Here is a 215,522-nt window from a genome sequence, read left to right as displayed (position 1 = left end):
ATCATGAATCATACAGCTGAGGCTTAGATCAGTTTTAATATTATTCCACACTCTATCACCTTGTCTTCTCTCACCGCTACAATTGTTGTTGAGAGCCTTTTTCTCAGACATCAAGAAGAAATCGTTATTTAAGATTGTTTGGGATACTGCCTGAATGTGTGTATTGTGTGTGTGCTGGCTCCTTTGTGGATGGGGAGTGGCAGGATAATCACATTGATGCAATACTAGAAAGTTCTACTCACCATGACACAGACTACCAACATTACAGAGACAATAATTATTTGCACTTTTGTAGTATCTTTCATCCCCAACTATTACTGTGCTGTGTAACTGACAGCTCATTAATGAAGCCACAGGGAATAGAGAAGGCCCAGTATACACTTTGTACAGGGGAACAACCAGAACACCTGGCAGTGATTCATGGCAGTGCTGCTTTACTCGCAGATGACACCTCCTGCTGACAGTGGCTCTGTTCAGTTCCCTCCAGGACACAGTGTCTACAATACTGAGGTCAAAAGGAACCTTCTGTCCTTAACAATAATGGAAAAACCGGTTTAGGGTGAAAAGCTGTAACTGGAATTCACAATCACTGGAAACCAGGCCTTGGACTGAAATGCAAAAGCCAATTTTACATGAAGCAAAGGTGTGAAGTGTCAGAGGGTGGAATAAGGTCTTCAGCGTATTGCACTCTTCTCTCTTTAGATAATTTCTATTAAAATCAGAAGCAAAAAAACCCCAAGCCTCACACAAAACAGAGAGACTTACCTTACTGGAGAAAACAGGGTTTCCAGTTGCTTTTTCATCTTAAAATAGCTGACATAATTGTCTTTAAGAATTGTAATTAAGGCTTGACCCTAATTTGAGTTGGTGGCAAAAGTCAGGTATTTAATGATGTAGTATTAGGTACATAGTAACTAGTAGAAAGAAGACAATGTCAGACAGCAGTGGGCATCCAAAATTCCTTCCTGGACTCCAGTTCCACCTGTGCTATTATCCACCTTTCTGGCTTGTCACTCTCTGAGCCCCCCTGTTTTTAAATCCAGACAGTAGTACTTATTCCAGCTGTTTGGACAGTTAAAACTTCTCACCTAACAGTTGCCTGAGATGCTAAGATTTTTGCTTAATGATGTTTGAATTCTTTAGTTGATATATCCTTGTAAAGCTAATGGATCACAGTTTTTTAATTGGGGAAAGTGACACTATTGCTGAGGAGGAAATTCAGAGTATCTTCACTGAACTTGGGGAGGTACCATGACGTAAAATTAATGTTAGAAAATATTCTAATCCATAAGTAATGGATAGATATTCCAGGCAAACAGTTTTGGCATGATTAGCTTCCTGAGTGTTGAAAAAACCCTGTACTTGCATGTGATATGTATGCTGTTCAAATATAGCAGTCAGTCTGCTCTAGAGAAACCAAAGCCAGCAATAAAAAAGGAACCACAACTTTTAAATGTCAGCATTTGCTGCATCAGAGAGAACAGATTAAAGCAGCATGAAAATAAAATGTTAGTATGTAAATCTTTACATTAATAATAAAGCATTGTAAAATAAATGCATCCCATTCATGTGATTCTAGCATAGATGATTTATCTGGTATATGTATAAAACAGAAACAAGTCCTGTATTTTCTTCAGGGAGCTTCTGATAAATCTCTCCTCTGTCAGGAATTTCAGTTACAAAAACCACATAAGGCTTTGCATTCACTGATGTCTACCCTCAGGTTTAGCAAGCAGCAACAGACAGTGCTTCAACTGTTGTTGAAGGCCATGGGACTACACAACAGTAATCCCTGTATATGACTCTGAGCTTTCTGGAATAGAGGCATCATTATATATTTATAAACAAGGACCTGAGACTTCTCTCTGTGTCTCTTCAGTTCTTTATTGCTGTAACTCCCTCAGCAGAAATATGGGACTAAACCTTTTATAAGCATCACATCATGCCCTGAGGTGAGGCACTGCTGAAATACACAGACATGTAAGCTGCAAGTGCCCCTCAACTTCTGCCTATCTTGACATCAAGCATTTCACATAAATGAGCATTAAAATATCAAGAAAAAGGATATAAAGGTTTAACCATGACATAAGCCCATTTGGTATTACTAGTTTTGCTGCCTTCCATTGTCCAGTCATTTTTCACATGAATAAAACCAAAAGTTGTGATCTGGCCCCTGGTTTCCTTAGAAAGATTTAGTGTTTGTTTTGCTCCAGACTTGCAGACAAGCTAGGACCTAAAAAAGCACCAAACCTTCTGTGGTCGGTTTGTCTGAGAACAGATGGAATGGGAAGAAGCCTACTTCCCTGTCATGCTGCACAGCTGGGACTCACATCCCAACTGAACAGCTTCTCTTGCAGTGGAAAGCAAGACAAAAACCAGACAGCTTCAAATGACGCATTAGATCAAAGCCAGAAATTAAACTCAGGGCTTCATCATATAGCATGGTCAACATTTGAAACAGAAATGTACATTTATTACAGAAATAAGACAATTGTCAAAAAGTGATGATATATTCTAGTATCTATTACTCACTGAGACCATTTGTGGAAATTCTGAAGAACTTTTAAGAGTAATAGATATAATAAGCAAATACAAAATAGCTTATTTTAGCGTAAATTGAATGTACAAATTGTATTAAAACAGTCAGTGTATTTTTTCCCCAGTGATTTTATACTGATAAACTGCTAAATTACAATTTTGGTGAAGAGGAAAACTTCTCAAAATAAGATATCTGATTTATTCCTCACTTCCTAAATATAAAAATTACAAAATTGTTCTGTTTGTAAAACATTCCAGTGACATATATCAACCACCTTCTTTGTGTTTTACCAAGAGATGCAGCTGGGTATTTTTGGGTATTTCTGCTTATTGCTGGCACTTGGGTATTTTGTATTATTGTGAGATTCAGCCTTTAATAAACTGATTAAAAATACCTGTGTTGTGCCTTTTAAATGTCGCTGTGTTTCTGTGCACAGCCCTGTTATAACCCTGCAGCTGTGTGGGAGCTGTCCCTGTCGCCAGTGGCCTCCCGGGTATGTGACTGTAACTCGCACACGTCCTGCTGTGCAAATCCAGTGTGTTGTGCTGGTCGGCTTCTCAGAGGTTTTGGAGAGGGAGGGCTCTCTGCTCGATGTCATCACAAACTCAGTGCTTTTGTCACCAGGGATAATGAACTCTGAGGGGTGCCTGGGATTCTGAAGTGTCCTGGCAGGTCACTGCTGGGGAAGGAAGGCACTGTGGCAGCAGACAGGACATCACAGCTGATGACAAATTTCCTTTCACTCCTAAAAATCCCACTCACAAGAAGGGGTTTGTTGGAAGTATTTGGCTTTTTTTTTTTTTTTAACTGAACTTCCATTCTATTCAATCTAAAATATTTGACTTTTCCCTTCTTCCAAGTGCCTTTTTGGACTCAGTCTTTTGCAATCAGTTAATGTAATTTTTGCTTACATAGCAGTGGACATAAAAGGCACCAGAAAGAAAGAACTGTAAGCATAAATAACCCTAAACTCTGTCTCATTTGCACACTCACTGTTCACAGTTTATCTGTGTCATTATTAGTTCTTGGAGAGAGGCCTGGAGACCTGATCTCAAGGACAAGGATTGTTCTGTGTCATGCTACAGAGCCAAGAAAAGGAATTTTTTCATAAACCTATGAGGAACTACTAAATATTATGGATATACATTGAGAAAGCTTAAGGAGACGTTTTGAAAATGCAACAACTCAGAAATGTTGACTCACAACATTTTTTTCTTTGAATAGAGGAATATCTGAATACCTGAGAAGAAATTTTAGGTAAAATGAAGTAAAACATGAACATTTTAGAAAAAATAAAGATGTTCTCTGATGCAATGGAAAAACACAAGTCAGGCTTGAGAAGCAAAAGTGAGATGATGGCATCGAAGTGATGGAAAATGATCTCTACAGGCATCAGCTGCAAATTGCATGTCAGTAGTTTTAGACTTCTGCATACTAAAGTAATCAGTGTTTTAGTTAAATTGAAAATGATTTTACCACCATGACAGAGCTGAAATCAAAAGTGGAAGTGGAGGATGCCTCTGAAGTTTAGTTTCACTATCAAAATAATTAGCTAATTTCCAAATCTTCACATGACAAAATCGTAAATCTCTTCAATTGGTATTCAATTGCATTATCTGCTAATTTCTTTGTTGGAAAGCTAAAGAGTGTTTTATCAATCTCACTATTTAATGAAATAATTAGATCCAAATAAATACTGATGCTAACTCGTTATTATGACCTAATTTAGTAATTATATTGCCTATTTTAGTGTAGAAAGTAATTTACTCTTCATCAAGATTTTAAAATTGATACTGTGTCACATCTGTTGCAATGTGCAACACAAGCCAGAACTAATGAGACTGGCAGACATCTACTGGTAAATACAAAGTTAATCAGCTTCCTGATTTAACCTTTGTGTATCCTACATGGTTTTCCAATTAATAATGGAAAGCTGCTAAATATCCCGCTCTGGAATTTCCTTTCTCTATACATCAGGTTGATTCTGTGTCAATAAATTAGTATTTTATAAGAAGTTTAGATCAATGTATTGGTTTTTCTGTTTCATTTCAGTTATTGAAAGCTGATTGAATAGAAACTGTAAAGAACAGTTCTAGGGGAAAAATAATGGGGCCACATCCAAAAATTATATTGGTCAACTGTTCATCTTTTGAGACATTTTTGCCTACTTGAAAAGTGTCATGATGGTAATTTATCTCGAAGACCTTCCTAGAAAACGTTTGCAAAATGTTTTTTAAATCTTGTGTGTAACCCGGACCTGAACAGTGTATTTTTAATTCATTATGTAACTCAAGAATTGGTTTGAAAGGCAAAACAAAGCGTGTCCTTGTGACAGTAGCTGGCTCACAGAATTCATCACATGGCTGTGTAAACAACAAAATTACAATAAAAAGCACGCAAACCCAGAAACCATTATTGACATTTCACAATGAGAGTGGGTTTAGATGTTAGGAGAAAATTCCTCCATGTGAGCGAGGTGAGGCCCTGGCACAGGTTGCCCAGAGAAGCCGTGGCTGCCTCAGCCCCTGGCAGTGTCCAAGGCCAGGTTGGATCAGCCTGTGACAGTGGAAGGTGACCCTGCCCATGGCAGGGGGTGGAACTGGGTGGCCTGAAAGGTCCTTCCAACCCAAACCATTCCGTGATTCCACGACATGCATGCCCCGTGCAGGTGTCACTGAGCAGGCTGGAGAGCACACCTGGGTCACGCCCTCACAAAATGGTTGAATCACGGTAACCCAGGGGAGGTTAAAGCCAGGTATCAGTAGAAGGCTCTTCCCCAAGAGAGTGGGGCTGGAACAGACTCCCCAGGGGAGTGGTGACAGCAGCAAACCTGACAAGAGTTCCAGCAGTGTCCGGACAACGCCCTTAGGCACATAGCGAGACTCGGGGAATGCCCTATGCCCGGCCAGGAGCGGGACTCGCAGATCGCTGCGGTAACCCCGGAACTTCCCCGTACGCTCCCCACACGAGGCCCGGGGCCGGGCCGAGGGGCGGGGCGGCGGCGCGTGAGGGCGGTCCGGGAGGGCGGGGCCGGTACCGGCCTTACGTCAACGGCCCGCGCGCCCCGCCCCGCCCTCCTCTCGCGCATGCGCAGCGAGAAGAGCCGCGCGCTGCGGCAGCCCGGCCCGCGCACGCGCAGTGCTGACGCCCGGCCGCGCGCCCCGCCCGGCGGGCACGCGCAGCGCGGGGAGGCGGCGGCGGCGCCCGGGCGCGGCGCGGCCGCGGGAGCGGGGGCGGGTTTATGGCGGCGGCTCTGTCCGCTCTCGCTGCCAGGCTCTCCCAGTCGGCCGCGGCCAGGTCCTACGGTGTGTTCTGCAAGGGGCTCACTAGGACCCTCCTCATCTTCTTCGACCTGGCCTGGAAGCTCCGCATCAACTTCCCCTACCTCTACATCGTCGCCTCCATGATGCTCAACGTGCGGCTGCAGGTGGGCGGGGGCGGCGGGGTTGGGGCGGGCTCGTGTCCCGGTGTCACCGGCCGGGCCCGGGGCGGTTCGCAACCGCTGCCCCGAATAACGGCAGAGCGCGCCCGGACGAGTGCCGGGCGGGGGCCGTCCCCTGCCCTGTGTCACCCGGGCAGTGTCCCTGGGGTTGTGCACGGATGCAGCCCCGGAGCCTTGCCCTTGCCGGTGCCAGCTGCGAGTGTCCCGCTGTGCTGCTTGTTCTGCGTGTTACCAGCAAACGTGACACTTTCCTGTTCCTTTTCCTAAGCCATTTTTGACTTAAATGCTGGGAGTAAATTGTGAATATGTGCACTTTGATAGCACAGTCCTGACATCTTGTAAGAAGCGAAAAAACAATTTCCTTCATCATTTTATTGGGTTTTTTTGAAATCAAGAACAGTTGCAGCATGGAAAATGCAGACAGTTTTAAATAGGAATGTTATTGCATGAAAAAGATGGTTCAGATTTGATTTGTATCTCTCCTGTTTTGAGCCTGTTTCTACAAAACGTGGAACTCTGTAACACATCTTTGACCTGTTGTGGGGTTGAAGTTTCGTTGTTTTTGTGATGAAATGAAAGATTTACTTTTAACTTGCAACAGAAGCAGGCTGTGCACTGTCACTACAAACATCTGTTCTAGCCAAGAATTAGACACTTTCTCCTTGTAAACATAGCTGTAATGGAAGTTTTGACATCTGGCCAGTGGCCAAGGGTTGAAAAACAAGTCTGGTGGGAGTTTGTTACTTGTAAAAGATAATTTTAAATGGGAAGAGATCAAAATGTGGCGTCTCCTATTTTTGTTTTTGGGATTTGCCCTACAATTCCGAAGCTTGAAAATGAGCCAGATGGCCAGGAGTTGCACACGTAGCCTAGTAACCCTGGTAGCTGAAAAAGCCTTGTCTTTGCTCGTTATCGGTGTTGGTACAGAATGGTTCTCCTGGAACACCACCAGCTTGTTCTTTGTGCTACAGCTGATACCTAACTGTGCTGGGGCAGCCAGTCTGACCAGTTCCCTCCGGGAAGCTGTTCGTCCTACATTGTTGATTTCCAGTGCTGTGTGTCTGATTTCAGTTTGCACTTCTGTTTACAGGAGGATTACTTTAATATTAACTTTCATGTTAAGCCTCTAATCAGTCCCAGCCTGTGTTTTTATTGGTTAAGGGAAACGCTGCTGTTACACAGCAGATCTCTCTGGCTGCTCATTTGCTGACTCACTTTCATGCCTGTCACCAAAAGAGAACTTGTAGCAGATTAAACTGAAACTACAGAAGGGCAGCTGGTGTTTGAGCATACTTCCTACCCCTCTGGATGTGCTCAAGCAGCCTGTAGGAAGACTTGTCTGTTGGGACAACTATTACTTTCTATAGCTGGGTTATTCTTAATGTGAAAGATTTTAAATTATTTTTTGTTCAATACACTGGGAATCAGGAAGCTGGGGTATCAGTGTAGTAACTTCCTGCATTTTTTTCTCTTTAGGTCCATATTGAGATCCATTGACTTGTGACTGGCTGTGCTGCTTCTGCTGTATGCTGCAACTAGAGTCAGTCACACTTCAAATCCAGCCTGTTGTGAAGCAGCAAAGCTGTGCTCGTGTGCTCTAGGACTATGAAGAAAGAAGATTTTACCCAGAAACGAGTATGTGACAATGGCCCAGATCATAACAATCCAGCAGCTCATCTGACACACGTGCATTCCATGTTGGACAGTTCTCAAAATCATAATAGCAGTTTACAAGAATTATATAACACCAGGAATTGTTCTCTCTTTAATACTATACCTCCGTCTTCTTCTGTTGGCAAGGAAATGCCTCTGAGTTTCAGTGAATCAGCAGGGACGAACTCAAGTGCAGCTGCTCCTTGGAAGGATTCATTTCATCCATATTTTTCTTCTGGGAAAGACAGTCTCGATAGGGCTTCTCACTGCATTGGTGGCATTTCAGTAACAGGATGGCTGGAAGAAGCTTGTAGCATTTCTGGAGACTTCAGCTCGTGCTGCCCAGGAGACAACAACTTTGTATGTTTTGCACAATTCTGGCTGGGAAATTTGCGGTATAATAAAAACCTGTGGCTTCCGGGATTAGAAATGAGCAGTAGTAAAGAGAATGAATTGCAGTTTGTATTTTTTAAAGCATTGGAGCTTGGTGGACTCCCTGATCCCTGTTCTAATCCAGTTGCCTCTCTGAACAACTCTGCTATGGGACTCTCAAACAAGCAGAAACCATGGTTTTTTCTTTGTTGCTTAAACCTTGTATCTTCAGAGCAAACACCTGGATATGAGCAAATGCTTTTGAATATACAATATGTGACTAATAATTTTCACATCACACAGCTAGTAATCTCTGTGCTAGCTTTTGCACTAGCAGATCTCTGGTATGCAGTGAAGGTAAAAAAAGTGCTCAGATTTTAATAACTACTATTTTTAATATTAGCAGAAAATAAGAGAGACAAGGTTACAGTTGAGGTTTTAGTGAGCATTAGATAGCTGAAGTAAAAACAATAGTTATATAATTGCTAGTTAAACTGGCTGTTGGAAGAATAGGGACTTTTGTTTTTGGTAAGGAATAGCTGCATCTGACTGTGAAGAACTTAATAATCTTCAGACTCTGGGACTTCTGCAGGTCTGCTGTTAACACTAAACTACAACCCAATTTGATTAGCACAGATCCTTTGTTTTCTATAGAATTTGTATTAGTGGAGTGTTCTGGCTACTACTATTTATACTCATTTCCAATGAAACTTGTTTCTTGTAGAATTGAATTCCTGCTCTGAATCCAACAGCAACTAATGTATCAGTCCTTAGAACACTTTGAACTGGAAAGCTGTTGGGAGGTGATCTTCAACACAGGATCATTCTCAGCAGCATTCTTTTCCAAGGATGGTACTGCTTGAATTTAACAATACCTTGTGAGCTTTATTGTGCTACAATAGACACTGTAAACAACTTTCTAAACCAGTTTTTTTTTTTTCCTTTGAAAATTGCTGAAATACAGTAATAACTTCTGGGCCTATTGACTTTGGCTTTGGGACAGGCTTCTGACAATGAAGTTTGTCAAAGAATGGGGCAAGAATGCTGAAATCCCTAGAGCTGCTGGTGAATAGAATTTTGAGGAATAGGCTCCTGTTGACACTTCAGTGGAGGAACTCATTGTGTAGTAGGTCAAACTTTGAACTCAATGTCTAAAATTCTCAGAAGGGGCATTGTTGCAGGTCAGCTTAATATGCTATAACGGCTCACATAAAGAAACAGGTATTGGTGTGTGGGTTAGGATGCATTTTCAGCTTCCCCTTGACTCTGACTTAAAAGTGAGGACTTAATGTGGAGTAAAGCCATGGCAGTGATTCACACACTAGGTGGTATCCTTTTTGCCAGCTGGTCTTGCTTTATCTTGGAAAGAGGAAATTATGTTGTATTTAGTTTGAACTGAACTTACCTGGAAAGCCAGTAGAGTTTCCAGTGTGGTGGTTATTGGACTGTTAACACACGAGTAGAGAAGTCCTTGATTATGAAGATAAGATGCTGGTTATCAGTCTTAGGGAGAGAAGTGTTGAAATTTTTAATCTTGAGTGCTGAGAATAAGATATATTAGTTTTTAAATGATATGTTGTGTTTTCATGATCCCTATTGGCTGATTCTTTCTTTTGGATGGTAAACGAGATGAAAAGCCACTTACTTTAATTTAGAAAATAACTTTTCCCTGGTGTGCATTTAAATGATTAACTTTTAGACTTTTGACCATGCAATTACCTGTTACAAAGTAACCAAAAGCCCCAAAATAATACTGGATTATGTATTTTAAGTAATTACTGTGACAGCAACAGTTCCCTCTTAGTCAAGCTATTCACTCTCATCTCCACTGCTGGAACTTACCAGCCTTGTGTGAGTGGTATTAACATAATTTAACATGTGGTGTTGCAGAGGTTCAAGATTCCTGAAGCGATGTGGATCTGACATCCCAGAACACCAGAAACAAAGACACTTCTCCAAATGTCTGTGGCTTGGAGTTACGGTGTTAAGCTGCTGTCTGCCTGTATCTTGACCCAAAAAAACACTTGGCAGAGCTGAAAGCAGAGGAATGAAGGCAGGGAGGGGTTGGAGCCTGTTGGAGACTTGATTGCTAAAGACAACGTTGTGCAACTTCATCTTAATCTCTCTATGCAGCTCCATAGGTACAGCCATACCCTGTATGGTGAGCCTTACCTTAAGATGTGCATGAACACAGTCCTGCACCCAAAACTTGAGTGCTTGGACCTCATGTACAAAGGATTAATTGGCACAGCTGTACCTGCAGTTGTTACTTGAGACTTTGTTTGTGCAGCTGACTGATTTGGCCTGGAACATTCTCTGCTGTATGTCATTTGGGAACTACATGTTTTGGGAACCATAGTTCTATACAAGATTGTCAGGTTAATAGGCAAGAGGAGTAACTAAAGGCATAAAAACATCAATTCATTTTTACTGCACCCTTTTTTCATGGTGATTTCAAAGAAGGGGGGAAATGAAACATGAGAGACACCACCAATAAACTAGAACTTAAATGTGTGTACAGCAGAGTGCCAAGGGTTTTCTAATTGACAAGCCAATGGAGGAGGAGATCTTGAAATACTGAATTGTGTTACATATCACAGTCCAGCTAATTCAGTCCTGTTTTAAGCAAAGTCTTGTTTGAGTGTGTGGCCTTTCATCACTTAGTGCAGGATCACTTTAAATACAATATATCTAAGTGAAATGATGGATGTTTGTTGTGTATTACATGTATATTGAATATAAGATACAAAGAATACTTAAATAAGTGGATTTAATCGATTTTAAGATAGTTTATGTACCTTGCCTTGAATTTTATTGCTTGAAACTTAAAAGGGTAATTTTAACTTGAACATTCCTTCTGAAATTCAAATAAAGGATAGTTTGGTATGTTAAAATCTCATGTAATATACTGCACTTTAAGCCTGGGGAGGCCATGGATTGAAAGTGCTGTTCTTGCACTAACAGAACTGCCTGCCCTGACAGACAATTTTTAAATGGCTTTTCCTGTCTAGAGGGAGAATAGGGAACCTGAAGGATGGCATCCATCCTTTGAAAATATAGATAAATCTAACACTACATGGTTTAGGTTGTTGTTCTCCTCTTACAGATGTTTTGATATTAACTCATCTCAAAAGCTGGAAGGTGTCTTGGCCAAGAGCCAGTTTGTGTGGAGTTCCATGGCTTCACTATGTCCAATGTAGAAACTTTCCTGAGTTTATGTGCTATTAGGGCTGTCTCAGATGATTATTGTAGTACAGAAAAATAACAGTCTTAGTAGGGGTAAGGGACCTTTATACTCAACCAGGAGTTGCCTTTGTATTTCTGTATTTTTGTCTTTCATCCTTCTCTAGAAAGAAGTTACTTCTAAGCAAAATGTCAGGGTTTTACTAAACAATTTGTGCTATCTAAAATTGCATTGATTAGCGTCTGGATCCTTCCTGCACTACATAGCAAAGTTTTATTTCTGCCATTAGAAAAGAAATAAGAAAATGCTCAATATTTAGACAATTTCCTAGTAGTTACACTTGAGTGAAAATTTACTATATGGTGTACTGCTTTGAAAAGAAAATATACTTTTAAATGTGTGTGCACAGAGCTCTGCATGCAGATGAAGTGTTTTACCACAGTATGACGTTGGGATGCTTATTTACTTTCTGACATTGCAGTGCTAAATGCAGTAGAGATGGTGGTGTTACTTCTCCGTGTGGTTTTAGCCAGTGCAATCTTGGCAATTGTGTGTCTGCATCATCCTGCACAGGGGACAGTTCTAGCTGTAGACATTTTTTAGCCTTTTGCTTTTTCAGTGTTGAGTTTGGTTTTGCTGTTGTTTGAGGTTGGGTGGTTTGTTGTTTGTGGTTTATTTCTCTCTTTTAAAAAAATTCTTATTAGGGCTAAAAGACAGCACTTTCTTAAACTTGCCAAAGTTTGCTTCCTTTCTTCTTCTCTCCACCTTTGCCCCTTATAGGTATACACATTTAATTTTTGGAAGAAGCAAGCCTGTATGTACTCTTCTAATATCTAGTCTTATTTTCAGGCTGCTCCTTTTGTTTTTATGGTCATGCACATATTTCTCTCCCTGTAATTTCTCAGCATAAGCATATGCTGATATTTTGTTCCACCTCAGAAACACTGTCCTGTAATTAATTATACACACCAAATTGACAGAAACCATGTAGAGATGTAAGAGTCCATAGTCTCTCATTAGGGTGTATGACAGGTGGTTTAACTGACAGAGCAATATGTAGTCAATGTGACATATTTCTGCTTTTTTCTTCTTCAAAACAGCTGCTTTAATTAACATCCAATATTTAATTTGATTATGTGGTATCTCTGACAGCTGAGAATTGCAGCTGCAATTTGGGGCTTACAAAATACATTAAGATTAGAACTTAGAGTAACTTTTCAAAAAAATTAAAGAGCGCATTCACATGAATATTTTAAAACCTTTTTCTCCCCCCTAAGAGTGCACAGAATAAAATGTGTTCTGCCACTTGTTTCTGTGATGCACAGCCAGTAATTAGGGGTGGGAGGAGAACCCTTTTTAGACTGCAGAGCCTCTAATACTCAAGGAAGAGCTGCACTTGATAGAACTTTAAAATAAACCAAATGTTGCCTATTAAAATACTGATATTTATGATCAACTTTCATACTTAAATTACAAGGTCATAGATATCAATCTCCTGACAGTGTGAAAATGAGAATAATAAACACAGAAGTGCTAGAATAATGCTATCCTTTACCAGCCTGCACTGGTAAAAGCAAATCCTATTGTATTTTGAAATTAATCCTCTACTGCATCCCAAAATCTCCATTATCTTAATCTTTTTGGAAATAGCGATACAAGTTTCAGACTAAGATGGATATTTCATTATTAATGACGAAATAAATTTAAAAGCTAAAACATCTTAGAAAAAGACCAGAGGGACTTTCCACAAAGAAAATCTGCCTTGAAAAGGTCCATTTTATTTGTGTGATCTCTATATATGTATAGTCTGTTTTGCAAATTCCTTCTTTATGGAAGATTGCTATAAACTTGATAACAAAAGTGGTCAAAACCCAAACTTGCAAAAAGTATCAGTGTTTAATTTTATGTTTGTAGTCAATTTTAGCTATTATAAAACATAATTCCTAAATGTAATTTAAGATTTTGTTCTTAAAAGTAGGGAAATTGAATATTTAGTGCCTGATTCATCACTTGAAGTTGAGTGAAACCATTTATTGAAAATGGGTTCTCCTGCCTGATGGTGACTAATTTTCAATGCTGATACTCAATACTTCCTGTAAACTGTGATGTCATCTCTGCACACTTTTAGTCTATGGCCTTGGTCTTTGGCCCTATTTTTTTTAAATTCTTGTTATTTTTTTATTGCAATGTGGGAGGTGAAGAAGGCTGGCACAAACCATTTATTTTTTTTGTTCCAGAGAAATATGTTTACAACTTTGTATGTATTTTAAAAATGTATTGTGACACTTTTAACTTGGGAGAGAAGTTTTCCATAGCAGACTTGAAATCTGAACTTTGGAATATCGGGAGTGCTCCCCAGGCTGCCAGAAGCTGTTGACTGTGGAGCTGCTCACTCACACCACAGGAGGGAGTTCCACATCAGTCTTTGGAGTGTTTTCAGTTATGGCATTGTTAGTACATCTTAGTACAGTGCATTTCAGTTTGCCTTGTCTTATGGTTTGTCACTTGCAAGTAGGTTAATGTACAAAATCAATACACAGCGGTAATGTATTGTAACTGTTTACAATTGAACTCAGAGTACCAATGGATGGGTTTTGTCAAGCTATTTAAAAAGAGAAATAAAAATCTTTTTTAAAAGACAAGAGGTCGTTTTGGTGCTTCTCATTCAAATTTTTCACTGTATAAATTGCATAGATGTACTTGAAGAGACTGTGTTTCTGACAATGTGAAGTCAGGCGTGTTTTTTTCAGAGGTACAATTTGAGAGATGTGTTTACAGAAACCAACCAAATGAGAATAAAAGGACTTAATGCTTATACCTGATCTTGGGAACCTGGTATTTGAACTCAAGGCTAGTTTAGTGATTTTAGCCACCAGTATTCAGTAATGAGCATTCTTTTTACACACATTTTTTTAGTGAGAAGCCTTAACAAGCCAGTTATTTTCAATGTAGTTCCAAAGTATTTCCTAACTAACTTGCTCCAGTCTTACAGCACAGCTTCATTTTAAAAGGGAAAGCAAACCATGGTGAATACATGTAATGGCCACAGCAATTCTTGCATCATCCAGGATAAACATTGCTGGGTGCTTCTCTGCACAATCACCATGATATTAACAGATAATGCTAGACCTTTTGTTTTTTGCTGAATGAAATATTCCCATTAAAGGAGTAGAATAAACATCCTCTGCTTAATGTTGAGCACTAAAAAACATATTAAAACAGAAGCCACTCACCCTTCAGAGATCTCTCTTCTGAAAGCTATCAGGTGACTTTTTGATTCTAGACTTAAAAAATTTAGATCTTCTTTGGTCTGGAGAGTCCCTTGCTGCCACAAGTGGTAGTTTTGAGGAAGAATGTCATTACTATGGGCTGTATTCTGAAAAGAACTGGTATTGGTAACCCTGAAGAAAAGGCTGATACTCTGACCACAAAATTAATGGGTACAATTTTTTGTAATGATGAATGCTGAGATCATATTGTCCTTCAAAGCGAGCATTTAAACAGAAAAGAGAGAGGACAAAACTGAATATAATAAATCTAATAAAGTTCTGCAAAGTTTTGGCATCTGGTTAGACCTCCATGGCTGAGAAAGTGCTATCAGTGCTCCCTGCACATCACTGTAGGTTCCTCATGGCTTTTTGTATGGACCATCCTGAAATAGTAAATTGTAACCTTTGTCCACCAATATTCCAGCCACCCGCTGTGACAGTGATGTGATGCAGTCTTAATTGCTCATGTTGTCATCACTTTCAGATGGTTTATCAGTAGTTTTACATACATTTATATAATTGGGAATGATACCTGCAATGGGAAATATTAAGGAATTCTGAATACGTTTGCAAATAAATTCAGAAATAGACGTGCTACTCTGTGCATATCCAGATCTCTTCCTACTAGGATCTGAAATGCTTTGAAGCCGGATTTAAGTTGGTGGCCTATGACTCTGTGGTAGTCTCTTTGTTCATCTCATACTGTAAAATTCTCTAAGAGTAACTCATCTCTACAGGAGCCCAAATTTCCTCTCTGCAAATCTGAGATTGCCAGAGGAACCTCTTACCAATTTACACTCATCACATTTATCTCTTCAGTATGTTTCTTGGCTCTTGCTTTTTCTGGCAGATATTACAGCAACTTAGAATTTAAAACCCCCAAAACTTTAAACCAAACACAAGTATCAAAGATTCTGCTGAGGATATTCACATTTCTTAGAGAGATGATTTTTAAAAAGAGGATGGAGTGCTTTATCTGACATTTAAAAAAAAAAGTACTGGATGGGGTTGTTGTTATCAAGAACTGTGGCATGTTTGTAAAGTGCAATTGCAGTCTTGAACGTTAGGAAGTGCTTTGTCTATTTGTTATCACAAGTATTTTTTAGACATATCAAAATACTCCTTTATTTATCTTTAACCTCGTAGTTCAAAGAAAAGAAAAAAAGAAACACATTTTGGAATTCTTTCAAGTATTATGTTTTGTTAAAAGTGCCCCCAAGGGCAAAGGACCAAAACCAACACAGACCTCTTGCTCATTGAACAAAAAGCCAGCAGCAATGACAAGCAGGATGTTTCTGATGCTCTTTGTTGGTTGGTTTTTTTTTTTCTGGGGCTAGTGGCTGAAGCCCTTAATCACTTTAGCTGGAAGTTATTCACAAATAACCCTTCTGAGCTCAGTAATCCTGTCTTGCTTTTTATCATAAAAAAATCTTTTCTGCAGCAGGGATTCCTAAATTGCCTCTCAGATCTTAGCCTTGCATTCCAGGTACTGCATGCTGACTGCAAGCACGTATGACCTGCTCCAGAGCTACAATTGTTACAGCATTTCCAATTTCTGCCTCCTTCCATAGAAAAGCATTTAAGACTAAAACAACAACAAAAAAATTTCATGATGTTGTATAGCACCTTCTTAAGGGTTTGCTTGTACCCCTTCAGGTGTTTCTCACTTTAGGTCAGGTTTGTAGATGCTCAATTTTCTATCTGAAAATCAGAGACTAGCACAAAAACTTGTCAAAACAGAATGAAAATTCAAACCTTTTTTGAAGTTGGACAGCCTTCTTTTATCTTCTGTTCCCTCTAGCTGCTTTCTGAGTGAGAACATCTGTACAGACTACAGCAGGTTTCAAGTCCTTCACTTTGATATACGGTGTATGTTCCCAACAATCTGTTGCTTAAAATAAAAGCTGTCTGGTCTGTGTTGTCACTGCCAATCATAATTTTCAGAGCTCTTCCTCACATTTTCTTTCTGGTTTATAATCATTCGTTTGCAGTTGATAGCTGTATCTTCTGCTTTCCTTCTATTTAGCTACACTATTTACTTGCCAGAGCTGGCAAGCAGAAGCCTGCAGATCTTTTCATCACTGGGTATTTTGTTACAGTCAGCTCATCAAGCTTTTTTTGCTACTCAATTTACAGTTAATTCTAATATATTTCCATGAGATATCCATAAGGAATTCTAGGTATTCCTGAGTGGATTTTTGAACAGTTTCTCGTTCAACACATAGGAATTGTTTTTTCTAAAGGCCCCTATTGAAACAGCACTGTCTGAAGGTTTGATTCCATTTTGTATATGGCTATTGTTACTGTAGTTAGTATAAAATAATGCTTTTATAAGTGAAAATATTTCTGGTCAATCTTTTTTATTCACAGGTGCTTGTTAAATTCACAGATGATGTGCCTGGGAGGGCTCTTCTGCCTCCAAGCAGATACTCCAGCCATGGTAAGACAGTGTGATACACAAGATGACTCCTCTCAACCTAACACACAAACCTGAGAGGCAAGGAATAAACTCATGGAGAAAAAAACAGAAAGACCAACCAACTAAAAAAAAAGTGTTTTGAATGTATTCTTGGTTTAATTTGATAGGGTATTTTGCCAGAAACATGGGATGAGAAATATGAATTTAAACTTGAGACAGGAAGCAACCTAGACATGATTTTCCTTTATAACAGAAATTGTCAAGTAGTTCAGATCACACAGGGAGGGTGGGGTTAATAAGGACTGGACATGAGCTAAGAGGAAATAAAAAAAGCAAAAATATTTTACAACTTTTTGTGGAAAAAGAAAATCACACTTTTACTAGTATTCCACTTGAGGTATTTCTGTTGTCCTTCCACCCCTACATGCACCTTATCATAATGCTACGTGGAGAAAGCAAGGTTGGGATTTTTTGTTGTTGTTGTTTTGCTTTCTATTTTTTTTGCATTTCAGAAAGTGTAATCAATAAGAAAAGAAATCTGATAGTAGGATTTTTCTGTTTAAGTACCTTAGAGTGGTTTCAGTAGGACAAACGACAGCTCCAAGCCTGTAATCCAATCACACAAGATCAGTACTGATGTCTAGCCCTGTTGATTTAATCAGAGCTCTGGAACTGAGGATCTGCCTGTGTGAGCTGAGCTACAATGCCTGGACTTGGTGATTTATGGGAACATCATTAAATTTAGCCTCAGTTAAAAGTGCACAGCAGAGTCAATGTGAAACTTCCCAGCCATTCAAATTGAGACAATATCATGTTCCTGAAGGGCCTTGAAATTCATTGCATACATTCCAAATACTGTACTCTCCATAGAACAGCCATCTTTAAGTGTACATCTATGTGTGTATATATACACACGTATATATGTATATAATACATCATGTCTGAAGTTATTGCTCTTCTAAGATAAATCTCCTCAGAATTCCAGTTTATAAAATGGTAAAATTTGCTACTTTGTTTGAATGATTAAATTGGTAACAGCTTTTGACAGGACTTTTTAACATAGCTTTAAACTCACTACTGCTTTTTAATCTTAGACATTCTCACATGGACTGCTCAAAGTAATGGTTAACAAGGTTATTAAAGTTTTTTATGAAAAGGATGTGTGACTTTTTTATTTCCTGGAGTATTAAATTCTAATTTTTTCATTTCTCAGCTACACATTGTTCATTTATGATACGCTGGGTTTTGTATTACTTTGCTTGATGTTGTAGTTAAACATAATTTTAATATTTTTATCTACTACTATTGATCAAGAAAATATATTGGAGTATCTTCTTGAAATGACAACTTAATGAAGTCACACCAAAATTAATTAGAAAGTACTTAAAAGAAATTAGGCTATTAGAAGAAATGGGTATATTTTCAGAGCACGTTTTCTTATCACAGTTTAAATAACAAAAAATTATTTTTTCAAATTAATCTGACAAACACTGTTACTTTATATTATTTCTTATCACTGTAAGGAAGAATCCACAGTTATTTTGCCCAGTTATTCTAAACAGTGTTATGTCTGACACATTTACTGGCAGAGCAGTAATAGTGTCTTCTTGCAATTTCCACTTAGAACAGGAGACAGCCCCATCAAGAGTAAATTCAATTAATCAGGAAGAATGTTAAATGGCATCTCAAAAATTTGCTGTTGTTATCATGGTAAAGAAGTACTACAGAAGTGTTAAACAATTGTTGATTGTTAGCAGAAGGGGAGGAAACATTGTTTTAATGAGGCAGACTCCAAACTCAAAGGTGGAGTTTGTGTTTAAACTGGTACTAAGGGGCTCTATAAGGAAATGAACGAGTTCCCGTTATCCAAGTGACTGCTGGAATATCAGTGGACAAACCTCTGTTCAATACCAGCCTGGAACCAAGGCAGAATGTCCAACCAGCTTTGCAGCAGCACTCAGGGAATCTTTTGCTCACCATGCTCCCAGCACACCTCTGATATTGTGATCTAGAGATAAAAGACCATTTCATTAACATAAAATATGAAATTGTAGCTTTCCTGACTGCATGTAATAACTACATATAAACACATATATAAACATACACATGCATTAATATCTGCTTATTTAGATCAAGGACAAATTTCTGCTTAAGTACTTTCCATAAATGATTAAAAGTGCAGCAGAAAGAATGGAAACACACCCCAAGTGTGTAGCCATAGCTGCTGCATGAAGCATGGTAGAAGCACACTTTTCTTTGCTGTTGTGTTATTCTGGAGTTAATACAGATCTTCCAAAATCCCACTGTGATAAAGATATTGCTTTACTCATTGCTGTTGCCTATGGTCAGCATTCTGGAGGAACACCTTTTATTGATTAGCACTTTAGATTTCCAAGAATACTGATTTATCTGTATTAGAAGTTTCATAATCTAATAAAAATAACATTATTTCTAATAGGTTCAAGGCAGCATTTCATTATTTTAGCTGAAGAATATGAAGAACTTATCTCTTTTTAACTCGTATCAGAATATTCCAACTTTACTAAAACAAAATTAAAATGACATGTATAGAAGGGAAAACTTTGTACAAATTGTGTACAGGAAGTCCAAACCATTTCAACAAAAAGCAGCAGCTAGGAAAAGAACTGCCAGGCAACTGTACTTTGTTGAGAGTAAATATGGAAATTCCACAGAAACAATCAGGACACTGGAGATTCAAATATAAGAAACACATAAAAATACTCCATGGAATGATTTAATGTATGGAGGAGATAATCACTCTTGTCAACAAGATGACAAGGTTTTAACTGTGAATGAGACAATATTTAAGAACATAACTAGTACTTGGCAGTGTATTTATCTTGCAAATGTGATTATGATGTTGAAAAAATTATCTGTTTGTTTTAATTGTAGTTACCTGCCATCTTGTTTTTCAGGTTTGGAGTCTTTCTTAACTGCTAAGCTCTGGAAAAGCCTTTCAGAATAAAGAGCAAGGGCAGGATTTTGTTAGTCATGAGAATTTACCTGTGCTCATTATCCATGTCCTGCTGGATACCACTTCCAGCAGGAGCACCAGAATGCAGGCCTTAGCAAGCCAGGGAAGAACATTCCTGCAGAACAGAATTCATTTGTTCTCAGCTGTACAATAACTGAACTAAGTATCCCAGATTCTCCTGCTTTCCAAGTGTCCTCCATCAACAGCAGATTTCAAAGGCTGTGATGTCAAAGTCTTTCAGGCATAACTGTACTGTTATTCCCTAATGCTTTCAAATTTTCCCCCACAAACTTAAAAAGAATTGGAGAACATAGTCTATTTAAAAAATGTACTCTTTATCCAGTGTGAAAACATTGAGCAGTCCACATTTACTCGAGCAGCTTTGTGCATTAAAACTGCAGTGAAGTAACTTATTATAAAATATGCTTTAATGGTTCCACGATTTTGAAATAAAATTATTTGCTTTCAAAATATAGCTCCACCATAATTGTTTAATTTTGGATATTTGGGAATTTCTTATATCCTGCTGAATATCACACCTGATTGATGCAGACATCCTTAAGAGAGCTTCCATCTGTGCAAATGAGATTTCTGCTATTTGAAAATATAACGAAACTTTTAAAGATCCACATTAAAAGTAAACAAAAAATGTTTAATTACTTTGTAGGACATTATTGTTTCTATTGTGTTTTGTACACTAAGTCAAATTTTTTGAATGTTACATTCCTTGTTTAGTCCAAAGCATGGCAATCTGCCAGCCGGAGCTTTTAGTGATAAATTCTGCTATACAAAGCAAAAGTTTTTATATGTGAGGCCACTTCCTTCTGCTATTTTATCATCTTCCTGGTTTTGTCTGTTTTCAATAAATGCCTTTGTATTTTCACATCTTTTATATGCTTGTATACACAGACACTTTCCTCTGTATTAAACCTGAGAGTTGCGAGTTGGTAAGGATAAAAAAGACAGACTATTGACTTAAATTTCATTGCACTAATACACTGTATGAATGCTTTAATGTTACAGTATTAAAAGATCTTAAAACTGATATCAAAAGTATTTCCTGAATTTGGCAGTGGGGTGGAGAGGCAAGGATGATGTTTCATAATAAGGTTTTAAAATGGAAATAATCTCTGGGTACAGCTACACTTTAGTACTATAGATTGGCACGTGTAGGCTGGGCTCTCACAGTGAATTTGCATTATTTTAAAGCATCTCAAATTTAAGCATATTGAAATTTAAAATCTAAAAAGAAATTGTTGTGGAGGCCAAACATCTCTCCTTTATCTGTCCCAAGGGGCTGAATATTCCTGCCCGAGGAGAAAAATCTAAAAAACTCATCAGTAAAGAGAAGCCACAAAGACCCCTGCACACACTGTGGAACCCCAACAATCTTGAGGGAAAGGAGAATTTGAATTGGGGTGAATTAGGAGAAGGATGAGATTGAGGGGAAAAAAATGAAGTTGCAATGCAGCAAACTGGAGAAAAGCTTCTGGAATCTACAAGAAGGAGAAGCTGTCTCTGCTGTCCCTGCCCATTTCAGCAGCCTGTCATGAATTCCTCTTTCCCACAAAAAAATGTTACCAAGGCTGTAAGCTACAAATCATCATGTACTAATCTTTTTATGAAGACCTTTTTTTCTTGTTCTGCAGACCTATTGTTCTTTTACAATTATATTAATAGAGTAAAAATAACAAGGGCAGTTCTACCAGACTTAAATTACAATTCTGTTTCCTAAGAATTATTATTTTATACTGTGCTGACTGAGATCACAGAAATCTTTTTCTGACCACAGAGGTATAAGGTACCAAATTCATCCTTCCTGTAACTGTACTGAGGTAAATGGAGTTACATAAGGAATTAATTTGACCTGTCTCCTCCATTTCCTTGGAAAAATTATTTGTTTTAGCTCTTGCCAAGTTTTAACTTTGACTTTTCCTTGCTTAACATCTTCTTGTGCCTAGAGACAGTTTTTCTTTAAGACTATAAAGAGAAATACAGCAGGGGAAAGACAATTAAGGTGTGAATCTGCTTTTTAAATTGAAAGTACACTTCAATAATGGTAAGAAAATGTCAAAACTTTCTATTTGGTATAGATGTATATGGAATAATTCTTACATCTCTGAGGATATGAAAGGTATAAAACAGTACATATAACTATGAGAGGGTAAGGATTTAAGTTATGTTTTCTGCCTAAGACCCATGTGTTTATTTCTCACTGCAACAGCTGTAATAAACGGGGACCTTTCTTGACTAGAGACCATAAGAATTTTAAATATTACACATCACCTTTTAACAAAGAATCATCCCCTTTACCCTAGACTCAACAGGTATATTCAAAAATAACCTATGAGAGAAAGTGAAAGCCTACTCTCAGCAGTATATAACTGCAATTTCATCATGCAATAAATTTAATTTTTGGACAGCAATGTGGCATGAAATTTGTACAAATTCAACCTGGCAGTACAAAGTTATTTAAAACCCAACACCCTTAAAAACAAGGACTGGTGAGTGGTTTTCCTCCTGATGGTTTTATGTTAGAGTTGATATCATCTGTCTTCCTGCTGCCAGTAAAAAGCCAGGAAAAAGCTTGGTCTAAAGACTGTAACTCATAGCTCACTAACCTTGAGAGAAATGCAATTACATGGTCATATTTAATCTTCATCCATTTATTACCAATAGATGATCTAGGACTGCACAGAGGAGATGTAACAAGCATGTAAGCCTGAGTCTAGGCTCAGTTTGACCTAGGCTGAGCAGGAGGGATGAGAAAGTGAAATTAATAGAGTCTGTGGTTCAGAGTAAGGTTATAATTGTGCAGGGATATTGTCCCCACAGACAAACTTACAATCCAGCAGCCTTCCCTTCCTTCTTTCCACACCATCTGTGTGTCACAGTCTACCAGTGCTGCAATTGTGCCAATGCAACTGTCTGTGGGTCCAGAGCATGAATTAAAGCAATGGAGCAATTCTGGTTAAAAATGATTAGACTAAACAGAACTTTAAAAATCTGGTTTGAGTGGTTTGATGTACAGCGTGGCTTCACAAACAGCTGCACAAACAGCTCAGAGGCCACAAGAAGTCAAAATCATTAGTTGCCAGTTCCTGCTCCTGTCTGAATTTATGGTTCCATATTTATTAAACCCAGATTTGTGCACTGCTGACAAGCCAGCAGCAAGATCTGAGCCAGCTCATGTAGAGATGTGCCATTGCATTTCACTCACTGGTGAATCAACAAGAGCACCTGGTGTGACACTTCCAGCACTGTGTGTCACGAGCATGTACAGCTTGTCACTTGGCTGCCACCTGTGCCAGGGGATGCCAACCCTGGGACACTGGGACCTGGCTGAGGAGGCTTCTCAGGCAGGGAGAAGGAACCGTGGGGGCTCCCATCCATCAGCTGCTGCCATGTGCATGCAGCCAGAGCAGGACTCATGCACGGTTTGCATGCTGCAGCTCCCACTGTAGGATGAATTAGGAATTTTAAATTCCCAGGCCTCGGTGAGACTGGAGAGAGGTATGTGAGATTACATCTAACCATGCCAAGCCAGAGTTAGGCAGCAGAGGGGAATTCAGACTGTGGCTACTTCTCAGGGTGGGAACAGTCTGGCCTTAATCAGCACATATTCCTTTGAGGGTTAATTTACATCAAGTTCTTTCACTTTCCTGAGATAGAAAAACTCTCTCAAGCTTCATGCAAAATTCCATTCATGATCTGTTTCAGCCCATATTCTTTGAATCCAAGACCATTTTTTCTGTTATTTTAGGCCCAGCTTTCAGGCTAGAAAGCATCCTGCTTGTGTCTAGTACTGTGCATAATTAATACAGGTAGAACGAGTTCTAATGCAAAGTGTATTTCAGATCAGAAGCATTACAGAGGTGGTGGACTGCTGGTCCCAAGGCTTGTGGAGGTCTGACCTGCCACCACCTCGGGACCACGTCAGCCGAGGGGAATGTTAAAAGGATGGGCTTGATGGAATAACTCAAAAACCAAAAGGGTTTAATGACAAAAATAACAAACAGGACAATCCCAACAGCAGTACAGGAGTGCTCCAAAAAGCAAACTCCAGGGTGGATACAGAGCATATCAAAGATAGGCTGGGGCAGAGTCTGATGGTCCAATGGGGAAAAATGATTAGGAATATGTAAAACACTACACCAAATGAAACCAATCAGGGGGAAGAACTGGGGAACCTTCTAGAAACACAACCTTATATGAACAGAGCTATCACCATATAATTTCCCAGGAGTCAAAGCTGCTTTGAATCATGCTCACCCTAACTTAACATCAGTTAGGTTAACTATAGACCAGATGCCCACAATCTCAAGTCGATGCCTTCAGGCAACCTGACTTCCACAGTGAACCTCAGCAATTTTTGATGCATTTTGTTTTCCTCACTGGGACATTCTTGTGTTTTTTCCTCAATGACTCACAAGTGGCCCTATCGGTGTTACACAATGGAAACAAGCACTGCCTTCTAAAAACCAGTCATATTTGATGCTAGGAGTAGATAAAGCTCATTTAGAAGTCTTAAAAAACCACAAACCCTGAAATGTGTTAAGAATAGGAATTTAATTGCAAATAAAGTTCAGGATATGATTTCAAAGTTAATCTGAGAGAAATCCCTGCAAAATTCCTAGAAGAGAAGTATCTTTATTCTTGGAGGTTTTGACTATTTTAATGGAACTAGCTTCCTATCCATACAAAAAAGCACCATTCATAAAAGATGTTTGACTTGCTAAGCTTAGCTTTGATGTTCCCCAAAGCAACATAAAATACCTGCATGTAAATTTTTTTGGCCTAAGTGAAAGGTACAAGCACTTTTGAAATGGTTGAGACAACCAGCAAACAGGATTTTCTACAAAAATGTTTTTCCAGCTGAGAAAAATATGATAAGTGTGACAACATAAACATTTTAAGAAACAATACATGGCTAAAACCCATCTGCCAAGCAGAGGAAGTCAAAGAGTTTGCCTGAGGGGTTTAAGAATACCAGATTATTCAAGTACTGATAAATAAAAAAATTTTTTAAATAGGGGAGAAAATGACATGCTAATGGACTAAGACTTTCGTGCATGGAAACTATTAAGCAATACTTCTTAAAAAATAAAACCTGTTTGTCTAGATTTGAAACAAAAGTATTCTTTAATTCAATGGCTAGGTATCAATGACAGTGATTCTATCAACAAGATGTTGTTTTAGGAAATGTAATGCTTCCACCATTTTTCTAAAAATGTTAGAGCATCTATGTGAGCAAGTTGGAAAATGAACCCATCAATTCTAGATTATGAAACACTGCACAACATGTTCATGTCTCTAAGATTAACTGTCTCCCTTCAGGGTACCTATCCATCTTACCAAATCTAACAGAAATCACACTAAGCCAGACTTGCAAATTAGTGATGCTTTGCTGTCCTAGGGTGTCTATATGATGTTTGTATCCTCAGTTGCCTCTTCTGTTTATGCTGGATATTAAGTTCTGCAGCTTTACAACTGGTTCTGAGAGTGAAGGGGGAGAGAAGAAGCACAGAGTTTGTTATCAGAGACTGCACTTGCTCCCCCACATCCTTCTCACACAGTATTACTGTCTGTAGTGGACAGCAGCAGAGAGTTCTCCTTTGCTTTTTAGTTAGTTCGTTTTTAGCTAGCTGAGGCAGAGAAGTTCCCTGGACTGTGGATTTTTTTTCCTTTTTCTTGGAATTGTTCAAATCGGCTCTGCACTGGGGATCCAGAGGAGCATGAGAGCTCACACCTGTGGCACACCAGGCCTGGCCTGGCCCACAAAATTCCCAGTGCTGGAGGGACTGAGAACAGACTGAGTGAGCTGGGCTACAACCCACGACAGGGACTCTCTGGAATTTGTCATCTCTTCAGAGTCGTGAGAGGTTGTGTTGCTTAGTACTGTTCATTTTTGTTCTGGGGAGTGTTTTGCCTGTTAAATAAGCAGGGTTTTTTTCACTTCTCTCTGAAGAAATCTTTTCCTGAACCAGATGGGAAAGAGGCTGCTTAATTCTGTTTTCTAGAGGGACCCCATTGAGAGGTTTACTCCCAAATTTGCCCTAAACCAGGACACTTGCCTACACAAGAAACAGGAATACCTGTGTGGAGGTAACTACCTCCTCAAGTAAGATTTCAAAGCCTTCCAACACTAAGGAGCATTATTCCATGTCCCTGTGGCTGATACTGACATCCAGTCTGATGGCCCAACTGTTACTTTATTTCTTTCTGAATTGAGAAAATCCAGAATTTTATTTCTTATACTTGAATACAATGCTACTATCCATGTATGAACATCCTCATAGCTTATCCTTTTGATCAGAAATAAAAACTTTACCAAATCTATAATCGTAAAATTTTTTATTTTCATTCACTGCTCTTGGAATCTGGTTCAAACTGAAACCCACAGAAATGGCTTAATACTTAATGAGCTTTATAGACCACAAAAATGTGATGTAAGGGTTTCAGTTGTCTTCACTGATTCTCTGTATAGGGACAAATGCCATAACAGATGTGCTCCTCAGCCCTTAAAATGAAAAATTACATGATAAATTACTTCTTAATGGAAACTGAATCAGAACAGTTACTGAACTATCCAAAAAGGGACAAAAAAATAAAAAGACAAAGTATATTACCTGAAAATTCAGCAAGTAACCACATTTATCATTGAGGAATCAACCCTGCCAACAGCAGGTTTTGGAGAATGCCCAATTTTCCACTAAAAATAATTTCAACAGACCTGCTATTAGACTATTATTTACATGAATGACAGACTACGAAGTTCTTCCAACACAGAAGGTTAGACTTGTGGATATGAAACTGGCAAAACAGACCGGTGGTAAAAATAGACCTAAGACTATAAAAGATACTGCAAGAAGTAAAAAAAAATAAATCAAGCAATCCTGAGAAAACTGTTGATTGAAAGTCTCAATAATATGAAGGAAAAATTAAAATTCATATGTACTTCAAAACAGAAGAATGATCAAAATTCCAGAAAACAAAGTAGATGTGACAAAATTATTCACGTGAGCAGGAAATAATTTATTGGAGTTTGTCTTGGAATCTTCTGAGATTGTAGCCTGTGCTGCTTCCTGGCATCTTTGTTGGTAAGGAACTACCCTATGTTCAATGATAGTAGTGTTGGTACTGCTGAATTGCCAAAAACCAGGGAGGAGTTCTGCTATGGTACAACTGCTATAGCTGTGATGTAGAACTGTGACTGTAATTCTTTACTTGATTTTACACATTCTCAAGAAATCTACTCCTGACCTACTTTGGGTTACAGCCAGACATGAGCTTTACTTTATACACAGGAAAATGAGGCAACAGGGTGAAAGGTTTGATTTTAGAAATTTCTGTGACACCTCTCACCTACAGATTGAACAGCTCTGTCCACTAAAGCACCTTCTACACAGAATTAGCAGTTTTATGCTTACAACACTTGCAGGATCAGGCCCATGCAAAAGTATGATCCACAGAGCATGAACAAAAACGTGTGAAGGAATATCTGCCATTCTGTCAAAGACACATGGTGTTGGAGAGAACACTATAATTTTAGTACTCTTTTATACTATGTATCATTAATAAGTCATTCTACTAAAGCAGGACTGGAAAGAATAGATTCTTCCTGAGAGAGTATTAAGTGATATATATTCCAGAGTTTCAACACAGTAAGCTATATATTCAGCAAAATACTGAAAATTTCCCTATTCAAGTTAATAATGAAGGTATAATAAAGAACCTTTTCCATATCTCATGAGATTCAAATTGGATTTCACCAAGAAGTTTCTATAAAATATCACAACTGGTGACTTGAACTAGGACAGACATTTTTCATATCTTCCTTGCATCACAAAATAATTTTTCTCTTTGCTATTAATTTGGAGAGTTTTAAAACTATTATTGCTTCCATGAAGTCCACAGGAATTCTGCACTGAATGGGTGGGAGGAGGACTGTTCTCCACACTTCAGTCTCCCCTGCCATAAGAATTCGTGATTAGGCTTTTTTATTTTAGATTAGAATTTTCCTTGTAACAGGAGAGGAAGGAAGGAAGGAAGGAAGGAAGGAAGGAAGGAAGGAAGGAAGGAAGGAAGGAAGGAAGGAAGGAAGGAAGGAAGGAAGGAAGGAAGGAAGGAAGGAAGGAAGGAAGGAAGGAAGGAAGGAAGGAAGGAAGGAAGGAAGGAAGGAAGGAAGGAAGGAAGGAAGGAAGGAAGGAAGGCTGACAAACAGAAACAAGAACATAAAAGCATACACTTTATACAAGGTGTAAAACAACATGAATGCTATGAATGCATTCATGCAATGAAATGAAACCAAAAATCTGTGATTGATTATAAAATTAGAATTTTTCTCATGAATCCTATTCCCCACTAATGTAAATGAACAGTTAGCTCAGTGTGCAAAAATATTCAGAGCCCACTGTCAGTTCATCTTGCATTAAGACTTATTTTAAACCATCCTGTAATGGCACTTTACAGACATAATTTCAAAATAAATCTCTTACCAAGGTGATGCTTCTGTTTTATGTAATCATATCCATTTATAACTAGCTTACTAAACTTGTAACAATATTTAATTTCAAATATGAAAGACAAAGAGGAGTATTTTAAAGGTTTATGATTTTCAGATGAGGTAAAACACTTTATCACCAGAGCAGCTGTCAGAGCCAAACCTCAGCTCTCAGCAAAATGGGCTGTAATAACCACCTATTAACAGCAGTGTCAAGAGGTGAGTGCTCCTGACACAGCTTCCTAGACGGTTTTCTGTCCCATGCCAACCTACAAAAGGAAAATGAAAAACTCGATATTTTCCTGTTGGCTGACCCTTTCCTCCCACTGCTTCCTTTCTGAGTAAAATTTTGACACGAACGGTTTTTAAAAAATAATAAGGGGCGGTGCAAAGGAAGGAAGGAAGGAAGGAAGGAAGGAAGGAAGGAAGGAAGGAAGGAAGGAAGGAAGGAAGGAAGGAAGGAAGGAAGGAAGGAAGGAAGGAAGGAAGGAAGGGGGATGTGCGCTAGAACACTTCTGCTTACCTTTACAGACTTTGGTGGCTGTTGATATCCCGACTCTCATGGTAGGTAACTCATTGAAGATCTTTACAGAAGACTAAACAAGTCCCACAGATGCTCTGGCTCCTAGGGCAGTAAGCAGGAGAATCCTTTTTGTTATCCACACAGACGATGCCCACCAACACCAACCCCTGCACAGCCCATGAGGCGCAGTCCCATTTCTACACCAGGCTCTCCATGGCCCTTGTGGCAAGGGGGGCACCCAGCACCGGACCCAAAAACAAGGAGGAAGCAAGAACCAGCAGAAAACATACAGAAACGTCAAATGTCTCGGGCTCTTTTCCAGAGACTTCAACTCACCTCGTCCCCCTGCACTACGCTGCTTCAGGCCAGCTCAGCCCTCACCTTTCAGTCTCCTCCCGCTCTCCCCCGCTTCCCTTTATAATCCCCACAGGAGCCTTCAGACCTCCACAAAGAGTCAGGGGCTCCGGAGACATTTTCTGGCTCCTGCAGACCCCAAAACACGACCCCAGCCCAAGTGACTCGGCCCAGGCTCCTCTCGCTCCCGACCGCCCGGGCGACCCCCGACAGCCTCCGGACAAGTCTCTTTAGGGGCCTCGGCGCTGCGGGGCCGCGCCGTGAGGGACCTGCCGGGGAGGGAACACCGGCAAAGGGCAGGCGGGAGGGAGGGAGGGAAGGAGGCTCCGCTCCGCAGCAGGGCTCGGCCGGGGCACTGGGAGAGACGAGCAGAGCAGCGCCGGCCGCGACCCTGCGGCGCGGGGGTGGCGGCGGAGGGGCCGGGCGGGGCCGCCTCCCCTCCGCGGGTCACATGAGAGGGGCGGGCGGCTGGGCCGAGGCGGTGGTGGCTGCCGGGGCTGAGGTTGGGTTGGGCTGGGAGGGACGGGGTTGTGGAGCGTAGGAGCGGCGGCGGTAGTAGCAGCAGCGGAGAAGGAAGAAGACGAGAAGAAGGAGAAAGAGAAGAAGCAGGAGCGGCCGCGAGGCGCCGAGCGAGTGGAAGGAGCCCCGGGCCTCCCTGAGCCGCGGCCGCCGCGGAGCGCTCTGCCCGCGGTCCCAACATGGACGAAGAGGGTGGCGGAGGTGGCGGCGGTGAGTGCGGGGTTCGTGCGGGGGGACGCGGCCCCTCAGCCGGCACTGCGGGCGGCAGGAGCTCCTGAGAGCTGCTGCGGCCGCGGCCCCTGCCCGTGCTGCCCCGTCCTGCCCGGCTCCCCCGAGCCGAGCCGTTGTATCGGCGCTACCGAGCAGTGCCCGGGTGGGCGGGCGGGGGCCGGGCCACAAAGGGGGCTCTGTGTCCCGCGGCCGGGCAGGTCTGGCGGGGGCGCGGCGGGTCCGGGAGCTCCCGGGGGCGGCAGGGCAAGGCAGGGCAGGCGGGTCCCGGCCCCGCCGCCTTGACAGCCCGGTGCTCCCTGCTGCAGCTGCTCCTCTGCTGCGAGAGGGGAAGGGGCAAAATATAAAAAAGTAGGCGTCTGGCGGTGCAGGAGCACAGAAAAGAGTAATTAAGCTCTGCGAGGGCTCTGTTTGTGTGTGTCATCTTAATGGAGGCTCGGTGATAATCACGGGGTGGTTGAGCCAGTTTAAACAAGGTGAACTGTTTCCAAAGGCAGCCGCGTTAACCTTGCCAGATACTACTTTTAGAAAATCCGGACTCGCATGTTGGAGTAGCTTTTATTTGTATTTTTTTATCTTTCGGAGACCGGCTTGCGCGCTGCCCTAGTTTAAGGCACTGCAGACGTGCCACACGCTTCACTCCTTTAATTTATAATGTGTTTGTGAGTGCGTGTGTAAAGCTGCTGCCTGAAATAACCAGTTCTTGTGTATCATCAGCGATAATGGTGGCTGAGCAGGGGCTGATCCTGCCCTGAGGCAGAGGGATCGACTGCATGGCCTGCCCTGTGTTCAGTGTGTCTGTGACCGTCTGTGCCGGGGCGTGCAGAATGCAGCGACGAGGGTATCTCTTAAACCATGCTAAACAGGCGGCCTTTGAATGCATTGGCTGATCTCTAAATAGGTAAAGTGAGGGCTAAGCATTGTATGATTAATAGTTGCGCGGTACTTGCTAATTCTAAATATAATTACCCAGAACTCGGAAATCAAGAGGGTGTGGTGTTTGTTTTGACAACTTGAAAAAATAATGCTATGATGAATCAGAAAAATAATTCTTCAAGCAGTGGGCTGGAATTGTGGCCATTTCTCAGCAGGCATTTCAGCTTGTTTTGACAGTGATAGACTTAACTCTAAAAAAAAAAAAAAATCTGAAAAAGGAAAGCAAAAGACAAAGCAAGCCAGTCCTGAAAAGTTATTATTCAAAGCAGTTGAACACTGTAATTGTAAGGAGCAGAAAGCTCAATTAACTCAAAATATGTTATTTTCACAGTATTATGGACTTGCATCTATAGTTATGGGAAATTAACATGCTTGTTATTTGCAGTAATCCTGTATAATACAATACTCAATCACGTGCAAAATATATACTAGAAAGTGGACATGTTGCTGAATTAATCTTTCATAAGATGTTAAGCATTTCAAAGTTGGATTTTCATGGGAGGACAAATACTGTATTTTGTGTCTGTATTTTGCTAAATGCTGGTTCTATATGTGAAGCCAGATTTGTACCTCTGGCATGCAAGTGAAACTAATGTCACTTTAATAAACACATTGCTTTTTTGGGGCAAACTACAGTATGGTGTATGTTCAGCTTTGTTGTAAAACTATTGCAGACAAGTAAGACAGGAGCTTTGTTTTGCAGTTGGTGTATATGACATTTTACTCTAACTTTTTGTAAGTATTGCACTTTATTCTCGCATAGAGACACAGTCTCGCTTTTTCTTACGTATTGCTGTCGGTTTGGAACACCAGCATTAGTTAGGTCATTTCTAGCTAATGAGTTGGAAAGTTGTTACTTTGTTTGGGATTTTTTCCCCCTTTTTTCTTTAATGACAGGAAACGTGTGGATTTGACAGCCTGTTTTAAAAACTCTTTATTGCTGTTGAGTAATGAGACTTGTGATACCTGAGCGATGAGACTCCCTTTGGAGCCTGACCAGGGCAGCCCAGTGTTTTGAACTTCTGCAGGACATTCTAAATCCTCATAAAATTGCCATTATTGAGTGGGGAAACTCTTGCAGCCAAGCTTATCACTGTGCACAAGTACTTTAGGAAGTATGCAAAATTATTTAAGGGCTGCACAGAGTCACCCTAATTAGAGACTTGAACTAGATATGTATGTAAATATCTAGGGCATTGAAGTGTGATTCAGAAGGTAAGCTGCTATTCCCAGTTCAGCTCTGCCTGCTGCGCTGCTCTTCAGTTTGATTTGCATCCTATGCTTCAGTTCTCTTATTTGTCAAATGAGGTCAGTTGTTTCACCACCTCTGATAAAAACTGTGAATGAAAACAACTGTGTAAAGTTAAAATTTATAGTTTTAGAATCACTCGATGGAAGAGAAATGCTAATTAAGGGAATTGTTCTCAGTACCTCCTTTTCTTTTTTTATGTGAGCCCAAAACAGGGCTGTGCATTTATGTTATACAATCCACTTCCACACAAGCCTCCCATTGATTCCAGCAGAGGCTCTGTGCATGGATTATTGATGTGATATGATCCGAGTCAGTTGGTGTTTGGCTCAACTTTCTTTTGTGTCCTGATTAAAATATCTCTGTGGTTTGCGTGGTCCAGGAAATTTCTCCTCCTCCCTCTCCCCACTTGGTTTAAAACCACATCTTGTGTGGTTTGAGTGGCTTTTCTCACAGGCTCACAGTTAGGTGGTGGTGCCAGTGGCTGACACCCTCGTGTTCAATCGTGCTCTTGGTGTGGTCACACAGTGAGTGAGTGATCTCTGTGAAAGGTCAAAATATAGAAACAGTCAATGCTCCAGGCACAGGATAGAGCTCCCGTTTGTTTTCTGAATCTGACTCTAGTCATTCAGCAGCTTTTCAGTTCCCCCAGTTTAATTCTGTGCCATTCCTCTAGAAAAAGACTGCAAGATTGGGTACTTACCAGCTTCTGTATGTTTGTTTTATGCTGTCTCTACAAAGGGCTCTAAACAGACATGCCAGAAGGTTAAAGTCCTGCTTCTACTTGATAAATAGACCAAATTATAGCGCTAATTATGGCATTGAGGTTTCACTATTGTTTCCCAAACTCTGTGCTTTATTACTGAATGTTGAAGCTTTTCTGGGATAGAGCAGTTGGGTTGCCAGGCTCTGTTAGCTGCTGGCTGTACTTGCCAGCGCTGGTGCCAGGTCGCCCGTTGGGTCTGTGATGAGGACAGAATGGAGACACTGCTTCGTTAGGACAGACACCAAGACACCAGATCGTCACACAGAGGACTCGGGAGAGTGGATTTGCTGCCAAACCAGACTTAGCAGGATGACTTCTATTCTTCTGCAGGGCAAAGCAGTTACCTACTCAGAGGTGAAGGCTGTTAAATGTAATAAATGACTCAGATTTTTCTTAGAAAAGAGGTTTTAAATTGATTAAAAATATATATTCATATTTTAGACGTGAGCATCCTCATCTCTTCTTTCCACATTGAAATATCTTTCAAAGATAAACCTTAAAGATATCAGAGTCCATGAAACGTCCTTATGGTTATAGACATTTGCTTTGCATTTAGGACTAACTCTACATGTTTTCTTATTTTCAGAGTTTCTTTTATTATGAACAAATGTGTTTTAGCGCAGAAGAACGTTAAATATATTTCACTCCCTACTCATCAAAGTGGATAACTTGTACCAGTAGTTAAGTTGTCCCAAAAGTCCCTCAGAGGAGGGCTTGTAGTTTTAAATAGCACTTTGATGAAATCGCAAGAATATAAAAATGCACCTGAGTGTTGGACTGACCACTGAGCTTGGTTCTAGGGTGTGAAAAAGAGCAGATACAGAAATAGTCTATTTATGTTCTTTTGCCAGCTAGCAGAGCTGCATGCTAAGTCTCTTTTTTGCTAAATAGATATTTCTTCATGCTAAACTAATCTCATATTTCTTTGGATTACCTGTTAGCTCAGTAGGATCTTAATTTTTAGCCCAAAGCCATTTAATCTGTTATCATGGCAATAAAAAAAGTCATAATAAAGTATTATCAATTATGTTGTACATATTAGTTATTTTGGGTGTTACCAGAAAATGTGCTTTTAACTGCTGTTAATTGCAGTAACTTGTTAAGTTTTTCTTAGCCTAATGTTTGATATTTTTAGCTGTGACTTGGAAGAAAATGTGAATTTTTTGCTGATAGAGTTCCCAGAGGTGGTTGGTTGCCAAACTTGATGTATTGTTATATAATGGTATTTGGTGACATGCTCAGTAATGCAAGCACACTGTGGATTTAGGGGAGCAGTGTGCCTGTAACAGCATCTGTCTGTACTGTTGCAGCTGGGAAGGAGAGCTGTAGGATTTACAGGCAGGAACAGAGTGTATTTTGCAGAACAACAGCTGGGAATCCTGTAATAGCCACATGAAAGTGGGCTTCCTGTGGGCCACTGTTACCAAATGGATATTGCAATCTTTTATTTTATCAGTGGAGTTCCAAGAGCTTTCACCAATTGAAGGGCTGCAGGAGGTGAGACTACACAGTGATTTTCAAGATGTATTCTGCAGTTCACCTCAAATTTTTGAATCCATCATATTTATTGCTTCCCCTTCTTTCTTTTTATGATTTTGAATGCTTTTTCAAGGGAAAGTGAAAAAATGGCTTTCCTCCTTTTTCTTTCCTTTACAAGGGTGTGTGGTGATAGAATGAGGGGTAATGGCTTTAAACTGAAAGAGGGTGGATTTAGATTAGATTTTAGGAAGAGATTTTTCAATGTGAGTGTGGTTAGGCACTGGCACAGATTTCCTAGAGAAGCTGTGGCTGCCTCATCCCTGGCAGTGTCCAAGGCCAAGTTGGACAGGACTTGGAGCAACCTGGGATAGTGGAAGGTGTCCCTGCCCATGGCAGGGGGGGAGAATGAAAAGAGCTTTGAGGTCCCTTTCAACCCAAACCATTCTGTGATTCTGCTTGCCATCTTTGTGTCCTATGAGTCTCTCTTTTCCTGGTCCAATAAAGGTTTGATAAGCTTTAAAATATTTCTCTTAAACTGTAGCTCCATCCTAGCTGCTGCAATCTTTTGCCCTGTTCTTTTCCCTCCCAATGCAAAAATGGATTAGTCTGATTCCTTTATACACCCCTTCTTTGACTCCAAGGCCAACATTTGAGCTACCACTGGTCTCTTCCTTGTTGGAAGTATTGAACAAGCTGTTTGCAGTCACTCTCTGAATTCAGAGTATCTCCTCGAGGTTTATCCTAGGTCTTTTCCACAGTATGCTTGTACTGACCCCTTGTACTCATTACATTCTCTTCCTCTTTGTACTGCCAGCTGCTTCTAGTACTGTTTACTATCTTTTTCTTTTTGATATCTTGCCTTTTTTTTTTCCTTTGACTGTTCTCTCCTCCTCTTCCTGTCTTACTTGCTTTTTCATTTGGAAGATTATCTTTCTACTTCCAACTTTTTAAGGGAAGATTTGCAGGACCCTGTACTTGCTTTAATGCTCTCTTCCTCTCTACATCTTGTTTCTGGATAACCAAATTTGCAAATAAGAGTGGAAGTATCGTATTTAAACTGGTGACTCACAGCACATTCTCTGTGTGCTCTGGATCCAGTACCATCTGTCCCAGCTAAAATGTTGTCTTGGTTAACATCTTAAGATTGCGTAATTGTCGTCTTAAGCTTAATGAGTCTGAAACAGAACTCTTAATGTTGTTTCCACCCACTTCCTCTTTTTGATGTCTTTGGACACATGCTGGCATCCTCAGTGGTTATTGACAAGTAAATAGTGAGATGTTGTAATTTATTGCTTCTTAAAAAATAGTCTGTAGAGGAGTTGTAATAAAAATGGCAGTGAAAGGGCAATGGAAGAGTATTGACATACTTAAGCAATAAATTATGTTCTCATATACAATGTTAATTTTCCTGTTTGAATGCACAAATAGATTTAATCTGGTGATGGGATCACAATTTCTGTAGACTTCTGCATGGGACCAGCCAGCACACAGGTTAGCATTTTGTGGTGATTGAGTGAATCTATATGGATTTTTCCTTCTTTTTAAAATAATATGATACTTAATGATTTCTACTTCACTTTGTCTCCCTGTAATTCGCAAGTACTTAAGCATGTACAGAAAATTTTAGTGAGGAGCTCGAATGTAATGACCGTGTGCTTCATTCACAGAGGATAAAAATAAATCCTTAGCAGCTGGATTGGTTAGGAAAACCTGTCAATGAATAGACTTGTGAGGCAGGGATCCCAGGGAAGTGAAGAACATGTGGTGTTTTACTTTGTTTTATGGAAGCAAAAGAGAAGTTGTGTGAACAGATGTGCTGCTGGCATTTCTGACTTCTTCACCGTGCATTCTTTTAGAGCAATAAACTGTACAGGAAAGGTGTATGTGTCAGGTAGTAAGAGTCTATTTATTTATGTCATTTGTATTAACATCTAGCAAATGGTTTTTAATTGCCTATGACTTCCTTGTTTTAATTTCAACAATTTCATGGGAAAACTTAGTATTGCAAATTTTTTTGGACAGCAGTGTTTCCTCTTAGTGGGATAGACATACAAAATCTGCTAGAAAACCATGTGTTTTGTGGTCCTCTGAGATTTGCCTGAAGAAGGAAATGGCTTGACCTATTTGGTTGCTATGAAGTAAAAACATTCTTGTTCTCTCTTTTTTTTTTTTTTTTTTTGTGAACATCTGTGTCACATTTATTTCATTAATTTCTGAGGTTCTTTAAGCACAGTATTTGCTAATATGAAGTTTTATTTAAGGAAAGTGATACATAGCTGCTTCCAAAATTTCATTGAATTTCTGATATCTGCTTTTAAATAGGTATGATATAAGTGGATAGGCTTTCCAGTCAAAGCTGACATGTTGAAAGGCAAACACGAAAGTTATCTAGTATTTCCTAGGAAAAAAATGTGTTTAACAAATTCAGTAGGATCTTATGGAGGGAACAGGAAGTGTTGCATGCTGGAACCTTGGGAAATCTAAATCATAATCTCATCTAGGATTTGAAGGTGTTTTGATTTAATTTTTCAACAGCTTGGCCTTCTTAGTGTGGTTTTAGTGATTAGCCTCATTTTCAGGTGTTTATAATAAGAAGAATACTTTTTATAATAAAAAGAAATAGTTATCTTATGCCAGGCATATGGAAGAATTGAAACTGATTCTGTTATTTAGTAGCATAATAGAAATTGTCCCAATGAGGATAGATTTTATTGATTTTTACTAACAATTCTTCTGAATTCCATAAGAAAACGCTTCAAGAAGAATCTAAGATCAGTCCATTTGTGAAAGTTGAATCTGAATTCAGATCTAGCTTTTGTTATCATGCCCAAGGGCTTGGTTGGATTTTTTGATGTAAGTCCTTAATAAAAAAGGAGAAACCAGTGTTGATTTATAGATTAAATACATTGAGTGTCGTAAGAAAAAAGCTGTGTGAAAATGAGGAACCATGAGTCTCTGATCTCAGGGTATGGAAGAGGCTAACAGTAACTGTGGGAATTAGTTTTGGTGGTTCTTCTATCCAGCTGGTAATTCTCACACAGCTTGTAGGAACATCATCTGCTCAGTCAAATTAGATGGAAATTGAGTGCTGTACAAGGTGTACTTTGGCAGAAGGAGCTGATGGGTAGGAAAACAAATGTGGCCAATGTCTCTTGTGCTCACTCTTGTTTTCACACACATGCATGCACCAAAAAAGGCTGAAAAAATTAGCATATGCAAGTAAGGGAACTGCCTCACACTGTTTTCTCTAAGAGGAGCTGTGAGATGTAATCTCTTAATGAGTCACCTCTAAGGTTTTTATACAACTGCCTCATTAGTGTAACTTCTGGAATGCAGATTTTAATTTTTTGTTTTAATATCTGATTCATATTGCAAAATACCATTGATGCTGTTTTCTTGTTAAATTCCAAGTATTCAAGAGTCTATTTGCTGTTCCATTTTTGCTTTCATGTACTCTAGATATCATGTTCCTTAATAAGGTCCTTGTTTAGCTCACAATCAGTGTTGTCTGTAGAGTCAAATTCTGACATAAACAGATCCCATTGCCTTACTTTCAAGAGAGGGGAATTCTCAAAAGGAGTATTTGTAGTTGCTTTAGTTACTATAAAATAAGGAATTATGGTTGCTTGAGGCAGTGTTTCTTATATTCGGCAGTCAGATTCCAAGTAAGTTTTTTTTTCTTTTTTGTCTTTCTTACTCAAGTTTGTCCTAATGAACTTCCTGCCCAGTCATTCTGTTGCACCGAGGAGGAATTTTCCCACCAGGCCATGTACTCTGAGTACAAATTTGACCACTTGCAAATGAAATTTTTGAATTTGTAAAGCTGCTGCATGCTTTTGTTCCACTGTTGTAGCTGCCCAGCCAGGGAATGTGGGGGAAAGTTTTTTTTCCCAGGAAGTTGAGGTTAAACCACAGTGGCCATAAGAAGAGATGGTGTCTCTGTTAAGGAGAAACTCCGTTCCTGGAGAAGAACTTTGCAAGTTAAATACATTCTGTGACCATGAAACTCTTCCTACATACAGGACAGGGGCTGGGTCCTGCACAGGACCATGCTCAGCCTTTCCTGAGAGACCAGAAGGACCTGACTCCTGTCCTGTGCATGTGCCGTGCTCCTCTGGCTCTGCTCCAGGCAGGAGCTGCTGTGTGCTGATGATCCATTGTAGCAGATCTGTGAATAGATCCCTGGACTTCACTGCATCTCACTACTGCTTTGTGGTTCTCCCTTTGCGTTTTTCGTATTTTTGGTTCAATTTTTAAAATGTTTTTTTCTCTTCTTTTAGCTGAGGGAGTTCTGCTCAGTACCCACCCGAACAAGCACTTCATGTTTACCTTCAATCGCCTTTATGAGGCTGAAATAATCCTTGCTATAGTCTTGTATTTTGTAAACCTGGTGTATACTAATGGGGGAAAACTCATTTAGTATCTGTCATGTGAATGCATAAATGAGTAGTCCTTATTATGGAAGTATATATTCATAGACTCAAAAGTAACTGTTACTTTACAGAACTCTTTTGCTATTCAGTTTTGACCTACTATACCCTTCTAGTCATTAAAATTATCATATAATGTGGTAGGGGCATTTTAAAGCAGCATCCAACATTCATCTGGGGACAGGGAGAGTATCTGTGCTTGTGTTCCCACCATCTCTTATCAGTTGTGCTGCTATCCCTGATTTGCAGTTTGCAGAGTAACCATTTCGTAACTGGAAGCTGAAACTGGTAGCCAAGGCTAGTCAAAGTTTAGGGAATTGGAATTCCAGGTCCATGTGAGTAGTGTATTCTTTGTGTAGATATTGCTGATTAATTCTGTAATCTCAGAATTCTGGGAATTTCAGGCTGAATCTTAGACCTGTATTCTGTGTATTATATGTGATCAGCCTTTCTAGGCAGCTGACATTTCAGTTTGCTGTACATGTTTTAGCAAGGATAGATGAATGGAGCATATGGAGTTGATTATTTTTTTGGCTATAGGAAGTGGATTTTTGTGCATTAAATATAGTAACTTTCTTTTTTAAATATCTGAGCGGAAGCTTCCCCACTCCCAGTGATTTTTTTAAAAAATAAGAATACATGCAACTTTCTTCACTCTCATTTTGTGCAATGTAAGCTGGAAAGACTCAAAGTTTAGTCTTGGTCTTGTACCAAAAAATGACATAGTATCACATGAATGTTTTAAAAGATTAGGTGATAAGAGCAAACATAAAAAAAGAGACTGGTTTAAGTCCTTCGGCTGTGAATTCACTGATATTCAAAGTAAAGAGAGTATGCATTATGTTAGTGTTCTTATTCTACTGAAAACTTATTTATTTTCCTTTTGTATCTTCTACCTGTGTAGTAAGCCTGGAAAAGTAACATGTGTTATAAAGGGGAAAGGTTAGGTGAAATTGGTAATCCAAATTAAATACAAATAATGCTCTCAAGTTTATAGAGCCTGTGGGTGGGTGGACTTGGCAGATCAATCCGTTGTGGTATGTTAGACTTGAAAGAGCATATGGAGATGATTATTTTCTGGCATTTTGTAGTAAAAGTTTTTGAAGAAGGAAGTTTTAATTTTTTCTAATTTAATTTTTTGGTTTTTTTAGAAATTAGGTGAAAAATAGGAATAATAACATCTTTTGCACTGAGTAGTAAAATAGTTTGTTGTAGTAGCATATGAAAAAACCGATTTATTTGAAGGTAAGCTGCTAAAAGAAATTCTACTGTTTTCCTATTGGCTGTCTTGTTTTCTGAAGATCCTGTGCAGCTGGGACTAATACAGGATCCAGCTGTAATTTTTTTTTTATTGTTGTTCAGATGTCCGGTGATGGTCAGATCTAAGTTATTGTGTGGAAATTCAGTAAAGGAAAAGGGTAGGGTGGGAAAAAAGTGACTCTCCATAAAAGTATTCCAGTAAAAGCAACAGGAACTAGGAGTATCCATTTCAGAACTCTGCCATAAATCCCATCCTGAAATACTTAAACGCCTTCGGATTTTGCTGTAGACTTTAAGTCATCTCAGAGATTTTGGTTAATTTTTTAAACAGAAATGAAGTTGAAATGGGAGGGTGCCGGTTCTTTCAAATTGCTTAATGGAAGAAGATGCTGTTCTCCCATCCACAGTGCAAGGTTTTAGTCTCTTTACTCTCTTTGCAGTATTGGTGCAGTATGTAATGCTGCAACATGGACTAGAGCAACAGGTTTGGGTTTACTCATTTCACTTATGCTGTGTTTTGCTAATCTTTGTTTTACAGAACCTAAGGATGTAAGAAGGGGAGAAGCCTAATATTTTTCTATAGAATTTGATTTACCTTTGATATATTTGGTGCTTCCAATTCTGTCTTTTAGGTACCTACTTCCTTTCCAAATCTTCATTCCAAACTTAACTTGCCCAGGGAGTCTATCAAATAGCTGCCTGAATTTCAGAGTTCTCTTACTGTTGCTCCAAGCCTTTAATTTAAATGTCATTACTCGATCAGTTTGTAATTACACTAGTCTAATTTCAGAAGTTTAGTAACAATAGGATACCAATTGTAAGTCCTGGTTGACTGAAAGATACTTCAAATACTGTAAGTTATATCCATCAATACTGACAGTGACATGAATTTTAAAACATAATTACTCTCTCAAACATAACCTGGACTCTGCATTTCTTTCCATGTGCCTTAATTGGTTGTTGACAATATTTTTTTTTTTGGAGGAAAAAGAAAAAAGAAAGATGAAGATTTACGGTGGGACTGTTGGCTGTGGGATAGCCTGGCACTTAGCCTCTCAGTGCTACAGCAGAAGTGCTTTGAAGGCAGAGCACTTCTAACACAAACCAATTGCAGTGCAAAAACATCTGTGATGTCCTTTTACATACACTATTTCAAATTAATACCATGCAAATAATTAGCTTCTTTTTTTTTTTTTTACATTTGCAGGGATTAAATAACCAGTACCACATTTTGTTCTTGTTTAGTAAGAATGGTAGTCAGAGTTCTTTTCTCCCAATTTTTAAAGGATGTGATCTTTATGTGAATTGTGAAGAGCCTGAAGGAATCTTTCAGTTAATTGTTTTCTTGAATTGCAGGTCAACTTCCAGTGCATTTTGCAAAATTGGTTTTATGTAGACTCTGCCAGTGTCAAAGACCATTAAAATACAGCAACTAGAATTAGAAACTTGGCTTACAGATTTGCTTTAGGATGTTTTGGCTGTATTCATGACACATTATAAGGAAAATTAAGAAAATATTTGTGGCTTAAGAATAAAATTTGCCAGCTAAGTTGAAGAAAGTAGTATGATAATGTCTTGCATTTTGGAAAGGGAGGGAACACTGCACTGTAACTATTACTGTATTGTGTTTTTCTCTGGAGCTCATACGGACTTAGGAGATGATTTTCTAATGTGATGGGAGAACATTAAAAGGTCCTTCTCACATTGGAAAAATAATAGTACAACAATTCTAGCGAAGTTTTGGCTTTTCACTACCTCATTTTACATTTTGAAGAAAGGGTTTCCTGCTGAACAAACACATGTTAGTCTGATAGCATTTTCCTGTATTTGAATTGTGAACAGTCAAATGACTCAAAAAAATGTATGTTGAAGTAGATACAGGGTTTTAGCATAGAATATGTGCATACAATAAATCTATTCAAGTAATCAGTCTGCTTCCTTTCTCTCCCACCCCCTTACAGCTGGAAGTTCATCAGCTTCTGCTACTATATCTAGCTTCCTCTTGAGACTTTCTGGTTTAGAGTTAACAGTGGTGGCAGGCATTAGTGAACAATGTCGTGATTATATTCTGTGGGTCTGTATAAGTTGTCATTTTCCATTGCTGCTGTTTCTAATGGAAAATATGTCATCTATTTAGTAGGAGCATATTATGTGTGCCGTGCAGAGTTGCATTCTGCAGGGTTTAGTGAAAGCATGTACATCATCATTAAATCAGTATAAAATATTCCTAGATTTCATTAGTGACCAATTTGGCATTTAAAATGGAAAATTTATGATATTTTTGTAAGTTCTTAGCTATGATAACACAGGACAGCTAGACTTTCATTTTTAGTTCATAATTAATTATGCTCTGAGGTTCTTTAGTATATGTTAAGACATTGCTTTGAGGTACAAAGAATGTGGAATAATTCAAAAAAAGAAAAATTAGATTCTTCCCGTTGTCTTATCAGTTGTGACCTTTATAACAAAATACTTTCAGTCAGATCTACTGGAATCTAATAGCCTGATTAAAAATTGTTATAACTTACTTTTGGTGACCTTTCTTCTTTAAAGGATCACAATGGAAGCTTTCAGAAACAGCTTCTAGAGAAGCTGGATTTGGAGATCCTGGTTAAACATCTGCAGGGTCAGTTGAGTTTGGCACTTGGGTGTTCTGGTTGAGCTTCAAGTGCTTCAACGAAGTTTCAAGGTCCACTTTAAGACATTTAGAAAAGGTAGAATAGATGCTATGACTGAAGAATGTAGTTTTTGTATGATTTTCAAGTGGACTGTAGACAGCTGCCTGTGCAGGTGTATGTCAGAATTATGGGAGACAAAAGTATAGGTTTAATAGTGCCACTGCTTTTATTACCAACCACTTCTTTCAGTGTTCAAGAAATTGTGAAAACAATAAAGGTGTTTTGTACTTGCTGCTGCATTGTCCATGTCTGTGATACATTGAAGAATTTCTGAACTGCACTAATAAGTTTTCCCACTGTTCAGTATGTGAGCTGTGTTGGTGGAGCTGCAGACATTGATGCTACAGACTGCTTAACAGAAGTTACAGCTTGGTATTTCTGGTTGCCCTAAGGCAAATTTAGGATAATTGCAAGTATGTTAATAGGAGTCAGATTTTTTCAGTCTTACACAAAGTTTGTCTTTGTATAATGAAAGCTTGTGCCAGGTAGAGCACTGCTCTGAAGGCACCACCTCTTTGGAAAGTTGTTTTGCAGAGGCTACATCTGACCACACTGTCAATGGAACTGGTATCTGCAGGTGAAAATATCAGGATTTACTGTAGATTTTACCTGTTTAGGAAGTGATATCTTTTGTTGTTACCTTTTGTGCCATTTTGAGGGGTAGCAGAACTAAAACATATAGTCCTACTTAATTGTTTCCTAGTCAACAAAAGCGTTTCATATTTGAGCATGACAGGATGAAGTGGAAATCTTAGAAAAAATGTTTATTAATAGGAGCAGTGGGAGCTGGCGGACTTAAAAATGAGATTGAGGCTTGAATCTCAGTTGCTTACATTTTCAGGGAAAATGCTGAATCTCAGATATTGAGAGTAACAAAACTAAATTGCTTCGATCTTTGAAGTTATATGGATATGATTTTTTTCTTGTTAGGTACTTAGCTGAGAAAAATGACTAAGTTACTTGAAAATAAAGTACAAAAGATTATGTGTTCAGATTATTTTTCACTGATCTCTGGAAGGAATGCAGTGATTTTGCCAGTAAGGGGCAGAGAAAACAGCTTAGAAAGGGCAATGTAATATTTCAGCAGATTTAGTTGAAACAGTTGGGGAAAGTTTAAATAGGAAGAATGTATTTATTCAAATGAGTTTTGATCAGAATGCCAGGAAGTCCGCCTGGAGTATGAAAAATCTTTCTTTTTGTAACATTTAACTTATGTCTGTACTTAGAAATGTTTCAGCAGATGTTGAATGTGCTCTATTTTGGAAGTATGGTGAAGCAGACTTGGTAAGACTGCTGATGGTCTTTTGCCAAGCAAAGAATGAGAGACCAGGGGTTTGACCTTATGGTAAGTGGATCCATCCAGCAGACTTGTTTTCAGTGGGCCAGAGAGAAAGCTCTTTTATATCTGAATTAGTGACCTGTCAAGCTAATTGTTTCATGGTGTGATGGCAACCAACAATTCACTAGAGCTGTGTATACTCTTTTCTGAGGAATCTGAAAATGCTTCACAGTCTTAAACAGAGCTTTGCTATTCCTTCACCAACAAATCTATGAGTAAATTCCTGACTCTCTGTGTGCCCTCTCAGACTTAAGGCAATGTGACCAATGGGCCTGTTGTTGTAATATTAAGAAACTGGAGCAATTGAAGCCTTAGATAGCCAAGCAGCAACATGCTGTATTAGCTGTAGGGCATTTGTCTCCAAGTACTGCAGCTCAGTGGTTTCCATAGCAGGTATCACAGTTTCTTTTTTTGGAGGAGACTGCAGGAATTTAAAAGGCTTACACAACGTCGGACATAATATTGTGCACAGAGTTGTGCATCCTGGAATCTGTCTTATTTGGGGTGAATATAAATGCTGCCCAAGCAGTTACTTGATAGATGAGCAGTCCTGTATGGCATCCATAGCTGTCTGTGGAGACATTCCTCAGGGATGGAAGATTGCTTTCAAATCCGGCCGTTGCTCCACCTCCTTCAGTGCACAACTCATCTTGGAAAAAGAATAAATAGAAAGCTTCTGTAATAAATATTGTTCTGAAATCTAACTCCAGAACTGTGTCAGGCAGGGATGGAGGAAGGGGAAATATCAACTTTGCCTTGCTTTTCCTGAAATTTGGATTGTGTGCTTTAGAAACAGCCGGCAATCCTAAGTAACAGCTAATGCTCCTCACTAATGAGTGCAGTGCTGTGAGCAGATCCCTCATTGCCAAGAGTAGATGTTACTGGAAATTTGTGACAGAAAGCCTGTCTGAGCCCCAGCTGTTTTGCTGGGAACACAGTGGGTCTGATGAGCTGTGCCTGAATATTGAGCAGGATTTGGGGGTATTGCTGGTGGCTGACCAGCTCCAGGACCCCCCTGCAGCTGCTCAGTGATATTCCTGTCAATTTTCCGTGCTGCTTCTCCAAATGGATCTAACAGGAATGTCTGCTACTGCTCTGGTGTGTTTGCTTTTCAAGTCTATTTTCCAAGGTCTATACTAGGAAAAAATGTAGGTACCTGCCAGCCAACCACTTCCTCTTCCCGGTAACTCAGGGTGGCTGGGGAAACACAGCCCTTCTTGTAAGGGTAAAGCTGAAACACATTGCTACAGTCTTATTCTTTTTTCTTTCTCATACTATTTCAAAAGCTGAAGGAATCAGTATTTTTGCTTGCCTCTTCATCACAGATGTGATTAAATGATCTCTGCTTTCAGGAGGAGTTGTTCCATCCTTGGTCTGAGTTGCTTGGATCCTGGAGCTGAAAGAATTCTAGATTGGCAGCAGGACATGTGTGGTTAGTCCAGGTGTTCACAGGGACTACTGGGAGCCATGTACCAATGGGAGATGAAGTGTTCCTGCTTTCCTTTTCATCCACACATACTCCTTGGGATGGTTGGGAGGAAGAGTCCTGTCCTGATTGACAAGGAAAAGAAGTTGTCAGAGGAGTATTTGCTCTTCTCCTGTCAGTAGTTTAATCTTTGCCTCACACTCTACAGAGCTGCTGGGAGTCATCCCAAACACGTTGAAGTGACCACGGAACCAAATCCTGAGCAGTGGCTGCAGTACTTCAGGCAGTCCAGCTTCCCAATCTCTATGGGCTCCTGCTTGTTCCACCCATTTTCCATCAGCAGTCTGAGCAGGTCACTCTCCCGTGCTGATCATCCAAAGAATTGCTTAAAGTGTTTTCTAATTCCTGTCAGTTTTGTCTGTATGCTTGGCTCAATCAGAAGTGAGCTGTGCTGTCGTAGAAGTTAGTCATGGGACCATCCAGTCCTTTTCCATCCAATTTTTTTGTACAATTCTGTCTAGTAATATGCTACAGTTGTATTGGGCAAAACCATAAATGCCCCAAGTTAAAAGATACATCCTGCTTCTATTGTGTGGTTTGAAAGATCTTACTTGTGGAAAGCTATTGCTTCTACACATTTTAATTTCAGAATTTTCTTTTTTTGCTGCAGGCAAGCAAAATCCACTGCTCTTTTGCTGCCCTTTCTTTGCTCTGTAGTGAATGAAGGGTTTCAGCTAAAGACATGATATCTCTAATGTGCCACTTAGCTATGCTGTGCATAGTTGGCATGGTGATCTGTTCCTTTCACCTCCTAGACAGTGTTGAGGGGGAGTCCTGATTTCCTTCCCAAGACTCCCACTTGAAAAGTGGTTGTTATTCTGCATTGCAAGTGGATACATAATGTGCTATCAGCTGTTATCCGTGGTCTCCCCATGTGTTATTGCTGGATCATTCTCTTCCTCAGGGGGTGCTAAATTTTTTTGACCTGAATCTTGCCATGAAAGTGTACAAAAGAAATTCAGAATTTGCAGACTTCCACTCTCTAAAGACTAAATTTGTGTTAATGCATACTATAAATATAATGTACTCTAGGCAAAGGCTTTCAAATGCAAACATCAGAGAAAATTTGTTTGATTTCAGCTGTGGCACTACATAAGTTCTCCATTTGTTTCTCCAGTTTTGCACATACAAGTGCTCCACAGAGAGAAAATTATTACTGAGCTTTCCCAAAATTATTTATCTGTGAGATTCTGCCTTGCAGCATACATAATGAGGAGGGGGAAAAAAAAAATTCTGTTTGACAGTATTTTGTTGGTCTCATGCAGTGTCAAGAAAAGGCTTGAGGCCACTTCCTTTTGGAAGAGTGATGTGTGTATTTATAATGGTGGAACTACTACACACAGCTAATTCTGATCACCCTTCGTCATTATTTGCTGTGCAGAAAAGAAAATAGATGCAATCATTTTGTTAAAAAGCTGAAAGCAGAATAAGAAAAGTTGAAGGCAGTATAAATGCCCCACTGTTTCTAAGGCAGCAGGACAGTACAAGACTGTGCATTTTTACTGACAGTGCTTGGCACTGCACAGCATTGCATTTGTCCCACATTAGTTCCATGTTACTGTTTCCCATGTTGGAAGAGGACTGTGATGTTGAGATGTGATAGTGTTGACAGTGTGTAGCTGTAACGCTGAAATCAGAACAGTGATTCACCAGAATTCCTGAATAGTAATTGGTAATAATGCTGATGAAGGCACATATTATGTTGGATAGTATTTCCTGTATCTGTGCTAATCTGTTCATAGCCCTCTCTGAAACACACACCACTACAGTGTGGCCAACATCTTCCTTTTTAATTTCCACATTAGCTGGCATAAAATTTTTCTGCACTTCTTAAATATGCATGGATGTGCATATTTTAACACTTTATATTATTAATGCAAGTATTAATGTATTTGGGTAAGAGACTTAGAATGCTGAGTTAAACTCAGCTTTCTTTTCATATTCAGTAATTTGTATTTACATATTTTAGAAAGAAAAGTTGACCTAGAAGCATCTTCTGATCTTGAAGCACGAGTAGAGTGACTTCAAAAGAAAAATGCTTCTGAAAGGAAATCCACGCTTATCTATTATTAATATCAGGTTGAACTACTTTTAGTATTTAGAGAATACAGCCTGTAAGGGTGGGCTTTTGGGACTGAGCTAAGCGGGTTTTAGGGCTGGCTGACCTCAAGAGGGTTGCTGTCCCCTGTACCTTTGTGCTGCCCGGGGTTTCTGCTGTGCCTGTTTCGTTGTCTTGGGCAATTCTGTGGTCCCTTGGTGAAACCATTTGTCCTCCTAAATTGGGAAAAGAAAAAAAACAACTCAGGAAAACAGGGTCCAGACATCGAATGGCAAAGCAGTGCAGGAGCATAGAGGAGCAGGGACCAACTCATTACCTGTGAAATCTTGCTCAGACCTGTTCTCTGTGGGTTTTTTCTTCTCTCCCCAGGTGATGCTCCTTTATGTGATTGAAAGTGGTTCTTTTATTTAGTTGCTGCAAAACACTTGGTTTCCTAATGGAAATACATAAAAACATTGAAATAAGACACACTATTGAGTTAAAGGAGGTAAGTATAATATAACCATGACCTTCAAATGCCTGCTCATGAAAATAAAGAGCATGGACAGTAAAAAAAAAACAACAAAAAACACTCATTAACTTAAACACACCCTGCTTTCTAATGGCCAGTATCTGTGTCAGAGGCTTAATTAGGAGCTAAAAAGCAAGGGAGATGCCTCTCCAATTTCTGTAGTCTATCTGTATAGGAAGGTGAAGATGTGGAGTTGCTGTAAAGCACCTCTTTGTGCTTTGATGCCGTTAAGAAGGGCAGCTCATCGCTCCCAGGCAGGATTAGCAGCTCATGCGAGAGCTCTGGGAAGCCTTTACACTCCTGTTCCCTGCACAGCTGTTGGTGCTCGTGTTCTGTGCACACAGTTTGTAAAGACACATCTGCTGCTGCTGCTGTCTCCTCTTCCTGTTGTACTCCATGGGCAGAAACATTTGCAGGTATCATGGCAGGGCATGTCGGTTGTGACATCTGAAATAAGATGGATTTTGGGAGGCAGGTAAAATTTTCCTTCCCTCCAAATCAATGTTATCTGGACCCTGATTTTGCACAGTTTTGCAACTGCCTGCTTTCTGCTTGACTGGAGAGACTAACACATTAACAAATTATTTAGGGCTATTTCTGGCCAGAACAAAAACATAATCTTGCCTTATTTGAAGTAATTCATACGGATTTTAAGAAATACTGTTTGTTTTTTGCAAGAGATGATTTCACGCTTGATGGTACTGTGACCCTGCTGGATCTTTTCTGTAGAAAACAATGTATTTCATATTTCCAATTTTTTTATGCTTTTGTCTGTTTTAAAAAAAACTACAGAAATGTATACCACTGATATGATAAAACTGCTTTGCAGCAGGAGTAAAAGGAAGAAATCTCGAAGGTGTAGCAGATCAGAGGGAAAAGATTTCCTCTAAATTTCTGAAAATGTATTTTTTGTGGTAATAGTGTTAATGCTTTTAGGGTTTTGCCTCCCCACCCCCATTACTAGAAACACACAATGATAATATCTTTGCTCTAACTTTCTTGCAAAGTATGGCCTTATCCTAAAGAAAAAATTGTTTTCAGGAACATCTTGTAATTGTATGATTTCCAGCAGCTAAACAATGAGAATGATGGATGTGCGTTGGAGGTTCTTTGCTGGGTTTGGCCACTAATGTGATTTCTGGCCACAGAGTCCCTTGTGATTGGAAACTCAAAATAACTCTGCAAGCCATGGATTCTGTCCTAGATTCCTCATACCACCAACTGGTGATTTTTTTGTGTGTGAAAGGATATTGTGTACAGGATTATTTCCCCCCCTTGATGGAAGTGTCATTGCTCCTAGGCTGGAACATGCTCAGATTCACACAGTAAGGTAGTTAAGGAAGCAGCCAAATCCAGCTGGTTTTACTGATGGAATTTAATGTAGATACAGTTTGTTTCTGCACTGTGAAGTGAATCTATTCAGAAGGATGTCCTCCTACGAAAACTTCTATGGAATTTTTAATAGCCACAAGTGGTTGGAGCATTGTTTATACATCTTGTCTGAAAGCTGGAAAATGTTCCTGTAAATCATGTTTTTAAAAAAGGGAGCATGTAGGGGGAAAGGAAGAGAGAATAGCCTGAGAATGTCCGTTGAGGCAAATGTTCTGAGACAATCAGATTTGTTCTCAGAGATGAATGTATATTATTTTAAAGGCCAGAAGAAACATGTCTACCCATTTTGTGTATGGGTGAGGAAAGGTTTGTTTAGTTTTAAGCCTTGCATTGTGTAAATATCTTTACACTTGCAAGATGTTTCAAATGCAGCAAAATTAAATTCCATCTAATTGTTCTTTGCTTGGAATGCAAATACTGAAGACCACTAATTTGGGACTGACACAGAAGAAGGAAAATGTTTATCTTTATGAAACCAAGAAGTTAGCTGAGCAAAGAGAGTCAGAGTTTTTATTGCTTTGTAAGTGAGGTTACAGAATTAATGTTTTGTCTGTGTTAGATATTGTTAGATGTTTGCTTTCTGCTGGTTGTGGATATTTTACTGTGTCCTCTTGAGAGACTGAACTCTGAAGTCAGTTGAAGGGGTCAGGTGAGATTGCTTTAGACTTTGGCTGGTGACTGGCAATCGAAAGGCCAAAGTTAAACACAGGACTTTTGCTTCTTATGATACCATTGGAGAGCTGGAAAAGATTTAAATGTTACCACTGAAAAGGAGGAAGGTATCATGATTATGGACTTGGGAAGTACTAGATTTCTGTTTCCTATTATGGGATTTGCTCCTGGTTTTCACTAACCCATGGGAACTTTCTTTGCAACCTGATCTGCAGTTCTTTCTCAGTCTCTAAAAGTTTTGGGTTTTTTGGTACTTGCTAGCTTAAAAATGCTTCATAGTGAGAGTTGTGTGATAATACTGTTCTTTGGATATTGTACTTGGGCTGTCCATAGTGGAGAATTACTTAACCAAGCGACATCAGAACTGATGCACAATACACTGATTTCTGTGCTGAGGTGCAATTGGTTTGTCTTCCCTAACATGGTGTAGTAAACAGAACTGTATTAAAAATGTGTTCCATTCCATGTTGCATTACAGGATGTTCATTTAAGTACATATAGTTCAATTACAAGAATTTAATTCTGTAGGCCAAGTTGGAATATATTAAGTATTTTTCTATTTTTTTCTATTGGTAGTAGGAGTAGTATTGCAACATATATGGTATTGTGTGTTTCTTTCTGTTTGGCCAAGAATATAATTTGTATTTTCAACAACTGTGTTCCTCATAAATAAAATATCAGTAGTATATTGACTTTCTCTTTAGTAGTACATGAAGCTCTGAAGTTCAAGAAAAAAGAAATGCTCTCCCTGTAAGGTAAAAGATTTCACAGAAATTACTTATATTAGAACACTGTCTTTATTTAAAGATTAGAAGATAGCATGAAAGAATGCTGCAGCTGTAGCTTGTTCACTGTACTTGAAATGCTTTTGTTATTTTTCATTATTTAAATGTTCATGCTAACTCCTCCCATCCTGTCTACTTTGTGTTTAGATTGGTGAAAGAAAAAAACACAGAAGTGACTCGGAGAGGACAGCTAGAAAATATGTTTTACCGAACAAATGCATGATATATGCTCCATGAGTAGTTTTGTGTGGAGGATTATGTGAACACAGGGTTGAAAAATAAGTGTTTGCTGGAGGCAAAAGGGTGGCCTTGGGAGGGGTCTGCCAGAGCAAATCATCTCTTACCATGTACCTGCAATGTTTGCTTAGATCTGTAAAGATGTTTTAATCCACCAGTGTGTGTTGCCCTCCTATGCTAATATTTCAAAAGCCTTAATTGAAATACAGAAATATTAGCTTTTGTTTTAAGACAGAGTTGAAAGAGCAGGGAGAGTGGCCATAAAGTCACAGCCTCCTGGAGCAGACACCTTCCAGGCTGTAATGCCACATGAAATCTCTTCAGAAACCTTTTTTGCTAGACAATCAGCAGAAGGATGATAATGAGGCAAACATCTTCAGTATCACACAGAGGCCAATTCATGTGACTCCAGGACAGTGCACTTGGGAGTGATCCTGGCGAGTCAATCGTCCCTTTCTGTGCTGGTGGTGTGAGGGAAAGGAAGATACTGTCTATACCAAGAGTTTCCAGAAGTTGAGCAGTACTGTAACTCCCACTCAGTTATATCCTTACTCTTCTATTCTTATCTAAAGATACTGAAATATTTTGGCTCTGATATTTAAATATCGTTATTTAAAGATGTTGCATTAATGTCCGGTTTTATCTAAGTGCTCTCCAAGTGCAGAATCTTCTTTTTCAGCAGACTGCTTGTCTTGTATCTGGCAGATAAATACTTGATGTTATTTTCTAATGCAAAATGTAGTCTGACTCCATTTAGCTTTTTTCCTTTCTGTCTAACAGCATCATTAATTATACCGTGAGTCTTGTCTCTACTGTGGCTGTGATCAGAGGAGAGGAAAATACAGCAGACAGTATTTGGGTGCTGTAGGAAGACACTGAGGTGTTTGATTTCTGTTTTTTTGTGGGTTGCTTGAGCATAGAAAACTGTTACAATTCATGTTGATTCCAAAAAAGCAATTTCACTTGTTCCAGATATTCCAAATCTGTCCCAAGGAGCCTTCACTGTGTAGTAGAGTAAGGGAGAAGAAACTGCAGTAGCACTCAGTGTTGTGTGGATTTGGGAAGGGGTTGTGGTAGTGACTTATCCAGAAGATTTGTAACTCTTCTTGAAGAAAAAGAAACGCCATCTATGAATTCTAAATATTGCTTCAAGATGATTTTCTGTTTGAGGTTTGATTACTTTTTCTATCTCCAGCGAAGGTGGGAGTTACCAAAATGTCTTGCTGCAGCAGAGTTAAAAATTTAGCATCTCTTACTAATACTGCAACTGTAAAGCTGCAGTGTAATTTCATCTACAGTACTGCAGAAATGCTTTAAAGATATCAGAATGTGCTTCCTAACTAAGAGAGTGATTATATGTGGTTTGCCTTTTTTATAATCAACATTGGGTAGCAGTATTAATTTTTTTTGTCAGTGCTCAGCTAGTTGGAATATTTGTGGTGTGTTTATGTACATAGTGTGTGTATAGTCATTAATTCTCTGTGGTTTAGGATCTTGGAGTAAACATATAATGCAAAGATGTGATGTAGGGATGTATATTTATAAGGTTTGATGTGGAAAGAATCCTACCGCTATTTGCATGCAAGAAATTTTTGGGAGAGGGTGGCTTTCTGATGAGATGAAGAGAATAAGCAGGTAAACATATTGAAGTCTGGTATTTGTTCTACAGAAGACTGTCATTTCCTAAACTGAAAGTAATTTAATCATGTTTGTATCTGGAGTAGTTAAATGAAATCATTTGCCATAATTACTTCATGTCTAACAAGGTCTGTCGCCATTTGGATTTTGTAATGATTCAGATCCTAAAAGGAAAGGAGCTTAACCACTGGATGTTGAAATAATCAATATATTTCATTATTAGGATTTAAATAGATGCTCTGTTCCAAATGTGTGTTTAAAACTCTCCTCTCAAGCTGACTTTTCTCTGTAATCCTGTAGCTATAGTCTGTTATGTGTGTATAGGACATAAAGCAGTGGCCTTGACCATCCCAAATGACTGCATTTGTTGTCTCTTACATACCTCATTCATTATTTTTGTTGTTCCATTTTACTGAGCTGGAAGGAAAAGCTGTTTTATAATTAAGGAACGATTTCCAAGGAATTGAGTAGGATTAGAACTGTTAATATAGAATTGTTGCACTGGAGGTGAATATTTGTAGTTGGTGTCTAGTGCTGTACAAATGAGCAGAAGTAATCTCTGTCCAAAGAAGTTTCTTGCTGGGGAACATCTGGTTGTTCAAGAGAAGCAGTGGTTTTATGCTAATGATTTTTGGAGTTTGCTGATTGTCAGACACAGACTCAGGGTGAGGCTGGGATGAGTGACAGACACACATTTGCATCCTCAGTAGCAACCAATTTTTATCAGCACCAGGGTGCACATCTTGTGTATAGCATTGGCTATTCTTGGGCTTTTTTCCTCTGGAAGATAGTAATATCTTCTGAATCATAATTAATTTACATGAAGAATTTTGATATGATATTATAGAATTATATCTCACTTGAATTTGGCAATTAAGCTGTAGAACCAAATCTTGCCTCATCATGTGGTAACAAGATTCCTTTGACTGCGTGTTTTTCTTTTGGAAGATAATTCTGCCCATAGTCATTCATTCAGTTACCTTACTTAGGATTTTTATAAAGCAGATAACAAATATATTAGATTTAGGTTTCGTTTGTGTTGCTTGTATTTATTTGTTTTGGGTTTATTTCCTGAAAATTATGTAAAAGAAATGTCCTGATGTTTCATATAAGCTTATTTTTCCTAATCAGTTTATTAAGTTTTCTGTGATGATGAGGTATGTTTGCAAATGCTAAAAAATTGTACATTTTGCTCCATTCCAGTGCCTGATGACCTCTCCATGGAAGAAAGAGAAGAGCTTTTAAATATTCGTCGCAGGAAAAAAGAACTGATTGATGATATTGAGGTAATTGATTTACTGTAAAGATCCTTAGAAGACTCCTTCAGTAGATTAAGTTACAGAGTTAAGCTGCAGACCTAAATATGAATTTCAGGTAATGGTTTGGAAAGCATAGAAACTACTTAAACTAAATATTCCTGATAGTGAACAGGACTTATGCATTATATGTGTGCTTTTAAAAATATTAACATCTGAATTTATGCAATGCAATATATGCAGATGTCCACATTTGATTTGTGTAATCAAAAACTCATTAAATAGCAGATTCACATCCAGGATAGGAGTGAGTGAGAAATGTGGGTAAAGAAATCCTATTGAGTGATAATGGCAGTTTGGTCCTGGTGCTGTGGCATGAGCACACACTGAGAGTGCAGGTTCATGTGCTTAACAGTCATTCATTATAATAAAATCTTTAAATATCTAAGGAAGCCCTAAGATTGTTCACTTTTCTTCAGGTAAATAACAAATATTAGGAAATAAAATCTATTTGATCATATTATTATATGATAGATGATTTCAAAAGATGTTCTAATGTAGATTAATGTATTGTCCTTCCTTCCTTCTTTTGACAGAGATTAAAATTTGAAATTGCTGAGGTTATGACTGAAATTGATAATCTAACTAGTGTGGAAGAAAGGTAAGTAATGCCAACATATGGACATGATTCAATGAGACCTTGGAACAGCAAGTGAAAATACCTTTCCCATGCAAAACAAATAGTGGATTACCTTTATTTAGTCTGTTCTAAAGCCTGACTTTATCCATGCAGGCGTGTCATTTGTTTGGATAGAGAATATGTTGGATAGAGTGTAATATTTTACTGTCCAGTTGATAAGGATATGGGTCTCTGAAGCTGCAATTTGTAATGATTAGCATCATAAATAAAATAGCATCAAAATTTCCTCCATTATAAAAAGCAGATGTCTTGATTTTGTAGTAGAAAATACAAAGTAGCAAAACACAAATTGAAAGTTCATGTAGAAGTCTTTTTGTAAAAGAGTGACTGGTAAGTGCTTGTTGTTTCTTCTTTGTCTCCGTATGTAGCAAAACTACACAAAGAAATAAGCAAATAGCCATGGGAAGGAAGAAATTCAACATGGACCCTAAGAAGGTAGAGAATTTTCTTTCACTTGTCAGGAATCAAGTTTGTGCTTGTAGTACAGTCTATGGCAAATACATCTGTGGATTTTTAAAGAAATATTTCTGATAATGTTAAGTTCCTAGGCCTTACTTGCATGTCCTGTAACACACTGAGCAGAGGGTTAAACTGGAAGCAGCCATCAGCTCAGGTGCCCGTTGCATGCTTCTTTCACTTAAACAAAGCCTTGATAGTGGAGGTCACTTATCAACAACCAAATATGCCAGGTATTGATTGACCTGGTTTGCTCTGTACCTGATAGAGGTCTTCTCTGTTGATATGTCAAATATAATTAAATTCTTTTTTTTATATGTGGTTGTTAGTGAGGTCATACTTCTTATTCTTTAATGCTCTCCTATTTTTATCTTTCAAAATACCTTTGCCATGTTTTTTAATTTGTTCTCATGCAGATATATTTGGATAATGGATATATAATCCATTCTATTTGGATTATATTGTATATTATATTTAGGTATCTAAAGCCTGTTTCTGAAAAAGGCATATGTGAATATCTGTATTTTTGTATATACACATATACTTGTAGATGTGTTCCTATCTGACTTTCATAAGCTTGGTTACCAGTTTCAAGAAATGTGCTCTACGTGTAGCCAGGAAGTAATGCAGTTCTTTCTGAAGTGTTTCTCTGTTTCTTAAATAGTTGTTAATTTTCTGGAAAATTTGGGGACCTGCACATTATCTTACAGACCTCCCCTGCAATATTTTAAGAGAGCTTCTTTGACATGTTTGACCTTTAGCTTCTGCTTTTCATATTTCATCTTCCTTGCTGTGTTTTATTGTCTTCTATTGTTTGTAATTGAGATTCCATTTTGAATTTGCGAAGAGTGTTCTTTAAGATCTTTTTGGAAATCATTTAACATTTGTTTTTCTGTGTTCTTGACATATTTTCTTTCCTATTGTGTTGAGTTCAGTTACATTTTGGTGGCTTTTCTGAAATGTTTCAAGTACAGTGATGGCTTCTGTTCTTCAAAATGTTTCCAGTTTGCCAGAAATTCTCAAGTTCAAGGACTCTTTCTAAACCACTGCCCATATCTTTTATATTTATTTTCCATTTTGGTGACTGCTTAAACTTCTGTTCTGTTGAGGGCAGAATACCCCCAAATATCCTGGTAGTTTCCTGTGGTCCTCTAGCTCTTTCAAGTCCTGGAAGTTTGTGGCAAAGTCACAGGATGATGCCAGACGCTTTCATTCCAGCATTAACTATTTTTCATTATGGTCCTTGCTGGATGAAATTATTTCTATAAATAAATGCTGTGGCCACATTGCTACTGTAACATCATTTAAATGTGGTGAGCAGACTTAGAGTAGTAATTTGTTAATAATGCCTGTGATCAGTGGTGGCTGTCTGCTCTGAAGCTGGGCCGTGGTGTTGTTGGCAGCTGCCGTGTTCAGTTACAGACAGCTGCAGTTCACATCCTTCTGGTGCTGGGAAAAGCTGCCTGGGACTCACTGGGAAAAGGATGGTTTTCATTCAGAAACAGGAGGGAAGATGGTCTCTGGATTTAGGAATGCCAAAGAACTGGGGTAAAAATACTTGAATTGAACCCACTAAGTCTCCTCCTTTAAAACCAGATAACAGAGGTCTCATGTTTTCATATTAGCAGGAACACAATGAGATCATTTTCTTTCATCACTTCTATTTGAATACACACCTATGTGTACGTAGAGCAATTTCCCCTTGCCCCCTCTGAAAATAGGTGTGTTTTCTGTACTTCCATGATGTTCTACCTGGGGGTTTGGATTTGGTGAGCTCGTGTGGGAAGGGCTGTAATGGTAAAGTTTGTAAAACACTTCAAGAATCTGTGTGCAGAGACAAAGTTGTGCTGGAAATTTGCTGTGCTGAAGTTGGTACTGCTTGTGTTGGGCCCAGGAAATGAATGCTCTGTGACAAAGGCAGGGTTTAAATAACTTAAAAATTTATAATTGAGTTACCATAAAAGTGATGCAATTCAAAGCAGATTTCATTGCAGTGATGTAATAAAAAAATATAAATCCATGCAATATTTGTAGTGAATATGGAAATGTCTGTAGCCATGAGTTTTGTGTGAGTAAGTTAAACTGGTACAGCTGTCATCTGTCTCCTGTCAGTCTACAGAAAGAAAATTTGCATCAAGACAAAAGATAGTGTAGGAGGTGATGGGGGTTTGCTTGGCCTATTTTGCCTTTTATTCCAGACGCTGGAGTTGTTGTCCCAGACAAATTACTTTTCCTGTAGGTTTGACTTCTGGTTCTTTAGCATCTTAGGAAAATTAAAAAGAAAAAATCCAGGAAAAGGAAAATTAAATTGATTTTTGCAGTATGGTAAAGTGTCTGCTTCTGTGCACAGAAATTTGTTTTCCATACTTCAAGTCATGTCCGTTATCAGTAACTTGTACAACTTCAAAAAAACTATTCAGATCAGTCTGTTTATACTAAGCATAAATAATATGGTCCAGGTGTTGAACCAAAGGAATGTGCTATTTCTGATACCAGATGAAAAATTCTCTTTTTGATTGTCAGAGAGGAGAGCTTTGTGTATAACTTGGGATGGGAAAAAGAGCTATATTTTGTAGCCAAATATTGTACAAATAAGCTTTGAAGTGATCAGTTTTGAGGAAAGCTCAGCAATTTTTGGTTAAAGGTGTAATGGATATATTCTTTGCAAAGAAATCACATCTGTTGTGAGATGACTTATCAAAATATTAAGTTGTCAGAGTACCAGCCTGGTATCGAAAATTTTCAGATGATGGTGAAATTGTTCTGAGAGAATTGCATTCCAGACTTTCTAAAGAAAGCATAAAGCTTTGTAACATCACCATTTACTTTCCCTGTTAAATTAGGTCAGAAAATTGACCTTTTATTTGTCAGGTAACCATTTTATTATTAAAAACTAGAATTAATCTAACAGAAGGATAATAATTTTTTTTAATATTTATAGAGGGCCATCTATGCTATAAAAAAAGAATTTTTTCAGTTGTAATGCAATAAATAATACTCCACTTGCAGAAATTGAAAAACTAGTATTCTTGAAATTCTGAGATAGTCTAGTATAGGATACTAGTAATAATTTATTAGCCTCTTCTGTACATATCTGGAATCCAAGACATTAAGGCTGCTTAAAGTTTCCATTTCTGCTTTTCACCAGCCATGTTATTAGAGTTTGAAGAACTCAGCAGGAGTAGCAGCATCTGTGTTGGGGTCTGTGGGCTGTACAGAGGATGGTTATCCCTGCATGACCTGCTCAGAGTCACAACAACATCCCTTCCATCCTTTCCATAATCTCTGTATAACTCTTAGTCTCCTTTCTTTGCCACTTTCCAGAGAAATCTCTGGGCTTCCCTGGCGTGTGCCAGTTGTAGGGCAGTAATTTATGGAGGATAGGACTCCTGGGTCTCCATCAAGTACCCTCTGAGGACAGGGTAAGACTCCACCTGCCTTGGGTAGCAGCTGACTGAGCAGCCCTTTGTGAGTAGTGTAGCTCCAGTCCTTTGTGAGTAGTTTAGTTCCAGCACAGCCAGAATTCACTGATAATCCCAATGTCAGCATAAACTCTTTAAAACTGGTTTCAGTATCTTCAGCTGTGACTTCCTACTGCAAGTAGTGGCTTGATGTATTGGGTTGCAGTTTGTAGATTGTACCAGATGCTTTATTTTGTGTCATGGTGGTAATTAAGTTGTTTCTACGTACCTCTTCATTATATGATTTTGCAGATTATGGCTCTGCAGACATTGATGCAATGTTGGGAACAGGCCAGCTCACACATTAGCTCCAAAGATCAACATGAAATCATTATTCAATTAATATTTGATCTTTCAAATCAAATATTTAGGGTTGAGGGATTCAAACTGCCACCTTGTACTTCTAGCCTTAAAAATGTGTTCTCATTTTCATCTTAAAACCAGTACTAAATATTGCTCATCTAACTGAAAAACATTTGTTTACCATTTTATTAAAAGGAATAAAAAATCTGTTGGTAATGTAACTCTTAATACGCCATGTATATGTCTGTGTCAGTATATTAATACTAAATGTTACCTGATATTTACTTAAATGCTTGTGGAAGAAGACATTACATTCCTTTTCCTCTGGAATTTCTTTTCCTAGGGAATACAGTTCCTGATAGAAAATGACCTCCTGCACAACACTGCAGAAGACATTGCACAGTTCCTTTATAAAGGAGAAGGATTAAATAAAACGGTAATTGGAGATTACCTCGGTGAAAGGTAAAGTAGAAATGTTGGAACTTTGCTCTTGAGCTTACAAAGCACTTTTACAGGTTTTGGGTAGTTCCCTTCACAGGCTGCAGGTGAGAGCTGCTCGAGTACTCTGAGATCCTTAAAAGCTACAGGGGAGATGTAAAACTGCTACAGTATTGTGATAGGTTTTTTTCCTGTTAGGTTGTTATTTTTTAAATGGGTACATTATGGAATGTTATTTAATTAACTATAATTTAGTATAATGAGTAAACCGAAACATTTGTCTGTAGTGCAGAATTCAATACCGTGAGCTTTTGGAATGCCTGAGAGTTGTGTTGCAACACTCCTGGTAACTCTTAGTACTGTGTCCAGAGGAGGAGTGATTTACAGTCAGTAATAATTGGACAGTAAAGGAATTAGTTATTAAAGCAGCTACTTCCTGGGACAGTGGCTGCAAGCAGGTTTTGGTGTTGTCACTTCCCTGCATGCACACATCCCATTGCTAAGCAGGTGCCTCCAAGGGCAGCTACACCCTGTCCTTATCAATCCTGCTACAATAAACCTGCAGTGTGCATATTTATGCACAGTGTTGCAAAACACAGTCAGAATGCAAATGACTTCCATTGCTGTGTAAGCCAAGAATTGATTTTAAAAGGCAGCTGAGAGAGGCAGCAGTGCAGTGGGTTGGAGTGTGTGTATGTACATGCTGGCACATGTTCCAGTGGCACTTAGGGAGCTCTCAGAGGTGACTCATTTAGGATGTGCTCCTGTGGTGATGGGTTGTGGCAGGTCTCTTTTGAGACACTTTTCAGGCTGGTTCCAGCAGCAATGGCATGGTTTTTGCTTAGCAGTTTCCTCTTGGCTTTCATAGGTTCAGTGAAAGTTTTTACTGTAATATGAGTATTTTAAAAATAGATCTTTGTTTTGAAGTCCCTATGCAGAATATGTAGACATGTCAACAGTTTTTATACAACAGAATTATGTCTGAGGCCATTCTCTTGTGCTTTGCCACCCCCTCCCACAGGCCCATCATAAATTACTTCTGTATTCTAGCTAAATATAGCTGGAGACAAGACCAGGTTAGTCAACTAACTGAAATATTTATATAACATTCTGTCATAAAGAGACAGATTCTATATTACTTACTGTTACAGTCTTACAGCACTCAGCAAACTGAAAAAGTGAATGGTGAAATGGAATAAGATAACACTTAAAAATATAGCAGAAATTAAAATAAATAAGGGATGAATTGCATTCCAAAAAAAGAGTTATGGGTTTTTTTCTATGCGGGTAGGTCTTCAGTTCTTTTTTTAAGTGGCTTCCTGGAGCATTTGTGTTATTTATCTTGTGTCTTTGGAGGTGCACCCAGCACAAGTACTCTATAAACAAAATAAATAATTTGCTTAACGTAGAAACATACCCCTCTATTATACTCTTTTATTGCACTCTCATGCCACTTAATTGAAAAGCAGTTGCCCAGTTAAATTGTACATTGCTAAATTTGATGAGAATTGCTTGGATTTGCTGACAGGACTGGTGTGTTTTTCTGTAAACAATGTGGGAACATGCTAATGAATGAACAGTTGGTTTTAAGGTATTTACTCCTGAGTTGCAGGTTAGTCTGACTATGCAGTTAGTCAGCAAAGCAACAGATAATTCCTGGTGGGTGCACACCTTTCTATTTTTGGGTGGAGGCTGATACACAGCATTCTGTGTTGGTGAGGTATTTAAAGCACACCCTGAGGTTTATAAACCTTTATTCTTCTGGCACAGCAACTCAGTGATGGCGTAGGCCAAGTTCTGTCCATCCACATAGTTTTTTGTTCGTTAATGTTTAAATGTTACTTTTGAATTTAAACACCCTTGCATCAAACAAAGCATGAATTGGCTCATGATCTGCATACCAATACAGGAGAAGGGTGAGAGGAAGCCCATTCAAAACCTCTTCTGATTTTAGTTAACTTTGCTGTACCAACTCTTGGGAATGGAGTAAGAGTACAGTACATGCCAAGTAGCTCTTTTCAAAAGCTGCTCTTTTTCTTGGATGCAATCAATAGAAGCATTTTGGTTTCTTATCTCTGTACATAAATTAAGATACTGCTTCAATATTTTCTGTTCTTAGAGTGGAAAAAAGATAGTTTGTTCATTGTGTGTTTTATGGCTAAAGAAATTACTCTTGAATTAACCATTATTTTAAGAATTCATGACAATTTCTGCAAAAGGCTTTTTACTGAATGAATTTCTCAGACATCCTCCTATGTCAAGGCAGGTACAGGAATAATAAATGTCAAGCAAAGAAGGCACGGTTATTATTAGGGCATTTAAAAAAGCAGTTCTAAAATAAGTTGAAATGTTCTGGCTTTTGCTGACCTACCAGCGAAAATTGGCAAAGTACTACTGTTAAATATGAAAATACCTCTCAATGTGTAGATTATTTCTGATGGCTTTATTTGATCAGTAGGATTGTTTATTTCCTTATTTATTTTCGGAAGCAAATCGAGATAATTAACAAGTCTTTAAAGGTCAGAATTGTAATTGTCTATTTCTATTTTTGTCTTTCACAGAGATGAATTTAATATTAAAGTTCTTCAGGCTTTTGTTGAACTCCATGAGTTCGCTGATCTCAATCTTGTACAAGCCTTAAGGTGAGTAAATTCTTTCTGTTTTTTGACCTGAGCTTCCTCTATCAAATTGCATGTTTATATGAGTCACTGTGTTGATTTATTTGTCAGAAAGCTGCTCTACAGCTCAGCACAACTGTACAAATTACTGTGCAAGTGAGCAGAGACAGCTCTGTTAAACCCTTCTGATGGCTTGTGTGTGTGCTGCCTTGAGGGTGAAAACTCCTGGGAATTTCAGACAAATACAAACAACTAAAACAGCTCTTACTCCTTGGTGTGCCTGCCCTATGTGGACATTTGAAGACCTGTTTTGTATCTTAGCACAGACATAGGTTAAAAAAGAAAGAAACTCTTTACTTAAATAAGTAATTTTCTTCCTCCTTTTATTCCACCCCGACTTGTCCTTCTGGGCAAGGAGGGGGAGAAATTCTCTGACTGTAGTCACGGATTATGTTCAGTCACAGAGAGGTAAACTTTGAAACAAGCGATTTCCTTCTGCTTGCCTCAGTTTCCTACTTGTCATGTGAAAGAAAGTGTAATAGCTTAGTTTATTTTTTCCCTTGCTACATGAACAGTTCTCTCGATTTATCTGGGATGCTTGCATACCCTGACCTTGTGAGATCCCTTCTCATCTTGATGAAAATCCGTAACAGATTGATCAAATTAAGTTGACTTGGACAGTTCTGCCTGGGTTTTTTTTTCTGAAGTGACTCCCTCCTGACACCAGATAAATGGAAATGTCCGTGTGATCTTTGTTTCTGGTGCAGTGCCTTGTGATGTGGAGTCAGAACAGCTTTGCTATGGTTGAGTGATGTGGTGATGATAACTTGAGCTGCCTGAGGCTTGGGCCAAAGAAGCCTTTTCTGTGGCTGCTGAAGCTTGTCTGGGAAGCTTCCTATTCCTGTCTCTTTTACCTAATTTGATGTTAGGTTTAACTTTATTCTTCCTTAGCAGCTGCTACTATTAAATGTTTGTATTTTGGTAGCTTACAAAATTCGTGATCTGGGTTGGAACCTTGCACGAGGTGAGTAAAGACAGTACATAGAGCTGACAAACTAAGGTGGCCTGTGACACTTGAATATAATGTCCTAAAATGAAAACCGATGAAGATAGGAATAAATGGTTGTTATATTGGCATCCACTGTACAGGGAGTAGTGAGAACTTGTTTTGCATGGCAGAGCATGTAACTTTGCTGGTTTAGATCCTGGTTTAATTCAGATAATTCTTTTGTTAAGAGATAAAAGAATAAATTATGAAATTCATTGGAACATTTTAGTGCCACAGTGTGCCAAAATAAATTTGTGAAGACTTCTGTCCTGTATGCATTCCAGTGTACTCTATGTAGAAATAATAAGTTACAAAAGTGAACTCTGTATTTCAGTTTATGCTGCTAAGCAGCAGCAAGATCTGCTGCATATATTGCAAAATTACTGAAATGATGACATGAGTTGTTCTTTTTAAGGCCTAGGTCTGATTCTTGTAGGGTGAGCTTACAGTAGACAGGCAGCACCTCTCTAAGCAGTGGGCTTTTCTTCTGGTTGTTACAATTTTTTTGAAAGGTTTTGTATGAATTGAAGTAAATATGTTAAGTCCTTTTGTATTCCTTGTTTCTCTCTCCTTACACCAGAAATGTTTTGCATAATGTGTCTTATTACATTGAGAATAAAGTCTAGCTGACTGTTCATTGCTTTTTGTAGCCAGGAAACCCAGGGAGGATTGAACTCATTTTTTTCCTGCATAGCATTCTCATGGCAAAAATGGGATGCATACAGAAAATTGTTTACTAGTCTGGAAAAAAGAGAGAGCCTCAGAATATGAACTGCCATATTATCTTGCCTGATAGCATGCAGTGTTGCTGGCTGAGTTACTGGGCTAGCCATCTGTGCATGTTGCTTTATAATAGCTCCTGACTTGTGTGTTGAGAGATTGAGAACATATTTCTAGGACATTCTATATAGACAATGCTGAGTTTTTTTCTGTTTGTTTCGGGTTATTTGTAATAAATATTAAATATATAAATACTGGAATGAGTCCAACACTATTCTTCCCTTCTGTAGGCAGTTTCTGTGGAGCTTCAGACTCCCAGGAGAGGCTCAGAAAATTGACCGTATGATGGAAGCTTTTGCTTCACGCTATTGCCTTTGTAACCCAGGAGTCTTCCAGTCTACAGGTCAGTCACAGGAAACCACAGGAGTTCTGAAGTACTTGTATAATCCAAATACATATTTTATATATAGAGAGAGAGAGTGAGAGAGGTATATGTATATATATGTATGTGTGTGAATGTTCTGCTACATCTGATGACAGGACATAATGGCCAGTTAGGAGTAAAATAATGTGTGAAATGAGAAATACCTGAGAACTGAGAAAGTGTGATTGTCTAATCCAGGAGATGCAAACTTAATGGTCAGAATGCATTTTCATTTATAAAACATCACAGAACTGCACAGAATGCCCTGGCATTGCTGTTCTGTTTGGTTATATACACAAATAGATTGCTCTTGATCACTTAATTTAAGGAACAGATAGGATGGGAAGAGGTTGGTGTAAAGTGGGTCTGTGACAGCTAGAGAGGAAAATAGCTACTGAAAACAAAGTGCTGAAGATGCAGGCACATTCTTCCTCTCTGTAGCAGATTTTCATCCTGCTTTTTCTTACACATAATTTTGTACTTGAATTCCAGGAGAATTTACTATAATCATAACCGTGTCAAGAGGCATAAAATCTACTTTGTCATCTTCTGATATTATCCAGTAGTGCTAGCTACCTCCTGTATGCCAAGGAATTGAGTCAATGTCATTTTCAGTCTTTTTAAATGTAGTCAAAATATTATTTTGAAGAGTTCATTCTTTCTCTTTGGAGAGAGCTTTGGAAGTACTTTGAGTAGGAGGAGGCTGATGGACCAAGTTTATTATAGCATCCACCACTATGATTTAGGCAAAATCTGTGCAGAGAACATTTTGCCCAACACTTCAACATTTCAAGTGAAATGTTAATTTAGGGTGATAGCAATGATTTCATAAGAATTTAAAATTTTTGGATTCTCATGCAGTTTTTCTTATACTTGTTTTTTGTTTGAACTGTAACATTTTTTTTCTTCTTGGACTTACTTCAACAGCTTAAGGATTTTAGACTTTTATATACAGTGTTCAGGATTTTTTTACTGTTTCTTTTTCTTTATCAGTCAGGATGAGCTTTATACTAATTTTACAGGTTTGTACACACAACACATGGGAAGATAAAGCATTTTTCAAATGTGATTTCAGATACATGTTACGTGCTTTCATTTGCCATCATTATGTTGAATACCAGCCTGCACAACCACAACGTGCGAGATAAACCCACAGTGGAGAGATTTATCTCCATGAATCGAGGAATTAATGAAGGTGGAGACCTTCCAGAGGAATTGCTAAGGGTAAGTTGGGCTGGGTAAGACAAAGCCTGGATTTGTGTTTTTAATAGCAGACTTGAAAGTGTGTACAGGAGTTCTCAAGCAAATTTGTAAAGAGGAGGCAAAAGAACAAAGCATGTAACCGTGTGTAACCATTGGAGTAGCTGAAAGAAGCATTTTTTGTTATTCACAGCTACTTTGAGCTAGTTCTCCCTATATCCAACCTTTTGTTGAGAACATGTTTCAGAGAAGGTGCTCTGTGTATCTCTCCATAGTTTGCTTATGGCAAAATTCTTGCAGAATTGGCTTCTTATGAAAAAAAATAGTATTTCTAACAGAAAAAAATAGTAAAAATTTTCTTCATATTTGCCTTTCATTTTTCCTTCATGTCTTGTGGAGCTCCCTCCTTGAGAAATCAGTAAAAATAACTGCTGTAAGATGGTGTTATGGGCTACACTGTTTACTGAAAATCCAGATTCAATGGCAAAACTTGTACTAAATGAAACTGATCTTGAAATCTTTGAAATACTAAATGCTGAAGTTAAAATTGTCATTGCTAGGAATGCATAATAAATTTTACTGAAGAGAGACTTGATTATGGATGAAGTAGTTTGATTTTAAACTTGATCAAAGTAATAAATGAAGATTGACAGGGGGTGGTTCAGAATTTTATGGACAGTATTTCCATAATATGTGCTATATCTAATAGTCTGAGAAGCAGTAAGATTATCCTGGTTGCATTTTCTGTTAAGACATTTATTAATGAGGTCTTTTTCCTCTTTTATTTTTCTAGAATTTATATGAAAGTATTAAGAATGAGCCATTTAAAATTCCAGAGGATGATGGAAATGATCTAACGCATACATTTTTTAATCCAGATAGAGAAGGTTGGCTGCTGAAATTAGGTTAGTCACAAGGGCAGTTCTGCTGCTGTGTGTTTGTTCATTGTTAGCATGTTTGCTGCTCCGTGTCTTCCTGCTTTCTTGTGAAGGTAACAGGTTTAACTTTGTATTTTAAAATGTATGTACCAAAATAAGTAGCTCCTTTACATCTGAAGGCTGTTGCTTCTTATTTTGCATACCCAAATTAGCAATCTTGCTTCAAACTTCAGAGTTTTATTTCTGAGATCTGAGAAATAAAAACTCGTCGACAAAAAGGAAACACCACATGGTATTTACCACATGCTGTGACTGATAAATAACAACTAAGTCTCCATAAGGTCATTTTAGAAAACTGTGTGATGTTTCAACACAGTTTTCTATGTACAAAAAAAGGATTTCTCTTCAAATAGTTATTTTTGTATGTCTTTATTTTTCCATATTATTTGTGAGTTTCTCTTGGTTTGGTTTTGGCTATGATTTTTTAATGAGTGGTTTAAATGTGCCTTCTTGTTTTCCTTATGGCCTATGACCTATCACCTTTCTGTTCTGTGACTGGCTGTCTCTGCTTATTCTGCATTAGGAGGTACGTATCTGATTGCTTTCCAGTCCCCTCTTCTTCAGTTGCTCATTCTTTTATTTTCTTCCTCCTTCCTCCTGGATTTTTCTTTTTTCTTTCTTTTTTTTTTTTTTTCAATCAGATTCGTTGTAGCATTTTGCTTTTTCACTCAGTGTCACTAACAGTGTCATCAGTGGTGCTCTGAGGGACTGGCATGTCAGTGTCTGACTCACATGCAAGTGTATTCTGCAAAAGAAGAAAGTGCTTACATGCAAAGCAGAAAAATAAGGATGACTTCAGCACACTTTTCCCATTCATGGAAGAACATAACAAGGGAAGAATAATCTCTACTGAGAGTAAACAACATATCTTATTCTGTCATGAAGTTTCAGAGTGTTTTTGACATTTGCTAATCAATGATAATAGATTCTTGAAACATTGATTACATTTGAGCTACGTATTTGTAAAAGCTCTTTTTCCTTTTTAAAAGCTTGTTTTCCTTTTAAGATAATATATTTAGCTTATTTAACAGGGTCTTAAATGAGCTTCAAATTTAGGGTTGCAGAAGCCTCAGATAGTTCAGTCTCCTGGTACTAGAAGATGCCTTTGTTTTTACAGGCTCTTGTAAAGTTGAGTTTACTTTTTTGCTTGGCCTTAGAGAATTATTTTCCTACATAAAGGACACAGATACTCTGTTTCAAGAGTTATTTTTCAAAACAATAATTTAAAAAAATTTAAACACCGGCACACACTTCACTAGAGCCAGGTGTTGGCCACTTTAACGTGTAAAGTGGAAGGAACTTTGGTAACTAAAGTTTGGAAAGGGATGTGTGCTGGGGTGCACATAGGGAGGATGGTGACAGTAGAGCCTGGATAGAGCCATGAGCCCACTCTGCTGATTGCACCTGGAGCTCAGTGGTCATGCTTGTGCTGGAAGGAAATGGATGTGAAAAGGAAACATTTGGAATTCATTCACATGCTCCCCAGTGTTGAATTCTGACCTCTCTGCTACAGATGCTGTGGAGCTCCTTGTCTAACTACAAAGAAGCAAAGCTCTTGCTTTTTTTGACCTGTATTGGCTCAGCTGGCAGAATTTCAGACATGACTTTGCAGCTTTTCTCCATTTGGTAGTGTGAGATGATGGTTAACAGAAAAGCCTTTCAGGCTGCTCTGGGTGGAATGTGCTTCTTGCAGACGAGGTTGAGTGTGAGGCCATCCTGTGCCTGTTGCTGTTGCCAATGCTCCCTCGTGGGCTTCCACTCGTCATGAGAGTGCAGGCAAGTGTGAGTGTGTGTAGAGGAGTGACAACATCCTCTGTGGAAGAAACTGCCCGTAAAAGAGATCTCATAAAAAATAGAGGAACAAAGAAATTGAGGAAGTGATGACTGAAAGTAAGTGAAAGCTGCCAGGAACTTCTGCACAGTCTGTCTCTGGCTCTGGTGCAAAGTCAATAAACCACAGGACTGAAAACTCTGCCTGAGTCTTCGGTGTGTAGGATGCAGATGAGGCACAATGCACAGAAAACCCAGTAGTAAAAGGGTGTGTGAAGCAGAAGGGTGTTACACATAACACTCCCACGATATGAGGGTTATTTGAATAAAGAAATGAAATGTGTCCAGAAGCCTCTGGTGAATCAGCCTGGGAATGCCTGGAGCTGTGCTTCCATGTAAGACTGCATTTTTCAACAGACACAGACTGGTACAGACTAATACACTGCTGGTTTAGATGCAATGACCAGAAATAAACCTGGCAGTCTTTTTTTTTTTTCTTCCCCTTCCTTTTATTTCTTTCCTCTCCTTTGAGTTTCCTATTTGCTAGGAGTATTTAACTGTATGTTGAGAATGCTGTCTCAATCCACATAGTTTGCATTTTTACAGTACTTTCTCTTGGGAATTACTTCTTGTGAAATGGGTAGGGTTTCCTTCAGTTCTAGAAGCTTCTGATATTAAAAATTTGTGTATTGTTGAAATGCTAAAGAGACAAACTTCTGTATGAGGATTTAAATGCTCAGTTGTGATAAAACATAAAAGTTGTAATAGAAAGCTTTTATATAAAACTATAAACATGACTAAGACTACTTACAGACTATAAGTATATCAAGATACAGTATTTTGTATCTGGTGTTTCTTGTAGTCAGCTCTTCCCATTTATGTAGTTGTGCCCCTTTTTTAGTATTCCATCCCTCACTATATTGATTTTTCTCTGGGCAGAAGATAGATATTGTGAAACTTTAATATATTGTAAAATTCATCTGTCTAAAAGACCAGTCTGGGTTTTAGAAGGCTGCAGGGGTGCAGAAGGCTTTTGGAGAGTTTGCTACTCTGAATTGTTCAGAGGTTGCTGCGTTAAATCCAAGTGCTAAACCTGGCAGCCAGACAGCAATTCTGGTTTTATCTATCTAGATTAGCCAGTGCCTTAAAATAGACATCTTTATCTTGGTAGGCCTGAATTATCATTCAGTTCTGCATTGTTTGAAGCATGGTGTAGTGAAAATAAATGCAGCAAGTTAAAAACTGAAAGCTGCTGAGTGCTAGTGAGTCTTCCTTGGAGCAGCTTGACACAGTATGAGCCTTCAGATTTTCCTGCATAATGAGTGGTGTCGATACCATGAAATTTTCTGCCATCCACTCTAAGTTATTTTGAAATTGTTGCCTGTGCTGTCTTTGGGAATGGCCAAGTTAGAACTGTTTTGCCAGGAAGGTGTGTCCTTGCCTTAAACAGCTTCTCTTGGCAAATCTCTTGGTTTGTGTAATAATTTCTTCTAGTTAGAGGGAAACTATGACATTACTCCCCCAAGCTGGAGAGGAAATGATTCTAGCCAGACACACGAGTGTGTGAATTCTTTCTGCCAGTCAGGCGGTTACCGAGTGCTTGGAGATGATCCAAAAGCTTCACATCCGGCCTGTCCCGCCAGCGGTGCTCGTTCCAGCACATCTGTCCTTGGGAGGATGTTGTTCCTCTTCCCTGAGCTGGGTGGGAGAGCAGTGCTGCTTCATCAGGAAACCGGTGCCTTCCTCTGCCTGCTCGGCTCCTGTGGGGACTGGGGCTCTTCCAGGTTGAGGCAGTCAGTGCTGTGGTCAAGGGAAAATGCTTTCTAACAGAAAGCCAAACCTTGATCCAGCCGTGTCATTGCTGAGTCTCTTCTGTCTGGTGCTATCTAGATGAACTCAGGAGAAAAAAAACATTCTTGGTGTGTGCATCCGTCTCCCTCAGCTCTAAAACTTTTATATAAATGAGCTGAAGATTTGAGTAGAACTTTCTAACTTTAGATACCTTGCTGCCTTTAGCCTTAAGGCATTTTTTGCTTTGGAGATTTATGTTTCCTAAGTAATTGCCAGTTATTTTTCCCTTTATTATAGATGGTTTCTTTTACCTTGTTGCCTAGTTTGTACTTAGCCCAGAGTTAAAAAAAGATAATCCTATATTAAGTTACAAAGGTGAAGAGGGTTTCTGTTCCTGTTTTTATACGTTTTACATTATAGCCTTTTCTTGTAGTTTACTTACATTTCGACCTACCGTGGAAGATACTGTGCTTCTGTGTTTCATTATTTGAGATGTCTGTATTTTTGTCTGTATTTTTGTAATCATCTTGATCTTTCAGAAGTGTGTCACTTATCTCTCCATTTCTGTAAATGTTTATGGATTCCTACTCCAGTTTTCTTGATCCTCTTCTGCTAACTTAATTCCTTCTAGTCTTAATCTTTAAAAGGCTGGGAGCTGGAATAAGAGATGAAATACTAAACCCTCTGTTGTTGTTTTGTGAGCCTACAGCAATCTCGGCTGAGGACAAGAATGTTTTGTTATCACATGTTTTTACTATTAATCTCGTGTGCAGTTTACAGGCCATAGCACCTTATCAGCCAACTGCTTGGGCTGCAGCCCATTGTAAAGGCATATTAAACATGTGTGATGTGCTGACCCTTGCAAAATTGATTAGTACAGATTAGATTTTGAGCTTTATTAGAGTTTCTGTGCTGTTGACAGCTGAAACTCAGTAATGGGGATGGGGAAACAGAGTAGTTCCTTATCCCACCAAAAAAAAAATCCTGCTTAACTGCTTTATTGTTTGGGGTTTTTTTTCTTTCTTTCTTTCTTTCTTTTTTTTTTTTTTTTTTTTTTTTTTCTTTTGGAAGAGTAACTGATAGCTTGGTGGAGCAAGGACTTAAGGTCTATTTCTATGACTCCCATGACTGCTGTAAGCCAGTGGACTACTGGCTGTTGAAGGGAGCAAGAGGGATGTTGTTGGACATACTTTATCTTCTTTGTGGCTTCCCTGAAGCTGGGAGATGTTTCATGACAAAAGCTTCCTCAGAACTGCAGCATGATTACAAAAGGTTTCAGGTTTGAAATATCTGTCTTTTCCTGAGAGAGGGGATGTTGTCAGGAAAACATTCAGCAAACTCAGCTGCTGTTCACTGCTTGGCAATTCATATTGTTCTGAGTGTGTGTGTTTTAGGTCTGTTGTTTCTTTCTTAAATTATAAACAGGTCTTCTTTTAAATATGTAGTTATTACTGATTTTTTTTTTTATTATTATTATGTTTTGACATATCCTAGTTTATAAGAAACACCTTTGTTCACTTCAGTCTGCTCTGTGGTAGTAACCTCTTTCCCTGTTCAATCCATTCTCTCTCCTCCTGAACTATTTTCCTACTAGAATTGGGCAAGCCATGACCTCTGATAGCTGATGTTACCTGTTAGCCTGAGAAACATGGTTGGTTTAGGGCCATAAGAATGTGATGTTTATCTGCTAACCTTGGAGAGCAGAACGTGACTTAAAGCCATGGCAGTTGATGCTGGGTTATGTGAAAAGCAGTCACGTTGTGGTGGTGGCAGGGAGTGCCCTGGCAGTCACTGTGACTCGGCAGCTTCCCCTCCCATTGGTCTGGAAATGAGTCAAGCTTGAGTTCATCATTCCAAGCCCAAATACTTCCTGATACTTGAGCCAGCTCTCGGTCAAGGTGATGGGGAATTTTTCTAGTGACTTACGTGCCAGTTTGAACATCTCTGCAATGCTTTATTTAAGGATCTCTCACTGTGGTTGTACTAAAATGCCACCAGTTCTTCCCTCACTGTCTCCAGTTCACTCAACCATTCATTGTGTCACAGCTTCTGCATCTTGCACTATTTTGCCTTCGCTTATTTCACCACACCTGCTTGCGGATTCAATTTTTCTTAAGATATGAGTGCATCCGGTGGAAACAAAGTTTGAGTACAGTGAATGTTGCAGTGTGTTGGCACCAGGTTGTTGTGGAGGTTGTGAAACCCAGCAAAAGGAAGGGTGCAACATGCAACATTTGCAATAATGTAAATATGCAGTAGATTGGTATCAGGAAATGTCATGATATTCCTAGAATTGTTCTTTAATTTAAATATGATTTGGATTTCTGTATTAAACAAAAACCCAGCTGTCTTAAGCAGAACAAAAAGATTAAAAAGTTATGCTTATGTCTTAAATTTGATTGTATGACTTGGATTAAACTGGGTGTCTTATGTGTATTGATGGTGCTCTTCTATGCACAGGTGTTCAATAGCAAGATCAACTCTTTTGAAATGTTGGTTTAATGAAATTAAATCACTGCTGAATGGATGATGCACAGGTGGTGACATAATCCTGAAGTCAGATAACTATGGTGGATCTAAACCTTTAAACTAATAACATATGCATGCTCTATCTACAATTGTTTTTCTTGGAAATAAGTTTAAAAATAATGTAATGTGGGAAGCCAGGTGTGTTCTGAAGCAGCCAATGGCAGAAAAACAACTGAAAGGGCCAGAACAATACAGTTGTTTCTAAAAAGCAGCTGTAAGGAAGAACTCAGTGATTGCTGTTGTCTAAACTGTTAATGAAGGAAAAATTGGCATTTTTGGAGCAGTAGCTATTTCTTCTGCCAAGTGTACTCAAGGATATATTAACCCATGAAGAAAAGATGTTTTTAAAATATTGAAAGATGACAAATAGTAAATATGGTAAATTTTGGCATAGAATTTGCTCCTCATTGATGACACATCATATTTGTTCTGTTAATGTTTATGAGTAATTTACACACTTGATGTTAAATCTGGAAGTAAAGACAGGTTCTTAATCATGTTTGCTCATGGGTGGAATGACAGGAAGGTGATAAAATGCCCTTAATTTTATTGCTGGGACCCTTTCCTTGCTCAGGCTGTGGAGGAGGTTGTTCCTGTTGCAGGGACACAGTTGCTGGTTCTGCAGCCAGTGCTGGATGTCAGGCAGCCCAGGGCTGGCCTCACCCACACCCTGGCAGCCCTGGCTGTGTCCAGCTCTGGGCAGAGCTGCTGGTTTTAGTGCAGTGGACACATGTGAGGGCCAGGACAGAGGGGGCAGGCCTGGCCACTCACTGTTGCCCACAGCTCTCATGGCTGATGGCACCTCCATAGTTGATGCTGCCTCAGGACAAGTTGCAGTAACATGTACCTTTAACCTCACTCATCTGTGCCTGATCCATTTATCATGAAGCAATTAAACCATACTTCGAAGAATAAGGAAAACTTAATTGTTTCCTTGCCCGTTGTTGAAGCCCTGACAGCAGCACATGTTTAATTCTGGAATATTTTTTGTTTGTAGGGGGAAGAGTAAAAACATGGAAACGGAGATGGTTTATTCTGACTGATAATTGCCTGTATTACTTTGAGTACACAACAGTGAGTATATATCTTCATGAATTGTCTTTGTAATCAAGATTTATAAGTAGCTGATAATGTGATATTTTCCTAATTTTTTAGGACAAAGAACCCAGAGGAATTATTCCACTAGAAAATCTTAGCATAAGAGAAGTCGAAGACCCTAGAAAACCAGTAAGACAGTTTCATATTTATTTTTTAAATGAAGATGAGTAAGCCATATGGAACTTAATTGTACTGTTAAATGAACTTATTTGTCAGTTTTGTTCTGTTCTTTTAAATTTACTACTTCATTTCTACCCTCCAGAACTGCTTTGAGCTCTACAACCCCAGTCATAAAGGTCAAGTAATTAAAGCATGTAAAACTGAAGCTGATGGTAGAGTGGTGGAAGGCAACCATGTAGTGTACAGAATATCTGCTCCCACTCCAGAAGAAAAGGAAGAGTGGATTAAATCTATCAAGTGAGTTTCAAGTCTTAAATACCTTTCAGAAATGAAGTGTAAGCTCTTTCCAGAGTATGATACGAAGAGAATTTGTTTTAACTTGTTTGAAGAACTCTGTTGTGGCAATGTCCTTGAGGACTAACAATGAGCTCTGTGGGGTTGCTGGATCAAGATACAAATCTGTTTCTGTGTGGTCCTAAGGAAACAGTGCTGCTAACTCAAATGAGGAGAATATGCATTTATTGTTCTATGCAAGTGTAAAACCTTGTTGGAATCGTCTTTAAACCTAATTCTATTGGATTCTTAGTTCACCCAATAATTAACTTTAGTGCCATGTGTCTTAAGCGTGTTCACAAGCAGCTTTGAACTTCTGCAACTTGACTTTATGTTGGAAGGTTTCTAAGCAGACCCACACTTAAAGAAATAAATAATAGTCAAGGTGTGAAGGTGTGAATTCTGTTTAAATCACAGTAGAATAGCACCTAGTGCTGAAGCAATACCTGTGGTGCTTAGAAGTCAGCCATCCGTCTTAAGAGTGTGGAGTCATCCACAAGGAAGAGAGAACAAAAGTTTTAGTTTTCAAAACCAGGTATTTGTTAACCAAACCGATGATTCTTTTTTTCTCTTCCAGAGCAAGTATCAGCAGGGATCCCTTCTATGATATGCTGGCAACAAGGAAAAGAAGAATTGCAAATAAGAAATAGAACATGATCAGCAACTTGTAGACCTGCATCAACCTATAACTGAGCATACTGTGGAGTGATAAATTGGACAAACTAAATGAAGACAACTGTAAATTTTATATATATACATATATATATATATATATATATATACATTTTACTATGGCATAAAAACTTGGCAAAACTTTTCAGGGTAAATAGTTACTGGTGTATCATTTGAAGTAAGCTTCAAATCCCAGAGAATGATTGATTGATTATATTGGAACTTAATTCAGCTGAACACATGGAAGCCTTGTTTTCATTTACATTAGTGACAACTCCAGTTTACTTGTGTTGGGAGGGAAGGAGCTCAGGGCTAACACTAAAATGTCCTCTACCTGTTACCTGAGCACATTTCCCATAAAAGGAGTGATTATAAGACTTTGAGTTCTCACTAAAGTGCAACACCAACAGTGGAGCACAGCATGGTCTGGCACTGCATTTTCTTGTAAGCAGAAACCTCACAATCCCAAAGTCACTTTTCAGTCATGTGTGTTTCCCAGCGACATCTGAGTGCAGCCTTCATTCAGGATTCCTCTCCTACCTTTATGGAAATAGCTTTTCTTCAGAAACACAGTGACTGGCAGCTCAAAGGTACCTCGTGGTGCCAGGGGGTTTGTCAGTGTGCACTGAATTATGGGCAGGGCCCAGCAGCAGAGGTTTGAGACTGTGGCCATGACATGAAGTACCAGGTGTTGTCTGGTGTTTGCCAGTTGGCTAAAACTCATTCCTGTCTGTCATACACTCCCAACAAACACTAAGGTTTAATGACTGGTTGAATCTGCTTTTTATATAGCAATGTCCTTCTTATGTTTGAGATGCTGTAGTTTGATTAACACTAAGTTACTACTAAAGGAGAGAGATGACAGGGCTTGTGTGATTTTAGGCCTTGCATATGAAAACCCCCCAAATATTTTCACATGTATTGAATATTTTTAAAGGGAAAAGCCAAGGAGGTGAACTGTTTCTGTAAGATGCAGCCCTAGAGTTTTATCAAGCAAAGGAATCAATCCTGCTTGCGTAAAACTTTGGACATACGGAGTTTGTGCAAGTTCATACAAGTTCAGTGGTTTTATTGCATTCTTAAAGGCAGTTTTCAGATTTGTGCTGCAGCAGTTGAAATTGAAAAAATAGACCTTTTTTCTAAAAAAATAAAGTATCGATTACCTGGTGCAGCTAGACTTCCCCACAGGTATGTGTCTGTTTTTGAAACCTGTGAAGATCTTTCTGTGGTCCTACTGATGGGTCTTTCAGGAACACATCAGTGCTTTTCTGTTGATAGCACACATATTGTTCTTAAGGTAAAGCCCCTAATTCCATAGTGGGGGCAAAAAGTGGGAGGTTTTGACTCTACTGCTTCTGTTACTACTCAGTTTTTCCCAAACTTGTTGAACCTGAGCCCTGCCTACTGTGCCAGTGAATGTGTTGGAGACCCAAAATGTTAAAGCAGCTTTGCTTGTTGGTTATGGGAGCACCTCTGGGTCTGTTGTAGGGAGATGTGCTGCACTGGCAAATCCACAGACTTACCAAGCTGATGTGTTTGAAATATCCTTTGAACTGTAAGGGAGAGTTTGTTTCACTGTTCTGTCTTACTGATTTGCCTTGTTTTGCATGGGGTGTCAGCCTTGTGAGTGTTTTGCTTTATTGCATGTTTGCAAAAGAGGCTGAGATGAAAAGAACAAAGTAAGCCTTCCTACGTTTTAGATTTTCCCCAGGGTGTGTGGAATTGCTTGGGTGAGTGTTTATATCTTAGTGCTTCCAAAGGAGTAAAACTCAGCCAGAGGAGGTAGAATCCTTGAATAAGTGTCAGTGTGGGGATATCTTTTCTTAATGGAACACATTTAAACTCTCTATAGAAATGAATTAAGTTGTGTGTCCTGTGTTTGCAAAGCAGCACAATGATGGAGCTGCTGCCAGCACTTACTTTGAGTCTTCTGTTCTGCAGTGACATTTTGTTTTCAAGCACCTGCCTACATCAGTCTTAGCTTTGGACAAGTAGATTTGTAATGCAAATAATGACAAGCCAAATCAGTGGTACTAGTGAGCATAAAGGTGAAAGGCAGCAAATACAGTATTTCTGGAGAAATGTGAGATTACAAAAGCATTAATAAGCCATGAAGCACTTTTGTATCAATTCTTATCTTCTGAAATACCACCTTTGAGGAAATCTATTTATTTTACCAGGTGAGGATGTCTGCCTATAGACATGAAGGAAAGGCCTTCACAGTTAATTTGCTGTATTTAGTTTAAAGTTCTTATATCCAGCAGAAATAATTATTTAGAGTAACATGTAACTGAGGATATTATAGCAGGAAATATATTATTTCTTAGCATTGAAATGCAACATCTTAAACAGCTACTTGTGGTGCTCAGTGTATCTATCTAATTTACCAAAGCTAATGGAATAGCATTTTTGTGTGTATTAATATTTGATTTCAAATGTTCTTTGTAACAGTATTAACAGGGAGTGAAACTGGCCCAAAATTTCCACTGGCCACGAGGCCAGTAAAACAAAGTGGCTTGTGAAAATTTTGGCCATATCAGGTACTATCCACGAGGGTGAAGAAAACTCTCTCAACCTTTCCCTTTTTTATTGGGCTTCAAGTCCAGGGGTGGCTACTGAAAGTGGCTGCTCTGTGGCCTAAAGCAGGATCTGTTACAGTTTGGCCATGCTGAGGAAGAGTCCTCTGGGGACAGCAGGTTCTCCCTTCCTGTGGCACTGAAACTGGAGTAATTCTTGAGCTCTTTGCTTTTGACCCTGCCCTCTACAACTGCAGGGGCAGTGAGAGCTGTGGTGCCAGTGCAGCTGGGAGGGAACTGTACAAAAAAACTTAAGCTCAGCTGGACTGACTTAAATTTTACAATATTCTGACAAAATAAGCTCTGCGTCACTTAGCATTTTGAACCATTTTAAACTGGTACAAAACTGAACCTTTATAAAGTGAGCAGCATTTATAATGCTTCATATATAAAAGAAAACCTGCATATTTTTAAGATTTATTACATATCTATGTAGATATGCTTGCTGGAAAAGCTAGGTCTGTTGTAGACCAGATACTACAAATTAAGACTTGTGGCTTACCAGTTTCATTTCTATATTTTCTTGGAAAATGTTTCTAGCTAGAGTTTAAATATAAAATGTAAATACTGTACAGGTATGTATTGATGAGAGTATTACTTGGTGTATACAAGTGATTTGCATGACAAATATTCTGTATCAATCATTGTTATAACGGTGATGTTCTTATGTAAAGCCACTGCAATATTAATGTTTTCATTTATCATTAAGACAATGTTGCTTAAATCTGTCAGTTTTCTCAAAAATAAAGTGTGAAACTCTACTGTCTCCTCCTTTACCAGGAATACATAGGAGGCAATTGCTGACTCTTAAGAGGTTAAGGTTTAATTTTACCACTGCTCTTCTAAGTAAAAAGCCTCTTTTCCCTACCCTTAGGCACAGTAATTTAAATTACCGGTTTAATTTTTCAGAGAAAAAAAAACACTTCAGCTGCAAAATGTTTCAGTAAAGTGTGTTACCACGTGAGTGTGACTCCAGTAAAAGCTGGCTTCCCTTGAGAGCCACCCTAAATTGAGGGATTTTATCCATTCCCTGCCAGGAGTTTCAGTCAGATGGTGGTGGGGGAAGCGGATCTCTGCTCCTGGAGTATTAATTAGTTTCCTCAATTAGCAATTAGAAGCAGGTGCTGCTGCTCCACAGCTCTGGGGCAGTGGCACCGAGTGCCAGTTGTTGGCTGTGGGGCTCTGAAGGGAGGCACAGCAACAACACAAACTCCTTTCAGCCACTTGTGCTGGAGTTACTCATCAGACAAAGGACAAGACAACAAATCTTGAAGCCAGAGGACAAAAGAGGAAAAAAAAGGCAGATACAGGACAGGAGTGTTGGTTACTTTGCCATGTTACTTTATGTAACGTCACATAACTGTTGCCATAGGAACATTATGCAGGTACATTATGGTTTGGCTTAGTGCTGTTCTCCATGTACCAAAATATGACTTTTTAATTATCTACTGAGACATTAACCTTGCTCTTTTTTTGCTTTTTTTTTTTTTTTTTTTTTTTTTGTCACACACAACACCAAGCTCCCAGCTGGGTGCCTGCCTGTGGAAGCTGTAAGTTGAAAGGAGAAGCCTTCTGCATCCTTGTCTAGGCAGCTGCAGTCCCAGGTTACTGATCTTCTGTGGCTCACACCAGCAGCATCTTCTGCCCTGCACTGAGAGGAAGCTGTGACTTCTCGAGTGTCAAACACGCTCTGACAGCTGTCAGCTCCCATCTCACAGTGCACGTTAAATAACTCAAGTAAAACTCCAGTAAAAATCCATTTTAACTTTGCTGTATTTATATACTATATAAATTTTACATGCTATATATTTACAGTGGGGCAAGTGCTTTTTTATCTTTAAAAAAACAAAGATCAAACTTTAGACATCTCTGAACAACACAGCTTGTATAAACCAGACAGATTATTCAGATGAACTGTATTTAATACAGGTTCCCCACTCATCTCCTGATGCAGGACCAGTGAATAATAAGTGCATCACAGTTTGATAGCATTTAATAATAAAAATAAAAATCACAGTATGAATTTGTCTGTAACTAGACACTTTAGAGAGACAAAACAGACAACTGAGACTTAAGACAAATGACAGTATATTAAGAAAATGTAATAAAAACATATGGAACAATATACAAATATTCTTGAGAGATACATTCAGAACTGCATATTCGTTGTTTCACAATGTTGAAAACCAGAAGATTTTCTTCAGATCTTGAATATAACTCAAATGTGAAGTAAATTAGTTTCTAGTGTCAGACCACAGAAAAAAAAAATGAAGCTCTTGCAAAACTCGTGAAGTTTTAAATAAGTCTTTAAATTAAATATACAGACTGTCAGTTGCAACTTTCGTAATTCCTGGTCGCTCTTGCACCAGATGTCTTAACTTGGAGTAACATTACATGAATAACATAAAGTCAACCTGAGTCTGTAATTAAGCAGCATTTGAGATGGTCTATTCCAGGGCATTATCTCAGCTCAGTGAGATATTCATGTGGTAATTTACAATGTTCAGCAGTTGTAAAAAGTTTTCACCCTTTTGGATTAGAAGTATATTTTAAAAAAGAAAGTCTCAAGTTAAAAACTAAAAAAAAGTTCTTATATGGTAAAATTCTGTACAGAAATGTTAAGCACCACTTATGACTGGATTTTGTCTTGATGGTAATTGATAATAAATTTTAAGTTTTGATGGTCACTATCAGTAATGTCAGGTTTGAAGGTAAGAAGTCGTTGGTTTTGATGATGAGAAGTTGTTGGTTTTGAAGGTGAAGGGTTGTTGGGGTTGGTGGTCAGAAGTCCTTGGGGTTGGTGATGGGTTCAGTCTGAGTATTGAAGGCTTTCTTCAGTCAGCTCCACACCTGAAAGGCAAAAGGAAAACAAGGTCAGTCCTGCTGTGACATTAAACATTAAACTGTCTCTAAAAGACAAGCTCAGAGCTGCCCCAGCTCCATCTGCTCCCTCAGGACAGGATCCAACTCCCTGGCACAGCAGCTGCAGCCCAGTTCTGGGCTGAGGCTGCTGAAGTGGACAGAGCCTTAGGACAGAGCCACCTGCTTCAACAGCAAGGGTTGGACCTTGGCTGAATCAAATTTAATTGAAGTTTTGTCTGGAAAACATCCCTGTTTTAGTGGCAATATGAGGTCAGACTGACCAAACTGCTTCAAAGCTGCTTCCCCCCTCCTGTGTAAATTTTCCTTAAACCACAACTTATCAGTAGCTGTTTTCATCCTTATTAATTTATTCAAAATAACAGGAGTCAGATGAAAAGGCACAACCTCACAATTCCTTGCCTGTACTCTAAAAACACGGCCAGAGTGGCCTCTTTTAAAAGCAGCTTCCATCTTTCAGAGAAACCTACTTGAGACCCATTTAAAAAAAAAAAAAAAGACCTTCCAGAGGATGGAGCTAATTAACATCCATGGGCTTGAGGAAATACTAAAATTCTCAAGGTTTGACTGCTTTTGCCAGCCCTTGTCTCCCCCTCGTGTTGTTAATGTTCAGCAGTGAACAAACAGCTCCTTCTCCTTCCCCTCGGTGGCCCAGCACCCTCAGTGCCCTGCCCTGAGCAGGGCGATGCAGAACATTTAATTCCTCACTAAACTTGACTGGTTTGGAAAAACCCGCGTTTGCCATCTGCTGGCCAGGAAATCACTAAGGCCAAACCACTGTTGAGCACAAGCATTTTATTCTCTTTAGTTCCTAATTTGTCAGCTAGAACAGAGCTTTTTAGTGCAGTAAGGGTTATTTTGGTCCTTTTACAACATTAAGATTTGAAAGACCTCAATGCAGTTCTTAAATTTTTCACGTTAAAGAATAATGAGTGAACAATCAGCTTTCCCTCCACTCTGTATTTTTAGAATAGAACTTCTGGTTATCTCTGTCTTAAAATACAATCAGTTTTCCACAAATGCATTTCCCCTTTGCCTTGAGCAAACTTTCCAGTGCAAGAATTCAGTGCACTGACTGTGGCAATTTGCCTAAGTGTGGAAACCCCATGAAAGAGATTTTCGTTTTCCAGAATTTCAAGATTAAACTTCTCCATTCCTTTGTTTTCTATGCTGTAATAATGACAGTTTCAACATGACTAGAAATGAACAGGACTGTCACTGACCATTAACCCAATTCTTAAATCGTTGGGAGGTATAAAATGTAGAAAATTTAACAATGAATCTGGCTTTTGGATAGTGAGCTGTCTTCTTCAGGGATTATTTCACTTATCTTTGAGTAAAATAGTTAGGGGATTGTTTTCGTTTTCTATTAAAATAGATGAGTAACTGGAACTGGTTTATGTCAGATAATAGGCATTGAATAAGGTTTTATTTCTATAATAAACACTTCTGTTGAGCAAAAATTTCATGGGAAATGTTGTCAAGTTTGATTTTAGATGTTGAATTTGTTGCAGTGTGCAATCATCTTCATTGCATAATTTTAGAGCTAATTAATTTAAACTAATTAATTTATCTACTGTGAGCCCAAGTTGCGATTATGACAAGCAACAGCTGAGAGCTCAGTGTAAATTTAGTCAGGCACACAAATTCATATTTGGGTTTTTTGTAAGAAGCACCAGACAGATTTTTTCAAATATTAAAAATCGGGAAAGAGCTGTTTCCTCAGCCCTCTTCTAAGTATTGTTAAGCCTACACGAACAGAAAAACCCCACAACTGAATAAAACAATAGCAGGAATTTAACACTCTCCAGTGTTAAATTGTGAAGTGACCTCTGGAGGTTTAACAGCTGTGCTTAGGAGAAGGCAGAGCTACACCTGGACCAACAATATTTCAGTATTATCACCAACTCCTGTTATTCTGAGTGAGCCACAAGCAGTATTTCTATGCTATGAACAGCTGAATGGAGTATTTTATTTAAATTACAGAATGGTTTGGGTTTGGAAGGGATCTTAAAGATCATCTACTTCCAACCCCCTGCCATGATACCGTTTGGAAGCTGTGATAAAACCCAGGGATTTCATCACACAAGCATTTAAAGATGGTTATGAATAACCAGGAGTCCTGCCAACATCCCAGGGCCCCTTACCTCTGACATACTCGGTGGATGCCATGGAGCTGAATTTCTTGCTGTCACCTGCACCAGAAGGCTTCTCTTCCTTGTAAGGTTGTTTACTGCCCTGGTTTCTGTATTGCTCACATAAATGGTCATCTGGAGGACGGGATTCTTCCTTCTTCTCCCATGTTTTCTTCTGGAAACGAGGATCTAAATATTCCAATAAGTCCTTCAGTTTCCTTTCATGCTTCTTTTTCTTCTTTTTCTTATGTTTGCGATTGTCATTGTCAAAGTGGAGCACAGAGCAATCCAAATCATAAAGTCTGAAGGAAACATGCAAGTTAAAAATAGAAAAACAGATGTGGCACTTGATGTACACATGAAATGTTATTTATTTACCACAGGTGACGACTTGCAGAGTGTTTGCTACTTTGTGGTACTTTCTGCACATCTAACTTAATTTAGATGCAGCAACTTTAAGCCCTCAGAACGAAGGACAAGAGGTCCTGGTTTGTATACAAATCGTTAACAGGCATATGGGGAATTAAAAAAAAAAATTAAAATTGTAACCTAATCAAGAACGGTGTGCAGATGTTATTCTGACTACATTGTCCAGCTCTAGTGTTCTAACACAATTCAGCAACATCTTTCCTATCTTCTCTTGGCCAACCTAATAGCATGATCCCGTCACATTATGACAGATAAGTTACTTAAAAACAATGAAAAAAAGGCAGACATGAGAAATACCCGGAAAATAATTAGGAAAAAATTGCTGATTATGCTGGAATCCTTGCTTACTTGTAATCCTTCTCTCGATGTTTATCTTTGGACTTCTTTTTCTTCTTGACCTTCTTATACTTTTTGATTCTTTGGTCATCTGTCTTTCGGCATTTCTTTTCTATGTCACTTTCACTTTCTTCTTGGTGGGAGTATTTTCTTTTGCCATTTCTTAGTTTTTCGTTTTCCCGGGAAGAGTCCTCAAAATTTGAGTGAGCTGACATTGGTGGAAGTGCATGCCTTTCACGAGAGTATTTTTCTGAGTGCTGCTGAGGTACTGAACAGTGGTGGAAGTTTGCTCTGTGGCTGCTGAAGTGATGCACATCCTCCTCTCGGGAGAGTGTGCTGTGACCCCATCTGCTTTTGCAATGATAATCCTTGTGTGACCTGCTGTAAGCTTGGCTCAATTTGTCATAGTCTTTATCACAATGAGAGGACTTCCTCTCCCTACCATCCCTTGTTCCATGGGAGGAATAATAATCATTGTAGTATCTGCACTTTTCCCATCTCCGTGGTTCATCTTGATAGTATCTTTCTCTAATCCAAGGTCTGTCTCCTTTGGAATAATAATACCTGTTCCTGTCTGCATCTGTCCTTTCTCTGCTCCGGGATCTGTAACGAGAATATTTCCCTGAGCTCCTGCCATTACTGGGACTGTTTCTTTCGTTGTGGGAGGATCTGTACTTGCTCTCACTGCAATACTCCTGCTTATGACGGCTTTGCTTGTTTGTTTCCACGCTGTGAGAGCTCCTCCTCCTGTGGGAATGATCATCTGGTTTGTTTCTGGTTTGCCTCTCCTTCTCCTCAGTGTCCGAGTTTTCTCTCTTCCTCCGGTAGTGCTCTTTGTCAGTTCTTTTAGAGTCATGGATTCTTTTCTTATTTTTTTTCATATGTTTATCATCATCTTCACTTATTTTATTACTCAGTCCCTCATCTGCTCTAGAAAATTGACTTTCCAATACTTTATCCAGCTTTGTAATAGAAGAGTCATTAACGGGTGGTACCTCTACATAGTTATTAGAAATGTCCTTTGTATCTTGGCATTTATCTGTAATATCTAGAGATGCAAGTTTTTTAGAACTACATTCAATGTCAGGCTTTATAGAGGAAGTTTGCCCTAATTTCTCTTTGCTCTCAGGAGACCCTTTGATGTACAAAGGATTTTCTTTTGAAATGAGTTCAGGTTCTTTTGATCTTCTTAGTTTGTCTTTATCTCTGATGTCTTCAGACTCACACTGCCCATGGAATTCACCTTCAGTATCCAAAGATTTTTTCCTAACCTTGTGCTGACCATTGATATTGAGATGTGCATTATCAGCTTTTGTTATAATACTTTCAGCAACTTCTTCTTTGGTAAAAATGGTTTCAGAATCTGATTGAGTAAAAAGTTTCTCAACCTCACAGCTAAAGTTGGAAGGAACCTTCCTGCATTCTTCATAGGCAAACAGTGCTTCCATCACTACAGTTTCCATAACTCCATCATTGTCAGAAGATTTCTGAGGTCCAGAGACACTGCACAAAAATAAAAACATCTTTTTAGCTTGTAAAAGTCCATCTAAAATTCTAAAAGACATCGTCTTTAGAAAACCATTCTTACACCTCCCTCGGTTCCCATGGAAAGCTTTTCTTCTTTCAATTCTGCAGGTCTTGCCTTAAAAAACCCATTCCCAACACATCCAGCTCCTTCCATTTGCAGCTCTGAATATCATCAATAGGCAGAACAACTACATTTGCTCTTCCCCCAGTTAGAAAAAAGGTAAACACAGAGATTTCCCACCCTCCCAAGTGGGAGAGGAGATTGTGGGAATTTACATTCACTCATCCTAGGATGCAAAAAAAGGAAAGAGGATTAGAAAAAGTATTCCAGACAATGGAAGCTTCCTGTGAAACTTTTACAGGAGGCATCTGCCTGTATTTAGTATCAGAATAATGTGTGCCCAATGCTGTTGTCTGCAATGCCACGTGTACAGTGTGGAATTCTCTGTACTGATGTAAATCTCTTAAGTAGTATTAGTACATGGGTAAAATAGTAATAAACTTGTATGAAATCTTGTTTTAATCAGAGTACAGTCATTTTACCTTTTTTCCTCTGATAAGCTGTTCAACTGGCCATATGTAAGAGAATCTAAGATACCTTGAGGATCTGGTGACAAAGCTTTAGGCATCTGCAATTAAAACACAGAAGTTAACAAACAGAAAGAAAAAGCTATTTTTAGTAGAAAACTACTGCTGACAGACTTCCAACATTAGATGTTAAACAAGATCACACTGAGTTACCTGCACTATTCCCACTTTATACATCATCCCCCTCTTCCCAAAAATGTATTTTATGAAATTTATGAACTATTATCTCCCTGAACTTCTCTTATGTTGACATATGTCATATGTCAGCTCAGGTCTGCAAATTCAGTGGGATAATAGCACAAAGGGTTAGAATGAAATCTGTGCTGTTTTCTTTGTAGTGCTCATGAATATTGAATATATCATAGATGAGAAAGTCCAGATGAACAAATGTAACTCACCGTTTCAAGCACTCCATTTGCTTTAGAGAAGAAAATCTCAGAAGGTTTAATGGGTTGGACTTGGCAAGTGGAATCATCAAGTTTCAGTCCATTTTCTTTATATTCATTATCTAAACTAATAGCACCATTTAGGGAATCAAGTTTTGGCAGCTCATGCTGGGATCTTTCTTCAGCATTCTGACAGGATGAATGGGAATTATGCAATGTACGGACCACCTTCCCAATCAGAATTCCATTGGAAGATATGACGTTGCAATTCCTTTTGAACAAGCCCTTGGACTCCTCGCATTTTCCTGAAGGTTCTGCCCCGTAAGGGACCATGCTATCAGAACAGAGCTTAGGGTTTCCATTCACTGCTGGCTCAACAAAGATTTCATCAGGAACCTCCTGCTTGGAGACATTAGTAGCAACTGACACTGTGGAGAGGTTTGAGGTAGGCTCTGCTGTGGAAGAGTTTGTAACTGTGGCTGAAGGAAGGGGCTTCAGCTCCTCCTCCTCCACAGCGCTGCTCGGACACTCCTGCGGCAGCGCCTGCCGTGCGGGCAGCTTGTTGTGAATACTGATGGTGATCTTCTGGGGCTTGGAAGGGTCTGCCATGGAAGGCCTGGAAATTGCCCAGTTTTGAACACAAGCTGTTGGTGGAGCTGAAGATGGCCTTTTTACAGCAACACCAACACTACCGGGATCCTCTTTTAAGGGTCCATTTCCATTTAAACGACTTGAGCTCTGGATTTGAAGAGATTGTAAGATGGACATGTTCAAACACACAGCACTGGAAGTCACACAACATTAAATTCTCATACTAAATAGTTCTACAGATTGCCACAACACCTAAGAAGAAACCTCACCTCCGTTCCAATTAAATGCATGTCCAACAAGCGTGTGCAAATCCTGCCTTTGGTATCAAATCAGCATCAGTTTGACACCCACCCAAGCAACTTAGCATTGACTAAAACTATTCAAAAAAATATTTATTTTCCTTTTTAAACACTCCCTGACAACACTGGAATAGTTCTGCTAGTACTCAGGAACAAGACAATTTGTATTCTATCACTGTTTCAACTAAAGTGACACTGATAGGGACAGGGCAGATATTTACTTTTTAAATTTAAATTACTTAGGCATTAATAGACTACTTTTAAAATTTAAATTGTTTAGGCATTAACAGACTACTTAAATTGTCTCAAGAGCACATATCTCAGCCTTTAGAAAGCTGAGCTGGAAGGCTAAAGTAACAAAGTGGCATGGCTGCACAATGAAGGATTAGCCACTGTTTGAACAACTCTGGCTCTAGCACGAGGACTGTGAAGAAATCTGCAGTGTGGAAGGGAAAATAAAACCCATAAAACCCCGCCCCACATCAAAACCCACAATAATTTAGTGCTGTTATCTGCCCCCCTCCAATTACCTTCATCATGTGAGGAGGAAGGCGTGGTCCCATGAACGCAGCCTGCTTGCTGTTGGCCCCGCGCTGGCCCAGGAAGGAGCGGGGGTAGGAGGGCGCGGGCAGGTAAAAGGCTCGCTCCCCCAGCGTCAGATCGTAGCGCCTGCAGAGACACGAGGGAGGGCAGCTCAGCTCAGAGCTCTTCTTACAGCTATTCCTGGATTAAACCCCAGCACCTCAGAGACTACAAACTCAAGATTAGATAATGGTCTTCCTACAATGACTGTCCTTTCCAGAGCAATGATTCAGCCTCACACCATCTATGGCCATGATTTCTCCTCTTTTCTAAACTGTCCAGCTACAGAGAGCAGACAGAAAGCAGCATACCCAAGCACAGAAGTTTAAGGTCAAGCAATGAAAGGTAATAAATGACACGGGGAATTTCCACTTAGAAATATACAAATAGTAATATTTTCCTAGGGTGAAAAGAAAAAGACTTGAAAACAAGAAAAGTATCAGCAACTTGATATCAAAAATGTTCTGAGTACATGTGGTGTTATTACCTGATATAAAAAAGTACGTAAGCTTGCTGATTGAGAACTGTTTTGATATCAGAAAGTTCTACCGAGGCATCATTCATCCGGTACCAAAGTCCATTACCAGCCTGCAAACAAAGAATATCTTCAGATGAATTGCATGTGTTCCAAAGGACATCACAGATAGAGCACTGCAGAACAAAGCATACTAAAACAGAGCAAACAAAGCACATGATGCAATGTTTCCCCCTAAAACCAATGGTTACCAGTAACATTTTAATTTCTTTGCCAGCACAGATTTTTATCCTGGTAGAAGTTGAGCTGATCCCTACCTTAATGAAACAGAGATAGTGTCCAGCATTACAGTTGAAGCCACTATGTACAAGAACTGCATATAAAGCATAGATGAGGGGTTCTCCAATAGATTGGGACATATATGCTCGAAGATCCAAATATTCAGGGTATTTTACATCCTAAACAAAGACAAAGAAGATTCAAAAGTTATCCTGAAATACTTCATGGAACAGCCTGAAAAAGACACAGGCTAGGACTACATAAATATATTTTTCAATTCACTTGAAAATGCCTATTCTCAGAAACAACGTTTAACTGCTTAAGCTGCAGAGAGCTATTTTCTAAAGAAATAGCTCTCTAAGGGCAAGGTATGTTCTTATGGTCACACAGGAATTCTATCAGTATTAAAAAAGAAAGTAACAGCCACAGCAGCTCAGTTGTTATATCAACTTCTCTTACACTGTAGTTACTGCCTGAAATGTGAACAACATTAAAATTAATATTCCTCTTTGGGAAATGTCCATTCTGAGAAGATAAAGCAGCATTCCAGCTGCAAACATACCTTGTTGATCTTTCCACCTGTAAAATTTGCAAATCTTTTCAGTGATATTGTGAGAACATTGGAAGAGCGATGTATCGTGTATCTCTTTGATGCTGGAACCATCTTTTTACACCTTAAAAGCAAGCACAGACATATTTTTAACGGTATATTCTTTTCTCACCCAGAAGTCAAACAAGTTTTCATCTCTCACACATGCTTATGTTATTTGAATGATATTTTGCTTGTATAATATGCTAAATCTTTTCTTAAATCCATAAAGTGCATTTCAGCTTTGTTAACAGAGAGAACATAGCAGCTATTAGAGACAGCTCTACAGAACAAAGAATAAAGGATTTAGGACATTATCCCTTGATAGTCAAACAACTGCCTGAACATGTATCTTTCTCATGTCAAAAAGGTAAGGCAGTAAAAAACGTAAAAAAATCACTGGAAGGAAACAGCCATTCTGCAAGAGGCAGACATGGGACAATATTGAGTTTTCTTGTACTGAGGTTTCCTGGAAAGACTGAAACCCTTCAAAACAAAATCGTTAATTTTGTTTGTTTCACTGCACACTCAGAGGAGGTACAGATTAAGTCCTGAAATGCAACCATCAGCACAAAGACTGAAACGTGTCACTTTACATTGTCAAGAAAATACTGCTGAGAGCTAACAAACAGAAAGAATTTAATAGCCTCTTTTCAAACTGATGTTAAACTACAAGGCACATAATTCCAAACTGATGGAGAAAGCCAACAAACAAAATAAGAAAAGAATAAGGAAAAAAAAAAGTGGTTTATAAAATTCTGAAACGTGTATTTAGAGATGAAGGTTTCAGGCAGCAGTAATCCTTATTAGAAAAAAATAATGATAGAAAACAAAAAGGAAACTGAAAAGTAATAAAATAGTTTGCCAGCAATGGAAGTGACACTGTACATACACCAAATGTTTATTTTCAAACTTTTTATGAAAAAGACTAAACTTCTGGGTTTGTGTGTGATCTGTTGCCTCCCACCCCAAATCCTTGTCCATATCCCTGTGCTCCAGCTCAGCACTTCTTTATCAGACATGCCTTTTAACTTCTGGCCATGAGTATTTCAGGGTGCAACTTGACACTCAGGAAGGCTGACAAGCCCCAGCACAGACAGTTTTAGGAATAAAAGTCTAATGTGAGCAATACAATTCTTATAATGTATTTCTAAATATTCAAACAGAAATATAACAATTACTCATTTAGAAACAAGTGCATTATTTTCCAAGCTTTGAGTGATTTCAGTATGTTAGTTATGTAAACAATACTAAATGAAACAGCAAGCCATGTCTGTCTTATTGCTAAACAAAGTCAAGAGGTAATTTATCCTCCAAGGCATGCACTGCATTGCACATGGATCTTGTGTTAAGGTGTAATTAATAATAATCTTACTTGCTACACTTATAGCTATTTTCACCGTCCAGCTGTTCCGGTTTCACAAATTGTTCTAGAGCTCTGGTGACAGATGTAACTGCCTGGATGAGTAAGAAAGTAGAACACTAAGTCACAAGAAATGCAAAATTTCAAGCACTTAAAAGCACTTTACAAGAGAATCTTCCTAATTTATATTTAAGTGGCCTACTGTGAACTAGCAAACACCATGAAGGAGGAGACAGAAACAGAGTTCACTGAGTATTCACCTCCTTCCAAAATAATCCCACTTCAAAATAAATAAACTTTTCAGTGCTAGGCAGTATCTGTGGTATGCCTTGGCATCAATAATGAGAACAATCAAACCCATCAGTCTAACAATAGATGTATATTGAAGTAGAATAATTGAGAAGTATGATTATATCATTGTTTGTGTAGCCATAATTATTATTTTTCCAGCTTAAATCCAATCCAAACATGGAGACCATTTCCATGGCTTCCACAGAACAACAAAGTCCAATCCACCACCAAGCTGTTTTGTTTCAACAAGATAAGTTTCTAAACAAAATTACTTTATTTTATGAAGCTCTACAAGCCTTTACACATCTCAGCCCATGCTCACAAACATCTTACCTTTATATCCAAAGTAACATCGAGAAATGGCTCGTATGTATCTGACACTGCTTTGCAGTTCAAGCACTTTACTGGAATCAAAATACAAATGCTTAACATCATGTGAATGAGACTAACTGCATGAATTTAAATTATTAATACACATTACTTTAGTCAAACTACAAACTCTTTTGCTATAGACAGACAAAAAGACACACATCAGTTCGAAAGAGAGTATATATTTTAAAAAAGTACCTCGAGATCTTAGATATCCTCCAAATATTTGATAAATAAGTGTGGTGGCTTGAGAAGATCTGTCTAATCTGGAAATAAATTAGAGTCAGACTTCAGAAGACTAAAACCAAGAGTTAATTCCTCAAACAATTTTTGGTTTTATGAAAACCAATGACATAGATTTTAATTCATGATAGTAAATAAAGTAGTAAGAGGGGCTAGGAAAAAATTAAATTTAATTATTTTATGCTTACTTGGTGCTTCCATTCAAACAAGCTTTCTGTAAAGCATCAACAGTGAAGCATAAGAATTCATGTGCATCCTCTTGACTGCCAAAATGGAAATGTTTTCCTATTCCTAATAAATAAGAAGGTTATAATATATTTATTTCTTATAGAATGAAAGAAAACACACATTTCTAAAATATCTCTTCTTTAAAGTAACAGAATTATTTATATGCATCAAATAGCTCATTGTAAAATTTAAAAACTTAAAGATAAACCTCTATCAAACTACTTACTTTTAAGGCCATTGATAACAGACGTAGGTTTGATGGCATTATTAGAGCAACACAGGACCTGGTTGATGTGACTTTCCATTGTGCACATCATACAGAATCCTTCTACATGACCTAGTGAAAGAAAAAAGCATCCCATTCTAGTCAAATACACATTGCTAAAAAAATTCCACCTCAAAATAATAGTCTAAGTTGTGGGTGCAATGTCCACTCTCTGTGGTACATTCTCTTCTCCTAAGGTATCAATATCCCAACAGTTTTGTTGCATTTTATTATGCAGAACTGTACAGAAAAAAACTCATTAAATCACAGACCAGGCTGCTCAAAGCCCCATCCAACCTGGCCTGGAACACTCCCACTGGAAGGTGTCCCTGCCTATGGCAGAGGATTGGAACTAAATTTTGAAGGTTCCTTTCAATGAGTCTGTGATTCTTAAATGAAATCATTTTAATGTATGGGAATAAAACACAATCAAACTTCTAGGAATACATATTAAGATACCAGACTAGAAAGCATACAGAGGCCTTAGGAAAAAACCCCACATTTATGGATATAAAAAGAAGCTCCCCTAGGCTTAAATAAATTCAAGTATAAAAACAAAATTCAAAGAACACAAATTCCAGGCTTTAAAAAATACAAACTTAATTATTTAGAACAAAATCAGCCTAAATTTTCATACAGTCTCCCCCAAATTTCTATTTGAGTTTATAGTGCTTCCTAGAATGTTTGGGTTCTTTAATGGGTCGACATTGAACATATAATTTATCTCAGCATTAGAGCACTGCAGTATATTGGCTGTGAAGACTAAGAATCTTCAACACCAACATCCTAAATTTTATCACCTTTCTACCAGCAGGAAACCCAAATGCCAAATGTTCATCAAATGCCTCACTTTACAATGTACTTTATTATTCACATGAAGCAAGAAATGATCTTTTCTTTAAGTTTTACCGTGGCACATTAAATTAACAAATTCACTTTATATGCCTCCTATAATTCTGAGCCTCCTGTTAGCAGAATCATAGAACCATTTAGGCTGAAAAAGACCTTTAAGCTCTCGTTCAAAAACTGATTCTACAGGAAAAATAGAAAACTAAGAATTTTCTTCACAGAACCCGTTTTTCTTTCACCTTTGGAGCTGTCCAACAGATTTATAGTGTTAGAAAATACTCACATGACTTGGTGTGTTCAAGTGAAAGCATGTAATTGGCAAGAGGAGGCGTGTAGGTCAAGCACTGGAGAGTGGAATTAAGGAAACAAGTGTTGCCGAGGTTCTGCAGTCCAACTCCAACACTCTGTGTTTGTTGCCAATCCATACAGATTTTCTCAGGCGGAAAAAGAATTCTTTGTGGCGGAGCAATCCCATCATTAACAACTGCAAGAAATTTGTATTTTAAGAAGGGTGGTATTGGTTTTGTTTTAAAGAGGGTATTTAAAAAGTAGGATTGTGCAGGAGCAGCCTGAAGAACCATCTCTACTCCAAAACACAGCAACACATGATGCACAGCTTTAACACTGCCATGTGAATTTGCTGGTCAACACTCTCTTTTGGACAATAGTTTATTCATCTGTTTTAATTCTTCTAATAAAAGACAAACTACTCTGATTTTAGTACTCAATTTCTTTACCTCTATGTCCTTTAATCTCTTAATTATATTACTGGTTTTTTTCCTTATTGTAACTTAAACCACAAATTTACACTTGTGGTTATGCAGTAAGAACACAGACAGACAAACAAGTAAGCAGCACAGAAAGGAACCCCATAGATATCAGATCTCTTTCTGGGCAGTGTTATTATTCAAAGACTTGTGAATAATGAAAGCCATGAATAGACGTGGTAAAATGTATTTTTATCTCCAGAACAGAAGAAACTTAGGTACATCTGTGGATTATATTTGATCCCCATATTTGATTTTACATAAATAAAAAATACTTTACGAATCAATTGTAAACAGATAAACCCAAGTTCTGCAACACCTATCCCTGCAGCTGCCTTAGGGGATGCACAAAATTGAAGTCTGTGGCTGAACTCTTGATTCACTGTAATCTCATTTTATAGCAATGCAACAACTAAAATCTGCTTCTACTTTGGTTTTGCTTTTAACAAAAAGGAGGGAGGACAGAAAACACTTACCTAGATCTCTTTGGGCAAAAGGCTTTGATTTTTGAGATGATCTACAATAAATATGCCCCCCAGGACCTTTGTCCACAGAGACTTTGTTTGGATCTTCTGTAGGAGGTACCCGGCCCAAACTTGCAGTGCGTGACGTCATTTTTTTAGTACGGGGTTTCATAGATTTGTCAGACCGTCTTGAGGAAGATTTTTTAGACTTTGAAGATTTTGGCTTGTTAACTATGGTCATTGTTCATATCTGTAACAAGGCAAAAGTTCTGTTTGACATAAGAACGTCCAAAGTATTGCAGAAAGGAAAGACTAAGAGAAATCCTGTCACTTAGTCTGAAAGAACCTGAAAAACTAAACAGCTCAGAATGATTACAAACAAGAGAACAAACCCCCAGAACTTAAAAAAAAATAAATAAAATTCCACCCAGTGCAGAACTAAATGCACAAAGTAGATTTTTTCCATCAAAACTGTATCAATATTGTTTTAACTTCTGCTGAGCTAATGACTGGTGGCATTTCTTACACTTTCATAGTATTTTAAACCACTATAGTTACCAAGATCTTTCTGTTAAAAGAAGCTGAGCAGTGGCACAATCAAGTGCCGGCCTGTTGAGATTCAGGAGGAATTGTCTGGCCAACATTTTCCTGCTCCTGGGAACCATACACCCCTGATGACACAGAGCATGGGATACAGCTCTGAGAAATCCTGGGAAAGAAAAGCAAGAAAACACTTGCAAATTTATTTCCACCTGGGTTTCTTGTGCCCTTCCAAGAAGTATTTGTTTGGATACAATTTTGGCAGCATTCCTTGCGGTATTTTGCGCCCATCATTTACAATGCTTACTTATAAACCAAGAAGTTGAATTAAAAAGCATCTTTTTAGTTCTACTTATGTAAAGTTGTTTTGCCAGGGACAAGCAAAAGAGGAATGTAAACTATAAAAAAGAAAATGATGACTGCAAAAGAAAGCAAAACAAATCTTTGGCCCTCAAGAATAAAGGCAATAACTGATACTGAGTCCTTTATAAAATGCTGATTTATGTTTCAAGATGGTACCTCTTTAAATACGTGTAATTTTGTGTGCACAGTAAGCTGCTGAATAATTATATGATCAATTATCAACTCCTATATGTAAATTTTTGCTACTATCATACTATATAATGTAGGGCTTTGTAAGTTTAGGGAAACCATAAACTTAACTGAGGGTTTAAAGTATAACCGGCTTTGTAATACTAAAATAACTGAGAGAACAAAGCACGAAGCAGTTTCATGGCACAACTTGATTGCTAATGATAAAACTTTGGGCAGGTTAAACAAAGCACAGTAAACCGCAGAACTTCTAGTCCCAAAAAGACAAATTATGTGTGGAATCTTTAATTCGACTTTTTTCCCCTCTAAATTTTCAATTTAAAATCTACTCTGTACACACTTTCCATTTTAAAGATGATTAGAGAAAAAAGAAAAACTAATTCATTTTACTGAAAAATGAGGACATCCTTGTCCATTCCAAAGACTAAGATGACAGTTCTTGGGCTTAGTGCTTTTCAGGTAAGATCCAGACTCCAAATTGCATATACCTGTGACATCTCCTTTTCCTGATGGAAAGGGAAGGGGTTTCAACAACATACTAGGAACTTATTTGCAGGACAAAAGCCAGAATCAAGACTGCAGTGAAAAGCAAACAGAAGAATATTATCACAAAAAAAAAGCTTTGGCCTTATACTAATCAATGAGGAGAGCCTCATGTATTTTTCAATTTATTTTTGACAACTGACTAGCACTGATTAGTTTAGTTATTAGTTTAGTTTGCTAATTTAGTTTTGACAACTGATTACCAGATATCAAACACTAGACACCTGCAAATATCAATGGATGCCAAGCATAACTCAGATCCACCACTTTTTCAAAATCTGTTAATATAGTTAATTTGGATATAACATCTCTTTAGTGTAGTAGCACAAATATTACACAGGTTTTTTTGCTCTCCTACTATTCACTGTAAATACAAGTTCTGTTCCTGTACCACTGCTGAACATAAATTCACATTGCCATGTGTATTGAGTGCTTTCCCTCTCTGCTATTCCCATAATAGACTTCTCCCAGTATGATACTGACAAGCAAAAACAACAAATAGTTGCTTTCCTCCCATTTGGAGTGTTACATCAGCGTTGTTTAGATTCCTTTTTCGCAGTCTCATCACAACACGCATCAGTTAATACTCGGATCTAAATATTTATGTTTGGCCTCCGCTTTGCATACAATAAATCACAGCTCAGGAGGGTTTTATACAAGATCTCGTTCACAGAACCGCGTTCAGCCAGGGAGTATGCGCCTTTATCTCAGTACAAACCAAACACTTCCAGCAGCGAGTGTAAAAAAACAAGAGGGGCACACGGCAACAGCGAGGCAGAAACAAGCAGCAGGAGGAAACTACTCCGGCAGCAGCCCAGGCAGAGTCACCTCGCTCCATCACCGACCGCACCGCACACGCCGCCGGGAGCGAAAACAACCCGGGGCAGCGCGGAACACAAATACACACCCCGCTTTGGTTTTACTTTCGTTACAAAATGAAAGGCAGCACAGGCGAAAGTAATTAATGAGTTTACCCTTGGCGAGCAGGCGGCGGGGAGCGCTCGGCGCGGGGCAGCTCCGAGCTCCGTGTCCCGGGGCCGTTGGTTGTGGCGGGACCGAGCCCAGCGCCGCGAGCGCCTCGCTCCGGGCGGCCCCGTGCCCCGGACCCCGCTCACAACCCAACGCCCGCCCCGGTACCGCCAGCGCCAAGCCCGCAGCACCGACCCGCTTTCCCTCGCTCTGCCTTTCCGAGGAGTCCCGCTTCCCGGAAACGTTCTGACACCGGGAGTAAAAGGCCGCTGGCAGGGGCAGGGACGGGCACCGCACGCAACATGTCCGCGCTCAGCGCGGCAAGAGCCCAAACACACACAAAACAAAACCCACCCCGACACGCAGGCGAGGGGCACTGGGAACCGGCCCTGAAGGAGCTCCCGCCTCGCCCTTCTTCCTCTAACCCGCACACCGCCCGGCCCTCAGCCCCGCGGCTCCCCGCCCGTGCCGTGCCGCCTCCGCCGCCCGGCCCCGTGCTGACCTGTCCGGGCCCGCGTCCCATCCCGGCCCGGGGGCAGGACCGCGGCGGCGGCGCCCAACGGCGGCTCCGTGCCCATGGCAACGCGGGGGGGGGGGGAGGCGGCGAAGCGAGCGCGGAGCCCCCCGGGCACGGGGCGGAGGGGCCACGGGAGCCGCCACCGGCGCGCCGAGCGGGAACAACGCCGGGCCAGGCGGGGCACGGCGCCGATCCCGCCCCGGGACGTGGGGCTAGGGCGTCCCGGCCGCCCTCCCGCCTGCGCTGGGACGCGGGGAAGCCACGCCGAGTCCCCCACGCCGATAGCAGCAGGAGTAGGAGGAAGGAGATGCGGGCGCCGGCGGGACCCCGGCGCGTAACGGAGAGGGCGGGCGCGGAGGCACCGCCGCGCCGGGAGGGGGCCGGTCCCGCCGGCCCAGGGGGTGGCGGCGGCGGCGGGGCTGGGTCCCTCCGCCGCGTGCTGGGGACGGCGCCCCGCCCCGCCCGGGGGTCCCACCCCCTCCGGCTGCCCGCCAGCCAGGAGGGCAGCGGCCGAGCACCCGGCCCGCGCCCCGGCGCGGTGGGCTGGGCTGGGCTGAGCCGGCTGCTCCCGCCGGTCGCTTTCCCTTCCCTTTCCCGGGCCGGCCCCTCCCCCCGGCCCATTGATTTCCAGGCGGGAGGCGCACGCGGTACCGCTGGGCTGTGCCGGGGCCGCCGCCGGGCCCGGCGCTGCCCCCCAGCCCCATTACCTGGCTCGGCCCCGCTTGACTCGGCGCTGCCGGGTCCCCCTCGCCGCAGCCCCCGCCTCAGCCCGGCCCGCTCCGCCTACTGTTACAGTCCGTCGGGGAACAATGACGTCCCTCCGCCGGCCTCTTGCATCCGGGGCCCGGCGCCGGCCGGGCAGGCGGGCGGGCGGGGGGAGGAGAGGAGGCGGCGGCGGCGGCGGGGGGAGCAGCGAGCGCCTCCGGGTCACACGGGGACCGGCACCGCCCCTGTGCCGCGGCCGGGAGCCGCTAGAGGGGGCTCGGCGACCCCCGGTCCGGGCGCGGGGCTCACGCGGGCTGCGGGCGGTGCCGGTCCCCGTGCGCAGGGGAGGGGACGCCCCGCTCCCCGCCGCAGACCTTCGGTACGAACTCCTGCCTGCCCGTCCCCGCCTCTCGGGCCGAAGGTTCCCCTCTCGGGTTTATCCCTCCAGTTCATGTTTTATCACTCCGCGCTCAAACGAGCGGCCATAAAAGCTGGCCCGGCCCCCGGAGCCGCCCACGGGGGGCCGGGCGGGCCCCGCTGCCCGTGGCGGAGGGGACCCGGGCGCTCGGCACATGACGGGCGGGAGGGCTGCGGCCCTGCGGGCGCCGGTGCCCGCCATCGAGTTCCCTGAGGAGAGCCCGGAGCCGCGCTTTGACGGTAAGCGGGGCCGGGGGCAGCTCTGGGGGCGAGCGGGAAAATCGCCCCTTTCCTCCGGCTGGCAGGAAGGGAAGGAAGGTGGAATCTCCGCCTTCCTCTTCCCGTCCTTCCCCACCGCTCGGAGGTAGCGGCGGCCGCGGGGGTGATGCAAGAGCGGGCAGGCCCTCAGCAGCGCCCTGCCCTGGGGCCGCCGTGCGAGCTCCCCCTGCCTCGGGCACGGGGCGCCTCGGCCTCCCCGGGCGGCTGCTTTCTGTGTGTACTTAAAAAAATTAATGAGGTTCCTAATTCGCCTCTTAAGCCACTCGCTCAGCGGCCGCTCGGGTGCTGCTTCTGTGAGCCGGGGTTGTGTTGAAGCTCTGTGGCTGTGCATTGTTTTGATGTTTAGGTAAATAGGTGTGTACTGAGACCTAGGTTCATTCGTCTGACTGTTCTCTTTCAGACTCAGATGTGCCGGCGGAGCTGCGAGTTGCAAACAGGTCTCAAAAATTTATGAAATTCACTTCGACCATCCAGAACCAGCTGCTGCTTGTGTCACTGCTGGAGCATCTCTGCCACATGTACACGCACAACCCCGTTCACTCCAGGGGTTTGTTCCGAAGTTAGTAAGAGGAGCTCATTCCTGTCTATCAAGCTGCCTTACTGCAATATGTACCAGACCCTTCTGTGCAGAGTTACAGTGTAATATCAATACAAAGCTGTAGGTTTCATTCCGCTGGGACAAGAATGATTCTGTGAAGAGGATGAATATCTTGAATCAACTAAATTGGCAATGACAGCTTGTCTTATTTTTGAAAACAGTAACAGAATGTTGCTGTAGATGTAAGGATCAGACAATTCTGTTCCAGCTAGATCGTGTGAGTTGCATCATGAGAAGGGCAGTAGGGTAAATTATGTTACTGTTAAATGTGATCTAAAAATGCTGGTAGAAGAAGAATTTAATAAACTACTTATCAAGAAATAATTGCAGTAGCATCTTCACTTAATATTTCAAAATTATATTCTGTGACAATCTGAGTAAATACCTTTTCAAGTTCTTTATTTTGCCATGAAGTCTTGATACCGTTCAGGGAATTAACATTTTTAAATGTTAAGTATTACTTTTTAAAGATCTTCTTGGTATATGATTTATCATGGGTGTTTTGTTCATTTAGGCGCATACTTAGTGCATTTAAGAAAGCATATCCAAGGGTTTTGTCCTTACTTTACACGACTGTAGACAATAAAATCTAATGTGTTTTTCACAGTTAAATTTTATGCCATTTATAACATCACAGTTGCACCCATCTCCAGCATTTATGAGGTTTGGTTTGCCACAGTTGTTTTACTCCATATGAGAGAGATTAGATGGTGGAAGGGAGCAACTTCATTCTCTGAGTATGTGCACAAGTGTGTGGGTTTGGATGGGAATTAGAAAATCTTGACATTACCACTTTTGATTATAAATGCATCCTCATAATTTTGAACCTGCTTTGAATTTTTCTCTTCACTGAACAAAATTAGTCCAAAAGTAAAATGTAAGTGAATGGGTGGATGTTTGGAAGGCCTGGCAAGTAATTGGATTATGTGAAGGGATTCCCATAGAGCAGCTCTGTAGGAATAGAATTAGTTTTAATTGCTGAGAGTACGGATGGGAACAGCATTAGAGTAGGAGGGATTGTTCAATTTTTCAGACATCTTTCAAATAAGATTTGTTGTTTAAAAAATTTATGTGGTCTTATTGGCTGGCTTTATTTAGTGTTTTTCCGACCTTTCTCTGTTCCTTTGTGCAGTTCTTCGTCAGACTTTCACAAGAACAGGGTTACTCTCCCCTTTTGTTTTTTGTGATGAATTTAGTACTTTAAGACTGCAGCACAATAGAGCCATTACTGAATTGATGAAAGCAGCTAATCAACAACTACTTAACGGGGTAAGCTTTGTTACATGTCTTTGGCAAGTCTGCAGTAAGGACCTTTTGTTTAGAGGTTCTTTTAATATGGGATTGGGTGTTTTTAATAATAATACAAAAAAGCTCCTTAGCTGTTTGGGATGGCATGCTCGGGTTCTATAGGTGCAAACCAGTTTTTGAAGCCATCAGTATTTTGTACCTTATTAAATAGTAATAATAAAACAAGTTAAAATGTTCATAAACCAAGGCAAGGCGTTTTAGGTATTGCTACAGCTTTTTTTTGACAGGCATCCATTTTCAACTTTAAATTGTTGGTTATGCTAACACTCTCATATTTATGTTCGTGAAGGGTGTAGTTTGTGTACTTGTACTTCAGGCTGAATCAGACCTGTTTGCTTATCTCGCTGCTTGAACTAAGCTAGTTAATTTTGTTTTAAGCACATTTTAGAGCCCTCATTTTATCCTGTGTGCCAGCAGAACTCTAAAAGGGCAGTAATCTCTCCAGCAGAGAGATGTTAACAGATTACCAGTGGGATAATAATACTTTAAATTGGTGAAGCTCTCTGCAGCACGTGAATGGCTGTTAGTAACCTCATTTTCTTCCAAGAAGGAGGTTGCAGCTTCTGTTTTGATGAATCTGTCTGTGCCACTGCCACAGCAGACATGTTAGTCTTTTTATATGGCATGTTTTTATGTTGGATTTTGTTCTTTCTTAGGAACTTGATAACGGAGAGTCTCTTGCAATTGGGTATGTATTCAAAACATGTAGAAATACTAAATTAACTCTTTCCCTAAAGTTCTGTGCTCCGCTCTAATTAATTCTGTATTTCATATTTTGTCTCTGAAACAAAGGAAAAAAGGTAAAGGTTTCTCCAAATTCTCAAAATGATGTGATAATTTGTTCTTCAGTACAACTCTAGCAGTCAGTGCCACTGTTCAAGATTTATCAGGCATCAGTGTAAAAGAAATAATCTGAACACCTCTGTTAAAACAGAGTATGGATTTGTAGCACGTGTGCATGCTCTCGCAGTCTGCTGGTTTTCAGTATTCACTGAAACTCAGGCTGGTGCAGTCTGGTAATGTCAAAGTATTTTCTTCTTTTCATAATGTGAATAATATTTTTAGAATGTGTACAGCTGTATCTTACTTGTAAGTTGTAATTTAGTTTAATGCAGCCTAACTTTTCTTGATTAGGGAAAAAGAAGTTCTCTTTGAAGCACAGACTTCACGATACTTGAATGAATTTGAAGAGATTGCAAGGTTAGGAAGAGGAGGATATGGCAAAGTATACAAGGTATTCTCCATCTCCCATATAAAACTACTCTGTTTATATCTAGTTTTTCGTTGGAATTTGGAGTTACTGTTTTAGCTGTCCTGCCAAAAGTTTTTTGAATAGAAGAGGTGCAGATCTGCACCTTAGACGATAGTTGGTGTTTCATTTCAAAAGCTGCTCAGATGTAATTAGTTTTGTTTGTCAGAAGCAGGATGTATCAGATGTTTCACTTTGTATATTTTGACCCTTTTAAAGTGAATGAAAACTCCTTAATTGACATGTGAAGTATTATGATATATTGACTCTAAACAGCATCAGAACTGATTGGTCTGCACACCCCAGTGCTTTAGTTGTGGCTGCTTTTAAAAAATGAGCCACAGTATGAACACAAACTGTCAGAGCCAATATTGAATTGTGTTCAGTACTTGTAGTGTATTACCAGCCCAAGGTTCCCCATGAGGTATGTGCCATGTGGAAATGACAAGTGTGGCCTCACAGATTTATTGAGGACCTGTTAAGCAGTTACCAGGACTTATCAGTATCCCTGTATGACAGCAGGGGCCTATTCCCAGTTTCATTCCCTGATACAGTGATACTCTATAGGAATGGGGTACAGAAGTAAAATTTTAGAAAAGAGTGGGTTTGAAAGGATTTAATTAATCCAAACACATTAATATCTATTTTTCTCTTATTGCAATTGTTTTCAGGTCAGAAACAAGTTAGATGGTCAGTTCTATGCTATTAAAAAAATTAAAATTAAGAAGGCTACAAGAAGAGATTGCATGAAGGTATTCTTTCCTGTGTTTTGTCCCTGTTTTAACTCCTCTGTGGCTTATTCTGTTCTGATTTATTAATGTAGCTAATATAATTTTTTATGCATTCTGAATTTCTAAAGGTTTGAGCCTATCAATACCTAGCAGAAAAAAGTAAATGAGACGCATTCAAGTCCATTAAAAGAACTATACTAACTACTTGCATCTGATCATCTCTTCAGTGATGAAAATCAATTTGTTTTAAAGCTTTCACTTTTTTCTGTTACTGTAACAATTTCATCTCTTCTTTCTCTCTAAGAAACTTACTTTTTGTTACCTTTCTACTAAGCACTCAGAATAAGGGAGTGTCACACTGTGCGTTTTTTGGTCTTTTCAGGTGCTCCGAGAAGTCAAAGTGCTGGCTGGGCTGCAGCATCCCAGTATTGTAGGCTATCACACTGCTTGGATGGAGCAAGTTCAGACAGTACATCCAAAAGGAAAGTACAGCTCATTGTGTAATTCTTGCTTGCATCTTGCAACCTCTGAACTGTTATTTTCAGGAGAATATTACTTTTCTGATAAAATGACAATTTTCCTTTTCCCTCCTTAAAAGAACTAAAAGCAAGGGAAATTACAGGTGATCACCAGGTCCTTCTGTGCACTCAATCCCTCCTTACCAAATAGTTTATCTGTTACTTAATCATTAATTTAGAGCTGTGGAAATATTAGCTCTGCTTGTGATAAGACGTGAGGGGGATTTTAAAGTTGTGTGAAGTCAGTGAAATGCAGTGAAAACCCTTTAATGCAAGATGTAGTGAATTGACCAGGAGAAGGAATGCTGAGGAATGAGCTGCCTCAGATACTGGGGAAAAGTGATGAATAGGACAAAAAAAAAAACCCACAAATTTGCAACTATGTATCTTTAAGTCTCAGAGATGTAGCAACATTAGAATGAGCATCCTAGTATCGTTCTCTTCGGATCTGGAAAAGATCTAAGAGAAACTGAAGGAACCTGGAAATACATACTTTTAATGATACCCCCCCCCCCAACTCTTTATTTTGCTTTCCAAGTTTGCCTTTTAAAAGTTAATGCATTGTGTTTCATAGTCCTGCACTGACAGAGCAATTGGATTTTTTTGTGCATCAGCTACTGTCTGTAACTGCCAAGGATTTATCTGCTTTTGTGTCCATTTTACACCTTCTTCTTGTTTTTTCTCTTCAGGTTCTTTGTTCTCATCTCTTTGCACACTCTGCCCTTTGGTCCCTTTGTAACCCTAATCCATTGGTCCCTTTCTAGTCCTTTCCTGAAATGCCTTTAGTAATTAAATCTTTTGATCCTCTCTTAGTGGGAGGTTTGGTTATGCTCTGTATAACTTTATTGCTTTCCAAATCACTTACTTGATGCCCAGAGAGTCATAAGCACAAAAGAAAATGCATAAATGCATAGGAAGTTTACAGTAGTGTAAAACAGGCAAAACTTTTAAATCAGTGATCCAGAGAATCTCGAGGGAAGCAATTGTTTAATGCTGGGGATCCTTTGAAAGTATGTAATGGTGATAATGGAAGTGCATAATGAAATCTATAGGTAGCTTCTGTGGCACTTAATGTTTTCCCTTGTCTTACAAGATTGACGTTTTAAATTTGCATCCATGTGCTAAAACAGCTTTTTAATATAAAAATTCAATTTCAATGACAATTATTTCCAAGATATCAAGTGTCTTCAACACAGCAGCAGTGTGATGTGAAGGGTGATGCCTTGTGGAGCTGCTTCTTTAACTGTGTGTTATTCTATGCATTGTAAACCCTTACTTTGAACATACTGACTTCTGAAAGATGAAGTCTAAGTAAATATCCAAGAAAGCCCAGTACAACCCTTCTAGTGAATTTGTACAACATATATATATTTTTTTTCATTTAAAGATAAATGAAATACATGTTAGAGTAGCTTCGTAGCAGAGTTAAAAAGCCCTTTTTGCAGCAGCAGAAATAGAGGTAATCTAGAGCCATCCACAGGTAACAAAGTTAAATTCAGTGAGGTGCTCTAGCTTAAGTAGTAATTTTTAGTAAATATGTGGATACATTCTTTGCTTTATGAAAAACCATATTTATCTTTGCATCCAACAGGTAAAGCAGTAATGGAGTTGCAGCCATTATTTTTGGAGCAAGAGAGTAGCAAGTAAGTATTACTAATCTCAGTGGTAACATATATTCAACTTTAACTTCAGCTGTGTATCTGAGACATTGCTGTATGGGACAACTGTCCAAAATCCCTGCTGGTAGAAAGTATTAAATCAGCTGGAGCCTGCAGTGACAGCTCTGTAATCCTGGAGTTTTATGTGGGGAAGCAGCTGAACTCTTACTTGAGAGTGCTGTTTGCAGCTGGGGAAAAAAATTCAGTATGTTGTATCACAAATAGATGGTATGAAACTATGTACTTATTTGGATTTCTCTCCCTTTGTTACTTTCAGTGATCACTGTCACATCCAGAGTGTGGAAAGTGGTAGTTCAATTATCTTTGCTGACCTTACCTCACAAGAAGAGAAGTCCTGTGACAGTACCAGTCCTAAAAATGTGCGTGGAGAATCGGTGCAGAATATGGATGTGAGGAATGACTTTACAAACAGCAATAGCAAAGAGTGTGTGAAACCAGATAAATGTCAACTATCCATAGAACTACAAGAAGGCTTTGTAAATAATGTGAACAGTTTATCAGCTGGTGTGGACAATCATTCAACACAGGGACCTCATTCCAGTGTGGATCAAGATGCTAGGACTGAAAGCGAGTCCAGCTCTGAAAGCAAGTCCTGCTCTGAAGGATGCTCCAAAAATGAGGTAGCACTCTGTGGAGAATTTGAGGTAAATACAGTTTTCTTTAAGTATCCTTATCTGCTGGCTAATTTTGTGATGTTTTTAAATTAGCTCAGTAGACAGTGGAAATGAATGATTTTTAACAATAAATTTAAAAGAATGGAATGACTGCAAGTAGAGCCAAAACTTCAAACAATTTTTACTTAAGTGGGTAACATCATTACAAGGAAGCTGACCAGAGGAGCTGGCAAAGCTCAGCATCTATGAGGAACTTTCCATGTGTTAGGTGTCTTGAGTCCTTTCAAAGTACCTGCATGAATAAAAATGCTACTGCTGCATTAAATGGCCCCATCAAAATTGAAAATCTTTAGCTTCATTAATGAAAACTAAAGCAGCTGTTAATGATGAAAGTGTCATGGCATGTCACATGGTGCCCATGCAGTGTAGGAGTACATGGGAAAGAGATAAAAGGAGATTTGAGCAGGGAATCACTTGTGCTTCTAAAACCTTGTTGTCATTTATACCATAGCACTGATATAGTTTGTGTAACACAGCCAGCTCTGGAATGCTTCAAGCTTTTGCTTCACTTGGAGTTCCCTCTAACAAGAAACCCAGTTTTAAAGGTGTCTGCTTGAGTTGTCCAGGTTATCAGATGAACTGGTCTATTACCAGAAACTGAGCTACATATTCATATATAATATGAATTATATGGTTATAAATCAAACAGTTGGACTCAAAGGTCTTTTCCAACCTAACCAATTCTGTGATTCCATAAAATTCCATATCAAGAAGTTGATTTTTTTCCCCACTATTTTATATTGATTAAGCTGATTATTGAGTAAACCTCTGTTCAGTATTTCTAGAAGGTTTCAAATTGAATAGAATTGAATTGAAGGTTTCTAATTTGAATATTAAAGACGCTTCTGGCAGTTTTGTTAGCATTTATCATATAACAATTGTTAAAATTTGAGAAACAAGCAAAAAACTCTCCAAAACTAGATAGCATTGTTGCATCTGCTTCTTGAGTGCAGTAGATTAGTAATACTATCCTTGATGTCCTTTTGGTACCTGTTCTTGGAGGGGTTTTTTGTGTAATAAATTTTGGGTTTATTTGCTTTAAAGAAAATAACTAAGGAAATAATGTTTTCAATTTACAATGGAAAAATTATGGACCATTATTTTTCTGTTAGGTGGAATATCATTTGATGCTTCATATACAAATGCAGTTGTGTGAAACATCTTTGTGGGATTGGATTGCTGACCGTAATAAAAGATGCAACAAGAGATCAGAGGACACTTCTAGTAAGATTCATCACTGTCATATTCAAGCAAATATTTTATTGGGGTTTTTTTTTGTAATTTGAAGGGCAGTTATCTAATTTTATTTTACTTCAGCAACTTATAATACAGATCTTCATTTAATTCTTTATTCACTTAATCAAATAACAGCTTGTATTGAATTTTTGTATGATAGATGTTGGTAAAAGAATTGAAATTCCTGAGTTTTAGACAGCTCTTCAAAAAAGAATGACTGAATGCCTGAGGCATAGTTGTTACCAGGGGAGATCAGTGTCTGGGCAATACTCCTTATTTGGAACAGTTTTTTATTGACAGAATCTGCTGCTTCTCAGAAAGCTGGTTAAAGGCTAATTTATCTGCTGTGGAAAATACAAGCATATAATTTGATCCAGACCGGTTAATTTGTAATAGATTAAAGAATGTAACATTGACTTTTTCTGAGTGACCAGGGGGTTCTCATGCCCTCCTACCAAGCAGTCATCAGTAACTGTTGACATTTGGAAGAACAAATCCAATGCTCTTAAAGCAGTAGAGACATGTTCCATTCCCTGGGGTGGTTGTATAAAAGCATATGCACATAAGGTTGTAAAACAAAATGTGTGATTAATGTTTTATCTTGGTTTTAATCACTATTAAGGTAAATCTGTTCATTCATAGAGACAGGTTTAACAGCAAACTGGCTTCCACTAATCTCTCCTGTAATCATAATCTTTTAGTTTCATGAGATAAAAGATGATATTCCTGGTCAGGAAATGACAGAATTACAATGGCATTTGAGCTTGCAAAATGCTGGTTTCACACATTTTCATGGAAAAGGTGAATGTTGTCATAGATTAGATATGAAGAAATAGAAATCCAAATGTGAGTAAATGGTGAGTGTTCAAAAAGACACATTAAATATGGGTCATTAGAGCAGGGAGACAATGTAGACAATGTAGTTTAATAAAATAGTAATGTGAAAAATGGTCAAAACAAGGAGGTGCTAAGTTTATTTAGGACAGCTACAGCCAGAGGAGAGTGAGGAATTTCAGAGGGTAGCACAGCAGTAGAAGGATTAGGAACAAAACAAGAAGAGTGCAAAGCAATACAGACATAAATTAGTGTGATTTTATCTGGAACTGTATTTTTCATGCTAGGTCAGGATTTACATGAAAGTAAAAAGTTTGTTGAATTCATAATCAAATAGTTATCTGATGGGGTTTGGAAGTATCTTTTCAGGAGGACTTATGCTCATGTTCCCTGAACTTTCTCTTTTGGAATTTTGATGTTAGTGACTTTTTGCCGATTCAGAAATAATATCTCGAGAGAAGCATGGCAAAATCCATATTTAAAATATGCTCATTCTGTTTAAAATTTATTCCACAACATAAATAAACAGAATTCAACAAGACATACCACCATAATCTTAACATAACTCAGTAAAACTAGCTGAAATAATTGAAATTGTTTTAAGGTCCATACCATCTCGTGGATGTTCGCTGGACAATGAAGATTTTCCAGGAGGTAGTAGAAGGAGTTTGCTATATCCACAGCATGGGAGTGATGCATCGAGACATTAAAGTAAGTTCATCAAATTATTACTTGAGGTTGAAGAAAACAAAGACAATTTACATTATGGGAGAATGAAAGCAACTTCATTAGAGATGATCTGGGCTGTTCAGAATGTAGTTGTTACATATTATAAAACACAATCTCCTCCTTAGCAGTGCAATACTTTCTTTACTGTCAGCACAGTACTCAGTTACACTGACTTACAAGTGGATTTTAAGCTCTGGAGGTGTTTTCTCCTTTGTAGCCATTTTTCTGTCAGAAAACAGGCACGGTCAGATTTGTTTTCTTTTGTCTCAGTCTTTCCTTAACCAGGGGAGCAACTTAATTACCTAAAAACAAATATTTTAGGTAATGACAAAAATAAACAAAGTCCCTTGACTACATGTCAGTTTGCTAACTGCATACAGTTAGCTTTTGAAAATATGTTCTAGTTGCTTGCTTACTGATAGACCTGAATAGCAAGGAAGTGAATTTGTGTTTTCCCACTTTGCTCCCTACTCAGGTTTTCTGCATCTGATACAGCAGCTGTATGAAGAAATCATGATTATTAAACTTCACATATAGAAGCTTGGAACTACTTGAAATCACACAATCTTCACTCTGGATTAATTTTCATTTTTCTGTCAACTGTTTCAGGGTGAACAATTTTTCAGTTTGCCTTCCCATTTAGCATCATCATGGCCTTATTGTTCAAAGTCTGGTAGTTATACGAAGAATTCCAGAATTCCACACAGTTACTGCAAACCTGGTTTTTAGCCAGTTCTCATGGTTTTCACCATATATTCTTCTAATTGTGATCTTGCAGATAGCTAGCAGAGACTGTAATTTCTGGGATAATATTCTAAGAAAGTCTTTCAGTGTGTGAATTTCTGAGAACAGAAGGCCAGTGGTGGGTGTTCTGGATATGTTTTTACTTCAGTGAATATGAGAAGCCTGGCAACTTGTTCAACAGTGCTGCATCTTTTAATTTGATCTGCATTGAATAAAGGAAAAGAATGGAGATTTCCCATCTCTTGTTAAACTATTCACATCTCCTTTATACACTAATAAAAGTCCAACCATTTCCTTTGTGCCACCTGAGCAAGTTGGGGGATTTTTCTAGATGCACAATGCTTGCATTTCTCCATTTGTCCTTCTTAGTGGTTCTAAAACCAAAATATATGGATAAAAACTGTTTCAGTTTTCTGAGTCAGAGCTCTCAAGTCTGTCGTAATGTGGCTTTTTTTTCATAGCAGCTTCCCAGAACCAAGCAGCATATTGCAGCTGCTGATCATACAGAGAAGTGTATTTTGGTTAGTATTATGTGTAGGCCAATGATATTTAGTCATCCTTCATGCTACATCAGTTGGTCAAATCTACTGTCCACTCTTGCCTGTTCCTGTTTACTGTTCTGCAAATTTCCCTGTTTCTGTTGGGGGAAAAAAAGTACTTCATCTTTTCACCAAATCTTGGTGGTTTTTTTTCTGTTTTGCTTTTCTATCTTTTTTTTTTTAGATCCTTCTTTTAGATATGTGATCTTTTAGCCCAAATGGTTTTGCTAACACATGATTCAGTATCAACAATGACTATTTTTTCTCTCCCACTACTAAAAAATGTTAACTAATCATCTTATACCTATGAAACACTGGATTTTATAGACTTCAAAACAGCTGAAATTCCTTAATTCTTTATATAGACATATTTAAAAATTGCATTGTCTTCATTTGCAGCCTAGAAATATCTTTCTACATGGATCAGATCATCAGGTAAAAATAGGTGACTTTGGATTAGCCTGCAAAGACCTTCTTTGGGATGATGCAGACCAGCTGCAGACAGAACGGATAAATGGTAAGAGAAGAAAGTGTAATGGGTTTCAGTGTTTAAGTTTGTATGGTATTAAAAGCATTAAAATGTTACTTGCAAGGGTTAACAACACTTGCTGAGTCTCCATTGCCTTTCAAAGGACTAACACATACTTCAGGAGTGGGGACCTGCCTCTATGCCTCACCAGAACAACTGCAGGGATCTCACTATGATTTCAAGGTAGAGAACTTTGTTTTGTTTCTTCTTATCTCTGCTAATACAACAGATAATAGAAATAAATACATATATAAAAATACATATTTGATAAATACATAAATATTCCTCCTACTGTCACTCCTAGTGTTTTTGTTAAAACATGGATTTCAACTTTGCCTTCTCGTTTGCTATTAAAGCAAAACTTCTTTTAATATGTTGAAAACATATATAGATTTGAGTTTGTGTTCTCTTAGTAGTGTCATGATACTCTTCATATCATCATGAAACTTCATTGTTGGGAAACCTTTTCATATAATGATATTATGAGAAAAAGAAGCCCACTAAGTTAAAATAGCAGTGATCCCAGAACTTTCTCTTCACCCTATTAACAGTCAGACATGTACAGCATGGGTGTTATCCTGCTAGAACTCTTCCAACCATTTGGAACAGAAATGGAAAGAACAGAAGTTCTTACACATTTAAGGACTGGCCAAATTCCTCACACTTTCTCCAAGAAATGGCCCACTCAGGCCAAGTACGTGAAACTCCTCACCAGTCCGAGAGCTGCAGAACGCCCAACAGCGGCTCAGCTTCGGGACAGTGAACTCTTCCACACCACAGACCAGGTAAGCTGTGCCAGTAACCCCAAGCCTTAGAGCCTAAAGAACACCAAAAAAATTGCCCTTTGTGTCCCTGCCTGCATTACATTTATTTGGCTTTGAACTTAAATCACACATTCCTCTTAAGACTCTTTTTCTGATTACAGTATTTAGGCCACTGTATTATTTCTGGTGTCCTTGCAATGAGATAGCTGGTCATTAACTTCAGGCAACTTTCTGAAGACTGTACAATTGAGAGGTATTTTTATAGGTCAGAAAAGCTTTCAAAGCTTTTCAAAGCTTTTTTTTTTTTTCAAAGCAGATTCTTCTAATCATTTTTCCTTTCCATGCCCCACTGCTTTATGGATTAAATTGTAGTATCAAGAATGTAGAATAGCTGAGTGCTGCTGCACTGTCTGTAGTAGATTGCAAACACAATTCGAGTAGGGTCAGTAAGGCTTTATCCTTGCTTAGCTATAAATGAAGTAAACTGGCTCTCATTTTCAGGTTATTTCTAACCTCCAACAGAAGGTGCGACAGCAAGAAGAAGAAATAGAGAAGCTGAGGGAGACAATAAGACTGCTTTCTGAAGAGCAAGATGAACAAACAAGAATAGGCTCTCCTGTTTAAGTACAGGAAGAATTAACCTCGGTTGTGTGTTAAGTTGTATAAAATGTTTCCTTTTTTATATAAAATATTTGAATGCATTTTAATTTGGCCGTCTGTTCTTAAAAGGTATTTATTCTTTTGACTTGACTAAAGGCTCCTGAGAAAGTAATCATGTTGCAGTGGAAAAATTAAGAGCACAGCTTGTATTTACATAGGATTAATTTACATACCTTAGCCATTGAACAAACGTGTTACACAAGAGTTACAAAAAAGGAAGGTCACACCCAAAAGGCAGCTGTAATGCTTTTATTATTTTAGGATTCTGTCCAGCTGTAATACCTAAAATACATCTCAGAAAGGACTGAAACATTACAGCAGGCATGAGGTGGAGTAAGATTAAAACAACACCACCATGAAGGGTATGGGCTCACTTGAGAAGCTTCATGACAGAGCTGAAAGGTGCCAGATTCTCACAGGACTTCATCCACTTCTGCACGTTGGCCGGGGCGGTGTTGGCAGTGCCCGTCTGCTGCAGCGCACACCACGCCACCACATCGGCCACCGTCAGTTCATTGCCCACCAGCCACGAGCTCTTGCCCAGGGCAGCGTTCATGGAGCGCAGAACTGCTCCTCTCTCCTTGCTGCTGCCTTCCTTCAGCTGGAAGATGGCTGTGTCCACCCAGCTGTCGATCAGAGTTGAGGTAACTGCATTGTACTTCTGCCCAAACAGGGAAAAGAGAAATCGAGCGATGTTCCCCTCTCCTTCTATAGGGCACATAGTTTGAATGCTAAACTTCATCTGGGGTTTGGGAACTGAAATTAACGGAAGGGAAAAAAAAGTTAATACACCATAGTAAAGAAATTAACTAGAATGGTAATTCCATGATGTACATTTGTGATGCCAGGACCACTGGCACCTGTTAATATTAACCTGATGAACAGTTTTCAGTCTTGTGAGATAAAGAGATCACTTTTTGAAAAACTCAGCCAAATCTCCCCTGTAATTTTTCTTCTAGCTACCTTATTTATAAAAACTTATATAAAAATTTTAAAAAAAATCCTGAGGGTACAAACAACCCTGTCAATGCCATGTGTATTTTAACAGCAGTAACTATAAACAAGAATCTTCCTCTTGTGGCACAGCATGGTTCACAGCTATGAAGAGAGAGTAAAATGTTTCCTGCTTCTTTGTATCCACCATATGTCAGCACAGGGACACCAAAGCATCTGTGTGCAAGGGTTTATAGCACAAGTTTCATTTTCTCATCTATTGTAAAATACTGATCTACAAATTTCATTCTTACCATCCTTCCAAATGAGAGTAAAGCCCAGCTGATACTCATGACGTGGCTGCTTCTTACTCTGCTCTCCAAAGCATTTCAAGAGGTTTTCTGGCACACTTTTTACTGATGAATGTGTGTGAACAGCTGATAATATTTTGTACCGTTCACAAAGCAGACTGTGTATCACTAACAGTGACAGTGGAGGTAGAGAAGGATTTGCATTGATGACAACATCTTTCAGGGCACCATAATCCTGAATGGAAAGTAAAACATTCAGGTAAGTCACATTCCAGATCATACTCATAACTATTGCTTTCATTTGACACCCAAATACAGAGTCATGCATGTGTATATCTGAAATACTAACGATATTCAAGTAAATAAATTCATGCTTGGACATTTAAAACTTGTGTAAACCTTTAAACATCTTCCTTCCTCGACATGTAATTCAAGGACATGACTGAGGTAAAATCTACTCCAAGATGAACCCAAAAAAAATGTTTCTAGTTTAGTAACAAACAAGAAACCTACTGTTGAAATTTTAAAATGTAACTATTCTTGCTTGAAATTATATCCAAATGAGCATATATAGAACCAGCATTTATAAATGTTTGTATCTATAATCTGGATGGCCAAAATGAAATGGCAGGTTGTATATTGACTTCTGAGTGTCCAGGTTTTAATGCCCCCCCCCCCCCCTTCCAACCCTGAAAATTGAATGTTCAGAAAGTACCTACGAATGTAACTGCTCAACTAAACTCACCTTTCCAAGCATCAGATCTAAATCTGCTCCATTTGCTGTCAAAGGAGAATATTCATCAGTTTGAATGATATTTGTCACATCAAAGTCAGCATCTGGTGTTTGTATCATCTTGGAGAGCCCATCCACAGCACTTTTCAGTTCATACAAGCGCTTCAGAATCTCCTCCTGGCGAGATTCAAGTGCTTGAAGTGATGGGTCGACCTCGTCCTAAAGGAGAGGAAAAAACAAGCAAAACCACGTAAACATTCACTCAGCTCAGTGTCAAAATAGTCCACAGCTCACTTAACGTTAAGTTTTGAAAGACTAAACACCTTCAAATAGCCAGACCATTGTAAACATCATGGATATATGATGGTGTATTTAATCAGTTCCTGAAATCTTCCTGCTTAATAGATTTTTTAAACCATTAGTTACAGCAAACTCTGTAACAGTCAAAATCAGACAAAGAGTTGGCAGTGAAGTGCTGAACAATGACTGAAAAATCAAAGACAGCTTGACAGGTTCTTTTCAGCCCAGAAGAGCAAAGTTAGTAAGTTTGTGGTACAGCAGTCAAAGAAGGAAACTTTTTGACAAATAGATAGTTAATAAAAGTAAAAGCTCTGCAGGTTTAGATGGATGGTGTATTGTGTGGATTCAGTCTTTGTTTCAGAGAATATAAAATTATAGTGGAAAAAAAAGACCATGGGCTTTGTTACATGTTTATACCAATGCAACTTTTTATCTCAATTACCTCACAAGCATCTCATCTTACAATCTCTTTTAAAAAAAAGATAAAAAATACATTCCTGTGGCAGGCTTTAAGTCTACAAGCTTAAAACAATGTTAAAGGAAAATCTTCAAATAGCCTATTTCTAAGCATCCTGAATAAGGATTAACAAAACCCAAACTATTACAGATGAAGAGATAAACAAGATATCCAAGTAAAATTTTTACATCCACTTAACATATTTTCAAAGACGAGACAAGGGAAGACCTCTTAGTAACCATTATTTACGTAGTACACAATTCCATACTTTGCAATGGGAAGGCATTTGTTGGCATTCCTGGTAAGTTCTGCCCCAAAGTTACTCCTGCTCAGTATCGCCACCATCAACCTGGGAGAGGGCGCAACAAATCCGTGAGGGCTAAAATCGGCCACAGGCGGCCTGTGAGAATTCCATTCATTCCTGGCACTGGAGAGAGGCAGCTCAACTAGACTTACGTAACACAGTATTTGGCATTTTTGTCGTATTTAAGGCAAAAGAAACCGAGACTGGAAATGGAGGGTGTGTAGCTGGCTAAAACCCGAGCTGAGCCAGCAGAGCGATGATGCAGCAGGACGGAACGAGGCCTGCTGGGCACCCTCACGGGGCCGGCAGCGAGCTCGGCACGGCCATTCAAAAGTCAAAACCGCGACAGGAACACGCGTGAGAAGCCAGAAAAGTCAAAATTAGAACTACTAAAGGCTTTTAAAACACTACAGAGACATTCGGGAAAACGCTGATTTTATTTAACCCTCGCCGCTTATGGCGAGGCGGAGCCAGGTGCCCTCCTGCGGGCTGAGGAGGAGAGACTCAGCCCCTTAAACTCTCCCTCCAGCACGGAGGCTCCTCCCGGTCCCAAGCAGAGGCTGAGGCTCTCACCGGAGGGAACAGCGGCCCAGCGGCCGCACGCCCGACCTCACCAGGGCGAGCACCGCGGGCCGCAGCCCGAGCAGGTCCTTCCGCCCACCCCTCGCTCCTACCTGCGGCGGCGCGGCGGTGCCGGGGGCGCGGTGCAGGTTGGGCAGGGGGTACATGCAGGTGGGCAGGTGCTCCGCCAGCACCCCCGCGCCTTGCAGCGGCCGCACCTTGTACATCGCGGGCATGGCGGCTCCCGCCGCGCCGCGCGCCCGCTCCGCCACCGCCGGCCCGCCCACCCCCGCGCGCATTGGCGGAGAGGCGCGTTACTGACACGCGTGACACCCAATAGGCTACGGCTTTCCCCGGTCGCCCTCCTGCCATTGGCCGGTGTTGAGTCCCTGAGTGGTGCCCACAGGGCGGTGGGCGGGGTTTGTGGTGGGGGCCGGGGAGCGTGTTCGGTGCGGCGCGGGCGCGCTCCAGGCCGCTCCCGGCGCTGACCGAGCGGGGCGGGAGCCTGAGGAAAGCGCGGCGCGTCTCGCCCCGCCGGATGGAGGCGGCTGCGCCCTGGTGAGTGCGTACACCGGCCCTGGCCCCTGCCCTCGCACCCTCGCCAGGCCGCTTTGCTCCCTTCACGGGAGCCGCGCTCCTCGCACGGGCCGTATCCCTGCCGTCGGCGCGGTTCCGGCTCCCCCTCGGTTCCTGTCTCCCCTCCCGGCTCGCTTGGGGAAGCCTGAGTGGGGTTTGCTGCCGGCTCTCACGGCCGTGGTTTGCTGTCCCTCTCTCCCCAGCCCGCAGCCCGCCCGGGCCATCCGGCCCATCGACCGCGGCTCTGTCCATCGCATCTGCTCGGGGCAGGTCGTGCTGAACCTCGGCACTGCCGTGAAGGAGCTGGTGGAAAACAGCCTGGATGCCGGAGCTACCAACATCGGTAACTCTTAACTCTAATTTCATAACTTTTCGTAGGCTTCTAAAGCACGTCTTTTTCCTCAAAACTGAGTGCATGTTAACAAATTTGGGTGGAACAAGCATGTTTGCAGTGATTTTACACCTCAGGTTAATAAAGCACTCTGATTCCAGCTGCATTCCTGGTAGCATATGAAATGATGTTATTTAATTTCTAGCCCCTTTGGCCACTAAAAAAGTGTGTGGCCTGTGCAGCAGTGGTGACCAGGCTGTGCCAGCCGGTGGCCTGAGGCTTGCACAGGGTAAAGGCAGGGCTGGTTTCCAGAGCTCCCAGGATGGTGTCTGGGATAACTGGGAAAACTTCTGTTTAGACAGAAGTTCAGGGAAGCTGAATTACCTTTAACTACAGATTGGTTTGCATTAGATTGACCTAGCTTTTGACAGCTGCCAGGATTTTTTTCTTGTTATTATTCAATTTTGTAATGGAAAACTGTTATTTGAAAAATTGACTTCAAGTGCAAAATTGATACTAAACACCATGTGTGAACAGAAAGAATTAAAATACTTTATGACTCAATTTTGTAGATATAAAACTTAAAGATCATGGGGCAGAATTGATAGAAGTCTCAGATAATGGAGGTGGAGTGGAAGAGGAAAACTTTGAAGGCTTGAGTAAGTTGAATTTTTTTTCATAATTTAGATGTGGGCATTTAGTTTAATCATATTTAATGGGTACTTGGCTTTTACATAATGTATGTGTTACCTGCAAGACTTGAGCAACACTAGACTGATCTTCTGTAGTGCTCTTGTGGTTATAGTTCTTACAACTCAGAAATAGTCTTTGGTTTCTTTTCTTATTTAAATGGCTCAGCAATACAAATGCTTATAAATGTTCATGTGGATTAATTGATGTTTTAGCACTGGTCATTGTTGAAGGGGTTGACCTGTGTGGAAGTGTCTGCTTTGGGGAGGTGAATTATAAACTTGAGTAATTGCTGAAAGGGAACTGACGTTGCACTAACTATCAAACTTCCCATTTGCTAGTTTTGAATTGCACAGAATGGGAGCAGAAACAATATTATCTGCTGAATCTAACTAGCCACTGCAACAGAAATACTGGCTTTTTTTGTTTGGGGTTTTTTTTTGGATAAAACAAATAGGAATCTTTTCCCCATAGGTTATTTCTTTGGTGTTCACTGTACATTTTTGGTACATCAGAAGTTCAGGGGTGCTGCTGCTGGCTCAGTCTGTTACCTGGTGACTGGTGCTGCACTGGTGTGGATTGAGTCGAGCTCGGCTGTTGTGGTGGACACCATGCACAGCCCAGGCTGCAGCTGTTTTCTGCCAGGGCAAAATCTCTGACAGGTCCAGCAGCAGTAGAGGCAGGGACTGTGTCCTGCTCTGAGGCATCTTGTAGTGCTTATAGCAATAATGCTGAATAAATCTGTGATGTAAGTGTGAAATAACGGGCCCATCCAAAGATTTTTAAAGAGATCTTGTTTATAGGAAAAAGGGAAAGCAAGCAGTATTTTGTCTTTAATCATTATGTAAAATACGATGAATAATACAAAAGGTTTTTTGCTTGACATGCATACAAAATCTACTTGCATAGACCAGTGTCACTTTGAAGTGAAATATGTATTTGAAATATCTTTTTCCAGCTCTGAAGCATTACACATCAAAGATACAAGATTTTTCTGATCTAATACATGTTGAAACATTTGGGTTTCGAGGTGAAGCTTTGAGTTCACTGTGTGCATTAAGGTAATTAATTTTATTTATTAGTAGTAGAAAGTTACTATATGCACAAAACCACTACACCCTCTCAGTTTACCATTATTGATAAAATGAGGCTTTGCAAACTTCCAATTCCTTACTGTTAGGTCAGTTTTGAGCAATAGGTTGTATGACATCCTGAGTTATTTCCAACCAAGATTATTCTATGATTCTAAGCACCTAATTGATAATTTTATTTACAAAATTTAGTGCTGCTTAAGTGTGCAGATCTTTACAGGGTGGGATTGTGCATTTGCATGAATATTTGATCCTCTGATGTAAAGCACTGTAATATTTAAGTGCCAGTTGTTAGGCACTCATTATAACTGTACTTAAATTTCTTTCAGACCAACTGTACATTTTAAATCAGCTTTTGTACACAGTGCTGCTAGTATCTATTAGAATGAGGAATGTAATGTCCAGCAAAACTAGACTTTAACGTTGAGTTTTATAAAAAAGGAGTGAAAGGGATACAAATAAGAATATGTAGCTATGAAAATGTTACACTGTTCTGAAAAGAAGGTTCTTAGTTGTTTATGGTGAAGAGTTGTTTTAATTAAATTAATAGTATTGCTGTAGTTCCTATGCTGCTTGTTATGAGGCATAGATAAGACAATATGGTGCTCAGTGAATAATTCTGTTGCCTCTTTTCTCCCATTAGTGATGTTACCATTTTCACCTGTCATAAGTCAGCAAAGGTTGGGACTCGTTTGGTGTTTGATCACAATGGCAAAATCACTCAGAAGACTCCTTTCCCACGACAGCAAGGAACAACTGTCAGCATCCAGCAGTTGTTTTATACCTTACCAGTGCGGCATAAAGAGTTCCAAAGGAACATCAAAAAGGTCAGAAATTCTCAATTCAAAGAAGTGTTGTCCCCCAGAGTTTATTCACTGCTCAATGGAATTCAGTTCTTTGTAGAATGCATTGATTACAGACTACTTCATGCCAGTCTTAAATCTTAATCAAATAACCAAAGTCTTTTTACATGCTTTTCTCTTCTGCTATGTAACATTTGGGTTTAAAGGTACATTCTGAGATTTTCAGAGTTTGAAAAGAATCCATATCATGATCACTTATCTGTGTTTCAAAACCAGACACTTCTGTGTTGTGGCTAAATGTCAGTCTTGTACACATCCCGTTTATTTTTAAAGTGCTATTTTTCATATATATATTTTTTTTTAATTTAGTTTGTAAAGATTTTAAGAATAAAACTATCCCCTTTGTTACCTGCAGATATTGAATGCTTTGTTTATACATTTTGTTTTTAAAAGATAAATTTCATATAAATATGAACTTCTTTTTCCTTTAACAGGAATATGCCAAAATGGTCCAGCTTTTACAGGCCTACTGTATTGTTTCCAAAGGAGTGAGGATTAACTGCACTAATCAAGTTGGCCAAGGGAAAAAAAGCTGTGTGATATCCACTGCTGGAAGTCCCAGTTTAAAGGAGAACATTGGAGCAGTATTTGGCCAAAAACAGGTATTTATTTTATTATTGAAAAGAGAGGGAATGTAGCTGTAGAGAGGGATTTTTAATATCCGATCAGGTGTATGATGGAGTGTTGGCCTGCAGCGCACCCTACAGGCTGACAGAGGAGAGACACCGCAGCCTCCTCTGGAAGTCCTGGATCTGCTCAGAGATATTTTATGGAAGAGAAATTATTTAGGAGATTATGAGATGGGGTTATGGCTTAATATCTCTCTGAAACCATTTTTAAGAGCTGTTGTGCCAGCAAATGGGCTGTGTGTCACAACAACAAGCAACTTTAAAAAGTCCTTTAAATGGTGTGATGTGAGAGTCTTAACTGGAGAACAGAAATCGAGGTGTACCCACTTTTGCAAGCTCTTCCTGTGAAACTAAGTTTTATTCTGGATAACCTATAAGGGGGATTTCAGTTAGCCCCTGTAAAACTGTAGAATCTAATAATTTCTAAGGAATAGCTATAAAAGTAGTTGTTATCCTCTAGATGAGAGCAGAGATAAAAAAAGCTCAAAAACATCCTTCTTGCAACTGTATATTACAATCATTAAAAATATTAAAAATATTGAGTGGTTGATAGCTGCTGGCTGTTGATAAACATTTTTTCCCTCCACGGGGCTCATACAGAGATCTCAAAACCTGTTCATGCTGTGGCTGAAAGATGTGAGGGAAGATGTAACTGTGTTGCCATGTGGCACCAAGCATAGCTGAAAATTGAGTGTTATCTGAATAGAATGTTTAGCTTATAGCCTTTTATAGCTTATATTTTTAATATTGAATACTTAAATTGATAGAAGCTGCTCTAATGATAGAAAAGTCATAGCAGCATGACTGGGAAAATGTTTGTGGTGAACATAACTGTTCTTAGAGAGCTTGTGATTCAAATAGCCTGTTTTTAAATAGTTTTATTGTCCATTCAAAAGAAACTTCTATTACTCTTTTCGCCTTCTATTTTAGCATAAAACTTGTTTAGATCATTTGTATGTCAAACTGTCAATCATTTTGTTGTTCTGTCTGTGTACATCTAATGTAAGGGACTGTGAAATAACTAAGGCACACGGCTTGATATCAAAGGTAGAGAACAGGCATTTCTTACAGGCATTTTTCTGTTTTGTAGTGAATAGTGCTATTATCTTCTAGTAGGTTTGGATATTTTAAGTGTTTGTCCTGGGCAGCCAAAATCCACCACTTTCTCAAATAAATTTTAAGGCTGATAAATGATGATAAAATAGAAAGGAAAAATCTATATAGGTTTGATGTTTCACTTCCTTCCCTTTTTCTTTTTTTTTCAGTTGCAGAGCCTTATTCCTTTTGTTCAGCTTCCTCCAAGTGAAGCTGTTTGTGAAGAATATGGACTCAACCCTGCTGACATGCCACAAAATCTTTATAGGTGAATAGAAAAGTACAAACCACTGCTGCCTGTAGCACTTTGCCATAAACAAGAATTCATTGTGATTTATAGTATTGAAAAAGAGCTAAGAACAGCATAGTAAATATTGAGATGCAGTCTTGTAGTAGCCTTTGTCAGACAAGGAATTGGGAAAGGAAATGTGTATAACCATATTCACTGATGCTGTTTGATAGTGTTTTGTTAAGCCCCTTATAAAATATTTTCCCCTTAAACATGCTTTTCTCATTCATTTTACCTTACTCTTACATTATTTATCCAACAGGATTACTGGCTTCATTTCTCGTTGTGATCATGGTGTTGGAAGGAGCACGACAGACAGACAGTTCTTCTTTATCAACCAACGTCCCTGCGATCCAGCAAAGGTCAGGGGGTTGTTTTTCCATCTTCAGCCCCACTAACTCGATATTCTCTGAAAACCTCAGGGTTGGTAGCTCATGTGTATGTTTGTTTCTCAGTAGTTTCAACTAAGTTTCTGTCTTAGTTGTGTCTATTTGAGTGAACAAGATCTCAGTCATACAATGCATATTTTAGTACATTAGTTAATATATGCTGGTGCAAAATAGAAGATGATATTTTTGAAGTTTATTGTTTTTTCACCTTTTTTGCAGGTTGTCAAGATTGTGAATGAAGTTTATCACTTACACAATAAACACCAGTATCCATTTGTTGCCCTTAATATTGGGGTAGATTCTGGTACGTTCTGAATAATTTTTAGTAGCTTCAGTAAAGGCTATTATAATTTATTCTTCAATGATGTTTGTATTGAGAGAATATTTTCATTTTCATGTGTATGACTTCCTGCACTCTGGGGATGTTTTAATGCTCAGCTGGTGAGGGAGAAATAGTCTAACTGTGGTTTCGCTATTTTTCTCCTCCACCTTTTCTGTACTCAAAAAAACTTCTTATCTTAAGTAATCTTAAATGCAAGAAAACTTGTATCATGTTTTTGTTTCCTGGAATGTTGAGACAGTTAAATCTGATTTGTGGACAAAATGGTAAACAAACTAGAACTAATTCTGTGCAATAAAATTGCATTTTATTTGTAAAGCAGGTTTTTTTCTTTTTTTTCTAGAGTGTGTTGACATCAATGTAACTCCTGACAAAAGGCAAATTTTACTTCAGGAGGAAAAGTTTCTATTAGCAATTCTCAAGACTTCTCTGATGGAGATGTTTGGTAGTGATGTTAACAAACTGAATGTCAATCAGAAACTTCTGGACATTGCAGGTAGGACAACAAATGTGAAAGTTTTGAGTAGGATGTATGGCAGAGAATTAAAGATTAAAAAACATGTTTTTAAAAACCCAAAGAAGAAATGATTAAAAAAAAAAAAACAACAAAACCAACAAAAATAAAGAAGGACCCTAAGTTATTAAGTGGTTGTTATGGAATTGACACATATGCCAGCACAGCAGGATTTACAGTCAACTTTGTGAAGAAAAAATTAACACAGAATTAATGGACAATGCTTGCAAAAGATTTCTCCCAAGATACTAAAAGAGATCTATGGTTTTTTAATGAAAATGTCTTTGAGAAAAGATGATTCAGGGGTCATAAATAAAACATGAAAATTAAGTATGAGTTTATTGGATTTTAAACTTGGATTCTTTTATGTTTTCTACAGAAATTGATGATTCTCTTGTGACTGTGTAGTCTTTCAAGATTACTTTCCCACGTTAAGATCATCTCATCCTCTTCCTTTTATTCAACAGAGCCCCTTCTAATTTTCCTTTTTGCTGACATGTAGAATCAGTTGTAACCTGATTCACGCTGTTATTTTAAATTAACCTTCAGTAAAATCCTTGTTGGACTGGCAGTTGATGAGGTTGAAGTCCTCTAATGACCTTCAAATCCCATATACTCTAAGTGCCTATTGTGCCAGCTCCTTCACACTTTGCCTGGAATTTCATAGTGACCATTAAAGTGTAAGAGCAATTCACTTTTCCTTGTCACTCTGTCATTAAACTCTTTTGGTAATATGAATAAATGTGCTGATTGGACTGATTACTGTTCCAGTTTAAAAAGAGACTACAAATTCATTCTTAGTAGTGCCATTAAATGGCTTCAGGATGTAAATGTTTCTTTGTTTGATATTAATGCATTTCAGTCCCATACTCATTGTCTGAAGCTTCAGGGCTCCTTTGAGCAGTTTGCTATTTTTCTACCTCTTTTCATTCCCTTTCCTAAAGCACATCATTTAATTCATGTTTCCAGCTAACTTAGAATCTTGAAATACTCTGTATTCTGTTTTCATTAGGTAACTTGAGGAAGACACTTCCTGAAGAGACAGAAAATCCTCAGGCAGAAACGCTGTCTGACTCTGAGACTGAAAATCCAAGTGGTGAAGGCAATAGAATAATGACTCTTGCCAGATTAAGGGAGTCGTTCTCTCTCCATCAAGCAACAGAAAGTAATTTTAAAAGCTCTAAAAAGGTAAAACAGCAGCACCATTCCCCTAGACAAAGGTTACTCGATACCACTGGGAGTACTGTAAAGATTCAAAAGGCTGTCTTGCCTAAGGAGGCTGAGAGATGTCATAAGTTTGACTCAAAGGTGTCAACTCCATGGAGACACTTGAGAAAATTAGAAGATACTGCAGATTCTGGATCCTGTAGCATTTCTGAGTCAGATGCTGGATGTAGTACACCAGAAGCTGTAAGCTGCATCAATACTGAAAGTGCAGTTAATTCTGAAGAATTATTCTGTAGCACAGAAGAACAGATGCAGAAGGAATGTCTTAAAACTGCTGGATGTAGTAAGGAGTCATTGGACAGTGATGTTCAGATCTTGGACACTGAACCCAAGCTAGATCAAGTGAATGACTGGACTGATCAAAACAAGTTCTCTCAAGAAGCCAATAGTTGTTCCCCAAGAGTAAAACGTTTTAAAAGCAGAAACTTTAAAAGTGAAGCAGATAATTCCAAGGCAGGTAAATATGCTGAAGTGGAGAACTCTAGTGTTGATGTACTGGTGGAAGTTAAAAAGAAAATTGTGCCTCTTGAATTCTCTATGAAGGTTTTAGCAGAAAAGGTAAAAAAGGTAATACAGCAACAACAGAAAAATACAGAGACTGAAAATTACAGAAGATTTAAAGCAAAAATTAGTCCCGGGGAGAATAAAGTAGCAGAAGATGAATTAAGAAAAGAGATCAGGTATTTCTGCTTTCATTTGCTTAATTCATTCATTAGTTAATAAAATTAGTTAAGCAAAAATACAAGACTTGTCTTGGGTGGGCAGGAGGCTTACACATACCTGCTAGGTTTGGGTCTATTTTTTATTTAATGTCACAAAAAAAGTCTGATGAGTTAGTTTACTGGCAGAACTTGAACTAAGTGCAAACAGAATGTGGAAAAAGACACTAAAAAGGCCACAAACATGATAGATTTGGCTTATATCAGCCTTGTGAATTGCAGTTCAGTCAGAGAAACACCAAATTTCGTGACAGATTGAATGAAATTTTGTGACTGAAATTTGTGAATGAAATTTGGTGAGTTGCCTGGAAAAATAAGTTATGTTCTGGTGGCTGGGGGACAGTAAAAGTCTGATTTGTTAATATTTTGATTTTTAAAAAGTGTTAGGCAAGTCTTCTAGTTGTGAAAAGAAGGCAGAAATGTCAGCTGCCTTCAAAACCACAATGCCATCTTCAGTGTTACTTACTTGGGCTATTGCCATATTGTCTACTTGTAATTTTATTATCAAAATGAAATGGGGGGATCCTGTCTTAATGACAGATTTTGTTCTGCCAGAAGTGGCCTCATCAGTCAGTGGCAGATTTTCAATATTTATATCCTGCTTAAATTAGACTTTTTTTTTTTTTTAATATAAAGTGTGTTCTGCAGGGGAGAAAAAGAAGTTTTTAAGTTCTACATGATAACTGATAAGGATGTAATTTATAATCTCTTTATATTTTTTGTATACAGTAAGGAAATGTTTGCAAAAATGGAAATCATTGGCCAGTTCAATTTAGGGTTTATAATAACAAAGTTGAATTCTGATCTTTTCATAATTGACCAACATGCTACTGATGAGAAATACAACTTTGAAATGTTGCAACAACACACTGTTCTCCAGCCTCAGAAGCTGATAGTGTAAGTATTTTCAGTGTTTTGACAATAACAGGTTTTAAATTCATCATTTCAGAAAGATATCTATGATTTATATTAATGTAGCATTTCACACATTCAGAACACTTGAGACTAAAGTGGTTTTTGTGTTCTGTGTTTCAAAGGGTCAATACTCATATGAAACATAAATTCCATGGATGCATTTGTAGCTATGCAGCAAGTCAGTGGTCAGACAGACTTCCCAGTGGGCTTTCCTAGCAGCCCACAGTTTGGTAGGATATTGGAGACTGTTCCTGCAACAAGGAATGCTGCCCAGCTGACTTCATTCTGCTGAGTGACACTTGGAAGTAACTGTTTAGTAATGAGTTTTTTTTAACAAAGCAGAGTGAAAAGTTTTACTACAGAGCTCTCTATGAAGTATTTCTAGGTTTCTGAAATCTGTCTTAAGTGCTCTGCATTGTGTATCTATGCAATACCATTTTTCTCTCTCTTTCAGGCCTCAAAATCTCAATTTAACAGCAGTAAATGAAACTATATTGATTGAAAACCTGGAAATATTCAGAAAAAATGGCTTTGATTTTGTCATAAATGAAGATGGTGAGTTTGGACCAGAATTGCTGGAAGTAAAAGAGTTCAAAGGTCTAACTTTATTATGCAAAAATTCCCTTGGATGTTATCAGAAGCTTTGAAATAGGATGCATTATTGTATGTAGGATGTTTGTTTTTTAAGGCTTATGATTCTGTGGTCTCTGCATGATTTAACAGAACTCTGTAAATTATTTATCTCACCAGCTTTTTACAGAAGTTTTTGAAGACTGGAGTTACTCTTTGGCTACATGACTGGATGTGCATTTTCTGGATATGTTACATTAAAATCCTTCTGTTTTATTAGTACTGATTTTCTTTGGTTTTCCTTATGGCTTTAGTAATGACTTGCTTTGTTCTTTCAAACAAATTCTGTAACCTGCAAGCTCCTTATTGTTTCTCTTATATAGTGAGGATAATGAAAATGCAGTGGGGTAGCACTTTGCTGTTTGGGAAGTCACTACACATTTTTTCCATAGTCTTAATTCCAAAATATCCCAGGGTTTCTTTGGTCTAAAATGCTATTAATTATCAATCTCTTACCATCATTAATCCTGAGTGATTTTGTAGTCACATAAACTCAAAAAAGTTTCATAAACCCTTTGTTCTTTGGAATTGATGGGTTTGTTAGAAAGATCTTCCTACTTTTAAGTTTGCAAACAACTTTTTAGTTGATGTTAAAAGAACATCAGCCTGACATAGTTACCACTTTGATTAGTTAATTACATCCATCAAAAGATTAAATTTAAACATTATTGTTTAGACACAGCACATCATATTAACTTTTTGAAGTAGTTTCTCATTTTGTCTCTCAAGTAATTTCCTATATTTTTCTTTTTCTTTATTATCATTGCAAACCTTCCAGCTCCTGTAACTCAAAGAGTTAAATTGGTATCGTTGCCAACAAGCAAGAACTGGACTTTTGGTCCACAAGATATAGATGAGCTGATCTTCATGTTGAGTGACTGCCCTGGAGTGATGTGCAGGCCCTCGAGGGTCAGACAGATGTTTGCTTCTCAAGCTTGCAGGAAGTCTGTAAGTGCTGCACTTGATGTTTGTGTTCAAATAAATCAAACCACGTTTCCTCATGCAGTACAGTGGCCCTATCTGTATGTGTATTGCAGAGCAAGTTTATTTACTGCTGAGTGTCAGCAGCTAATATCCTTCCTTCTGTTCCCCATGTTTTTATCTAACTTTGGAAATATTTCTGCTACTTTTTCATTTTGTTCCAAACTAATGCGCTCATGAACACCATGTTAGCTGGATTTTGTCTTCTGATTGTCTGGGAGGTGTTTTTTACTTTTAATGCTTTGCACAGAATTTATTTACTATAGTAGCTGAAGTACTGCTCTGATTTGTGTCAGCTGGCAAATAGAAAAAGGAAATAATTATTTTTTTTCCTTTGCTTGCAGGTGATGATTGGAACTGCACTGAATGTGCAGGAAATGAGAAAACTGATCACCCATATGGGTGAGATTGAGCATCCCTGGAACTGCCCCCATGGAAGGCCTACTATGAGACACATAGTCAGTTTAGACCTGATTTCATCAGAATAAGTCAGTGTCTGTTTATTAACATTTTAAATTGTAATTATTGGCAATATTTTGAGCTTTTATTGTGACTCTCTTATTTCGAGTAAAAAAATTTTAGGCAGTCTTCAAAGTTGGAAACGAGCACTTGAAGGCATTCAGCAGGGTTTCCTTGTTATTCCTGTTGAGTCATCAATACCAACATCCTGGAATTTATGTAATAACTGCTCTCTTATTGTAATTTATTGTGTGTTGTACTTCTTTGAGCAGCAGTCAAAACTTTTATAAAATAAATATGTTTATATATAAAGATCAGGAGTAGGTGAACTTAATTTATAACAAACACACTGCTGTTTAAAATGAAATGGAATGTGAATTTAAGTCACTAGCAATGCCATGAAAGAAATACTAGTTTTCTGTGTTTATACATCATGGATATGATAATTTTAAAGAAAAGGAAAATGATACACAAATATTTTTTTTCTTATACCAAAGCTGGATTTCATTAGATAGTGACTTAGAGCTTTAATATTGCATTTAATGGTTCATTTCCTGTTATCTGTATTTAAGGCTTGAATAGAATAATTAGTCTGGCATCATTACTTTTAATTAGTATTGTTCCCTTCCACATTCTCAGCTTGTTTTTCAAGAACAGAGATTCTTTTTCTGATAGTGAATGGGAAAAAAAACTGTCTAACCAGGCACGGCCAGTACAATCAAAACAGGTAGAAAATTATCTTTTTGAATCAGAAACCATTCAAACAGGTAGCTACGCACTTCCAGTTCTGTAGGACCAAGATTTGACCCAAGAAATCTGTGTTTACGGGTTATGTTCCGTTCACACTCCATTTGCCGCTGACGGAGCTGTGGCCGTGATGCTGCTGTTCCTCCAGCGCTCAAAGCCGCCCGCGCCGCTTCTCGGAGCAGCGTGGCACAGCGTGCCCATGGTACCCGCACGGCTGCGGCCGAGAACCTTCAGCACATTGCGTGTGTTCGTGCGGAGCCGCGATTTCGCACCCCGGCTCTGCGGGCGTGAACGGCGGCGCGGCCGGGCCCGGGCACCGCGGCGGCGTTGTTATGGCTACGGCAGCGCCGCCGCACTGCGCCTGCGCGGGGACGGGGGCTCGGCCCGGCCCCGCTGCCCCTCGGTAAAGGCTCGGTAAGGGCCGGGCCCCGCTGTCCCTCGGTCAGGGCTCAGTAAGGGCTCGGGACCGGCCCGGCCGCCCCTCAGCAAGGGCTCGGCCCCACTCCGGCTCCCCCGCCCTTCGGTAAGGGCTCGGTTAGGGCTCTGCCCCGCCGCCCCTCAGCCGGGGCTCGGTAAGGGCCGGGCCCCGCCGCCCTTCAGCCGTTCCTCGGGAAGGGTTCAGCACCTTCACGGCCTTCCCCGTCGTCCCCGCCCGGCTGCGGGGCTGATTGAGGCTGTCCTTGCCAGCCCTCGCTGCTGCGGCACTCGCGGGTTGGGTTCTTGCACTCCCAAATGGTCGTACCCTGCCGTGGTAGCGTTGCATCTGTGCAGGCAGTCCTGGAGCCTTCCGGTAGCTCTCAACTGGCAAAATAACAGGATTTGTTGGTTGCGCTGTGCTGTGGTTCAGTCTGCAACTCATAACTTGTAAAGCAAGTTAAATCAATAATAGCAGTGCAGGTGGAACTTCCCAGAATTTTCCAAACACGTATTTTTGAGAAATGGCTTTCAACTTTTCCACGTAATTAAATCTAATAGACAGCTAAAAATCGGGTAAAGATAGAGATCTCTGAGCAGCAAAAGTAAGACTACAGACAACACTTCCATCACAGTTGTTTTGATGGAAGACTTGGAGATAATTCACAGACATTGCTCCCTGTTAACCTTGTGGCCTGCGTGCCACAAGCTGACACCACTGACTTGAGGAATTGCTGTTACAGAGATTACTTTAATACATGCACGTGTAATAATCATAGAAATACTGTTGGTTTGGGGTTTTGGTTTTTTTTGGTAGTTGTCCCATGTTTTGGGTTTTTTAACTAGTTTATAGGGTAAAAATATGTACATAAGACAGAAATAAATTTTCATTTTTCAGAAGAAAAGTACACATTGAGACAATTCAGCAGCTATGATAAAAGGCAAGAAGAAAGATGTCAAGAAGAAAGATGCCAAGAAAGATGGTAAGAAGGCAGCTAGTGAGAAGTCAGAAGGATCTCTAGGTGCTACAGTTGAGAGTAGCTTAACAACACTGCCAGATGTGCAGAATGAGTCAGTGAGTGAAGAAACTCAGGCAATTCCAGAGACACCAGATAAAGAGCCAAGGGTAGAGGAGCCACCAGTCCAGCCTGTTCCCCCGATCCACGAGGAGCCTGTTCTTGCTCAAGTGATCATAAAAAGGTATACTTGTTACAAATACAGCAGTGAAGTCAAGAACTCTCGTTGAAGTATCTCTGCTAAAGCCAGTGTTATAACAACAGAGATTTGACTCTTGATTTGAAGCAGAGAATCAGGTTATTCAGACCTAATAGCAGTGGCACCTTAGGAGATGTACAAGTGGAATTCTGCCTTCTTGCATCCTTGAGTGCTGCTGGTGGTCTGCCTGCCAAAATTCTAATTCTTTTAGCTTGTTCACCTTCAGTGAAGTTTTGTTAAAGTTTACAGACAGCTGGTGAAGAAAATATATCATGTAATCTTTAGTTGTTGCTGCCTTTTAATGCTTAAGGCTCATATCTCTTCAGAATATCCTAAACTGAGGAAGCCGGTGAATGGCAATGTTAACAAAATCCTTTTGTATTTAAATGTAATGTTTATATGTAGTATTTCATATACCAGCATGCCTGACTGTAAGGTAGAAAATGCTACCAATGTGGGTTTTTTCTTGATTGAAAGAAATATGGGTCTGAGGCAACTCAAAAATTATGTGGAATATTACAAGGAAGGTTCAGAAAATTGGGAATTTTCTTGCTCATTATTCTACACAAGATGCAACGGCTGACCTGTGTGAATCAAAGGTCATTTATGATCACTTATGTGATAGTTTGTGTGAATATATGGTCATTTATTTGATATAGATCTATTGGGAGTGACTTGAAATCTTCCTCTTTGTTTTCTTTGTAGCTATGAAGGTGAACAAGTTGATGAATTCTTTGAGGGCGAAGGATTTATATGTTTTGAGGGAGGAAATACATACAAGGTGAGTGTATAAATTTTTTAAAAAGTAGCGGACTAAGTTCTCTCTCAAGCGCTGAGAAGCATTGAAAGCTCTGTTAGTTTCTGGCATTAAAACTCTTGATTTGAAACTAGTAATTGGAGGGGAATTAACTTGTCAGTCTTTTAAAATCTTAGAGTCACTGTGGACTTCAGCTGGGGTAAGAATAAATCTGCAAATGATGCTATTCTCTTCATTTTGAAGGGTCTGTTTTCTGAAGGGCGTATGGATGGAGAAGGGACTTACACATGGGCTGATGGAGTAAAGTATGAGGTAAAGTACAGTTTAAGTTATAAGTGAACACATTTGCACCCAGTTAGATGAGCAAATTGAAGGAAAGTAGATAAGTTGCAGTAATTGGTACAATACAGGTGGCAGCTGCAGAGCTGTGGCAGTGATTTCAATTACAAGCCTGACTTGTCCCAGAAGGTTGGGAAACAGAGTCTTAGATTTTAATGTTGTAATTTAATCTTTCAGGGAACATTTACTAAGAATGTGCCGATGCATAAGGGCCGTTATACCTGGAATGATGGCAGTGTTTATGAAGGATCAATCCAAGATGGACTTAGGCATGGATATGGAGTTTTCAGGAGTGGTACTCATCCAATTTCTTACACTGGTTATTGGTGCAATGGCAAAAGACATGGAAAGGTCAGTAAGAACTAAATGAGAGCATGGGCTCTGGTGATATCTTCAGGAACAGCAAGTGTTACTATGCAAAGGTTTTACAGAAGTGTTTTGTTCTGTTGCATGGTCTTATGCCGTGTAGAGATTTGTTTTTCCTAGGGGGTTTTTCTGAGGTTGTGAATACAGCTAATGCTGTAGACCTACTGTTGAAAGTAAAAGTCTAAATGGGTCAGAAAACCAATCTACCTCAGACTGAGTACTGTAATTAAGATGCCAAGGTTAGCTCTCTCAAAGTATTTCCAAGAGGTTTAAAAGACATGGTAGACTTTGATGTAATGTGGTAGGATTTTTCTTTTGAACACTCGGTGTTTTCTAAGATCTTACCTAATATTAATCAAAAGAGGTTGCTTTTTTAATTTAATTGTATCCCTTCCATTGTTTTCAGTACAGTGAATCAAAGTGACCGTAAGTATTTGGATGTGATTACAAGCACCATGTCATTTGTATGTGGTGTTTTATTCATGTAGATGAATATTTTGGTATTTACACTGACTGTGCTCTTTGTTTTAGGGTTTTGTTTATTATGATCAGGAACAGACTTCCTGGTATTCCGGTGATTGGGTAAATAATGTCAGAGAAGGATGGGGATTAAGACGGTAAGTATGATAACACTTGTTCTTAGCCTCAACATTTTTTAGTTTTGTGTATTATGTTACAGTTTCTTGTATTGTTTAAAGCGGGTACAAATGCTTTCATTTCATAGTAGTATGTACGTTCTGTAGTGGAATAAAAAATGTACAAAGTGCTTTATGATAACAAAACAGACCTTTAGAAGTTTATTTTTATGTGCAGTATTTCTACTGACCATTCATGCAAAAGAATAGCTAAAGACAAAATCCAAAATCAGCTTTGGTAAACCACAATTCAGTATTGAAGAACAAACACACTCGATTGATTTAAGCAGATGAAGCTGCCTTATGAATAAATAACTAACCTATAGAATTATATAGAAATAGATATTGTTAATAGCTATGGCAAAGACTTTTTGGGAAAAAGAGCTGGTTAATATTTTTTGTGATTTCTTATTTATAAATAGGAGGTGAACAGTCGCTACAATAAAACCTCTGTGTCCATGTCATAGTGATTCAATTTAATGCTTATATTTAACCTTAATAAATTATAAATTTATTAGCAGTGAGGTTTTGCATAAACCTGTCATAAGATCAGCATAGAATTTAGTATGAATTAACTTCTGTTGGTTTTTTGCAGCTACAGATCTGGAAATACCTATGAAGGTCAGTGGAAGAAAAATCTACGACATGGACATGGAAAAATGAGATGGCTGACAGATAATCAAGAGTATGCAGGACAGTGGGAGTGTGGCATGCAGGTATTCATTTCTTCCTCAGAAACTCTTCTTTAGTTCAGCATCTGTCCCCTACTCTGGGAAAGCTAAATAGGGAGTTTTGTGCAATATCAAAGGAGTTTTTTGCGAATTTTTGTACAATTTTTGACAGTTGAGTTTGCCAGTTGAGATAAAAGAAGCATGTTCTTTATTGTAAATTGATTCTTATGTTAGCAATATTCAAATTGTTAAAGGATTTTAATTTAGTTCTATAAAATCAAAATTTCATTTCCTAATGAAAAATATAAACATTTTTCAATTAAAAAAAAATTAAAGAAGTGTTTGTGACTTAGCTTGAGTTATGACTTCAGCAGTAGGTAGATGTGGCAGTTTATTTCTATGTCGCCTGTAAAATACTAGACCACACTGTTGCATCTTGGAAAAGTTTTATGATGGAAGACGATTCTGTGACATTTTCAGTTCTTTCCATTTATTATTTGGTTTCAAAAAGAAGGTGAGTTACTCGCTCTAACTTTTCACTCTACTTAAAATTGTCAAGGAGTCCAGCTTGTGGACCATCCTGGCTCTGTGGCATGGTGTTCCTCACTTGGCTGTTCAGCACTACAGGAGAAGGATTCAGGGAGGAAGGGTGGATATCTTTAGGAGTCCCGTGGTAGAGCTTGCTCAAGTATGTGTTGATGCAGTGCATCCTCTGGGTGCTTCTCCCATGTACCTTTGTAGATGTAATTCTGTCCCTGCTTTGAAGTGCTGCAGCCATCAGCCTGGGGCTTTTATTTCAGAGAATTGCCAAAGTCTGGACCTATTTTTCAAACACACTTTTTTTTTTCCAGCATGGTTCTGGCACTCACAGATGGTTTTCGAATAGAGTAGCAATGTCTCAGTATTCTCTGTGGAATGAATACGTGGGTGATTTTGTGAAAGGGGAGCGCCATGGACATGGGACGTTTATTTATGCTGACGGATCAATGTACTGTGGAGAATGGGTGCATAATAAGAGGCAAGGCAAGGTGAGTATTGTTACAACTGCAGACAACAGCAGAGCAAACTATTCTGCTCTGTATAGGGGATCTCTAAATTTCTGTACAGCAAACTACATGCAGTTTGCAGTGTGGGTGGAATCTCCACAGAGTCCAGTGAAAGCAGTAGGAGTCTTTCCAAGGACACTGGCTGACTCTGTGGTTAGATATGTTTTGGCCATACAAAGACATACATTTCACTGCAGAGATTTTTAGTGCAGTAGGTACATCTTGAGTTTTGCAGTGGTTGGTCAGAATTTCACACTTTCACTGCGAGCTAATAGATTTCAAGCTGTCTTTGCACAGAGGGGTTCTTAAAACCTCTGATAAAACAGAATTTTGAAAAAACTCTGAGTAGAGTGCCACATATGTAACCTAAGGAGTGCAAAGAGGTCTTCCTATAAGGGGGGAAAATACTTTTCAAGATCAAACAGATATATAGTCAGTCCTTTATCCCAACAATGTACCTATTTAATAAGCAACAAAATGCATTTTAAAAGAGGGTAGGAAAAATTAGTTTTCTGTATTTTATTTCCTATATTGCGTTTTAGCCAATATTCTGAAAAGGAAATTTGACTGAGAGAATTAGTGGTTTTGTTTTTTTTATCTTTGTTTTGTATTTATATTATAATTTATCTGTCTGTAGGGCATCTTTGTCTTCAAGAATGGTCATGCTTTTCAAGGAGAGTTTGTAAATGATCTTCCAGTGAAATGTCCTATTCGTCGAGGGTCTGCTGTGAAAGACAAAAAGCTGAGAGCCACTAGCACAAGAAGGCATTCTGGTACAAAATTAAGTGAGCAGCTTAACAAAACAAATTTTACTCAGTTCACATTTTGTTGTTCCATTTTACTCTGATAGGGAACTGTACATACTCAAGGACCAGACATATTTCTTCAAAGAACTTGGATAAAAATGGGAGTCATGGCTTTTGCTTCCATGCTGCGTTTCCTGTGTGTGACACTTGGAGTGACACATCCACACCACATCTTATAATGGATGGAACTGTTACCTGAAAGTTTCACAGGTTTTTTTAATGTCTGCATTTCCTGTTGTTTAGGGGTTGATGTGAAAAAACCTGCTCTTCAGTTGTTCTGCTGTTGGTTGTGAAATCTCTACTTCTTATTGTGAAGGAATCTATTGTTCCAAGTCAGTAATATAAGAAGGAATAATACACGTTTTGTTTTTCTGTGTTTGTATATATTAAGCTTTGTTTAAGTTTGTTCTATCTTATTTGCTTGGTAGAAAACACCATAACCCTTAATTACTTGGAAGAGATTTCTGTTCTGGGATCAGATACTGATTTTGATTTATCTTTGCTGCTTGACTTCTTGCCAAGGGAAGACAGAGAGGAAGAAGTAAAACAAGTAAGAGTCTACTGTTTGATACTTTCAGTTTTCCCCTGTATTGTATTTCATACTATTTTATTTCTGATTTATTTGTGTTAGAGTAACTCTTTCCATTAAATAATTATTTGAAAATTTGAAGGCCATGAAAACAGAAAAGCAAAAAGAATTAATAGGCCGTGGAAGCTCTTCTGAGCTTCCACTAAAAAAGACCAATTAAAAATAGGTTAACATATCTGGAAGGGCATTGAGCATCCAGCTTTAGCTGCTCTGAGGTTTGTCTGCTGACAGAGGATGATTTATTTTTATCAGTCACCAAAACCCACATATTAAAACTACTTTTGAGTAATGCTTTTGTGAACACTTAGCCAGGGATATGCTCTTCTAAGTTGCAAGGTCAAATAATTATCTGCCCAGTTACAGGATCAATACAAACTGATCTCTTCTTGCTTTGAGATGATGCTGAAAACACCTCCTTCTTTATTTAGGTACAGTTGGCTCTGTTGAGGTATATTTCAGAACTGAGAGAAATCTACTACTTCTACAGTAGATTAGGCTGCAGTCCTTCTCCTGATGGCACGTATGTCATGACTAAACTGCAGTTTTGGAGGTTTCTGAAGGACTGCGAATTTCATCTCTCCAAAACTCTTGCTGAAATGGATCGGCTGCTGAGAGGTTTGTATTCCTCGTGAGCAGGGTCTAGAATGGAGGAATTTTAATAGTAAGCTGTGGAGAGTTAGAGTAGCAAGTTCTCCTGGCAGCTCAGCTCTGGGAGTTAAGTGCTCCTGAGTCAGTACCTCTGTGCCTGTGAGATCTCAGTGGATCAATTTGCACTTCTCTGGGCACTTCTGGTCCTTAGGTGAGAAAATACGAAATTAAAGTACAACATAAAAAATTGCACTCAGGAGCCATCTGTTCAAAATATGTATTCACCCCTGTGAAGTAAGATCTTGCCATTACTGTTTAAGAGAGAGTTTTGAATGAGAAGTAGGAGAAACAAGGTTTTGGGTTTTTTTCAGTGTTCTTAACTTCGGTTTGCGTGTAGTATCTTTTTCTTCCATAGAGCCAGTTAATCAATCAATTCCCTTTAGACCTGCAGAGTCCTTAGTATGTGAAGGGTTTAACTCCCACTTTGAATTCCCTTTTATTTCTATATATGCTGAGTGGATGCATTTCTAGAAAGAGAATTTTTCAAGATCCAGCTAGAGGTGAACAGTTCTCCCTTCACCTTTGTTTGGGAGTGCTGCATTGTCTGGTCTGAGTGTTCCAGGAGTGTTGTTACACTGTGATAGATGCAGAGGATAAGAAAGGCTGACAAATCAATATGCCTATAAGTATTTTAATGTACATGAGAATAGTAGAAATTTGGGGTTTTAAAAATTTTTTAGGTGATAAACCACTTAAGGATATACATCATCCACTGGAGATATTGCTATTCAGAACATTTGTATCCAACCTCGTTCACCTGGCATTTCATATCTATCATGAAGAGTTCAAGTAAGTTTCCTCTTCTCGTGAAATTAATTTCAGTGTAATCAGTTTGAATCTTCCCAGACAAGAGTATTTTTGTTTCAACTGTAGAGACAAAGTTCCTCATCTGCAGAGGTGTTTCTTAGAAATTATGTCCAGGAATGTTCTGCCCTTTGCCTGTTGTGTCCAAGGTAAGCAATGCTATTTCTTATGTGTAGAATTCATCAATTAGCATCACATGCATTGCAGTTTTATTGTAACTGTTATTTTTTCCCAATTCATTTTGAAAGGTATCTTGTATTCTGGTGAAGAATTCACATCTTTTGTCAGGAGCTACATTGAAAAATGCTGGGAAATACACGGAGATTTTTGTAGACCATGTCCCAGACCTCCATTTGAACCCACGATGAAGCTGAGGCAATTCCTCTGGATGTTGGATGTAATAATCTAATTTTGTTTTGTTTTGTGTGATTAAATGTGCTTTCTTTGTTCAGTTTATATGAGCCTTTTAAAATAGTCCCTGTGGCTTCTGCACAGTTGAAAAGGTAGGAGAGAGGTTATTTGTGCAAACTGTCCAAGGAGCAGTAAAGGAACAGTTGTTCTGCTGTTATCTCCTGTTATTTATGCACTTTTTCAGGATTTGAATTCTAATTTTTTACTTTTGTCAAATCCTAGACAAATGGGTTTAAGGGAATGTAAATATATTTGTTGTCCCCACTGTGTCTCCCTCTGCCCTATCTATAAAATGTATATATGAACATGTCCTATTATTAGAACTCAAAGACTGACAGCTATTGAAATAACATCATAAACCATTTCGAAAATGTATTTACTACAAGAAGAGCATGAGATTCTTTACTAAAATTCAGTAATTTGAGGACAGATCAAGATTACTAGGAAGGTAGAAGATAATTCTCACTGATATACCTGGGGTTTGGGTACTTCACTTTATATATCTGAGTAAATTTTTCATGAAGAAAAAATCAGATGGCAAAATTGTAATTTTTTATATTTTTGTTTCTAAGCTTTCACAAGTTCTTTTGTAACACTGCTTTTGCAGTCTAGGGAAGATTCCCATTGGCTTCAATAGGACTAGAATTTCACTTGGCTGTTAATTACATATGTGGAAGTACCATTTGAAACCACTAGAAATTTTGGCAAAGGCTTGAGAGAGAGGTAGAGTAGGTCCATGTGGGGAATGCCTTAAGTGCAGTTAACATGTAACATTTATTCTTACCCAGGATTTTAAACTTCTCAGTGAACAATTAACTGCTGCAAGAGTTCTGGGAATATTTGTCAAAATTGGTGCCTCTCTACCTGACATCTATGGTGACAACTTGGAGCTGGAGGTGGGTATGGAAAAAACCCATAGTCCATTACTACAGGAACAGTTAAAATTGCTTTTAAAAACTGCTGCAAATGTTGTCCTACCTGCTGGAACAGGAGGAAAAGGAGTTAATTTATTTTTAAAAAATGAGTCCAAACTTGAGCCTCTGTTCTTGTCTTCTTTTGTTCTATTTATATCTTCTAGTTTAGCTCATGTAATTCTGTGTTTTTCTTAATTATCTGATCTTAGCACAGCCTCAGCATACATGACCATTCAGAAAGGTCCTTAGGAATGCTGTAATCCATGCAGGGAAATCCCATTTCCAGTGGAGTGATGCTAGTGATGGTTCTGTCCCTGGGAGCTGCCTGACAAAATGGATATGCAGTGATTACAGAGAGATTAATCACTGCACTTCCAGCTTCTCAGGCTGTTAAGGGGGATCAGTAATTAAGATGTGAACCCATTGATCCTGAAAATCTGGTGATCCAAGAAACCTGGTTAGTGACATGTGAGGTGCTGCCACCTCAGTGAGGTCGAGTAGTGACTGTAGAAGACTCTTGTGCTACCTGAGAACTGGCCTAGTATAGAGGATTTTCACCCTTAAAGAATTAACTCTTAGCAGCAGTGTCTTGTAAATGACATGACTGAATTTGTTTTAAACAGGATATGATAAATTGAACACACAGTGGAAGTCTTACTAAGGAATCCATTATAAACCAAATCTTGGAGTTTCTAGCAGCATCCCAATCAATTAAAATATATTTGAGGTGATAGCTGTAGTCGCAAGTTACTTGTTAGAGAAATTTCTCATAGCTCCAGATAAAACAAAAATCAGTGCAGTGTTTTAGCTTAATATGATTTGTATAAAGTGTAACACATCATATCCTCTCCTGAATTTTTTGAGCTTTGGCTGTTTTCAGTTTTTCTTCAGAAGAAGGGATGTTTGACTAGATAAATGAGGCCAGAGGAACTTCACTACCCCTTCTGAGTTCTTTGCTTGCTCAGGTACATAGGCCTGTTAATGAAGAGATTTTGTAAAAATAAACTAATTTACCACTACATTTGTTTTACTCTAGATGGTTTTTTTGGAATTTTTTGAAGCTCTTCTTGAATGTGCACTGGTGTATGTTACGAAGGATATGATCCTGAAGAAAGAAGCTCAAGATAATCAGAAAAGAAGCAGCTTTGAAATCAGGTTCTCTGAGGAAACCTCAGCTGTGTCTTTCACAGAACATTCTCTGCCCCAGGTAAAGATGATGCAGACCTGTTTAATGTTTTTATGTGTCCACTTAGCAAAGTCAAGCCCTGAAAATGTTCTGTTTCCTGGACATGGAAATCAATTTCCTCTTTTTGCATAAACAAATACTTGATTGGGTCCTTCTACTTTTTCTATTTGTTGGTACCTTAAATTGTAACATCAGCGTAGACAGTTTTAACATATTTGCACGTTTTCCTAGATAACTGTAAAAACACATAGAGTACTTCTGAAGGGGAACTGACAGATTGGTTGGCTGGTGAAAGATATATCTCTTCTGCATTAAGCTGAATGTCTAAAATTGGCCTGTAAAAATGGCATTGCAGCTGTTATATGTAGCAGGCCCTGCTGTTTGCCAGCAGTTGAGCTGTCCTCTTATTCTTTTTGCTAAATTTCTGAATAAGGATTTTGTAGGTTGTGAAATGCTGCCTGTGAAACTGGTGCAATTTGTATATACAAAATAGTTGAAGACATGAATTAGAATTATTATTTGGAATTATGCACAAGATGAAAGTATTTTTATTAATACAAAAAGTATTCACAAACATAATTTCACAGCCTCTGTGAGCCAATAGTGCCACTGTACACCACCACTTCCCATTTTTTGGCCACTTGTTCCTACCCTATGCACCCACTCCCTTGCATCACTGCTAGCAGTTACACAGTTGCACAGTGAAGTAGTCCAGTTAAAATAGAAAAAAAAAAAAAAAAAAGAAAAATAAAATCTTAATTTAAAGATACTGAGGGTAAATTTTTTCTTGTCTTACATTTCATTAGTGCACCTACAGCAGAAGTATCATTGATACAGGCATAAATTATGATATTTCCAAGGCAGCTGAGCTGTACACTCAGGAGCAGATGAACAATAGATAAACAACTATGTAGAGCAACATGTAAGAACAGAGGAAAAGGTCAAAGAACAGGAGCTTTCATTTTTCTGTAGTGCTGTAGCTCTGAAATAGGATAATCCTACTGGGCTGGCTGGTATTGAAGGCAAAGTGTTACCTGGCAATATTTGAAAAGATGAAACACTCCTGCAATTTAAATATTTTGAGATAGGCATGATTGTAGGATGCATTTGGCTGGCAGAATGCTTTGGAGATGGGAATTTGCATGACTCAAAGGGACTTGGGATTTCACTTTGTGATTTGAACACAAGCCCAGACATTTAGTAACTGAATTTAAAACTTCTTGCCAGCCACCAAGACCTCATGACGACACAGAGCCTGCTCATCACCCTTCTCTACTGGGTGAGTACTGTAAAAAGTGGCTATAAAACTGTCAAGTGGCTAGAGGAGAGTCACTTTCTTTGCAGCTTTCAAAACAATTAATCAGGAGCCGATTGTGGAAACAGGTGACGTATTGCAGCTCCTTTCTGTTTGGCGATTATGACAAAGTTTAGCTTTCCATACCTGCTGTACACAGATAGCTGGGCAAGTTGGAATCTCTCAATTTTCTGTGCTTTTTAATGAGAAGCTATCACTTTTTCCATAAAAGTAACTTTAAAGGCTTTTTAAACCTTAATTCTTCCTGTTCTGTCCCAGTTATGTGGGCATGCAAACAGGAGCTTGAACTCTGCATTGTGCCTTCATTAGAAACAAACTTTTCATCATTTCAGAAGTATTATAACCATCAGTCTGGCTTTCAAGTCAGATGACAATCTGTGTTAGTTTGTGCTGAAGATCAAACTTGGAATTTCATGCAAAGGATTAAAGGCTGAGTGATTTAATTTTCTTTCTTTGCAATATCAGAAACTCTTCTCTCATTTTCTGTAACTCCTGGAGAAAGCAAAGATGATGTGTCATTGCCCAACGAGGATGTAAAAGAAGAACAAGATTCCTGTCCAGAAAACGAATTGACAGGTAAAACTGTCCCACGCTTTTAGGACTTAACACACGCACACAAATCTCTTGTAGCTCTTAAATTGTGAAGTTTTAATTGTATAGGCAGATTTCAGCTTGTCACAAGAGGGCAGTAAATGAGCATTAATTCTGGAGGAAATTTTTTAAAAAACTTAAAATATTTTTTAAAAGAAAGTAAAACTTTGTGATTAAATGAGACATTTAAGTACCAGCTTACATACTTTCCCCAGTTTTAAAATGCTACATTTTATTTGTAGGATATGTGTAACCTGTAATTTGTATTTACTCTATGAGAAGCTCAAGCTGCAAGCCTGTCCGTGGAGTGTCTTGGACAAATAAAATGTATTACTGCCATGTCCTGCTTTTTCTACTTAAAATAAGAATTATTATTAGTGGTATGCCACCACTAGCTGGGATAAGATGCCTTATGTTGGGACAGGCCAACATTCAGGCAAAAGAGATCTCAGTAAGAGCCCTTTGGTACATTGAGGATTGTAGTTTTTTGTACCATCTTCCTTCCAGCTGATTAGCAGATCTCATCTGGGTTGCTTTTTAGTTTGTTAAATGTTTTCTGCTGCTACAGAACTTAAATCCGAGGAGAGATGTTGACAAGGATCTTTGTGCAGTCATCAGGTCTTTTGCTGAGATCTGATGGCTGAAAAGTTACACGTCTGAAAAACTGTTTGTTCCATCACCTGGGCCTGGCCTGTTCCCTGACATGACAAGGGACACTGGCACGCACCCGTGTCCTTTCAGGTGGTAATGTTTGTCCCGCCCTTCCCCCGTGCCCAGGAGTCACAGATACTGAACTGTCATCAGGTTACTGCAGAAGACTCTTACCACAGGATTAAAGGGAGGAGTTCGTTGTCTTTTTGTGCCATTCCCAGGGCCAAGTCCCTGAAGCTTCACAAAAGGGCCGTCCCCTTTCAGTTCAAAGTATTTCACACCTTTCTTCTTCTGTACCATGCAGAAGCCGAACTTTCCCTTTGCAGAGTATCAGAGCTGAAATATTGTAGTCCAAATCACATTTGAAATAGAAGTGCCCTGCTAAATAAATATGTTTAATTTACATGTTGCAGAAGAAGCACAAGAAGATGAACAAAAGGAGCTATTTAGTTTCTGGATATGTAAAGTGGAAACCTTTTTCACAACAAAGTTCTTCCCTGCTTTTGAGCATGAAATAGTGCTGAGGGATAAAAGAAAAGAAATGAAAAAGCAGGATGCTGAATTAGCTGGGCTGAGAAAGACCCAGGCTGAGGAGCTGAAAAGGTGAGTGTTGAATCTTGTCTGGCAGTACTCTTATCTTCTGCTAACAAAATCATTGAAAACAAGAAGTGTGTTTAAGAAAGTAGTACAGCATACTGTACCTGGAAAACAAACTCACACAGGTTTCATTAGTAACCTACAGAATGGAACTCATGTGCTTTCTGTTACTGGCTGGAGTAACAAAGGCTACTTTCAGGTTGCAAACTCTTAGCTCTAGTATTTCCTGGCACTTGGGTCCTGCTCTGTGTAAAGGCAGTTTAGACATATTTGGACTTGAGGGGGTAATTAGAGACTTTCTGCTTCTCTATGCTGTGGCAGTTTATACTACTTATACTATGACTAGAGCTGGAGCTGCTTAGCCAGTAGAAATCTGTCTCCCTCCTCTTACAGTACCTTAAATTCAAATTTTGTTCATGCAGACTTATTGCTGAAATAGAAGTACAAGAGAAGGCAAAAAGGCAAGAAGCAGCTGAAGCACAAACAGCACTTGCCTTGTAGAGTGCAGTGTTAAGAAAGGAGTGTCAAGCCCAGGAGAGGAGCCTTGTCAAAGAAAGATGCATCCTGGAGAGAGTCCTCTCTTGGAGAGGTCTCTAGCTGAAGAAAGAGGCCCCCAGGAGAGAACCCTCACCAAAGAAAAGAGGCCCAGAAGTCAGCACAGAGCCTGAGAATGAAGAGACAGAGAAGGCAGCACCCACAAGTAGCAAGGCACCTGCTGACGAAAAAAAAAAAAATTCCTCTGCTGGCAACTGCTGAAGCTTCAACCAAGTACTCTTAAAATAAGGGAAAAAAAAGAAACCCCAAACCAAAACAAACCCAGAAGACCCATTCTTGTAGGAAGCTGTAGGCATGGTCAACTGTACACACAAGAATTGCTGATTTCAGAGGGAACAGTCTTCTACTGGGCTTTGGGTAAACAAGCAGAAATTTACATGATGCAAATGAACACAGATGCTCCTAAAGTGTAACAATTATTAGTTTTATTTTTCAGCAAAATATTCACATAACATATCAGAATGGAATGGTACAGGTGAATTCAGACTGGCTTTTAATTAGTTTGCACATAAACATTTTTAAAATTTAAAAATTTTATGGTCAGAGTTTACAGGTTTTAGTAGAAATTTTGATTCTTACAAAGCAAGTATTGCTTTACTATTGTCATTATTCCAGTCAATAATATGACTAATAACTTCTTATGTTGAACAAGTGCCTGACATTGATATCTTCAATAAATCAGCCCTTTGCAGATCAATCCAAGAAGAAAATATTATTAAACTGTGTTGCACAAAGTTTCTTCACTTCTTCTGTTAAAAAAAAAAAAAGCAAGCTACATCAGTACTGTATTTTACAGAGAAAATACAAGAGAAACCCTGGGGATTGTCATGGAGAATATAATTAAATTCAATCAGAAGAACCCTGAAGAGTTTCTAATGTAGAAATACACTTAATATTACTCTGTCTTCAGTAGGAGAGTGTCAAGTCTGATGTCTCCCACTGTCTGAAAGGTGAGTTGTGTCTAAGTGGCTGAAATGATGGGCCTCTCATCAAACACCTCAACAGCAGCAGACTTGGCTTAACATATAGTTAAGGGAAATATATTATAACCTCTTTTTCAGAGAAAAATTAGGATATTCTGTTACAGTAAATCAAGTCTGAAAAACTTTGGCTTTGTGTTATTTGGTAGACTACACTTCCTAAGTTTATCAGGCATAGAAACATTCATTTTCTGTTTCTGTATGGTAGGTTTGATGCTGAAAGACAGTTACAGATAGATTGCCAAGTTACACAACTCATTCCTCTTGTTAAAATGTAAGTTGCTAGGCTTTGGTCCTGGCAAAGTATTAATTCTTTCCCATTGTGTAAGTGAGCACATTGGCTCCTGTTAAAATGGGGAGCCCTAGAATTGCTGCAAGATTCAAACAGATTTTTAGAGAAATAGCAATGTAAAAGCTTATTGCATCTTAATGTTAATTCTCACTCTTAGTCATAGTAACTCATTCTCAAAACCACATTAGAAACGAGACAGCAATGGATGAGGGACTGACAGGACAGCCACAATGTGTAAGTAACTAACCCTGGATCACTGACAAATGAAAACTCAGATATAAATGTATTCATCTCTCATCTGTAATACACTTTTAAAATTACTCCTAAACTAAGCTCACAGTGCTCTCCTCTATTATTTGAAGGAGGAGGAATGACTGATTAATAATTAAAAATGCCTGCTGAATATTTATGCTGCCCTTTCACAGCTAGTAGTAGGCAGACTAAAACCTCAGGCAAACTCACCTGCTCTATCAAAGATCAGTCCCTCTCTAGATTTCTCATGAGATGGGTTTTATTACTTCTCTAGGGACATATTTTAGGAGTAACTGTATTAAAAGGTAATAAGAAACAATGCTTACCATTAACTTCAATCAGATTTACATTTTTTTGATTCAAAATAACATACAGTTCTCTCTGGTCAGACTTTTTCCCAACTACCCAGTAATCACTCATTGCTTTCACAATAATTTCCTCGTCTTCATCAACTCTGAAAGAAGTTTTAAAAAGTAAAGAAGGTGGCAGCAAGTTAATCTTCAACGACTTTATCTGTAATCATTAGGACAACTCAATGTCAGAAATTGTTGTTGTGCAGCACCAAAGAAAACACCAGTCCTAACTTGGCCATCATTCAGTCCAGGTCGAAGGCTTCATAAATGGCTGCTTAGAACATGCCCAAGTGTGTCAATCAGTAATTTTTTCATTAGCCAAACACTGCAGTGCTCTGAAGAAAACACCTCTCCTCCATTCTGGTAAGGACACATTTCACAGAATGAGGATTTGCTACAGTGACCAAATACTGAAAGCTGGAGATGGGTTGGTGATACTTTCACAGAACTGTTAAACCTAGACCTAAACTATGCTCAGCAACTGGATATATTCTGTAAAGCTGTCACTAACCCAGTACTTCCATAATATGATGAAAAACACTTTTTTCATTGATAGAAAATTGGAAACCTTGTCCTTAAGCAGAGTCAGAAATAGCTTGTTGCTAATTAGAGTTAGGGGCATCGCAATCATTCAGCATTGTCATTGTTCTGTCTTAATGTTTGTTGTGACAGAGATCTCTCCCACCTTGTAGCATGGTACCCATTGATAAGAAGCCACTTAGCTTCTCCCTCAGCAGGACTGCAGTAACTGCAAGGTTTGCTTTCCATCCGTGGTCTCAGCCCTAGAAGCCACCAGCTGTGTTGGGGCAGGTATGGCACAGGCAGAAGGAGGTGGACCTGTCCTTTACACTACTTTCCCCAGAATTTTGTGCTTCCCATCCCATTTATTATGACTATTCTGAAGCCTCCAATAGATGAGAGATTTTCTTTGATAGAGGCCTTGGCCCTCTTTTAATTTTTTGTTTAAAAAGACACTAGAAGTTTTTTTTTAAGATGGACTACTTCTAGACCAACACAAAATACCAAACATGAACAGCCAGCCATCAACAAAAAGACTGGAAAGGGCCACTCCTTTGCAAAAATAAAAAAGTCTGCTTGACAGTAGGAGTTACAGACTATTTAAGAGTTTAGCATTACCTGGAGAAGTCACTGTTGATGTCACCGAGAATCTTCATGAGGTCAGGGTGAACAGATGCAAGTGATACACTGGGTGTTTTCCTCATGTGAATGGTACTTTTCTCTGCTAGGTTCATGTGATTGAAATAGATAAACTTAAACTGAGGCTCCTTCTCAGCCCTAGGAAGATTTAAAAAAAAAAAAGTGCTTTGTAATACCAACATGCTTTATAAGAACAGGTTTCCCAGAGATTGGGTAGTCAGCCAGTGCAAAGTTAACTTAGATAGCCTGGACTTATCTTCACATTGAAGAGACTTGTGGGATTGAAATTCACTTTAACACACTAAAAAAAACCAAAAGACAAGTGAGCCTGCAGAACCAGCCAGTGTTTCCCCTTCTGCCACTCAGGCTGCCAGTAAACACACACAGGGGAGTCTGAAGGCCTTGTCCCACTTCACAGTAGTAATTAATTTGCATTTTTCTAATGAGCTGGTTTTTTTCTGGTCCTATTTTGTTCCTGCTGCTCTCCCCTCTGCCAGTCCAAACTTATTTGAATGGATCCTGGGTCTTTAATTTGAGCAATAAGTCATCTTCTATTCATGTCTTTGTTATTTGTTACAACCAAGAGAACAAACTCATCCTTGATCCAGGCAATTAGATTTCTTCCCCATCATTTGTGTGGGCCAAGCAAGAGACTATTTTCAAACTCCTGCCTTGGCAGTCTTCCTCCATTTCCTCTTTTATGAAGCTAATATAAAAACTTAGAGCTGTATTTTTTTGTAGAAGTCAGGACAAATTCAGACTGACCAAAAACTGGCTGCAGCAACTGGTACTTTGCAATGCATTATTTAGAACCAGGAGATACTGTGATGACACCACTCGCCTTAGCCAACAACCAGATACCCCTGCTCTCTGTCACCCACATGCATTAGTGTCAAGGAACTGTATCATGTTTTCAGGACACCATGACATTAAACTTTTAAAGAGTTAAAGCTGCCAAAGCCAGTCCCAGATGACATTTAAAAACCCCAAGTTTAATGATTTAGTAGATTGGCACAATTTCAAGCACATCTTATTCTATCCTGTGTGATTTTGCTGATTTGGGATGGTACCACTGACTGAATTCACTCACACACCTATCTTTGGTTGAATTCCTTTTATGTTGCCATATGGGAGACTGTTCTTGCTTCCTCAACTAATAAATATATCAAAAAATAAATGCAATTTGATTGCAAGTAAGCTGTATTTCTAAGTGAAATGTATTTTCCAAAGCATTAGCATCCTTTTTCTTTTGACTGTTTTTTGCCCCCTCAAGTAACTACCTTAGTCCTGCAAAATAGAAAAATAAAAGACCTTTTTTCCTTCACCTACTATACATAGTATACATAGCAACACTTCAAGAAGCAGTAATTCTGGAAAGTCCTCAACTGTAAAGCTTCTGCTGTATCCAAATAACTCCCCCATTTCAGCCAGACAATAAACATCTGTTCCTAAATTAGTAACATCTATTGTTATTCAGGGAGACCCAAATATGCAATAACATGCACTTTATAAACACTTCAGATGCAGAAAAGTAGACAAGCATTGTTTTAAGTATACACCATTAATGCTTTCAAAATTTGGGCTCATGTTACCATTATTTAAGCAGTTCATTTAACCTAACTTTTCACTAACTAATGAGGGAATGCAGCAGGAAAAGAAGTGTGGTACAAACCCTGATATTCTCTTGTTGATGTTGTATTGTTCACATATGTCTGATGCCAACACCGTGAGCTGAGGCCCAACAATGCTGTCCAGTTTTCTGCAAAACTCCAGTGTGGGTGGAATTGAAGCTGTGTCAGGCAGAGAAAAGCGAGATGTGAGATTCTCTTCCCACAGCTGAAGGTAAAGTTTCTGTAGTTGTTTTCTTTAAACATCAGCAAGAGTCCAAGGACAAATCTCTCCCATAATTAAAATCTCAGGGGTGATTGGAATGTGGTTAACTGAAGCAGTATTTAGTAATTTCATTGTGCAAAATGAGTTACTTGTACCACTGGAACAAAGATAAAAGACTGATAAAAGCACTCATGAAAAAGAGACTCAAATAAATTAACATGAGTATTTTTCGAGAGTAAACAAGCTGCATATCAAAGTATTTTACATATAAAAGTCTTGCCAATAATTGATGCTAATAGGTACTTACCATCAATCATAAAGCAGACAGCTGCACTCATGGCCTGGAACAAAACAAAAGCAAAAAAAAATATTTACAACAGATTACTTTAACTAACTCAAATAAATGACAGTGCTTCAGTGAGGCCACACACAGGTGAGAAGAGATTTAAAAGAGATCTTTTTTAGAAGTAGCACTTCAATAGGATAACCATTCTGCAGTCCTACACAACACAGGTTAGCTATGATTTTAAAATTCAGCCCAGTTAACAGTTTAAGTTGTAGGGGAAAGATAAAACTTGGTAAAAATGCACTTTGCAAAGATATCTGCAAGAAACGCCCATTTAATGTATGAACAAAGTATTTTTTGTTTTATTGATTAATCCCATATAAAGCCAGGGATGAAATCACTTAGAGCAACAGAAGGCTGGCATTTTGTTTTAATAAAACAATTATTTGTTTTGGACAGGGTACAGGAGAGGGAAAAAGAGAATTCAGGCTTTAAATCTTGTTACTAGAAATGCCAGTTTTCTGTCTCTTTGCTTTAACCTGGCCTTATTCATGCACCTTTCTATAGAATTCCTAAGCACTTCAATGTCACCTTCTTTGCATAGAGATTCCTAATTCTGTGGAGTAATTGCAGAGGAAACTGTAATACCTTATAAACAATTAAGTGAAGCTCTTCGTAAGTGTCATCAGTGTTAACAAATATTTTGGGGAAACGGCATTTTGTCTCTGGATCATTAAGATTTAAAGGCCCAGTAAGAAACCTAGAAAATAATTCAACAGGTCAGATGGACTCTTGTATTTCAGTTTCTTGAATTTAACAGATGTTCTCCAAACTTGCAATTAGAAGTTCTTGTGATTAAGGATGTCCAAACCCACAATTAAGCCAAATAATGTTGCCCGCTTGCTTAAGTACAGAATTCCTCACTGACATGACGAGTACAGAGGAAGAACAAATAGATAAATCCTAGATTAAATCTGTCTGGAGTGCTTGACTGAAAAGAAATGATTGGAACAATTCCCTGATTTGTCATTCAGTGCATTAAGAACAACTGGGAAGACAAATATATATGCAGTACTGTTAATGAAGCATTTTCTCTTTTTTCCAAGGGTCAAGTTTTACATTGCACCAACTATTGTGCGACCCTCTGGAATGAACCGTGTGTGGAATATGTACTCAAAATACACACACTCCTCCCAAATGTTTTGCCCTGGGGGGAGGAAGCAGTAGATGGTGACAGTAGAACAAGACCTACCTTCCATAGTGTTGGAGATTGCCTGGCATTTCAGCACGAATTGGAGAATCTCTTCCTGCTAACTGAGGGGAAAAAGAACATACAGGAAAAACCAGCTCAGAGGCAGAGAGAAGAAAGATTTCTCTTTGATACTTTAGCCTTTAGTACCAGATAAATACGAAGACAAAACCAAACACAACCAACCACCTTCCCCCTCAAAACTCCCAACCCACCTACCTCAGGCTCCATGTGCCTTGGAAACAGAGATGTTGTGAGATATTTGTACAAAATTCTCATGTCATCTTGCTCCAGTCCACTCCTAGAACATTGTGGGGAAAAATAAACAAATTATGTTTGTGCTGCAGTTTAGATCACACATTTTCCTCTAACTAGCTCAGACCAAGGCTCTTCTTACTGAATGGTAGCCTGACTTGTATTTTCTCATTTTCATCCAACTCTGTCACTAATTTAAAAGCTTCTCTATTATGACACTTACTCACAGGATTAGAAATTGAAGACACACAAAAGAATTACTGAAGTACCTACCAGATAAGCTGGTCATTGTAGAGAAATGCAGTGTACTTGACTATGTTCAGGCTTTCTTCCATCCTATTAATAAATGACTGAATTTTCAAGTAAGTCATTTTATCCAGTGGAAAGAAGCTGATTCCACAAAACACATCCAGCAGATCACAAGACTGTAAGTGCAGTGTCTGCAAGTACTGAGAGAACAACGACAGTAGGCTTTTAGAATTCAGAAAACAGCCAAGGTATAGATTTAAATGACAAATTTGAGTCTAATCCTAACAGTCTGGACTAAAAATCAAAGGAAAAAAGTCCTCCCAGCGCTGCTTGTCTGATATACTCCTTCATGTGACAACAGATGTTTTACAAAGGTTTGCAGTGATAGAGTTTCAGATTGAAGGAGGCTGAATTTAGGTTAGATATGAGAAAGTACTTTTTTACAAGGAGGGTGCTCACACACTGCTAGAGCATGCCAGAGGGGTGGTGAATGCCCCATCTCTGGAAACATTCTCGGGCAGGCTGGACAAAGCTCTGAGTAATCTGATCCTAGTGGAAGATGTTTCTGCTCATAGCAGGGGCTTGGCCTAGATGACCTTTAAGGGTACCTTCCAAGCCAATCCATTCTGTGATTCCATGTGTGAGAGCATGCATGTGATTCCTGGTGTCATTTTCCTTTTATTTAATTATTATGAAAACAGCTTTTAAGGAAAGTCCAAGATCTTCTGAGAGTATAAGCAAACAAAGCCTATCTTGCTGATATTTAATTTCAGATTCAGCTGCAGAAATACGAACAGATGCCTTCAGTGTATAATGGAATAAATAATTTCCATTATTCACTTAATTGATGGACTGTAACTTTAGCAAGAGATTTCAAATGCACTGTCAAGTGGTCTGTGGAAGATGCTTTATCCAACAGCTCCCTCTACAGTCACTTCACATTACCGAGTGCCCTCAAGTAATACAGACCAACAGGGTGACAGATCTCTGTCACAGCTTGTAAGTCTCTCTGTTTTAGCAATAAAAATTTATTACTTTTTTTTTTGCAAAGGTATACTTTAATTTAGTGTGGACAGTAGCACACAGCAGCTCATCATGGTACTCCTTGTACCAATGGTGTTTATTCTGGAGTCCACCACAAAAAACACCAACAAAAACAAACAAGACCCTCCCCAAATCCACAAGCAAAGCCTGTACTTTTGTTTGCACTGTCACAACACTGTGCCATTCTAAAAATCTGTTAAAAGAACAAAATTTTAAACACCATTAGGCAATGTCTACACTCCATCATTATCAGAGATCTCAAAACCACCTAAGCACAAACTGCTGACAGCAGTCCTGTTTCCTTGCTTGCAAACAAGAAAAATGGGGGCACGTAGGCACTTTTCAAGTGTGATGAAACTTCTCATCTAGGAACTCAAAATTCTGCCAGATGATACCACCGAGTCAGTTACTTTATGTGAAAAATAGGTTTTGCTTTCCATCCTTTCACTAAAACATCAGCTATGAAGGAAATGACATTCTGAAGACTACTTATAATGCATGCAATATTTCCTGAAGCCTTCTCAGGATTGGCTACTAATTCCACATGGGGAAGAAGACAAAAAATTAATCTATTCACTATTTCACAGTACTGAATGACTTTAAGCTCATGCATGTAGTTTGTGAATCTCCAACCCTGGATGTTTTCAAGTGTCAACCACCCAAAGATCTGGGCAGGAGGGTTTAAATTCAGTGTTACCCTGCTTTGAATAGCAGGCTGAACTGGATGACCCCCCCAAATTCCTTCTAACCTCAATGAATCTTCAACAGTCACTCAAATAGGTCTGTACAAACTGTTATCACAGTAACCAATTCAAACATTAAAGCAGAACTTTGAAAGAAGGAACACAATTCCATCAGAAAAAAGATCCAACAGTCAGTTGTTCCATCAAGCCATAACCACGCTTGTGGTTCAACTCCACTTAAAGAACCTACTCTGTCACAAAAAGCAGGAAGTATTTGACAAAATGAGTAACTACATACTTTGTGTTGACTCTATATCTTTTCCATTGCCTGTGTTTTATAGTCACATTGCTGCCACTTTTTTCTTTTTTTTTCATTGTATTTCCAGTGCAGAATCTCACTGTATGTGCCTGAAAAAGAAGGTCTTACCCGATGGAAGAATTTCTCTAGTCTCTCCTTTAGCACTTTCACACCCCCATCTTCCATGGCTTTCAGGAATGTGCCATTGAAAAGCTAACAGTTTAAAGGGAAAAAAATCAGTTAGTTGAATAATCATTTACAGTAATTTTTTGTAACTTGGCTATGAAAATAGATTACAATGCATCTCCCATTCCTCAGCACACTTCACATCAATCCAAATGTATCCCTTCTTTATTGAAAAAACATTTAGATTTGCAGAGTCCAGACCAGAGGCAAGTATTTATGTGTCACTGCAGTATCTCATGCCCTTGTTTTGTAAAAGGCCTTGAGCCTCCAGTGTTAACCCTACCTTGTACATGCTGTAGCACTGCTGGAGGACTGAACTATAAACCTTGTCCTGCAGGAAAGAGAGCAGCACATCAGTAGGAGCAGAGGCAGAATTACAAGTATTTTGGCTGTTACACATAACATGTGTTTTCAAAAAGCCAGCAAAGACACAAATCAGAGAAATCAATCTCTGAACAGTTAAATGGCATTTTCAGTCAGCATCTAGAAATGTCTCTGTACTTATAAAGTATAATTTCAATAAAGGGAATCCCTTCCCCCCTCACATTTAGTACCAAAAGCACCATAAGAACTCATGCCAAGGATTCCAGTTACAAACAGTGCCCTTTCCTGAGGCCAGTGGTCAGTGAAAATAAATCTATTTCTGACTGCTCTCTCATCGTCCAAATCAAAGGCTGAAGAATGTGGGACACTACAGCAGGTTTTATGGGGCTGAGATCTTAACCCAGATTTAAAAAGGACTATTTTATCTGGCAAAATAGTCCCTACGACTCCAATCCTTTTCTTAGGACAAAGAGAGGAACAAAAGTAATGCACACTGTAATGAACAGGGGCAGGATAACCAACCAGCTTTTTAATTACTATCCCACCCTGCCAAATACCCTTCCAGTATACAACTGAACAGACCTAATGATTCTGCAACTTGGACAAGAAATCCCATCATACTTATGAGCTTTTCTGGTTTTTCAGATTATTAGTAAGTATTACTAGCAGCCTTAAGAAAGTAGTAACATGTATGCTGGCACCTAATAAAAATACACAGATTTAAGAACTTAATTAAACAAACAGATCCTAAGAAATATTTACCCACTCCAAGCTAAAAGTCTCACAGCTGTATATTTCACCAGTGCTTATTGAATGATCTTGAACTGTTCTCTGGATAATTCTCTATCTTGTGCTCTTCTTTAAACGTTACTGAAAAGTACTTAGCCCTTTTTCCATTTATGGAGATAGGTATAAATATATATAAAATCAATTTCACAGCAGTTCAAGAAGATTTAAACTAAGATATTCTGGAAGTACTCTTAAATATACAACATAACTTAAAAAAAAAAGGAAAGTTCATTATTACCAGCAATTCTTCTTCCTGATATTCATAGACAGGCTTTCCATCTTTGTGTTTTTCTATTATGGGATTCCGTACAACCTAGGAAGTGGAACAGGCTGGTATTAGACAATGCAGAATGCATTGAGAACATTGCAGGATGGTGTTTTAGGAATATGCATATCACGTGCATAAGTACCATGACCATCCAGAAGTTTTCTTCAGGTTCATGGAAAAACTGTCTATTCTTCTGTGTATGTAGGGATTTTGCAGGTTTTGTCGGGCTAAAGGTCCTGGAAAGAAAACATATATGTAGATATAGATATTTATACACACTCACAACATGAAGACACATAACTGAGATATTTAAAATACAGTGCTTGTGCCAAAACAATCATCCATGCAATCAAGACTTCCTACCTCGTGAACTGTACTATAGCTTCACATAGCCCCACATTTCTAATTTTTTCATTCTTTTCTACTTCATTTGGGTGATAGAAGAGAATCTTCTTTTCTTCCTAAAATTCAAAAAAAGAATCCAAGCAAATGCATTTTAACAAAATCAAAGAATATTGAGTTCATGGTTTGCTTGTTTTTTAATCCCTTAATAACCTAGGCAGAATTTTATTTTGTACCAAAAAAGGGCTTCTGTAATAACGGATAAAAGGCATATTAAGCACGCTTAAGCAGTCAATCATCCCATGATAAGTCAAAGTACTTTGTAAATTGAAGGCCATTGAAATTACAGGCCCCAGTCACTTCTCAGCCTGTTCAAAGCAAGGCGAGCTTCAAAGCCAGCTCAAAGCATGGCAAGCTTCAAAGGCAGCTCAGATTGCTCCAGGCCTTGTCCAGTCATGTGTTTAATATCTCCAGAGATGGGAATTCCATAACTTTCCAGCCCTGCTCTGATGTTAGATCACTTCACTGTGAAGATTTTTTTTCCTATCTCATTAGAATTTCCCTTCATCCATCCTCATTCTTTCACTTCAAGAACCCGACTCCATCATCTACCACCATCCTTCAGGCAGGTGAGACTGCCCTCTGCCCCCGTTGCACAAATGCAGTTATGTACGCCACAGACTGCATCCTGACTGACTCAGAGCTCCTCCACTAGGATATTTCAGTTTGCCAGTACTTTTCCTACTCTGGGAATCCCTGGAGAAACACAGCACCCACCAGTAACCTCGCATGTGCTGGACAGAGGGGAAGCATTGGCTTGGCTGGACGTGCTGAGCCACCCTCCCTCCCACAGCCACAAGCGCTCGCTGCTGATTCACGTAGGACCTGTTGCTCACAGACTCCCTGGTCCTGTTTGGCAGAGCTGCTCCCAACCGGTCCCCCCGACCCACCACGGCGAGCCAGATTATCCCACCCCATACACGGGGCCTTGCTGAGCTCCAGGGGGGTTGTGCCGGCCCAGTCCCCAGCTCGCCGAGGGTCCCTCCGAACAGCGGAACAACAGCTTCCCCCGGCCTGGAACCACCCAGCAGCGAGCTGAGGGCACGCTCAGCCTCCTCATCCTGCCACTGCTCAGTATGTAAGTACACTGCTCTGCTCAAAAACTATTAAAGCTGAGCATGAACTACACAATACGCTGTTACCTAAAGCTAGTGACTAGAGCTCCTTGACTTTCCTTACTAAGGGACACAATGGCGAATAAACACTAACAGTAACTTGACTGTAACTAAGCTAAACAGTAATCTTTCTACCATAATGTATCTACGTCGAGAAACTTATTTTTAGACAAAGTTAAAGCATAAAGTAAAACAGTTGCTGACTGTCCAGCTCTCCCTCTACAGCATACGCCCTGCTGCTGACAACAACTCCGGTTAGTGTTTCTTTTCGGTCTGAAGCGGTGACAGACCCCACTGGGGTGGCAATCGTCCCCGGCCCCGCGGGTACCCAAATGCCAGGGAGGGGCCGGGAAAGCCGCAGCTGCGGCCGCCTTTGTGCGGAGCCGCTCCGCAGGGACAGCGCCGAGCCCGCACACGCTGCGGTCCGGCCTCGGGCACGGAGGGACCGCCGCGCCTTCCCCGCATCCCTGGGCGCGACATTTCCCCGGTACCTCTCCCTCTTTGGGCCCCAGCTTGGGGTTGTAGATGAAGAAACTGAGGAGGGTCGGAGCCAGCTGCTTCTCCTGGCCGGCCGCCCCCGCCGCCGCCGCCATCCTGAGCCTGGGGCCGGCAGCCGCCAGACACCATCGGGGATCGGCCCGAGGCCTCTGCGGTACCGGCCCCGCCGCGCTTCCAGCGGCCCCGGCCCGGCCGCGGTTCCGCCTCCGCGCCCCGGAAGCGCAGCAGCGGCCGGGAAGCGCTCCCGGCCCGGGCGCCCCGCAGCGCCCCCAACGGCGGGCGCAGGAACGGCGGGAGGGGGAGCCTGTGCCCGGTATTCCCTCAGCCAGGGGCTGTGCCCGGTATTCCCTCAGCTGGAACCTGTGCCCGGTATTCCCTCAGCCAGGGGCTGTGCCCGTTGTTCCCTCATCCAGGGGCAGTGCCCGGCGTTCCCTCATCCAGGGGCTGTGCCCGGTATTCCCTCAGCCGGAGCCTGTGCTCGTTGTTCCCTCATCCAGGGGCCGTGCCCGGGGTTCCCTCAGCCAGGGCCGTCCCCGCTCAGGACCGCGATTCCTGCGGGGGTCCCGCACGGCCCCGCCCGGCAGCCGCTCCAGGCGCGGAGCTCCGGCCGGTGGGCCCGGGGGTTCCGCGGTGCCCCGGCCATTGCCCCCCTCCCTGTTCGAAGCACAAAACCATGAGCGGTCCACTCCCCTCTGGCTCGTTCGGAGCTGCCTGGCAGCTGCAAAAAAGTAGAATCACTTTATTTTTAGAAGTAGAATCCGAGATTGGAAAGATGAAATCAAGTTGGAGTAAATTGAAGGAATTGGCATGCAGCATCACTTACTGCAGGTAATCCTTTCGCCATAAATAGATATGTCTACTCCGATTATTTTTCAATTTTCTGTCTGGCACTTTTAAGATAGCGGCATTTAACTAATAAAATAAGCTTTTCTATTACATTTCAATTCCCATTATAATAAAATTCAGTGTGAGCTAAACTAGAAGTAAAAACAGCTACATGGTGAGATGCATAAATTTCTTCTCCATAGAAGTGTGAAATTTAGGAATCTGAATAAACTAGGGTTACATAATTGCTTAAATAAACACCTGGATAAGGTATTAAAAATGTAATTGAATATCTTATTCCACCTTATTCTTCATTTAGAAGAATGTACTAGTAAACTCTCATAAAGTTGTGCCAAATTAAATCTGAAAAAACACAGTATTTCTTGAGTTTTTCAAATTCTTTTCCTTTTGTTATTATTTCAGTTCCTATCAACTCTCAGTTTATATTTACTTTCACCACTGGTAGCGTCACTTATGTAGTCCTTCTCAGCCTCAGCAGCTGCTGTATTCCTTGAGAATCCAACCCAGTGCAGTAGGAGCACTGTGTGGAATAGAGATGCTCTAAGACTGCAGCAATTTAATATTTAATGTCTGCACTCAAGAAGTGAGGGATGTAAGCCAGAGAGGGATGACCCTCTCTGTTTCCCCCTGGGCTGCTGGAGTCAGCTCCATCCCATCCCTACTTCTTTGTGCCATGGCTGCAAATCCCACTGGAGCTGGCTCCATCCCTCCTGCCTTGTGCCATGGCTCAGTTTGGAGTTTGGATATGTGAGTTCATGTGGATGTGTGCAGGCTCCTTTCCATGGGTGCAGAGATCACCACCACCTTGGCTGTCATCTTTCCTGCCCGCACTGGCAGCGTTTAACCCAAACTGTGTGGCCTGGACAGGCAGGAGTGACAGGACAGGCTGAACCACATCACACACAGAGCATTTTCAGACAGCCCAGCCAGGTCTCAGCTGTAGGAAATGTTTCCAAAGCTGCAGAGACAATCGGCATTGTCATTTTGTGGTATTTTCAGAGAGGTCACAGCACAAGGTGACTCCTTCCCCTTGCCAGCAAGGCAGGAGGAGGGAAGGTCCTGCTGTGCTGAGCTCCCCAGGATTTCCCTGAGCAGGGTCTGAGGAAGGATCAGGCCAAACGTGTTAGGATGAGATATCCATATACAGTAATTCTTGTTTCCTACCCTAGAGCTCTGAGTTAAAATTCAGCAGTGTGTGCAGAACAGCCCTTTCATTGTGGTCTGTCCATTTGGAGGGTGCAGCACACTTGAGACCATTTCTGGGAACATCCAGTCAGGATCAAATATATCAAACAAAAGGAGCCAAATTCCCTTCCTTGCTTATGCTCCACTGCAGGCAGGGGTGAGGTAGTGATCAGACCAGAGGGGAAGTTAATTTGCTTATATTACTCACTTAAAGCAAAACAAGGAAATGCTTAAAACTGGTAGTATTGGTAGTCAAGTTAAATAATTTCTTACCAAAGAAATTAAAAACCAGCAGTGACTGTAGATTTTTGCTTGTGTTGGTTGAAATGTTTAGATGTGTGTTTGTTCAGGACTTAGCAAGATGGAGATCCTGGGCTGTGACTTGGGGTGCCTGTTTACTGCTGCAACACAAGCCCTGGTGCAAGGGATATATTGTGGATGCACACAGAGCTGGACACTGGGTACTCACTGTAAAGGGGGATTGCTGAGGAAGGTGTTTCCATGTCCAGCTTTCCCTAGGAAGGGAATTAATGTATGTGTAGTGATTGCTAACATATAATTCTGCTCAGTGCAACCTCATCTGTAACTTGACATTGCTTTTGGTGGAAGTAGTTGTGAGAATCACAGTGAACAAGTGATAACATTCAATTAAATTATTACATTTCTAATGTACACATTAACAGGGCATGAAGAAACTTCGATTGTGGTTCCAATTTCATCCCATCTTCTTAATTGTATGTGCAGTAACACCACACCTTGACATTTGCAAAGTGGCATCAGATCACCCCGAGTTTGAAATGTGATTCCCAGCCCATGATTATGTAAAATTAAACTGCTGCATAAGTACATTGGGAATTTGCAGGACAACCCCTGCATCGAGGGACAAGCAATTAACAACTTTATGAGTGCTTTCCAATTTGTTTTTAAACATATATAGAAGTAAGAAATAGTATTGTGTAGATATATGGTTTGGTTTGTTGAGCCTATTTCTGGATACTATTTTGAGCACTTCCATCAGCTGTGTAGTAGCAGACTTGACAAAAAGGTGTACTATAAATCACTCTGGGTGTTAGAGCTGACAGCTTTAAATAAATACAGCTGACAGCTCAAATAGCTGTTCAATTGACAGTATGCAGTCTAAATGTGTTAACAAATGCGTAGACTCAGCAGTTTGGGATTAGTTTAGCAAATAAATTACAAAATAATGCTGTGATCCAGCAAAAAGCACAATGCCTGTGTATCCCTGGTCTGTAGGCTTTGTTGACACTGCAACAGGCCTGTGGAGCTGTGTGGGAAAACACAACAGTGCAGCTGGAGCTGGGCTCCTGCTGAGACAGCCTTCACATCCCCCAGACTTCTTAGTGTGATGTCAGGGAATGTGAGCAGCGCTGGGGGTGTCGTGGTGAGTAATGGTTTAATAATGGATGCATTTGCTCTGCAGGGCCAGAGATTTCATAAAGAAAGAGAGTAACTTCACACTAGCTTGGGTTATGATTAAGAATATGAAGTTACTGAGTAGCAATGAAAAACTGCTTTCTTGTGAAACTTGGAATATTGAAATGTTACTAGTTTGCAACTGAAGAAAAGCTGGGAAGAGAGGATGAAGAAGGAGCTAGGCAGTTAAAAGAATTTCAGCTCTGAAGATGGATTATATTAAAATGTTAATTATTTCCATTCTGAGCACTGCAAATAATGAGAATTACATTAAGAATGATGTCACAGTTTGACACATTTAAGGCATGGCATTTTTCTGCTTAGAGGTTGAATAAAGCTACTAGGGTTTTTTATATCTTGATGTTAACTGTTCACAGACAGGGTAGACTGGCACAAGGTGTTAGGGGGTACATAATGTAAACATGGAAGAGCACTCCTGAGACCTGTAATTTAATGGAATCATAAGTATTCCGGTGTTTTCTAAAAATGTATTTTTATAGTAGTTGTGTCTAGTGAACAACTGTATGCAATGTACAGCTGGCAATTCTGATAACCAGTTGCAACTTCTATTGCAATCTGATTGCCAGTGATGGCTGATTTCTGACTGCTGCCTTTCATGTCAAATTGTGGTGAATGCAGTACATTGATTATTATTTCCATCCTATTCTTAAATATGTACTTACAGTGAGCATCCATATCTATATGTTAAATGACGGTTAAAAGTGATCAGTATATTTAGTTTTTCCTTCCTGGTCAGTCAAAAAAACCCTGGGAGCTTTCTCAATTACAAGGGTCTGCCTGAAGCAGTGGGAATTGTGCATATCAGGTCTCTTGGAGCTTTACCAGTGGTGTTTTGTTTTAGGCTAGGGAGCAGACAAGTATCTTTATCAGTGAATAAATTCAGTTTGAGTTATCACCATCACATGTTGTACAGGAGCATTCAAAAGTATGATTTAATGTTTCAAGGATCTTGGGAAAGTGATAAGATGTTTTGATTTTAAATGTTTCTTCCTATAAGTCAACAAGTTTTCCCTTACTTGAATCTTTTGGGGTTGGTGCTTCACTACTGGGTTTTTTAAGGTACTTTTTTTCCTGATGGAAAGCATGGAAACATTCTTTAACTGCAATACTTTGGATGTTTGAGAGAGTATCTCAGAATATCTTGAGTAGGGCAAGTGTATTTTTCTGTTTGGTGACCTGCTCCAGCATCCTGTTGCATTTCAGTGGAGAATAACAGAATTTGTACCTTGCCTCTGGGTTTCTTTGTTGAGGTCCACAGTGCAAAGGCTGAGACATTGAAAGGAACTAGAGTTCAGAGTGCAACAGCACCTGGAAAATTCTCTATTTTACAGACATTTGCCTGCCTGATGTAACATGATTAGTCAAGGTCAAGACACTTAATTGTCAGTGAAATGGAGAGCAGTTTGTTTGTTACTCACATGTGAACTACTCCAAGACCCTTCTGTCATCAGGCTGATTTCATTGCCAAGAACACACTTTATTTCTTGTGACTGTCCTGTGACATCCATCTTATGTTCTGAGAGTGGCCATGGGTCAGTTCCTCATGGGTCAGACCCTCGGCTCGTGTAAATCTGAAGAGCTCTGTTTAAGTCACTGATACTCTAGAGATTTATATTCTAGAGGACATTTCATAAAGCTAAGGAGTAGTATCAAAATCCAGTGTTCATTTTTTATCAGTTTGTATTATTTTTGTACAGTAAAAGGAAAATTGTGATGACCATATTAAATGTACTGAGTCTACCAGCTTAGAAACAACTTGTATGGCAAATTAGTCTGCTTGAAAACGTCTTGAAATGATACAAAAATTCTGTTTTCAATTGTCAACTGTTAAGAATTGTATCAATATGTACATTTTTTTTTAAAGGTGATGGATGTTTTTTGTCTGGCTTGCCATTGCTTGGCTCCCAAAAGAGTAGGTAGATGCAGAGAGCACAGAGGAAGAATCAGGGAGAAATCATTAAGGAATTTCTTTGGATTAAGGTGTCTAGGCTACCTCAGAGGATGGCACTGCATGAACTTTTCTTCACAATGAGCCCGGGAGAATTTTAATTTATTGAACTGCTTTTGCTGTGGTGTTGAGGATGTTTTAATCAACAGAAATTTTTCAAGTATTGTTTTGTTAAGCTTGCAACACACAGGCTAGGAGAGAGCAAAGGCCCAGCTTAGGGAAGCATGAACTGGATGGACTCTGTGGTACTCTGAAAGATACACAGTCCTTTGCACAAGTCCATTCAGACTCGTTAGTCTCTTGCCCAGGAACACTTGGTTATCTCATAAACAGTTCCATTCTGGGTTTGGTGGTTTTGTGCACGATTACCATTATTCATAGTGACTTTTGATAAGGAAGAAGTGCAGTTAATTTTGAATGTAGTCATTTGCAGCAAAGGAAGAAATGCACTGAAACTGCAGTGACTGAACTGTTCACTTCACTTAAAGGCTTCTGTTGTGTTGTGGTGCCTCTGCAAGCTGCATGTGTGTTTAAAAAGCAAGTGAAGGTATAAATACTCCATCAGAGCATCTGAATATCTCCTTTTCTAAAGAGGAAATGAAATGTTTGCTCATAAAAAGATATTTCTTCAGCATTCCCAGAGATAGATGTGTTTGTGAGGGACATTTTTAATACATCAGTCCAGCCCACCAAGAAGAGTTGGAGCTTTCTCAACTTGCATTTGTACAAATTCTTCCTCCACACTTCCAGTCCTCTCTATTGAGAAAATAAGAAAATACCACCAAGAAAATATATTACTTCCCCTCTGTTTCTTAAAACCTCACAGTTATCTGAAACCTCAAGTCCTCATAGGTTTTCCTTTGAATTCTCTCTGCAGGAGAGCATATGATTTTTGCTTTGCTCATCCATTAATTGGCTGATGTAAAAGAGTGGTTTAAAACTGCAACAACCCCATGCAGAAGCCAATTCTTAAGCAAAAATACATGACTGCTTTTCACTTCGAAGTCAGTGAGAGATTTTACACTCACCTATCTCACAACTGTATCTGAGCTCCTAATCCTTGATGAAGATTTGAGTGTTCTGAGAAATTAAGCTTGATCCAGAATGGCTATTGTAAACAAAACTCTCACTCATTTCAAAAGATGTTCCATATATGAAGACCTGTTAAAGTCAAGATCTTGGAGGGATTAAGAATTCTCATGTTTCAATACAGAAGTAAAAAAATAGACACAGGCTACAGTATACGATTAATTTTTATTGGATATTTTTAAGGGAAGTGTCTGCTAAAATAGAGGTTAAAACATGGTAAATAGTCCACACAATGAAAAAATCAGTAATCAGTGTTTCATTATGTTGCTAAGGCAGTGAAAAGTAACAGACACTGTCAAGATAAATAAGGGACTCCTGATTTTCAAGGTTTGGGAGTGTCTCATGCAGATTCATCCCAATTCTATCTTGTTTGGTCCTTTTGAACCTCTAAGCCTGCACCATTTCCTGGAATTCTGTGAAAGATAAGAGAATATTTACATGAAAGAAATATTAACATGAAAGGATTAGTAGTAAAGGATTAGTGGCTTATCAAGAGATTTAGAATAGGAATGAACAGAAAAAAAAATTATTTGATAGATGACCAGAGAAGAAACATGTGGACGAGAGGCAACATTTAAACATCCTCTTCTAAATAATACATGGAAAGGCAGTGTGTTCTGCTGACTTACAGGGAATAATTAAATATTCAGGGTAGTTTTGGCTTTCTCTCTGCATAGTACTGATCTTAGACAAAAATAATGGAATGGCTTATATGAATTTAAGTGAGAAGCAGTTAAGAGCTCAAGTAAAAAAAATTAAAAGTGAGTCCATGTGTTTTATTCACTGTTTGTTTGTGATGCTTCAGACGTTGAGAAGTGTTGATTTAGAGCACAGTCTAAAGCTAAACACACTGTGCAGTTCCATGTGGTATCATCCTGGGGTGCTGAGTTGTGCAATAAGATACTGTTATTTTAAAGATCTTTAAAATGTTTGGCTTCCATGAATTAGAGTATCTGATCAGTCCCAGCCCTGAGTGACTGTATTAATATACAGATTGCTTCATAAATCATGTGTGTTTATTCTGGCATAGTTCCTAAGGAACTGGATTTAATTCCTTCCAAAGAAAGAAACAGAAGAGTTCTGTCCTGCTAGTGCAGTGAGCTGGGGAATCTGCACGCCAGCACATTCCCTTCATGCTATTGCCTAAGCCCCTTTCATGCTCATCTTAGGCAGCTCACTGCTCTCATGGGGCCAGTTGCCATCAGCTGCAGGCCTTTTGTGTGTGTGCTTTGTCTCCAAAACAGGGCACAGAAACATGGAATTAGGAGATCAGAAATTTTCTGTACCGTGCAGTCATTAAATCACACCAGTGTTTCCACGTGGTGAGTGTAGTGTGCTGCTTCCTAAACCAGCTGCTCCTTCCTATCTGGTCCTTAACCTGCCACTGAAGATAAAGAGCAGCCATCCCTGCTGTGGGATCTCATACTGGGGTAGTGACACTTGATCATTCTGTTATCATTCAAAACAAGCACAGAACTACGTGCTGCATATTGAGAATTATTTCGGTGACCATTGGAATTTCTGTGGGGCAGTAGCTGTTGGAAACAAGCTGATGTATGAGCTCTTCGTTCTCCTGTGTACAGCTGATTCCTTTGTCCTTGATTTTACGTTTGTGTATTCCAAGTGATGCCAGCACTGCCTTACATTAGAGTAAGTGGGAGGAGAAATAGGGGGCAGTTCTTTTCAGAACAACTTGAAATATGGGAGTGAGTGGCAAAAGGGAAGTTCCTTAGGGAATTTTTATTTGCTCATGCAAAAGGAGTTGCAGGGATGAACCTCTAAGATCAGGGACCATTTCCACCCTTAAACAGGTTGCTACTCAAGGGTTTCAGTAAAGTCACTGAGGGTACATTAATGTACCATCAACATAAAAGAGAATCCCACATCACTACAAACATCCTGAGGTGCATCATTCAGTAGTTAAAGTAGTCAATACCTTCAGCCCCGATTTTACCATCCCCATCATGATCTGCAGCTGCCAAGAAGGTCTTGGTTTCTGAGGTGGTTAACACTCTGGCTCCACACTCAAACCTCTGAAGGAAATACCTTGGGAGGAAACAATCTGGATTTAGATTTTCACACCATCGTATTTTTTATGGTTGTTGTATAATCAGATAACTATCTCTAAATAATTTACCACAGTAGCCAAGTTCTTAAAACACTGCTTTATTTGGCAAGCTAAATCTTACTTGTATGTATTTCTGCTTTATAAGTGCAACCCTGATTGAATTGGTTCTGTCCACTATGAAAATCCAGCCCCAGGGTACTCTTTTTTTCTGTACTGAACATAAAAGGCAGGTATTACCAATTTGCTTTTGTCTGTAAGGACTATCTATTTAAATATATCTTTCACAATCTGCTGAAAGTTTTATCAACATTTAGCATAAATTGTGTTCATGTGTACTGAAAGTTCTGGAATGGAAAAAGTGCTTTTTTTTTTTATATCCTCCAAGTAGTTAAGAAAATCCTTACTTGAGCTCATCTTCCTCAATAAAGCCACTTTGATCATTGTCGAGAATCCGGAAGATCTCCTTGAGCTGGCTGCTACTCTTTTTAGACATCCCACTGATCTGAAAGAATTTTTTGGGACTAAAGGAATCTGGAGCTGAAAATAAATTAATAAAGAAATTAACCCCAGACCACTGCTTTCACTGTTCCTAAACGGTCTGAGGATGATACTTCCCTACATTTTAATTTTCTAAACATGATCACCAGGTGAAGCCTGTGGAAGAATGAATGAATTTGCAGTACTGCCCCGTACCCTCCTAAACATCCAACAAAATCATGTGGGGATAATCTCCAAATTGACACTATAGACCAGTTATGAACAAACATACTGTGACAGCTGAGTAAAGAGATTACAGAAATCTGTTTAAAGTATGCACTTGTTCAATATTCCTTTGGGATTGAGTTAAACTTGCCATCGGCTACACAAAATAAGAGATTTTGAGACTTTAAATTGTTTTCTCACCTTGGCAGTCCCGCAGAGCAGCAGCAATGTCAGAAGGGCATAGAATGTCTGTAAGGCTCATTTTAAACCTGTGCAAAAGAGAATATTGTAAACAGAGTTTTGAAATGCAAACCCATCTTACAAAAGTTTGGATTTTTCTGTGTTTTGAAGATTACTATAAGGCCAACAAGAGTAGATCAATCTCATTGATCAAAGTGATATCTCTGGTATTCCTTAACGAATTACAAGATCTAGTACATTACTTCCTTAAAAACAGCAGTGCAGAAATCATGCTTGATAATGAGATGGATTACATTAACCATGGTGTGAGTTGATGAGCAATATTTTATCCTTTACCTGCAATCTATATAAATACAGTACATTTTTAACTCTATGTAACTGTTCATATAAAAAATCATCTTAAATGCATGGAATCTGGCAATACAGTAACAATAAATGCAGTTGGAAAATGAAAGGTAAGAAAGTTTACTTCTATTATCTCCCTCAACAGCTCTGAAGAATAAAAAGAAAACTGGTACTTATCTATGTAAAGTCCATCCATAAGTAATTCCAGCAATTAAAATAAAAACCTTAGAACAATGGTTATTGTACTTACTAGTGGTGCAGCTCTGCACAGTAATTTTATATAATTAATCTCAAGTCACCTGCTCACCTTTAGAGTTTTCTCAGCTAGGTAAAGGAAAAGTAGCCGAGGAGATACCAGGCAAAATTGTAATGTTGACTCTGGCTTGTCACTCTGTCTTATAAAGGATTCAAAAGGTGACAATAACCACTACTTAGGTTACACTTTCATGGATCAAATGTTTGAACTGAGACCTGGCTCAAATTTCTTCCTTAACTAATTAAACTTTTCTTTCTATTTATATATTAAGATAATATGGACAAAAAGAACAGTTTTTTAAAAATAAATCCACTAGTGCTTATAATTAAGTACAACTCTGCCATCAAAGCAGCCTTTCAGCTCCAAGTATGTTAACAGGTAACAGCTGCAGCTGAAAGTCACTCCTTGGAAGACAACTCCAGCAGTCAAATCCTTATGGAAAGAAATGAATTTGTCTTCCCTGGGTCTGTTGATCCTTTGGAATGTATAAAGGAGGTTGGAGATGACAGATCAGAGGTGACAATGTGTCATTCTGACCAAGATAACTTGTCACTAGGGTAGAGGAAAGCATTTTCTAATTTGGATGATCTTTCTACAGTAAGTTGCATTTTGTCTTTCCTGACCATTTTCTGAGTTACAGAAACAGAAACCAATGTCTTCTGTGACAGAAAACACGAACTAGGTAAAGCTGAATAAACTGATCTTGTCATCAGTATTCCTTGGAAGATTATGTATAATCAGTTGGCCTACTTAATAATCCATTTTGAATATTTTGAATTACATTAAATCAATAAATAGGCTTGCTAGTTGTAACAAGTTCTATAGGTTGTAAGAATCAGACTTTGTTAGTGTGGAAATAGATTTATATACATTTTATAACACACTCTCAATCTATTTCATTAATAGTGAAATTTTAGTTCTAGATATAAATAAATGAGAGTTTACTATATATTTCAGGAGTATTTCTTTTAGAACAAAAAACCTTAAGAAAATTTGTAACAGCAGATAGGAAGTTTTTCTTCTCAGACAAAAAATCTATTTCCATCTTTAAGGAGGTTTCTATGACAAGATTCTAGGATGAATTCCAATAAAACTCACATATATTTTGGTTAGTACTTACTGTGTAGTAGTCAATGGTGCTATCTAAACTGATATTCTCTTAATCCATTAACATTGTTTTATTTTTAAACAAAAGGAAAACATGGTGTGCCAGAGGAAGTATTTTTATTGTAGCAATGGTCAAAATTATACTGTGGAGTAGAGTAATGAATATATCTAAGCCTTGATGTAAGCGTTGATTTTAGTTAATGGACTACAGTGGGTTTACTCCTGCTTGGTTTAACGATAGTGAGAAAAGTGTCAACCATGGCAAATATTCCATAGCACTGTTTGAATTTGGATAGAGAAATACAAGGTATAAGTAGCACAAAAAGCAGATGTAATTTAATGATACTTTAAACTTTCTTTCTACCTATTTTGTACGTGAAGGAACATGGCATAATCACAAATATTCAGACTTACCTTTGGTCCCAAATACCAGCTGCCCAGGAACAAACAATGCTCCTTCTATTGCTTCCAGCAGGAAAACTGGTTATAGTGACCTGGAAGAAAACTTTACTGATAAACCTAAGAATCCTGGGCTGTTGTAAATCGGTATTTTGTGATTAAAATAACTTAAATAGTGCTGATTTGTACAAGCTGAAGGTCTGATCACAGATCTTTTGGTGTTCTTTTCATTTATCTTATTAATTCTGTGCTATATATTCATGTTGCTTTCTGCCTGAGATTTCCATGGTATTATGTATGATCTGCCAGGCAGTGGCCATTGGGATGAAGTTCATTCTGTGCTTTCTCCAGAATCATCCTGAAATAACTTTCATTCTCTTAGGTGTTTTTTTATACTCTGTTGTAGTTTCTCCTTTATGATCACCTCAAGTTGATATGAGTTTGAACAGAAGGTTTCTTTTTTTTACTGCCGAGATGTTTCTGGAGAAAAATATTTTTTCCAGTCCTCTGTGACAGTGCAATAGGTGTTCCTTTACAGGAAACTTGCTTTGTTTCTGCTGGCTGCTACACAGTACTCATGGAACTGCTCTCTTTGTTTAACTTGCCATACAACACTAATTATTGACAGCTAATGAGAATGAGGGAATTGAAATGGAGGAAAATGACAAGATCAAGGTGAGCATATAATGCTCAATCTCAAAGTATATCTGGAACTAATTTGGGCATTATTAAAAAATAAAAACACCAAATGTTCAAAGAATGACATCTGGTTACCTCATGCACTCTGTCATGGCATAGAGTGCTGAGCTGGTTTTATGTGTATTCAACAGCTGTAAGATAGCCAGAATTAGTATTATATTAGAATATGATCTCAAATAAAAGTGAGATAATTGCTATGATTGCTCTTGAAGAGCTTTTAGTATTTGAAATTCAACACTGACAACAAAAGTGATGTTAATCCTGGCTGAAAGATAGTTTACAAAAGCCTAAAAGTGCTGAATTTCAGAATCAAGTTGATGTCACTGGACATTGATACAGGTGGGAATCTAGGGTTACTGGGTTTTATTTATTTATTAATGACACTTCATCTGAAGTACAGGTTTCCCTCCACTACAATTAGAATGCAATAATCAGGAGTTAGTATATTAAGGGATATTTTAATGAGATAATCTATTTTACATCTAAATTATCTACCTGTTTTCCTTCTTTCTTGGTTATGTGTTAACTTAGGTAGTTGTAATTACTTTATGCATTCAAAAACTGAGATCTAAGAAAGTGGGTTTTTTAAAAGATGCTATGCAAACAATGTAACACTATAATGAAAATCCCTGATAATTCAACCAGAACAACAGCTACTAAATAATAGGCAGTTAACAACAGTGCAAAATCTGACACAGAATCTTAGAATTGCACAGTTTCCAGGAATGTTTAGCACTCATTCTTTTGAAATTCAAGAAAAAATATTAATTTTTGTTTGCTTGTTTTGGGGATTTTTTTTTGCTCTATGAGCGACATCTGAAAGTTTTATTGGGTTGATCATCTGAATATTTATGTACTTTCAGACCTAGTGTTATTTTCACCTGAGGTGTCTCTATTTAATAATATTAAAGCAATTTTTTTTCAGACTTCAAACTTGAAGGTGTGATTCTGAGAAGTACAGAATATTCATATTGATAAATTCTTGCTAAGGTTCTAGATTCTTTAGGAATCTAAACATACGAAAAAATTGTCTTCAAATCAAGTGTTATTTACTTCTCTAAGTATCAGAGAAAAACTGTGTTTTGGTAAACATTGACAGGTTGAGGACTAGTCTTGTACCCTTTGTGCTCTGTTTGGCATAAAGTAGAGTTAATTAGCAGTGGCAATCAACCAAAGCCATGACTTCGAGCAGATGCAAAAGAAACATCAGCAGTTGTCTCAGGTGAGATCAGAGGAGAGGTGTTAACCTGAGACCAACTACAACAGTGTAAAGAGATGCTGCAGCAGCTGTTCTCAAACCCACACAACTCCATCTTTCAGCCCTGGTTGTGTCAGGGCCAGTGGTATCATGATCCTGGATAACAGATTCTGCCTTTGTAATGAGTTTGGAAGCAACTAAAATAGATACTCAGTAACCTCTGTGGTTGATAGTAGTGTTGATGTCTCAGTGGTGACAGCAGAGACTTTTAGTGTGTTCACAGTTATAATCATTTAAAAGGACCTTGACAACAAAATGAATTATATCCTGCCACTTCAAGTTGTCTCTTAGGGCAAATGCTTTAATCGTATAGAAATAGAGAAATAATTGCTGTATTTAATTTCAATAGTTGCTTGGCCCATAGTATTTTGTTATATTTAACAGAGAAGTCTGAGCACGTGCTGTAGTATTTGACTTTCTTGCTACAATGAAGGAGGAAAGCCAGGCCCCAGTGACAAAGCTTTCTTTCCCTGCAGCAGGTAGAGGATATTACCCAGAGAACTGAGTGGAGATCTGGACAAGAGAACCCAGGATACCAGATAAATTCTGCAGCACTGTGGGTCTGGAGCTAAAGGAAAACAGGTACTTCTCTCACGTTAGGGGAAATACCATGTGAACTTTCCTCAGTTCAAATGATGCTCTCATCATTCTGTGGGAATGAATTTGATTCCTGTTTGAAAATGACAGCAGAATAGACTAACACAGCTGAGTAATAGTGTCACTAATTCATAGAGTCTGGCCTGATAAACATATTTTTTCACTTAAAAAGCTGTCCTGGAAGATCTCTGACAGCATTTGATATGTGTTTGTCTTTAAAAGCACTTGGAAGCTCTTCTGAGACTCAGTAATGCAATTTTCTGTCTCTGACCCTAAATTTAATTGTCTAACATGTTTCTGTTTGCTGTCAGCATTATAGACAGTGTCAGATGGAGTGATCTTTAAAAATCTACGTTGTTCAGGGTTTCTGTCTATTTTAGGAATAACTAATGTTGGAGGCTGTGAAATAACCTGGATGCTGCCTATTGTGCCATGGAAAAGACAAGCACAGTCCTACACTGCTGTTACCAAAGGCTCTTTGCACATGGCTGCATTTTGCTGTGCCCTTTGGTGTAAGGACCATGGCAAAATAAACCAAATAGCACTGAAGTGCAACTACTTCTGTATTCACTGCCTGTCCTCATTGATTTCAGTGGGAGTTTGGCCATTAATTTCAGCAGTAGGAGGATGTGTAACCCTTAGTGAGGTTTGAAGTAAAATTACTCTGTAATTAGGGTTAACTTTATCATAAACATCGTCAAAACTCGCTTGTTTAGCAGAAATGGCCTAAAGAAAGGAGATTCAGACAAACTGTTAAAACACATGTACCAAGCATGTGACAAAATTCTACTGACAAGAGGCAATCCCATATTAAGGGTCTCAGACCTCCAGATGTCTGATTCCAGCACAATGTTCTTTGCTCTAAGGGAGCTGTTTGAGAATGCATGTTTGTGATCAGGCAGCAGTATTTCCAGCTGAGGCACAATTTGAAGAGCTTTCTTAAATCCCATGGTAAGTAGTTACAGAAATTTTACAGTGCCTGACAGCCCGTGTGAGTGAGAGGCAGAGAGGAAAAGAAGGTGAGTGAATATATTCTTGTGCAAAGAAAACAGCATTTTCTCCTCTGATCTGCCTATTGGTAATGCTGGAAGAAGGAAAGGTCTAAAAACCTGTCTAGTCACAAGCTCATCTTAACTTTCTGGAGTGATCACTGAAGCTGATACCAGACTTACCTTGTCATGAATTTTTTACTGTTCTTAATGGAATGGTAAGTGGTGAAATTGTCTTAGATTTGTAGGCCTAGCAGGCTAATCAGGGTGGAAGTAAGTGTAGTTAAAGAAAGGAGCTGCCTGCTATCTCAGAAGTTATCTGAGCTGTCTGTGCCTTTCTCTCTTATTTAGCCATTAATGTTGGTGCAATGCTTGAAAATGTCTGGGTAAGCCATATTGCATGATGAAAACATAAAATATAGTATCAGCTGAGAAACAAAGCATTTTCTGAAAATAATGAGAGCTTTTAGCCCTGCGGTCAGGCTGCAGTTATTAATTCTGCAAATTTTCCTTTTTTAATTGCTGTCCTGAGATGACATTGAAGTAATGAATGTCAATTTGCTTGATGGATAATTCTTTGTTCACTCTTACAGAAAATTCTACAATATTAGGCCCTGATTCATTCATTAGAGTTAATGGAAATATAGTTTTGGCTAATGTATAGAGCATGAACACATTATTGAGTTTTCATTGGTCTTGTAGATTGCCTTAACTTTGTGTAATATGATGATTTCCCCAACAATGTATTGATATTTCCTTCCTTCTCCATAATGTCTTATCATAAATATGTTGTGCTTCAGAACCACAATAACATCATCAAGCAATTTTGAAATTAAGTTTTTTGATCTGCAAATATTGAAATATCTTCTTAAATAGATCCAACAAATACAGTATGAAACACTCATACCAGTTTTTGGGAGATTATTGTCCAAGAAAAGACTTTTCAAGAGCTCCAAATTTATTTCAAAGAGTATTTAGGAGCAACTGTAGTGTTGCAAGTATAATGTTTGGGATGGTTAAAGCCATCTAGATTTTTAAAAGGCTGTTTGGTTGTGTTTATTATGGTCATATATCTAAGACAAAAGCCTGATACACTGCAGTGTTTCATTAGGTACTATTAGCAATAAGTTCATTTTTGTAGCCCTGTTTGATTGCTCTATGTGTTTATACTATGGCAAAATTGTGGTGACATCATCATGCCCACGCTTTTCAACCAGAACCCTAACCTAGTGCACAAAATTAACTTCAATTAATGAGAAACTACTCAGAATTTTGCATTCTCCCCATTCTTATGTCTGTCTTGCTATTTCAATATGTCTGTAAAGAAAAAAGATATTAATTTCTTAGCATTTTTTATTCATTTTATTCATTTTATTATACCTCCCTCACAAACATTGATGCATTTTACAACCCGGTGAGGTGTGGGCATCATGTTATTCTCAGTGCTGAAGAGAAAAGCAGCAGAATGTTGATTATTTAGGCAGCATTCCCCCATTTGCTCTTATGGAGCACTGGGGACTTGTTTGTTTGAAGTGCTTTTTGCAGAAGTGGCAGGTGGGACACGAGGAGTTGCTGGAATCCATTTGAGCACACAGAACATTGTTTTAGCAGTGGAACAATAGTGCCATCGGGTGGGCATGAAGGTGAGGGATTCCTTGGGGAATTTTGAATGTATTGCTATTTCAGTAATCTAAATTCCTCCTGGATCCAATTGATCTTTAATTGATGACTTAGTTAGTGCAAGGTTCTGCAATATACTTAGTCTCTGAAACACAATCACTTGCATAAAGAATGACAGAAAAACATATTGAATATTGAAATGCCTCTTGATTAAATACCACTGCTACCACTTACCATAAACATTTTACACCTGGATATTTTATTAATTCTAGGTTTTTTTATTTATTTATGCAAATATTGAAAATTCAATGGCCCACAGAGATGCTTTCAATTTCTTCTCTTAATATTTATGTTTGTATCTTTAATGCCCTAAATTCAGATTTGAGGCGTGGATTCCAGTTCAGTCCCTCAGTGGCATAGACCTTTTGCTTAAAACACCTGGCAGCATGGCTTAAGTATTGCTTGTACCACTTCAGATGTATTCCAGCAATAAGAAACCACTTGCCAACAATTTGTCATTACCTTTCAGGATACAAATATGTAAATAGATGGTAGGTTTGCAATAAGAAAGATTGTTTATGGCATGTACATCTTGGTCTTTATCTTGACTGCTGGCTACGATTTGACCAGTGCTTGAAACTCTGAAAAAGAAGAAAAAAGGATAATAAAAGGGGACTTCTGTTTGTAATCACACAGTCAAAAATTTCTCTCCTGATTTTAGAGTTAAAATGGGAAACCAAAGCTACTTCATCTGATAATCATTCCTTAAATGCAGCCCATTGTGTATTCATAACAATGGGTACTTAAGGTAAAGGAAGTGTTGCATTTAAGTGCCACATTGGATCACAGTTCACTAGCAAAAAGCAGTGAAATTATATACTGAATTTAGGTTTCAGTCCTGAAAAAATCTCCATAAATGAGAAAAGGGACTGACCACTTTAGCCAGGGGCAGAATAGAGACCTGTTCCTATGTTAAATTCTCTCTGTAATACAGCAGATCTGAGCACCTCAGCATCAGATCCATAACATCCAGTACATGAAAGCAGGGCAGCTGCCTAGAGCTGCCTTTAGGAAGTCTCAAAGGCAGGTATTATAATTTTAATAAGGGCAGTCTTACCATCCACTCCAATTTTACCATCTCCATCACTGTCCCCTGCTGCCAGGAACGCCTTGGTCTCAGCGTCAGTCAAAGCTCTGGCACTGGCTGAGAAATTCTTCAGGAAAAGTCTGATAAAGATGAGAGAACAAATGAGTGACACATAATACTGAAAATATTCAGGGTTTGGATTGGTAATAGCTGCAAATTTTCAAGCATGATTGAGTTCTTGAGAACTGTTTTGATGGTAAAACTTCCTCTAACTTCATTGAGAGTGAGAGTAAGGAAGTAAGAGGATGCTACTTCACAGCCTATAAAAATCCTTGATGACATCTTGGTTTCATTGAATTAAAAAGGCAAAATTAACACTGACTCTGACTCTGTAGAGGCAGGATTCATCTTCCCTCCCTTGTTATCCTCCTTTCTCCTAAGATGCAGAGACTCAGCAGCAAGAATATCTCTAACCTTACTTTTAACTTCAAAGTCAGATGAATGTGATCTGGAAGGTAGAATTCATGTGACAGGAAGAAAGATGAGAGAAAAATGGCCCTTTGAATTCAATCTGGTAAAAAAACCTCACAATAATAAAAAGCAGCTCTAGCAGAACTGCTATTTTTATCTTCACCGTCTGTCAGTTACTGCTACATGAAATGAGTATTTTCAGTGCTCTCAGTTTCCCCATTGTGATCCAGCCTTGCCTTTGCTATTTGACTTGCAGCTCCTCCAGCACCAGCACTCACACACGTGCACAAACACACGATTGTCTCCCATCCAAAGGGACAGGAGGAAAGGGAATATTTCTGATCTTATCATGCATTTTTAGATGATAAACCACAACCCCCTTGGTAACTTTTTAATTTACTTACTTAAGTTCTTCTTCTTCAATAAAGCCACTCCTGTCCTGGTCAAGAATTCCAAAAACTTTGGCAACTTGGTCTTTGGACTTGGAGTTGAGACCCACTTTGATAAAAAAGGTTTTGTAATCAAATGAATCAGCGGCTGAAATAAGCAGATAGAAACAAAGAGAGATGAAGAAAAGTTGTCAAAAATCTGGAACAAAAAAATTAGTTTTTTGATCAAAAAGCAGCAAACTATTCTGCAGTACAGTGAGGGTAATTACAAATCCCAAGTAGCAGTCTTTGACTTTCCTGAGTTTATATCAGATAAATGGGATTTTTCCGTCAATGATGTCTCTCAACTAGGAAGGTAACAAAACAATCACTGTGGTCTTCAGCATGAAGAACATACTCTTGTAAATAGATACTTCACTGAAAGATATTTGTAGAACTTGATGGTCAATATTGTGCTTGTATTGAATCAGCAGTAGTTTTATTATTATTCTGTGTAAAAATAGGATTTCTGATGCAGGATTCAGCCTTTGGATTTTTTTCATCCTTAAAATTGCTGCAGTGCACAAATAACGGTGAGTACCTGTAGCTTGGATGGCCAAGATTAAAACTTGCATCTGTTCCAATACCTTGCATCCTTTTTCTGTTTTTAATAAGAGAGAGTTTTCTGTTTCCATTGGAATTGGGACTTTGGGGTGGCAAGGATAAAGGAATTTGAGAGATAAACTGCAAAACCAAATTTAAAACAGAACTATTACCTTGACAGCTCTGTAGACCAGCAGCAATTTCCGCTTCTGTCAGGATACTGGAAAGAGCCATATCAAGAATGCTGCAAAATGAAAAATACTGTTGGGTGGAGTTGCCACTGCTCTTACTCTCTCAGCTGTGGAGGTGGCCCCAAGCTGAGCCCAGGTCCCAGGGCAGAGCAGAAGTGCTGCCCTGCAGGAGCCAACTGCCCATCCTGTAGTTCAGATACACATCGTGCATCTGAGTCACTGGTATTTCCAGTTAAATCTTCAGGTGTACAAGCTGAGGACAAAGCCAAATGTATTTGTAGACCTCTCTGGCATTTGGGCATCTTTGGTTATTTCCATGCATTTTTTGTGTGAATTATTGTGATGTCTTCTAAAGCTCCAGAGGAAAGATTGAACTCACCTGGCCACTTAATTTTCCCCAGGCCAAGAACAGAAAATATTGTCAGGCAAAAGATCTGCAGAGTCCTCTTGACTTAATTCTTTTTCAAATGACATAGAGAATGACTTATATAGGCCTCAGTTAAGTCCTCTTGACCTTTTAAAGAAGTCCTAGAGGCACGTGATGGTTCAGATACCCCAGGGGATAAGTTACTGTGGCTGACAAGACCTGCTTGCTAATCAGATTGATATTTATATCCCAAAGGAATGTGCATGGTGTTTTAGACAATATGTAAGTTTTAGTGCCATATGAAGTAAATCCTTTCAGCTTGCACCTATTTTAGTGAAATTAAATTTTTAATGTATAAAGGAAAAAATACATATATTTTTAATTGCTTAATAATAAAAAAAATGGACATCTTCAAAGCAGGCTTTTAAGGACCCAATCCTGATGTTAATTACCCATGAAACACTACTCCTGCAGTTGCCCTAGTAGTCTTCAAAACATACTAATACTGACACATTTGTAATAGATATATCTGATATACAAGTACAAGCTCAAAGACAAAACTTCTTCAGCCCATATTACTTTTAATAAGTTGTTATATAAGCTTTGGTTAGCTATAAAAGTCTAATCTTGACAGCATTTGCTCAGCAGTCATTAATTGCATGGTGCACATTTTAAAATCATCCTAGTAAATGTGTCCATTTGCAGAATGAAGGTTGTCAGTTGCTCGGCAGGACATAGGAGGGTGAATCAGTCATGGCCAGGAGGAAAAGAGAGCAGTGAAATTTGGTTCTTCCCTGTTATGCTGAGAAAATAAACTGTAAGGTCTCAAACAGCAGCTAAACTCAAACTGCAGCTTTTCTCTTACTGGATATTAATAGGTCAGTTATCTCATGAAATTTATTGGAACTCAATGGCCTTGAGAATAGTTGAAGTTGGCTAGTGGTGTAAAAAGCCATTAGGAGATATTTCACACTGACACATATATAAACATGGCTGGAGTATTGCTTAGGTTTAAATAACATTTGAATGTTGAGAACACTTAAAATAAAGCCTATCTTCTAATCACTATAGCATAAAGCTGCTGTCTTTCAAAAATTACATACATGAAAATACAGACAAAACCTCATCTATCTCAGTTCCTCTTGATTTCTTCCAGAAAAGAATTTTTAAGAGAAGCACTGACCATGTTATTCTAAACCCATGCTGAGCAGTAAATAGAAAATTATGACACTAACTTTTCTGGATGATATGTGATCAACTGAACAAGTTACTTTTAAAGGCATTTTATCCCGAACAGGTGGGAATCTAAATTAAATGATTCAGTTCTTCCATTGGGAATCTAGCTGTGCCTTTGGCTTGGATCTCTAGGAAATACTCAAAAGTATGGCCTGATATCAGAGACAATCTGGTAATTGTAAGGGAATTACTGAGCATTCAAAAAATAATCTTTGGGAGGAGCCCACGCTGAGATTACAAAGCATTTCTAGCAGAGTTTTGGAGTATTTCTGTGGCAAACCACCACTTGCCCGAAGGTGGCACCAAAGACAGGAAAGTCCAGCCGTGACTGCTCTGCGGGACTACGGGTGAGGGAAAATCGAGGGCCAGGATGAGAACAGGATAACAGGAGAGTGTTCATCAGAGGGGGGGAGAAGAAGGAACGGCTATTTAAAAGAAAAAAACTCTAGCCTAGCAAATCACTTGAAAGAACAGGAATATAAACAGGGTAAATTGAAAAATCTGAGTTAATTCTTGAGGAATTCCCTTTCATGATGATTTAGAATAACAGTTTACTTCATCTGCCTAACAAAACCAGGGCTTACTGTGCTTATTTTTATGTTGGCTGAATTTTACAGTCCATTTTGGAGATCATTGCAAATATAAAATATTTTTTTTCTGGAAGGCTGTAAGTCAAAGCAGGAAGTCAGTGTCTAGAAAATACAGCTGATCAATATGTCATTGTGATGGAACTGATATGATTCCCTTTGAGTCAAGTGTTTGCATATTCTAATTGGACATAAGTTCCCCTTTGAATTTAGGGTCAATTTAGAGTCAATAACCTGTCACCTTTGTAACAGCAAGGAAAGGCATTGTCCAAGGGTACTTTCTTTTTCTATTGTAACTGGAGTGATGATCTGTTTTTGTCTTCTGGAACTTGACATACAAAACTGATTGTCGTGTTTTCATGAGTATAGGACGTGCTGACAAACGAATCAAAAGTTCTCGAGCAGCCATATCTCAGCTGCTGATGTGCTCTATAGATCTTTGGTGCAGAAAGTGTACCAGAAAGTCCAGACCAATATAATGGTATCTTTATGTGCTTACAATCAAAACTAATGTGGAAATTAGGTTTCACAAAATGTGAACACTTTATTTCATGCTCCACTGTCTCCTCTTATTAAAATGTTTTAGAATACATTAAAAATTGAGCATGAAAATTTTAGGTACATGTCTGTTCAGGGATTTAATCAAGATGTATCTATTTCAGTAACCCATTCCAGGAAATTAATCCAGCCTTGGCCCCCTCTGCCCACACTGTTTGTGTGAAGAGCTCCAGGCACCTCTGATGATGCTGCATCAAAGATTTTCCACATGGGCTGGCTGCTAACTCAAAGAAGAAACTGTACCAGCCTATGTGTGCAATGAATGTTCTGACATCCCCTTGCCCTTTCTGTGCTCTCTACTTGTTAGAAGATGACTGAGATTTCAAACAGTTGGAGAGCTGAAATTGAATCTCAAGTTTACAAATGGCTTTTGGATTGGGATTTCCAAAGGGTTATGGAGTTAGGAGGCAGCCAGCTTCCACTAAATACCAGGAGGTTTTAGCTCGTGTATGGTTCTACTCCTCTTTCAGGGCAACCCAGAATTTTGGTTTAAGAGAGATGGTGAATTCAGTGGCTAGAGCACTAGGGTAGGTTTGGGATATTGACCCTGGCCCTCTGTGTCCTTTTTCTAGGAGCTCATGTAGGACAATAGATTGCTTTGTGTTTTGTTCCTGCTTAAAGGGATCATGGTACATCTGTATTTCATAAGAAGTGTAGGGGGGATTAGAGATTAAACTGCTCACGCAGGGTGATCAAGTGATTGAGGTGTCTGAGTACTCACAGTCTTTGGGCCAAGTGGAACTCAGATCTACCACTCACAATTTGGGTAGCTCTTTAATTGTCTTAAGTGAAGGTACAACACCCAAACCGCATCTCCTTTATGCTGGGAGTTATGAAGCAGTTTTATACTCAGTATTATATTGAGTAGGATGGTCTTACTCTAAACCTGAGAGCAGGCGATCAGTGTCAAAATACCAAGGGTTGTTAGATTCTTTCTAATTTGATGTAGCATAAACAATTTCTAACAGAATTTTCGTTTTTAACTGTGTACTCAGCAGTGTTTTATTGGTTTCATTCATTCATAGCAGCTTGATGCAGAGGATTTAATCCTTACTTATCAGACTGCCCAGGGAGGTTATAGAACCTCTATCCTTGAAGATGCTCAAACTCGTCTTAGGGCAATGTGCCCTTCGGAGGGAGTGACTGGACCAGAGACCTCCAGAGAGCCTATCCTGTACCTTAATTATGATAACATTAAATACCAACCATGTATCTCTCTGGTGCTTCAGTTGGCATTCACATAGACATCCTGCAATTGAAGCTTTTCTCTAGCATGGTGGTGATATCAAGTTCAAAGAACATTCCATGATACTCCCTAAAATCTGAAAGCTGCCACTGACTTAATTAAAATTATCCTTGCCAGAAGAAAAATCACATTTTTTGACTTTGTTAAAAAATACTCTTTTCTAATCTGGTTAAAATGTGGATCTAAAATGTAGATCCTAATGCAAGCAGAAACCTTAATAGAGAGTAGGTGGTATTTTTGCTGAAGCCTGTGGGCTTTTCTATTTAATTGGGGACTTCTTGGAGTTTTATTATAATTCCTTTGAATGAAGTGTCTGGATGATTTTAGTGAGATTTAAAACACATCTTCTTGCCACTATTTAAGAAGAACAGATTTTCTTACAAGAATAGGTGAAGTTGCTGAACACATAAGGATTTCCTGATTCTTGGGAGTGCTTCATCCCCCTGTGGCAGCACAAGGCAGTGATGTGCAGTTGTTCAGCATCTCTGAAATACAGGATAGGCCACTGTGCAGTCTTGCATTTCTTGCATTCCACATGAGAGTCTCAGAGGTGCAAGGAATGCAGTGTCAGGTCTGTCACTTCTGGTACTGTGTGTGCCATCTGCTTGAGAGCTAGTGACAGGATAGTTCAGTGATCAGCAGTGTGAAGAGCTAAGGTATATATTACATCTGGATATTGCTGCAGGTCTGGGTTGCCCCAGGATTTTTTCTTTAGCAGGGAAATAATTAAGGTAAAAGGAACCAGAGTCTCATCATTATGCAAAATATTTCAGTGCTGCAATTAACAGCAGCTATAATATAAGCCCAGATTTAACATCAAAGGCTGTGGGGATAGAATTAGGATTTATATTCATTATAATTCTGCCAAGGCTTCAGTGAATCTGATTGCTGGAATTCCTCTTTTGCATTAGCTATCTTAAATCTGTCGACCGGCTCTCTTACATGCCTGGGAATGAGGGAGCTGTGCTTGCTCACATAATCATCTTGCAATTCATGGAAATGCCAACACTGGCTGTTACATAAAAGTTCCAGAAGGTTTTGTTTCTGCTCTTCTTTAAAACAGCTGCCAAATCATAATTATCATCCAGTTTCAGCAAAGAGTATTAAAGTGACAGTCTGCTTGTGAGCTGGAGCCACAGCATGGGACAGCATGGGGAAGGAAACAGCTAAATCAGGGTGGGGAAATTTCTGGGATGATTTCAGCCAGAGATGCACAGATCTACTCAGCCTGCTGACATCTGCTTTTAGCCATGAACGTTATTTAATTTGTCCATTAATGAAGAAAACGCTGTAACCAACTCTAAATCCTGTAAGACACTTATCAAAGGGAAGACCAGTTCTTAGCTTTCAGACTGAAGAAAACTGCTGATATTATGGAACATATAGCTAATTATTCATATAATGAGTGAAAGACTTGAGTTATGCCATTATTTTACAATGTAAGAGCTTTAGGGCAATCAAAAATCAAGATTGGCTGTAGTTTCATCTGTAGAAAACACAGAAGTTCACAGATGTGGCAAATATTATTGTTTTGTACATGTTCAGAGACAATAAGCAACAGGCTCATGATTCATGGAAAAGCCTCCAGGCCTGTGGCCTAGGTTGTCAGGGGACCATGACTTGTGACAGTGTCAGAGTAGGATTAGACCCTTCTCCTCTATCTCACAGCTGCCTTAGATTTCATGAAGATAAATCTTCTTAAGGGAGAGTCACATTTTAGGCCATAAACACTTTCTGACGATACAATTACGCTGTAATCTACTGCTTTATTTTGTAAAATTACCCAAGAACTTATTCTGTGTTTTGAGCTATGTGTGAACTCCTCTTTAATTTTTTTCTCATATTCGCAGGGTTGGGACTTAATATGAATTATTTTTAGCTATTTTTCAGCATTTCTTTTCCTTAAGTATCAGAGAATTAATCAGAAATAAACCTCAATTAAATCAGTACAATTAAGCCTGAGAAGATATCATATGGTTTAAGATCATCAAAACTGTGTCTGGTGAGTCAGCATGCTCAAGTATGAGGATGGAGAACCTAAACAAAATTTTTAAAAGCAGCTTTTTCCCCCAAGGTTCTTTTGGTTTAGCTGATTTTTTAGTTGTTTTCTCCCCTCTCCCAACCACAATTTCAACATTATCGGTGGTGGAAAATCACAAAGTGCCTTCCTTACAATGGAAATGTAACAATGCCAGGTGACCAAAACATTGCAAGATTTCTCGTCAATCAGGTGTGTGAACTTCACGTGTGGGGAACTGTTAATGCCTGAAACAATATAAAAATGTACAAACACATGCTGAGTGCGAAGTGCTTGCTGGACGAGGTAATTGGCAGAGTCAGCCCAAGGTTGCCTTTGGTCTAATGCTGTTTATGCCTTCACCAGAGACTGGAATTCTGTCAAGGAAGAAAGTGAGAAAAGCAGGGAATAAAACTTGTTGAAAGTAGTTTTTTGACATCTTTAAAAAGATAGATAAAAATTACTGAAACTCCTAGGCATGGAGAGCTCCCAAAGTTATTATAACACTGTACAAGCTACTGCTAAACTGAGATTCTGGGGGTGTAACAGATTTTTCACTCCTTAAAAAGAGTAAGTGGAGAGAGGAGGAGTATATCTGTAAAATCGTATTTGTGGGAAATCCTGACTTAAAGGTAAACTATCTTTACCCCATTACAAACTCTGATAATAGGCAAGGAAGAAGAGCCTGTAGCTCTCAGCAAGAGGATTTTTTTTTTAGTTTTGTTATTCTAAATAAAAAATATCCATAGTGAAGTAATTCCAGAGTGGTAGATTCAATGGTTAAGGGCCAAGGTCTGCATAATATAATGCCCAATTTGGGACTCATAAACAGAAGCTGCAAAAGCTGCTGCTAAAGCAAATTCCTCCAACAGTGTATCTCTCTCTCCTCCCAAATCTGGCTAAGATTAGCACGTGTGTCTGTTGGAGCTATTGCCACCTGTCCTAGTTCAGCTGAGACAGCCCTGTTTTCAGCGACTACATCTCTAATACATGATGCATAATGTCCTATTTTTCTATGCTGCAATTTCTAAAAGAAATATCCTGGCTTGTTCACATTATCCCTGTGAGGTTTTCTTCAGGAATTTGATTGAGTTTCTTAAAGGACTGCCTGGTGAAATGTGCACTTATCAGATAATTTTCCAGCACAAAATCCTGTGCTGCACTGCTGCAGTTGCAGCCTTGAGAAAAAACACTAGTTGTATTTTAAATCAGTGAATTAAGCACCCAGTAATAGAGGCCAATGTTTGATAGTGGAAGATGAAGAAATAAGTTTCTTTAGGTAGAGATGTGTTTAAAAATGGAAGTGTGGTATGGCCATAAGTGCAGAGCATCTACTGATGAAATGGAAATTCAGAGAAATTCAGGTGTTCTGAATGTTTTAAAAATCTGGAACATTGAGTCTGTGGATCAGACACACAGCAGGATTAGTCCCAAATCTGTTATCATTGATTGGAAGACCAGACTCTACACTGGGCCTAAATATTCTGTTGCTGCAACAGAGACCAAATTAATAAACTTATGAAAATAAAGGAGTATTTGCTTATACAAAAATTGTGGCTGAAAGTATCAGGTCAAAGTACTCGTGTGTATTGCTCATGCCCCAGTTATTTGCAGCCTGAAATGAGTGCATTTTAAACCACAAATGTTATCAATTTTCCAAATCTTACCTTCCACTCCAATTTTGCCATCACCATCAGTGTCTCCTGCAGCCAGAAAAGCCTTGGTCTCTGCTGAGGTAAGGGCTCTGGCACTTGAAGAGAAATTCTTCAGGAACAGCCTGAAATAGAACAGGGTGCTGTGCTTGAGTTTTGTTCTCTGAAATGTCCCATAAGGTAATGTCTGCTCTTATTGTCTCAGGGAATTCACACAGGTTCAAGGAAAGACAAGGATTTGTGTTTTATTTTTAAAATAACGTCAAGGGTTTCTTCAACCCCACCCAAGCAAGTTCAAAGGTTTTTGTTGTTTAAAGAAATAGAGCAGCTGAAGAGTACTTACTGCAGCTCTTCTTCTTCAATGAAACCACTCTTGTCCTGATCAAGGATTCCAAAAACTGTCTTTATCTGATCAGGAGTTTTGCTGGATAAACCCACCGTGGAGAAGAAAGACTTGTAGTTGAAGGAATCATCAGCTGGAAGAAACAGAAATTGTTTAAATATTCTCCCTTAAAGTCGATACTACTGTGTGTATTCCTTGTGAATATGTATGTCTTTCCTTAAGCATCAGCCTGCTTCTCTCTTGTTCCTTGATGTAGCCAAAGAGCAGATACAGTGGATAATTTCCCTTTTAAATCACTCTGTGCCCATGGTCATATTTCCTTTCAGCCAGTTTGAAGTTTTCTGCTACAATGCACATTCTGCTAAATCAGGATTTATGCAATGTGTCGCATGCAGTTAAAAATAAATATTAAGAGGGTGCTACTGTGACTTGCAAACGACTCCTGTAATTCTTAATTCATTCTCATGAAGTCTCTATTTAGGTGAAGAATTTGATAGAGGAGTAAGTAATTCACAGACAAACCAGATCTTTTGAGTATTTGGAAAATTGGCTTGATCATACTGAGCAGCTCTTAAGAGAAGTGAGACTGATCATTGCTTCACAAATGACACTCTCATTCTTCAAGCTGAGGCTTTTTCTGAAATTTTGAAGGACAAGGCTAGCTTTAAGTCTTTAACAGGTTTAGATCCTGGCAGCTTAGTGTTAAGCCAGCACTAACTGAAACTGTGGCCCTTTAATTGCTGCTCACCCCTTGTGAGACATTTTGAATTTAAGGGGCTATACTGTAATGCAGCTTAGAAAGAGATCTCACAGGGAAGGAATCTAAGGGGAAAATGATAGGCATGTCATCTTCAGACATGAAAATGATACGCATCTTCTGTCTGCAGAGCAACCATTCCTTACCCTGGCAGCTGGAGAGAGCAGATTCAATATCTTTAGCTGAGAGGATGTCAGTGATGGCCATTGTTGAACTGTAAAATAAATTAAATGTGAGCTACTTAGTCATTAAAATGACTTCTCTCCTACTTGCATGGCTCTATTTGAAGTTGCTGCAGTGACAGTGTGTGATAGGGGAGACATTATTCATCTGATGGCAAGTGGAGCATGCTGTAACAGATGTCTGCAGCAGGTGCTTCCACTGAAAGCTGGGAATGAGGGAGGAATTCTGCACGCGGCAGCGTGGGGCTTCAGGAAGATCTGATGCCTCTGCTGCACTGGGAGAGCAAATCCAAGGTGTCCAGCACCACAGAATTCATGACTTCTGTGTGGGTTTTCCTGGAGGTGGATTGCTGCTCAGTAAAACCCAGAGAGTATTTACAGCACACATAATAGATAAGGCTGGTGTGTCCCCTAGAATTATATCTGGAGTAAGTGTAATTGGCATGTGAAAAATCTAGTATTATTATCAATAGATGTAGTGAGCTTCACAAAGAATGGAGGTATTAGTGTAGAATTAGTAATTTTACTCAGGCAAATTTGGAGGGTAAGTTCCTCCCCTGTTTAGTTGCAACAACAAATGTGTCTTACTGTGCTATTGCATCACTGAAAGACTACATTTCATGAGAGCTTTGTAAAAAAGTTTTTGGCAGTATTTTCTGGGGTTCTTTTCTTTTTGAATTCCATGTATGTTGTAATAAACAATATTTTTTCCAGATTTTGACATTTCAGTAGATTGTTGTCTTTAGTACAGAAATGTCATGACTTAATATTCATTCTTAGTAGAGTGGAGGACGTGTTTTCTTCTGACACAGCAGCATTTCATTTGAGAAAGATATTCTGTCTCATTCAGCACCAACAGCTGCAATAGTTTGCCAGTGCAATGTGCATCACTTAACAAAATGCTATAATGACTGAATTTCTAATAAATTTTTAGTTCATTGATGCATTTACATTTTGGTAGAGTGCACACACCAGTGCAGACAAGTTAGAGTGTAAAACTTGAAATATTACTCTTAATTCATGTTAGTGAAAGAAGGAGACTAAGGCATAGAAAAGTTATTCTCGAAAGCCACAAAAGAATAGAAATATCTTTTCACTAATCCCTAACTGGTTTTCAGCAACATCATTCTTCCTGTCTAAGCACAGCCTGAGAAGGAATCAACTGGTGGTACCCATTTATAGTCTGTGCACTGGTTTGAGATCTAAATGCAGATTTAAACTTCCTCTAAAATATGAAATGGCTGCCTCTGTACCTGTTGGTTCACAGCAGAAAAGATTGTCAATCATTTTAGTCCTTTTCAGAATATCTCAGAAATGGTTAAGAAAGTGATGGCACACATTCCCACTGATGGCAATGGAGCCTTCCTCAGCTCAGGCAGCTGGGTTACTTTTCTTTTACTAGCAATTATTTTGTCCCACTGGGTTCTTGTGCAAAATTCTTCCCCCTCTCAGCATTAGGCAAGATAACTTCGAGCTCAGCCATTCATCTAATTCACTGCCAACAGGATTAAAAAGGGGAGGAGTTGAAGGAAAACCTAAAAATTACAGCATTTTTTACAAGGGGCATCATTCCTTTCTTGCTCCATCTTATGATCCAAATGCTGATTCTATTCTCTTAGCTTGTAAAAATACAACATGCTGGAAGCTGAGATAAGAATAGATACTTTAATTGCTTTCTGTTTAGGGAGCGTTTTGCTTTTGTGTTTCTTTGAAAGCAGAAGATCTAATCAGCTTACCTTTGTGGTCTTCTTGACTGGATAAGGAAGCAGTCAGGTTGGGATGAAGGTACTTGCTGTGTGTCTGCAGCAAAGCTGAACTTGCATATATATACTTTAAGTTGTCTACCATATACAGATTTTAGATTTCAGCGTCACGAAGGGGGAATGGTGTCAAATGAACTTGCCTAACTAATCATCTTGCACTATTTTTATCTCAAGAGAATACATATGATATTTGCAAACGAAACAAGATAAGCGGCCAGATAGACAAAAAGAACAGAGTCATGTCAAATTTCCTCTGATTTAAGCAGAAAACACCAGCTTCTCCACGCGATGTAGGGCAGGACAAAAACCCCCACTATCTGATATGCTTGATCTGAGGAGTCAGATAAAATGACGCACAATAACTTCTGAAGAGGTGTCTTTAGTGACTGTTTAGATATGATAACTTGTTATTTTATCTGTAGACACTCGGTGTGAAAGAGTTTCATCATTGCAGCACTAAACAAAAAGAAAAAATTAGAAGTGTCCCGTTCAGGTATTGTTAGCATAGCAAACCAATCAAGGGAAATAATAGCCATGTTGTCTCCAGAATGTCTGATCTGTTGTTTTTTGGAAAAAAAATACCACACAGTGAATTTGTTGCTGTAGGAAGTAAAATAATACTATGTCAATCCATCAGAACAGTTGGTTGGGGGAGGGTATTTCATCTGCTCTTTTTCCAGAGAAAATCTTACAATTCTGCAAGATTCTGACAACCTGTTTAGTCGGCTATGTATGAAGCAAAGGGGTTGTGATCTGCCCAGCTGTCTCTGAGACAAAAGTCCCTGAGCCCTACATGAAAGATCTTTGCTTTCAGAATAGAGAGAAAAATTTCGATAGCAACATCATCGCTATAACAATATTTCAGCCTGTCTTCAATCTCTTTCAGAGAAGTGCTTATTTTCTAGAATTGTTTCACCAGTGCTGTTTCCCAGTGTTCCTTTGTGCTAGTTACTTTTTTCACGGATATAATTTGATCATCTCAATTTTCTTTCACGAATATTGTAGCCTAACTGGGTGAGGAACCTGTCAGCTTGGATCTCACTTGTGCCTTGAGGTAACAGAACAGTGAAAGACAAGTCACATGGATGACAGCACAAGGTATCATTATGGCCAGGATTAAGGGATGGCAAGGGATGACAGTGCAATTGGCATCACAGCTTGAGGTGTGGCAGGGTAAGAGGTGACAGTGCAGAGACTGTCTTAATGTCACAGAGAATACCAAGGCATCTTTTTTCCAAAGCATTTCCCTCTAAGATGGAAGACAGACCTAGCCAGCCACTGAAGCCAGCCACTAATAAATCAAGGTGCCAGACAGAAAAGTGACAAATGGAGGGTGCCTACGAGACATTAGTGCATCCAGCACTGAGAGCAGCTGATCAAAAGGCAACAAAAGACCTTTGCAAAAGATTCTCTCTGTGGTGGAGGAGGTGCTATTTCATTTGCTGTATACAAACATAAGAAAAATTATTGCTATAAATTTTTTTATTATTAAAAGTTCTGCAAGTCTGTCCTCCACAAAACAGTTTCAGACACATATAATTCTTTTGCAGAGAAGAATCATGTTAAGAATGGCTATGGAAGATTACAGTTTTCCCTGTTTTCTGAATGGGTTCTTGACCAGCTGGCGCTGAAAAATTTCGAGAAGAATTTGATGGAGAGATATTTAATACTGGCTCTTGTTGTCACTGGTGACATCTGATAGAAGGGGTACAAATACCACTTTCCCCCCTCAAACTCTTCTCAGAAATTCTATTTCCTCAGAATTTTATTCTAAATGGGAAAAAATTCCTCTGCCTTTTACACATACCACTCTTTTCTCCCTCTCCAATTTGGGAAATTGTCTACATAGTGCCAACAACTGATGTGCAGTACGTAGGGTGTCCGACATAAAAACTGATGGCATGATATGACCTCATAAAGCTAAGTTAAGAGGAAGGCCAAATTCTGCTGAAACTCTTGGACTGCAGGAATCTGCATGGGAATTTGGTCCCTGGTGTCTATTTCAGAGAATGCATTTGATTTTAGATGCAATGGCTTCTCATTTTGCCCAGAGCTAATTCCACATATGTTAACCCCTCGCCCCCACTCTTCCCTTTAAAAATAGCATTGATTGTTGTTATTTCTCTTAATGCCTGTGGGCTGTTGCCATTAGTTTGAACTTTATGTGAAGCACATAAGGATGCAGTCTTTAAAGTGTGCTTTCTTTTCTAGAGGCTTTGACAAGGTAATTTCTTTTGTGCCCTGAGATTTTAAGGGTAAAGCATGTAGTCAAATTTTTTATGGCTCTGGTCTGTTCAGCTGTATTCAGATTCCAGCAAATTTTGGAGTCACTTTTGCAGTAAGATTGGAGGCACTAGAAATCCAGAACATGTGCACTGATGAAATGCAAGGGGATCATGTAACTATTTACAACCAGCCTCCAAAAACCATTTTCTTTTCAAGCCCTACATTAGGGATTGTATAAACATCTGTCCTGTTACTTTTACTTTCTTAAATCAAATACGGTTAAGAACTTTGTGGCTGCCATCCCACTTGGCAGGGGAAGAACTGGGGAAGTATGAAAAAGTAAGGAAAATATATCCCTTTCAGCCAGTCGGGTTACCACTAAAAGCAGTTTTAAACCCTTGGGCTTGAACATTTGTCTTTGCTCAAGGCTCTTTGCTTTCTGGAGGCATGGAGTTGTTTTATTCTTCCCATTTTTAACCTTAATTCTTTTAATATCTGAAGCCACCTCCCCAGGTGGAAAAGCTGTATTTTAGGTCATCATAAGTTCTGTGATTGTTCTATAATCTGTTCTTGTAATTCTTTGAGTGCCAATGTGAATCATGTGCGGGAGAGTAACAGAAGTGCATTGAAGAGTTGTGTGAGTGCCTGCTTTAAATTAAATAAGTGTGATTTTGTGCCTCGTACATGCCTGAGATAATTTTCAGATGAATGAGATGAATGCTTCTGATAGGGGTATCCATGGTCATGAGTCAGGGAACAGGAATCACCTGGCAAATTGTGTTTAACTTTTTGTTAAATGGCATGTGAGTAGCGAAAGTGGAATATTCATTTGACTTGTAATTTGCTTTAGGAATATATGAGATGAAATAAATTGTATAGATGTAACTTAGTGTAATTGTATTAATGCATCATGTTCGATGAGGAATGTAACTCCTGGAGAGATCTGGGAATATTTGTGAGTGGTTATAGGTTTATATTACTTAACCTACTATCTGTAGACACCTCATAACCATCCCCCAATAAAATGCTGAATAAGGAAAAATGCTGGAAGTGTTGCTATGGGGGGAGGAAGCTGTGTGTGGGAAACACACAATAACATCTGGTTTATTTTTGCAGACTTGAATGAATCACAAAATTTAAGCAATTTACTTTTCACCATCTATCATTCTAATGCCATGTGGGTTCAGCCTCTGAGGTAGATTTCCAGAGATTCTAAAAATTTACAATGCAGCTTTTCAGTTGCTACTGCCATGTAAAATGTTAACGTACAAAACCTTTTCAGTCATATTTTTCTTACATGCGTAAAATATAATTTTTAAGCCAAGTAGATTGTTTACATAAATCAGACAATTTCTGGTCCTGCATATCTGAAATGGGAATTTCCATCCTGATTCTGAAATTTGAAAGGAATATGGACCAGATGTGATTTCTGAAGCTGTAGCTCAAAACTTTTATTCCCGAATTCAATCTTTCCAGTTCACTTCCATTTCCTTTTCTTTCTAAAAATGTCCATCCAGTGATGCAGAAAAAAAGGGTTTTTTTTAAGAAAGAAATTCTCATAGACTGATTTCTGAAATGGTAGATTCTTGGGTCTGTTAAATCTGGTGCAATCATTCATAAACAGACAAGATACTTGAATCTCCAGATGACTCCTTCCATGAATCTAAAATTACTTGCAGTAAGTGTCAGAAAGCATATAGAATCAATTTTCTTGACTTAATTCTGAAGTGAAAAGCTTGCTATTTTTGAATATGTCCAAATAAAGATGGCAATAACAAGGTGTGTGTAGGATTATCATGGGTTTTGAGTAGAAAATAAAATCAATTCTGCCAAGGCAATCTTTTCTAGCTAAGTTGGAAGCAAAGACGCATGCTGAAAACAGAACTTCTATTCAATATCTGATCTACCATATTCTGTTCTTGAACTGTGTTCTTCAAATCCTGTATGGTAAAATCCCTCAAGGGGATCTTTGTTACAGGAATTGTAACCTTAGTCTGTGTGTTTACACTACGTAGCCTGGTGAAGTCCTGCTCCATGACTGTGGTTTATAAACACTATAAATAATCCTCAGTTGCAGCAAGCTTTCAAATATAGATGTGTTTGAAATGAACTCAGATGTTTTTCAGCCTCTCTGTATGTTCTTGTATAGTTGTTATCCCACTGTGTAAACAGTGGGTCCCACTACAAACAGAAACAGCTCCTTGGGTTGTATAATTGCAGGAGCACAAAGTAAGAACTGGGTCATTATCTGTGCTTATGCTGATCTAGTGCTGATACTGCTGAATAAAGCAGGGCCTTTGATGCTCCTGGCAGAGTTGCTTTTCAAGGAGGTGTATATATACATATATATATTCCAAGGAGGTGTATATATACATATATATATATTCCAAGGAGGTGTATATATACATATATATATTCCAAGGATACACAAGTTTCAAAAAGCCCAGATGTTGACTCTGAGAGATGTTTTCTCTGGTGTGCCCAAAGCCCAGACCCAATCTGATTTACAGTGCCCAGTGAGGTGTGGCTTAATTCCCTGCTCCTCCATTTGCTGAGATTGAGAAATGGTCAGGACTTGTCCCAGCTCCTTCCAGCCCGGGGTGCTGGGCGTCCTCTCTATGCAAACTAGAGCGTGATAAGGGGCTGATGTGTGCTTGGGTATTGTCCAAATGTGGAGTCTCCAGGGCACAACACCCAGAACCCAGAAGCATTCCTTCCTTCCTCATTAGGGCTGCCAACAACACTGACAATAATTAGAATGAGGACTATAGAAAAGCAAGCTGAATGAATATGGAAATTGGTACTAGAGACATAACAGCATCAGATATGAAAGCATTAAGTCTTTACATGCAAGAAGCCATTGAGCATTTGAGAGCTGAGCCTGGTTTAATCAAATGGTGCATCAATGAAGTGATTGCATTGTTCAAATATTTGAAGGATCAGTGGGACGAAAAGACAGAAGCAGGCATTGTTCTTCCTATACAGTGCTGGATTTGTGCTGCAGCTCCTGAGTGATATCAGTGTTCAGATAGTCCAGTGATTTCAAGCTTTACTGTATAGCATAGAACAACCCAGACAGCAAATGAAAGTTCTTCTTTTCCATTTATGGACAAACCACATTATATTCACTGTGGATTTTATTGGCAAATTGCTGCAGTCAGGTGTAAAGTAAATTACTTCAAGTCTGTTGCTCTGAATGAAAAATTAAATTTATTGTATTAAAGTCGTAAATTCACTTAACAGCCTTTCCTTGAATTGTAATAACCTCCATCTGAGCTGAATTATAGCAGTGACTGCACCTTGCTAAAAAGGATACATTTAAAAAGGAATTTTACTAAACAGGAAGCTTAAGGAGAAAAAGGCTAGAAAAGGCCAGGTGAATCTCTAGAGCAGGAGCCCTATCTCCTTTGGAACAGGAATTCCAGCCTGGCTGTGCCTGGTTCATTGTTAGAGCAGAAAATGCCCTTGAACTGCAGAGGAATTGAGCTTGAGCTCCTGCTCACACAGGAGGAGGTAAATGGGGAGGTGCTTGGTGCACTTTTGATTCTCCAAGACAACTCACAATTTTTGAAAGATTTCACTTATTATTTTATTTGACTTTTGCATTTGGATATACCATACAACAACATCCAAATTTGAAAATCCAGATGGTGAGAGCAGAAGGTATCTTGCTGATTCCCAAATTCTCCATATTGGCTTGTCCCTTTCGGAGTAGAGGTAGATGAAAGCAGGTGATAAGGAGAATAAATGCCTAAGTACTTTGCTGAATTTGAGAAGTAAGAACATTTTAGAAATGTATTCTGTGTCCTATACTATGCTGAGCTGGGCTGTACAAGCTGTAGTTCTGGGAAAAATTTGTCACGCAGAATTTTTTTTGGAAAGTTAATTGCTTCTCTGGCCAATGCGATGTTACTGAAATTTGATTATTAAATGAAATGTGAAGCCTTTACTAAGAAATGCTCCAAAGCTGTTATCTCAGAATACCATGGCAAGGTAATTTCAGAATACCAGATCCCATCTACTTCCTGAAAATTTCAGCTATATAAAACCTTACTGAACAGTGATGTTGAAAAATGCATGTTAATCAGTGCAGATCTTCCTCATCACCTAACCCTGTAATTGATGGTGCCATCAACAGCAGAGACAGTCATCTAAATTATGAATGTTTCTGGTTACGAATGATGGATTATTTTTTGACATAGGAATTAAAGAGTATGCATTATTAGAACTAGTAGAAGAATTCAAGTCATGCTTTGGAGAAAAGTACAAAGTTAGGCATGGTTTAACATTCATGAATATTCAGCTAACAAGCAGATTTTTCTATTAAATATGTAGGTATTACAAAACAGAGAGAGAAGCATCCATTGAATAAGATTTGAAGGTTGTTCCAAGCCTTGTTGAAGCTGATGCATATGGCCAGCATTCTTAATTTAAAATTTTTATAAGCAGTTATGTCAGAGTCTTTATGGATGCAAGCAACTGAAATTATCAGCCTGGTCTTTGTCAATTTGTTCCATTTTGATGGAGACAGTCTTGGGAGGTTTCTGGGCAGTGACTTTGCTGGGTCTGAGGGACAGTGACTCACTACACAGTGTGACCCACTGCTCTGGGGCATTTGCTTGCACATCTTCTATAATCACCTTTATTTGCCGAATACATTTCTATTTAGACCCCGAGTATATGTACAGGTCAGTGTTATCAACAAAAGGAAAACATGGAAACATCTTCTGCTGATATAGCCAGCAGGTCATCTTCCAAGAGGAGGATTTCCTTCGAGTGAGTGGAATTGGATTTCACCCAGATTTAAAACTAGAAGTGAAAAACATGATCTGATAATCAGGCAGCACTTGTGTCTTGGTGTCCTAATTCTGCCAGTTCTTTAGCAACCCCCTAGAGTTTTTCCAAGGAAGACTGCATAAACAACAACAATGGTAAAAATAGCGAGGCTGCTCTTAGAGAAACAAACACAATTAGTAAAATAGAAAATAAAGGTGCAATCTTTAGAGGTTAAAACGCTGTAACAACCTTCCCACAAAAGGAAGATCCATTCTGGAGGCTGCAGGCTGTGAGGTGTCACCTCTATATTGCCAGAGAGGTGGGATTTGAGAGTACAGACTTGGGAATGAGGCCATGGAACCTTGGCTCTTGTAGTCTCAGGTTCAGCAGTAAGGCCAGTTGAAGCCCATGGCTCAGGAGGGTCGCAGCTGTCCCTGGGCACCCGGAGCCAGCGCTGCACATCCCGCTCAGCTGTGCCTCTGGGGAGGAAAACAGCCTGAAATTCAGCTTTCCCCAGAGAGCAAAACCTGGTTGGAGACACTGTCTCATGACTGGGCTGAGTTTGAGATTTTTCTGGCTTATTTAAAATAATCTGGGTAAGCCCCACTGAAATAGAGCAGCCATTTGTTCCCCTGAGGAGATCTGACGTCGTCCCAAGTGCGAGCAGTGCCTGTGGCCACTTCCCACAGCAGATTCCAGCCCTGCCGTCAGCAGCAGGAGTAAGGCTGAGTATCCCAACCTGCCTGCTTGGCATGACATGGGCTTGGTGTAAGAAGTACAAAATTGAGCTAATATAGTTACTAAACTGTCTGTTGGTATCCAGGGAATGCTGAACACATGCGGAGCAGATGGAAGAGATTAAAAAAACATGGAATTCTAGATGAGAAATGTTTACAATTAAAGCAACAAACATGAGATTTCTCTGTAGTCTCTTTCCTGATAATTTTGAAGGGTGTTCAGGTGAAAAAGGCTTGACATACAAAAACTATTGTTAAGTCCATTACAATCAAATTAATTTGACTCAAACAATACTTTTCAAAATTATCTTTGTTTCCATTCACTCCAGCCTAGCAAAGGAAAATCAATGTGATCAATGTGTTTAACACCACCACTTAATTTAGAACATTTTAAGTTGTCTGATGAATCTGATAATTCAGCTTGTCCTCTACTGTTTCAGCTACTAAGGAAATTCCAACTAAGGAACTGCTAGATCAGATATCCTGTGTCTCAGCTGACCCAAAATCCCCATGATGGTTTTAGCACCATTCTTAAGAGAACCATGCAGACTTAGAGAATAACAGACTTGTTTACCTGAATATGGCAGAGTATTTAGTTTAAAGGATATTGACATAGGTATTAGAAAACTCAGAATTAAAGGATGATGTATCGAATATTCTTTATTTTTGCTTCTAGTAGTGTAATTAATTAATAACAATACAGTAGAAAACAAAAGAAGCTTAATAGCTCCTTCTTGTTGGTGGGAAAGTCTTTCCACCAAAATAATGAAGTAAATGTCTTTCTATGACCTTTAAATGTTTTTTTTCTAAATTCTAATTTCTAAGGTTCATATATGTTCCTCCCACTGTGCTCATAACTGAGCAAAGCTGAATAATCCTGCAGCAAGAACTTGTGCTTGTGCTGCTGCTCACAAGCCTCGTGGTGTGATCTTGGTGCAAAAACAACAGTACAAAATTGACAAAGACCACGAATTTTACTCTAGCCCCAGGGTTTTCTAAAAGCACAGGCTCTCAGCCTTTCGTGTTAAGACTGTTTTTTCAGATCCCTGACAGGGTGTAAAATTACAGACTGGTCAATACAGATAAAGCTGACACATATTTTCAAGCACAGTGAGAGTTTAGGGCTATATTTAACAAAAACACTGAGTTCTGTGTTTGGGGAATACACTCTGCCTCCGTACCCAAAAGAGTCACCAGAATCCAAATTCTCTCTAACTTCTTCTGTTGATCACATCCCACGCACTGATTTCAAATTTTATCAGATTGTGCCTGTTTAGGGAAAGAGATATATTTTTGAGGTAAATACATGGAAGACAGGATTTTTAAATGAATCCAGTTTTTTAACTCTCAAGGACTTAGTGTCTTTTCTCCATAGTGCTGCTAAAAATGCAGCCTCGGATTTCCTTTTCACGCAAGGAAAAATATGCAGTCTTGACAAGCTCGGGAGAAGGGACATATTTTCTGATGTTGCCTAGAGCACATCTGTGCACAGAGCTATTTCTGCCTTTATCTCACAGCTGATAACACTAGACTGTAGAGCCAGTTTTTTGAAGGAGCTGTAGACCAAATGCTGAGTTTTACAAACCTGTCTGTAAATATCATAGTAGAATTCCCAGTACAGTGAAAATCCTGGGCAACTGAAAATTCGGTTCCCTCCCCAAACAAATGTACTGCCTATATATTATCGACTTCTAAATATTTGCAATTAATATTATAAAGTCCATTGCTTTGAATCATATATAATATGGAATCTTTCCCTGGTGGTAATGCCTATTTCTGTTCTGGGGAGCATGGAGCACTTTCTAGATCTTTCTGGGATAATTTGTATTATCTGACATTTCTGCAGGCAACGTTTGCTTAGTGGTGAATTGGATTCTAAATTCTACAGCTGTGAAGTTGTAGGAAACAGGAGTCTTGGCAAATTTCTAAATAAAGCTCTGGTAAGGTGTGAGTAGAAATTTAATGAATATAGATTGTGGAATCAATCTCTCAATGTGTTTTGATTAGGGTAAGGTGCCTATATAATAAGGTTTTTATTGCACCACTAAATATGACAACACTGAAATTTATTATGTGCTCCTATTTATATTATTTTCCTTTGCTTTTCATTCTTATAAAACCTTTAAAATACAAAAGATTATTTCTCTGTAAGTTCTTCAGCTGAGAGGGAGGATTTAAATACAAATAGAAAGTTAAGAGGCCACAATCCCAATGCTAAGAAACTCAAAGGTTTTATAAGAATAAAAAGCAAAGAAAAATATATTTTTTTTAACCTGTGCATGGAAAGACAGGCTCTATACGTGTGTGGTATAACAGACTTTATGATTTTTGTATTTATAGCTTTATAAAAAGAGGATGCTCAGAGAATTTGTCTGGTGGTTTTATTCTACATTGAGGAGTCTCTCTGACCAGAAGGAAATTTTCTGGGCAAATGAATCAGCACATTTCACCTTGTTTACCCCCATAGGTCTGGGCCCAGCCATGTCCCTGTGTCCTTCTCCTCACACAGTAACAGTCTCTGTGGCTGATGAGGGCTGGACACAGATCCTTCAAAGGCTGCTGCTGTCATTCTTCTGTTGTCTGGAGAACAGATTGCAGAATTAAATTAACTTTCCCTGACAGGAATAAATACAATACACAGACAACACAGTGTTCCTGGGTCCAAAAGAAAGAAATTCCATGGATTTCTACTGGGACTGGAGTAGGATTTAGTCTTGCAAGCAACATCATCATTTACAAATGATGGGGACAAATATCTGAAATTTATAAATGCCTACTATATGAGACTTCCTGTTTCAATTGAAGTCAGTAGCAAAATTCCCATTGACTTGAATGCAAACAGGATCTGGACCACAATAAGACATGTTTCCCATCAAAATTATGTTATAATTAACATTTGGAGATTGCTTAACCAGGTGAATCTGATAGCTACAGAAGCTGTGGGTCATAAGAATGAATTGAATCTTTCTTTGTTTCTTTGCTACTTAAATTGAAAATGAAGCAGCGTCCTTGTTTTTACCAAGATCTGTGAATTTTTCATCCTGTACCTCATCATGGTTAAAGCCATCTTAGTGTACTTTATGACCATTGTCAAAACACATAGAAGTTTCTCTTAAGGTGATGTGGTTATTATCAGCCATAATTTTGAATTTACTTCCCACTCAAAAGAGGAACATTTCAACACGTGGTCAAAAAACGATGGAAATTGTCAGTAGAAGGAGGAAACAGACATTCTTCAGGCAGCAGTGCTTGCAGGATGCCCAGGAATGGCAGCAGGTATTTGGCTGAATAGTTCCCATGGCTGAGTTTAGGAGTAAGGACCTACCCTGGTAGGGATCAAGAGGAAGCACAGGCCTGGACCCCACTCTGTAGTTCTGCCTCCAGGGAGCACCTGTCTTTGTATATAAATCATTTATGCTTATCAGAGAGAGAAATGCAAAAACCCGGATGGACTGTCTGAATTCTGATTCTGATGTTGATATTGAGCCTCCCTGTGGCCCTCGAGAGTTGATATTTATTGTGTGCTTTGTGCCATTACCTCCCTGTGCAGTTTGCTACAGGCATTTAAATGATAGTCTTTGTATTTAAAAAAGGGTGAAAGAAAGAGGTCAAAGCCAAGAGGGAAAATTGTTGATATTGTCTCAGTGTATGTGGAACAGATTCTTGTGCTACTAACTGCTTCTTTGCAAGACAGATGATTCTAGGAATCAGATCCTACTCAGTGTAAAGATGTATTACAAAGGGTTCCTATATGTCACTTAAGATGCTGCTTCTCCATAAGCAAAACTTGGCTAATCTCTTTAATGGCTGAAAGGTTTGTATGAACTCCACAGTTACTATTAATTATTTCTGGAGATGAAAAATTTTCTTGGAATTGGTCAGTTGGTTTTGTTGTCAGGGTGTTTTTGTTTTGGATTGGTTTTGTTTTGTTTAGCTTTTAGCTTTTCTGTAAGTTCTTAATTTTGCTAAAACCAGAGTTTGAGTTACATTGGTCATGAATTTTTGCTTATCCCTATATTGACAAAGTTTCAGCTTTTGCCTGATTAAGGGCTGCCTTATGGTAGATTTGGTCCATGTATGAATTTTCCCAGCTACCAAGATGGTAGTTTTATTTTAAACTGAAATTGTCCCATCTGATGTGGTCTGCGAGCCAATAATAAATGGCAAAGTACTCAATTCAGAAAAATTATGGGGATTTTTTCTCTACTTCATTTTGTTCTGTGCAGTTCATCTTGGGCTGGGGAGAGAAACAAATATTGTTGTGGAGAGCAAAGAAACAGTGCAAATATGTTTATGTATTTCTAATTTTGTCTTGGTGTTGAATTGCCCTGGGTCCAGTTGCATAATGGTAAGTAAAGCTGGACACCATCCAGTGCAAAGCGATGCATGAAACCAGCACTTTTCCCCCCTAGTGTGTGAAAATTTGTATCAGCAAGAAACAGATAGTCTAACTTGTATGTAGCTGGAGAACTGCCTGCATTTTGATACCTACATTCTTTTAAAATGACTCGTTCTTCAGTGCAGACACCAGATCCCCAGTGCTGAGGCCCGGCAGTGACATGCTGACACTGGGCTTCATTAACCCTCCATCCTCCCTTGCCGTGCACTGATGTGACCCCAGCCAGAGGACCAGAGAAACTGTGGCCAAGGCTGGGGGAAAGTGCTTATTGGGTGGGACTGAAGTCCAATATTCCACCTCACATATCCATACTGGCTCCGGGGTTAGAGCCAGGGTTAGGTCTGAACTCTGCTGCCTTCTCACCACAACCCTGCACGCCAGGTCCTCACGACTGGAACTTCATTTATGACTGCCTAGGGTGGCTTGGCTTCAACCCAACATCCTGGTCAGCCACCTTCTGCTCAGGAGATGGGACAAAGTGCTGCCTTTTAAAGGAAAAGGCCAGTCATTGCTTTTCTGCTGCTAATCAAATATATTAGTTGTTACAGGCTCAACAATTATTTAAAAAATCCCCACCTATGATAACGATTTTGTTCTTTAAGCATGTTTCACTAGGGAAACCTGATATGTGACTTTCTGTGAACTACGTAACAGGAAAGACTCATTAAAAAAGGCCTTTGATGTTTAAAGGAAATTACATTTTTTAATAAATAAATTACCTTTGAAACAACCCTTAAGCATGAGATAGAGAGTAATCAAAGAATAATTTCTCTATTTGCCTGTTTTTAGAAAAGTAATAAATGTAAAGCATTCTGTTTCTTATACAACTCCCCAACAGCTACTTTTATATGGCATAGAATAATAGTATTTGTGTGAAAGGAGGGGGAGGTTCAATTCTACAATGAATCTCCTATTTGGTTCTGGTTTTATATTGTTTTTCCAAATCCACATCTAATCTCTGGGAGGTAGATCTTATAGTAGGATTTGAAGCAGTGCAAGAATAAGTAAGTAAGTCAGATTAGTGTCAGGAATGGGAATGTTTCAAATAATGTTACAGACTAAGGCTGTATGAAAATGTGGGTAAAGATCATGCAGATTTGGGCTACTGCTAATCAGCCAGTGAGCAACTCTGCACTTTGGTTTTTCACACTGTGACTCTTTAAAATAAGACACAAACGTTCAAACATATAGCAGATTTATCTTTGGTAGGTGAAGATCTGGAGCCTTATTGTAATTAGTAGTAGCTGTTTGTGACTGGCTTACAGACCTCCCAAAGCTGAATGGCAAAGCGAGCACATCCTCCCCCACTGTGAGAGACAGCACTGACCTTTCAGTGTTCAGCAGGCCTTTGGGAAACTGCTGGGATTTATTAATCACTTGGATTGCTTGGATTGACAAAAGGACAACTCAAAAGATGGTAAGTCATCATCAATGTGGGAGTTCATCTCTGTGATCTCTGAATGGTATTTAAAGGTTCATGATTTGTTCCCAAGTGACTGAAGCAGTGGGGTGGGAACAGAGGTCTTCCTGCTTTTTTTTTTTTAAATGTACAGTGTTTAACTTCTGGATGAGGGGTAACTTAAACTGTGCTCTTGGAACAGTCAGCTGTGGAGTATTCTGCTCTTACAATGGTCCAAGGAGTGCTGTATGCTGGAAGTCATTGATAGAGCAGTAGAGGGATCAAGCTGGGAAAATTGCTGTAACTAAAACCAAAGTAGAAGGATAAGCACTGTCTCCTCCATCTCAGTTGAGTTATTCAGCAGTGGCTAAAAGTTGTCCCCAAGGCTGAGGGGCACAGTGCCATCCAAGGCTTTGTAATGGCTTTGGTGCTGCTGTGGTGCTCCTGGAGGGCGATGCAGAGCAGTGGCCGTGGACTTTTATTAATCTCAGATATGCACCTTGCACTCCATTATATATTCTTGGTATGCAATCGTCAACAGCCATGGAACTCATCTGTGCTGTGTGCAAACTCATTGAATTCTGCACCTACTTGACAGCCAGTCCTTGCAGATTAGATTATTTTTCTTGGAGCAGGAAAGATTTGCCTAAGAGGAAATGTCATAAGAATAGGATGGAAAAGTGAATTCTGTTTCTTAAAGGCAGGTCCTGGTAGAATAAAAGGGATAATACACTAATCAAATTTTGACAAGGTATTAAGGAGAAAAAATGGGAAATAATTTTTGAACTGCCTGCACTAAAGCTGGAAGCCTGAAAAATAAAGTAGTTCTTATGCATAAACATAATTTTGATTTAGTTGGCATTACCCAGGGATAAGTCATACATCTATAGCAGCCATAAACGTCAGCACATGAAAGAATGGGCCTCACACATGCTGGTGATGCCAAGAAATCAGGGAGACCACCTGTTCTAAGATGAAGTAAAATATAAATAAATACAGATACCTCATCTTGCCCAGCTGGTACCAGCACAGGTAGCACGTGCTGCATGTGTGACTGAAGCATACATGGCCTGACCTGCTTGTACAGGACAAAGAGAAGTAACAGAGGGAGTGATCATAATAAAGAACTGTTTTGGGACAATGTTTCACTGTGATAGTCTTCTTCAAACAAAGCCTGGTTTCCAGGCTGCAGGAAAGGACAGGTGATGCATGAATTGCACTCTGCAGTGCGGCTCTGCTGCAGTCATGGTGCCAAAGATGGGGAGATGAAAACATTGGACTTGTCAGTCAGGACTGGGAATGTCTAGCCCCACATCACGCCTTTGGGAACGCACAATTCCAAATCCCGGTCCCGCGAATGCCCAGCCCCACATTCCGGTGCTGGGAATACCCAGCCCCACATCCCGGTGCTGGGATTGTTCATCCCCGTATCCCGATGCCGGGAATGTCCATCCCCGTATCCCGCGGCTGGGAAGGCGCCGTTCCCGCTGTTGGAATGCCCCGCTCCCTGCGCAGGGAGGCTGCTGAGCGCCACCTCGTGTGTGCCGCGCTGGGACCGCGGGGTTTTCGGGGACGAGGATGGCTGGCTCGTCCCTCGGGGCCGGGAAGCAGCGGGATCAGGCGGCGGGATCCTGCTGAGCTCTGCTTTCCCGCAGAACACTCGGCAGCCGCCGGACTCTGCGTGCGAGGGGCACAGACAAGCTGAGGTCGTAAGCAGGTAAAGAAATCGAGCCTCTAAAAGCGTTTGAAAATCGTATTTTATGGAAAAAGCTGCCCCTCTTACAGTGCTGAATTAGCCAGGAGGATGGATATGAGGACATTAAATTCTGCTCTGCAGTGCAAAAATCGAGGGACAAAATATCAGCAGCAAGGTCAAGGAAGTTTTCAGGGCCGCCCCTTCCAGCTGCTCTGTTGTTTTGTGTCACCTCTGTCTGTGACTCCTCTGGCTCCCTCGGGTGAGCACAGAGCTGCTCTGACATAACCCAGACCCCTCCCATCCTGCCAGGGTGTCTTGTATGTGATCATTCATCCCACTGCCATCTTTCCTAGTGCATTTCTTTGCAGTGGAGGTTCAGTTTTCCAGAAATAATTTTTCCCTATAGTCTTGGTTCTCTCATCAAGCTGTGAAAAGCTCCCATTTACATTAGTACCTGAATCATATCATCCATGCTAAACCTTATGTAGATGCCTTCTATTATGTAGACAAATGTTGGTTTCCTCAAATGAATGAAGAATCCAATTTCAAACAGAGCAGTTTTTTGGGATTTGAAATAGCTGGCAGTGCCATATCCACTGAGACACGGGAGTGTCAAAGTACACAGGCAGGGCCTATTGGAATTATGCTTATTCTAAGAGAAAAAAAATCATCCTGACAGGCGGAAAGTTACACGGGATTTTGTGATTAAATCAGAATTATTCCTACCAATTTCATGTTAAAAACTCCAGAAAAATAAGAAAATATTTCATGTGGTGGAAAACCCAAGTAGGCTGTGTGAGAGCCTAGAGTCAGATTATGATATCAGATTATGATATCATTGGGAAAGGGCTGAAAAGCAACATAACAGAGTGAGATCAAACCATGGCACATGTGGTTTTGCTACTGTTACCAACACTGTTTCCACAAATGTTTGAGATATAGGTATTTCTCAGACATAAAAGAAAGAATTACATTTGGTCAGGTAGTTCACAGTGGGATATGAGCTTTTATTTTTTACTTTTTGTTTGTTTGTTTTTTGGTTTGGTTTTTTTTTTTTCCTAGTTTGTCATGGAAACAAATAAAACAAACACAACATTAGCAATTATTTGGCTTCCCGTTGAGAGCATGTTATGTAACTACTCTGGCTTTCTTTGCTCATAACGTAGGGTGGGGAAGATGATAGCTGTAGAGAAAGGAATAATACAGGCATTCAGCCACCCTGCAGTATTTCAGAGAATCACCCTTGGCAGGTGCAGAAAAGGTGTCCTTGAGCTTCCACAGCTTTATCGCATTCCATACTGTGATAAAAGAGCAGAATCAATAGCTCAGAGAATGGGGACTGAACAGCTGATGCTGAATAGAAGTCTTAGGTGGTAAAGGATATTTGAGAAGAACATAATAAGCAATCCAAGTTTCTCCAGTCCTCTGTAACCCATGTTTAATTTCAGTTAGCAAGGGCCAGCCTACAGGATAGTTACTCCAGATTTATACCAATATAAGCAAGAATGGAAAAATCAGGCACTTGAGAAATGAAAATTCAGCCATAAAATTTTAGAGAAGAAAATGTCACCCAATGATTAATTTGGGCAATGGAACAGAGTGCACTATGTTTGAAAAGGGAGAGCCACACTGCACTGTTGGGTGCTCCAGTGCCACAGAAGGGGCCTGGAGAAGAGGAGCAGGTCCATCTACACACCTACACTTCTACACATCAGTGCACCCAGGTGCAAATCCCAGCTGCCTGGGAGGAGAAATACACCATTCAGCTGTCTCATCCAGTGTACTCTGCAATTCCCAGGCAGATTTAATTTTTTGGAGGTGAAATTGAAAAACTGGCAAAGGCCAGATGTTTCAGAGAAATGTGAAAAAACATCAGAAACTAACTTGTGCAGCAATGAGGATGTGCTGGGAGGAGCTTGCTGCTTCCTTGCTGCTAACATTTTGGCAAAATCTCTGTGAAGCATGGGATCCACACACAAGAAATACAAGAGAGATCTAGTCTTGTTTCAAGCCTCGGTTGGTATACCCCAAACACTGATTGCCCACAGACTCATTTTCTTAGTTATGCATCTCTTCTGTGGGAATATCAAACTCCATATTAAGACTGTTTAGGTTCTTTGCCCTTACTGCTCCCTTTGAAAGACCATGCAAGCCTGTGATCTCCTTCAATCACTTCAAACACTTCAGCTAGACGTGTTTTCTGTACTTTTCAGTCTAAACATACTGTTGATCAGATTATAAAGATTATATCTCACAGTCATGTTAACTTTTAACTTAGTCGTGTCATGTTAACTTTTAACTATTTATCCTAAGCTCTATTTATAAAGGACTTGCATAGATCTATTTATAAAGGACTTGCATATTGTTCCTCCACTGTCACACTGAAGAAGACATGTTCTTTTTATCTCTCTCTAAGACTGCTAATTCTGTAATTGCTCTAATAGCCAGTCTGCACTGATTCCAGTTTAAGCTAATCTTTTACAACACTGTTGACAGGAACTGTATAAATATTTCACACAAAATCTTACCAGTGCCTTGTCTAAAAGTGCCAATATTTCCTTCTCTGCTAAAAATCTCACCTAACCCATCTGAACACTACATTATCTGTTTCCACAGCTGTGTTGTACTGGCAGATTTGGCACACTGTCAGTCTACCAGAACATTCGGATCTTTTTCCTTCTCTGTTGCTTTCAGCTGATGAATCCCAAGAACATGACTTTGCAGTTCACATTATTAAATTTCTGTCACTGCAGGCAAGAAGGTCATCTAATTCCAGTGTGGTGATGTGGTCCTCCTCAAGATTGGAAGTACCTTCCAGCTTTTTATCACATGCACAATTTTTGAGGCTGGGCCTGATTATGTTCCTAGTTCATGGAAATGTGGATTATACAGTATTGCTCCAAAGAGTGATCTCTGAGGAACACTGTTGGGTAATTTGCTCCATTCTTGTAACTCCTTTTTTATTATAACCCATTGCTCCTTCTTCACCTTGTTTTTATATTAATCCCTATCACCTCCACTTTCAGTAATGATTTCCTGCAGAGCACTGTATCAAATGATCTGTTTCAACTTCAATAGACTGAGTTCACTGCATTATTTCATTCCAGAGAGACAATTATCTTACTCAAGATACACCAGCTCAGTTTAATATTCTCTGCTCTGGTAAACCATGTATGTTTTCTCACATTCTGTTTGCCTCCCTACAATTAATTTGTTCTAAGACTTGGCATTATACTGAATTTTTAACATGCATTTTAGAATATGTATAGTTTCTAAAAATACATTTCAGAATATAAACATTGTGTTTGCTATGCTGAAGTCCTAGGCAAGCTTTCATTGAAATTCATTAAACACTGACTGCTTTTACTTGTAAATTCATAGACCAGTTATTTCAGTATGCTAGGGAGGAGATTGTATGTATTCCTCAATAATTTTTTGCATGAAGAAATATACTCTGTTTCTCCTAAGACTTGTAATTTCTGTTATACTACCACTTCCTTTTTATGTCATTCCCATCTGTTATTAGCCTAATGTCAAAGCAAAGGATCAACCTTTATTCTCAAGCGACACCATCTCTTGTTAGCTGATTTATTATTACAGGAAACCACCTTATACCATCCCTGTGTCTTTGATGGAGCTCTGTTATCACTGGTGGCATTAATTTTCTGCTTTAGGTCTGGGAAGTTAAAGTCTTCCTCAAACAAGGAAGTGCAGTTATTACTTTCCTGTAACTTTACATCTCTTGTAATTTATATTCAAGTTTGAATAGAGGAAGGAGGCTGTAAAAGATCCTCAGCACTATCCTTCTGGGGCAGTTTTTTCATCTCTAGTCTGAGTAATTTCCACCCAAACAGAATTTGTTTGGTCAGTGTGATCACAGATTTTCTTACACTCAGCCATTTCCTCACCATTCAGTGACACTCTTCCTCTCCTCTCATTTTTGTCTTCCCTAATAAACTCCTTATATACTGCATTAGTGGAGATATTCTGCTCTCTGCAGAAATGTAAAAGACATCTCTATGCTCCAGCAGAGTTGCTGATAAACTTCTGATATCTCACTTTGCCTTTGACACTGCTGTTCTGACTGTGCAAGACAACTTTTAAGGGTCTGAGACAGGGCATGTCCTGTGTGAGGCCCAGGGGGAGGCTGTGCCCTGCCGTGCCCAGATGATAACCAAACACTTTTCACAATCAAAGATGACCTGAAAATAGACATTTGATAGCTTAGCTGCCTGTGTGAACACCCTGTCTCCACAGGTCCTCAGGCCCTGATACCCTCTCAGGATTATCATAGAAAAGTATTAATATGAAGAAAGAGTATAGAAACACTGATTTTTTTGTGCTTACTGATTTGTTCCCCTGTGGATGTCATATTTCCAGTATTTTTCTGGCATTCACAACCAATGAGAATAGTCAGAGCATTTCCTATGGAGAGATCTACTTGAGCTAATCTGCATGTCTTACTTGTTCTTCTGAGAAATTATTTTAGCCACATCACAAAGCCACTCACTGAGTTACAAATTTCAGCAGAACCAGGGCAGAAATATGCTCCTACATACCTGATCCCCTGAATCCACTAAAGATTTGCTTCTTGGCAGTGACTGCAACATCAAACAAAAAGTAAAGGATTTGTTGAGAAACGACATTGGTGGAGTTCTTTTGGCCCCAGTCACTCGTGTCTGCACACTCCCAGTTGCTGTGGCTGGGAGTGCCTCCAGACAGAGCTGGATGATGCAAAGCATTTTCCAAATGTTTGCACAATGAAGAATTGCCATCACAGGCTCAGGAGCAACTGTTTTCAGAAAGTAAATACTGTGCATTTCTAGATTAGGTAATAGCTAAGGGCAGCACGTGCTGTGGCTGGAGCCTGAAGGCAAAGCATAGCAGCAAGTCTGAAGAGTGGTTCCTGTCTCCTACACGAGGATGAGACTCAGGCTGTGCAGCTCAAGGAATGCTCTCCCGTTCACCCATTACCGCTGGCTACAATGCATCATGCTTAATTTTTCAGAGATATAAAATTAAATTAGACAGGAGGACAGCAGCAAAAGCTTCGATGAATTGGAGAAAGACTAATAAGTTTACATATGATTCATCTTCAAACCTTTCCATCAGATCAAAAGTAGCCCAGTTCACTTCAAAGTGCCAGCAGTTCCACAGTGTTTACTGTTTAGCAGCTCTGGTCAGAACTTCTGCATTTCTCCATGTAGCAAGAGCCTCATTTAACTGCAACATTATTAATTCAGATACAATAGCTCTCCTGTTACCTGGTAACATTTTTTGATTTTGTTTCCTTATTGCTGTTCTCATGCCTTTCCATTGTAGTACGTTACACGAAGGATTGGCATTTACCTGGCATATTGTATCTGCAAAATATATCTGCTTTAGTAGATCTTATGTAGTTCTCAGAGGCTATTAGGAGGTAATTTCTCAATAGAAAGGATAGGAACAGCAATTTCAGTATTGAAATGTTCCACTAATATTTCTGTGGGCTGTTTGATGCTCAGAATATTTTTAAAAGAGATATTTGGTCAGAGGCACATCTTTGGAGGAATTTGGGGATTAATTACTGCAAAAGGACAATGCAGTATTTTCTAAAAAGAATGGTTTTCAAAGAATTTTTGGCGTACTGGTTACAAAGTGTACAAGCCTTCTCCCCACCAGCAGAATGTCAGGAAACTTTGAAATTTCTTGTCATCTTGGCGAGGCACCTGCATCTTTAAGAGTTCTTTTTGCTTGCCTGTGCTGAAAGGTGGCTGAGACAGGAGGTTGTTTCACCTGGGGGAAGAATTACATGTGGGAAGTGGCTGCTGAAATAAGCACTTGATCTTGTGCCTACAGTTTTAGGATGGAGAGTGAACAGGAGTCTTACCTAAAACTGGTGAAACGGTCCAGTTTGTGTGATTGATAGCAAGAATTCCAGGCAGGAATTCTGTGCAGTTTGTACAATGATACTCGGGCTGGAAGCCCCATTAGGTAAATAGGATTCTGTCCATGATTTCAGCTCTCAGGCAGATAGTACCAATGCAAATAGTACCACAATTAAACACTGATGAAGCAAATGTGTGCTCTGTTTCTGAACATCATCTTTCAGCTCCAGCTCAGGGGCAGTTTTGCACATGCAGCAGTATGTGTGACAGCTTAATAGAGATGGCAAGGATACAACAGTATTAATGATACTGTAATTAATACCAGCAGTATTTTAATAGTACCTAATTGCCAATATATGTCCCAGGTCCAATTCAGAGAGACTGATTGGTTTAGAAAATCATGTTGTTTTGGTGCCTTTACAGTCAAGACAATTACTATTTCAGCTTGTTGTAGTCTGCAGCATCAATCCAGTTCTTTTCAAAGCATTATATTCACATTGGTTTTTTGACAAAATGAACTTTGCAATGGAAACTCTTGTTCTGACTGCCAGGCAGTGTTACCAAATCAGGGCTGTGACCCTGTAAGATGCACATGAGTCAGCATTGGGTTGAAGTTCTGACTGCAGAATCAAAGTGCAAAGACTTATTTGGTTTATGGGATAGAGAAGCCTTATTCAATATCTCACATCTCATTCTGTAACCTGAAGATGCACAGTGTGAGTTTCCAGGGGATGATTGCTTGAGGGTTGAGCAGAAAGGAAGGTCCCAGCATCTTCACCTGTTTTTTACTCATTACATTTAGGGAAAATGCTTTATGAGTGATCACACACTTCTTTGTTGCAAACCATATTGTAATGTGAACTACATGTCACTGAAAATACAGAATAATCTTTCCTGTTTACAGAACTAGACAGTCTAGACTTCAATTTATTTATGGTATTTATTTAAAGCTTCAGTTTTGACCTAGATTGAGTTCTCATTTCTGAAAGCTACATAAAGCTCTGACTTGCAGCAATTTTCTTCTTAAGGCTGTTAATGTATATTAATGTAAAATCAAGAATTCCAACCTCTTATTACACGAACCATGCAGTATTTTTAACAAGAGTCAATTGATTCTATGTAAAATTATGCACAGGATACTGCAGTCAGGAGCAAAAAACCTTGTGGTCCACACACATTTGTTACTAACTGCTTTAACTTGACCTACCTGGTTTTATAAGCAGCAGTGTCAGGGGAATTAATTGCATCAGAGACTGTGGAGAGAAAAATCAAGGAAGAATTCTATTCACTCCAAATTAAGCTTTAATACTGCAAAGCTGTCATTATGTGTATCAAAGGCTGTTGAAAGTCATGTTGCTGGGAATAACTAGGGGGCTTGTTAATGCAGTCATGATCATCTTTCTGACAGAAGCTCACTTTCAGGAAATGTGATATGAAATTTTCCTTAGGTTCTCATCTCATTCCCATACTGTGTTTATTTCACTCTTAGTGTGCTTCATCTTTAATTTCTCAGTAAGGAATAATTATCTACAAAAATGTATAATGAAAGATGAGCAAGTCTTAAGACTTTAAGTGAATGCAAGTTACATTTTCTTTTCCTAATTTTGGCAATGGGAGTTTCCTCAACTTATTTGGGTTGAGGCTCTTGCGTAAATAGGATCATATTGTGCTTCTAAACATAGCCAGAGATTCTGATTTCTGCTTCTTGTAGTTCATTTGAAAGGCACTGTTTTCTTCCATGTTCTTTTTAAGTGGGTGTATTTCTTCCTTTCTAGTAATCTCTGCAATATCTTATCGGCCTCTGAGGGGCTGACCCTTCCTTCTGTGAATGGGTGGAACTGCTGCTGAAGTCTGCAGCATTTAAACAAAGGCAGAATCAATGGGGGATTCTTCAGACCACTTAAAGGCTTACAGAATTTGTAACACTAATGTAGACATTGTTTCATTGGGATTTTATATGCATTCTTACACATGTATGTCTATCATGTGCAAATCTATCTGTGCAATTCTGTTCCATCCTTCCTCACTAATTTTTATTTTTTTTTTAAGATCAGGCAGGAGCCTGGTCTCAAATATAGTTCCATGAAGCAAAAAGCAAAAGCGTATCAATAATAATGCAGTAGACAGAGAACACAGGAATGACTGTTCTACTTCAAATCCATTTGCCTGTGTCTCCTTTATGCTGAAATCACTGCATAAAACAATCAGTTGCAGTGTGAGAGTCTCTTTCTGTAAATAAACGTGGCTATATATGATAGCTGTTCCCAGGCCAGATGATGAATTAGACTCAAAATTATGTACACAAAATGCATGACCAATTGCATATTTTAATTTGTAATCATCACAAGTGCTTATGCTAATTGCTTGTTGTGCAGTAGCAATAAAATAAAACATAACTGGTTTAGTGTTTGCTGTTAATCCATTTTCAGTATACAACAACTGATTTATTGGTCCTCTGAACCAATGAATATTCTTTCTCTATGTGAATGATCTACATACACCTAGAAATCATTAAATGCAAGATACCTTCATCATAAGATCAGCAAATCCAGAAGTTGTTATGTAAATGCTGTGTTCCAAAAGATGACCTTCGTATCTATGTCTTATTTTGATTTTTGCCTCTAACAGTGGGCTGAGCATTGTTTTTTCATTGTACAGCACAAAACATACTTTCATATTCTGTAATGTCATGCAGTTCTATATAGCAGCACAAAACTCTGCTTAAGGGAAGAAAATAGCCAGAGCCATCTGGAGAAGCCCTGAATTTCTCAGTAGTGGACAAAGTGTATTCCAGACAAGGACAGGAAAGACAGAGCAGAAAATAAGTTAGAGCACATATGGGAAACAATATCCCTTGGTGAGCTCTTTAGACATTAAACCAATCTGTAGCAGAGCTCCTTTATGTTTCTCACTCAGAGTTTGCTCTACAAGGAGAACTGTGTGCATTAATTGAGCCACTGCATAGGTGCCACAGCACCAGAGCATACAGAGGTGAGCCTGGGCTCAGGCTGGAGCTGGTGCTGTTCAGATCGCTGTGGCAGTCATTGGCACGTGATGGTGGGGCACACACAGGATCTCCTGCCTTGCAGTGATCAGCTTGATGTTCTAGAGACCTTCCTTCTTCTTGTGGTTTAACCTCAGATGGAATTCAGCCCCATGCAGCCACTCACTCACGCCTCACTCACCCGGTGGGGTGGGGAGAGAATTGAAAGAGTGAAAGTGAGGAAACTCATGCGTTGAGATAAAGGCAGTTTAATGGGTAAAGAAAATCCACACATACAAGCAAAGCAAAACAAGGAATTAATTCACCACTTCCCATGGGCAGGCAGGTTCAGCCATCCCAGGAAAGCAGAGCTCCATCACGTGTACCAGTGACTTGGAAAAGCAAATGACACCACTCTGAAAATCCCCCCCCCCCCTTTCTCTGTTCTTCCACCAGCTTTAAATATGGAGCATGAAGCCTTGTGTTCTGGGATATGCCTTGGGTCAGTGGGGCTCAGCTGTCCTGGCTGTGTCCCTTCCTGGCTCCTCCTGCACCCCCATCCTCCTGTCTGGTTTATGGGGTGAGGAGCAGAAAAGGCCATAACTCTGTGTGAACTCTGCTCTGCAATAACTAAAACATCTCATTTTATCAACACTGTTTCCAGCACAAATACAAAACACAGCTCCATACCAGCTACTGTGATGAAAATTAACTCTATCCCAGCCAAACCAGCACACTTCTCCACTTTCTCTCCCATTAGCACCTCATCTACAAGATAAGACTTGTGGTACATGAGACCAGGAATCCTCAGAGTGGATATTTCCTTTGCAGTGGGTCTGCCCAGGCAGGGAATCTAGATCAGCATGGAGAATGTTAACAGATGGCTGCCAGGCTCGTGTTTGCCAGCTGGAGAAAAGCACAGTGCAGCAGAGCTGTGTGTCCAAGCCCTTTGCCAGTGGTGGGACCAGCCAGTGAAGAGGAAAACTCTTGTAACTGTCCTGATCCCCAGCAACTATAGGCAAATCTAGGCAGAGGAAAAATCAGATATTACACATTGATGTTATTGTTTATGCACAGAGAGCATTGCAATATTTTCTTGTATGACAGGAGTATTTAATGTGTAGGAATGTGATGTGACTTGTGTTAATTTGCTTGATAAAAATAACGTTTTCTGTACCTATGTTCAGAGAATCAGCATTTTGAGACATGTCTTTAAGAAAAATAAATGTATCTAGTGGTTCTTGTGGAATGAAGATTATATTTGGGTCAACTTAAAAAGTGGTCTATACTTTGGGGGATAGTTAAGCTGTAAAATTTAACCAACGAAAGGGTAAAAGTGATAATCTTGCTTTTACCAGCTCAGCAGTAAGCAGAGCAGGTGCAAGCCATGTTTAATCCATGACCCCTGGGAAATGGTAATGCTCATTTCTGTTGTCTTCCTGTGCCAGATGCCAGGCTCTCCAAATTTCTAATTGAGAGCACTGACTAGAAAGAATGATAAGGCACAACTGAGCACCTGGGTCGCATCAAAATGAGAAAAGCTCTTTAACTGCTGCTTATTGTAATATCCCACTGCAGACAACACCTGTGGTATGACTTTATAAATAGATAACCTGAGCCGTGCTCACACAAGGGTAATTCCGAAGCTGTCAGCTTGTTAGGCAGTTTTCCAGCAGTGTGCTGATGGCACATGCCCATAACCCAAGAAGAAATAATTCTTCATGTTTATATAGTACATTATGACATAAAGTTGTGGGGGGCTTGTTATCTTTAAAATTCCTAGTCTGCTTCTGCATTAAAGGAAGTTCTAAGCATTTTCTAATGTCTTGGAGCAGATATGTCCCCTGCCATGTTCTAAAAACACTTGCATGGTCAGAATTACTTAGCTCTGGTAGCACACACTTGCAGAGGAATTGGCAAAGATGCTGATAACTGTTTTCATATCTAGTTTAATCTCTTACAAGGTTTTTTCTCAATCTGCACTGGTAGTCACTGTACCCCCTGGAGTTCACAGCACTCAAGCACCACATCCCTTTTGTATTGTCTACAGATATGAAAGAGATCCTCTTGCTGAACATACTACTGCCCATAGGTTTTAATTGGCTTTGAACCTTTAGACTGAATTTCCTTCATGTTCAAATAATTTACAATTGAGAATATAAAGAATAAAATACATTTTTCAGCTACCGTTGATTCCTGATTACTCAGTGTATAGAGGCTGATGCATGAGATTTATATTTAGTCAGCAAATTGTCATCAAACCCCTTTCTACTCTTCAGAAGCCATTTAGATTCTGTATTGTCTGATACACCATAAACATCCTACTGAGGTATATTTGTTGGTTTTTACATTGCTTTGGTATCAAAAGAAAACACCAGTTCCCCATGAAGATAAATGCATTTTTCTATCAGGACCAATTTTTCTTTTCTGTGACTGGAGAGCAAAATTGTAACTATTGAAATGTAATGAATGAAGTTAGACCTTTTTGCTTTGGTCAAAGCTTTAAAAAGCAGCAGGAGGTGAGCATTTTGAAAAATGTCTTTTGTTCTCAGGTAGTTTATGCTTATATAAGATGGGCTCATTCCCTGGATTTTCCTAAAGTTCATCAGTAAAAATATGAGACATAATTCTCCATATCCTGGCACACATGGGCAATGTCAATCACAAAGCAGCTCTACTCCCTTACAGGATATGGCCAAAACAATACAGTGCAGAATGAAGGACATACAATGCTCCTATAATCTTGTAACAAGAGTCAGGAAAAGATATCCCACATGGCAAGTTGAGCTCAGTAAATTGTGAATGTTGGGGTCGGAAAACCAGTTACAGGGAGTATGAGCCTTGCTTAAATTCTCAGTATCTTTATCTGTCTGTATTTTATAATCCTACAAGCAAAGCAACTTCACCTGTAAGACTATAAAATGTAAAAATTTTGTAAACCTGTTTCTGTTGAATTAGCTTTATTAAAAAGATAAAGGGATTGTGGGAGATAGAAGGGCTTTGATTCTTGGATGATCTTTGGACTCTCAGACTGCAAGGATATAGAAAAGGAGCTACATCTTTCAGGTCTGTTTTTGTAAGTAACCAGTTAATTAGTAAACTTTTAAAATAAGGTGCTCTCGTTAAGAGGGCCAAGGTTTTTTAAAATGCATCTGATGTTTGTTTTTAGTGAGTTGTTCCTTGTCTGTGGCATAAGCTTTTCTTATTAGTTTTTATTGCTTTCTCTGTAATAAATTTTCACTGAAGTATTTTATACCTCTTTTTCTTCTGATTACCAAATAGTACAGAAATTTATAACCAATTGTCATCTTCTGTAAATGGTTTTTCTTCTGAATGTGATCTTTTGAACCAATAATTATCAAAAATAATGAAAATAGCAAAATTTTTGTTTTCCAGTTTACATGTGCATGACATACTGGTTTTTGCTCCTTCCTCAATTCACAAGATTCTTCCTGATCCTACTTAAGCTGTCTTGATTCACCCAATTCCCTGTGTAATTGTTCATATTGAAATGTCAGTTCTCTGGAAGACAACATTCATTGATATAAGAAAAATACATAAGAAAACATAAACTTTTCCGTACAAGGTACATCCTTCCCTTGCAGTGCTGCAATGAACTGCACCTTCCTCTAAATCTTGGGTCCTTGTGCTTTTCTACCCAGTGTGCACTTCAGCTGAAAGCCAATTGTCTCTGTGTTAGCAAGTTCCTTGCTCTGTTCCTTTATTATTTTCTGGATCTGCCCTCCAGATCCAAGTGCTTCTTTTAAAAATTGCTTTTTTCAGTATTATAAATTATTTCCAAATTGGGATGAACTTCCCCCTCCATACACAGAGGGTCCTTTGCCTGAAGACTTTGCTTATGCTTTCACTAAAACTAAGTGTGGAAGCCAGTGAGAGACTGTTGAAAGGGAATGCAAGTGGTTTAAGATAATTTCTGGTTTAATTTTAGAGCACTTGCATAGGATTGGGTTATTAAGGATATTTAAAATGAAAGGTGAGTGCTTCCATATGTAAAAAAAATGGTCCTTTAATCTTCTGTGAGTTTCAGCTTGCTCAGTGTTAATGAGAACTAGTACAAGACTTTTTCTTGATTGTTTTCTATAGTTAGGTATAAAGTGGTATGGAAATGGAAAATACACCTTAATGGACAGGTTGATCAAGAATTCCCTGTTTGATAGGACTCCAAACAATTTTTGTTTTTCAACAGGTGACACATTCAAGTGGTTACATATTACACTCATCAAAATTCAGTATTAGAATTCCTGTTTAAAGAGACATGCAAATAATATTTTATCTTGTGCTCAGAAGTTTACCTTCCTTTATTGAAAGGATTTGTGGTGAAGAGATTCCTGCTGTTCAAGAGGTCTAGAAGCAGATAATGCTTTTTTGTCATTGTGTAAGCAGAGTTTGCATCAGCAAATACTTAATGAACCATGGCTAATTACAGGAGCATTCTGCAGCCTGGAGATGGTTTGTTTCTCAAAGGCACTGCCTGGTTCTGTACCTTGTAGGTAGCTTTTCTAAACCCTTACACTTAGGCAGAAGTGGTGCTGAGCTGTTCCTTTGCAGAAGTGCTGTTGTTGTCACCTACACCTCCAGTGTAAGAACACCCGGAGCCTCACGAGGTGACATTTGATTTTTTGAGCAGTCTCAGATAGGACAAGTTCATGAGAGTTGCTGAGCAGCTTCCACGACTATTGCCTTAATGAAAGTATTGCATGAGGAGAGGCTGAACTGCAACCTCGTTGTTTGATCTCCTGCTTCTTACTTGGTCTGTTTGTGAGAATATTCTTTCTGGTTTGCTTTTTTTCCCTTGACACACATACAATGGATATTTAGATCAGGACTGCATTAGACATTCATTTGGTTAAATGGTTTCTCACTCTCTTCAGTCCTGCTTTGCTGCATCTGGAGCAAAATTTAATAGTCCACACAGTTTAATGTTTGCTAAAAATAAATAGGAGAGGGTGGAAGGAATTTCTAATGTAGCTGAGAACGTATTACAACAGCTTCTTTACACAAAAATCATAACTCTGCATTTCCTTTTCATGTTAATGGAAATTTATTAAATCTTCTATACCTGTAGAGGGAATAGACACATATAATTTCTCTCATGATTTTGGGGGAAGGTTCTATAGGAAACTTTAAAGTAGAGATTTATCACCACAGATGTGTCTTTTATTTCAGCATTAGACAGTTGTCAGTGGCATAAAATCCAGCTTCAAAATTTGCATGAATTGGCAATTTGGATGGCAACAACATCAGAGTAACAGGTGGGGAAAGAAATTTACCCACTTGTGACTCTATTTTTTGTAAACCAGGGTGGAATCCTCTTGAGAATAAATTTATACTAATGTTGGCACTTCTACTTCTTTGAGGGAGCACTTAAGTTCTCTTTCACAAAAATTAATTCTTTTGACTAGTTACATTGATTCCATAGAATGGTTCTGTGGACTAAAGTGAAATGAATTTATTTAATAAAGTAAATAAAGTAAATTTAAATTATTGAATAAGATACATTTACAATTATAATCCATCTTCTTATCTAATGCATATTGAAAGCCTACCTGTTTGAAGCCAGAGTAAGCAGAACCTTCCCAATCAGGCTCATCAAAATCCACTAGGTATTTCTGAGTCAACAGAAATGAAACCTGCACTAAATTTTGCAGGATGTTAGTGGCAGATGCAAATCTAGATATTAAGTATTTCCCATGAAGAATATAATTACTGAATGATTTACAAGGAATGGATGAAAAAAGCGCTGTCTGATCTGTAGTTAACACATTTTAAAATTAATGCAAACTGAATTTTCTAGCAGCAATTGAAAATATGTAGACCATATATTCCAGAGGTTTGTTTCTCCACGTGCAAGCTTAATTATTTGTGGGAAGAAATCAGAGTTCTGACCTAAACCCATTTTAGAATGATAGACACGAAGATAAAAAAATTGACACAAATGAGAAAATTTCTTTTACTGAACTGTTTAAATGCAGTTTTCTTCAGCCAGTTTTCCTTGAAATGTGATATTCTGGATGCTGGACTTTGGAATGGAGAAAGAAGCCTCCAGTTATAGAAAACATGATTAGGTCACTGATGACTGAAGGTGGAGGTTAAAACCAGTGATATTTATTTCGTGTCTGTCAGGTGGAGAAGCAAATCACTTTGTTAAATACAAAAAGCCAACACTGACAGGGAAGAAAGGTTATATTTGAAAGCATGAGAGATGATTCTTTTGGGGGGAGGGAGAACAGAGTGTGTGTCTCAACATTCATAAATACAGAGCCAATCTTTGTGCTTATAACAGTGATCAGGATGAAAGAGCTGCGTCCTGTGATCAGCTCGGTTCCTGGGCTTGGTGATGCTGCATTGTAGCAAATGAATTGTGAATATTTTGGGGCTTTATTCACAGTTACATTGAGGACCTTTAACACCCCTCTGGCAACTTGCTCATCTTGCTAGACAAATACTCCTTCCACACCAATAATTTTATCAAAAATATTGAAGTAAACCAACTGAAAATAAAACTATCAACATCCTTTAGCCGATCCAATTATCTGTCTCTAAAAAAAGGTTTGAACACCTCCCATGCAGCTTCAGTAATTTGGCCACGATAACAGTGCATAATCAAGAAACACGAGGCTGTGATACGTGATAACATGTCCCATTTTGTGTAGAGTTTTGTTTAAGTAAATATATTTTCTTTTTAAGTACCTTTCAGATTACTTGCTATTATATTGCTCATCCCATTAGTCTTGTGCAGTTACCACAGATGTTTAATTGCAGAAATTTTAAATGGGTGAATCTAGCATTCCTGAGGATGGAGATAGGAGATGAGGCTTTGCGTCCTTGGAATTTTTTTTTTATGTTCATGGTGTATTTGAAAATAGGGACTAAACTGTGACTAACATGTAGAACAAAGGATTGGAAGGTTTGGTTATTTGGCTTCTACCAGTGACTAATTCACAGCAAACCTTAAGTGTCCTATCATTATAGAATAGTGCTCTAACAAGTCCTTTTAATGATATGCTGCCATAATGTCCCAGATGATATTACAACATGATGTTTTATCAGAAAATTGCATCAAAGGCAGGCCCAGCATTCAATTATGATAGGGTGGGTTGGGAAATCAAGCAGCCTGCTGTGCTGAGATGCCATGAATTATTTTCAGCAGTGAAATGAGAACACCCTTGCATTGTAGACCTGCTGGAAGGCTACAAAGGAAGGTTGAACTTCATGTCTGTAGCTGCTATCAATCTTAACATTTTTTCTGTGTGGAATTTGCATGAGGTCAGTGACAGAGCTCAGAAATACCTCAAGCCAAGGCACTGCAGGGATCAGGACACCGGATCTGCCCACATTACACAACAGAACCACGGTGTTATTTGAATCACCATCATTACAAAGTGCGGCTCTAACGTCAGCCAGGAGCCACACACATGTCCAGGGACCCCAGCTGTGATGTCCATGCTCATGGGAGGGAGATGGGATAGAATGAAGGATAAAGGACTAACCTTGATGTTTC

The 215,522-nt window shown here is 39.2% G+C and overlaps 11 protein-coding genes and 1 long non-coding RNA gene across 20 annotated transcripts; 5 read left to right on the top strand and 7 right to left on the bottom strand.

Annotated features, from left to right (window-relative positions):
• The first annotated feature begins 5,706 nt into the window (after positions 1-5,706).
• On the top strand, positions 5,707-13,832 carry SMIM10L3 (small integral membrane protein 10 like 3). The gene is made up of 2 exons (XM_014891624.2): positions 5,707-5,966; positions 7,458-13,832. Exons 1-2 carry the CDS (start codon positions 5,781-5,783, stop codon positions 7,476-7,478), a joined length of 207 nt encoding a protein of 68 aa, XP_014747110.1. The 5' UTR covers positions 5,707-5,780; the 3' UTR covers positions 7,479-13,832.
• Positions 13,833-17,009: 3,177 nt separating this feature from the next.
• Positions 17,010-29,662, bottom strand: LOC148221894 (uncharacterized). The gene is made up of 3 exons (XR_015807218.1): positions 29,236-29,662; positions 28,900-29,001; positions 17,010-18,886 (listed from the first exon to the last, which is right to left on the bottom strand). It is a non-coding gene; the product is annotated as an uncharacterized LOC148221894 (long non-coding RNA).
• Positions 29,663-29,769: 107 nt separating this feature from the next.
• CYTH3 (cytohesin 3) lies at positions 29,770-78,129 on the top strand. 3 transcript variants are annotated; one of them, XM_088174370.1, is made up of 13 exons: positions 29,773-29,982; positions 54,121-54,203; positions 54,770-54,834; positions 55,242-55,308; positions 59,437-59,555; positions 62,093-62,173; positions 64,208-64,320; positions 65,417-65,565; positions 66,335-66,447; positions 73,565-73,643; positions 73,725-73,796; positions 73,930-74,084; positions 74,698-78,129. In XM_088174370.1, the coding sequence occupies exons 1-13, from the start codon at positions 29,952-29,954 to the stop codon at positions 74,768-74,770; spliced, it is 1,200 nt and encodes a 399-aa protein (XP_088030496.1). In that variant the 5' UTR covers positions 29,773-29,951; the 3' UTR covers positions 74,771-78,129. The 3 variants fall into 3 exon arrangements, with proteins under 3 accessions (XP_088030497.1, XP_088030496.1, XP_014725028.1); XM_088174371.1 differs by lacking the exon at positions 74,698-78,129 and having other exon boundaries at positions 29,770-29,982; positions 66,335-66,446; positions 73,567-73,643; positions 73,930-74,088; XM_014869542.2 differs by lacking the exon at positions 29,773-29,982 and having other exon boundaries at positions 54,087-54,203; positions 66,335-66,446; positions 73,567-73,643.
• A 994-nt stretch (positions 78,130-79,123) lies between these two features.
• On the bottom strand, positions 79,124-97,284 carry USP42 (ubiquitin specific peptidase 42). Of its 2 annotated transcripts, none has more exons than XM_014869531.2 (17): positions 97,132-97,284; positions 93,316-93,553; positions 92,356-92,556; positions 91,185-91,295; positions 90,919-91,021; positions 90,686-90,753; positions 90,452-90,522; positions 89,840-89,922; positions 88,438-88,549; positions 87,914-88,054; positions 87,609-87,709; positions 87,070-87,208; positions 85,662-86,387; positions 85,219-85,304; positions 83,161-84,651; positions 82,396-82,685; positions 79,124-80,218 (listed from the first exon to the last, which is right to left on the bottom strand). In XM_014869531.2, exons 2-17 carry the CDS (start codon positions 93,542-93,544, stop codon positions 80,178-80,180), a joined length of 3,993 nt encoding a protein of 1,330 aa, XP_014725017.2. In that variant the 5' UTR covers positions 93,545-93,553; positions 97,132-97,284; the 3' UTR covers positions 79,124-80,177. The 2 variants fall into 2 exon arrangements, with proteins under 2 accessions (XP_014725017.2, XP_014725002.2); XM_014869516.2 differs by lacking the exon at positions 97,132-97,284 and adding an exon at positions 93,862-95,827.
• A 349-nt stretch (positions 97,285-97,633) lies between these two features.
• On the top strand, positions 97,634-110,658 carry EIF2AK1 (eukaryotic translation initiation factor 2 alpha kinase 1). The gene is made up of 15 exons (XM_088174369.1): positions 97,634-97,786; positions 98,226-98,384; positions 99,556-99,692; positions 100,388-100,419; positions 100,866-100,965; positions 101,652-101,732; positions 102,094-102,194; positions 103,822-103,872; positions 104,165-104,552; positions 105,695-105,806; positions 107,257-107,363; positions 109,064-109,181; positions 109,297-109,376; positions 109,745-109,978; positions 110,459-110,658. The coding sequence occupies exons 1-15, from the start codon at positions 97,702-97,704 to the stop codon at positions 110,579-110,581; spliced, it is 1,908 nt and encodes a 635-aa protein (XP_088030495.1). The 5' UTR covers positions 97,634-97,701; the 3' UTR covers positions 110,582-110,658.
• Positions 110,659-110,851: 193 nt separating this feature from the next.
• AIMP2 (aminoacyl tRNA synthetase complex interacting multifunctional protein 2) lies at positions 110,852-114,496 on the bottom strand. Its single transcript, XM_014869568.2, has 4 exons — positions 114,330-114,496; positions 112,607-112,813; positions 111,865-112,096; positions 110,852-111,373 (listed from the first exon to the last, which is right to left on the bottom strand). The coding sequence occupies exons 1-4, from the start codon at positions 114,450-114,452 to the stop codon at positions 110,988-110,990; spliced, it is 948 nt and encodes a 315-aa protein (XP_014725054.2). The 5' UTR covers positions 114,453-114,496; the 3' UTR covers positions 110,852-110,987.
• A 183-nt stretch (positions 114,497-114,679) lies between these two features.
• PMS2 (PMS1 homolog 2, mismatch repair system component) lies at positions 114,680-126,266 on the top strand. 2 transcript variants are annotated; one of them, XM_014869579.2, is made up of 15 exons: positions 114,740-114,774; positions 114,996-115,135; positions 115,696-115,782; positions 116,772-116,874; positions 117,548-117,731; positions 118,202-118,369; positions 119,662-119,759; positions 120,043-120,142; positions 120,389-120,473; positions 120,853-121,005; positions 122,036-122,930; positions 123,699-123,866; positions 124,339-124,439; positions 125,293-125,462; positions 125,840-126,266. In XM_014869579.2, the coding sequence occupies exons 1-15, from the start codon at positions 114,755-114,757 to the stop codon at positions 125,981-125,983; spliced, it is 2,616 nt and encodes an 871-aa protein (XP_014725065.2). In that variant the 5' UTR covers positions 114,740-114,754; the 3' UTR covers positions 125,984-126,266. The 2 variants fall into 2 exon arrangements, with proteins under 2 accessions (XP_088030491.1, XP_014725065.2); XM_088174365.1 differs by lacking the exon at positions 123,699-123,866 and having other exon boundaries at positions 114,680-114,774.
• A 794-nt stretch (positions 126,267-127,060) lies between these two features.
• On the top strand, positions 127,061-149,157 carry LOC106849159 (radial spoke head 10 homolog B-like). Of its 5 annotated transcripts, none has more exons than XM_088174363.1 (21): positions 127,061-127,115; positions 128,014-128,315; positions 129,036-129,111; positions 129,331-129,399; positions 129,604-129,777; positions 130,324-130,409; positions 131,023-131,143; positions 131,950-132,126; positions 132,782-132,917; positions 133,379-133,500; positions 133,968-134,154; positions 134,868-134,976; positions 135,061-135,140; positions 135,240-135,388; positions 136,191-136,298; positions 137,353-137,523; positions 138,730-138,781; positions 139,283-139,393; positions 140,473-140,662; positions 141,079-146,088; positions 148,892-149,157. In XM_088174363.1, the coding sequence occupies exons 2-20, from the start codon at positions 128,047-128,049 to the stop codon at positions 141,155-141,157; spliced, it is 2,466 nt and encodes an 821-aa protein (XP_088030489.1). In that variant the 5' UTR covers positions 127,061-127,115; positions 128,014-128,046; the 3' UTR covers positions 141,158-146,088; positions 148,892-149,157. The 5 variants fall into 5 exon arrangements, with proteins under 5 accessions (XP_088030489.1, XP_014725076.2, XP_088030488.1 ...); XM_014869590.2 differs by having other exon boundaries at positions 132,782-132,929; XM_088174362.1 differs by having other exon boundaries at positions 127,081-127,104; positions 132,782-132,929.
• CCZ1 (CCZ1 vacuolar protein trafficking and biogenesis associated) lies at positions 141,615-153,952 on the bottom strand. The gene is made up of 15 exons (XM_014869604.2): positions 153,719-153,952; positions 152,074-152,171; positions 151,853-151,946; positions 151,681-151,755; positions 150,613-150,660; positions 150,273-150,356; positions 148,143-148,318; positions 147,834-147,915; positions 147,618-147,679; positions 147,014-147,125; positions 146,387-146,420; positions 145,919-146,036; positions 144,226-144,384; positions 143,062-143,189; positions 141,615-141,960 (listed from the first exon to the last, which is right to left on the bottom strand). The coding sequence occupies exons 1-15, from the start codon at positions 153,818-153,820 to the stop codon at positions 141,905-141,907; spliced, it is 1,428 nt and encodes a 475-aa protein (XP_014725090.1). The 5' UTR covers positions 153,821-153,952; the 3' UTR covers positions 141,615-141,904.
• Positions 153,953-160,635: 6,683 nt separating this feature from the next.
• On the bottom strand, positions 160,636-163,280 carry LOC106849174 (parvalbumin, thymic CPV3). Its single transcript, XM_014869625.2, has 4 exons — positions 163,220-163,280; positions 162,721-162,853; positions 162,185-162,294; positions 160,636-160,661 (listed from the first exon to the last, which is right to left on the bottom strand). Exons 1-4 carry the CDS (start codon positions 163,278-163,280, stop codon positions 160,636-160,638), a joined length of 330 nt encoding a protein of 109 aa, XP_014725111.1.
• Positions 163,281-170,367: 7,087 nt separating this feature from the next.
• Positions 170,368-173,252, bottom strand: LOC106849189 (parvalbumin beta-like). The gene is made up of 4 exons (XM_014869637.2): positions 173,192-173,252; positions 172,452-172,584; positions 171,607-171,716; positions 170,368-171,130 (listed from the first exon to the last, which is right to left on the bottom strand). Exons 1-4 carry the CDS (start codon positions 173,250-173,252, stop codon positions 171,105-171,107), a joined length of 330 nt encoding a protein of 109 aa, XP_014725123.1. The 3' UTR covers positions 170,368-171,104.
• A 6,319-nt stretch (positions 173,253-179,571) lies between these two features.
• LOC106849198 (parvalbumin, thymic) lies at positions 179,572-183,976 on the bottom strand. The gene is made up of 5 exons (XM_014869648.2): positions 183,891-183,976; positions 182,119-182,186; positions 181,216-181,348; positions 180,888-180,997; positions 179,572-179,597 (listed from the first exon to the last, which is right to left on the bottom strand). The coding sequence occupies exons 2-5, from the start codon at positions 182,177-182,179 to the stop codon at positions 179,572-179,574; spliced, it is 330 nt and encodes a 109-aa protein (XP_014725134.1). The 5' UTR covers positions 182,180-182,186; positions 183,891-183,976.
• Between the last annotated feature and the right edge of the window lie 31,546 nt (positions 183,977-215,522).

The sequence above is a fragment of the Sturnus vulgaris genome, chromosome 16, assembly GCF_052056855.1.
Source record: "Sturnus vulgaris isolate bStuVul1 chromosome 16, bStuVul1.hap1, whole genome shotgun sequence".
In the NCBI taxonomy this organism is placed as follows: Eukaryota; Metazoa; Chordata; class Aves; order Passeriformes; family Sturnidae; genus Sturnus; species Sturnus vulgaris.
This window is presented reverse-complemented; position numbering and strand designations above follow the sequence as displayed.

Coding starts and splice junctions, on each gene's coding strand:
- SMIM10L3 (XM_014891624.2), top strand. CDS start 5,781: ATGGCGGCGGCTCTGTCCGCTCTCGCTGCCAGGCTCTCCCAGTCGGCC. Junction 5,967..7,457: donor TGCTCAACGTGCGGCTGCAG/GTGGGCGGGGGC, acceptor TTTTCTCTTTAG/GTCCATATTGAGATCCATTG.
- CYTH3 (XM_088174370.1), top strand. CDS start 29,952: ATGGACGAAGAGGGTGGCGGAGGTGGCGGCG. Junction 54,835..55,241: donor CTAACTAGTGTGGAAGAAAG/GTAAGTAATGCC, acceptor CTCCGTATGTAG/CAAAACTACACAAAGAAATA. Junction 55,309..59,436: donor TCAACATGGACCCTAAGAAG/GTAGAGAATTTT, acceptor TTCTTTTCCTAG/GGAATACAGTTCCTGATAGA.
- USP42 (XM_014869531.2), bottom strand. CDS start 93,544: ATGACCATAGTTAACAAGCCAAAATCTTCAAAGTCTAAAAAATCTTCC. Junction 91,022..91,184: donor TGTTATCAATGGCCTTAAAA/GTAAGTAGTTTG, acceptor CTTATTTATTAG/GAATAGGAAAACATTTCCAT. Junction 86,388..87,069: donor TTCCTCCTCACATGATGAAG/GTAATTGGAGGG, acceptor CTTCAAATCCAG/AGCTCAAGTCGTTTAAATGG.
- EIF2AK1 (XM_088174369.1), top strand. CDS start 97,702: ATGACGGGCGGGAGGGCTGCGGCCCTGCGGGCGCCGGTGCCCGCCATC. Junction 101,733..102,093: donor CAAGAAGAGATTGCATGAAG/GTATTCTTTCCT, acceptor TGGTCTTTTCAG/GTGCTCCGAGAAGTCAAAGT. Junction 104,553..105,694: donor CACTCTGTGGAGAATTTGAG/GTAAATACAGTT, acceptor TTTTTCTGTTAG/GTGGAATATCATTTGATGCT.
- AIMP2 (XM_014869568.2), bottom strand. CDS start 114,452: ATGCCCGCGATGTACAAGGTGCGGCCGCTGCAAGGCGCGGGGGTGCTG. Junction 112,097..112,606: donor TAGATCTGATGCTTGGAAAG/GTGAGTTTAGTT, acceptor CTTTCCATTCAG/GATTATGGTGCCCTGAAAGA. Junction 111,374..111,864: donor TACTCTCATTTGGAAGGATG/GTAAGAATGAAA, acceptor CGTTAATTTCAG/TTCCCAAACCCCAGATGAAG.
- PMS2 (XM_014869579.2), top strand. CDS start 114,755: ATGGAGGCGGCTGCGCCCTG. Junction 116,875..117,547: donor AGTTCACTGTGTGCATTAAG/GTAATTAATTTT, acceptor TTCTCCCATTAG/TGATGTTACCATTTTCACCT. Junction 125,463..125,839: donor CTCAAGCTTGCAGGAAGTCT/GTAAGTGCTGCA, acceptor CTTTGCTTGCAG/GTGATGATTGGAACTGCACT.
- LOC106849159 (XM_014869590.2), top strand. CDS start 128,047: ATGATAAAAGGCAAGAAGAAAGATGTCAAGAAGAAAGATGCCAAGAAA. Junction 134,155..134,867: donor AATGGATCGGCTGCTGAGAG/GTTTGTATTCCT, acceptor AAAATTTTTTAG/GTGATAAACCACTTAAGGAT. Junction 138,782..139,282: donor TCATCACCCTTCTCTACTGG/GTGAGTACTGTA, acceptor TTGCAATATCAG/AAACTCTTCTCTCATTTTCT.
- CCZ1 (XM_014869604.2), bottom strand. CDS start 153,820: ATGGCGGCGGCGGCGGGGGCGGCCGGCCAGGAGAAGCAGCTGGCTCCG. Junction 148,319..150,272: donor TAGAGAAATTCTTCCATCGG/GTAAGACCTTCT, acceptor TTGTTCTCTCAG/TACTTGCAGACACTGCACTT. Junction 141,961..143,061: donor AAATCTGATTGAAGTTAATG/GTAAGCATTGTT, acceptor TTTTTTTAACAG/AAGAAGTGAAGAAACTTTGT.
- LOC106849174 (XM_014869625.2), bottom strand. CDS start 163,280: ATGAGCCTTACAGACATTCTATGCCCTTCTGACATTGCTGCTGCTCTG. Junction 162,854..163,219: donor TGCTCTGCGGGACTGCCAAG/GTGAGAAAACAA, acceptor ATTTATTTTCAG/CTCCAGATTCCTTTAGTCCC. Junction 162,295..162,720: donor ATTGAGGAAGATGAGCTCAA/GTAAGGATTTTC, acceptor TTTCCTCCCAAG/GTATTTCCTTCAGAGGTTTG.
- LOC106849189 (XM_014869637.2), bottom strand. CDS start 173,252: ATGGCTCTTTCCAGTATCCTGACAGAAGCGGAAATTGCTGCTGGTCTA. Junction 171,717..172,451: donor ATTGAAGAAGAAGAACTTAA/GTAAGTAAATTA, acceptor CATCTTTATCAG/ACTTTTCCTGAAGAATTTCT. Junction 171,131..171,606: donor TGGTAAAATTGGAGTGGATG/GTAAGACTGCCC, acceptor CTTCTTTTTCAG/AGTTTCAAGCACTGGTCAAA.
- LOC106849198 (XM_014869648.2), bottom strand. CDS start 182,179: ATGGCCATCACTGACATCCTCTCAGCTAAAGATATTGAATCTGCTCTC. Junction 181,349..182,118: donor TGCTCTCTCCAGCTGCCAGG/GTAAGGAATGGT, acceptor TGTTTCTTCCAG/CTGATGATTCCTTCAACTAC. Junction 180,998..181,215: donor ATTGAAGAAGAAGAGCTGCA/GTAAGTACTCTT, acceptor GTTCTATTTCAG/GCTGTTCCTGAAGAATTTCT.